At 30.5% G+C, this 246674-nt stretch overlaps 3 protein-coding genes and 1 long non-coding RNA gene across 5 annotated transcripts; 1 reads left to right on the top strand and 3 right to left on the bottom strand.

The window, feature by feature from the left end:
* Window positions 1-33102: 33102 nt before the first annotated feature.
* On the bottom strand, window positions 33103-70824 carry LOC107438136 (heat shock 70 kDa protein 4L). The gene is made up of 17 exons (XM_016050336.4): window positions 70546-70824; window positions 66570-66768; window positions 60786-60908; window positions 59506-59605; window positions 57233-57360; window positions 54554-54798; window positions 52955-53031; window positions 50697-50848; window positions 48044-48150; window positions 46711-46844; window positions 45503-45777; window positions 43733-43858; window positions 43015-43140; window positions 40088-40195; window positions 39844-40005; window positions 38625-38744; window positions 33103-35784 (listed from the first exon to the last, which is right to left on the bottom strand). Exons 1-17 carry the CDS (start codon window positions 70650-70652, stop codon window positions 35590-35592), a joined length of 2484 nt encoding a protein of 827 aa, XP_015905822.1. The 5' UTR covers window positions 70653-70824; the 3' UTR covers window positions 33103-35589.
* A 15382-nt stretch (window positions 70825-86206) lies between these two features.
* Window positions 86207-101681, bottom strand: LOC107438135 (neuronal membrane glycoprotein M6-a). Of its 2 annotated transcripts, XM_043041960.3 has the most exons (8): window positions 101441-101681; window positions 100428-100463; window positions 96952-97102; window positions 95156-95315; window positions 93362-93518; window positions 91974-92056; window positions 91252-91317; window positions 86207-91170 (listed from the first exon to the last, which is right to left on the bottom strand). In XM_043041960.3, exons 1-8 carry the CDS (start codon window positions 101505-101507, stop codon window positions 91042-91044), a joined length of 849 nt encoding a protein of 282 aa, XP_042897894.1. In that variant the 5' UTR covers window positions 101508-101681; the 3' UTR covers window positions 86207-91041. The 2 variants fall into 2 exon arrangements, with proteins under 2 accessions (XP_042897894.1, XP_015905820.1); XM_016050334.5 differs by lacking the exon at window positions 100428-100463 and having other exon boundaries at window positions 101441-101669.
* LOC147800958 (uncharacterized) lies at window positions 100636-127801 on the top strand. Its single transcript, XR_015430835.1, has 3 exons — window positions 100636-100750; window positions 104555-104678; window positions 125463-127801. It is a non-coding gene; the product is annotated as an uncharacterized LOC147800958 (long non-coding RNA).
* LOC107438134 (monocarboxylate transporter 12) lies at window positions 124047-239758 on the bottom strand. Its single transcript, XM_016050333.4, has 4 exons — window positions 238440-239758; window positions 138389-138532; window positions 129987-131318; window positions 124047-125612 (listed from the first exon to the last, which is right to left on the bottom strand). The coding sequence occupies exons 1-4, from the start codon at window positions 238690-238692 to the stop codon at window positions 125440-125442; spliced, it is 1902 nt and encodes a 633-aa protein (XP_015905819.1). The 5' UTR covers window positions 238693-239758; the 3' UTR covers window positions 124047-125439.
* Between the last annotated feature and the right edge of the window lie 6916 nt (window positions 239759-246674).

Genomic DNA, 246674 nt, shown 5'->3' with positions numbered 1-246674 from the left:
TCTGCAGAGGATCAAAATTGCGCTGCCATGTCTTCGAATCATCCTCATTGCTTTCTCCCAGACCGTCGCCAATTGCCCATTGTGCAGCTCCAGTGCGATGTAAACAAAGTACGTACTTACCTACCTAGCAGCTTTCACCTTTTTCTCCTTTTTTTTTTTTTTTTTAAAGCTAGAAAAAAATCATTACGGCATAAACAATCAATACCTGATGCGTTTTTATCGGAAAAAACAAATGGATAAAATAAAAGATTTTTTTAAACATATAACTGGTATGTTATTTTGGTTCTTCATACAATCCTCCTTTTGGCCATTTTTCATACTTTTTATTCTTTTCTCATATTCTAAATCAGCTTTATATGCGAGCAAAGGCGATATATGCGAGAAAACAAAACAGAACCATGCTACTACTGAATCCTTTATTGTTTGTTAGGGTACGAACCCTTACGTATAATAAGCTGAGATAAATAGATTTTTTATAATTGCAAAGACCAATGAATAAAGGCAGTTTAAAAGCAAAAGAACTTTAAAAAGATGCAGATGACACAGAAAAACAACTTATCTACACATGCACCATGAATTCAACAACAGCAAAATGCCATTATGACAACTTCTTCGTGCTATCTACTACTAAAATGTAATTCAGTCTGTCCGCTGAAAAACAGAACTAATTTCTCCAGAAAGGAGATACCTGGTTTTAACCCATGACCTGGTCCAACCCAACTTTCCCCTTTGTAATTCTCATACCATTTTTTTTTTTACAGATATCAATTTTTTTGACATGTGTTGGAACTCTATAAGCACATTTGCTTTTATACTAAGTGGATATCCCCTAGTTACATCGGATTTATTTAAAATTAATTTGTAGATTTTATTGTTAATGTATTTTAATCTTTTACAAGATAAATGCTGATAGTTAAATAGTTGTACGTTTTACCTTTTTGAAAATAAACTTAGACTTTTCTTCAGAAAGTGTAATATTTATGCCCTTTGGTGAAGTACCCTTAAAAGCACTCATACAAACTCAGAATCAGGGTGAAAAAAATAAAAAAGAGGTAACTTTAATGTTGGCACTGCTAATTTTACAGACTTATTTTGCTTTCACTTTAAGCGATGCTAGTCTAATCACATACCCATATCAGCCAACTTTTGTGCTTTTCAAAAGAGTGTTTTGTTGGTGGTAGAGAAAAAACAATTCAATTGATATTCTGAGCTGGAGTTACGTTAAAATTTAGTCTGCACTTAAAAAGATATTTAGAGTACTAGCAAGCCTACCATATACATGTTTAAATGTAATGGTAGTCAATATCATATTAAACGGCATTTATTATATAAATTTTGAAACCACATTAAATACAGAAATAAAATCTTCCGAAAAAACTTAAAAATTACAAGGATGCAAACTTACTCCGGACGCATGTAACCAACCGTCTACAACGACAGTATATGATGAGAGATTTAGAGAGCGCTGATTGGTTTTCTCGGCAACGCCTACTGTTCGTCTTTTTGTAACTGCTCCTCCATATCGTTTCTCCGTAATTTGATAGCAAAATGAATCATAAATTAATCATAATCAAAATCAATTATAAATCAGTTCCAATATATTTCAAATATTAAATTTAAGTCAAATGTTGAAGTTTTCTACAGAAAATAGAATAAAGTCATCAATGTTTTTTTAATTATAACACATGTATTGAAATCTAATCTAAATTTTATTCTTTGTTTAAAATATTTTCTTACGTTCCTGTACGATATTTTTTAATATTAATATTATGGATTTTAGGTAAATGAAAGGAAAACAACAAAGGTTTGGTGAAACATCAAATTAGTACAATAATAATTATCAAACAGAAATTGCGAGAATATATTTAAAAAGTATGTTTAACTAGCTTAAGTAAAATAAATATAATAATTGATTTGAAAGGGCATTTATTTTCTTCATATTTTTTTAAGCCAATGAAGTTTTTAACATCAAGTGTGATGAGTCTTTGCTGATCATTATTTTGATCAAAATCTTATGCTGAAAGAAGCAAACATCTGTAAATTATTTCAACAAGGTTCAAGCCAGGGCTAAAGAGAATACAAGAGCTAGTTCACTCCGCTCTTAGAGCTGAAGCTACGATTTCCCTCCTCATGACGTCACTGTGTCCACAGATCTCGGAGATCGCAAGCAAAGATATGATAACTTTGCATCTTTCTCTTTGTAAAAATAAGTTAGACTTTTTCTGGTAATTAGCCTTCAAACTTTTACGTAATTAACACATTATTTCCGTTCATAAACATAGTTCAAAAAAAAATTTCTCGGTTTATTATATTAAAAAAATACCATTTTAAACTTATAAAAATGTTTTGCTAGTTGGTGAAAATGACACGATAAATACTTTATTTTAAAAAGTTCAGTTTTAACTTTAACTATTAAGAAAAATGAAGGCATATATCGACATTTTTTTTGTCTACATATTCTTTTATAAAGATAAGTTATGTTAAATTTAGAATCCCTGATTTTAAAATATGTCGTTAATAGCAATTTGTTCATACTTAATCATTAGGAAACATCAACCTTAAACGTTAATTACAGAAACAAAATAATAATTTAGGTTCATAATGACATTAGAAATTTTACAATTGTTTATAGACATTTAAATTTACGATGATATAATTTATAGATATTTAAATTGAAGAGAATATAATTTTTTAAAAAAATCATAAATATTTAGAATAACTACATTAAAAAATATGTTATGAAATTAGGAGAATTTCAACTATATACTATATATTTTATTTATACTTTTGACTTACATTTTAATTTTCTTTGGCTTTATCTATTTTTTAATTCTTTTCACCTGCCTTTCTTTATGAAGTAACGAGGCGGTTTCTATTTAGATAATGAATTTTTATAAAAGTTCTTTACGAAAGAATAAACGTATTGCTGCTTTATATTAACTGTGTCATTTCGGAATCCAATCTTTACATAGTTGTTCATTTACTTTAGGGAACACGCGAAAAATTATACTTTTTCCTTTTGTTTTTATATCAGAATTTTTGCTAGTTGCAATCGCGCAAACTGGCATTTCGATAATAGTTTTATATTCTTGTAAATTCACTGCAAAAACTGAGGAAAGTCATTATAGAAAATAACAAATGTCTTAGAATATCTCTCAAAAAGAAATGATCCAATATTAGTTAGAGCTAGTAAGGCCAAACGCTCCGTTCTTGAAGTAAAAGTGCGAGCTTTGCGCCAAAGTGACGTCACTAGAGTGACGTCGGAGGATCGGCGCGGCGAGAGATACTTCAAAGGAGTGAACCAGCCCTTCTATTCTCTTTAGCCCTGGGTTCAAGCGGTCCTTAAAACATTCAAAAAACCGTGGCAGCTATATTGAAATAAATTAGTTACTTTTTAATTTTAAAGTTAAAATTTCAAAACTTAAGATTTTATTACCAGATATTTAACGTTATATATTGAATTTGACTATTTAATACTCAGGTGAATATAACCGTAATAAAATACATTTATCTTTCTTAGTTTTGCTGCCACTATTGCAGTTTCTTAAGGACCTTACGAATTCTGCTTAAAAAGAGACTATCGTATCAGATACGTGTATGTAATGATGGTAAGAATTTTGAAATAAGTTTGTAATAAAAGGAATAAAGCAAAGAAATTATAGTAGCAATATTGTAACTGTTAAACATTTTGAGCGACATTTTATGGTTAATTTACAAAAATCCGTTTAGGAATGTATAAAAACATCAGGATGATATTTGCAAATTATCTTTATCTAAAGAAAGCCATATAACTCACACTTGGTAGAATATAACGATTTTTTAAAAAATGAATCATACAATATTCTTAAACATAATTTTTCAATCTCTTTAAAATGTCACGCAACATTCACTAATTTCTTCAATTATGAAAAAAGAAACATCACAGTAAGGAAATAAAAGAAATATAGGACAAAATTAAATATAAATAAAATCTTGTGAATGTGCATTATAATTTCTTCCAGATATTTAACAATTTCTACGGGATCTTTTTCGTGATTTGACTTACAATCCTGTTTATAATTAAAATAATTCAAATTTGGTTTTAGTATAAAATCTTCATATTTAATGAAGTTAAAAGCAACCTAAATATAAATAATGCCTTATAAAAAATTCATGCGTTCAAATACTAAAATCTTGGAAAATTATAAATAATATATAAATCGATCCAAATTTTATTTTTAAAGGAGAAGAAAATGAAAGCAATCTTTGCTCTTTGAGCAGTAATCAACTAAAAACAAATCTATTGCCCAGAAACTTCAAGATATTTTTCTATTAACTATTTATTTATTTTTTTTAAAAAAAAAAAGGCCTTTCCGATGCGAGCTAATACAAGAACAAAGAATAGCTTCAGTTTTTATTTCATTCTTTTTTATTCTCTCTGCTTGGTTGCTTAACAACGGAGTATTTCTAGATTCGGAATACGACTAGATTATCTATATATAAAATTGCTAATCCTGTTATGGTAATAATATTTGGCCTCTTTTTTGGCGATGCCAAATATATAAAACTTCCTAGCTCCCTAAATTTTGATCCATACCCCCTATTAATTCTCTTTTTTTTTTCTGCAATCCGCTGTTTCATACCTTCCGACTCCAACGAGTGTTATGCACGATCATGCCTGTGCACTACAATTGTTGAATGGTTACTTATTTTGTATTGTATCAATGTATGTACAAATCACACTACCTCAAAAATTATTCAGGGGAGACCGTTTTTAATTTAGTGCAATGTACTGTGAGCAAACAGAAAAAAAAGATATTACCCTGAATAACTTTATCTAATGATCGCATTTTCAAGTAATAAGTGTCAATCCTAATAATTTTTTGGGGGAGACTTCAAATATGCTTATTAATTAGTGCTAACTATTAATTAAGTTGCGAAATCAGAAGGTATGAAACAGCGGGTTGCAGAATATACAAAACAAAAAAGGTTTACTACGGGGTATGGTCCCCTCATACAGATATACAGGCCTTGCAGCTTGATTTCATACTTGAAATAAGGTAGTATATCCATACCTGCCAACTTTTAATCCTTTCGATGATCATTTTCCCCAGTGGTAGTAAGATGGAATTTAAATTACAATTTTAGGTAGAAACATACACTGTATTTTGATAAAGTTTGCGAAGAATTCTGCCACAGTATTACACATTTATATATGTGCTTAATATTTTTAAAAGTAGTGGTAGTGAAAAAGATTATAAATTAAGTTTATAAATGCAAAAAATATATATATAAAGCATACATTTTACTACCACTATAAAGATAGAAATAAAATTTTACGCCAAATGCGTAAAAGTTGGCAGGTATGTATATCATTTCCTGTGACAATTGCTCCCACTCGTTCAGCAACGCTGTTTTCATTCCCTGGATGGTTCTCAGAGAGAAGTACGAGTTGCAATTGCTCTCCCCAGAGCGTCTAAGACATACTCTATAGGGTTTGGTCTCGAGATCTTGTTGGCCAATCCATCCGGCGAATCTCCTCACTCTCTGGAAATTCGTCGACCAGAAAAGCTCTATGCGGCCTTAGTTATCGTCCATTAAAATGAACTCAGGGTCAACTGCTCCCCCGAAAAATCGAATATAGGGCTCCAAGACATCATCCCTATACCTCACACCAATCACAGATTATCCTTCAAAGACATGGAGAGATGTGCGGCCATCCAGCATGATGCCTGCTCAAATCATTAAACCTGCTCCACCAGAATAGTCGATTTCACGGACATTGGAGGGTAGGTAGCGGGTCTCTGGTTCTCTCCATATGAACGTACGGAGAGAATCGGTGTTTAGGCTGAACCGGGACTCATCAGTGAAAAGAACGGTCACCCATTGATCCGTACTCCAATCTCTCTGACTATGCTGAACGGACTCTCCTGTTCGTAGAAGAGAGCGGGATGCAAAAGGCAGGTTTTCTTGCAAACAACATTCTCTCATGAAGTCGTTTGGAAACAGTCACACTTGATACACGGGTTTCTATGGCTTCATGCAAGTCACGATAGAACTGAGAAGCTGTAGCTGTTTCGATTCGTTATAATGGACAAATGGCGATCTTCTCTGGCCATCATGGCTCTTGGACTACCTTGTCCAAGCTTTCTCTCGATGGATCCGATATCCTGGAACTTTTTCCATAAGTTACATATGACTCTGGGCGTTAAATTGAACTCCTTACCAATCTGGATCGACCTGCTTCTAGAATACCCTTAATTCGCCACCTCATTCCATCATCTAAGCGATGGTGGCTACTCATTTTTACTGTTACAATTTGAATTTAACCAATTGCTGTAAAATAACACCGAGAAATGTGTCTCAACTTACGCTCACTTATAAAGCCTGTTTCTCTACTGGCTCCACCTACACGCGCGTGTACGCTTACGTATTTGATGAACAGGATTTGCATTTTTGTCTAGAAGCAGTAATTTTACATTCAGATCAGTTCTTTTCATGAAATTCGATAAAATATGCTAATTTTCTTAATTCATTTCACCAGTGTATTTAAGATTTCGGTAATTATTGTATCAGGGTTCTTAGAAGCCTAACTAATTAGTGATAACGAGGCCTAAGCAAAGTTCGATTTTGTGACCACCACTGTATGTTATTTTGAAGGGAAAATATATCTGTATAAGAACTGTGCCCACGAGACCTCATACATTGCGATCTCAGCATAGATTTTTTAGACTATCATATTTCAAAGCTAAATTGAAAATTTTTTGAAAAGACCATAAATTGTGACACCAAAGGATTTAATGAATTTTTTACTTTTGAAAACTTGAGAGAAACATGAACCTCAGACCAATTGCAGCTTAATTTTGTAGCAACGCAACTTTATTTAAAATGCAAAATATTCAATTTTCTTTTCAATCTGATTTGCTTTCCAATTACCAGAAAGATAAAATTTCAAGATAGACGGGTAGGTACTTAATTTACGTCGCACTAGAGCTGCGCAATGGGCTATTGGTGACTGCCTAGGAAACACACTTGAGGATGATGCCATTGCAATTTTGATCCTCTGCAGAGGGGATGGCTCCCCTGCTTTGGTAACCCAACGACCTGAGTGCGAAGTCGAGCACTTTACGATAGAACAGTTGAACGCGTTGAATGAGATGGGGATTACTGTTGACCGGCACTGAGTTTGTTCGTAGAGCTACGGGGGTCACTGGTAATCGGCGAAGCTAAGATTATTAGAAACACATAATTCGAGTAAAAATTTAATTTTTTTAATACTATTATCGTTCCTAAAATGGTTTGCAGAAATTAATGCAAGATAGAATACACAAAAATAGTTTTATTTATATACACAGAGATGCCAACTTGTTCCGAATAAATATTTTCAAGTGGTAGTTAATTAATTGTGATTTCAGATTTTATGAATTCAATTTAGTAGATTTTTATCCACCACTATTTCTAAACAATTCGTGGGCTTATATAATTCACCACTTTTTTCGGATATGTGATACCAGGCGCCCAGATAAATATTGATGATGATATGTCATGCTAACTAGCAAATTCTGTCTAATATTTGCAAATTTAGTTTGTAGTTATTTACCGTTTTGCCAGACGACAAGCCATGTAAAATTAGCGTGGCATTCAACGAGGACCGATACCGCGCAATCTCGGTCCCTACGCTGGCTGATCAAAGGGGTCACCCACCCGCTTATTGACCGCAGCAACTGATGCTTGACTTTGGTGTTCTACTGAGAAACGTGTCTTTACGATCAGTCCACTGCGGGACTTAAGATGGATTTGAAAAAGGCCGCTTACGGCCTCATGTGCGCAGTTAAATATCGATGATGATGATGCCCAACCAGACCTCTAAACCTTAAAGCAGCGATGCCAACTTGCTCCGGACAGCAAATATAGATTTCAAAGTGGTAGTTTATCAATTGTGATTCTTGGTTTAATAAATTCAATTTAATGGATTTTTATCCACCACTATTTCTAAATAAATCGTAGGTTTATAAAATTCACCACTTTTTGTACTTATGTCATGCTATACCTTTTAAAAAGCAAGCATATATAGTCAAATATTTACAAAATTTACTTTGTACTTATTTACCGTTTTTTTAATTATTTTGACGTGTCCGGAGCAGTTGACATCTCTGCTTAAAGTGATACCTTGAAGAAAGAAAATTCCAGCTAGCATTAATGTAAATTTACTACCTCTAAAATATTCTTGTATGTCCACACTTACCCTAAGAGGTTCATTTTAACTCATTATTGGCTAAAGAAAAAATGGCAAATTGAATATGACTATTAAAATGCGTAATAAACATATTCATTCATAATATCTCCAGGGTCACCACGGATGACTAAAGATGCAAAAAGTAGTGGCTAATAAAATTCAGACTTTCATTAAAAAATATTAAAATTATCTGCTTTTTCTAGCATATATTTTTTTTCATTTAGTGTTGAATGTAAATGTTTTTGCTTTAAATATAAATAGTTTGCAATATGAGTCATAGTGTTAGTCAGAGATGCCAACTGCTCCGGACACGCCAAAATAATTATAAAAACGGTAAATAACTACAAAGAAATCTTGCAAATATTTTATTATTTTTTCTTGCTTTTTAAAAGGCATAGCACGATATAAGTTTTTTTTTTTTTTTTTTTTTTTTTTTTTTTTTGATTTTATTGGGCACCTGGGCCGCGAAGCGGCCCCTATCCCATTCATCTGGAATTTTATAACAGTTTTGGTTGAGCAATGAGGTGAGCAGACAATGGAGTTGCTTTTATGAATGTTTCAAGCTCTTTGCTTGAATAACTAAAAAAGAATCAAAAATAAATTGAGCAGCTTGCTCTAAACTGTGTTTGTTTGATTTTGGAGTTGTTCAGAATTGTATCAGCATGAGTAAACGTTATTTTCAGAAAAGTTGATGAAATTATTTGTTTTGATAGTTATGATATGAGGCGTCGGAGGTGAAATGTGCAGCTATTGGTCTGTAGTTTTTATCTTTGATATAATTTTCAAATTTAAAGATTTCATTAAAATTTGCTGTTTTACATTCTATGGCTTTATCGAAAAAATCTGCATTTAGCTTGTATATATGCTGTGATAGAGTTGGTATTTTGAGATCTGCATGTATATTGGTATTCCGGATGAACCATCTTGCACAGGTTATTTTTCTAAGGATCTTGTTTTGGCATTGGTTTAATTTCTTCAGTAGATGTTGAGGTATCGTTGTCCAGGCAGGTGAGGCATAGGTAAGTATTGGGCGGATCATTGCTGTATATAGTAGCTTCTTTAGTTTAAGTGACATATTCTGATTATATATTAATGGTTGTATGGCTATTATTGCTGCATTTGCTTTATCTATTGTGCTTTTGATGTGATCATTCCAGGTGAGTTTGCTATTGATTATAAGGCCAAGATAATTTGCTTTTTTAACTATTGGTATTGGTATGTTGAACATTTTTGGTTGAAGTTGTGGAAGTATTTTAATTCTTCTTTTTTGTATAATTAATATTTGTGATTTTCCAGCATTTACTGCAGTTTTCCATTTTAAGCACCAGTCTTCTATTTCGTCTATATGGTCTTGCAGTTTTTGAAGAGCATGATTTGGGTTTCTGGATTTAATAATAATACCGGTATCGTCTGCGTAATAGGCTGTTATGCTGTTATAATCGGCTTTGTTTATAGGAAAATCATAAGTGTATAATATGTATAATATCGGTCCCAGAATGCTGCCCTGTGGTACTCCGGCTGTGATGTTTCTCTTTGTGGATTTTTTGTTTTTGATGGTGATTTGAAATGTTCTATTAGAAAGATAGCAGGATAGGAGTTTGATTATGCCGGGTGGAAAATTCAGCTGTATGAGTTTATATATTGTACCAGTGTGCCATACTTTATCAAATGCTTTGGATATGTCAATCATCAGGAAGGCTATTGTTTCTTTATTTATGATTGCTCTGCCAGTATAGTCTATTATTCGGAGTAACTGTTTGGTGGTATCTAGTTTTTGTCGGAATCCATACTGTTCGTCGGGGAGGGCTGTAAGAAGTGGTTTTATTCTATTGTAGATGATTTTTTCGTATATTTTTCCAAGTATGTTAAGTAGACTGATTGGGCGATAACTCTCAGGGCAGCTTGGGTTCTTATTTTTCTTGAGAAATAGAATGACTGATGCGTTTTTCCAGATTTGTGGGTAGTACGATATAAGTTTATAAAGTGGTGAATTATATAAGCCTACGAATTATTAAGAAATAGTGGTGGATACAAATCTACTAATTTGAATTTATTAAACCAAGAATCACAATTGATAAACTACCACTTTAAAACATATATTTGCTGTCCGGAGCATGTTGGCATCTCTGGTGTTAGTTACTATTGAAGAAGTAAAGAGGTAATATATAAAAAAAAAAGGAATTGAGTTTCTAACACTTTTTAAAATTTTAGTTTCCCATGCAATCCCTGTATCTCCTATTGTTAAAACGATAAATTAAAATTGTCTAAAAATGCAATACGATATGCAATTGTTAAAAATGATAAATTAAAATAGTCTAAAAATGCAGTTAAAGTAAAAATTAAAAAGTTACTACTCACCATAAAAGCCTTGTGTTTTAATTCTCTACCTAACAATCTAGTGTTTTGTCATATTACATCGTATGAAAGTACAACAAAATTATGCCATTTTTTCTGAATTAACAGGGATTTCTCGAGTGAAAAATAACAAAATAATGCCATTTGTCTACTCGCTACTATATCCTATTGTTGTTGTCTACTGCTCTCAACTATTAGCTATTTGTCTACTACTACAACCACTGTCCTCTATATAAGTTTCCAAATGGTTAACCTAAGTTCTCTTCCTTTGAAAAACAATTTTTCATACTAAACTTTTTAAGCAATTATTGATAATAGTGCAGAGTTTCTTTAAACAATTTCTTAATGTAGTATAGTATTTCATAAAACAATTTACAATTGTTTTCAATGAACAAATTCAAACAATATTTGACTGTAGCATGGTTTTCCTTAAATCAGTTTTTGAGAGTAGTTTAGTTAGATAGTAATATAGTTTCCTTTAAAATAGTTTTATTTTTGTAACAAATTTTGATAATAGTTCACCCTAAAATGATTTTTGATTGTAGTACAGTAGTTCTTAAAAAAATTTTTATATTAGTATTTCTTAAAACAATTTTTGACAGTAGGACAGTGTCTTTTAGTTTCTGATTGTACACCTTTTTTGTAACATATATATATATTGTCGAAAATTGAGAAAAACATTATAAAATTTAAAAAATAAATAAAAGTAAGAAATTAAATGAAAATAATAAATTAAATTTAATAAAAATAAATAAAAAAATTTATAATTTTCACACTCTACGTATTAGATTCTCTAATTACTATTAGTGTTGAGCAGACACTCTAAATAAGAGATGCTAGTTATGATTTGTCATTTAAAGTTTCTATTTCAGTTTAAATAACAAACAAATGTCATTTTTCAATGCCAAAGCATTATATCGAAATTTAATCCCTTTTCAAACAATGCAAACCCTCCAAGTTCGTTGAAATGTATTAAATGTAACATTTGTTTTAAATATCGTTGACTTTAATCATTTCCTCATCGATACAGTGGATGAAAATTAAATTGTAAAATTCAGTGCAAGAATTTCAATGAAACATGAATCGATATACATTAAATGTAACATTTGCGTTAATGCCGTTGATAATAACTTTTCCACTTTCTCATTTCTACAATGAATAAGAAGTAGCTTGTTGCAAGGATTGTCCTTTCATTTTGTTAAGGATTTAGAAGCAATAAAACTGGTTATAGAGGAGAATGAAAGTAGAAACCCTAAAAGGAAGTGTGATTTGACTATTGACTTTTCATTCAGAATGTTTAATATAGAATTAGTTTAGCATTGAAAGAGTCCTTACTTCTAATTATAAGGTGAATTTTGAGTAATAAATTCTTAATATGCATATTTTATGTAAAGAGATCGTTTTAGTAAATAAATACACGTGGCTTTCCGCTATAAAAAATGTTCTCTGCGAGAGAAAAGTTAATTTTAAAATATGGATTGCTTTTCGCATAAAAGTTTTATTTATAGTATTAACTTTCAGAAAATTTAAAGCATTAAAAAAATTTTAAATGTTGCCATTGGTTGTTCTGTTCATAAAATGAAGGGTCCCCGCTAATTTTATGTTTTTAAGGTTTATGATAAATTAAAATGTAGGAGGAAAATTTCCTCGTCATTAAATTACAAATAAACATAATAAATTAACATAAAATGACAGGGTTCCCGTGGTCCTTGAAACATTTCACTAGTAGTAGTAAACTTAGGTTAATGTTAAAATATATTTCTTATTTTTAATATACCACTTTATCGTTAAGTGGTTTAACAAGCTGGAATTTTCCTGCATATATACATTCTTTCAAAAGCAATTTTTAGTGGTGGTAACTCAGAAATTAATATATCGACATTTGTTTTATATTCGTAACTACTTTTTAAAACTTTCTAAACCATCGGAAACCCTGAATAAACATTAATAAACATAAATTGTTGTTGTTGTTGTTGTTAATTTACGTCGCACTAGAGCTGCACAATGGGCTATTGGCGACTGTCTGGAAAACATCCCGGAGGATGATCCGAAGACATGCCATCACAATTTTGATCCTCTGCGGAGGGGATGGCACCCCCGCTAAACATAAATTCCAATGAACTTTCCTTATTTGATGTATTTTAAATAAGCACGGACTTTTTTGAGTGGTAACAAAATTTTGGAAAATAGACACAATTAGATGTTTCCTATTTGCCCAGGATAATGGCAATTTTGTTGATTTTAAATTAATTTTAAATAACACGAAATTAATTTAGTGTAGTTAATTGAAATTAATTTAAATAACACTAAAGTGAAGCTTACTTTAGATAATTTTCAGTAGTTTTGAAAAAATACTCACTAGTTTTTATATTTTTAAATCTTGAGAACCCAATATACAGGCCTTAAAATAAGATGGAAAAAAACTGGTAGTAAAACAATTTTATTTGTTGCAGGAATGAGCAAAATATTTTCTATTTTAATCACTTTATCAATTCTGATCCATTATTATTTGTTTGGTTGCCTGAGGGGTCCCGGCCCTTTTTGTCTTTAACATGCTAATTTACTTTATCACAGGCATGTATATACATTTTTGCCCTGATATATTGATATTAATTTAAAACTTTAATCAGTGTATGTTCACTAAGATCTTTTTATTAGAGAACCTGAAGACCTTAAGACTTATTTCTGCTTATTACACTTCATTCTCCACTAACATCAGTGATTTGATTCAAGCAGTATTTTTTATTCAAGTATTTTCTTCGTATTTTCTTCGTGTATTTTCTTCGTGTACATCACACTAATTCAGGGACCCCGAAATCGGGTGGACAGAGGGCCTTTAGCCCCCTCATATTTTATAAATAAAGGGATAAAGCCCCTTAGAGATTAAAATTTTTCACTCAATATTTGTGTAATTAAATTTACAATAGAAAATAGATAATTTTTCAGTGTCTAAAGAAATTCTGAAAAAAAAAATTAAAATAGAGACATTCTAAAAAATGTCTCAATTTCAAGCTAGCTTTAACATTTCCTTGGTGAAAACCGTTACCAAATCATCCCTTATCAATCCTCCCGCAGAGGAAATATACGTCCCTATTGCTGACCGATGGGGAAAGTCTTGGTTTCAAATGTCCAAGCGAACATAATTTTTAAAAAAAAAGTTAATCAGTGCAAAAAAAAATGCTGTAAAAAGAGAGATAAATAATTTACAGGTAAATAATTACTTTTATAAATTTTATTTGAATTTCAAAACAATTTAAACCATGAAGTTAAAATTGCAAATTTTTGATATTCATTTTGTGAGGTTCAGTCAATTTATATATGTATATATATATATATATATATATATATCAGGGTTTCCGCTACGGTCGCTTTTTTCGCAAAATGCGAAAAGACCCCTCAAAAATGCTAAAATTCAACAAAGCATTTTCGCATTTTTACTAAAGGATTTTACTAAATTCCATTAAAAAAAAAGCTTCCGCGAAAAACCATGACGCTAACATCCATGAAAAAAACTTGATCAAACAAGAAGGAGAAAAAATCTAAATATCTTTCGCAAGAAGAACCATGACGCTAGCGTTCACGAAAACCAAAATGTATAAACCAAAATGTTTTGATAAATAATAAATGTGTTTTTTTTTGTTATAGGTATTCTTTTTGATATTCTTGTACATTAAGCTATTCTTTGTCAGATAACTTACAGTACTTGTTTGATATAAAGTAATTTTATAAGCCTAATGGCATTTTAGCATTTTGCTAAAACTTTTTTTCAGATTTTAGCTTTTTTGCTAATGAATTTTTAGACTCAGCTTAAACCCTGATATATATATATATATATATATATATATATATATATATATATATATATATATATATATATATATATATATATATATAAACAGGGAGGAAGAGAGCCCCCTCTCACTCTTGAGATATTTCTGTGCGTCACTGCACAAATTAATATTATTTATAACTTTATCATCATCTTCTACACAATGTCTTAGTCTCAAGTTATCAACAAAGTAATCTACTGGACTGGGACTATCATCTTACTTAAAGAACCACCTCAAAATTAAATTCAAAATGAATGGGGCATTCATACAAAATAGCCTGAAATGACTCATACATTGCGTCAACATTTCCACCATTTTTTTTTCTTTCAATCAATTCAAATCAATTTTTTTTTCATTCACGTCTAGTAAAAAAATACGTCTTTCATAATGGAAGCCTAATTTTTAACGCACGAAATAGAATACAAGAAATGCCCGCACAAAAATATGAAGATGATAATAAAAGTTAACATACTTCGAATGCTCAAATCCCACCCATAAGGAGAAAAAAAAATTTGTAGTAAATATTGGCTTTATATCATTAGATATTTCTTTCTGTTCTACTTTTGAACTTAAAAAAGCACAATAACTTGAGTTCAGATCCAAATATAAATATTTTTATTAGTATTAATATATCATGGTAGACAAAGTCTATTGCTTGCAAAATAATTCCTTATAATTAATTGCTAGAGCTATTACTTCGTTCTAATTTGAAAAAAAGGTCCATCCTTTTAAAAGGACACTAAGTAAAAGTGCGTTAAATACAGTCATTTTCAAAATTATTCTAAAACAATTGCGAAAGCATATATTTTCCTTCCTATTTAAACAGTAGGAAAAAATCTTCGGCTAAAAGCCAAAGAAATTGGCAGGTCTGTAATAGGATGTAAAATCAGGGCAGATAATTATTAGAAAAAAAATAAAAAACTGGTACTAAAAACATTTTCTTCTTTCGTTTTATGAACAGTAAATAACGCAAGATAACCACATACCTGCCAACTCCTCCGGATTTTCCGGAAGATTTTGTTTTCATATTTAAAGTGGTAGTAAATATATACTATTTTTTCTCTTATGAACTTAATTTTTAAATTATTTTGATCACCACTTTTCTTACAAAAATTAAGCACATATATTAATATGCGTTACTATCATGGTTGTCAACTTAAGTTTTCTCAAATACAACGTATTTGTATGCTTAAAATTGAAGTTTTATTTCCATTTTAATACCACTGGGAAAAATGATAATGGAAGGGATTAAAAGTTGGCAGGTATGTAACCACCATTTAATAATAGCATACCTACCAACTTTTACGCATTTGGCGTAAAATTTTATTTTCATATTTAAAGTGGTAGTAAATATATACTAATTCTTCTTTTATAAACTTAATTTTTAAATAATTTTGATCACCAATATTCTTGAAAACATTAAGCATATATATTAACATGTGTTATTATCATAGTTGTCAGCTTAAGCTTTTTCGAAAGCAACGTATTTTTTGCTTAAAATTGAAATTTTAATTCCTTTTTGATACCACTGGGAAAAATCATAATGGAAGGGATTAAAAGTTGGCAGGTATGTAATAGTTATAACATTTGTACAGTTCATTTAATTTTAATGAGTAAACATGTAAGTGGCAACCACAGATAGTTTGCCTCTCTTAAAAAGAAAAATGATAAAAATGAATTATTCATAATCTTTATAAAAGTAATAGTTTATAATTGATAGTGATCTAGTTTGCCTGTCAGCAAAGAAAGTGAAAGAATTGTGTGGTTGTTTGGCTACAATCTGGAAAAATTTAAATAGTGATGACTAATATTTCATGAGGTTATTAGAAATTTCAAATTCATTTAATTGTAAACAATTTTGCTTATGGGTTTTAACACAAATAGTTAATTTTCAAATAATATTTCGTGGGTAGAAATTCGTTAAAACATTTTGCTTCCTAGATCTTTTTCTACCAGCTTAGAAATCTTCCCAAGCTGTGGCCATTCTAGGTTACGAATTCCATGTTCGTAATTATAGGTATACGTATTATATGATTCTCCACTTTTTTCAGATATGTCATGCATGCTCAATCTAGACAGTGTTAAAATTTCAGATGAATGGGATAGAGGTCGCTTCGCGGCCCAGGTGCCCAATAAAATCAAAGCACTGGGACGAGGATTTGTCATGCTAAACCTTTTCAAAAACTAGCAAATTCTGTCGAGTATTTGCAAATTTAGTTTGTATTTATTTACCGTTTGGCCAGACGGGCAAGCCATGTAAAATTAGAGTGGTATTCAACTTGTTAAGAAGAGGAATTCGGCCCTAAAGCAAAGGAAGAAGAGGAAAAAAAAGAAGAAATTGGTCCTAAAGCAAAGAGAGAAGAGGAAAAAAAAAAGAAATTGGTCCTAAAACAAAATAAATAATTCTTTTACGTTTGCGAATATTAAGAAAAGAAAAAAAAAATTTTTTAATAAGCAATTTTAGTTTATTTAAACCCGAGATGGAATATTTCTTAAACAGCAAGTGAGTTCGCAAAAACCTTCGATAGTTGTTTTCATTTGACATTGATGAAGTTGGATTCATACATTTGGAACAAAGCGCTACATTTTCAGCAAATTGATAATCGATTAACATCTAATGGTAATGGCTTCATTTTGTTTAATTCTAAATAAATCTGAAGGTAACTTCATGCTCCCACCACTGTCAACAACATGTTGTCTGTAAATAACCGTTAAAACATATCATTAACAAATATGTTACCCGAAAGGCAATGATCACGATTCGAAAACATTCACATATTAATGAGTCATCATAAATTAAAGATCTTAAAGAGCAATCTTCGGTACCCTTCGTTTGTTTTACGTAGGTAGTTAATTTGTCACGCCTCAGGTCTTGTTCATCCCATTTATTGAGCAATAAACGGAAGATTACGTTGCAATAGCCTTTGTGTGCAATTATATGATCAGCATTAGAAATGAGATTCGCAAAGAATTGGCAATTCAACTTCCCACCATTACTACATTTCAACTTTTCATTATACCTTTTTAAATATTGGTAAACAAACAAATGCAACCCATAAAAGTAGCTTTTGCAGTAGTTATTATTATCAGTAGTAGTTACTACAAAGATAACTTTAGTAGTTATAAGGAATCAAATATTTTATGAACACATTAGGAGTTAAAAATCGATCATTAAAAAAATGGTGGAAGTCTATTGAAAATTTTCCAGTTTTTAATTTCACTTTAAATTTAGGAATTAAATTTATCTATTTTAATAACTAGACATATTTCCAAAAATACATTTGAGTAGGTGGTTTCAATCAAAAACAATCTTTCTTTACTTTTTTTTAAAAATTTTCCAGTTGCTGCCACTTTGTAATAATAATAATAATAATAATATTTAAAAATCTAGTTTTCGTTTAATAACCAAAGGCTAACAGAATTATAAATCAGTTTAATTTGATCGCAAATGTTTTACCACTTTTTCATTGTGACAGTTCTCCTATTATTACAAAAATAAAACTCTGGCAGGTTAAATGTTAAATATTAATTTCAGTCAAAATAAATTTAAAATAATAAATAATATTAATGTAAAATATTTATCACAGTAACGGGATACCAACCGCTGCATTTTCAGCAAATATTATATAAGGTGGTATATATATGTACCATACGTACCATAAATTTTGTAATTTTTTCGTTAGTTCTGAAAAGAATTTAAAAGCCTCACCACGAGACTATTAAACAGCTCTTTGTTTATTTATTTACAAAAATAAGTAAGTAGGCTTGAATGCTCAACACAAAAATTGGCTTATAAACTCGTGTCAAATTGAAGAAGAAAAAACAAATACATCCAGTGTTACGATTCAGTATTTTTGGTGGATTACGGAGACCTCCGTTTCTTAAATAACTTAACTGTCGAAGTTGACAGAATTACTTTAAATCAAATATTAAGCATAAATTTTGTAATTTTTTCGTTAGTTCTGAAAATATTTAAAAGCCTCACCACGAGACTATTGGACAGTTCATTGTTTATTTATTTACAAAAATAAATAAATATGCTTGAATGCTCAATACAAAAAGTGGCTTATAAACTCGTATCAAATCGAAGAATACACAGATACATCCAGTGTTACTCCTCAGAATTTTTGGTGGATTACGGAAACTTCTGTTTCTTAAATGATTTATTTGTCGTAGTTGACAGAATTACTTTAAATCAAATATTAAACATAACCAGAGATGCCAACTTGCTCCGGACAGCAAATATAAATTTTAAAGTGGTAGTTTATCAATTGTGTTCTTGGTTTAATAAATTCAATTTAGTAGATTTTTATCCACCACTATTTCTAAATAATTCGTAGGCTTACATAATTCACCACCTTATAATACTTATGTCGTGCTACATCACTTGAAAAGCAAGTAAAAATAGTCAAATATTTGCAAAATTTACTTTGTAGTTATTTACCGTTTTTTTAAAAATTATTTTGGCGTGTCCGGAGCAGTTGGCATCTCTGCATAACCACACATGTCTCTTACTTATCCGGAAAAAAACTCAAAATAAATTATTCGAGATAACCACTGCTTATTAACAATTATAATATATATTCATCTGCCAGCAATTAAAGAAGTATCAGAGATCCCAACTTGCTCCGGACAGCAAATATATATTTTAAAGTGGTAGTTTATCAATTGTGATTCTTGGTTAAATAAATTCAATTTAGTAGATTTTTATCCACCACTATTTCTAAGTAATTCGCAGGTTAATATAATTCACCGCTTTACATTACTAACGCCATGCTATACAAAAGCAAGCAAAAATAGTCAAATATTTGCAAAATTTACTTTGTAGTTATTTACCGTTTTTTTTTAATTATTTTGGCGCGTCCCGTCCGGAGCAGTTGGCATCTCTGAAGTATTTTTAGAGATATCAACGTGCTCAGCATTCTCAGAAATTTTTTTTATTGGTTCTTTGTTAAGTAACTTTTATTTACCGAGAATTAGCCGATCAATTTATATAAATAATTAGAACTTACATAAAGCGACATATTATTCCATTTACCTCATGCTTTTAACCCGTCTTATCTCGACTATTATATTGAAGTGATACAAAGAGTAGATTTACGAAAATTGATGTGGTATATGTGTGAATATTTTCTACTGTTACTACCATTTTATTTTTTGCCAAACCTTATTAATATGACGATTGATGCATTAGCCGAAATCCTGCAAGCTGAACTATAGCCTTCGTTTTAACAGATATATGTCTTAGGAGTGTCTCAAGTAAATATGAATGTTAGGAATCAAAAAATGTCGTAGATCTCCAAAAAAAAAAAATTTAAATTAAATACTGCCATCAGTTTTAAAGAATAGTAGCAACTCTGATTGAATATTACTAACTGCATAGAAAACTTACGCAAAATTTGTAGTCTTTCCATTCAATAACGCTGAATTTAAATTAGGAAATAAATTTTTTCAATATCTAATTTCATTGACAAACCTATTCAGTTAGAAACGAATTTTGAAAGCCAAGCTAATTATCATTTACTATTCCGTATTTTCATTCACAATATCGTATTACCGAACTTGTACATCGATGTTTGGCTGTGTAAGCGATACGTAAGTATGTGACTCATATCCCGTTTTATTTTAATTATTTCCATTCATACCTAAATATGCAAAGAATTAAACATTTTTAATTTTGAACTTATTTTAATTCAAACAGTTTACCTCTTTAACCGATTAAAACCTAGCGATGCAATAAATACAATCTAAATTTCATTTATACATTAATCTCACATAAATTAAATTCTGTAGAATCTGCTTAAAAAGTACATAAATTAAGCTGCAAAAAATTATCTTGATAGGAAAATTACTAAAAATCAATAGTTATTGAAAACAAATTACAATAAGCAATCTAAAATATTTTGAATATTGGTAGTAGAGTAGTGAGGGCTCAGAGGATAGAGCGTTCACCTCCCAATGAGTTGAACCGGGTTCGAATCCCAGCGATGGCTGGTCGATGCGAATTTCGCATCCAGCTTGAGCCGACCACAGTGCTGACGTAAAATATCCTCAGTGGTAGACGGATTATGGGTTAGAGTCCCCTTGCAAGTCAGATTAACCATGGGAGGTTTTGTCCTCCATGTAACGCAAATTCGGGTTAGTTCCATCAAAAGTCCTCCACAAAATCAAATTTTTCGCAAAACTTAATCCAGGGTTCCCATGTCTTCTGGATTGAGTTCAAAATTACAAGGCTACGGAGTTCGTAAACCTAAAAAATTAGGTCGGCTGTTCAACGACGGTTATAAATTTTCGTTAATCTATTAAGGATAAATTATTTCATTCTTGAAATTTATCTTGAAAGACATTCGTGTTCACTGTAATAATGTTTACATTTGATTCAAAATTAGGAAAAGTTCAAGTAGTCAAACAAATAGGAACACAGAACCCACATGAAGTTGTTGTTGTAGTTCATTTACGTCACACTAGAGCTGCACAATGGGCTATTGGCGACGGCCTGGGAAACATCCCTGAGGATGATCCGAAGACCAATTTTGATCTTCTGCAAAGGGGATGGTACCCCCTCTTCGGTAGCCCGACGACCTGCACGCGAAGTCAAGCACTTTACTTTAGAACAGTTTAACGAGGACCAATACCGCACACCCTCGGTCCCTACGCAGACTAATCCAAGTGGTCACCCACCAGCACACTGACCGCGGCCAGTGATGCTTGACTTCGGTTATGTGCTGGGAACCATGTTTTAACGATCAGTCCACTGCAGGACAGAACCCACATGAAGAATCTACTTTGTATGCATTACCACTTTTTTCAAAGTAGGTGTTATTTGTATAAAGACCACTTTTTCATACCGGCTAATTTTTAATCTTCGCGAAGATAAATATTGCTAGTGGTTGTAAGAAAGAAGAGGTTGTAAAGAAGAAGATTCCATTGGAATTATGAGCAGAATAATAATTCACATTTTGTAAAAGCTTAAAAACACAATACTGATTTATTGGAATTGCATACATTTGCAGGCTTGTGTGCTCAATTTAGGCTTAGAAACCTTAGTCAAATAGAAGGACATATAGCATAACAAGAAGTCCCGCAGTGGACTGATCGTTAAAACACGGTTCCCAGCAGATCACCGAAGTCAAGCATCACTGGCTGCGGTCAGTGTGCGGATGGGTGACCACTTGGATCAGCCTGCGTAGGGACCGAGGGTGTGCGGTATTGGTCCTCGTTAAACTGTTCTATCGTAAAGTGCTCGACTTCGCTTGCAGGTCGTCGGGCTACCGAAGCGGGGGTGCCATCCCCTCCGCAGAGGATCAAAATTGTGATGGCATGTTTTCGGATCATCCTCATGGAGGTTTCCCAGACCGTCGCCAATAGCCCATTGTGCAGCTCTAGTGCGACGTAAATGAACAACAACAGCATAATAAGAAGGACAGCATTAAGATACATCCAGGATAACAGCGGGATTCGAACCCGCTACCTCCACGCTTTGCACGGTGCTTAGCGGGCAATTCCGCTCGGCCAGGGAGGCCCCACAATACTGAAATTATCATAGATTAATGTGTATTTTTAATTTATTTGTTGTTGTTGTTGCTAATTTACGTCGTACTAGAGCTACACAATGGGCTATTGGCGACGGTCTGGGAAACATCCCTGAGGATGATCCGAAGACATGCCATCACAATTTTGATCCTCTGCGGAGGGGATGGTACCCCCGCTTCGGTAGCCCGACGACCTGCGCGCGAAGTCGAGCACTTTACGGTAGCACAGTTTAACGAGGACCAATACCGCACACCCTCGGTCCCTACGCAGACTGATCCAAGTGGTCACCCACCCGCACACTGACCGTAGCCAGTGATGCTTGACTTCGGTGATCTGCTGGGAACCGTGTCTTAACGATCAGTCCACTGCGGGACTTTAATTTATTTAAATGTAGTTGTGGTCACTACCATTTCCATAGCTGCCAACTCTTCCGGTTTTCCCGGAAGGTTTTATTTTTATATTTAAAGTGCTAGCGAAATTGATGTTATTTCACTAAACTTTTTGAATTATAATAATAATTTTAAATCAATTTGACCACCACTACATATAAATAATTACAACAAGTATATAATAGCATATTAGTCTTGATGATAGCGAATTTTAACCTGATTAAAATATAAATATATTTTTGAGGTAATTTTTGATCATTTTTCGGTAATTGTTTTACTACCACTTGGAAAATCCATTCCCGAAAAGAGTGAATGTTGGCAGGTATGCATTTCAATTTCTATTTAAATTTATACATTTAAGGAATAAATAGGAAGCGTACAATTTTACTACCACTTTAAATTCAAAGTTTTATCCGAAATGCGTAAAGATTGGTAATCATGCCTTTATGGCCTAGGCATTAATGAATTAATTTATAGCTTCGGAAAGTGGTCTATATGAGAAAAGTAGTCGAACAACATATGTTTAGAACTATGTTAATACTTTTTTCTGTTACCTACTACTTCAGGTTTAAACATGCACTGTGACGTAACAATTGATCCAAATATAAATGTTTATATTATTAATGATTTAAAGACAGAACTATCTTGTTTTTCTAAATAAATCCTAATAATGAAACATTTTTACTACTACTTTCTTTTTTTAAAACCTTTTTTTGACTTTTTTTAAACTGTCTTCTTAAAAAAAAAATTTATGCACATATCGCTTTATACATAAATTTTGATACCACTGGGGAAAATAATTTGCAAAATAAATAATGAATAAATAAATTACTATAAAAAAATTAAAGAGTACTTAACTATGATTTAATATTATTTCAATTGAAGACAATATAATTATCCGAAATAAAGTTAATTGTAGTAGACAAATAAGAATGGTTGAATATTAATAGGTTGTGATAGTTTTTACGTAACCATGGAAATTATTATTTCGACATGCAAACAAGAATATAAATAAAATGTAACGAACATTAAAATGATTGAAAAAAATAAATAAACGAATTTAACCTCTTGCATGTCTTAGAAAAGAGGTGCGCCATCAAAAATAAGAGCTTAAATCAAAAGGAGATCTATAGTTCCTCAAAATGTATGTTAGCAATGTCTTATGTAGATTTTTGCTTTTTCGTCTTAGTGTTCTCTAGCCAATTTTCAGTGATGCCAAAGGCGAGTAAAAATATAAAAAGTGGTAGAAACTTAATATATATTTATGTATTGAATTAAACGATCGTAACTTCCACCATGACCAGCATCGCAAATTATTCATATTTAAATCGAAATACTTTTAATAATAAACTGAAAGAAATGACATTGCAAAAGTTGCTAATTTCAAACTATTTTAATTGATTTCTGCCATTTACTAATCATCACTTTTTACAATTTTAGTCACCTGTAGCATCCCTGTAATTTGAATGTTACAGCTATAGAAGTTTCAAATTGGTTTTATTTTAATATGTCGGTATTTTTTAAGTAAATGTTATTTTATTTTATTTTATTTTATTTAATAACCGTCGTTGAACAGCCGACCCAATTTTGGGTTTACGTCTACTTATGTTCAACTCTGTAGCTTTGTAATTTTGAACCCAATCCAGAAGACAAGGAAACTTATGGATCAAGTATTGGAGAAAATTGCCTTCGTGGAGGACTCTTAATGGAAGTAATCTGCATTTTCATTACATGGAGAGGAAAACCACGAAAACCTCCCAAGGATAGCCTTACGGCAAGGGGATTCGAACCCATGAGCCGTCTACCACTGAGGATATTTTATGTCAGCACTGTAGTCGGTGCAAACCGGATGCGGAATTCGTATCGACCAACCTTCGCTGGGATTCGAACCCGGTTCACCTCATTGGAAGTCGGACACTCTATCCCTAGAGCCCTCATGGCTCAAGTAAAAGTAATTATCATGTTACTTAAAATTTTGTTTTAAAATTTTAAAAAGACGGATGAAATCTATATAATATATTAATATAGTTAAACCGATTCCCCGCTAATATTGATTTTACGCAACACTTTGTAGTGATGCCAAAAATACCTTCTGGGGGAAAAAAGTTGTAGGAAATTAACACTTAGGTTGATAATTTCTAATGTAACTGACACTTCTGTTCTAAAAATTAATCGCAAGTGAATAATATTTAAACAAAATATAACTACTTAGTTACATTATCAATATATTTTGATATTGTCGAATTACTTTTCTTCACCAAAATAAATCTTGATAATGAAGCAATTGAATTTTTATAAATTGAAAAAAGTACTCGAGAGATAGCAAAAAAAAGCCTTCAATCAAATTTTAGTTTGGCAACAGTATTTTTTTTTCTTTTTTTTTTTTTAATTTTTTCAAGAATTTCAAATATTAAACAAAAACCAAGCAAGCCATGATTCATCTTTTAAATCTGTCAGATTCTAACAGTTTAAGCAACATTTAAAAGTATTTAGTTAAAAGTTAATATTTAGATAAATAATAAACGCTAAAACGTTGTTATTAATAGCTAAAGGTTACTTTTTAAAGTTGGAGTGTAAGAGACTACAAAATAAAATTTAAAAAAAAAAAAAAAAAAAAAAACTCGTTTCAGTTTTTTGATTATTAGCAAATGACAGTTTCTTGCTTTAGCAATCATTTTAGTTTTAACAAATCGTATCTAAGGAATACCAAACTTAAATTTAACATTATCTTAAATATACCTATTAATCTATAAATTTTTAACAAATGTTCTAATGAATGCTATAGCATTAATAAGGTTAAAACTCAAATGATCAAAAGCGAAATAGACTGACAAACTGATCAACTAAACGATTAGCCAACGAATAGAGCTAATATGAGAAATCATTTTTTTTTTTTTTAAATAATGCTTTTAAGAACTAAACAATGGAGAAGAGTATCAAATAAGCTGCTTATCTTTAGATACGTTAGAAAGAAATAGTTATTAATCATCTAAATTTAAATTATATTTTTACGAAATTTTAAAAGTAAAACTTGTTATGAAATAAATTATAGCAAATAAAATAAAAAATGTAGAAAAATCAAGCCCGTTTTATATTATTTTCAAAAATAAGAATAATTTGTATAACAATTCCAAAAAAATGGTAATAATTTGTATAACAATTCCAAAGATAAAAATGATCTTTAAAAATAAACTCAAAAAGAATCATAACCATTCTCTGCCACATATTAGACCCCTGATTTTGATAGACTGTAATTTAGTTACGAATTTCAAGTTTAAACAGCTTAAAATACTCCTCATCCTTTACTGAATAAAATTTAAGAATCAGCAAAGCCCGATCTAAAAATCAAGGGGCTCTATTGATCATAATAAATGTTGAAAGTTTTAAAGTTGTATTGGATCATATTTCTTTATTCATAGGAAAATTTGCGCAAAATCCTGGAGTTTCTTATGTTTATCTTAAAGCACCGGTGAAAACTGGTAACAAAATATCCTATTAGTATTGCTCTGCGCAAATTGTATTCCATTCCTAAAGAAAGCATGTCTTTCATTCAAGATAACATGTTTTCAGAACAAATGCCAAAAAAAAAACCAAATGCTGGATGTGTAGAAAATGATGCTTTTCCAGGGCGCGTAGCCAAATCTTTCAACAAAAAATAAGCACCTTTTAAGTACATTTCAAGCACTCAAAAATATTTTTAAGCACTATATACAATAACAAAATGCAAAATAATTTTCAAAGACTTTACATGATCATGAGAAAATAACTAGTTTCTGACAAAGAACTCTTTTCTTGATTATAATAGCGCTTATAAAAAGATCGAGAGATTTTTCGGTTTGAAATCAGAGGTTGGAAAAGGAAGCCTGAAATTGAGAATATCTTGCAAAATGCAGCAGAGCTGCACGTGAGAAGGCAATAATCTCACCGAACCCAGCTCAGTAAACTCACATACCGACTCTCGCAAGTATTTCATCAAACATGTAAAATGATTGGCACTTTCATACGCTATGAACCGCCGGTACGCCGAAATGAATTGTGAAAACGTTGAGTAGAACAATATGAAAAGCACGCTTTTGCATAATATGTGGCGAAAATCAATATGGTAACGAAAAAAATCTCATTTTTGAAAAGGGAAAATTAAGCACTTTTTAAAACACCCAATGAAAAAAGCACCTTTAAGAGCTTTTAAATAACGAAAATTGGAAATAAGCACCTTTAAAAAACGCTACGTGCCTACTTTTCATGGAATATATAAAAAATATCCCTATTCATAGCAACAATTTTATCTGGGCCCCAGTTGGGTTCAAAATAGGCTCAATATTAGTCCTATAAGAACATGCACTAAGGGACCAATATTGGGATGCCTAGATTTTTTAATATTGGTCCTAAAATAGCCTATATAGAGCCTACATTGGCCAATATAGAACCTATATTGGCTAAATAATGGATATAAAATATCGGGTAAATCTGATAATTCTATGTAGGCAGGTTTTGGTTGTAAAGTGGCTGTGAAATATCCGGTGAATCGGACAATTCTATATAAGGCCAATATCGGAAAAATAACGGCTTTTTGAACCCTTAATGAGCCAAGATTCCTGAATATTGGTCCAAGTTATTTTGCTGCTAGGAATGAGTTTAAACACTTAAATTTTATTGGAGTGCAAGTGGATGGACCCCTTGTACTACACAAGCCTTTGGGGCTTCATTTTTCTCAAAATCAATATATGCGTGCCTATCAAACTTCTTTTGTTGGAACGGATCGAATGAGTCAAGACAGAGGAATATTTACTTCCAAAGAAATATATAAGAATTCCAATACATTGTTCGGATCTTTCCCCAGATTTATATTCAGGAAAACATTTAAATCTGATAAAACACTGCAATTTGCGATGATTAAGAAAAGATAACAGGGGGCGTAGCCAAAACTTTCAGCAAAAAATAAGCACCTTTTAAGCGCTCAAAAATTATTTGTAAGCACTATATACACTAACAAATTGCAAAATAATTTTCCGAGACTTAACATGATCATGAGAAAATAACTAGTTTCTGACAAAGAACTCTTTTCTTGATTATATTAGCTGTTATAAAATGATCGAGAGATTTTTCGGTTCGATATCAGTAGGGTGGAAAATAAAGTCTGAAATTGAGAATATCTTGCAAAATGCAGCAGAGTTGCACATGAGAAGGCAATTATCTCGCCGAACCCAGCTCAGTAGACGCGCATACTGACTCGCAAGTATTTCATCAAACATGTAAAATGATTGGCGCTTTCATACGCTATGCCGAAATGATTTGTGAAAACGTTGAATAGAACAATGTGAAAAGCACGCTTTCGCATAATACGTGGCGAAAATCGACATGGTAACGGGAAAAAAATCTCATGTTTGAAAAAAGAAATTAAGCACTTTTTAAAAACACCCAACAAAAGGGCTTTTAAATAACGAAAATAAGCACCTTTTAAAAACGCTACGCACCACGGATAACATATTTTCGTCTATTCTAAAGACATTCTGCCGAGAAAATTCATGTGTGATAATGAATAATCATCACCTCCTACATCAAAAAGCCTACACACGGGATTTAATAAGTCTGCGGAGATTATTTAACAAAGCGAACCAGTTGTGCGCATGAACCCAAATTCTATTATAAAAGTACTTGAGAGAAATTTGTCATATATATTTGAGAAATGAATCTGTAGTGGTAGGCAAGTAAATAAGACAAACCAATCATATTCATAAATTAAACAAATTTTTAGACATATATTTGCTTCCACTTGCTAATTTTCAAGATTTTTTTTAAAATGGCTCTTTTGTAAATTGGTTCACCTTCACAGTGGTCTGATCGGACTTCCTATAAAAAACCGTGTGAAGACATGTATCAAGAAGAAGGTTGTATGACTCCTATGATAGAACTTTTATATCACCCGTGCATACCCTCCAACTTATGAGGATTTTGAAAATAATTCTTTCTAGTGGTAGCGAACCAAAGTAGAAATTTTTAAAGCAAATGGATCTCTCATTAAACTTTTATCAGAACTTAAGAATCTAGCCATATGGCCTGCACTTTTATGAGTAATAGTGGATAAGTTACGCTAAAATTATTTTTTTTTAAATATTAAGACATTAATTTTGCTACCGTCAGAAAAGATTTCTGAAACTACGGAAATTCCGTAGCAGTTGGAGAGTATGCCCGTGCATAACATTGTATTTATTTTCTACTGAATTGCTGTCAGGCTATGTACTCTATTGCATCTTCCATCTTGTCACGTAGTACCATACTCTATTTGTTCTCTATTCCATCTTGTGACGGAGAAAGAATAGAGAACATTTTTATTGACAAACATCCAGAATACACAGAACATAGTAACTGCTGTTTCCACTTGAAACGCATGAACTTATGTACAGTGAAATAAAAAAAACGGAAATGACGTAAGAAAGTATTCTGTTGTTAATTTACGTCGCACTAGAGCTGCACAATGGGCTATTGGCGACGGTCTGTGAAACATCCCGCAGGATGATCCGAAGACATGCCATCATAATTTTGATCCTCTGCGGAGGGGATGGCACCCCCGCTTCGGTAGCCCGACGACCTGAGCGCGAAGTCGAGCACTTTACGGTAGCACAGTTTAACGAGGACCAATACCGCACACCCTCGGTCCCTACGCAGACTGATGAAAGTGGTCACCCACCCGCACACTGACAGCAGCCAGTGATGCTTGACTTCGGTGATCTGCTGGGAGCTGTGTCTTAACGATCAGTCCACTGCGGGACTAAGAAAGTATTCTAGAACATTCCATAAATAATATCTAAAATCCTAAACAACTTAAACACATATTTCCATACATCTGAAGTATTGTTAGAAATAGAACTTCGAGGATCGAACTCAAAACCTCCGTTTTACCAGGTGAGTGCCTTAGCCGTTCGGCCATTCCGACACGTTTCAACAGGGAAAAAATCCAGTAGATATTAATGAACTAAATTTCATAATTGTTGCATAATGTACTAAATATTTCACACATAGGGAATTTCAGGCATTTTTATAGTCATCAAAATAGAAAAACTAATATTCTCCAGTTATGATTGACATTAAAAGATTTTTGTTCTGTATTATGTTTACTCATAATTTTGAATAGTAATAGGCATTTAATTCAAAGATAGTAAGAAGATTTTTTTTAAATTAATTTTAAAAAGGAGTCTTCTTCTGCACTACAGCCTGCTACCGGCCGTCTCAGTCAGTTTCTCCCCATCTATTAACTCCCAAGTCTTTTAACCCCTTCTCTACTCTAATCTAACCATCTTGTTCCGGAACAAAATGGTTTGTCTTGTCTTTCCCTCTGGTGTTTTTTTGGAAAGTTTTTTTTTTAAACAGGATTTTCATCGGCACCATCTTTAAGAAACCTTGATCATTTTTACTACGTTAGGTTCTTTGTATTTTGATTGCGTAGAATTCTCCGTTTTCTCTTACTGCAGCAAAAAAATTTTAATATTTTCCTCTCGAAAGTCATCGGTATCTCTTTATCAGCTCTGTTAATTGCCCCGAAATCACTGCCATATAAAATTATTAGTCTCAGCAGTATCTTGTAAAACTGTATTCTTGTTTCACAACTTGTGTATTGAAATGGTTTCTCAATTGATGACAGCATCTGTGAGCCATATTTTATTTTTAATATCAATTTTTATGTCATCGTTTACCATTGCACTTAAATGTTTTACTTGAGCCACTTGTTCAAACCCATATTCATTAATTTTCAGCCCGTCAGTTCTTCCCACGACATTGCCTGCAAATGCTAGCAGTTGTACGGACTTTAAAAAAATTGTATTCTTTGTTTGTATACCTGTCTCTAACTGCCTTCTCTAGAGCTATATTAAACAGATGACATGACAGGGAGTCTCCCTATTTCAGTATAGAAAACACCTGATGCTTCTGATTCAAACTTTAAAAAAGTATACTGAACATTTCAGAAAGAGAAAGTTAACTGATTTTTTTAAATGAGGCTAATTTAATTATGTATTAGTGATACTTATTTAAATATTCACGCAAGCAAGTGTCTGTGTAAAAAATTCTATCTCAATAGGGATTTTTTAGGAAACTTACTCCATTTTACGAAATTTCTTAAAATGTACAAAAACCAGGAGAATCTTAATGAAACCAGCAGAAACTGGCAAAATCCAGTACAGTTGGCAGCTTTGTATACGCGATTACATAAGCTATTTATAATGCCAAGTTAACAGCTTGTGTCAATGAAAAATTACTGGAAGGAATCCTTAAAATTTACCAGAAATGAACAAACTATTTTTGGGGAAATTGATTACAACAGTTGTGACAGTGAAGATTATTGAATTAAAATATTTCAGGCAAAAATTATGTAAATTGATTTCTTCTTTCTGAATGAAATCAGGAACAATTCCTTTGTTTCTTGATACCAATGCTGAGTAAATGCTTTTTATAACACATTGAACAGTTTCATAATTGTTATTATTTACTAACATTACTATCATTATAATTATTATTTACAGTGTTTTAATTATTTATATTTAGGAGATTTTACACAGAAACACATCAACAACTTAGCTCTTATTTCACAGAAATATTTATATATCCCCCATTATGATGCAATGAATACTGAATTGATATTTTTTAATATATATTTCAGCATTAATATCTATTATAAAAAATTAGCAAGTCTGAATTTTCATTGACATGCAGTGCGTTCATAGTTTCAGTTATGTTGTTGAACTCAAAAGTACTAAAACTCCTTTAACCCACAGCTGCCAACTTGCACAATACTGAAGTAATACACTGAGTGGTAGTAAAATAAAGTAAGACAGCTACCACCTGCTCTTTTTATGTTGTAAAAATGCAATCTTAAGATTTTGAGTTAGACAAGTACAAGTTAACAGTTCTTATTTTTTGAATAAATGAATATTTAGAAGAAGTTCAGTATCATATTAATTGAAGAAGCTTGTTTATAGGGTTTAGAAACTTGTCTCTGAAGAACACAATAAAATTTTCAAAAAAAAAATATGCATTTTTGATAGTTTATCCTTTTTAAGATTATTGTACTAAAATATTGAATTGATTTTCATAAAAATGTAACAAATATAAGAATCGTAACATATAAACATGTAAGGGTAACAGCATTAAGTCGAGCTTGGTACAGGAGCTGGACCCGCTGTGACACATATGAACAAACTTGTGGGTCTAGTTGATCATTGGATCGTGGTAAAACACTACCATTTTAACTACTTTATTGAAATAATTTGCTTAATTATGTAAGAAAAAGAATTAATGGTATTTTCAATATAAATAGTTGATATGACAACTTATTAAACTGTAATAAATTTTAAGGAAGTTTGCTAAGGGTTATTGACAGTTATAGAGCAATCAAAAATAAATGTAGGCAAAGCAGCTAAAGAATGTTAAAAAGGGCCAGAAATGGAGGGCTGCTGACTCTCCATTTCTAACAGCATATCCATTATTAACAGCAGCATTCCAGTAGGATTCAACAATGATGAAAATGGATAAACGTCGTAGGGACCTGATACTGATGCATTATAGTTATTTGTAAAATTTTATTTATATGGGTTATTGATCACAACACTCTAAAAACAATTTACTCTAAACTTTTCTTTATACTTGCTGTATCTCTAATTAACACTATTTTCAACCAATTTACTTCAAATTTTGTCGCAATATTCAAAATAAAGTTTTCATGGTGATTTTTTATTTGGGTGGACTGGTTCTGAATAATCCACAATAATTTATTTTATGTCATGATTAGATTATTATTTTTAAAAAACCCAACAAGCAATGAAAACTGCTCTCATGTAGTTCGAAAAAATTCATAGCGTAAAAAAATTATGGATTTTAAAAAAAATAGTTCTAAACATATTTATACTACTAATTTTAAGTTTTGTATTTGTAAAATGAAGATTAAAATATGAACAGTGCGCAAAAAATTAAACAAATTACCCTTAATTCAATTCAAAGATTGAATCTCTGATTCAAGGGGTGACTTCAAATATGTGTATTAATAATTAGTACAGACAATATTTTAAGTTATGAAATCAGACAAAAACTTACTTTCTCTAAATAAACATACCTTTTTTATTATAGATCTGGGTTTTTGACCCCCTAAATATAGGGAGGAACCGCAATCTGGGAAGTATGATTCTCATAGTGAGGTCAGGAAAGCTATCAAGTTTAGATATCTTAATTCAAAGTTTACATATTTCGTCATATTTTGAGAATCTTAAAAAAATTTTAGACTATTAAAAATAAATATTTATTTGCAAGATTATTGCTTTTATATTAATCTTAGGACAAACAAGTTATAATTGTGTGTTAAAATTTTTTAATTCTCTTAAAAAGTTCAAGATATGGTGAAATAAACAAAAAATGAAGTTGGTATTCAGAGGTTTATTGGGGATCCAAAATCCCATCATGAAAAGGTATGTTTAATCAGAGAAAGTAGGTTTTGTTTGTCTGATTTTCTCACTTAAAACATTGCCCCACTAATTAATTAGCATATATGAGGTCACCCTCTTAAACTTTTAAAATTGAGTCCTAGAATGTAAAAATCTGATCATTAGATCAAAAATTATTCAAAGCGGTCCGTTTATTTTTTGTACACTATACAATAAGATTAAAAATAAAAAAAAATTATCAAATTTATTACAATCATTGCAAAATTGATTAAAAAATCCTTTTGTGCAAACTTCTGTGTCGTTCCCCCCTAAATAGCAGTTTAAACATAGACAATGATTAATAAAGAGCAACATATTTCTGTATATTTATTAAGCAATTCTGGAGATGGTATAAGATCATGAAAACATACACACAAATGAAGAATTTGTGTAAGCACATACTAAATTACTGCATAAGCTTCTACCATAGGAGATGCTTATGATTGTTTTCTTTAATTTAAAGCTATATTATAGCATACCAGTTTTTATCTAAAATACTTATTACAGCAATTACTGACAAATTGAATATCTATAGAATTTAAAGCTTTATCTGAAAATAGCAAAATAAGAATTTAACTTTTATAAAATAGATTATAAACTTATTAGGATAAAAAATTATTCTTTACGATTTTTTTTTTTTTTTTTTTTTAATATATTAGATTTCTTTTACTCACTTACCACTTTGACTTATTTAGGAACACAGATCCATTACAGACCTAAATGTTCACATATGCTTTATGATATTATGAATAAAAAGTATAAATAAGTAAATGTAAAAGATATAAATAACATATAGATATAATGTAAGAATAAGTTAATGTAACTATGAGTATAATTCTTTGAGTATAGAATTCATGCAAACAATCTGTGATGCGGAATGCTCAGTTAACTGAGATTTGTGAACCAAAAATATACAGCTTTTTTTTAAAAAAAAAATATACAGATGTAAAAGAAACTTCTAGATCACAAATTTCGGTGAATACAGAGTGTAACTAATATCACGCTAGAGGTGTATACATTTAAATTCTGCTAATGAATAAAAGTGTTAAGATCACGGAATAAATTAATGTAAAACTGAGTGAATATGAATGGAAATTTTTTATAATTGAACAGTGATATTTGAGTAATCATTGGTATTTACTTATTAATATTACAGGAAAAACTGAATATAATACCCAACCACAACTGATTCTTTCCCTGATTAATTACTTATATATTAGAAATTTATTCACATAAAATTCAAAAGACATGTATATACAGTTGAGCACATTCAAATTTAGTAACAGAAGTTCATTAATTTAGCACATAACAGATTTAACTTAAAAACCACTGATACAAAAATATGAATATTTCTAACACACAAAACAGAGATAATTTTTTGTCGATTCATGTCGAAAATAAATTAACAATAAAAGATCATTGATATAATTAAAGAAGGAAAAAAATCACTCTTTTAGAGCTTATTAAATAATACATTTTACAATTTTTTACAAAATAGAAAGATTTTTCGTTGATTCAAGTTGAAAATAAATTAACAATAGAAGGTCATTGATATAATTATTGCTTGCTTGATTATTGCTCTTTTAGAGCTTATTAAATAAAACATTCTGCAATTTGACAAAAGTAAATGATTATAAATATAATTCGTCAAAATTATTCATCATGTATAACATAAATATAATTCACCAGCAAAAGGTTTTACTGTGCAAATATATGAGCACATAAGAAAATATAACAGTAATATTTTTAAAAAAATTTTCAACAAAAAATTATTTGAAATAAGTTAAAAACCATGTTTAATCAACCAAAAATCTGAGATAAGTGTTATGCAATTTTATAGTGCATATAAAATGCCACGTTACATTGAATTTATTATTATTTAGAATAAATTTTTCTATTCTTAAAGATCAATTGATTAGTTACGATCCTTAATATTTGAAAATTTAGTAAGCATTGATTTGAAATTTAAGTGGAGCTTAAGATTTCCTATAAATAATAAAGTGCAATCTGTTAAATGGAAATATAAGTTAAAGAAATAATATTTTTTTTTTTAAATTTTGTAAAATAGATTTCCATCCAATTTAAAATTCAGCCAACTTTCTGTTTAAATATTTTTATGAAAAAACACTAAATAACTCTGTTTTATATAAATTAATAGTACAAAATCCAACACCTTTTTTCTTTTCAACACACTGTCTATGAAAAAAATACAGATGTCAAACCATGATATTTAAATGAAAGAGAATTAAATATAACCTTACACTTTCAATTCCATATTTCACAAGCACAAAAATGCAATATCAATGTTTTTGACTTATGTATTTGTCTAAAGGTTTTTACTATAGCAAAATGCTTGCTGCTATTAACAGAAACGTTTAAAAAAAAAGTTTTGCACATTAAAAAAAAAGCAGTTTTGCTCTAAAAAACATCACGGCGGATAATCACCAAGCCCCACTTCAAAAATCAACATCAGGTATATTCAAAAATCAACAAATGTACAATAATCTTTTAAATATTTTACCTCATTACAGATGAAATACATAAATTCTTTGAAATATCATTAGGCATTAAAAAATTAAGTATATTAATGATGGGAGAAAAAAGAAATTTTGAGTATTGAAAAACTTAAGTAATGATAGTGTTCCTTGGACAACAAAGTGATTAAGATATTGCATGAGTTAGGAGCAGATAAGACAGACATCAGTTACAGCCTGCATTATGCACCATTAGAACCACTTACTCCACAGAGAGTTTTTTAGTTCATAAATACATTACAATCACAGACCTAGTTGAATTAAAAATTAATTTGTTTCCATTTTTTCACATTGTGGTTGATTTTGAGTTGTGTCATCTGGTTTTGTAGCTTCTGGTGTGTCATTGGTAGAATCTGGCATTTCACTATCAGCTTGGGGTTTGTCAATTGGTTTTTCTTCGGGAGGAGGTTCAACTTTAGGCTTTGGTTTTGATAATATAGGGTTTACCACATTTTCAAGCTCCTGAGAGATATAAAATACATTAATGAAATGTGCAGTACAAGCCAAATTGTAATTCATCATGTATAGTCATTAAGAATAGACGAGCAGATGAAACATTAGACAAAATTTTTAATCCAGCTATTTAGATTAATCATTCATTAAGAGCATAATATACTAAATTAATGTACTAATTAAATTAAATAAAAATATAAATAAAGCCACATTATAAACGGAGAGCAATTTTAAATACAGCTGATTAGCTAATGAACCCTCCAGATTTAATATTTTATCAAAATTTAAAATTTGGATAAATATGCATTTATCAACTTTTTATTTATCAATGAAACCTCTTTAATTGTTTGATAATACTTAAAAGAAATTAATGAATTTCAAAACAAAAATACAGCGAAAGTAATAATTGAAAGTGAAAGCAAATAAGTAAGTGATCCTAAGAGAAGCATTTAAAAATTCATTAATAATTTAACGTGTAAGTGGTTCCAATTATGTTTAAATCAAATGAATAAAAAAAAAAATTTGTACAATAAGAGATTTAGAGAATAGTAGGAATTATCCCTTAATTGACATTTACTTAATTTTGCATCCCAGTCTAGGATTCATTCTTAATAGTTTGAGGGGGTGACCTAAAATATGCTAATTAATTTGCGTAGACAATATTTTAAGTTCAGGAAATCAGACAAAAAAAAACATACCTTTTCCCAACCAACTTCTCTGAAAAACATACCTTTTCCCAATGGATTCAGATTTCTGACCCCCAAAATATAGGGGTAGCCAAAATCCGGAAAATATGGTCCCCATAGTTAGTTGCATATTTCGCCATAAATTGACAACTTTTAAAGCGAATTGAAAATTTTTTGCACACTATACATTTTTTTTAAAGCATGAAGTTTTACCTAACAAAAATACAAAATTTGAGCTAAATGTATTGAGTAGTTATTAAAATATGTTTTACTTGATACAATATAGTATAAAAAGCTAAAATGATATTTTCAAATATAAGTTTTGTTGAATAAAAGACCGTAAAGAAAATTGACCGGAAATGATAAAATTAAAAAAAAAAAAAAAAAAATCAAGCTGGGACTGATGTGGATTGTTTTATATAGTATCAATTTAAAAAATCTACTGTTTTTTTTTTTTGGCTGGTTCCTAGACGAACCCGGATTTTGTAAGCACACAGTGGAATCTCCTTATGAAAAGGCTTAACAAAGCATTTTTCTTGAAACTGAGATGTTTTGTCGCCATTAATTCGCATTTGCAGTTGATGATGTCCTCAACTGAACAAGTATGACAGAATAACCTTTAACTATGAGATTGAAATAGAGTTGCACTCTTTACCTACAAATCTTTAAAAAAACATTTCGTTAGTCAGTCATTCTAATGAGCATATTTTGAATGCTAGCAGGTTGATGAATTTAGTTTTGTTGGATTTCCATTTTTAAAACTAAATGTGGAGAGAAAGCCTCTTAGTATATTTTAGAATATTTTATACAATGTTAATGATACAATTTTTTAAAAAAGTCAATAATTTCTGCAACACCTGCTGGTTCTCTTTTTCTTTATTAACAGTTATTAAGAATCAAAAACAAATTGGAATAGCTTGCGAAACCAACCAGTTTAAGCCTGAAAGAAAACTATTAAAAATGAAGATGAATTGAGGTGGCTTTATTAGAATGAATAAGAACCAGAACATTATTTTAACTGGTACTGAACTATTTTACATATTTAAATGGATGGTTGATGAGGTTTAAAGAACAAGGAATTTAAAGAAATTAAATGAAATAAAATAAATTTTTATATATATTAGATTTATTTCTATACAGATATCAGCTAAATTTTTTGACTACTTTGACTTCATATTACACTTAAGTATACAGATGAAAACAAAAGGGTCTACTTTTTATAAAAAGAACAAAATATGAAATGCCTCAAGTAATTTATCAAATGATAGCCAAGCTCTTCACAGACAACCCTGTCATACAAAGGCCTGTGTCGTCATGAAGCTACCTGATTTGCTCAGCGAAACTTGTAGCAGGACATTTTGAAACACCATAGCTTAGCCCAATGTTATTTTTTTTTAGAATTACTTTCTTTACTCATTAAAAGTATGACCAGTTGTCATCGGCTAGACAGTGCAACAAGATAACAGAATGTAAGAATACTGAAGTGGGTCAATCACACACTACCTGTTGTAGGAACCTCCGGGTTTCAAGAAACGTGGAGTGGATATAGTTTACAGTGGTTTACCAGTCTGTTTCTAACTGATCTAACATTATCCAAAAATACTATGGTCGAGGCAATCTGATGATCTGGCCAGGCCTCATAGCATATTGACTTTCATTGCCGACAGGTCAGTGGTAGAGAAAAGATTCTTGTAACCTAATTCGCTGAGTTTATGGACTAATTTTTATCTCTAAAGAATAATACTTACAATCAGAGATATTCAGCGATTGGAATAGTATGTGATGTCCTCTAATCTTAATCCAACTGAAGACATGCGTGATGACATAGAATGCTCAATTGCAGCTTGAAAACTAGCTCCAATGAAAAGTGATGATCTCAAGGAGGCCTAAGTGCAAGAGTGGGTGCAGTTGCCACAGGGATAGATTAGAGCTTCATACTGCTTATCAGGATCCTTATGTGAGAGTTGTGAAGCTGCTACAGGCAATCATACAGCCCATTAGATACGTTTTTATTGTTTAACGGGGTATTCAGCTGCTGGGCTGGACAAGCGATCAGTTCCCTTATTTAGGGTACAGGTAATGCTTATTTTTTGGTTTTTCCTTATATTTGTCTTTTTAATTACTTTTACCAGTGGAATATAAAAAAATTTACCAAATACATACCTCTTTTTGTTGTAAAATCTCATTTACAGTAACAGGTGGGTTTTCATAAGGTAATAGACTTGATAAACGCTGGAGAGTTTTCCCATGCCATTCTTGTTTCTTTTCTAATATACTTTGAACCTGAAACAAATATCAATTTGAACATTTCTGTAAAAGAAATTTAAAAAAAAAAAAAAATCGAATATTACTTAGGTGCTTATAATTTCTATTAACATCGAATTCACAAGATTAAATTGATTTATGGCTGTTAATTTTAGTCATGTTTACTTTCTCAGCATGTCTTAAGTAAGATGCCAGAAACTCAACAGTAAATGACTCATTTTAACAAGAGAGGCATGTGTGAGGGGCTTTTTATTTGAAACCATGCACAGAAAAAATTTTCCTTGATAATTTTTTTAACCTAAGTCAATCCTCTTACATTTGCATCTGGTTTCGTCAGATTTTTCTACATGAGTTTTAACATCTCTAAATAAGTTTAAAATTAAGAAAAAGCTAAGTAAAGCTAAAATGTCACAGGAATTAAATCCAAACTTTCTAAATTTAAAAAAACTAGCCTCATTAATTCTTTAAAAAAATTCTATGGAAACAAGTGGAAAATTAGATTTTGATGAATTTTGGTCACCAGTACATAGAAATTATTGAAACTGGTATATACCAGACAGATAAATGTTCATAAATTTTGAACATTAATCATTGTGTGATGAATTTTGAACATCAATATTCATCATACAATTTTAAGAAATCGTATCAAATTTTAAAAATAGTAGTTCCAGAAAGGAAGTTAACGTTTCCAAAAGATATACTAGAGTACATTTGAATTCACTTAATATATGTTTAGGTAACTTTTGGCAAAATCAAATTTTCTTTTATTATAAGAACAGCTTCAAAAAACATATTTAAATGCATGGAAACAAGGTTCAACTGTGTCATAATCACTAAAAATGTACATGAAAAATGCTCAAGATGATTCATCATAAATTTATTATGAAATAATCATTACAAGTCAAGAGAACTTTTAACTTATGAGAACTTTTAACTTAAAAATATATCAACTACATATTCAATATATTAATTGACAATCAAGAGCTGAGCTGCTTTTTGAAACAAATTCAAAATAAATTAATTTTAATTCAAGATTGCTAATTTACATAACATACCAATAGAAATATGCAAAAGTAAAGATTATATTGCAATGTTAAATATTATATGGATAATATACTTTATTCATTTCTTCTACTGTAATGTGATCATAAAGTGGATCTTTATTTTTGAATAATTGCAAAGCTTTGTATGCTCGCTGTAAGCTGGATCCTAATGCATTAAAAGCTGCCTCCCTGTTGTTAAATTCAGTAAATCGAAAAACTATAGGATCCCCATGATTCTAGAAAGAAAGAAAAAATTTAAAATTTCTCACACTATGAAAAAATTACATAATGTAAAACATTCTAACAACAAATTCTTACCTTCAGGTCTGTCAGTTTCTGTACATAAACACTCTTCTGTTGATCTTCACCTTCATCATAAAGCCAATTTTCTGTATCTTCCAAAATTCTGCAAAGTTGCTCTTTGCCCTAAAAATATTGTGAATTTTAATAAATAATATAAATTAACATCACTGCAACAAGTCACTAAAACTTTTTAACTTTATTACCTCAATACATAAACTAAATTTTAAAAAAGGCAAAATTAGTATTAAGGGCTTTCAAACTGGTCACATAATAAATGAAATTAGAGTTAAGAAAAGCAAACTTCATGATGTATGCTTAATGAAATAATTAGGATTTTTTTAAAAAAGCATGGAAAATATAGACACTGATGCTTGTAAACATTGCAACACTATGAAAGAATTATCAGAAATTAATGAAATTTTTTCCACATTTTACTGGTAGTGGTATAAGCAATTAAATTTTCAAGACAAAGAAAGTTCCAAATCAGAATTTTGTATAGCCACCATGCTGGGCGTTGAATCATAGGATCATAACGCAATCCTTAAGAACAGCATTCCATTTGGCTTTGACTTGATGCCTAAATTTAAGTCTTATTGTGTGATCCACCAGCTGCATGAGCATGTCACTGAGCGATGAAGTCCTAGATATGCTCAACAGGCAGCATATCCAGGGAATAAGCAGATGGAAGAAACAAAGCCAGTAGTGCACTGAAGAAGGCTTATGCAGTCCTAGAAACTTGTACACAGGCATTTTGCTAAATGCAGTGCTAGAATTTTGTGCCTTGCTTTGATAAAGTGCCAAGAACGCAAAGAATATGAGAGGACCTTCGACTCCAAAATTTTCCCTATGTAGTGATCACTGTTTAAATTGCCTGCAAATTGTCTTAGGTAAAATCGACAATACCCATTAGCTTTCCCCACTATGAAGACAGACGCTTGTGTGATATTCTGCTGAATAATATACTGCAGAGCAGATGTTTTCTGACATAAGTTCTTCCATCATAGTACACCAGAACGTAGTGAGATTCATTGTATTGTTTACCACCATAATTTTTCTGGAAGAGAACAGTTTTGGTAGCCTTACATATAAAAAATAGTAGCCTAAATAGAATCTTCAGAGAAATAATTAAGATACCATTTGGATCCATGAACTAGTGTTTTGAATAATTATAAGAAAAAAAGAAAAAATCTCATGATAGAACCGTAGAATACAATAACTAAAACTTCACCAGATTAGCACAATAGACCATTTACCATTTCAACTATTGCTTCAAAAGCTGAAGAATATTTTTTCCTTCTTTTAAAAATGTCATGAATATAATAAAAGGAGATTAAATAGAGACAAATATTAAAGTTTAGGGTAAATAAACTTGTTTTGCTTTTGCTTCTGAAAACCCGAGCAACTATAAATTAAATGTGTGATTAAAATAAATTGTTTATCAAGATTCAAAATTAAATCATAAAATTTATTTGATTTAAAGAATTCATGAACATTTGAAAGTGCATTTTCATTTATAAATTATTTTTAAAAAAAATATTTATATTAAAGAAAAAGTTTTCCCCCCACACGTTGATAACTGTACAGTATTTTAAAAATTTCCTAATATTATAACTTTAACATAAAAATTTAAAGATCTAAAATTACTAAAAAATACATACTTCAGGAAAATTTGCTATGAAATGTTTTTTTTTTTTTTTAATTTTAAACAAAGGATTTGACAAACTGAAAATATTATTATAAGTTTGGAATAACTAGATATAAGTGAACAAAATTATTTAGGAACATAAGAATAACTAAATTTCAAATAAGTTACATACACAGATTTCAGAATTCAGTATAAAACTAAAATATATTATTAGTTAAATCTTGAAACATTTTAATAGATATCGTTAAAAAATTATATTAGTCATCTTTTGTTTTTTCTTTGCCAGTTTTTTACCTACAGAGAATTGCAAGAGGTAGGTTTCTTCGAGAAGAAATCAATCTTGATGAAAACATTAATAAAATCTTAGTAGAAAAAAGTATGTAAAGGTCACTTTATGCATTTAAAAAATTATAATTTTCATAAATAAAAAATTTATATACTTCTTTCTTGTCCTATCTTGTGAAATTTTGATACTTACATATTAAAACTTAATTGAATATATATTAAGATTATAAACCATATTATTTTAAAATAAAAATACCTATATTTTAACACAGATTAGGATTTTCTTTGAGTAATAAAAAATAAAGACTTGTAGCTTCGAGAAAATTGCATAAAAAAGTTAAAATTATTTTATTTCTAGTCGTTTGTATGAACCATGAATTAATGTAAAAAATGTTTTGAATTATGTAAGCGAATCTGAAGCATTAAATTTTGCCCATAAACTATAAAAATTACACTAAGAGAAATGGAAATGATTAAAAAGATTATAAATAAATAATATAGGTAAATATTGAGGATAATTAAGCCAACATAACGAATTAATAATCAATTGAACATTGAACACAGTACAAAAACTAATCCATTGTACAAAAATGACGATTATTAGCAAGAAATTAATCCAACTATGATACATTTCTGCCATTAAAATTTATCAACATAATGAAAAATCTAGCAAGCAGAGGCTGATTGTACTACGGAAACTCTAAGGCAAAACTTTTCTTTTTTCCTCTTACTCTTATAATTCATTTTTCTTTACTTGAACAATTTCGTAAATAAAAAGCATTTAAAAAAATGTATCCCTTTTTATGACAAATTAGAACAGAGGTAGAGTGCCAAAAACTTAATCTCTTATTATTATCCACCACAAAATATGAGGAATTAAGACTTCTAAATTTGCAAGAAGCAGCCCCTTGAAAGATATTTGCTTTTGGACCCTTTTTTGCCTAAAAAAGTGGCCACTTTTTTGCTAGTGGAAACGTTACAATAGAAGGGAAAAAAATATTTAGAAAGTTACCTGTTCAGTTACAAATTTTTCTAGTACTCCATAAAGTTTATCTCTAAATTCATACACATACTCTTCCACTGCATTTTTTGCATCTGCTCTTTCTTTCTCCATTTTGTCTTGCATCATCATTATACCCTATGCAAATATGAAAGTGACTTAATAAAGCAAAATTGTAATATTTATTTAAATTTATCCTACATACTCTTAAATGCATTTACCTGAAACAAAATTATCACCTCATAAAAAAAAACCTCATGAATTACCTCATAAAAAAAACTAATAAGTTTAGTTTCTAAAATGAGTACCACTAGTATAGAAGAAGTTTAAAAAAAATATCTATTTATGGCCTAGTAGTGGTCACAAAAGGAAAAATCAGAAAAAAAAAAAAGAGTTTCATAAAATATATGGAGGAACTGAAGAAAGAATGAATAAAAAATTTAACTTTATAATAACTTTATAGCCTAGATCATATAAGTCTAAAAAAAATGAAGAAAAAAGAACTAAATTCAATAAAAGCTATAATTATTATTTGTATAGAGATTCTTTAAAAAAAAAATTTTGAATAAAAAAAAATTTTTTATAGAAAATATTTTCAGAAAAGAAAGTTTTAATAATGACAAAATGAAATACAAAACAAAATTTCATCTAATAAAAAACCAAGTAACAAGTATCCAAGATAAATGCTGTTTAGTTGATTAAACAAAAAGAAATAAGAACAAAACCTTACCTCCCTTTCAATCAACTCATCCAACTCTCGCCTACTCAGACTAACTGAGTCAAACTCAATAGGGAGATCAACAGCTTTTGTTACACTTTTCGGTTTCTTTTGCTCTGGTTCTTTTTTCTCAGTTTGCTGAAAATATTCAATTCATAAATGAACATGTACTCGAATTATAATTACTACGACACTGAAAAATTTATTTATTATATTGTAAATGATTGTCATAATAATAAATATTATAATGTATTGTCTGAGTTCAACAAGAGCACTGAGTTTATTCATATTCATTGCACATATATGTGGCATTTAGTTAACCCATATTAGGGGGGAAATGGAATGATAGAAACCAAGTATATATTGTCTTGAAAGAAATAGATGCCCAATATCTGAATGTACTTGGAAGACAACCTGGTGGAAGATAAACAGGTTGTACACTAAATCCAATTTCAGAAATCTATCAAGCTTCATCTGTTTGACCAATCCATTCATCCAGCCCAAAGATTGCCTAATTATCACTAATGCATTCTACTAAATGTAGCCCCTTGTCACTGGCACTTTTTTGGTCAGTTTAGAAATTTACTATAAAATGTGTACTTTCTAGGAAATTTTCAACCAATTCCAACAATTTATCTAGAGTCCATCTTTTAAAACCTATCTCAGTACCTTTAGACTATAAGCAATGGGGAAGAAATTGTGACCTTATTTATAATATGTCTGTGCATTTTTTTAAAATATTTTTCCAGTGTTAAATTATTGTGCACAACTGTGCTCTATTCAATTCTCATTCAACGTGCATATGAACTGCCATTTATACATACATTTCTTTTATTTTGATATTTGTATGCCAACGCATTTATAACTTAAGTCACTTCCACTGTGAATATCTATTATTTTACTTTTCTTTCGTCGAATTTTAAATTCACAAAATTTAATAGCCAAAATAGAAAAAAATAAAGAAATTGGACATGGGAATTATTAACAAAAATATGAATTTATAAAGGATTAAAACAAACTTAAATTAAGAGAAAATTTTAAAAAGTGATTCTAATAATAACTTACATTATTCAGTTGAATAAATATTTCCTTAGTGGATACCAAATTAACTATTGTCAAAGAAAGTACAATTAGTTTTTTTATTACTAAATATATAGCTTTTAAAAACTAGACGATAACTATTTAATCTCTAGTTAAACTTATAACTATCTCAATATTAATAAATTTTGGGTATTTATCCAGGTTACTCTAGATATCTACCAAAACCATAAAAAACCAGGTATTTCACACTTATACTCATACCCAAGCTCATTTTTAGATTTTATTCTAACAAGAGTAAACTTATATTCTAATTATATTACTTACATCGTTGCTCAGAAAGAGTTGTAAAGCACCTTTTTATAAGCACTAGTAATTATTAGTAGTATTAGAGCAATATCAAGTAATTTTCTGAATTTGATTCAGAATAGATGAAAGTGGTGGGTGTCATTGTCATCCTTTCTACACTCACGGATATAAGAATTTGCAACAAGTCCTTTTATTTCTATCTTTTTTTATGCATGAATAAAAATTAACAATTCTTACAATAAAACTTTAGTACTTTATTCTCAGTAAAGCTTATAAGGAGTAATGCTCAAACCCAAAGCAGGAAAAAAGCATCTAGATGTGTATTGGAGAACTTTGACCACATTTTTGTCAACGTGATGTCAACAAAATATTGTTAGGTAATGCACTGATTTAGTATAACAGTTCATCATTCATATCTTAAATACAAATACTTACAGGTTTATCTGTTTCTTCTTTATTTACTTCATTATTAATGTCACCATTAGGAGCGGTGGTATTCTCAGACTCCATCACTTCATCTTTTTGTTCCCCATTAGCCAGTTTTTCAACTTGTTGTGGAGTTTCTTCAGAATTACCATTTGCAGGTTGTTTTTCTAACATAGTTGCAGAACATATGGAAAATATGCCATGAAGGTTAACACGTGCTTTTATTTTCAACTTAGCACTTTCACCAGTAGGTGAAGGAACCACATTCTTGATCTTGAAAGTAGCTGTTAAAAGTTTTAAAAAGTTATTTAGTAAATTAAAATATAATTTAACAGAATATTTTAATCAAAATCAAAAGAATATTAAAAGCTAAGCCTAAACTTGAACTTATTATGTCAATATTGCTATGTTAATATTGTTATAAATATATATTTAATACATATATTGTTAGGTTAGTATTAAGAGTACTTCGTTAGTTTTTACCAATACATTAATGATTGGATAATTAGCTGTGAAAATAGAAATTGTGATTCAAGATATGGATTTCTACTGAATTTGTATATTATGTACAATGTGTTTTATTTTTAAACATTAACATTCAAAACAATTTTAGACTTGCAAACCAACCTGCTAACTATTCAAAACAACCTGCAATAAAAATGATTTCCTCCTTTTAAATAATCAACAACTTAATTAAACTTTAAATTATCAACAAAATTAACTTTTTTCAGAAAGTAGCAGAAAATTAAATTCTCATAGAAATATAAAACGGTTGCATTTTTAACTTATGCAACTAACTGACTGTAGGAAATGAAGTATGTTTTTTTTTAAAAAATTGCCCACATCGTGGTAAACAAATTTCTTTTTAACTACAATTTAGGTACACTATACATATTAATTTAAAAATGAAGCATATACATTGTTTGAACAAACGCAAAATTAGGGGTGAAAAAACTTACTAGGTCCAACACTGCCAAATGTTTTAACAAGTTGTGGGATATTAATAATAGCTTTGCTTATGTTTTTGCATATGCAACAGTTAAGGTCCTAATAATTGAATAATGAGTCTGGAAACTAATTACTATAAAAGGACTACTGGGAGAGTTGAGAGTTGTCAAAACCATGAACAAAAATATAAGATGCATTTTCACAGATTATAAGTCAGCAGTTTCTTTTTTAAGCAAAACTAATGTAAAAAAACATTAAGAAATACTTACATAATTTATTTGTACCACAAATTGGTATATCCTTGTCTTTGTAGGTTCCCTCAATCAAGAAAGGTTCCTTTCTATAGTAAGTCAAGAGCTTGGAGTATGGAACTTGGTGCCCATAAGGAAATATGTCTAATTGGCTAAAATAATAAAATGCAAATTAATAATCTATTTAAAATTATTTTAAAAAAATATCAAATATTTATGAAAAATAAGCAAAAACAAAATACGAAGATCTTTAACCAGAGTAATTATAAATAAGTAATAGTGTGACTGTCCAGAATACTAAGAAAACTGCAAATTTCGAACATGTTAAAATTTCAGATATTTGAGTTTAAGTTTCAATGATTTAAATTAATTTAAAATGAAATTTATTGTGATGTTCAAATTTTCGTACTGGTCTTAAAAGTTTGACAATTTATTACAAATGTTTTGCTGCACTAATAAGCATAAATTGTTACTTGGGGTGCGATAAATCTAGGGTGCACTGCAAAAAAAAAGCGAATGAGAAGAATAGATTTACAATAGAATCTGTGCAAATTGAAACTCTCAAGAAGTGTTAACTCAAATGTGTGATTCAAAATTTTCAACATTTTTGTAAGGTTTGAAAAAATATGCTTTTTTATTATGTGCAGAAGTTAACGAGGGGCACAAATGGCCTGTAGTTTGAGCGCCCCTACCTTTCAATATTTGTTGAATCAACAAATATATATTTAATACTTTTAAATTAATATATTTTATTTTCAGACATAAAACATGGAAATAAATTATTCAGCTTAAAAAAAAATTTGTAGTAAGTATTTAAAAAGATTAAACCAAAATATTCTGATTTTATTTTAAGATTTCCTTTCCATCCTAATTTTAGACTGAGCTTGTTTCCATCAGATGTAATGCAAAAAAAAAATTTATGCTAAAGATGAAGTTTAAAATATTGATCTCAGAAAACTAATAACTTACAATATCAGTAAAGACTAACCATCTCTTATAATTAATTAATCATAGCTGCTATTATAACAGCTGAACTTTTTCAAATTTTTTATTACTTCAGTCCAAATTATAAAAAATATAAAATCTGATCATTAGATCAAAACCTATTAAAACACTTGTTTTTCGGCAATGTGCATCCAAAATTAATTTAATTTCATCTAATATCCATTTTTTACCAACTTGTCATATTAAGCTTCCTTTCGTCCATTATACTCAATACAGTAAAATCCCACAAAAAATATTCAATTGACAGGCTTATTATTAAACCAACACAGGACATGATAGTTAAAATCAGAAGGCTAAAATCATTGTTTTTACATAAAGAAAAGAAATAAAATAATTTAAAACTTACCATATTTCTGATGTATGCTGATCAGGGAAAGTAATCTGTATGTCATATGGCTGAATATCAGTGATTGAAAAATCTCTCACTTTAAAAGTCGGAGACAGCATTGCACACTAAACCAAATGAGAAAAAAAAATTAGAAAGTAAAGTGAATTCTTGTTTTAGCATTTTAAAAACAATTTTTATTAGTATAGAAAAATTTAAGAGTTAGAAATTTTTGATGCCAAATTCAAAAAAGAGTAACCCAACAATGTCTGTATTCTTATTCAAAAAGAAAACCATGTCTGGCAATAAACAAAAGAAAAAAAATCACTTTTTATAAGTGCGAAATTCTAGCAAAAAACGAATAATAAAAATATATAAACAGGGTTGCCACAGTAAAAAATGAACAAAAATCGTTGCTTTTAGTAGCCTCAAGCATAAAAATAGTCGCCTATAACTATGAAAATAGTTGCCTGAACAGGAACAAAAATAGTAGGCAAATAACTAAAATTATAGCTTAATTATCAAATACTATGATTAGGACAGGGTCATGTCAGAAATTTTAAATCGTGATAGCATATTGGACATCGCGATGTATCGTGATTTAGCATATGTTCAAAAATTACCTATGGGAAATCTTTAATCAATCAAAAATAAATAAAAAGGAATAAATATATTATAAAAGAAAATATTAATTCTAAACATATTCTACTATGACATCAATAGCATTGCTTAATTTTTTTAAATTAAAATAATAAAGATGTCAAAGTAAAAGCTAACCCAAGCTTTATTTCATTTTTCTTAAATTAAAAATGATTTAAGATTTATTGGTTTAAAAATAATACTGTAACAAAATATTTTACATACATGCATTAAAAAAAAAAAAAAAAACAGTGGAAAACAAGCCAAAGAAATGTTCACTTTAGAAAAAAAAAATTTTTTTTTTTAATTATTTGTTGAGAAAAAACCATGCTTTTGAAACATCATTAGACCCTTTTTTATTCAATTATCTAAAATAATAAAAAGTAGTATTAACTAATGGTCAAATTCTGCACTTAATAAATGTAAAAATATTTATACTTTATTATTTTTTTTTTTTTTGGAAAATAAAATCAGCTAAAGATTTATTTGTTTAAAAATGACACTGACTATCTAACAAATTATAAAACAAACAAGTATTGAAAGAATTTTAATAAAAATTTAAAAGAAAGTACTTTTAAATAAAGGTAAGCTGTGTTTTAATTTTTTTATAATTAAAAATGACTGAACATTTATTGGTTTAAAAATAATCAAATTATTATACTTACCTATATTTAATAAATTTAAAAAAGCTAACTTTTTATAAGAAAGTCAAATACAAATTATACCCCCATTAAATTGTATTGCTTAAAATAAAAAACAATAATTGAAAAAACTCAATGAAGAATCTTTTTTTTTTAATTTATATTTTTTTTCCACTGATCTATAGAGTTCAGAACAAAAATTTAAGGTAACAGCGATTGTGCAGCAATCGCAAAGTAACACTAGGTCTACTAAAAATAATTTACTAGAATCGTTATATCCAGACAGGAAAAAAAAATGGTATGAAATAATGCAGAACGAAACGATCGCTAAGAAGCAAAAGGTCTCACTGAAAATAATATACAAGAAACCAGACAGTTATTTCCGACGAAATAAAATGCACAACGATCGCAAATTGAAAATAATCTTAAAAAAACGCAAAATTCCAAAGACAAAAATGGACATAAGAAACTATGCATTGCGCTGATCTTCGCTCAAAACTGGGAGTTCCGATTCAATTCGCTCTTCGTCATCACAAAACTAACATCATCTTTATAGCAAAACGCTATCTACATCTCTACAGCTAGACGAAATCAAAATAGTCTTTGTCAGTGACATCGGCCTACCGATAAATGCGTTAAATCGATATTTCGCAATACATCGATTTATCGCCCAGTCCAAATTATTCTCCAATTAAAAAAAAGTTTTGTACAAATATAAAAAGGTATACATATAAGAAAATAGGTACGTAAATAAAAGTCGAATTACAATAAAATATGAATGTTAATAGAAGGAAAAAAACAATTAAAAATAACAAAACTGCCCCTGGTAGAGAAAAAATAACAAGTACTTTATTAAATCTAATGGAAATTTAAATTTTTGGCTTTTTGGACATAAATGATTGTATAAAAGTTTGCTTTCTTTTATTAACGTTCTGAAAAGTTAACGTTCATTTTTGAGAAAAACCTTCGCTAAGAGTAAAAAAGTCCTAATAGTCGCCTATTCCTGAAAATAGTTGCTTTTTTAGCCTTTTCAGGCAAAAAAAGTCGCCATAGTCGCCCAAGGCCGAAAATAGTAGCAAATAGTCACATTTTAGTAGTCTGTGGCAATCCTGTATAAATAATCAGTGGATAATTGAAGTTAATCATTTAACCAACACAATATTTTTTATAACAAACACAATAAACAATAAAAACCTTATATATTAGCATGGATTAAAAAATTATAAGATAAGCACCGATAAGATTGCAAAACTTCTTCAAACACTAATTTAAAAAGGAAATAAGACAAACTTACACACAGGGAAACTATCAAAATCATCTAACAGCAAAATCTTCACAAATATTTCATAAGTATGCAAACTTCATGAACTTTAATTTACATAAATAGAACTTACTTGCAAAGCACACCCTCTTGCAACTGCTTCATCTTGGTTTAATGATGTGCTTGGCTCTTTACCAAACACTTTAACAATCAAATTTTTAAATGCTGGAATGCGTGAAGAACCTCCAACTATTTGCACGGAATCTATATCTTCTGGTTTTAGTTCTAGAATAAAAAAAGGAAAGTTATGAGTACTATTAAAACAAAGATACTGTTGAACCTGTTTATTTCAAGCTTCTTCATCTCGAAGACCTCTATATCTCAAAATTTCTATCACTAAGATTTTTTTTTCTTTTTTACAAAACCTCTGTTTCTCAAATTTCTGACAATAGAGCACAAATGTTCATGCAACATAACTTTCTTTATCAGCAGATATTGCAGACAGAGAAGAATTTAGTAAACCCACGGGAAATCGGGATGAACAAGTTGGGGGTGTTTCGCGGAATTTCAATCACAAGCCTTGCACCTTCAGAGAGGAATACAATGACTCTTGCAGTAAGTGAGGGTATGATTGATCAGTAGGGCAAAAGATTTGCTTGAGTTAAATCTTTTGCTTTTAAGTACAAGCCATCAGGTAAGCTTGGATGACAAGTGAAATTTTTGGAGATTGGCTTAAATCATTAGACAAATCTATGTAAGTGAGAAGAATTTTTTTTTTTTATATTTATAGACAACTGCACCACACATAACAATATGCCTAACTTGAAAAATGTCACTGTAAAATATGTTAATGCAAACACCATCTCAAATTGCAACCAATGGATCAAGAGACAATAAGGAGCTTTAAAGTGAACTATAGAAAGCAGTTGGTATGCAAACTTGTAGATGCTATAGATGAAAAAGTTCTCTTTCTGAGATAAATGCGTTGGATGCTATCAGAATGACTAATTAATTATCAGGGTGCGTAGCCAAATCTTTGAATCAAAAATAAGCACTTTTTAAAAACTTTTCAAGCACTTCACAAAAATTTTCAAGCACTCAAAAAATTCATATTCAATCAGTGATATCAAAAGCAATACCTTTTTATAATCAGTTTTAGCGTTAACAAAAACCCAAAAAGAAACAGACGTAAATCGAAACAATCATTACTTTCCTAAATCATCGAGTGAATTCAACTTGACCCTGAACTCAGAACAAAAGTACCTGCCCCCCCCCCCCTACGTCAAAAAAGTGTTAGAAGTAAAATAAAATAAACAATAATAAAATTAAAATAAATTAAAAAGAAAAACATTTCATAAGGATCTGATATTCTCCATCCGAATTGGAGCACTCGGGTTTCAAGTGTGCGTGCATGCGCAAGTCATAACGTGGGTACGCCATGAAGTCCACGTGAATGATTACGTAGCAAACAACCCATTTTTCGTGAAGTACATGGGATCCACCAGATATCGACTGAAGGGAGAAAAAAGCACTTTTTAAAAACGCCAGCTGAAAAATTCACCTTTAAAAGCTTTTAAAAACGAAATCCCCCAAAAAGCACCTTTAAGTACTTTTTACAAACGCTACGCACCCTGATTATACCTGGAGAAATGTGTCTCTGAAAATTATCCAAAACATTTTCAAAAAAGCTGGTTTTAAGAATAGCTGTGAAGATGAACAAGGTTTAAAACATCAGTTAAGAAGAAGAAACTGTTTACACTGGAAATGCTATACCAGATTTGCAAGAATGGAATGCAATAAAATCAAGATTTAAAGTTGACATTAATTTCGATGATATTTTACAAGTGGACAACTGCCTGGCATCATGCAACATTGACAGATGCGGAAATCATAGACCATAAAACCTTATTATTAATGTCAAAGGAAGATCAGATGAAGAAGCTGAAGACCACATTGATGAACTAAAAGTGAGGGTATGAGTCAAAAAGCTATAGAGCTCTTACAAATTTTTCTTGAATACCAGGAAAATGTTGGCTATGAAGGATTTGCTGCACTTTTCAACCTTAGAAGAATTATCGAAGCAAAGAAGGCTAGACGTGAAAAATCTTTTGAAACATTATTTTCAGTGTTAAAGGTATGTTAAAAAATTGTTGTGTAAATAGATGTGGTATAATTAATTTACAGACATGTCTGTATTTCACTGCTGAAAACAATTAAAGCACTTTTAATAGAATTTCTTATTAAATTTAATTTTTTAAAGTACTTGTATATCTCAAAACCTCTTTATCTCAAATTTTTCGGCTTCCCTGTGAGATTTGAGATAAACAGATTCAACTGTATAAAGAAAATATAACCATGTTTTATTAAAAATTACAAAATTAAGCTACTTACTAGTATCTTCAAGTAATTTTAACAAAGTAGTTTCTATGTGTTTAAATAGATCCTCCGCTAATTTCTCAAAATCCTCCCTGTAACAAAAAGAAATATTAGAAATGCTTTGTTATTTTGAATTTATAATAATTCAATAAATTTAACACGTTGCTGCACAATTTTAATTTAAAAATCAAGCTTAAAAAAATTTTCTACAATATTCCTTTTTTTTTTTACTGTAATTTGACACAGGTACGCGGCCCCCTGATATTCACCGCACCCGTAGAATTTAACTAAAAAGGAAAAGTTCTTTACCAGAAAGGCCTTACCATCAGATAGATATGTCACACAAAATTTTACTGCATGATCGATTGCAGCGTTAGCACATCTGTTATAAATAACAAGTTACATACAAAATAAATGGCTAAACATTTAAAAATCAATGAAATTATTAAATATACACTAAATTAATACATACGATTTTATTTAAAATCCGAAATCATGTATTGCAATAATTTTTATCATAATCTTTCAAACGTACACAAAATTGCACTGTGCACTCAATTCCAATGCAACACATGACATTAATAAATAGATAAATAGTAACAGAAAATATTCAAATTTTATGTAAATCAAGTACATAATTAATACTATAATTAAAATAAGTTATCAAAATACAATAAATCGAAGAAAAGAATCTTGCTTGGAGTAAAATTGTACCATGTTTACAATCATGACCACATGTTGCTTTATTGTAATTTGATTTGAAATACTTAAATATTATAAATTGAATAATTAAACAGCTGAAAATCTTCACAATTAAAAAAAAAAATTATCAATGATTAAATCAAATAAATCTTGTTTTGCCCAAAATTTTACTACAGAAGACAATCACACGCATCCAGTTTCTTTTTACTAAATTTAAATTTCAAAAATTTTAATCTATCAAACGATAAAACCTTTCAAAATAATTTTTAAAAAATAGATATAAAAATAAACAAATAATTTTGTTTTGTATAAGATGATTGGGAACACATTATTTCTTTTATAATACCCCAGTTATCCATGAATGAAAAGGTTACAGCTAAAAAAAATTTAAAATAAACAATTAATATAGATCTAATAAAGCAGTTCATGCATTCCACTTTTATCCACATGCTCATCATGTTGCATCATTTTACTCAAACATCTCTAAATTGTCAAAATCGTATATTTTCGAGAGTACATTAGTTTACACACAAAGAAACTTATAAAATGAAATATTAATTTTAACAAATTTAACGAAGCAAAACTAAACAGGAGGACTTCAGTTAAGTTGTCGAAACATAACTCAGAAATCGATCCAAATTGTCAGCACTTCACCTTAATCTTTATCAATCAACTAGAATTAAATATTACTAAAAATTTTTTTATAAATTTCGAAAAGTGCTTTAGAAATAAACACTTCAGGAAATAAAAAAGATTTAGAAGAACTGCAAAGAGCTTAAGTCCTAGACATCTGATTTTTAATGCAAATTGCTTTATTATAACTCAATTTTTACTTCTTTTCTTTTGAAAAAATAAAAAACAATAAACTAATTAATAGATTGTCAACATAAACTTTGAAAACTTGATAAATACCTTTTCATTCTCCCAGTAACATCAATATCATTCATAAAACACTCAATATTCAAAGGGAGCTCAAGAGAATTAGCACTCATTTGCTTTTTAAGTTTCTCAGACTCTTGCATCAGCCTCATAACTGCTCTTTTGTTACTCATAACATCCAGTTTATACTTCTTTTTAAATTCTTCAACAAAATGTCTTACTATAACATTGTCAAAATCTCTCCCACCAAGATCTCTCTTCCAAGATGCACCCAAAACCTATAAAACAAATAAGATGCATTTTATAATGAGTTAAAGGAAAAGAAAACCTATCATCCAGATTAAATTCTAGTCTAATGATTTGATTACCATATACAGTAGAGAACCATTATCCAGTATCCAGATAACCGGGAAAAATTTTAATTGGTTTTCCCCGTCATTTTAAACTAGAACGATTATGAAAAAAAGCAGAAATTTTTCTCCCCGTTTACCCAGAGAATCTTCTTTCTCAGAGAATCTTCATTTTTCCGTTTGATTTACGAGGGGGGTGGGGAAAATGCATTGTATGCATATCAGTGAACAGAAGATGAAAGAGAAAAATATATTTATCTATTTGACATCGATTAATAAAAATAAAATCTTTTTCTTTTGAATAAATTCTCATTCTTTGGAAGTGTGGTATCATATGCAAGTTTTTATTGATGTGGAATCACATCTGCTGTAATTAATTATCTTGTTTTTATCAACAAAAAAAAAAAAAAAAAAAAAAAAAAAGGAGAATTGTTTATTAATTTAAACATAGGATTATTTTATGAAGCAGATTGCATTTTTGTTTTTCTGATTCCACAACGTTTGATATTTCTTTCTTTTCACTATAAATTTCGCACTCAATAAATTATTTTTATTCATAAATTTTATCATTAGGTTTTTTTTAAAAATTCTGTTGATCTAGCCTTGTTCCGGGTTTTAATATTTATGCTAGTGCCTTTTTTAACTATCGCTTCGGTTCGATAATTTTCTAGTGTTTTTATTTAGATTAATAAGTTTTCCTTTTATTTTATCGTTTCCCCAATATAGTTAGGTATGAAATATATTGCGTTATTTAACCATTGGTTTTGTTTATATTAGTTAATTTAGGAATTGTAATTATTTTTAAAAAATAAATACGGGAATTTTGTATTTTTTAAACTTGTTTTTCTTGTCTAAACTTGCAATTTTTTTTATTCTTTTAGATGTTATTTTTCTACCATTTTTTTTTAAGTTGGGAGTACCTTTCTTTTTTCTTTTACTTTATGCATTACACTTTTTCCTTGTAATTCGGGTTCAAAGAAACATTGATTAATGACACTTTTTGGTCGATCCAGAAAACCGGGAAATTCGGACATCTTGGATAGCGATGGTCCCGAGCATCCCGGATAATTGGTTCTCTACTGTATTTAGATACTATCTTAATGGTTCAAAGAACTCACTTTAAAAATGCTAATTAGTGATACTAATGAATTAAGGAATTCAAAATTATGAAAATACAAAAACAGATTCTCTACATAAATACCTGATCCATGGCGGAATTAAGGATAAAAATGCAGGAGATAGCCATTATTAGAATAATTAGATTTTTATAGTAGCCAAGAGAGTGGACAATAATTAGGTTACGTTAGGTAATCACTGCATTAAAAGTAAATTAAACAAATTAACATGTCATATTGTTTTTTTAAAAAAAAAGAATATGAATAGTAAGCACTGAGCAAGGAAAGACATTGGGATTTAAAAGAAATTGTGTGCTAATGTCATAAAAATATTAAACAAATTTTGTGTGATTAAAATTTAAAATGAAATGATCTAAAAAAGAAAACATTTCTAGAACAAACTATTAAATTTCTGCAATTTTGAAACTGATTTTTTTTACAATATAAGTTTGAAATTTTAGCAAAATCCAATTATTATGGAATATTTTTTACTCTCAAAGGAAAAAAAAAATCAGGAGTGTTTCTTCCCCTTCCAAAATGAGAGAAAGGCATCTTTGGAAAATAATTCTGCAAAAATGAAAAAAAAAAAAAAACATCTTCCGAAAAATTTTGCAGATAAGAAAACCTAACTTATTTGCTTCCCAAATGAAAAATCTTTCTGCAAGAGCTCTAGTGTTGTGGCGATTCACTCCACGGGGTACTGACATCATTGGGTTTATGACAATGTGAGCAATTGACGCAAAACGTCAAAATACATCAATTTGAAAATGTTTGAAAAGTCTAACTAGACTGATTTTTAAATCAGTCGAAAAACGATTACGATGACCAAAACATTAAAAAAAATGACTAAAACAGACTTCCGCTTCAAAAAAAAAAACTATCTTGTTGAAAAAGAGTTCTCTTTGGAAGCCCTATAAATATTTCAATTGCTCGCTTTCGTAACTCATTTACAAATGAACATCTCAAAGAGTGACAGCACTTCTAATCCATAACACTTCCTTACCTGTGACAATTTTTTTTTTAAAAAACGGTTGGTTTAGATTTTTAGAGTATAATTGTTGCAGGAAAAAGACATGATTACACTTTGTCCTACACATACTTATCACAGCATTTTCTAAAGATTCGTATAAGGTTGCGATAATATTGAACTTAAAGTAAATATCTCTTATTAACAACAAATGTGCATAGTATTAAAAAAAGGTTTAGGAAGAGCAGAATTTACAAAGAATTTAAAATTTATAAATTACCTTAAGTTTTCCTTTGGTAATTGCACATGCACTAGCTTGTAATGATGATTGACCAAAATCAACAAAAACTACATTTCTAGCTTTATCATCAGTTAAATCAGTCAAATAAAACCCATAAGCCAATGCAACTGAAATGAAGAAAAAAGTCATTTACCACAGTCAAAACTAAAAATTACTTAATAAAATATATTAATGTAATTTCATACAAGGAAAATAAAAATCAAAATTAAAATGCTACAACTAAGGCTTTAAAATTCTTAAAAAAGATTATTACAATAACTTAGAATGTTTATGTTACAATATTGGTATGATGTAATTCATTCTAATTTCTTTCAGTCTAAATGTTCAACCCCACATCATATAGCATTACATTACTTTCCTATCTGGAGAAAACCTGTTTTTGGATCAGGAACGCATGATGAAGATCCGAAAAACTCAGGACTAAAGTTCAGAGGTTAAACGTTGGTTGCAGAAGCATATTCGAACCATAAAAACATTTACACTTACAAGTACATTGATGGTTCTTGCATTGAAATTGAAAATTTTACAGAAAAAAAAAACTTAACAATTTTTTTGATAAAATATTTTAGGTTCCTTCATAAAATTTCAAGAGTTTACAGAGAGTGAAGAAAGTGCATAAAAATTCTTAAATAATTCAGAGTGATATGCTAATCCACACACAACTTTTGGGAGACAGCTTCGTTTCAATTATCGAAAAATTTAAATCTGCCATTGATGTGGTAAGACATCTAGTGGTAATGTAGCGGTACCACTGAAAAAATAAATCCATTTGTTTGAATTAAAACCTTATTAAAGAAATATACACTGTAAACAACTTCTACAAATTACTCTTTTCAAAGGTAAATATATAGTGCATATAGTACATTTTCATTCTAACTACATATCTGTCAACCCAGATTTCTTACACAGGGGCGTAGCCAAATTTTTCAATAAAAAATGAGCACCTTCTAAACACTTTAAAAAATATAATTAGGCATGGTTGGCAAGATTTGACAATTGATGGTTTTAACCATGTCAAGAAAAATAAATAAAATAAACTTTAGACAATTGTAAAAAACCCAAAATTTTGGCATAAGGATAATTATTAGCCATTATAAATATTAAGTATTTTTATATTAGCATACATGTAAAAATTACAAATGTTCGATCAACACTATGTTCTTGTATTATTTTAACATAGAACTCTTTGTTTTGAAAATTACTGTCAATTTGGCGTAGAAAATACTAAATAATTCCAAATAAAAATGTGTCAAATTGCAATTCATCCAATCCCATAATTTGTTTAATTTTTAAAAATAAAAATGCGAAATCTTTATCAGAATCTTATAAAAAAAAACACTTAATCATTTTATTCTTTATAAGTTAAATCAGTTTTCATTTATTTCGATTTTAACTCCTCTTTAATCAATATTGGTTCACTGAGGGCCCAAGTTATTTTGCAGCTAGATAAGCATTAAATGTAGAAGTAAATTTCAGTTCCAATTAATGATAGATAATAATTATATCGTTTGAAGTAGTCTCCGTTTTTACTATCTATGCTACTTAAACATTATTTTAATCAGGGCCCATGCAAATGTATTAGGATCCCGACCTCATGTGTTCTGAAAGGTGTTTGGTTTAAGGGGTGCTTTGTTCAGAACAGTTCTGAACAAGTGGAATAAACGTCGAAAAGAATGAAGAATAGTGAAATTCAAATTTTTTTAAAAAATGGTAGATATTTGTGCATTTGGAAATTGGTTTAAAGAGTGCACAGATTTCTTGTGTTAACTATTTTATAATGAGAGAAAAGGAAAAAACATGTGAGTTTCTCTTGCTGTAGGGAAAACACTGACAGGGTTTTAAAAATATCGGAATTCGCAAAACAATGTGAAAATACCCAGAATAATGATTAATAACTGTAACTATAAGACCGAAAATTTAATTTCAAAAAAATTACATAAAAAGGCATAACAATATCATCCCAGTAAAGAGTAATTTAACACGCCATGGGGGTCACCAGTGATAAGCACTGAGTTTGCTCGTAGCGCCACGGGGGTCGCCACACAATTTGAGAAATTTTTAATGCTTTTAATTTTTTATATTATTATTACTAAAATGGTATGAAGAAATTAATGCAATACATGCTGAGAAATTCATTTTGGTCAGACGGGTAAGCCATGTTAAATTAGCGTGGCATTCAATGTTTTAAAAAGGGAGAAGAAAAATCCTTACACCTAAGAATTCTAAAAGCAAATATACTTAAAAATTCTTACCTGCAGTAGTTTCATTAAGGAGTCTTAATGCATTTAAACCAGCAATTTGTGCAGAATCCAGCAACATCCGTCTTTCCCAATCAGTGAAGTAAACTGGTACCTATAGAAAAGTATCAAGAAATTAAAAATTTAGATTTTCTAACAATATAGAATGCATGTAGTAATAAATATTAAACCTTGTTTTAATATATATTGCAACAAGACAAAGCAAATGTTTTTCAATATATTTTTGTATTTTATGCCCTCACATTGGACTACACCATAGGTTCCCAAAGTGGTCCAGGTGGACCCCCAGGGGTCCATAAGAGACAACACAGGGGTCCACGCAGACGTGAAAAAGGAAACAGGGATTCACAAGTTGTAAGTGGGGGTCCACGAAAAATTTTGGCTTAGTTCAAACACAGAATTGAATCGAACAATAGATAACAGTACAAGTGTACACCACATGTCGAGACTTGCAAAGCCCGCTTGTATTTAACTACCCTACATGATGACTTCAAAAATAGATTTGAAGATATTCTGACGATGGAAATACCACCATGGATCATAACCCCACTTGATAAAACGGAAGAGGCGAATGTGGTATTACAAGAGGAGCTACTTGAGCTCAGCACCAACGAGGAATTGAAGGTGCCATTTAAAAAAGGCTATCAAACATTTTGGCTGCAGGCAGAAATCCCCGAAAAATATCCTGGGCTGTGGAAAATTGGGAGAAAATTTTTGATAGCGTTTTGCTCGTCATATGTTGTCGAAAGAAGTTTTGTGCCGTTATAAACCTGTTAACAAAAAAAAAAGAAGCAGATTGAACATCACAGAACGGGGAGATTTGAGATTACTTCTTACAAAACTGAAGCCAAATATTGATAATTTGCTGCCAATTCATGAAGTACGTCCGTCACATTAAAAGTATGACTATTTTTTATCGTTGATTTACATTTCCGAGTTCAATGTTGATTTTTTGTCAATTGTTGATTGTTTGTAATAATGTTTATAATTTTGTATAATCAACAGTATTATTTTAATAAATAGGACACAAGAAAATGTGCTACTTTTTTTCTTCTTAACACCCCCAATTTAGGATGATATTTTTTAGGAGTCTCGGGAATACAGTAGAAATATATCAGCAGGGGGTCTACCGAATAGTAAAACTTCGAAACTGGTCTACGAGAAAAAAAAGTTTGGGAACCTCTGGACTACACAAATGAGAAAAGTTTTCTGCAACTAAAAGTGCAACTAAACTTAAAATCTAACTAGATTGTAAAAACGAACTTTATACTTACAGATATAACACAGTCCTGAATTTTAATCTTCAGGTTGGTCTCTGATATTTCTTTTAATTTTGTAAGCATCATTCCCATAATTTGAGGAACACTGAATACTGTTTTCTCTTTGAGATAATTTACCTGAAAATAAAATTGATACAGACTTAAACAAAGATACCAACTACTCTGTGTTCTGGATTCTGCAAAATATTTTATACAAAGTAGAGAATCATAAACCAGAGGCAATTGTGAGCCCAACTCAAAAATCATGAAAACTTCTTGAGTGAAATCATTAACTGTGCATTTCAAAAAATTAATGTCTTTGCAAATTGAAATCATTGATACTTCCAAAACATGAAATTCTAAATAAATTCTATGCAGCATAATTTAAATGAATAATTATATATAAATTTACTTTTATCACTAATCACATTATTAAACACATAACTACCATTTTCCTTTAAAAAAAAAGTTAGTTTGAATTCAAAAATTTAAACAAAGTTATTTTATTTTTATCTCAATATTTCTTAGCTTACTAAAAATATTTTTAAAATTTTACACATACCTAAGAAAGACCTGGAGAAACTTTCTTTTTCGGGTTAATGTTACAGATCACGAATGAATTAATCTTGAAAATAAACTTATTTTCTCTCCCCTTATAAACCAATAAAATTAAAATAGACTATGTTTTTAAGTTAAACTGTTGAAAATGAAGTTCTGAAGTAACTACTGGAAAAAATATTTACAAAAAAGATAGTTGCAAAATAAAATTCCAAGCACTTTTTCAAACAAAAACGCAATAAACAATTAAAATACACAATACATAAGCATTGATTAAAATATTAATTATAGGAAAATAAAATTTTAATAAAATATTACAATAAAAATAAATTATTTTTAAAAAAACATTAAAAAAGACTTTCTTATAACACCAAATATCAAATCACCCTAAAAAGAAACTAACAAATCAACTGACAAGCAAAAAATAAATAAATAAATAAAAGATAAAATTGCAGTATTTTAGTCTTAGCTAGAAAATAAAATAAATTATCCAAAAAAATGGAACAAAGCTGAAAGATTAAAAAATAAATAAATGGGGAACTTATTCATAAAGTAAATAAAAAAACAACTTTTCAAAAACTAAATGATTCTAAAAAAGTATATAGTAAAAACAATTAATTTAATAAAAATACTACGTAATAATCTGTATTGAATCAATCAGTCTTAATCAACTCATAAACATTTGTAAGAAAAGGAAAAAAAATGAAAAAAATATATAAAAATGATATAAGATTTTTCCATTATAAATAAAACTAACTATAAAAAAGATGTATAAATAGATTAAAAAATACATATTAGGACGGTAATACAACGAAATTTATATTTAATAACTACAAAAATAAAAATAAAAACTTAAATGATAAATACTAAACCAACACAAAAATTAACAATAAAAGAAGAGCTAACATAAACATTAAATCCCGAGAGGCCGAGATATAGTGAAATTAACTGAATTAAAAAAAAAAAAAAAAAAAAATCTTTATCCTAAAATCCATGAACAGCTAATTTATTGAATACGAAGTTTTGAACGGAGAAACTAAAAACAGAGGAATTCAATTTTATAACAAGAGAAAGCTGCAATCTGCTTTATAAAATAATCGTCTGATTTTGGTAATAAATTATAGTCTACGTTTATTAATAAACAATCGTCTGCTTTTGTTTCTTTATAAAAGCAGACAACCTTTAAGAAAAGCAGATGTGATTCCACATTATGCAAAACTTGCTAATGATACCGCGCACCTTTGAGGAATCAGATTTATTCAATTAAAAAGTTCTTTCAAATAAACGTAGCCGATGAAAAAACATTAGTTCGTAATGATTATTGTATTATCCGAAATTATAAAATAATAATTTGTCATATAAATGGATTGCGAAACAATAGATTTTAAAACACCTAACTTATGTCAATCCTCTCAGAGCAGAATTTTTGAGTTAACTCCGACATTCAACTGACTACACTCCAAAAACGCTTAAGAATAATAGAAGAATCTTAAGGATGCACCTAATGAAAAATTTCGTTCTTTTTCCCGGTCCGAAATATTTTTCTTTAATATCATCCTATTTCGCAAGGGCAAATTACGGTATCCCGAAAATAACGTTGTAAGTAAAATTACGTTTTTTAATGAAAATTCCATTACTTTTTTTTTAAAACCTAGTTTCTCTGATTTAAAAAAAAAACACGGACAAACGAACCATGTCATTATCAGAAATAAAATACTACTGAAGTTACAAATTATTAAAATGTAAATAAATAAAATTAATAGGAAAGATTTATTTGCGACCGCAACCCTTTTTATTGTATTTAAATAAACATATATATTGTATTTAAAAGAACCGAAATAAAAATTCGGGAGCGATCTTACAAAAGCAGAGTTAGAATAGCGATAGCAATGACATTAAAAATAAATGAATAAATAAAAAAAGCTGAAAAATATTAAATGAAAAAAGTTTCGTACTTAAATTAATCTATCTAATATTACAATGAGTTGTCAAATCACAACGGTATGTGATAGATTATGGCTAAAATTGTGATAAGCGCCAAAAGAAAGATATAAATAACGAATAATAACGAACTTCTATAATAACGGGAAAAAAATCACTTAAGAGTAACAATATATCGAAAGTACAACAGAGTTATCGATCGGCTTGGTAATTGTGATAGTGTCGAATCAAAAATCTCATTTGAAAAATATCGTTAAAAAAACGAGTTACTATTAGAGAAAGAAAAACCATTTTTTAATCAATCAATTTATTTAACTCTATTTACAATGTGCAGCCAAATTCAAGCTGCATTATGATCATTCAGAAAAAATTAAACAAATGTGTGGAATAACACATGTTGCATCTTCAAATAAATTTTATTTTTCAACATTATTGAGGTACAAGCATACAGCACACCATCTAATTACACCATTCGTAATGTTTGAACATGTCACCGAGTCGTCGTCATAGATTATCGCAGGACTTGTGATAGCGTCGAAATAAAACCGATGTTCAGCAGTCGAGTAAAAATTTAGAAAAAAATTCTAAATGAAGAAAAAAGTTTCTAGTTCAATTCAGCTTATTTAGTATCAATCAGGATGAATAGTAGAACAAAATAATAAATAAGGAAATAAATAAATACAAAAAATGCAAATGGAAATAAATAAATACAAAAAATTGAATTAAGTATGCCTCATCTAAAAATAAATTTATGTTTGATTCAACATTTATGAGGCGCGGTCATACTTAGCACTCACGAATAGTATAAAATAACAAAATAAAAAAAATCGACTGCTGAAACAAATTAATACTGATGAAAATGAGAAAGTTAGTGCTATGCGATATTCTATAGAGTAAAAAAAAAATTAAAGACGGATCTGTTGATACTGCTGGCAGCTTGCCAACAAAGAATGAGAAAGTCATCCGAAAAAAATATCAAAGAAAAATATAAAAAAAGGAATAAAGTTTAAGAAAAAATATCGTTTGCCATTATAAATTCTTAACATAATTTGTAATGAAACATAACGTGAAACTTCTGGACCTTGAAACTCCGGAATCCTTCGGATCGTGGTTTGACGAAAAAATCTGGATTTTTTCCAGGGCGCAATCATCTCTGATAAATTTTCAGTTAATTTTGCTAACTTTTTAAAAGGCTTTTGGCAAATTAAGTTTCATAAACACTAAAATAAATTATCAATTAAAATTTAAAGAATAAATTTAATTTAAATATAATTAAAAAATAACAAATAAAAATACAGCAAGTTAAATGAAATTAAGATAATTGGATATCCATGCTTCACCTGTAACCAGCTCACGGTGAGTAAAAACCATATAAATCGAATTCACTAGACCGAGAACGATACGTTAAAGCATAAATGTTGCAACCGCTCGAAAGTATTTACCTGAACCTGTGGCAAGTTGGCATTTCAGCTAAAAATCAGACTTAGGATTGTAAAATAAAAATTCTTGATTGCTACTGACTTTACAAATCATATTTGCTATCTAACACATGGTTTTCCTATAATCTTTTAAGCAGTTATTTATAAACTCCTTTGCAACTTCTACATAGAATTTTAAAATCAGGTTGTCCTAATGATGTTATAACAACTTGCAAATTTTGAATTTGAATTCTCCTTATTTTTTAAAGAACTTTGTACAAGCCCACTCAATCGCAAATTCATGCAGTTTTTCGTTTTTTTTTTCTTTTGGCAGTTGCTTATTGTTTTTTAAGTCATTGCCATATGGCGTTTTAGGGCTACCAGTGGGATAGTCCCTCTAGTTGATTCAGATGTGAAAATAGTCTCCAAAACAGTTGCCAGAAAATTTTTTTTCCTTTAACATTTTCTTAAAATATCGATTAAACGTTTATAAAGTTGCATGCAGTGCAAAAAAAAAAAAGGAAACACCCTGAATAACTTTTAGATCCAATGATTAGATAGATGATGCACTAGAACTCAATCTTAAGAGGAGCCATACCGCAAAAGAAAATTTTCCTCGCAAATTCTTTTTCTCCTTCATAATTAATTTTAAAAAAAAAGTTCAGGCAAACCTAGAGTAAGTCATGAAGTATCAGTTGCTGAAAAATATACTTCAAAATATTAAAATGCAAACAAATAATAAGAAGCGAACTCCAAGGTTGCGTAATCCTAAGTAATCTTCTTATAATTTAGTTTCATTTGTATATTTTAAAATTTTCTTTTCAGTATTTGAAACTTCACGGCTTATTCTAGGTTTGTCTGAACACACTTTTTCTACATTTAAAATTAGTGAAAGAAAAAGAGTATTAACGAGGAATTCCCCCCCCCCCGCTATATGACGCCCTCTTGATGATTGGAGTGAGTGATCTCAAAATGCTAATTAGGCAGTGTAGACAATATTTTAAGTTACAAAAACAGACACAAGGTAATTCCGAAGTTTTTGCACACATTTATAAAATTATTAATAACTATTCACTATTTTATGTAATTTTTCATGGCAAAATATAAAGCTTGAAAGAAATCAGTCAAATTGTTTACAAAAAATCAAATTTTAAATACTTTTTTTTAAACCTTGATTTCTCATGAATTATTGGACTGTTTTCCAATTTTGTAGTCTGCTATAAAAATTACATTCTTTAAAATGATGTAAAAAATTTTATAATCTAAATTGTTAATACTTTATTACATAAAATTTTAAAAAATGAATAATTATTAAAAAAATTTATTTTGTGTCGAATTATCTTTGGTTAAACTAATTTTATAATTATTCAATTTGTTTAAAAAGTTCTCAATATGCAAAAAGTAAAATTAACATCAAAGGGTTCAAACTTTGGACTGTTCACTTGACAACTATAGGAACTATATTTCCTAGACCTAGATTGCGACTATCCTCTTTATTTTGAGGGTATGGAATTTGTAAGAAAAGGTACATTTATGTAGATATTTTTTTTTTTTTTGTGTGTGTGTCTCAATTCACTATTTAAAATATCATCTGTACAAGTTTAAGCTAATTAGCATATGAAGACACCCCAGTGAACCATTAAGTTTAAATCTTAGTATGCATCCTAGTATAGAAAATTTGTTTTTTTTTTTAGCAATGTAGAAATTAAAAATATTTTTTTGGTTGTTGCTCCCACATTAAAAAAAAATTACAGAAGGCACTGCTTGATTAACTTTTTAACCACACTATTCTTGCATCATGCAATTGTGGAGGTTGAAACACAATAACTAATCAAGAATATATAAAAACTAGAAAACATCTAAAATAAACAATAAGATTTACCTGTATACCAGTCTGGTTATTAGATAACGCACAAGTATCATAAGGAACATACTGAAGTTCATTCTTAATAACCTGATCTGAATAAAGTCTGCCTAATAGTCTTTTGAAATTATAAATAGTGTTTTGCAAATTTGTTATTTGCTGATTCTTGGCAGAAACTCCTAATTGACGGTTTTGATTCCCAAATGCAACATATGTTCTAAAAAAGAAAGAGATACAGAATTATTAATAAAATTTAAATAAATAAAAATAAGCACCACTTAAAATGTAAGAAAAATAATTATAGAAATATAACAAACTAGAAACAAAAATATAACAAATAACTGAACAGTGTTTTCATTACATAGGGAAAATTTTACAAATTGTTTTCTTTTCTTGCTTCAAAAATTATTACAGCGAGAAATTGGCACACTATTTCAATAAATTTCAAAATGTGTGAATCCCTTGCATTTTGGAAAAAGTTAAGCGTCCACCATTTTATGAAAAAAATTTCTCACTTATCTTCCTTGATCTTCCATTATGTCTATTTAACAGTATTATTTAGAACTGGTGCAAATAGAAAACAATCCCCTAAAACCACAGAACCCTTTTCAGAACAAATTTCTCTGCAACCACATGTTCACCATAGGTAAGGTTTCTCCATGTAAGATGCTTAAATTATTTTATGCATGAATGTAAGATGGACAAATACCTTTAATAAAGGCAACATTTTCTACTCCAAAATGGACAAATGAAAATGAAACAAATACAGATATTCAACCAAATATAAAATCAGACATAGCTTTCAAGAGAAATGGAAGAAAATGTATGACTGGTTGGAGAAAGTGAAATTGCATGATTTACATGTTCTGCAACAGGGTTGCCACTCAAATCTGGAAGAAAAAAATATTCCCTGTACATATTATACACAATATATCAAGAGGAAACAACAATTACTGTGCTTTTGTGTGAGCTATATTGGGCTAACTGTATTAATTAGTTTTAATTGCTGGAAAAACAGCTTAAATACTGCTATAGTAAAGGAAATGGTTTAGTATAGGTGAAATATCATGATTAAATATCCCATAGATAACACTTTGAGTGTCACCATCTTTTAAAAGACAAAAATAACTAAAGAAAAAAAAAATCAAAACTCCCGTCATTTTAGGTGATTTTTAAATTCCCTGTATTTTCCAGGTTTTCCCTGTGGAGTGACAACACTGTGCAAATAGGGGTGATTGTAAGCCCAACTCAAAAATCTTGAAAATTTCTGGAATAAAATCATTAATGACACATATCAAAAAATTAAAGCCTCTATAAATTTAAATCATTGCTATTTTCAAAACATGAAATTCTAAATAAATTATATCCAGCATAATTTAAATGAATAATTACTTTTATCTCTAATCACATTTATTATTCTACCAGAAAAAATATTTACAAATGAAAGAGATGCCAATTATAAATACTAGTTCTAATATTTTTTAATAAAATTTACAAGAATTCTTATTCATCACTTGTGAGTGATGATTTTTGAAACTTCTGGACCATGGATTTCCGGTTTGCAAAAAATCCTGAAATCCGGATTTTTTCCAGAGCACAATCATCTCTGTGCAAACACTTTGCCGAAAGTGCAAAGAGAATCCCTTGGAACCCTAAGTTCATTCTTTTTATAATTAACAACTTAATTTATTACAATTTAAATGCAAATATTTTAATATAAAATTGCATATTAATTATGCATACAAAATTAAAAACGCAAATATATAACATCTCTAGAACATATTTATAATTTGCAAATAATAGTTAAACAACTCAGTTTCAAATTTCTTTAACTTTCATGAATTTTTGCATAAAATGTACTCCGTTAAATGTCAGAAGTTAATAAAATTTCAAGCTCATGAATTTCATGATTTTTTTCTATCCTAAAGGACCCATAAATAAATGTCCATATCTAACTGTGATTGTAATGATTGTTTTACTCAATCACTGAAATAATCATTATTACAATCGCATTTTGATACAAATAATTATTTATAAGAATGAAAACCCCTTTTCATCAAGAGTATGAAAAATAAATTATCATGAAATCCAAAAGCTAAAGATTTTTCATCAACCCTCTACTGCTGAGGTAATGAACGGTGATTCATTTTTATCACTTAATATTCAAAGTTGCACGCAGTTCAAGTTCAAAGAATCGTCAGTACTGTTTATTTTCTTGTCCCATAACTGTACCTACTTATAGAAATTTATTTAATTTTAATCTATTTATTAATTAATTACAAAACATGACCCCTTTTTCTTTTGTTTTTATACTTGATTTTGTGGTATTTTAAGTTTTAACTGTTAGATAACTGCTTTTTTTTTTCTCTTGGTATTTCAGCGATTTGCATCTTAATTTAATTATTAACTAAGAATAGGGGTTTTCTTTTTTTTCTGCCGTTCTTCTGCGATTCAGATGCATTTCCCAATTCAACTGACTAATTTAAGAACAGTTTCTTTCCGTATTTCAGCGAACTAGATTTATTTTGCATTTAAACTGTATTATTAGATTAGAATTAGCTTTCCCATTGATTTATTTCGTTTTCATACTTATGTGATTTGGATATATTTGCCATTTAGACTGAATTTTTTAGAATCAAGTTTTTTTTTTTCCTTTTTTTTTTTGCCAGTATCCTGCGATTAGGATTTATAATGTGTTTTAACTGATTTACCTTATTACAGTTAGTTTTTTAATTCTTTATTTTTATACTATAGGGATCCGGATATTTTTTTTTATTGAATTGTTAAGAACTACTTTTTTTTTCTTTTTTGTGATTTAGATTTTTTTCCCGTATTAACTAGATTAATAGTTTAAAACTAAACTCTTTATTTAAATATTTCATTATTTTTCTAATCCGATTTATTTAATCATCTGTTTTTTTTTTCACTGCAGTTCCACGATTTGGATATATTTTGTTTTTAACCTATTTAGAATAGAACCACGTTTTTATTCTTTGTTACTCTTTCTTTAATTTTTGTACTTCAGTGATTTAGATATATTTTCAATGTATCTGAATAATTATTTGAAACTTAGTTTTGTTATTTCACCGGTATTTATGAAATTCAGATATATTTTGAGATTTAACTGAAATATAATTAAATTACAATTAGTTTATTTTTCTCTTTACTCAACGTTTTTGGGCTTATTCGCTTCATTCTTGTTCGATTAGAATGTATTTGACAAATTAACTGAATTATTAGTAAAACCCTGCATATTTTTTTACGTTGTTTTTGTAATTCAGCGGTTTTGATTTATTTTGACTGCTCAATGGATTATTAATTTAGAGCTAGTTTATTTGCCAGCAATAATTCAAATACTTCAGGGAGCTGGATACAGTTTAAAATTGTAGAAACTGATATATTAAGATCTAACAGAATAAGTGGAAACTGCGTCTTAGAAGCGAAAATAGTAGAAGTGTGTGTTAATTGTATATTCCAAAAAAGAAATTCCCAACTTTATAATTAATGGAATCGATGGCTATATTATTTATACTATATAATGGCCAAAAAAGAATTAATAGTTATATTATATAGATCTAAATTGATCAGGATATTAAAAAACTTTTTCAATATTCATTCCAAAAAAATTAAACATTAACATATCAACAAAAACTATGAAATTATAAGTCTAGAAACTCAAAATAATAAAACAACTATTGTTAGTTATTCTAAATTCAATAAAACATAGGTTATTCTTAAATTTACGGATAACACAATTATTGTTAACTATTAGGAACCTGTATGATTAAATTACTTAAGTCTTATATTTGAAAAATAGGGCACATGAATTTGAGAGCTAGCTTTTTCACGTGCTTAGTCGCGCACAAAGAATTAATAAGATAGCAAGTTCATTATGAAAGCAAAGGTTGCAATACAATAAATAATTTTTAACATATCTAACTAAGCATATAGTAATGTAACCAAATTGTGTGGGTATTAAAAATGAGGTACTTACGGTGTAGATCGTTGACTGTATTCGTTAGCAATAGTTTCGATACCACCGGCTCTTGCAACGGCGACATAAGAATTTTCATTACCTATATCAAATCCTATCACAGACATAGTAAATATTGAGAAGGTTTCGTAGATCACAGAAGTCTAGCACAATAACAACAATGTAATCACAACAATGTCAAGAAACCAGCGAGCGCTACTACCACCTACTGTAGTACTCGTGCCGAAAGAAAGAAAAGGAAAGTTCAGGAACATTCCAACCATAACCGCGACAGAACGGATTAAACCTGAGTGAAACCGCAAGGTTGTGATTGGCTCAAAACTATTATTTTTTACTGTCAGGTTCATTATGTTACAAAGGTTTATTTACTGAGAAATTCAAACAATGAAAGAAAAATTTAGAAATTAATGCAAAGTGTAGATGTCATTTCATCATTTCGTTGTCAAATTCTATTGTCTTTTAAGGGGTATTCTTACTAAATCTTGTTAACGCATTTTTAAATGCCGTTCAGGGAGAATAAGAACCTAGTGGTTAAAATATATTTTCCCACAGAAAGTTATTAGTTACTCATCAATTAGGTTTTTCTCTTCGGTGATCGTCGAAGTGGGGGTGCCATCCCCTCTTAAGAGGATCAAAATTGTGATGACATGTCTTCAGATCATCCTCAGGAATGTTTCCCAGACCGTCGCTGATAGCCCATTGTGCAGCTCTTACGCGACGTAAATGAACTACAACAACAATTCTTCGGCGATAGCAAGTGCTTTGAAATGCATTCATTAAGAGTATACTCTAGACTTTAGAGTGCAGAGGTCGTTGGGACAAAGAATATAGAGAGATTATGGATGGGTGATCGTGTAAAGCTAAGTGTGGCGGCGCTAGTGGTAAAATTGCTCTTTCCAGACTTCCGGGTTACTGCTTCCGATATATTTTTACGCCGCAGATTGAGAAAACGCGCCATCATATTATTGCATCATATCTTTTGCAGTATTTCACATGTACCGAGTTCTTTTTTTCAGCCTTTAAACTTCAGCATTATCATATTAATATTATAATCATTAGAATATTTTCCAATTAGGCTAACTTAAAAATATATTTTTGGGGACATTTTATTCAAATGTAGCCAAATAAGGGATAAAATACAAAACATGGCAAACCTTAAGAATTATTCACAATGAGATATTAACTTTCCAAAATTTTTTTTGGCCTTACGACCTCTGAGAATCAATACATTTCTGAAAGCTCTTATGAATGGTTTAATTATGTTTAGATTTGAGACCAAATTACAATAGCAAAACTACATAGAATATTTGGCTTGTTCACACATCGCCTCGTAGTCATAACATATGCGGAGGGATACACCGGAAATTTTCTAAATTTCTTCCGGTTTAAGGACACTTGTTATTGTTTACATTAGTCCACCCATCCATATTCTCTCTATATTCTTCTCTTTCGATATATTCCCCCTTTATATTCTTTGGTCAGGATACCAAAGCAGGGAAGCCATTTCATCTGCAGCGGTTCAAAATGGATGGTTGCTCGTTTAAAGCGAGTTAATATTCGTAGCAAGAATTCCGTTTTACAACTTCCAATTGTAGCCCATTGTGCAGCTCTAATGCGACGTAAATTAACAACAACAACAACTTCCAATTGATTTTTACGTCTAAACTTCAGAGGCCGCCATCAAATATAATTATACTTATAGTGTTTACAAAATAAAGCGTTTTTTAAGATTTAAATTAAACAAACAACATAAGAATTTGGAATACTCCGCAAACATGCCATGCCCTACAAGATGCAACCCAAAAGATAACTAATGGTGAAATTTTGCGCAAATATAGCCAAATAAGGCATAACACTTAAAACATGGCAAACCTTACACTTTATTTATATTGTGATATTAATTTCTGAAATTTATTTTAGGCTTACTACCAGTCAGAATTTTTAAATTACAGGAAACTCTTTATGAATTGTAAAGTTACGCGAAAATTTGAGCGTAAATCACATTAATAAAACTGCCTAGAATATTAAGCCTGTTCACATATCGTCTCGTAAGCATAACATAAGCTGAGGGATACACCGGAAATTTCCTAAATTTCTTTCGGTTTTAGGAAACTTGTTATTGTTTACATTCAGTCAACCATCCATGGTGATGACATTTCTTATGATCACACTCAGGGATGTTTCCTAATCCTTCGCCAAGGGCACCGGCAGAACAGTTTAAAAGGGGGTGCAACCCTCTAACAAACTAATCCCCCCCCCCAAAAAAAAAGAAGAAAAAATTAAAAAAATTCTGTTATTACATTTTGTTTTGTTATTACTAAGGCCCGGATTTTGATGACATTTGCATTTTTTTGCATTTTTGGACATTCTTTGTCTTTTAGAGCGAGCATTTTTTGAGATATATAGGGCATTTTCTTTAAAATTTTGGGGCGTATTTTGCATTTTAAAGCATTTTTTAAATTTTTTGTTAATTTTTCTAATTTTTATTATTTTTTATAATTTTTTATTATTACACTGGCTTCTAAACAATGAAGAAAATTTCTAGGATATTAACAGGTGAAGCAACATCTTTTCAAATTGAAGAAGAATTGTCAGTAAGTGTGACCGTCCTTTTCAAGTACGCACCAATAACATCAGTAGACGTTGAAAGAAGCTTCTCCTGGTATAAAAATTTGCTTTCAGACAAGAGACGCTCGTTTACATTTCAAAATATTAAAAAAAAAATTTAATAATCCACTGTAATTCTGATATTTAGTAATTTTATGAGATGGAAGTTGTTATATTCATTTAAGTTTCTATACAAAATGAAAATGTTTTGGAGTCAATATATTTTCTTTTTTTTTTTTGTTATTTTTGGATATAAAACATATTTGTCAAACTTTAATGAACGTAGAACAAGTATTACATTGCTTTATATTTTTTGAAACGACTCATAATAATTTTAAAGAGTAAAACATTGTTTTAGTTCAATATTTTTACTTCTATTTAAGTCATGTCATAAGGCATTTTTAGCGCAATTTTCGCATTTAAAGAGCATTTTTTGCACTTTTAAGGGCATTTTTTGCACTTTTAAGGGCATTTTTTGCAGTTCATAAGGGCATTTTTTGCACTTTTTAAGGGCATTAATAGAGATTTTTTAGGTCATCAAAATCCGGGCTCTAGTTATTACAAATACTTTCATCTGTTAATTTTTTTCAAGATTCATTTCTTCATTATTTCTTTAAAAAAAAGTTCGAATTTCTTGTACTTGCAAATTTTGCCACGAGAAACTGTTTTGATGGAGCTGGCATGGCTACTGACTTTGAAACACAAATAACTACCACAGTGGTTTCGTATACTAACGTGTTTGTGGCTGGCCAAGAAGGTAGCGTTCAAAATTGATTCGAAACAAATATCCTAAAGCTGTGTTTTTTCATTGTGCCAATCATGTTTTGAATCTCGTGATCAACGACTTAAACCGCGTTAAGGGAGTACAGAATACTATAGGGACAACGAAGGAAATTATTAGCTTTTCAGAGAAAGTACCTTGTGACAAAGAGAAATTCCTAACATCCCCTTACTCTGTGAAACACGCTGGTCAGAAAAGTACAAGAGTACCAGACGATTTTCTGAAAAGTTTGTTACAATTATAAAAGCTTTTGAAGGCCTTACAGAAAAAGCTGCAAACAAAGACACCAAAGTGAAAGCTAGTATACTTTTATCAGCTGCTACAACGCCAACATACATTGTATCACTTTTTGTTATTGCTACTTATTCTGCCAAACTTGAACCTGTGTGCAATCAGTTGCAAAAAGTAAACACAGATCTAAAAGAAGTAACTGATTATGTAGTCAAATTGATAGAGGTGCAGCAAATTCATCAAAACAATGCTTCTGAAGTGTACTGCAGGTCTGAGAAGTACTGCAATTTTCACGAAAGCAGAACACATTTGCGAAGAATTAGGCATTGAAATGAATCGACCTCGAGTGGCATGTAGACAAGTTCATAGATCGAATGTGCCTTTTGAAAACGCAGAAGAATTTTTTAGGAGATCAATCTTTATTCCTTATTTGAACTCCATTATGTCTTCTTTGAAAGACCGTTTTTCTTCTACACAAAGAAAAGCATTTTCACTCTTACAGCTTTACCCGAATGCGATGAACAAACTGGACAAAGCGTCATATCCTGATGTTTTTGAAGATATATATACTATGTATAAAGATCTGCTCTCATCGAATTTCATCACTGAAGCTACAACGTGGTACGAAATGTGGAGGAATAGAGAAAATTCTTACGAGTCCCTCGAGCACATCGATTTAGTTATTGAGGCCACACCGTTTTATCCAGCTGTAGAGGAGGCAATCGAAATTGGCCTAACTCTTCCAGCTACTACGTGCACTATTGAACGCACTTTTAGTACAATGCGAAGCATCAAAACATAGAATAAATCTACAATGTCTGACGAGAGATTAAGTAGTTTGTGCATGCTCAGTGTGCATAAGAAAAGAATCAAAGATGACTCAGAATTTATTGAAAACGTTATAAACAGATGTGGACAGCAAACAAGACGGTTATAATTCTTGTTTGATTTAACAATTCTTTAATTGTTTATGTATCAATGACTACTTAATTATTTGATTTTGAATAAAAATATTTCAATAAAAATTTTTTAGAACAAATTTTTTTTTCCGTATCTCCTTAATTGTTTTTAAAAAAACCTCCTTGCACCCCCGCTGCCGGCGCCCTTGTTCTTCGCCATTATCCCATTGTGCTCAAGTGCGAAGTTAGTTATGATGTTGACCATTATTTCCTCCCTGTCAGCATTCCAAACATCATCTTGAACTAAATCCTTAATATGGCATTTCCATTATACGTAAAATGAGGAATCATCTCTCTTCACGTTTTTATAACTAAGTAGTTCAGTGATATTATTTCACATTAAGGAGATGGTTTGTATAGAAAATAATCAATTTGATGCAATAGCATCACTGATTTTTTGTTTAAGGTAAAATTAATTTAGAAGAACAAAATAAGGACTGTTATTAGTTTCGTAAAATTGTTTCGACTTTTTGCAGAATTAAGATTTCTGATCAAATGATAGATATGGAAAAGGTAAATGATGACGTATAGATCATGATGTCGACCATCATCTCTCAGAGTTCCAAGTATTGTTTTGAACCGAATCTTTAATGTGGCGCTTCCCAATAAAGCGTTAAGTGATGTGTGTTTCTCGACAAATTTTTATAACTAAGTAGTTCCGTTAATTACATTTAGAATTTAATTTGGATAGAAAAAAAAAGTCGATTTGATGTAATAGCATAATTGATTTTTAGTTTAAGGACAGTTAAATTCAGAAGAAAAAAAAATGATTATTTGTTTCGGTTTTAAAAGATTGTTTGTTTCGTTTTTACAGAATTACGATCTCTGTATAAATTATCATTCAATTCAACAATTCAATATTATTTTATTTAAAGATATTGGTGAAACGCTAGAATTATTCGAAATAATTTTTTTCATAAATCGAAATATGCATTTTATTTGCTTATTTTGGAATTTATTTAACTGTTAAAATTTTTTTTTTACCTTTCTTAAATAAAAGAAATTTTTAGTACGAAAATTATAATGGAATACTTTAGAACTGTATCTAACATTGCACCAAATAGTCTCAACGCACTTAAAATAAGACTTGACTTGATTGAAATATTTCTTTAATATTTGTATGTGTCCCCAGGGATGGCTGGTCGAAACAAATCCGCATTCGGCTTGCACCTCCTACAGTGGTGACGTGAAATATCCTCAGTGGTAGACGGATCATGGGTTAGAGTCCCTTTGTCGTCAGGCTAAACCGTGGGAGGTTCTAGTCGTTTTCCTCTACATGCAACAAAAATGCGGGTTAGTTCCATCGCAAAGTCCTCCACGAAGGCCAATTTTTTCCAATACTTGATCCAGGAGTTCCCTCGTCTTCTGTATTGGATTCAAAATTACAAGGCTATGGAGTTGAACATTAGTAGTCGTAAATCCAAAAAATTGTGTCGGCTGTTCAACGACGGTTATAAAATATAAAATAAAAGAAATATAAAAAAAATATTTGCATGTGTTGAGTTGATTTTAAACGAGCACAACTGTCTTTAAAACATTAATTTTTATTTTTATTTATTTATTTTTTTTACATTAGAACTTTATTTATTTTCTAAGTGTAAAATCAAACATTTTAATTATTTTTATTTTCATATTTTTGTTCATTTTATTATTATAATTATTATACATTAAAAAAAAATTTTCTCCTCATGAAAAATAATTTTTCTCCTCATGAAAAATTTTATGATACCTATTTATTACAAAAAAAAACCTATTATTTTTATTTTTGGTTATTACAAAAAAAAGTTGTTCAAAAAATCTTAACACATTAAGCTCATACATTATCTGAATATCTTAATCTTTCTCTGAAATTCAAATTATGAAAATTCTCAAAATAAGACTGTATGATATGAAATTATCTTTACTTATGAAGTATCCAAGATACTGGAAGCATATATTTTGAGAGACAGCGTCGCAAAATGTTGGTTAGTTTAATGATCTTTAAGCTCTAACTAGATAAATGTTATTCTGCCCATCTGAATGTGGTGCGTTAAAGGTTAATATAAATAAAATGAAAAAAAAAATTATCATACATAAGGCGCAAACAAAAGGAAATCAATTATAACGATTAATTAATAAAAAAGTAGTCTGTAAAAGTGCAATCGGTGTGTCGAATAACAATTCAATTAGAATGCAATGAATGGAATGAATTATCACATTTTAAGATGATAAGCAGCAAAGACAACTTTAGGCAGTTATTAAGACAACGTATATATATATATATATATATATATATATATATATATATATATATATATATATATATATATATATATATATATATATATATATATATATATATATATATAATCCATCTCATGTATACTGTCATAAATGCCAACCTAGAAGTATATAACACCGTGCCATAATATTTAAAGCGTTACGAAAAAACATATTAAGATTACTCAATAAGTTTAATTTTACTTCTACTTAAATATTACAAATGAAAAAAAATCTCAAGTTTTAAAAGTTAGAACTATTATATGTTGGCATTATTAACAATCAGAAGAATAAGTTATTGTTTTAGCTCAGCGCTAAACATTACTTCAATACTTTTCTTTGCACTCATTTTTCTTTCAATGTCCTTTTTTGCTAAATACTCAGCGAGATTAAATTATTAGATGTTTAACTCAGCTGAATAATTATATAATTTCTCAAAAATCTCATGAATTTTTGCGTAATACTAAAAAGAAAAGAAAAAGAAACGAAAAAAAAATTATATGTTTAAGCAGGAATATGCTTGATTCAAAGCTGAATGTTTTTAAATTGCAACAGCAATTTTATATTTACTTCCTTTAGCTCATTGATAGCCTCCCAAATGAACGAATTTCAAGTGATAACGTGTTATACATAGATATTTTAGCAATAAATTATTAATTTAGGAAGTAAGGAGAAAAACATGCATAGTATACTCATTCAGTTTTTAGAACTATAGTATAAAATAATAATAATAAACTTTTAATATATTTAGATACATAACATTTGAATTCATTTTACTGTCAAGATAAAAATTATTTAGAAACGATTTTTCGAATAAAAACTTTATTTTCCTCTCAGATTAAAATGTGGGGGCGAAGAATGTATTTCATCCCTTTTTAAATTCAGACATTCGCAGAAATAAAATCAAGTAAAATTAGTGTTTAACTCTTTCTTCAACTTTAAAGCTATTTCCCAAATAGAAAACTTTGCAGCTATTTTCAAAGTAGAAAATCGAGACAAATACTTCTGTTTTGTTTCTTTTTTCTACGTATGACAACTTTTGATATATTAAAGTAAAATAAAAAATTTAAACCAATATACACCTGAAAAAGGGAAAATAAAACAGTTTAGAAAACTAAAATAATTGCCATTCTTTTACCTTTCCCTGAATCGAGCAATAAAACGCATAGATATATTTCTAAGCATCTCTTGACTTTCATCACCTTTCTTCGTACCGCTCACAGAGAGAACCCACACATATCTGACTCCTCAAAAAGAGACCCCTCATTTTACACTAAGGAAAATGCCCTTTTGCTTCTTTAAATTGCCTTAATTATTTTAATGATTATGGGTTCTTTTCTCCTTTTATAAAATGTCATATATTCACAGAACCATCTATTCCTAGGATATCTAAATTCAGGGTTGCCACGGGCGACGAAAGACGCAAAAAGAGCTAACTAATAATAATCAAAATTTTATTCCAAGAAATTAAAATTATCAACTTTTTATTGCATTTTTTTTTCAGTTTACCATTGTAAGTGAAAGCAAAAAAAGTGTGTATATGAGTAATGTAAAATGCAAGTAAAGGAGATAGATACGATAGAATAATTAGATAGTAAATAAATAAAATTGAATTGAGTTTCTACCACTTTTTAACCAAATAGTCGCCAGTGTAAACCCTGTAAATTGTCTTAAACAAGCAATTATCTAGATGTTCTAGGAAAACACATGTAAGTTTTTAAGGGATCTAAGGGTAATACATTTACTTTGGTCATTTTGTCAAAAGACTTTTTTAGACAAACGTTTTGCTTTTAACGTTCTCTGCTAAATTTCAATTTTTTAGCCCATTTAGTTGTATTATTAAATTAACTATAATTCAAATATAAGTTTTTTTCCCACTTTTTGAAATTAAAATCTTATAATAATTGAGACTAATGAAAATGCCGGCCAGACGGTCGATTGGTTAGCGTGTCTGTCTGCGAAGCCAATGGCTGCGGGTTCGAATCCCGCTCAGGGCTTGGAAGTTTCTCTTTGTGTGTTGCTCTCTATTGTGTGAATGTGGCTCACCCTATAAACGGGTATCTGTGGGAATGGGTAATGTTGCTCATTTCCGTGACTTAGGCTCAGAGGTGCCCACGGGGTAGCGTTGAATGAGTAATACTTCCGGAATCTTCCTAGGCGAAGGACGTAAAAGTTCAGTGCCTGCCATTAGGAAGGAAAAAAAGACTCATGAAAATTATTTACAATTGTCTATTATTTTAAACATAAGTCATGCTCTCAATAATTCTCATTCTTATTGAAGTTTTTCTTTGGATAACAAGAAAACGTTAAAAAAAACTGATTTCGGTGGAAGTAAACAAATGTTTAATATTAAATCATTTGATACATTTAAAATTGTGTATTTATGTATTGTTAGAATTGTTTTATATGAATGGTCACATAAAATTTGCTTTCTTTATGTTCGTATATCAAATTCATCTATATAGTCACTAGTTGAAGATTTTACGTTTATAACGATTTTGTTCTTGTTTTATGATTTTAAAGTTATTTAAACCTTTAAATTTGTAAAATTTGATTAAACTTATGCCTTTAAACAAAATTATTTTTTATTCAAAAATGAAATGCAACGTTTAAATTTATATTAAAAAAATCACTCTTAATTTAATAAAAAATTGTATTTAATTTAATCAAAAAACCTATAAACATTGTTTCATTGAGAATAATTGAAAATATGTCACCATTTAAAGCATTTTAGTTTAAATAAATCACTGTTTTTCAGTCAATAAAAAATAAAGTTCTTCGAAAAAAATATTTTACTTCGCTGTTTCGACAATTCTTTCTACTTTTACGAGACACTTTCTTACATAGATTCTTTAAGATCAACATTACCTTTATTTTATTGAAATAAAAGTAATTTCAAGTCCTTTGCATTCATTGACAAAAAATGGTATATGTTGCAGTTTTATATACTTAAGTAAAAGGTCCCGCAGTGGACTGATCGTCAAGACACGATCACAATAGAACACCGAAGTCAAGCATCACAGTGTGCGGGTGGGTGGACCACTTTGATCAGCCTGCAAAGGGACCGAGGGTGTGAGGTATCGGTCCTCGTTAAACTGTTCTACCGTAAAGTGCTCGACTTCGTGTGCAGGTCGTCGGGCTACCAAAGCACTGCGGAGGATCAAAATTGTGATGGTATGTCTTCGGATCATCCTCAAGGATGTTTCCCAGACCGTCGCCAATACCCCATTGTGCAACACTAGTGCGACCTAAACCAACAACAACGTAAGAAAAGGAAAAGAAAAATTGTTAATTCAAAAAGCAGGGAAATAACATGATTGGGTTGAGAATGCAATTAATGTTCTGCTAAATTTACTATTTTATTCTTAACTTATATAACCTCATAATATAGAGTGGAGATAAAGCACTAAATCCGTTACGCATTTATTCTCACTTATTTGAAATAAACCAGAATGGTGACCATATTTCCCAGATTGCGGTAACTATCATTAGATAAAAGGTTTTTCAGAGTGGTCCATTTTTTTTCCTTTCTTTTTTTGGTGCACTGTATAATGCACAGAAAAAGAATAAAAAAAGAAAACCTACTCTGAATAACTTTTGATTTAATGATCGGATCTTCACGTTCTAAGATTCCATCTTAATAGTTTTCGAGGAGTGATTTCAAACATGCCAACTAATTGATCCAGACGCTATTTTAAATTGGGAAATCACACAAAAACACGATTTCTCTGAACAAACATAAATTTTTTTTCAACGGATTTGACTTTCTAACCCCCAAAGTGTAGAGAGTAGCCGCAACCGGAGAAATATGGTCCCAATAGTTTGGTCCGGACAGCGACCCAAAGTTTGGACCCCCTAATGTTAATTTTATTTTTTTGCGTATTTCGCCATATCACGAGAACTTTTTAAGTAAATTGGAAAATTTTTGCGCACAATTCGTCACGAACCAAAATTCGTTTATTCACAGATGATTCCAAGCAAAAAATAACTTTTAGTAAATATTTTTTTTTTAATTATTGTATTTAATGGGAATGGAAAAAATTATTTGAGGAGTTCGATGAAACAGGACTTGCTTTATTGTCCATTGAAAATGAAAGAGCACGTAATATTGACCCTACAATATAATCGATGAATTTGCGGTAAAAAGAGCCAGGAGAAATAATTTTTAGGTTAATAATGCAATTTTCTAAAAATTTTTTTCATTCAAATGAATAAAAAATTCTTTATAAAGATTTATGCTGGTAATTTAAAAATTGCTATAATTTTATTATCAATTTATATTAACTAACAACAGATTAGCAATTTTTAGAGGACTGTGCTTCAAATTATTGATGGATTTATATGTTGTTAATTTTATAACTTTTCTTATTTTATATTAATTCTTTCTTTTTGCCTTTTTCTCAAATTTTCATTTCTGTGAAATCTTTTTTACAGCTTTACTTTAAATATTTTACAAAGACGGAAACTAATTTAAATTTTCAAATATTAAATCTTTATTCCAGAAATTTATTTTAAGTCATCATGATATATTACCTTTCTCAGCAAACTTAAGTTTATAAATCTGTCTACCAAACTAAAACCATTAAATACCTTTAAAAGTCTATATTAAATAAGTATTTTGTAATTATTTTTTAGTTGACCTGAAGTCTTATACACTTAACACTTAATGTTTCGTAATCAAAAAGTAATTCTCTAAATATGACAACATTTTATATTCTAGTGTTAAATTTTAAACTTAAAATATTCTGTAATCTCATTTATATGTGAACAAATAACTTATTTTCATAAATATATTTGATAATATGATACATAAATAGCTACAATGATTATTAGAGATGGAGTACAGAAAGTATGAGAAAGGGCCGCTGCAAAAATTTGCACCTCAGGGCCCCGAGGGGCGAAGTTACGGCACTGAATCTGAACAACACATTTCGGGCAATTATGATAATAATAATTCAGATTAAAGAAATAATGATGAAATGTTCCATGTCGGCAAGGATAAATCTTCTAAGTAGTGAAAAGTAAAGTATACTAACTGCTCAAAAACGAAAAAGAGGAATATTGTAAAAATGTCTCCTGGCCTAAAGCACCATACCAAGGATATAGAGCAGGGTTTCTTAACCTGTGGTTCATGAACCCCTAAGGGGTCCATGAGTCATATTTTGGGGGTCCGCTAACTACTCTTAATTTTTAAAACGTTTGGAAGCCTACCCATTGCTTGTAAAGCGATCTATGGCAGCTATAATTCCCTTTGCTACGGTGTATCTCTGCGAAGCGGGATTTTCCACACTCGTGACAATAAGAACAAAACATCGAAATCGATTGAATGTTGAACAAGATATGTGCGTTGCTTTGTCGAAAACTATCCCCCAATTCAATTTGTTAATTAAGGAAAAGCAGCAGCAACTTTCACATTAAAAATTTTAATTATGAAAATTTTGTACACTATTAAAATAATAAAATTAAATGTTTTCTAATAATGGATAGTTTTTGCAATCAATTTTTTCACAGGGGGGTGGTCCGTCTTAAAAAATTTTAAAGGGGGTCCATTATGCCAAAAAGGTTATGAAACATTGATATAGAGGATGAAATAGGATCATTTCTATAAATATCGACATAAATATGATTGATGAACTTTTGGAGTGTGCAAATAAATATATATGTTTGCTAAAAGTAATACTCAAGAGAAACAGGCTGTACTGTTACTTCAATAGTGGAAATGATGGCTTAGTTTGGCTTGTTATACATGATAGGATTATTTCTCGACAAAATTGTTATTAATATTCAGTAATTTCTGCCGTTTTCAGTGCAAAAAGGGTAAAATAATAGGTGTTCGTAAAAAATAAGACACGCACGCGCCTATGCAAAATAACTGAGTGCGCGTGCTGGAAGGTTTATATTAACCTACAGTTTTCAAACTCTGCAAGATATTAACTTATAATATACTATACTACTATACCAAAGAAAATAAATTATAAACAAAATATGGGGCCCCCAGAAAGTGGCACCGTATGTATATAGTATATAGCTCAGTATCTTCCCTTAATATTAAACAATAATTTTCAAAGTTCGTCAAGCATTATACTAAAACATACCTAATAAATATACCAAAGGAAATAATTATGGACAAATTAGGGGGCCCACAATGAGGCACAATATGTAAGCATTTATATATGCATTTATAGAAAAAGGGAGAAATTGTTTATCATATATATATATATATATATATATATATATATGTAGATCCAGATCTCCCCTTGATATTAGCCTATAGTTTTCAAACTCGGTCAGGTATTATAATAAAACGTACTATACTAAAGAAAATAATTATAAACAAATTGGGGGCCCCACAAAGAGGCATAATATGTAAGTATGTATTTTAAATGCATATAATAGCTTTAAAATGGAGACATTGTTGTTCCTATACTGCACATAGGGGAGTGTCGGGTACCCCTCCCACTGTCAATTTCACATGTATAGAATATTTTTTCAAGTCAATGGGCCATCGGACATTAATTGTTGTATTAAAAAAAGATTATTTTCAAAGTTTCAAGCATTTATGCAGCTGGTAACATGGTAAACAATAGTTTTGAAAATATGTTGAATACAGTAGTCATGAAATTAAGAAAAATCGGTCGAATTTTGTGATAAAAATGATAAATGAGGTTTATCTATTGTCAATACATTGGTCATTTTCATTTACACCTGAAAAAACAGTCAAAAAACACAATTTTTGTAACTGGGCGGGCTACCCCACATATTTTGTAAAGAGCTGAAAAACATATTTTTTTAAATTTCTATTCTTTTAAGTTAAACTATTCTTTTTTTGGTATATTCTTTTTGCATTATTTAATTAGATGATAGAAACATACAAAAATATTGATTATTACTCAATATTATACAGAAATATAAGCAATACTCCTTAAGTGGGTGGGGCTACCCATATCTCCCCTTAATATTAGCCTATAATTTTCAAACTCTGTCGGATATTATATTACAGTAGGGAACCGATTATCCGGAGCGATCGGGATCATCGCTATTCCGGATAACTGATTTTTCCGGTTTTCTGAATCGCTACAAAAAGCCGTTTTTTTATTGTTAAACCCAACTAAAAAAAAAAAAAAAATATTTGGAAATAATCTTAAAAAGAAGAAAAAACGATGAAGTAATACACTAATAATTATTTCCAAAATGATGGTAAGGTAAACATCTTTAAAAAAAGAAAGAAAAATCCTAAAATCTTATGAGGAAAATTTTTTTTTTTTTTTTTAATGGTTGGAAAATTCATCGAATTTCGTTCCGGTTTTTTGGTTTTCCGATTTCCGGATAACGGGTTCTGTACTGTATAACAAACTTTTCGACAATACCAAAGAAAATAATTATAAACAAATTAGGAGATCAAAATGTGGCATAATATGTAAGTATGTATGCTATATATTTCTAAGTCCAGTGATAAAATGGAGAAATTGTTGTTCACATATTACATATATATATGGCTCCATCCACCTTTATATAAACTTGTAATTTTCACACTCGGTCAGGTATTATATTAAAACATACTATACCAAAGGAAATAATTATAAACTAATTAAGTGGCCTACAGTGTGGAACAATATGCTTCCTTTAATAAATCACAGAAATTACTTATAAAGCTTGTTTTAAGTCAGGCGGCCAGATGTGACTGGTAGGGTTAAGTAATATGAGGCCACAAATTACTAGTCCCAAGGCTCTAGGGTTCAAACTCCGGAGATTTGTTTGATTTAATATTAAAACCTTCATATGACAAAAGCTGCAGATGTGATTGAGTAACAAATTTATGTCTATTAAAATATTCTTTCTTTCTTTTTTTTTTAAAAAAACTTAATAATATCAAGGTTTGATCATTTCTAAAATGAAACAAACCAATAAAAAATAGTTTGTATAAACAAATCAATATTTTATAATCAGTCAAAAAGATTCATCACTGGACTCGTTAGCTAATGAAAAATGTTGTTCAGAAGTTGGTTACTACCAAGAGTAATGCTAAATTCAGTTATTCTTCATTTCAATGAGTTCACTAGATTCTAATGAAGTGAGCATTTTACTAGACAACTTTAGGTATGTTTGCTTATTGTTACTTTACCATTTGTTTTCATTCATCTATTGGTTATGATTGCTCAATCTTGTGATTGCTACTTTTCAAGTCTTTATGCGAGGATGGAATTTTTAATCACCACTAACATTCTTTCCATATAACATTGAAACGGAACAAAATATCGCAGTGGAACTTGTCTGTCCCTATAATATGACTTTATATTTAGCATTACTAGTGGACAACAAACTATTAATTGTTAATAATCGCCTAGTTGTTGATATTTTGTTGAGGGTGCTACTCTACGATTCCTTAATTTTATTCTTGGCTTTTTATCTTGATCACTTTTGGTAAATAGGTCTTTCATATTTTTTATTGATTCATTAACATTTTCAACTTCTTAAAAGAAAAATTATTAAATGTTTTTCTTTAAAATTTTATAAAAGGTGAAAATTCCAAATTAAAGATTATAATTAAAAATTTGAAAATATTGAAAATTAAAAAATATTCATCTATGTGTAAAATAATAATTATTTAATGAAACAAAATTTTTTTGCACATTTTTGATAATTTTTTAATAATTTGGTAAATTAATGGTTAAACAAGGTAGTAATCACAAGACTGTGATTACTGCCATATCCATGTATCACTACAATCTAAAGAAGGAAGTACCATATGAACGTGATACAAATTGTTTTTAAGACAGTGATGAAGTGATACAGATTGTTTTTTGTCTAAGAAAGCACACAATCATAAAAATGCAATTATAATTTTATTTAAATATAATAATTCAAATAAATTACACCTAAAGAAAAATAAATAGAATTTTTTTCTGGAAAACTACTTGACACTTAAAATGCAATAGGTAAATAAGATAAAATATATATAAAAAAAACACATTACAAAGGTATGTAACTGAAACACTTGGAATGATAATTAAGTAAAAAAAAAGAAGGACAGAATATTAATTCTTCTATATAAAAAATTACATGAAGAAAAAAAAAAGATTTCTTGGAATAAAGTATGAAAATGTTGAAAATAATTACATGTATATGAGAACTTCCAAAAAGTTAACAACAGTAGACATTTTTTTTTTTTACAATTTAAGTATTTTATATTTAAGTTACACATATTAATTTTAAATATAAAAATTATCAACATTTAAAAAAACACTTTTCTATTTATGTAATAAATAGACTTCATTCCCTCTAAATATTTTAAAGTATTAGTAAATAGAATGATTCTCATCAAAAGGTGATGTTTATTAAAAATTTATAATCAAAATTCTATACTGTTTCAAAGTATTGCACAGAAAATATTTAAGGTGCAAAATAGTTGCTCTGAAGCACTAATATGAAACATTCCTTCACAAGAAAGTATATTTCCAAGATAATTCAAATATAATTCTAATAAATTACTAAAAGTTAAATATCAATTTTCAATTGTGAAAATATCTAAGTTATTTAAAAGTTCATAATTTAAAATGGCAAAAACAATAACTTTTCAAATTGAACTGAAATCTGTCAATCGAACATAAAATTTGACACATTTTAAATAATTAAAGACATAAATTTAAAGAAAATCATAAAAAAAAAATTGTAATGCTTGGATCAGAGACCTCACATTAGTGAATTTATTACACTCACTAGTACTCTTTAAGAAATTGATGTAAAAAAATGTTTTTTTTTTGCCTTCAAATCTTTAGAGGAAAATAAGCAGGTTAGTTTGAAGGGAAAACCATTATACATTTGAAAGCTGAAATTTGAGTAATAATGCAAATACCAATTGGACTTCTTAACATTTGCTATACTCATAAGCTGTTTATATATTAAAAAAAGTTACACAAAGTTAAATTTTGTAAATATTAAAATAATAAGCTTCAACATACGAAAGCATAAAAATTAGAGAAACATTTTAAAATATTATGAGAAATTTTCAAACTAGTAATCTGCATATTAGGGTAAACAAAAAAACAACAACAATATTTTTAAAGAAAAAATGTGCAGAAAAGATGCGACATGTAAAAAGAAGAAAATTGATATAAAGTTTTTTTTAAATTTCTTTATATCTTTGGTTGCGCATTGCACTTAAAATTTATAAAAACTGAAAAAATTGAACATTTTCTTAAATTTTTTAATTTTACTCAACATTGTGAAATCAACACGCTATTTTTTCTTATACTTATTGCTTAAAAAAGTGAAATAAGTAAAAATAACATTATTTCAAATTTTATGACTTATACTATTATAGATTATTAGCATCCACATAATGAATCAAAGAAGGTAATTATTGGACAAGATTTTGACTGTCCTAGAACTGGGGTCCAGAGAAAATTTCCAGCAGAGCAAATTATTGAAACACAATTTTTTTAAATGCTGTTTTAAGAGAAATTTAAAGTTTTATATTAACAAATAGCAGGCACATAAATTTTTTTTAAGAAGCCAGTAAACTAGAGGAAAAATTATTATGCTTGTACAATAGAGCATCTATGTATATAGTGCTTAACTACAGAATTGTACATTTAATAAAACCTAGATTACAGTACAATCATGCTCGTGAATGTTTTTCCCATAAACTGCAATCATAACAAACAGTAAATTTTCCATGAGATCACAAAACAAATTTCATTCAATTTCTAGATTCATAATTTGAAGTAAATTGTTTAATACGGAGATATTTTGAAATTACTTAAAAAATGGTTGCTTGAAATCTATGAAATTCACTCTTATATTGAAACACATATGCATGAATCATTTCAAGAAGGTAATTTTTTTTCTTTCCTCAAATTCTCAGAAGGACTGAATTAACATTATTTACAGCTCCGTACAACTCTGCATTTGCTGCAGTTAGACATCAAGAAAGAGACAAATGTGTCATACATTATTTGGTTGGTCGAAATTGCCAAAATCTGTCTTTATAACACTTGCATAAATTTTGAATTTTTTTTAGTTTGGTTAATGATAAACAAGAATTAGTCGAACAGTTCTATGTTACGCAGTCTAGGATTAAATATTTTATCGTACAAGAATTTTAATATTTCTTCTACTGGCCCAGCTTCTTATGTAAAATTTACGCAATTGCCATTTGCATTAATATATAATTTGAATCTCTCTTTAAAACAGCATGATAGAAAATGTTCACTAATCATTAGTTAGCTCTGAAAAAAAATCAAATGCAGGACATTCAAAATCACCCACCTTTTTACATTCTTTGGCTCTCAAATATTCTATATTTACTTTCAGTTTTGATAATCAATACTATTCTGACAAAGTAAGCAAAAAAGTATTAAATTTATAAATTATACTAAACTACTGATTCAACAAAATTTGTTACAATCTGGAAAATTTTATGACATGGTTGAAAAAATCTGGAGAAATTGAAATGTTTTAACTAGTTCTTACCAAGTTGAAATCCTAAAATCAAAGTTCAATTAAATTTAAAAATTCTAAAGCCTGGTGAAATATTTGTCAAAACTCTTTAATTTTGCAAGACTGTAGAAGCCCTACTAAAAGAAAATAAAACTAAATGCACTGCTTATTATCTCATCCACAGGTTATGATAAGGCTGTTGATTAAAGACAGTAAGTGTGAGAATCTTGAAAAATAATTCTTTTTCTAAACATGGTATGCATTGAGCTAATAATGATATTTTAACTTAGTTCCTTTACTTAAACCTTAACTTGAGTATTAAAAACTATAGCATGGCCATTTTATTTAAATGGAATAAAAAAAAATGAAAGAAAAATGTTCAATTTTTCATAAATTTCAAGTGCATTGCGTGACCAGAAGATATTAACCGATTATAAAATTTTCTATATCGATTCTCTTCTTTTTACTTAATACATCTTTTTGGCACTATAGCATTTTTAAATTAAAAATTTCGTTTTTTTGACTATCTAAATGTATATATATATATATAGTAAAGAAAAGTTATGCATGGCAGCCTTACATAAGAAAAACATTAAAATGATACAGTTGAAATAGACCAAGCAAACAATAAATTAGAAGAAAAAAACAAACAAATAATGCACCAATTAATAAATAACATGCAAATGCTTTTGTGAACATTCAAATCTGATGGAAAAGCTTAACAGTAAATAGTAAAAAAATATGCATTTATTACACAATTTTTTTTAAAAAAACTGAGCTTTTATTAAATTGCTAAAGTTTTTTTTCTTTAGAACACTGCAAAAAAACTTCTATTAAATATAATTAAGTGATAGCGATGAGGATATCTTTTTAACAGCAAAGTCATGGAAGAATATATTAGCCACCAAAGTTCAGCTAAACAGTTTTGAAAAAATAAATAAACAAATACTGCTAGTGCAAAATGAAAAGGAAGAAACTCATTGAAAAACAGATGACTAAAATTGATATTAATATCAGATCTTCGTATTTAAAATCTAATGAGTTTATCACAGGAAGAATTCATGAATCAAAATTTTTAAATTCTTTTTCAAATAAAAAATAAAAACCAGACAAAGTAACATGCTGTTATGCACATTAAATTCCTTACACTCAAAATGAACAACTAAAACAGTCGTAACTTATAAATTAAATAAAGAAAAATTCTGAAATACGGCAGCAGTTTCAATTTTTAAAGGTGAATCTAATTAGGAACAATAATAATAGAAATTCAAACTCACATTTTTGTTACTGGATGAGCACTGTTTCTAAACAAAATCTTGCAGGTTAAGACTTATAAAGCAAGTCAAATTCATTATTATTGTTATTGGTAAAAACGAAATTTTAAATAACACCTGTACTGCAGACTAAAGGCAAGTTCGTTTATCTGATTAAGTCTGCTAAAAAAAGTTATTTTTCCTTATTTTTCTAAAAAAATTACTACAGCTACTTTTGAATAAAATTTATACAGCACACTATAAATACTTGATATATATCTTAAGTAAAATAAAATGCTAAAAAGCTGCCTTTAAAATGAGAATGATATAAAATGAATGACAAAATAAGTAAATTGATAAAATATAAATGCACATAAAATATCAATAATATTGAATGTAAAAATTGCACTGTAATTTTCTCATTAAATATAAATTTCTTTGAATTTCAAATGTATTAAAACTCACATAGATCACTAGAGTTAATAATTTTTATAAAATTTAAATCCAAACAAATGATTCATAACAGAAGTTAGTAGTATTTTAATTGATTTTAAAAAGAGATACATTTATCACACATATATTTATTAATGAAAGTGCAAAATATAACTTTCAAGTATATAGTGGAATGTGTTAAACTTTTCAGAGTAATGAAACGTTTAGAAGTCATGACTTTGTTAAGGTGTATATGAAAATGTAATTGTAAATGCAATAATTAATATCTTACAACAACACTATATATTTTTCAAATAGAGAGAAACAATTTAAAGAGTGTAAAAATTGCATAGCTAAATACCATACAAAATATTTGTGTGATTTTATACATCTAAAAATTTTAAGTAACAAAAAATAGTGAAGTTTTATGAAAGAACTTCGATAAAAACACTTGGATATTAAAATAATACTTCTGCAAAAAGTGGAATACATGAAATATTTTGCAAGACAACCATAAAACTTTCACTAAAATATTTCAGAATCTATCTTTTGATAGTGTTCCCATCTCAGTATCTTGTAGAAATTGCAACTCTTGAAGTTCTTGAAACTTTTCGTTATCTTTGATTCGAGCATAGTTTGCAGATAAGCACATTAAGTAATGTATCTGAAAAATGGATATTTTGAGCAAAACATGTAAAATAATTTGCAGAAAAAAAAATCAATATCAATAATAGATGCTACTTACCAAGCTAAGCACAACTAAAAAGCTTGCAGCAAGAGCAACAATAAATAGCACTTCTGCAGGTTCAACCTATCAAAAGTCATAAACTTTATTAAGAAAGAAATCATATAATAAAATGATATTTATTTCAAGTTGCAGACATATCAACATAGAAAGAGTAACAATCAGCCATATTCGACCAATAGTGAAGACAAATATGTGGGTGCTTGCTAGAGTTAGTGTAAATTACACAAAGTCTCAATGACTAAAGAAAAAATCAGGACATTTTCTGGACTTTTAAAATGAACAAATAGATGACAAATGAATACAATTATTAGAATAGTATTTACTCAAAAACTGATTCATCAAATTTGGTTGAAACTGAATATTTTAATTATAATATTTATTGCAGCTCCACTTTTTGTACATTTTACTTGCAATTCAGAAAAGTCTTATAGATTGGAAGATAAAATATATTCATAATTTATTTTTCAATTTAGTCTCATTATGAAAATATAAAGTTTTTATTTTTGAAAAGAAATATGTTTTGACTCTTTTACATAACTCTCTACTAATTCTTATGTAAAAATATCTCAACAACAAATTTTATTTTATTTCTTAAGTATTTTGTACATCAGAAATAAATGCTTTATTCCTGAATATAATTAAATTTATTATTCTTAATACTAGATATATATTTTTAATGCTAGTTATAATAATGATAGAAAGAGACATAAAATTCTTACACAGTCTTTGCAGAAATTCTTTTGTTTTCCACCATCACAAATTCGAAGTAAGTTCATGTCTGTGCCATTAGGGAACATAAAAGCTGAATGAGAATAAAAAAAAACTGTATTTGTGCTTATATATATAGATAAATAATATCTCAAAACAGAAAGTTTTAAAAACACATTACTACGCATATAATGCATTGTTATAAAAGCGGTTTTTAATATGAACATTGTAAAAAAAAAGTAATGAACAATGGTTTAGGGATTAATGGCCTAAACAAAAATTTTCAATCATTAATTTAAACACTAACAATATTACTATAATTACATTGTTTTGAAGGGGAAAAAGAGATGCAAAGCTTTTTAGCTAATTGTGGAGTTGAAAAAAAAATGGACAATATATTTTAATAAAAAATGCAGCGGCATAGCTATAGGAGTGGTTTCAAGGACAAAATACTGGCCAAAATTTAAAAAAAAGAACAATGAATTAAGCAAAAGAATTCACTTATGAGCTTAACATTTCTTCAAAAAAACTTGTTAGTTTGGCATATGAACATTTTTTATAAATTAAGAATTTATTTGAAAAATTAACTTCCTTTTTAGCGATAACTTAGGCTACAGACAATGAGCAAATGAAAATAAAAACAGATCCTTTTAAAATACATATATATAGAACACTAAACAACATAAAACAAGTACTAAAGTTTGGAGTCAGATAAGTTTCAAAAGAAAAGAAACCAGTTTCAATTGCCCCTTTAGCAGTAGGTATCTACAACTATAATTGAAAAGATATTTTGATCAATACAGTGTGCAACCAACAAATATATAAACTAAGACAAGGGTCTCACTCTGTTTCAGAAAAACAAAAAAAAAAAAAAAACTATCCAACTCTTCATGGTAACTTCAACAAAATTTTGGACCATAATTTTGTTGCACAAATTTTTTTTACTGGTAAACAAAACCTTTTTCTTTTTAATATATTAATATTGAAAATTTGAAGCTATCGATTTGCTTACTTATATTCTGATTTAGCATAAAGTAATTTTAACTACAAAAAATAGCAATAACAGACATTAGAATTTACCTTGAGTCTTATTGACTACTTATTATTGCCATCAATTGAAAGACTGATAATTTTTTTATATTTACTTCAGAAATTTTCAGGCTTCGGAAAAAAAAAAGCAATATTAATCAAATAATAAATATCCTGACAATAACCAGTATTCAGATTCTCTGTGGAAAACTTGTAAGAAATAATAATAAAATGCAAATTTTAAAGTAATGAAGAAAAAAAAAGCAAAAGAAGAGATGATTATTAGCTTTACAAACATTAAAGTGATATTTTGCATAAATACTAACACATATTTAACTAAAATTGAAGTATAAAGAGCAATTAAACTAACCCAAAGGTTTCAAATCAATGCATCTATTTTCAGGATTGGGCTCATACTTTAGATTATTACACATTCCCCACCAAACAGAGAACACAAATGTAATAAGAACCAGAGAGACAAAGACAATCAGCCAAACTAACTCCAATATATAGGTTAGTCCCATAAACTGCAAAATAATAAATAAAAAAACATTTTAAAAGTTGAAATCTCATAAATTCCAATAAAAGATGCAGTGACATTATTTATTCTTTATCTCTTACAAAATAAGTTTTTAAAGTCCATTAAACCTTTTTAACACTATTTACAAATAATTACAATAGAATGTGCAATAATGAGAATATGTTGATGCAAGAATAGAATATTTTTAAGACAATATACTAGCTGCACAGAATGTTCTGGTGAATGCTTATAACAGTAAAAAGCAGTTTGAAAATGAAACGAAAGTTAATTTATATTAAGTGATACACATAATCGTTTATGATAATACTTCCTGATTTTAGAAATTTGTTCAGTATATTGATAAATCAATTTTTTCAAAAATATTCAATATTTTTGATCTAGTAGATCTCATAATTCTTTATAAGTGTTTGAGTTAAAGGATTATTGTGGTAATCAAAATAAAAAATTATTTCAAGATATAAATTTTGTTATTATATGATTTATCTTTCAAGATCACTGGGAGCCCAGTAAATAGCACCTTCTTTTGAGGGCTTTGACATGCAAGCCATAGTACTCTGTTCTAACCTATAAAAATACATAGATTTTCCTTTAATCTAGAAAATGGGCTAATATTCAGAATTCAATAATCAGAATTTACAGAAGTTTCTAAAAAAATTATCAACGAACTCTAAATGTCATATTTGGGCAAATTTCTTTTTAAAAAAATGTTTTTTAAAACCCTCCTTGCTTATTAAAATTGCAAAAGAAAAACAGGTTTTCAAAAAAAAAAAAAAAAAAAAAAAAAGCTAGAAAAATAGCTATAGTTTATGAGCAAATTCTCAGAATATGTGTCATAAAGCTCTGTCAGTTAATGTTTTTTTATTTTTTATTAATAAGTTCATTATCACTGAGAAAAAATGTCCTGTAAAAACTTTCAGCGCTGAAGAATATAGTTATATTTCTGAGTTCTTAATTTAGCTTAATGATTTCAACAAAACTAATTTTAGGAGTAGTGTTGAAAAATGAATAGTTCGGCTCTAAAAACAAATGAGTGAAAAAGAATATCTTGCAAAAAAAATTATAAATTTGCAGAGGATAATGCTGAAATAAAATTTTTTCATTCCATTGAAAAAAAAATGATTAGGATTGTGTTTTGATTTGTGCCAATCCAAAAATTTTTTTTCCAGTCGTTTTTAAATTTTATTACACAATCATTGATACCTTACAGAAAAATAAAATAAAAACAGAGATAATGTTATAGAGTGATTTTTATTTAATAAATGGGGAAATCCAGTTATTATAAATATAAATAAGGATGCAAAATTTCTACTTGTCAACCACAAATATTTAGTAAGTAAGTAGAGTTTAGTTGAATAAAATGCTGTGTTTCAAATCAAATATCCATATTTTTTTAGAGTTATTTTTCTTAGAGTTCATATTTTTCTTAGTTTCAGATAGCAAATATTAAAAATGGGGAACAATAGTATGCAAACACTGTACTAAATATGCAAAGATGCACATCACAGAAGAAAGACTAAAAAGAAATATGAATGTTGCTCTAAATGTTGAGAAATAGAAATAGAGAAGCAAATTTTATAAACAATAATAAAAATTTTAAAACTGTGAAAATACAGAAAAACTTACAAAAGCACAAGATAAACGTCCACCAATTCTTGATTTGAATCCTCTATATATTTTTTCCCTGGTAGCACCAGTTGCAAGAAAGCCTACCAACAATAATATCAAGCTGAAAGCTCCCATAACTCCCCCAATGATTATGAATACAATATGCAAATCAATGAGCCTAAAAGACAAACATGTATTAATATGAAGGAAAAAACATATATTAAAACAGCTGACAAGTTATTTAAAAAAAAAAAAAAAGAAACTTAACTAAATCTATTCATTACATTTGATTCCATAAATTTTTTTCAAGCTTCTTATTATATTTTGAGAATTTCCCCAAATAATAATAAAAACTGTAACAAGTACTAATATCGGATACATAATCCTCTTTATAGAGGTTGTCATCTTGAAGAGGAGACTTCACAATTTATACTTTGTGATTGTGAGGTTTATAATTGTGAGCATTTAGGGCAACACTGCATAAAGGCCTGGGAAGTGCAAGTCAGGTGTTTGCTGAACTATATATTTCAGCCAAAAGGCTTTCTTGCTAATCATGATTTAGGGTTTGGGTACAATAGAAATCTGGTCGATGTGCCCTGTGCTTTGGAGCTGCTCAATCTCTAAGTCTAAGGCTGGATACATGAAAAATTGTAAACAAAAACATATCGTTTTCGAAAAACAGAAGTGAAATTTATTGCAAGGAAAAAAAACTTACTTGTTATTTAAATTCTGTAAAGTGGAAAATTTTATCAGTTCCTTGCCCAAATGTGAATCACCCAGAAGGTTAAAAATACTTTTGAACATGGATAACTCGAAATGTTGGATAGCTTGAACTAACATAAATTGTCTTAGAATTTCTCATTGACTCTAAAGTAAAAATTTAATTTTTAAACTGAATTCTTTCAATTCTGTTTTGTTTGATGTTGGATTAATCAAAACAATTTTTTTAGTCTTTTGAAGAAACATATTTAAAAAGTAACATTAGATGTATTTATGAAATAGAATGGATACTGAATGCATATCTTTATTTATTGCAGGTATAGCTAATAAACTTATCCATTAGATCATTTCAATAATATCCATTTAGAACATTTTTAAAACTAGCAGATTTTCTATCATTCAGAAATAGTACTGACATTTGAAAAAACATTGAAGTCAATTTGTTTTGAGGGGAAAGAAAACAGGTATTTCTGGTGCTAATAATGAAGAAAATGTGGATTTGTCACAGTTTAAGTAAAATACCTCAAATAAGAGGTTTGAAGTTTATGCATCAGTTAATAAAAATGGTGAAAATTGTGATAGTATCAGTTTAAGAAATGGTTGAAGAAGCTGGAGAGGTTCAAAGTGATAGGGATGAAGACACAAGATGGCGAACTAGAGAAAACATTTGAAGGCCTCAAAGCCTTTAAAAAATTAGGAACATTTGTATTGACATGAATTTTCAGAAAATGATCAACAATCTGCAACAAATGTTGAAAATTTATTGTTTACGCTAAAGAGAAAGAAAATCAAGATTTTTAAATACTTATAAATAAATGTAGTACTTATTCTTCTTTCAATTTTTTTCAACTAATTTTTTTTAAATACTTATTATAAATTTATCCATTTTCATACATTTTCTACTTATTAAATGATATTTTAAGTTGACCCGCATTCTTCGTTTTCTCGTATTTATCATTCGAAATGAATGGTCTCTTGGGAAATAATCGATCAAGGTTCTACAGTATTATAAAAGTACTAAGTATATAGTTGGTTGTAATTGAGATCCTGTATGAAACAAAATCAAGTTTTATTGAAAAAAAAGGGAAGCTCACCAATCAAACTGGAAATGGAAAACTTCTTCAAATGTACGAAGAGTAAGAGAAATACCACGATAAAATGAACCAAGAAAAATGCCTACTCCAGTACAGCATAATACAGTAGCTATTAATGTGGCGTAAGGTATCCTTGTTAAGCAGCGACATGCTGAAATGAAAGTTTTTCAAGAGATTATAAAAATAACACAGAATATATTAAAGTATCAATCTGTAGTATATAATATGTATGCTACATTTGACAGCCATATGTTTATACTCCTTTATTACAATGAAAATAGAAATAAAAAATTATTTTAATGATTTTATATACTTTTCACTATGCAAATCAAAAAAATTATTTAGTTGAATTGATAATTAATCAATGTTCCTAAAATAATTAATCAATGTTCATTACATACAAGACATTTAAAGTCAAATTATGGAATGACCCAAAAGCTCAAATTTTTAAATCACATATTCATAAAAATACCTAGATTAATTTTCTAACAACCAACTATGAATAAATAGTAATCAGACTTCATCTTTTTCTATAGTATCTCAATTAATCCAATCAGTGTGGCAATAAATATTAAAATTGAATAGTGGATTAGGCTATTGCTTGACGGAGCATTTCGTTATTCATCCAAACAATAACCGATATTTGGCCATTTTTATTTTCATTAAACATGCTCAGCATTAAAGATATAATACAAAGTTTACTTAGTTTTAAACAGTTTGCTAAAACCAAACAAAAATATTCAGACTTTAAGTAATAAAAATACTTTTTTAAAAAAGCTTTGAATTTTTTTTTTAATTTTTAAACTTACAAACAGTTTCAGTTAGCAAGCTATTATCTGTTTAAGGACGCTTTTAGAGATTATAAAGATTTTAGTTTGAACAGCTTCATTATTTTATTTTTCAATTGAAACGTTTTGTTCATAAGATTACTAAATTTTATAAAACATTATTTTATATATAATGCAAAAATCTAGGTATAAATAGTATAAGATTATATGCCTTCAGAGATGCCAACTGCTCCGGACACACCAAAATAATTAAAAAAATGGTTGTTAATCTTAAACCAAAATTTGCAAATATTTGACAAATTTTGCGTTTTTTTTTTAATGGTTTTGCATGACTTAATTGTAATAAAGTGGTGAATTACATAAGCCTTTGAATTATTTAGAAATAGTATTGGTTTAAAACCTTATAAATTTAATTTATTAAACCAAGAATCATAATTAGTAAACTACCAATCGAAAATATTTATTTGCTGTCCGGAGCAAGTTGGCATCTTTGTGCTTTATATAATAAATGATCATTATTGATCCAACACAAAAATATATTATTTTCTTTGATCAATCAAGTATTCATTTCAAATTCGGCATAGCTTAAAATAAGCTTTCTTCAGTTGTAACACAGTTATCATGGAGATGTAAATAGAATTATGAGAGAACTGAACATATTGAATGACGTAGCTAAGGTTGTGTTGGTAGTAGATATTTGATGATTGATAATGTATATGAGAGTTTCATAATTGCGTGGAACATAAAAATGAGGAAATTGTAAAGGATGTGAATATTTGGCATTTTGATGACGTATATTACTGATTTCTATTTACGCAGATCAATGGAGAAGAATATTGACCTGCTGAATTTTTTTTAAATCAGCATTTCGTTTTATATGTAACATTTTTTGCAGAATTATTAAATTTTGGTTTCAGGATAAAATTTTGCGTGGCGTTTTTTTCCTTGAAAAATGAATGTTTTGGTAGGAATAATTAGGTTTTGTAAAGTGATTTTAAGTGTATGTAGCATTTTGAGTTGAATGTTGGTTATGGTTTTTTGAATGTTTTATGAACGACTCAGCCAGTGATAAAAGGTTTACAAGAGAAGTTTGCATTAGAAAAAGATTGTTTAGGGAATGCCTATGATGAACCTGGGAAAGTGAAAAGACCTTTTTTTATAAATTGTTCATGTGCCAAGAACATGAATTTGTTAAGTAGAAAAGTGAAGCATCGTTGTTGTGGGAGATCTTTAAAGATTGTGAATTTTAGAATAAAATAGAATACATGCTTTCAGGTGAGTTTTTATACAAATTCATTTTTGGAAATTTCATCTTTTTTTTAATTTCTTTTTAATTTTATGCAGAGGGTTAACAAAACTGTTGCAAAGGGGTAATGATTTAATGCAGATTAGCAATATTTTTTATTTATGGAATGTTAAAAAAAGTTTGTTGCGTAAAACTTACCAATAAATGGGTGCAAATCCATTATAAAACTGTTGCCAAGGGGTAATGATTTGATAGAGATCTGAAGTATTTTTGTTTTATGAGCTGTAATTTGGTGTTAAATAATGTCTAATTTTACACAGGTGTCATTAGAGGGGAGACAGTACGTATTTGTCTCCCTCAATAATTAGAAACATATACAAGTCCCTCTAAATATATCAGACAAATAAAAAAGAAACCGTGAATTATCATCAATTTAAATTTCTTAATATTAAAAATAAGAAAGATAAAAATAATGAATCATTTTGCAGGTATTTAGTACATTTTAGAATTTGTTTTGTATGCGTGAAATTTAGAAAACTATTATAACTGTGTAGTTAAATTTTGTCTCCCTCAAAAATTGGGTCTCTGTGATGCCTATAGGTAAAATTTTAAATATAGGTAATAAATAAATATGTTTATAGGTAAAATTAATATTTTATTCTGAAATGGCATGGAGCATAATTGGCACTAATGAAATTGAGCCAAGAGTGGCCACGATGAAAAAAAAAAAACATTCAAAAACAGTTGCAGATGTATTACCAATTCAGTTTACAATCTTCTAACTTCGAAGGCTTTTTTCTTTAATGGAATCAGAACAAATATTTCTCTTAGAAACAATTTTAAATAATACAATTCTTATTTTGAGATTATTTTTCAAGTATTAGACATTAAAAAAAATACAATTATTAATTAATTCTTATTTACTTATAATTTAATTAAGTGAAAATTTTTTTTAAATTTAATATTTGAAATAATTTCTTTTAAAAATTTAATAAACAGTTAAATTTTTATAAAGGCTTAATGCATAATTATAATCCAATGGTAATATTATATAAAATATATTAATTTATATTATTACTATAAACCAAAATAATATTGTTTTTAATATTTAGTTGGACAATTCCGATGAATATTTTATTATTCTGCCGAATATTTTTTTATTCAGTCAAACTGAGTATTTGTTTAAAAATTAAATAATAAAATTTTTATCATAAATTTTATCATTTTTTTAAAACAATATATAAACAAGTCTAAGTACTAATCTTTTTAAATGTAGTTGAAAGTATTCTTACATTAATATTAAAAGAAAGTTTCAAACATTATAAACAAGGAAAAACTATTAACCAAACAATTGGTAGTAAAGAATGTTTTCTTATTCTTTTCAGGAGATGTGAAAAAATGAAATTAGAATAAAATGTAAGAATAAATTAGAATTAACTCACTAGTTTTTTTCTCTTTTTCTTCATATATATAACCATCTACAAATTGCAATGGAAAAGGATAATGAAATATTAAGGGACCAGGAAATGTACTCATTGCTAAGCTTATCACAATATAAATGATAGCTCCTTTAAAGTCAGAAGCCTTATAACATACCAAATGAAGATCTGAGTCAATAAAATCACTTAAAGGGTTTCATCATTGTAACAACTTCATTTGGAAATGTCTGTCAGCTTAGACTAGTAGGGCATTTAAGGTTAGTATTAAAAGAAGATACTAAAAAAAAATATTGTCAATAAATCATACTTGAAAGCAAGACTGGAAAGTAAGTCATATTTCTTTTTTGTTTTCTCATCCGAAGTTAACTTATAACATGAGGTAAACACATAAACATTTAAATATAAAGAAAAAATATAAATAATAAAATCAATACAATGATATTATAAACATTTATTCTTATTTTGTACTTTGAAAAGCAAGATTAAAATCAGGATAAAAAATAATAGTTTAAAATAAAATGTGAATGAAAATGTAAATACTGGTTAATTTTAGTGTTCTCTTTTGTTTCGAAAAGTTTAATAAACATCATTATATATTCCTAATAAGGTCTTTAAATGCTGTGGATCACAGAAAAATCATATAATTTGAAACTCAATAAAATAAACAATAAAAAACTAAAATATTAAATCACAAGTTCAAAACAATAAAAATTAAACCATAGAACAATCATAGGCTAAGAAATAAAAATTAGACGAAGCCATCCGAAGCAATTCTGTTTAAAAATAAAGCACAAGTGCATAAACTGGATTTTTACAATTTTAACTTTTGTGTTTATTTTAAACCTCAAACGTTTGAATGTTAATTCTATATTTATTGACATGATATTAAATGTTCAAAATGATACATTGACAATTCAAATTTTATAAAGCACAGAGCTGTTTGTTTATCATAAACCAAATTTTGAAATACATACATGACTAATATATATGAACATTAAATTAAAACTAGAACTTACAGCCTCGACAACATCCAGAAGAAGGTTCTTCAGAAACACTGGAATAGGAATAAGCTTTACGAAACATTTTTATAGAGTTTATAACATGAAAAATCTGCTAACGTTAAACTACTAACAAAAGCCGAAATCTCAAGCAAACAATAACAAAAACAAACTTATGACAGTTGGAGGTATGTGGCAAACGCTCCAAAATGCCTTTTACGAAGATCACATTCAACGCGTTTTCTCTGTTGCTACCCTCGAAACAATTTTAAGCTTATAAAAGCACTGGAAAGTATTTCAACGGTTTAAATTGTTTACAATTTTTAGTTCGAAAAGTAATAGCATCTTGACGATCCATTTTGAAATTCATGCTTTATTAATGCGCTTGTAGCTTTCATGGGAAAGTAATTAAATTGGAGACGTTGTTGTTGTAGTTGTTGTAGCTCATTTACGTCGCACTAGAGCTGCACAATGGGCCATTGGCGACGGTCTGGGAAACATCCCTGAGGATGATCCGAAGACATGCCATCGCAATTTTGATCCTCTGCAGAGGGGATGGCACCCCAGCCTCGGTAGCCCGACGACCTGCACGCGAAGTCGAGCACTTTACGGTAGAACAGTTTATGAGGACCCATACCGCACACCCTCGGTACCTACGCAGGCTGATCCAAGTGGTCACCCACCCGCACTCTGACCGTAGCCAGTGATGTTTGACTTCGGTGATCTTCTGGGAACCGTGTCTTAACGATCAGTCCACTGCGGGACAAATTGGAGACTGAATTGTTTAGTTGTAGTTGTAGTTCATTTACGTCGCTATAGCGCTGCACAATGGACTATTGGCGACGGTACGGGAAATATCCCTGAGGATGATCCGAAAACATGCTATCACAATTTCGATCCTCTGCAGAGGGAATGGCGCCCCCTCGTTGGTATCTCGATGACTTGTGCGGTAAGTCAAGGAATTTTCTGATAGAACAGTTTAACAAAGATAAGTTCCACAAACCCTTGGTCCCTTCGCAGGCTGATCAAAGTGATCACCCATCCGCACACGGAGCTCATTCAGTGATGAAATATTTATTAATGGCAAATATGTATTATCTTTTATTATTTAATAATAGTCGAAAAAATTTTGATTTGTAAGGTAAGCAATTATGTGCATCATTTTAGGGTAAATAAATTTACATAGCAAAATACAAAAGGAGCGCAAAATCTGTCGCAGTGTTCTTGAGAAATCAAATTTTAAAGAAGTCGTACAAATTCGATTTCTCAGGAACGATTCAATCGATTTCGCTCAAATTTTTTATTTTGCAATGCAAAATTACAAAGCTTAATGTGATGTACTTAATTGTAAAAAAAAAAAAGAAAAAAAAAGTGCAGAATGGCTTCATGAATGGCTTTGAGGAACAAGATGCTCTAGTCCCGAATCAGGCGTAAAGTTTTCCTGACCCTGTCATCTTGTCGAGTAATCACGTAGCACATTTCGACACATTTTCCAAGCAAAATATGGTTCCTTGCAATACCATCATACTGGGGACCGGGATAGCCTGGTCGGTAGGGCGCTGGGCCCATATCCAAGAGGTCGTGGGTTCGATCCTCGCCGGCCGAAGACTCCCCGTGTAATAAATGGGGACTGATGCACGTTAAATCTGTCGAGTCTCAAAGTCCTCCATGTCCCCACAACAAATCAATACCTCTGGGGATACTGATCCAGGAGTTTCCTTGTCTTCTGGATTGGCTCAAAATTACAAGGCAACGGAGTTGAACGTAAGTAGTCGTAAACCCATGAAATTGGGTCGGCTGTTCAACGACGGTTATAAAATAAAATACCATTATATTAGGGCAGGGATAGCCTGGATTGTAGGGCACTGGTCCCATGTCTAAGGGGTCGTGGGGTTCGATCCTCGGCAGTCGAAGACTCCCCGTGTAGTAAATGGTGACTGATGCACGTTAAATCTGTCAGTCGCAAAGTTCTCCATGTTCCCATAGTAAATTAATACCTCTGGGGGTACTGATCCAACATTAGTAGCCGTAAACCCAAAATTGGGTCGGCTGTGCAACGATGGAAAATATAAAATAAAATAACATTATATTAGGCCGGGATTGCCTGGTCAGTAGGGAGCTGGGCCCATGTCATGGGTTCAATCCCCGCCGGCCGAAGCCACCCCTCATAATAAATGGTGACTGATGCACGTTTAATCTGTTAGTCGCAAATTCCTCCATGTTTCCATAATAAACTAATACCTCTGGGTTTTATAATTACAAGGCTACGGAGTTGAACATTGGTAGTCGTAAACCCGAAAGTGGGTCGACTGTTCAACGACGGTTATAATATAAAATAAAATACCATCATGTTGAGCCGCGATGGCTCAGGGGATAGAGCGTTCGCTTTCCAATGAGGTGAAACGGGTTCGAATCCCAGCGATGGCTGATCGATAAGAATTTCGCATACGTCTTCCACCGACCGCAGTGTTGACGTAAAATATCCTCAGTGGTATACGGATAATAGATTAGAGTCTCATTGCCGTCTGGCTAACCGCGGAAGTTTTTCGTGGTTTTCCTCTCTGTGTAACGCAAATGCGGGTTAGTTCCATCAAAAGGTCCTCAACAAAGGTAAATTTCTCTCAATACTTGCTCCAGGAATTCCTTTGTCCTCTGGATTAGGTTCAAAATTACAAGGCTACGGAGATGAACATTAGTAGTCGTAAACACAAAATTGGATCGGCTGTTCAACAACGGTTATACAATAATATGCCATTATTTTAATTTTAGAAACTTTGCACAGAAACTTTCACACAGTCGTAACTCTAATTTATTGGAAAACCATGATAGAAATTCTGAAACTCTGTGCAAAAGAAGCTTTCCAAACTCACCTAAAAGGCATTCATTCGGAACTACTGGTACGCAACTTCCACGCTTGGAAACTCAAAACAAATTAAATTGCCATCTAGAAGGAAATGGTGTGAAATTTGAAAAAAAAAATCACCTCAAAATCTGTCTGTGTTGTAACTCTTGCAGTATCAAGCATCAGTATGCAACACACAACAAATTCTGAATATGTAACCCACAGCAGGAATCGGTTCGGAAATTTCTTTTGAAAAGCTAAGTTGATTTTTTTTCCTTTTCTTTTTACAGTGTTATGATGAATTGCTTTGGCTTCTCAGATTTTTCGGACCTGAGTGATCTTTGCAAGCTGATACGCTGACGACTTTTGATGATCAGGACAAATCTTGTGTTGCTTACACCCATCACATGGATGGTAAATAGGGGGCTGTTGAAGTCTCGGCATATCGCCACTGGTTAAAGATTAATTTTTTTTTAAAGTTTTCTTCTTCTTTTTCCTTAAAAAAAGACATTTCCGCGTACATCCTGTGGCGTGAATGACCCGTTCTGATATTACTTTTGAAGCTCTGGTGCACATCCTGTTGTGTATGTATAAAAGTACCTGCAAGTAGAAGAGCTGTATTATTCAAAATGAGTCCCGATGAGAGTACTGTCTCTTTCATTTTGGATAATACCAGAGCGATTGCTAACACAAGAGCTATTGATGAGATTATAGTGAAGAGTGTCTGTGGCAAATTTTCCTCCGGAAAAAGATTTACTGAAAGAGCCAGCCCTTATGAAAAAATCGAGGTATAAATGAGGTATAAACGAGGTATATTTTAAAGGTATAAAGGAGGTTGTTGTTTAAATACGTCGTAAAGGTTGAAAAGGGTGCAAATGAATACCTCAAAATCAACCTCAAATATACCTTAAATATACCTCCAGAGGTATATATGTTTCAGCCTGAAGTATATTTTTTTACACTTGCGGAAGTATTTATTCAACAACCTAAGGTGTGCCATTTTACACTTCAGGTTATTATAAATCAACCTCAGGTGTATTTTGTTCGACGTCAGGTAATTATTTTTCAACCTCAGGTATATAATTTTATGCTTGTAGAGGTATATATTTATCAACCTGTGGTGTGTCGTTTTACACTTCTGGTTGTTATAAATCAACCTCAAATGTATTTTGTTGTACCTCAGGTAATTATTCTTCATCCTCAGGTATATAATTTTATGCTTGTAGAGGCATATATTTTTCAACCTAAGGGGGGCCATTTTACACTTCTGGTTGTTATAAATCAACCTGAAGTGTATTTTCAACAATTGGAAAGGTTATTTTTAATTAGCGCTATGTGTTCCATGTTCTACCTTAAGTTATTATTTCGTAACCTCAAGTATATATTTTTGTATTTTTAGAAGTATTAATTTATCAACCAAAGATGTTTTTTTTAGCACTTACGAAGGTGAGGTGTTATACGGACCACCTAGTTTATTAATTTTTAGACTCACTAAATAAAAAATATAATATATATATAAAGATATTATATATATTATATGAAGAATAATGTACATTACATTTTTTTCACTAGAGATCATTTATCAACCTGAAATTTTTAATATTAAACCTTCGGCAGTAATTGCTTCTTTTGTTAAGCTATAAAAGAAAGCTTCAAATGCATAATTCTTCTATAATTTTAATAGATTGATTTAAATCATCTTAAAATAACACTTATCCAAATTCTACAGTTAGTAAAAATTATTTAAGGGAACTCATACTCGTATTTTTAGAAGGTAGTTGTCTAAGGTGCTTGAATTTTTAAAGCTATAAAACTACAAATTTAAATAATTAGTCAGCTGAAATTCAAAGTACTTTTATTTAAAACTAAAATTTCACTTTTTTTACAAACCAACAAAATTATTTTAAATACTGTTTCCGTCTACATGTTGAAACTTGTAATTATTGGAACCTGAAAGGAAAAAAAATATAAATTAGTAAGAAAGTCATATTTACAATAATAGTGGCAGGTCTTAAAATATTAGAAAGTATTATTTTTTTCATTTAAATTAACTGGATGAAATTAATTTTCCTTCTCAGATAAATATCTTCTGCCATTTCTATTCAATCCTCGTAGCTAAAAAGCATGACATGTATCACAGCCACAAAATAAAATACACTGAAGACAGTGGTAACAACATTTACAGAAATTCAAATATACAGGGTGTTTATAAAGTCTCGGACCCATTTTGATGTTTAATAACACATAAAATAATAAAGATAGATTAAAATTAATAACATAAATGGTTAGATAGACTCAAAAACTTTCATGAACCTTGTCAATGAACTTCCACGTGTGCCCCCTTCGTCGCACGGAGAATATCAAGTCGATAGTCAATTTCACGCCAGGTAGCGGCAAGCATGTCGGCATCCACAGAGGCTATTGCGGTTGTAATTCTGGCTTTTAGGCCATCAATGTTCGACACGATCCTCCTGTAAACATTGTCCTTTATAAATCTCCAAAGAAAAAAGTCCAGCGGCGTTATATCAGGTGATCTGGGTAGCCAAGGAATTGGACCTCCTCGCCCAATCCATCTTCCTGTAAAATGGTCATTCAAAGAACTACGAACGATGATACCCCAATGAGGTTGTGCACCATCTTGTTGCAAAAAGACATGTGGCTGAAGCTCTTCTAGTTGTGGAAATACGAAGTTTTCCAACATGTCTAAGTATACGACTGATGAGATTGTCTTTTCTGTAAAAAAGAAAGCTACCTCTCGTGAAATTGACTATCGACTTGATATTCTCCGTGCGACGAGAGGGGCACACGTGAAATTTCATTGACAAGGGTCATGAAACTTTTTGAGTCTATCTAACCATTAATGTTATTAATTTTAATCTATCTTTATTATTTTACGAGTTATTAAACATCAAAATGGGTCCGGGACTTTATAAACACCCTGTATAATTCCAATCTTATTATGCAATTTTAACACTTTTTGTTTTTCCCTACATCTGTAACATTATGGTACTTGTAAGTTTAATAATTAGATTTCCTTCCCTTTCTTTTTTAAAAATCTTTAAACTCAATAAACCTAGTCTATATTTTTCAACTTTTTGTCAGACTTCATGAAACTAGCAGTTTTTTTTTAAATTTTTGACGCTGATTCTGAAAAGGACTTATGTTATTGTCAATCACATCAGAGTTTCTTAAAAAAAGTTATTTTAATAATTTTTAATCAATGTAATCAAGAATCTACAATCGTTTAATAAATTAAAATTTTAAAGTTATGTACCAATTTTTATTCTTTTTTTACACTCAATCGAATAGAACAAATTACAAGCTGATAAGGAGCATTTATTTTAAAGTTGTGAGTAATTTTATGTGAGGGAAATGTCTAAGAGAGAATGATTTAAAATAGTACTTTTAAAATAAGTTGAGTATAATATCTCCTATATAACTTATAATACCGAGCAGAATAAAACTAATAGTTAGTTGTTACAAACACTTGCTTAAATATAAATACACATCCCATAGGATGAAACTCAAAATAATGCATATTACTTTCAACAATAAATGTTTTTATTTGCAATTGATTTTATTCAATTCAGGATTAAAATTGCATACTATACTGACTTATTTCTAAAATATTTAAGATTTCCGAAATTCGCACATTTTTGAAGTAGTGAACCATAAACAGCTGCATGAAAAAGCTCATAACCTTGAAACAAATTGTCATATAAACTTGAAATTGGATTTAATTTCATTCTGCCCAATATTCTAATAAGTAATAACAATCTGCTTAGTAAATAATTAACGTGGGTAAAATGCGAGAAAATAACATGTAGTGAAAATTGCAGTTTTGTGATCAAACATGAAGAAGTGAGCTAGTACAGTTACTAGTTTTCAATTATCAAATATCTAGCAAACTATTGTTATCAACAATTACATAAATTCTGTAGTTTATTAGGAGAGATTACTTTTTCTTTTAGGTATAAATTCAGAACTATATCCTAGGGGAAGGCTGAGCAGTAGCTTGCTTGTCTCTTCTTCTGCGCCGCCGCGCATGTGCTATTTACAGCCTAGGCCATCTCAGTAATATCAGGGAACTGTGGATAAGCCCTGTAAATATATATATATATATATATATATATATATAAGCTTTGCAACAAATATCCAAACGATAAGCATACAGCTATAGTAGAATTTCAAAGCAAAATTGCTATTTTAAAAATCTTTCAATTTTCAATGATTTATTTATAAGAGAAATTGTGAACATTTTTCTCAATTAATCAGCGTGCATACTGCTACGTTAAAACATATACATTTAAGCAAAATAAAAAGAATAGTTCTATTTGACTGAACTACAAACAATAAAATATACTGTGCATAACCTGCTGTAACGATTCACCAGTAATGTTACCCAAAACAGTGACGAGAAATATTTCGGTTATTCTCTCTTATTGCTAAGCCTACAACGATAGCCTCTAAGAATATCCTCCAACTTAAATTATTTAAGATCAGGACGCGTCGTTAAAACAAAAATAATAAAATTTAAGTTTCAAAATTGAAGCATATTTGATTAAAAGTGATAAAACTAAATTAATAAATGTCAAGCACACTTACCGAATTTCGAATGTACTTTCGACTGTCAACACACACGCCATTTGCCGGCTCGCATGGAACTCTGGGAAGTGAGTTAGTTAATATGAAGTGTACTTTAAGCAACCTTAAAACAAGCTTAGGTATAAATAAAATGACTTCAACACCTCAATAAATACCTCACTCTCTTTAGTTGAAATAAGGTATATTTTTTTATACCTCATAAATACCTCAATATCGTTAGTAGAAAAAAGGTATATTTTTTATGCCTCGTAATTACCTCACTCTCGTTAGTTGAAATAAGGTTGATTTTTTTATACCTCATAAATACCTCTTTTGTTACAAGTGTAAGAGAAACAACCTCGTATACCTTAAAAATCATCTTATCAGTCTGGATGATTTGAAGTGAATTTAAAACAACCTCAAAATAAGCTTAGGTATAAATAAAATGACTTCATATACCTCAATAAATACCTTTTTATCGCTAGTTGAAATAAGGTAAAAATTTTTATACCTCAAGAATACCTCTTTTGTTACAAGTGTAAGAAAATAAACCTGGTATACCTTAAAAATCTCCTTATCAGTCTGGTTGATTTGAAGTGAATTCTAAACAACCTCAAAACAAGCTGAAGTATATATAAATCAACCTCGTGCACCTTAATTACAACCTTTACGAGGCATAATTTTTATTGCTGTTTTCTCTGCAACCTTAAATATACCTCAAATGTACCTCAAAACAACCTTAATACCTCAAAAATACCTCAAATCAACCTTAAATATACCTTAAATTTTCATAAGGGAGATGTAGTGGGTCTTGACTGACCTGAGCTTGCTGAAGTTAATGAATCAGAACTTTTACAAAAGGCCATAGTGATTTTTTCAGCTTGTCAGAAACAGATAGCACTAGTATGCTGGTTATATTTCAGGTACTTGGGACTTGAAGGCATGGCATACCTGCCAACTTTTACGCATTTGGCGTAAAATTTTATTTTTATATTTAAAGTGGTAGAAAATCTATACTATTTTTCTCTTTTATAAAATTAATTTTTGCATGATTAAAATTAATTTTTGCATGACGTATTTTTTTGCTTAAAATTGAAATTATAATTCCATTTTTATACCACTGGGAAAAACCATAATGGAAGGGATTAAAAGTTGGCAGGTATGGCATGGTATAGTTTTGGAAGAAGGTAGCTTAGGAATGTGGGGTTCAAATTGCTCAAAATGATGGTAAAACAAAGGAAAATTAGACATAAGAAGAAAAAAAATTTTTTCTTCTTTTTTGTTGATATAATCGTGTGGGCTGATAAAAAGATTATATCTTTTATTTTCCGGATTTGTAAAAAAATTTTTTTTTTCTTCATATGCCTGTAATTTTCTCTTGTTTTATCTTCATTTTGAATTTATTTTATGAGTTCTATTTACTTGCAGCTTATGCGCAATAAATGAAACTTATTGTTCTTCTTAATTTTCTTCGTGTTTTTTTTTTGTAATTATATATATATATATATATATATATATATATATATATATATATATATATATATATATATATATATATATATATATATATATATATATATATATATATATATATATATATATATATATATATATATATATATATATATATATATATATATATATATATGGGTGTCCCAAAAGGTCGTTTACAAACTTAACATGCTGGTCTGTCATATCATGATGAACAAGATTTACATAGGAACTTGTGTCCGAAAATTAAAACTGCGACCGCTAGAGGGCGATAATTGCACGAAAACGGGAGAGTGGCAAAAACAATCATTACAGGCGTGGACGTTGAAGGAGAAGGATGAATGAGTTTAGTAACGCAGAAATGGCCGACATGCATTACGTATACGGCGCCGCTGATGGAAATGGACGAGCCGCGGTACGGACGTACCTTGAGCGCTTCCTAAACAGACGTCAGCCAAGTCATGTTCTGTTTGGACGATTGCACCGCAGATTATGTGAATCAGGTGCTTTCGTAGCACGTAGCCACATCGGACGAGAACGTGCTCCACGCACACCCCTCGTAGAGGAAACCGTGCTACAAGAGTATGCCATCAACCCGCTAAGAAGTCTCCGAGAAGGCGAACGTGACTTGGGTGTAGCTTGTTCCACCATAATGCGCATACTGCACGATGACATGCAACACCCTTACCACTTCCAAAAAGTACAGGCATTGTGCGCTGACGATTATCCCAAATGCATTGCATTCTCACGCTGGTATTTGCAACAGCGGGTCGCACAGCCAGATTTTCCATCATGGATTTTGTTTTCTGATGAATCCTGCTTTACACGGGATGGTGTCGTGAACCTGCACAGCATGCACGTATGGGCGCATGAAAACCCAAGATGTACACGTGCCCATGCACATCAACAACGTTTCAGCGTAAACGTTTGGGCTGGTATTATCGGTGACATGTTGATTGGCCCTTACCTTCTACCTGAACGCCTCGACGGAAATACCTATAGCATTTTTTTAGAAAGAGTTTTGCCGGATCTGATGGGTGACGTTCCAGCCGCTACACGCGGAAACATCTGGTTTCAGCATGATGGAGCGCCTGCCCACTTTAGCTACGCTGTTCGAGAATACCTCGATAGGATTTATCCTAATCGCTGGATCGGTAGAGGCGGACCAGTCCCATGGCCGCCGCGATCCCCCGACCTGACTCCCCTGGATTTCTACCTGTGGGGACACATGAAGTCCATAGTGTACGAGACACCTGTAACAGACATGGATCTTATCGCCAGGATCGCAGAAGCGGCAGCACGTGTCCGTGACATTCCTGGCCAATTTGAACGGGTTCGTGAATCCATGCGCCAACACTGTGAAACGTGCATTGTGGCGAATGGAAGGAATTTTGAGCATTTGCTGTGATGTAATGATGTTTTATAATAAAAATCATATTAACACCGCTATCGATATCATTTTTTTTCTCCTCATCCAAACTTGCACTTATCGCCCTCTAGCGGTCTCAGTTTTAATTTTCGGACACAAGTTCCTATGTAAATCTTGTTCATCATGATATGACAGACCAGAATGTTAAGTTTGTAAACGACCTTTTGGGACACCCTGTATATAGTTAATTTGGCTTATGCTGATTTAAAATAATTCTACTTCGTTTATTTAGGAAATATTTTTAGTTTTTTTTAAGCAAAACTTTAACCTCACTTTATGATGCTAATAAGAAATTTAAAAGAATGTGTTCTGTGTGCAAATATATATTCAAAAATAAATCTTCATGCTATTATCTCATTTAAGGGTATATTTATACTAAAATTTATTGCTCTTAAATGCAGAGAGAGAGAGAGAGAGAGACATTGACTTGATAAATTAGTTTATTCTATTTGATATTTGTTTGACAATATAAGTTAAATTTTGTACCTTATCTCAACTTTTTGATAGATAACAGTTTCAGTTCTGAAAGTTATTATGCTTTTCTTATTACATTAATTGGCTTTAATTAAGAATTATTAATATCAAAACTATTATTTAAATTCAATTTTTTAAAATTCATTTTAGAAATAAAATCAGATCAACAATTATTATTTGCATTATTAAAATACTTGAAATTTATACAGATTCAAGCGTTTTTATTATTATTATGGAGAGTCAAAAATATTTTTGTCTTCTTTTCTTTAGAATAGAATTCTTTCAAAATGACAGTTTCGAAAACTGTCATTTTGAAGATATTATTTCAATCCGGAGATTTAAATAAAATTGATGAATAATCTTCATATATCATACACCTTCCAAATCTAATTCCATTGAGACACGTATCCTATTAAAAACTCATATTGTACTGATATAATTACGGAAAATTTGCCCATATCATCAATGCATTTTTAATTATCTTCTTCTACTATCTTGATTTTGTTTTTGCTGCCTTGCACATTTTGTTAATGATAAATCTTATTTACTAGGAAATCGCTCGTTTAAGAGGATTTCAATTTCATCTAGAAAACATCAGCAGGGGTTATTCCAGACTTTTTGTGAAAAGTTCATTTTCATAAAGTTGCAAAAAATCTACTCATAATTTTGTGAATTTGTTGAAATACTGATCTTTAAAGAAAAAAAAACTTGGTTCAAACTTGATGTGTATTTGAGAATTTGTGAAAACTCATAATTTTGTGGATAAGTGAAAGAAAGTTTCATTTTTCGGGAAAAGATACACAAAAAATAAATTTCTTTTTAAGGAGTATTTGTTTTGAAATTATAAATTAGATCCGTTATTAATAGAGATTTTTTTTAAAAACTGTTTTCGTAATAAAAATTTTGTAAAGTGTTCGTTTTAACGATAAACTGTTTTCTGAAGAGTTCCTTTTCACAATAAAAAAATTGCGAAAAATTCGTTAATGGACAGAAATGTCTCCAAAAATTAACCACCAACCAACCTATAGCTTTTTTTAAATTTTATTAATATCATTTTTTTCACTTTTTATAACTTCTGCTTCTCTAAAATTTAACTTAGGATTCTGAATTTTTTAACAGGAGTTAAACAGAAAAGCAGACGTTATCTAAATACAAACATTTATTGAAGAACGTTTCAAATTTTATTTTATTTAAAACTAAACGTGGAAGAAAAAAAGATAGTATGACGTCTTACGTGCATGATAAAATTCATAAAAACTATGTTAATGACTTCTAACAACTTTCAATAGAATTTTTTAAATTAAGAAAAACTTAATTTGGATTTTTATATTTAAGAAAATATTTTGGCTCCTCAAAAATATGAAATATTTATCAATTAAGCGCTAGTGTAAATTTAAGCAACATACTATACTCAAACAAATTATCCATTTTTAACTCCATAGGTTTATTAGAAGTCGAGCAACCCTGCCAGCTAGGTGAAAAAGAAAATGTTGAAATTTTTAGAGATATTTAAAATATCAGATATATTTAGTACAGATACTGAAATGTATTAGTAATTTTATGTATATGTCTGGCATCTTTTTCATACTACAATGATTATTTTAGGTTATTTTGCATAGATTTATCTAATCTGGGCATGCGCAACGCATTCGCTCTCTCGCCCAATGCGATAAAATCGTAAATTTGGTTATGTTCTGGCGAAAGTATTGGTGAATAATTTTTTCAACCGAAAAGAAAAATATATATTCTCCGTGTCCCCAATAAAAAAAGAAAGGAAAAAAAAGGTCAAAGAAAATTTTTCTGTATAAATACTTTTTTTTATTATTCAATTACAGTAATTTCCGTTAGATACGTCACATAACCAATTAGAATTATATTACGTCTAGATAATGTAGGCAAACTACAGTAAAATACGGATTACAACTCAGTGATATCAGGTATATCAGTGACACAGAGATATCACGAGACGAAATTTTTTCTACAGTTTGCGTCAATAAAATAGATTAAGTAGTAGTCAAGATGCATATTATCATCCAACTATATTTGCAGGAGATATGTTTTCTCGTGACAATAACGTGACAATAACATATGCAATAACGTGACAATAACATAATATTGATTCAGGTTTATCCTTATTACTGCTCTAGTCTAAGAAGTTATCAAAAATTAACCAAACCTAATCAACTTTCTTTTCCTCAAAGGCTATTAAACATTTAAATTTTTTTTACTCTCCAATATTCATTGCTTATGTACTCCTTCCCAACGGTAAAATTTGAATTTGTATTTTGTAAAATAATTCAATTTACAGTAAATTTGTATTTCGATCAGAAGTTTTCTATGGAAAAAACTCAATCTTTAAAAATTGTAAAGATTTGCCTTTGGTTTAGAATTTTGAAATTTGACAAGCACTTTTGATATTTGACCAATTTACTGGCTAATAATTTGAAGTCCTTAATCCTACTATTGTATATTGAATACTGACATGTTCACTGATGTATAAATATTTTACAGGTATCTATCTGATTTATATTGAATATTTATCAGATTTGCAAGGTATGTCTAATGACAGAACTATTAGTGTCACCAGGGCTGATATAGAAATCCGGGGGCTGTAGGCACAGAACTGTTGGGGCTCCCGCTGGTCGTAACTTTAAGCCACATTTATTAGTTGTTTATTTGCAAAATGCTTTTTAAGTAATTTATAATGTAAGCAAATCATTATACATACTGGAAAATTTGAGCTTAAAATTTTTCAAATTTTGTTAACTCATAATTCTAATAACAATAATTCTTAAGGAAAAACACAAACAAAAATTATTTCTAGCATTTAGAGGGGGGCAGACATTGAGTGATCCCTAGTATAAATCGTATACAAATATCTATAAAATATTTGTTTAATCAGTAGATATAATGGTAAAATATTTGACATACATTAAATAAATATTAGAAAAATATTTTGCGCATTAAATGTGGGTCATTGGTAGCATATTATATCTTATATCATATGATGACATTCGTAAGATATTTTATATCGTCTAAATTATGACGCTATATAATATTCCAAAAAGATGATGGGGGGAATATTATCTTGGAAATTTTCCCAATATTACAAGAATATTGCTAATATATATCGAATCTTACTTCACAAAATTTATATGATCAAAACGTCAGACTTTTCATGCTACTTAAAGAACGCTATTTAATTGTAATAGTGGTGATGATTTTAGTTCATTATACATTGACATTGTGAAGGAATTAATCACTCCATAGATAAATTAAGCATTGCTTTCAGTAGCGAGAACTTCAAAAAAAAATGGTGATAACTAGAAAATTACAAATTAATAAGCAGCATCTCCTTAGATAGAATCCCCTTGAAGAAATTTTGTAATTTAATAACGGTCAGACTAAGGTCAAAACACCCCAGTCCCAAGAATTTTAAAAAGGCGAGTGAATTGTTTTTAACGGAGGAGCACGGGAAGGGGTGATTTATCCATATATAATAAAATCCAAATACCAAGTCAGTTATTAAAGTTAAATTTTAAATAATTTTGACTACAGCTTTATCACCAAAAATATCGGGAGAAATTAATATAACCCTGGAAGATTTTTGTGATTAGAGAAATGAATCAACTTAAATTTAAAAATAAAATGTTGATATTCTAATAGTAGTGACTGTGAATTATTGAGTTACGCAGTTGTATTTAATTATAAAGTTAGCCGTTACATTAATTGATAAGAAAATAATAAAAGCATTTATAATCGCTTTTTTCATAAAATGTCATAAAAATTAAGTATTTGTTTTGATTTAATTAAAATTGGATTAAGAATGATTAAAATAATTAAATTTTTGAAATATATATATATATATATATATATATATATATATATATAAATAAAAAAAAATACAAGAAAATACTAAGAAAGTTAAGAAAAACAATAAGTATCATTTATTGCGCTTAAGCTGCAAGTAAACAGCACTCATTAGATAAGTTCAAAAAGAAGTTTATTGCGCTTAAGCACTATTGTATTAATATATTTTGCTTTGGCTTTATTGATACAATATCAGAAAGCACTCTGTTTTGCGGATATAATCGTGTGGGCTGAAGAAAAGATTATATCTTTTTTTTCCGGCTTTTTTTCCGGTTTTTTAATTAAAAATTCACATATTTTTTTTTTTTTTTCTTTTAAATAATATGTTGTTAGTTATTTTTTTACTTATTATTTCCCACCCCCCTTTTTTTCATATGTCTATAATTTTTCTTTGTTTTATTCTTCTTTTTGAACTTATACACTGGTTATCATAAATTAAGGAAAATTCACAAAAATCGCGATAACTCAAGAAATTACACATGGAATTTTATGAAACTTACCCACAATATACAACACATAGTAAGGTATTAAACAACATAAAAAGAAATTATCAGACATTAATAGTAGTATAGAAATTAGCACATGTATAAAATAAACAAATTGGAAGTATCGGTTTGCAATAGAAAAAGTACCTTTAATATGGAATATGATTGCCTCTAGAAGCAATACAGCACAAACAGCGATGTGTGATGCTTTCAATTATGCGGTCTATCAGTTCAATAGGAAGTGAGAGCCATTGCTCTTGTAAAGCAGTTGCAAGGGTCTGAGGGGGCGGATTGATGGCAGATACACGCCTCCCTAGAGCATCCCAAACGTGCTCGATAGGATTCAAGTCCGGGGATCGAGCTGGCCACTCCATGCGAGTAATTGTTTCCTGTTGAAGATAATCATCAACAATGCGAGCTCTGTGTGGTCTTGCATTATCGTCCTGTAACAGGAAGCAATCACCAATTGCCCCGGCATATGGGCGCACATAAGCATCAAGGATGTTGTCTCGATAAACCTGAGCATTCACGGTTCCCCTTGGAAAGACATGGAGGTATGTGCGCCCTCCTAAGGATATGCCTCCCCAAACACAGACACTGCCTCTTCCGTATGCATCTCTTTCACGGATGTTTGATGGATGATAACGGGTCCCAGGTTCTCTCCATATCAAATAACGTCTACTGTCACTTTCTAGACTAAACCTGGACTCATCCGTAAAGAGAACAGGCCTCCATTGATCTGACGTCCAGTGGACATGTTGTCGGGCCCACTGCAAACGGTCTCTCCTATGGCGTGATGTGAGCGGCACGCAAATGGCTGGTCGTCTCGCATACAGACCACCTTCGTGGAGCCTTCTGCGCACAGTTGACGTTGACACCAACCTTCCGGTGGCTGCAGCAAGAGAGGATCTAAGATGTGTCGGAGTAGCGGTTCTATTCCTGCGTGCACTTAATGTCAAATATCGGTCATCGGCACTGGTCGTAACAGTTGGCCGTCCTTGACTGAACCTCCTAGATGCCGAATCTGTGGTTTGAAATTGCCTCCAAAGTCTATGAACCACAGATGGACTCACATTTAGCCATCTGGCCACTTCTGATTGACTCTGCCCTGCCTCTAGTCTCCCGATGGCTCTCCATCGTAGTTCTTCAGGCAAATGATGCCTAGAGGTCATTATTACGAATTGGCTATCTCAGATTTTCAATGTCGCAATCACAGTAAAATTTGTGTGCTTTCTCTCAAACTTGGACTTTTATGCTCCAGGCAGATGACGTAAGCCGAGTGCAGCGCCACTAATTTGCATATTGCAATTTTACTCAGCTACTCTTAGTGGACAGCATATGCAAATTTTGCACGGTTTGGCTTACTTTTGAAAGAGTTATCGCTATTTTTGTGATTTTTCCTTAATTTATGATAACCAGTGTATATATATATATATATATATATATATATATATATATATATATATATATATATATATATATATGCGTGTGTGTGTGTATATATATATATATACATACATACATACATTACCCTAATATTACAGAAGAGACACTTTGAGTTTTTGAAATTTTAATAAATTTCTTAAGAAATACTTAAAAGATTATTTTTTAACTTTGGAGATGTTTAGTTCATGCTATTTTTCATACTTAGCAATATGATTTAAAGCTTTCAGAGGTTTGGGAGACAGACAATAAATTATTAAAGAAAACAAGTATTTTCGAGCACCCTATGATAGAAAATCAAGCATAGCTTGTAACTTGTATCGATTACTTTGTTGTTATTTTTAATAATCGCATAAAGTAAATATTTGTGGATCCATGGACATTTTATAAAAAAGAAACATTTTTTTGGCAGTGTGTTTTATTTATTTATTTATTTTATTTAACTTTATAATTATTCATTAGAATCAACTAAAATTCTTTGAGCAATTTAAAATTAATTACAAAATTGTTTATTTAAAATTTTAAAAAAAGTTCGTTAAAAACTGGTCATGCTATAATTTTTAAGGTAGTTCTTTTCTCCCGCTCATGGGCGGGAGAAATTTAAAAGCTTATTTTCTTCATTTTGTAGTGAATCGTATTTGGTAACTAATGATAAAAGTTTGATTTGAATATCTTAAAAATTCAAAAGTTTCAAGCAATTTCATAAGTAGTTTTTCTACTTTTTAAAAGAAAGCTCAAAGCGATCAGGGGTCTTGAAAAATGTAATTTTTTTTATTGAACAAGATTTATTAAAAGTGAGACCGGCTTTGTGGGGGATCATCCCCCATAAAAGTATGTTTTCTTTCCTCATGTCCTAGCATTTTGGTTTCCGGACGATTATTGTATGGTATTATCATTTGTTATTAATTTTGTCTTATAATTCAAAAAAAATTAGTGGAAAACCCCTGATCCTTTTGAATATTCTTTTAAAAAGTATTTAGTCACATTAAGTATTAATCCTTTTGAAGGCCGTGGTAAGTATCTTACCACCATGTTTTACCACTTTTAATTTAAGTTTCCATTTTTCAATAACCTCCGCTTTCTTGATGTGAGTTTGAATAAAATTGGTAACCATTTGTCACTTTTAAAAAATGTATAAAAGTTATAAAATACGTAATTCCTTTTGAAGTTTGTAGCATTTAAGGAATTTATTTTATAAATAAGGAAAAATAAAAGTCAGTAAGATCCTAATAGATCATGTTAAATATATTTACCTCCAAAAAATGGCATTTTTATAAACTAAAGGAGTTTTTTCTTTTAATATCAATTACTGTTCTTAAAACAATTTCAATTACAAAAATACTTTAATTTACCTTTACTAGAAATAAAGGGTCCATTAAAGGCTTAATTAATTAGGTATTAAGTTAAAAGTACTAAGTCACATTTTTTAAGTATTTACAAAAACTACTTTGAAAATTGCTTAAAACTTTTAAATTTTTAAGATATTCAGATTTAGTTGCCAGATAGGATTCGCTGCAAAATTAAGAAAAAATTCCCCAAACTTTTTTTCAAGCATGTACAATATAAAAGAACTACCTAAAAAATTTATATCTTGCGCATTTCTTAAAGATTTTTTTTTAAAATTTAGAACAAATTATTTTGTTAAATAATTTTGATAATTTTATAATTAGTTTAATAATTTTGTAATTAATTTTAAATTGCTCTGAAAGTTTTATTTGATTTCATATGATATTTATAAAGTTATAGCAAAAAATCTTAAAGCAAAAAAATTCGTTTTTGTAAAAAATATCCATATCTCCATAAATATTTATTCTAGGTCTACGAAATTTCATGCGGTTGTTAAAAATAACGTAGTTACAAGCTTGTTGATTGGTTTTCCTGCATAGGGTGTTAAAAAATACTTGTTTTCTTTTGTAATTTATTGTCGGTCTCCCAAACCACCGAAAGCTTTAAATCTTATTGCTAAGTATGAAAAATCGCATAAGCTAATCATCTCTAAAGTTGTAAAGTAATCCTTTAAGTAATTTTTGAGAGATTTAGAAAAAAGTTAAAAACTCAAAGTGGCTCCTCCATTACTGTAGGGTAGTGTAACATACATTTGCCTAAACTTTGAAAATAACTGTTTAATTGCATTTTCCGTGTTATTCCTTATTTATATTTTTCTGCTTTGTTTTTTGCCCATGAGAACTCATAGTGTTCTATTAAAATAATTGGAGTTGTAGCGAAATTTATATCCTAAAATGTATTTCTTGTAAATAACTTGTATTTCTCGTAATCAGGGTGGCCACAACCAGGAAAAATTTTTAAAAGTGATGACAATTGTTTCACAAAGTTGTTGGAAATCTTAAAAATCTTAATTTCACTATAATTTAAAGGTTTTTATTATTAACCCCTTGGGGACGGGTGATTCAGAAAAGCATTCGTATAAAATCAGAATCAAGCTGTAATTAACACTATGCGGTCCGCATATATTTAGTGATAAGTTTACTATGTAACCGGTTCCGTCTAACTTGCTCCGCTTTGTAAAATAGTATTTTCTAGTGGTAGCAAAATTTAAGTTACTTTTAGTTTAGTATTTTTCATTATAAGTAATTTTTTCTCCACTAAATATCAAAAATTATAAGTATGATATAAAATGCAACATTAAAGCATCAAACTACTGGTTACTATATTAAAAAGTAGGCGTAACTATCTTTCTTTAACGAATTTTACTATATAATTTGCTACCACTTTTTTAAAACTATTCCAGAAAGCGGAACAGTTGGCATCCCTGTACTCTACTGTCCCTTGACAAAATGTCACATGAATATCAGGTTGCAACGCGCGACATCTATGTGTTGTCACCGGTCACTAACGTTCGGCTTGGACATGGCACCAACGTGTTGTCACCGGCTGTTAGTGTATGGCTTGCGTATGGCACCAACGTGTTGTCACCGGCAGCTAACGTTTGGTTTTCACGTGACAACACGTTGGTGTCACCGGACATGAAAGTGTTAAATGAAAAACGGTAACTTCATTGTAGTCGTTGCTAATTTGACAAACTTACTTTGCTTTTACTTTACTTATTGTTAGTTTAATCATATATATATACAGAGATGCCAACTTGCTCCGGACACCAAATATATATTTTAAAGTGGTAGTTTATCAATTGTGATTCTTGGTTTAATAAATTCAATTTAGTAGATTTTTATCCACCACTATTTCTAAATAATTTGTAGACTTATATAATTCACCACTTTATTGTACCAATGTCGTGCTATACCTTTTAAAAAGCAAGCAAAAATAGTCAAATATATGCAAAATTTACTTTGTTGTTATTTACCGATGTTTTAATTATTTTGGCGTGTCCGGAGCAGTTGGCATCTCTGTATATAATCAATGTTAATTCAAAGTATAACTAAATAGTTTTATTTTGAACAAAGTAATGGTGAATTAAATAAATCAAACAATTATAACTCCGCCCACAAATAAACCGCTAAAGAAATACTTTGATTACCAGTTTTATCTTTTTACTCTGACTGATACGGGTTTATGCTGGCACGTATTTGTGACAGTTGTTATTGCTTAAGGCATATTTTTCCACCAGGTTTTATAATTTTTCAGACTGTGGTCGCCTTTGAAATGTAATTCCTCGGTTGACTTTGATCAATCGCCTAAAAGTAGTTTGGATGGCATTCGAGAGCTCTGTAAGAAATCAGAGTTGTGATATTGGCAAAACTGATGCAGAAGTGTTTCCATTTAGTGATTGTTCATCTTTGTGAAACTAAGTGATTTCTAACGTGACCCTTGAGCAAGCAATTTTCGTATCTTAGCAACTTTGATCAAGAAGATCTTAGCAATAGCTGCTAAATTTCTCATGATTTTATATTATTTCCATTTGTGTTAAATATAAATTTATTTATTTTACATATGATTGCGAAATTTTTATTTACTTATTTTATTGCAATTTTTTTATCAGGACATTGCTTCTTCGTGATCCGTAAGAAAATTAGAATTACTTTCCCCACCATTTACTATTACAGAGTATCAAAATGACTAATATGCAACATAGATTTGAGCAGTGAGAAAGATAATATTTCAACTCTTTAATTTACCATTTCTGGTAATAAAAAAAAATGGAAATGAAATTTAAAAAAAAAAAACTTTTAAATTGATGAAAAATTTCTGAAATTGTAGGCAAGAGACTTTGGGGTCGCAAAATTTCTCGGTAAATAAATTTTCGAAGCATTGCCTAGCAAAAATTTTTAACGTTTATTTTCTATCTGAGAACAAATAACAAAGTTATACGCTTCTTCTGAAAAAAATGGATGAACCTAACCAACGTTGTTTTTAAAACTCCACCTGCAATAAGTAGGCTAACTTTTTCAGGAAGGAAATTTCTTCAAACAGTGTGAGTCAAATTAAGTATTAACAACTAAGTTCTCGTTTTTTAATTATTTCTGCTAATAATTACTTATTAAAATTTTAAAACGATAATCTATCAATTTAAGGAGTGTTTAGCAATGGTATAACTTATAATCATAAATAATAAAGCACTTTTTTCAGCAGTTGGATGGGATACTTTAGTTTGATTTATCTCCCGATAAGGAAATATTTACAGTAATTTGTTCATAGAGGCATTTTTCAACAGAAAATATTAAACAAAGTTACTATTGGGTCACCCGGAAAGTTCATGCCAGTTTTCGAAGGGCAGAGCTCCCAAAGGACTGCAAAAAATACTCAAGTGGTAGTAAACTATCCATCAAAGCAATTTGAGGTTTTCCTTATTTCAAAACCATAATTTCAAATAATATTCATCCACTAACTAACTAATCAAGTTTTTCAGAGTACCTATCCATGAATGGATATCTGTTCTTTCATCTAAATTGAAGAATATGTGGTGGAAGGGGAGGGAGGTGCTGCATTAACATTAAGTTAAATCTCAGAATGAACAATAATTGATAAAATCAAGTCTGGGTCATACATAAAAATAAATCGCAAGTTGATACATAATAAAGGGAACAGATTGAAGATAAAGAAAAAATATTTACACTATTTACAAAAATAATATTCATCCAGTATGTATCAGACATCTATATTTGCAATAAAATTCCTAATATTTGTGGTGATTAGGAAAATTTAATGATCAATTTTCAAAAACAAGAAATATATTTTATAGTATACATTTTAAATCTTTCACTACCATCTACCACTTGAATATTTTTGGCGGACTTTTGAGAGCACCACCTATCGAAAATCGGTAAACTTTCCGGACGACCAAATATTAGGGGTAACTTTATTCTACAGGTTTCAGGATGTTTACTGAATGAGAAAGTAATGAAAGTGCATTTCAATTCTGTAACTTAGTCTTGAAATTATTTGGAGATAATAGCCTCTTGCCCTACTTTTTAATTTTATTTTATGACCGCCGTTGAACAGTCGACCCAATTTTTGGGTTTACGACAACTAATGTTCAACGCCGTAGCCTTGTGATTTTGAACCAATCCAGAAGACAAGGAAACTCCTGGATCGGTACCCCCCAGAGGTATTGATTTGTTTCTTGCCTACTTGAAACAATTTTGGTGGCGTCAATCTGTAACGCATTCTTTAAACCAATTTATGATTTCGCTTGGCCGGGATAACCTGGTTGGTAGGGCGCTGGACTCACGTTCGTGAGAATGGGAGTTCGAATCCAGTAGGCAGAAGACTCCCCGTGTAGTACATGGTGACTGGTGCTCGCTAAATTTGTCCGGTATATACCTATGGGAGTACTGAATTGGAGATAGATCGTTCTCTGGTTCAGGTCAAAATTATGATCGGTGAATGAATGTATTTCCACCATTTAACACGGACGGGATATATGGTTGAGGCAGAAGTTGAATTCCTGGCCATTGATTTCGCCGCAGGAAAACAAGAATCGCGACCTCTCTGTCTTAATGGCCAAAGACAACAACAACATGATTTTGCTTATCACTGATCAACCATGTGCAATATCACATGGCTTAAAATATTATAAATAATATAAAGTTTTTACTACATTATGAAATATTTTATTTGCTGATTTTTTTAAACTATTTACAATACATTATTTAAATTTAGAAAAATAAATATTACAAATATCACAATTTCGATAAAGAATTTTGATTCTTGATTTTTTGAGTTTTGGAATACTATAAATTGCTGAAAGACCACCATTCATAAGGAAAATGTATTAAAGGTAAAAGAGAACATGAAAATTGTAATTTTCAATTCTATTCAGTTTTTTTAAAAATTTATATCAAAATGTTTGTGGTAAACAAAGCTTGAAGTTTAAACTTTACATACTAATCTAATTAAGTTATTAGACATAACATTTCCGCATTCAAAAAGTTGTAAAATAAATGTTCAAAACCTTCCCTAAACTAGTATATATTTGTAGTGATTTTTTTAAAAATGTAACCGCGTCCGTTAAAAAGTTGCAATGTTTATGCGTAACTAGTAATTTTAAAATAAATGTTGTTGCTTTTAGTGTTTGTAGTTTTGTAATTTCATTTTAACCCCTTACCGATCGGTTAATTTTCAAGAAAACAGCCATAAAAGTGCCTATTTTTTGGCTTTTGTATTTGTATTACGTATTTGATTAAAAATATCCTATCTACAATTACTTTAAAAATATCCTGGTACTGCCATCTGGTGTGTAAAATGAGAAATAAAATGTTTTTCGGGTAAAAGAAATTAATTAGTTTTATTCTTATTGGAGCGTTACTACTGAACACTCCAGCCCGTCAATATCACGGGAGCGAGAAATAGAGGGCGAAACCTCACCTCGTCATTTTCACGGGAGTGAGAAGGAAGGGGTTGAAGTCTGGAAAATCAACTGATAAAAATATAGCATTTGTTTTAAACTTAAAAATTTTCTTTGTTAAAAGAGTCAATTCATAAATGTGAGAGATATTTTTAAATTTGAATTTAAGAAAGATGATCACAATAGATCTTTAAATTTTAGCTAAACTTGTTGGTCATACAATAAACTCCCGATCATTTGTCAGCGTTTCTATGCAGTTTAGAGAAGATTTGGAGCTCATAATCTGCAAGCTTTCCTTTCACAAAAGAAAAACTATTTTTAACACATAAAATGCTCGAAAAATACTGTAAACTACCAGTCTCAAGTCTGTAACGGACTCGGACTGAATCTGTGGATTACACACGGAATTTACTTTTTCATGGTAGTCTTGCCACCGATTATCATGTACAATCAAGAGTTTAGTACAATTTCAAAAGAATTGAAAATTTTAATTTAAGTTCTCTTCTATCCTTTAGACTAAGTTTTATATTTTTAAACTAATCACTCTGTAATTCTTCTCGTTGTCTATCAAGAACTACGATCAAGAGATTGCTCTTCAGGATGCAATCCACCTGCTTGTTATTTTTCTCACAGATTTTAAACAAGTTGTTGTTTTTCAGGTGAATTGGCACTCTCTCGCTCAGCTTTGCGCCTTTTCTCCCATCGAAGAAACCATGGTTCTGCGAGCCAAACAGAAGCTGCAGCAACTTGGGCAGAACCAAGTATGATTTGGCATATTAAATAACTGCTTGTTGTCTCCAAGACATATCCTAGTGAAGAAAAAATAAAATTAGTTACTGAAATTGCTATTTATGTCAATGTAATATGTTAACACTTTGAATACTCCGGTTATAGTAATCAGATCAGATTGAGAATAACAATTTGTCCACCTTTATCTGCTTAAATAATGAAAATGTCAGAATGAGAATTGAGTTCATTAAGAGAGAGAGAGCTTGTTTTTGAGGGCAGGTGAGATTAACACGTTCACGCCAGGAAAAGTGAAAATACTGGTACGGGAAAAGAGAAAATACTGGTAGAAGAACTATTTCAATATTAGATAATATTCAGGAGGAGTTAATCTATTCCCAACAATAACAATTCACTGTAAGGAAATTTATCACGGTGAAGAGGCAATTTAATCTAGAAATTACATCCGTTAAAAACAATTGGCAGTTATAGATTTTTATTATTCCGCAGATTTTCGGTTAATTTTGTCAACTTTTTAAAGGGCTCAACACGAATCAGCTGTAATAAAGTGGCGAATCTTATAAGACTTTGAATTATTTAGAAATAGTGGCGATCAAAATCCTTCGAATTCGAATTAAATAAACCGAGAATCATACACATACCTGCCAACTTTTACGCATTTGGCGTAAAATTTTATTTTTATATTTAAAGTGGTAGTAAATATATATTTTCTTTACTTTTAAAAACTTAATTTTTAAATGATTTTGATCACCACTATTTGTAAAAAAATTGAGCATATATATTAATATGTGTTACTACCAGGGTCGTCAGCTTAAGCTTTTTTCAAATACAGCGTATTTTTTGCTTAAAATTGAAATTTTAATTCCATTTCAATACCACTGGGAAAAATCATAATGGAAGGGATTAAAAGTTGGCAGGTATGCATACATTAACCCTTTCGCGCCGACTGTCACAAATACGTGACAGCATAAGACCGTATCAATCAGGGTAAAAATATAAAACTGGTAATCAAAGTATTTCTTTAGCAGTTTATTTGTGGGCGGAGTTATAATTGTTTGATTTATTTAATTCACCATTACTTTGTTCAAAATAAAACTATTTAGTTATACTTTGAATTAACATTGATTATATATATGTTTAAACTAACAATAATTAAAGTAAAAGCAAAGTAAGTCTGTCAAATCAGCAACGACTACATTTAAGTTACCGTTTTTTATTTAATTGCAACTTGATTCTGATTTTGCACGAATGCTTTTCTGAATCACCCGTCCCCAAGGGGTTAACAGACTACCGATCGAAAATCTATGTTAACTGTCCGGAGCAAGTAGGTATCTCTGGATTACGTAACCAAACAAACCGATCAATCTCAACAAATCACCCACTTATCAAAAACTTGTGAAAATTCTCCCCAGACGTATGCAGGCTGTCACCTGTGCTTAACACGTTGAATGCCATTGGGGTCACCGGTGATTGGCGAAGCCAAAATTATTAGAAACACACAATTCGAGTAAATTTTTAATTTTTTAATATTATTATCGTTACTAAAATGGTTTGAAGAAATTAATGCAATATAGAACACACAAAAATAGTTTTATTTACATACACAGGGATGCCAACTTGCTCCGGACAGCGAATAAATATTTTCAAGTGGTAGTTTATTAATTGTAATTCTTGGTTTAATGAATTCAATTCGGTAGATTTTTATCCACCATTATTTCTAAACAATTCGAAGGTTTATATAATTCACCACTTTTTTCAGATATGTCATGCTAAACTTTTCAAAAAACTATCAAAATCTATCTAATATTTGTAAATTTAGTTTGTAGTTATTTACCGTTGTGGTTAGATGGGCAAGCCACTTAAAATTTGCGTGGCATTCAACGGGTTAATAGAAGACCAGTATCGTATTAACATATGTGGCTCTGGATTCCTTGACTACCACAGAGGTGTCTAGATACTTTTGGCCAGATAGGGTATTTATAAGGTACAGTACCTTATAAGGCACAGTACCTGAAGATAAGGCTCAGTATCTTAACAAAGTTAAAGTTGTACATAACGGAGAAAAACAGGCATTTTTTACATCGCTTAAAAAAAATTGGTAACTCTATTATTTCATTGTTATCATTTATCTTGAACATCGAACATATTTCAATAATATCAAATTATGTATCAGGCTTTGAAATCTTTCAATTGTTGTATTTTTAAACTCATGGTTATTAAATGAATAAAAGGTCCACTTAATTTCATCACTTATTTGTATAAAGGTGTTTTTCTTGTTATCTCACACTATGAGTCTGGCGTGTTTTCTCTTCAAAAAAATAAAATATAGTAGTTTGAGTTTTTCAATTACATCTAGAAACAAGATGGGAATTTCTTTCATAATATATTAAAAATATTTATCTTTTAATCTGAAGTTTAACTAAAATGTTTTAAGAAAGCTAAAGTGGCATGTAACACAAAGGAATATCAGCATGGTTTAAACACGTATGTACTCAGAGTGGCCATCAACCGGAAAAAATTTAAAAAGGAGCAGACAAGTATTAGAGAAGCAAGTTATTTTTACTTAATCCTAGCAAATAAAGCGTATGGCCAAATTAAAATAAGTCTAAAAAGATGTTAAAACTGCCTAACTTAATTCCTATGAAATTAAAACCTTTAAAACTGATTTTTTTTTGTCACCACTTTCTAAATTTTTCCTAGTTGTGGCCATCCTGGAATTATTACTTTTCTCAGAAGCATTTTTTATATCTTTGTTATATTTGTGGTGGTGGTTTAATGGATACGCTATACGCTTTTTTTTCAATTAAAAATTTAAGAAAAAAAAGACATAAAAGTGGTCACGTGGTTTAAGTACGAGTAATCTTGAGATAGTCTGCGGACAACGAATGCTCACTTTAACCAAATAATATATAACCCGTAAAACTGTCATTATGCCAAGGACGCACGTGTTAGTTGGAAACGCCCAGAATCATTACCTGACAAAATAATGAGCTTCTTCAAACATTATGGTAAACTCAAATAATGGTCTCATGATTAATTATTAAGAAAAATGACAGCTATAAAAATATTACAAGTTAACGGCTATAATATTATGTATAAGGCATGCCATCAATTACTTCTGGTATTTTGTCGCTAATTGCGTCATCTGTCAATTATCTGTTGTAATAACTTCAAGAGAAAAGCATGTAACTAAAATTTAAAATAGACGTTATGAATGCATTGGATGTTGTAAATGAAATAACATTTTACCCATTAATTCATTAAAGACGATTTTTTATCCGACAATCAGGCAAAATGTGCTACGTATTATAAGAAGAGTAGTAGTACATTAAAGTTTTAATTAAGTAGATATTTTATTAATGCTTAAATTTTGAAAAGAAATCACAGTTACATGTTTTCAGATAAAAATTAGAAGCTATAATACGAAAAATTTAGTAAGGTGGTTAGTTACTTATCTCAAAATTGTAAACCTAGATCTTCATATATACAACAGTTTTTATAATTTTGAAAAAAAAAAAACTCGTTTAACAAGGCACTGACGAGTGTCAAGACTCTTGTGTCAAGCGCGGGGTTCGTACAGTCCTTAGAAAATTAAAAAAAGTGGCAGTAAAATTTTGAAAATAAAATAAATTTTAATAAATTTGTATTCATCACTATGCTTAGTATTTTTAAGTAAATGCATTTATTCGCGAAATTCCTTGTACTGAATTTAGCTCATTTGTAATAATTTAATAATTCTTAAATGGAAGAAATTTGCAATTAGTTAAATACTAATTAATTAGTATATTAGAAGTCAACCCCAGGAACCATTACGATTGATACTTAGATTGAGAAAATCCGATCAATAGAATGAAAGTTATTCAGGGTGATATTTTTTTTTATTTTGCACACTGTCTTCTTTCTCTAATATTTAAATGTGTAATATGCTGTCTCTTGTAGGAGTTGGGTATAGTATATAATCCTACGCTCCTACATCACTTTTAATTTTTTCTGTCTCTCTTATGTTCACGTTTTTTTTTCTTTTCTTTCTGATTTTTCTTTAAGCTGCTTATTGGCTGAATACGAATAGTTCGTTTTGTAAAATAAATCCTTAAAATAAGATAATTTTGCAACCATCTTTGAAAATATTATAGAATAGAACTGTTACTTAACATAAAAAACGAGAAGTCTGGTAGCAAAATTATTTGATTCCAACTTATTCCGGGAGAAATAAATTATTCATGATTGCTAGTTTTTTTTCCTAATTATAAAGCCAGTATTTTCTAGTGAAATTTCTTTCTAGGAAATACATATTATAACTATTAATAAAATTTTTGGTTGTCATAGATAAGTTAATTCTTTCTAAAATAAGTTAAAAAATTTAATTTTGCGTCCAGTTTTTTTTTCTTTTCATGTAAATTATAACCCAGGAGAGGTAATAATTACTGCTTACTTACCCATGAGAGGTGGGCCACTTAAAGACATGAATCCTCCAGATACTACTGATATACTATAAGCCAGTGCTACTTTTTCTGGACTATAAGCATCAGCAAACATAACTACTACCAGGCCAATATAGGCACCACAGCAAAATCCTAAGGCAGAAGTTGCAGCCATTAGAGTGATGTAAGTTTTGCAAAATGGTAAAGTAAAAGCAAAAGCTCCCGACATAAGAAGGCCTCCGATGAAATAATATTTTCTAGGACAAAACTGAAAGTCAGATATCCAGGCACAGAATATTCGGCCGATAAGATCAGTAAAAGCTAAAACAGACAATAAAGATGCAGCTTCACCTTGAGAAAGACCAAGAGTTGTAGCACGATATGGAAGGAAAATTTGAGTTCCTGGATACCCAAGGGCATGAAAAAACAATGTCACCGTCATTATGTAAAATCGGCTATTTTCAAATATTGATTTATCAATGTTCAGTTTCTTAAGGCAAGGTGAGAATTTCCACTTCTTTGGCTTCGCAACATCACATGTTTTTTCAAGAGTCTCACTAGAGTCAGCGCTAGTAAAGTGTTCTTTAGTTAGAATTGCACCAGTAGTAGGACCAAAACTGTATGAGCTCAAGTACATAAAGGATGAGGCTCTCGAGTTCAGAAGCTTAGGATTTAAGCCTAATAAATTTGGCAAGGATTCTGTGCTTACAGAAGAATTATAAGTTCGATCATTTTTTCTTGAAATATCTGCTAAATGAGGAGAAGATCCACCTCTCACTAATCGATCATTTAAAGTTTTAGGAGAAAAAGCACTTATGTGCATGTTAGGTCCAGAAGAATATAGTTCACTGTTCTTTCTACCAATTACAATTTCTGGGCTATTTAATTTTAAAGCAAGTGAATTGTCCAAAGATAAATCAAGTCCTGACTCAAAGTGAATATTTTCACTTAACATATCTTTATTAGGAATATCATCTTGAATAGAATTATCTCTATATTCCTCATCTGAACAAAGTGTGTCTTCTCCACAAGAGTCTTCTGCTTGAAGTGGTTCTATTTCAGAATTGTCTTTTATACTAGGAACTATTGTTGGCAGATGCTTTTGATGCCACTCAACTGGTTGCCATAATGACGCTCCAACACAAGAATGAAGAATCAGACCTCCCATTATAAGAAAACAACCTCGAACAGAATATACGGAAATAAGTTCAGTGGCAATCAATGGTAGAATTATACCACCTATGGCATTACCAGCCATTGTAAGTCCATTGGCTAAACCTCTTTTTTGGTAGAAATATTTGGCTATCATTGTAATACCAGGAGTGAAAGTACAAGTCAATGCTATACCTAAAATCATAAAAATTTTCTATTAGTTTACATTAATTTCATGTTGTCAAATTTTAACCTACGAATAGCCGAGGTTCAAAATTAATTGCCTGCCTACTGTTTATGAGTCGAATTGTTGGAGATGAAGATAACGTATTTCAAAGCATACCTTTCTTTTCATAAATTAAAATTAAAATTACAAAGGTATGCTAAAATGGGTCATTTCCTAAATAATTGAATATGGGAGTAATTAAAAGAAAGCTGGATATTGTTTTTAAAAAAAGGTGATTTAGGCCCTATACTGACCGCAATTTAAGTTTGTCCCCTCCAAAGAGGTGAGATTTAGCCGCCATCATAAATTTATTGACAATGAGAGGATGCCAAAGAAAAGGTACGCTTGAGCATCATATAGTAATATTAGTTATTAAGGTAAGTATCAGTACAAAACTATTCATCCCATAGATTTTGATATGATCCAATTCGATTCAGAGTAAGAAAATTACAAAGGAAATAATAACTCAATTGTCTATAGATATGTATTTCAGGCGTGCAAATAGTTGTAATCAAACTTTGTACTTTCTTACGCTTGATACTTACAAAATCAACTATAACTTATGAACTATTAGTCCCATCAACTTGGCTTTGTGTCATTCGATTCAGAGTATAAAAAACATCATCGTAAACAATAACTCAATGGTCTATATAGGAATATTTAATTTTTTCTCCAGTTTTTGACTTTCTCTCTTCCTAAGTATACTCAGATAGTGGCTTAAGCCAACGCCTCCTATAACTGAAAGCCTCCACACGGTTTTTTATAGGTAGTCCGATCAGACCACTGTGAAGGCTATCCACTTTCCGAACGAGTCACTTAATACAAAATCTAGTTAAAATAAGAAAGTGGTAGCAAATATATGACTAAAAATTTGTTTTATTTATGAATATTATTGGTTTGCCTTACTCACTTGTCAAACCACTACAGGTTCAATTCTCAAATATATATGATCAATTTCTCTCAATTACTTTTATAAAAGGTTTTGGGTTCATGCGCACAACTGGTTCTCTTTTTAAGCAGTCTGCGCGGACTACTTATGAAAGACCGTGTGGAGGCTTCTTGATGTAGGAGGTGATGCTTAAGCCTGCCAAGCCGCAAACGTCAGGTTTCAATATTGTGCCGGAACCCCAATTTTTAAAACAAGTTCCAGCTTTCCTTTAGTTATTTTGGCAGCAAGCTTTTTTTTTTTTTTGACATGGGAATTGGTCTATGATTAGAGCTGGTTAAAAAATGCGATGGAATGATATAATTAACATAATTTTTTAAAAAGTAGTTATCAAGTTTTTTATCTGGAATATTCAGCTACGCTTAAAGCTGGAATTTTTACAGGTCCTTTTCAGTTGTCAAGTTGGGCATAGTAAAAAATATATTAAGTTAATTTAGGTACCATAAAAAGGAAAAGCTGAGTGGATAAAGTGTGTTACATTTTCAGAGTAGCTACAATCAGGGTATGAAGAAATTGTTATCTGTTTTAAAATGAATGGGGTATTATTGAGGCCCTTCCTATAAAACGGACTGTGACGTGTGTGTGGCTGAACTAGTACGCTTGGCCAAAGACGACACCACTGAAAAAACAAGAAACGCACCCTCTGCCTTAAAAATTCCCTTGATTTCAAGCAGGCTTGCTGGTATTGGCAAATGGCATAAGTAACAGCAACAACAAAGAGTAAAAAGGAAAACAAACATTGTATCAGAACTATTTTGTTATAGATTTATTCGAAGGCTAATAATCCTTTACCTACTTTATTTATGTCTACCTAATTTGAAATAAAAATTGTGCAAGCATACTCAAAGTTAATGTAGATTCGTGGTCAATCAAATAGTATTGCATTTTCTGTGGTTTATAATATTTTAGGAACAAGTATTGCCTGACCGGATAGTCAGAACATTGAGCCCGAAAGTTAAAACGTTTTTTTTTCATTGTTATTCATGAATATTCAGTAAAGTGTAAAAAATAACAAGTTTCCTGAAATCAGAATAATCCAAACAATGCCAACAAGCATCAATATACTGGAATTAAATTTTTACTTAACCACCATTATTAATAAGATATTTCCAACTTCATAAATTTCACCAGGTAGCGAATCGTAAATTGAGCAAAGAATATAAAACAGTATAAAGAAATAATAAAATGTATAAGTTGCTCTTTTAATTACTCTTTTCTAAGCACTTTTTATCCACCAATTTTTGCTGTTTACTTAATTAAACATTGAATTCACGCTTCATTATGTAGATACAGTGTGATTACAAAATAATTTTACCTACATATTGACACCCTGGGAAGCATACCGTTTGCGTGAACAGAATTAATTTTTGTGTATGGGTATTATAATCTATGTGCCCAAAAATTATACTAAAAACAAATGGGTAGCTTCCACAGTTACAAAGTTTCGAGTATGGTTAATAGCTCCCCACCTTTTAAAGAACCCATTTCCAAATGGTTAGGAAATCCTGGCATATACAAAAAAGTAAAATGATTTTTTTTAAAAAATAATCATTTTTATATTAATAATCTAATTTTTTTCGCAGAAATAGATTAATCCTTCTCTTCCTAAATAAGTATGTACTGTGAAGAAAGTTGGATTAATATTTTAACTGGTCTGTTAAGAAACTGCAGTTTTAATTTCTTAAGAAAATCAATAAATTTATACATTTCTCATATTGTTGCTTGCTGGTTTTCAATTATTTTAAAATGATATATTAAATAACGTGAAAGTTATTACCATAAGCCGGATAATAAATTGCTTAAAATGATTGTTTTAATAATTGATGATGCTTCTTTTCAAATAGTATCTTCAATTTCTTAGTTCGAAGAGACCTTCCTTCGGGTTTGAAAAGAGATTCTTCCGTGCAGTTTATTCCACGGTTTTTTCTACTGTGGAAGAATCTTACAATTTTTGTGCTCTAAGTGACATTTTAGGGAGTTTATATGCAATTTATTTAACAAAGTATAGTAACAGTATTAAGGTATTTACGAAATTTAAATTTTTTTTTCACCTCTTCGAAAGTCACATGGTCTTCACTAAATGGAAAGTCACATCTATTTCACTAAATTCTTCATTCGAAATGAAAAATATTAAGCTGGGAATTTTCTAAACAATTTTTAATAAAATAATATTACTGCATTGATTTCGCAGGATTTTTTTCAAATTTGTTATTTATTATAACCTTTTTTTAAAAAAAAATTAGTCCTTAGTATGTTCTTAATAACGCTTTCGATAATTTAATTCATATAAATTATTTTAAAATAATAATATGTCATGTTTTATTATGTAAAAAAATTAGTTGCATAAGTGCAAAAAATTTGTTAATAAAATAATTTAATAAAGATATCCAGTAAAAATTAATATCTTTTACTTATATCTCTATCATACATATCCATTCACCCGGCAGCTTTTAAGCGCCACAGTGATAGGGCAATTTCTTTCCAAAATTTAATAACCTTTCATCTTCGTGAGGGATGAAAGTGCATATATATCAAGATGGAAAAGAGTAAAACTGGTAACAAATACATTTCCTTTTTAGCCTTTTTTCGGGAATAATAAAATATCCATAGCTACCACCTTTTTTTTAGCGGATACAATACATAGATTGAATCGCTTCTTCCTCGAAAAATAATTAATAGCAATTAATTGTTTATTGTCGAGAATAGATTTTTTCTCTCGAAAATTATCTATTATTAAAATAGTTCTACTGCCAGTGCTTTCTCATTTCAGTCTCGTTTTCAGTCCAGACCCTGCCTTCGGATCGGTATCGTCCTTACCAACTGCTGATATTTTTCTTATTACTGGATCTTGTCAAATAATATCACTATCATAAACACAAATACTCCTACCCATTTAGGCCCACATCACTTACCATATCTATCATCCCCGATCTTACTCTAGTATCTTCTCACCTTTATCCAAACTTGGTTCCACGACTAGAAAATGGCTATTTCTCCCTCCACAAGTGCAACTATTAATTTCTCCAACAAACGTATCTCACCTCCTATTCAGTTAACTCTCTTTAACACGTTGAATGCAGAGATGCCAACTTGCTCCACTTTGAAAATAATATTTTTCTAGTGGTGACGAAATTTAAGTAATTTTTAGTTCTGCATTTTAAATTTTAAGTATTATTTCAACCACCACATATCGAATATTCAAAGTAGCATATGAAATGCTACTTTATTGCATGCGATTTCTTCCATTGTCAACATTACAGGCGCCCACGGGCTCAAGCTCATATGAAGGAGACATTTGTCCGCTTCGCTGACAGACACTCCGTAAGAAACACCAGTTCAAGTTCAAGCAGTGATTTCGTGGTGACTATTTTAAAAAGTGAGCGTAATTATCCTTATTTTTCAGTTTTACTATTCAATTTGCTACCAATTTATTAAAACATTTGCAGAAAGCGGAGCAGTTAGCATCCCTGTGAATGCCACGCTAATTTTACGTGGCTTGCCCGTCTGGCCACTCTATAAATAACTGCAAACTAAGTTTACAAATATGCCGGCCAGTTGGCCGAGTGGTTAGCGTGCCTGACTGTGAAGCCAATGGCTGTGGGTTCGAATCCCGCTCTGGTCATGGATGTTTTTCTCTCTCTGTGTTGTCTTCTGATGTGTGAATGTATGAATGCGGCACACCCTATGAACGGGCATTTGTGGCAGTGTGGCTTGTGTAATGTTGCTCATTACCGTCCCACTGGGTAACGATAAATGATCAACACTTCCGGCATCTTCTAAGGCGAAGAACGAAAGTTCAGTCTCTGCCGTTATTGAAAAAAAAAGTTTGCAAATATTACACAGATTTTGCTAGTTTTTTAAAAGGCTTATCATGATATATCTGAAAAAAAGTAATGAATTATATAAGTCTACGAATTGTTTAGAAATAGTGGTGGATAAGAATCTACTGAATTGAATTTATTGAACCAAGAATCACAATTAAAAAACTACCACTTGAAAGAATTTATTCGCTGTCCGGAGCAAGTCGGCATCTCTGTGTATATAAATAAAACTATTTTTGTGTCTTCCATATTGCATTAATTTCTTCACACCAGTTTAGTAACGATAATAATATTAAAAAAAAAAAATGTACTCGAATTACGTGTTTCCAATAATCTTGTCTTCGCCTGTCATCGGTGACCCCAATGGCGCAACGCACAAACTCAGTGCCGGTCACCGGTGACCCCCATGGCATATAATCTTTTAATGAAAAAATTCCCCAAGTTAATTCCCTCAAAATTCTCGGTACTTACTACACATTAAATATTTCTTTCTACTGCCATTTCCAATACCTAAAAAAAGTGTTTAGAAAAATTAATGCACTCTATCACGCAATGGGGGCCCCGAACATATTACCTCATTCAGATAGTAAACGCTATCATCAGAAGTACGTTAGAGTATGGCAGCCCAATCCTCTTCTCGGAGTCAAAAATCACATCTCTGAGTAATTGAAACAATCTATAACTCTGGATTTCGAGTTGCAACTGGCCTCCTACGTTGGACACCAATCCCTATTCTGTACGAAGAAGCTGGCATTACTTCAATATCGCACAGACTATTTTTAGCAGCAAAATATTTTTACCTCAGCCTCTGGTCCCTTAACTCTCACTCCCCAATGAATCACCTTTTCTATCAATACCATTTTACCAGATTTAAAAAAAAAATTCCAAGTCTTCCAGATCACCTGGAAAAAAAGTGTCTCCGTAATGAGTTTTTCTCTGACAGATATACGGAACTACCAAATTTTGATTTCTTCGATAGCAGCAAACTAAGCAGCGAAATAGCTATGCGTACCCTCTTTCATGATTATCTTACAACTTCAGCTCTTCATCATCATCAACTCAACCAATCCATGAATTCAACTCCTCTCAACTCGAAGCACAGAGGATAAAAGCGAGTAGCACAGGTCCTCTCCACCAACTTCACCAAGTGAAAAGTTGATAAAATTATTCAAAAATCTAAAAATTTAGTTTATAGCTCTTTACCGTTTTTTAAAATGATTCGTGGAACCGGAAGCAGTTGGTCTTGCACTTCAATGACCAACACAACAAAGGAAATTTTTCAAGCATCGTCTAAGCCCACATAACAGATAATAGTTTCTGTTTATCACTGTCATTTTCCTGTAACACTTTAACAGATATTTTAGATTGCTTTAGATGAGTTGCTATCTGCTTTAACTACAATTGGATTTTCCACCGATCCCTCAAAATTATTATAATGCTGTATGAGTTTTTGTCATAATATGTATTTCAGGTATTTGAAAAAGTTGGCATAAAACATTCCTTATCACCGCAATAACTCGATAACTCAACGCATGTAAGGATTTAAGTTATGGCTGAGCCGTGGTAGCCAAGAGGTTAGAAAATCGGCCTCTGGTCCGGAGTGGCTGAGGTTCGATTCTCGACTCTGCTAAATCTCACCAAGTATGTGCGATATACGAACTCATGAAATCGTAATAGATCGCGGAGCAGTACCATGGATATACAGATCTGGAGAAAATTTCCTTCCCCTTCACATCTATGTCTAAATTGAGGAATTGGCTTCAAGAATGAGTGGTGCTGCCCTCTATCCGTAGAGTTTTGAGCCAAGACGTATTACTTCCACCCTTGCGGTGCTCTCTTGTCAAACGAAAGGCCCATCTGTCTCTTTTAATTTGCGAAATGCCAAATGCTGGCGAGTTTTGTCCAAGTGTCATTAGAAACAACAAACAACATCAGAAACAACAGTATGATATGGCTTGGGAGAAGATTTGTAATATTTAAGTACAATTATTGGTTTGTTCCACATTTTTACACTATTGATAAGCGGTAATATACTGTTTGTAAAGATATTCCCTTGAGAAATCATTTACGGAAATAAAAGAATAAATGAAATGACTTTTTTATAAATAAATAAATTAAAGAAAATAAATGGAAATCGTTTTGTTTTGTAAATAAATTTCTGGGAAAAGTGAAAAAAAAGCATTTTTACAACACAATTGCAATGAAAAATGCGTGGAATTTTTTGACAGACATTTTAATAAAAGTGATAGTTTTCATCTTTTATCATTATTACCTTGAAGAACTCCGTAAGAAATATAAAGATATTCGAGACTTGGAGCAAAGGAGGACATGGTCAATCCAAAAAATCCAAGAAGACCTCCAAAAATCGCAACTCTTCGTGGTCCAATGGATTGAGCTAGTACACTTGCTACTGGTGCTGTAAAGATAAATATTATCTTTTAAAACAAATCATTAACAATGAAAAGCTTATTTTCAAAATAACAACAATAATAATATAACGCTATACTTTTCGACGAACAACGCTATACTTTTCTATCATGTTTCTTTATATTTTTTAAAAAGATTTCTTGTCTTTCTCCTCAATCCATTTCAGAGTGTCTGGAAAACTTGAAATGGTGGTGACTAACATTTCCAACCTGTCAATTCTTTAAGCTAAACTAAGAAATTTGTACTTAGGATTCGGTTTGCAAGGTTTATAAAGTACAACGAGTTAATTTTACTACATATCTGGATTCTGATCTTCATGATCTTCCCTGAAATCAGAGCACAAAGATAATTTTCCCTTTTAAAGAGACGGCAAATGGGATTGCAGTCGTTCTACCATACTTTTAAGATGTGTGTACAACTTGTTATTTTGCCAATTCCAATCAGGGTACTAGTAGTACTTAATAATTAGAAACCATCCAAAATCAGACGTCTCATCACATTTCTCACAGTAAAAGCTTGTTCAAGTCATGCGTCACTTAATTAATGTTGATTCTATTCCCAAAACCATTCAAGAGAATGCTACTATAATACGGAAAAGGGTTTTAGAGAGATTACAGTATTATAAACTGCTGAAACTTAAAAACACAAAATGCTTTTTACAGGTGACTTGGAAAAAGCTAGAATTCCAGCATGAGGCGTAAGTTTTTCTGCCCAGCACAAATCCCCTAGAATTGCTGTATTTGGACATCCATTTACACCTTGACCTGCCTGTCAGTAAAACTGCCCAGCAAAAGTCCCCTAGAATTGCTGTATTTGGACATCCATTTACACCTTGACCTGCCTGTCAGTAAAACTGCCCAGCAAAAGTCCCCTAGAATTGCTGTATTTGGACATCCATTTACACCTTGACCTGCCTGTCAGTAAAACTGCCCAGCAAAAGTCCCCTAGAATTGCTGTATTTGGACATCCATTTACACCTTGACTTGCCTGTCAGTAAAACTGCCCAGCAAAAGTCCCCTAGAATTGCTGTATTTGGACATCCATTTACACCTTGACCTGCCTGTCAGTAAAACTGCCCAGCAAAAGTCCCCTAGAATTGCTGTATTTGGACATCCATTTACACCTTGACTTGCCTGTCAGTAAAACTGATATGAGCTCATTTAAGATTATGACAATCGTTTAATCAATTTTTGAGATCGGTTGTCCCTCGGAAATTTGAACACGCGTGTATACTGACGGTTCACTGATGAATAGCGAGGAGGGAGCAGGCGCCGGAGTTTACAGTGATTTACAGTTTTTTTCTTTTACACCCCTGTTTGTGCTCCCCTTTCTCAGTTTGACTGTGAGATTGAAGCAATCTATATTGCCCTGAAGCAATTATTGATACAAAAAATGCCTTCAGTAGAGCTGTGATTTTCTCCCTCTCCAATTTCTAGTAAAAAATAGCATAACTGATAACTCTCATAACTCCTTCAACTACAAAAATATGTGAAAGAACAGTCCAATTTTGTTACTTTCGAGGTGGATACCCTCTCACTGTGGAATCCCAGGGAATGAAAAGACTAATTTTCTGGCATGGAAAGGAATACCAATCTTACCAAAGCACTTCTACTAAGTTAACGAACTTACTTACAGTGAGGAAGGAACCCGACACGAGCTGTTATCGCAGGGACGACCGGGTCATTGTACTAACTGAGATATACTTTTATCATAACTTTTGTATGAAATTATTAAGCACTTGTAAATAATTCAACTAACACTCGTTCATAATTATTTAAGCTTTGTAAATAATTTCTTATAATTTACTATTGGTTGCACATACTTTACAATTTGATTTTATTTTACTTGTCTTGTGCTAGAGTTTTATACTAATCAAATTAACTCTTGGCACAATGGAAATTTTCTTCTACCCTTTTTCTTCTACAACTTTTGACTCTATGAGTTACTAATTATACAGAGTATTCCAAAGTTATCTTTACATCACCTGGCTTGAAATTGATTTCAGACTGGAAGTGCTTAAGGCCACCAATGGTGCGCATGTTGAAGTATACTAAACTAAACTTTATTAGTTGCAGTAATACATGCAAAAGACAGAATATAAATATCTTGTTTATTTTCGAAGTTATGAATTTTTGAAGTTGTAAAGAGAATTTTGGAACACCCTGTATATCTTCCTAGAATCAGTTAGTGTTGAGATATCCATAATATCCAGCTGGGGATTAAAGACCAACATTCCCATGAACAGATACGTAAATACTGGCAGCTGAATCATATCCTTCTTAAGAATTTTTTGTCTTGAAATAAAAAATAAAAAAAATTGCCGCACTATATTAGACAAATGGCCATTTTCTCTTGCCATCGTGACTCTTGGACGACCTTGCCCATCACCTTCTACATCAAAAAGCCTCCACACGATCTTTTATAAGTAGTCCGCCCAGACTATTTAAAAAGTGAACCAGTGGTGCGCATGAACCCAAAACCTTTTATAAAAGTGAGAGAAATTCATCATATATATTTGAGAATTGAATCTGTAGTGGTTGACAAGTGAGGCAAACCAATAATATTCAAAAATAAAACAAATTTTTAGTCATATACTTGCTACCACTTTCTTATTTTAACTAGATTTTGTATTAAGTGACTCGTTCGGAAAGTGGATATCCTTCACAGTGGTCTGATCGGACTACCTATGAAAAACCGTGTGGAGGCTTTCAGTTATAGGAGGCGTTGCCTTGCCCAGGATTTCCCTTGATGGATCCGGTATCCTGGAACTGTTTCCATTAGTTACACACGACACCGGGCGCAAAATTGAATTCTCTACAAATCTGAACCTGAGATTGGCAGCCTCCCCACAATTCACCACCTCATTCCATCATCTAATCCTTAGTGGTTACTCATTTTTACTGTTACAATTTGAATTTAACCTATTGCTGTAAAACAACACCAAGAAATTCGCGAGGTGTGCTAGCGAACGAAATACATCTTGACTTGACTTGATATGTATTGTAGCAGAGTACGTGCCCGCGAAGCGGGCATCTCACTCCAGACCTGAAAGCGAGACAGAAAAGAGAAAATACTGGTAGGAGAGCTATTTCAATGTTAAAAAAATATTCGGGAGGAGTTAATCTATTCTCAACAATAAACAATTCACTGTTATAAATTTTTTCTCACCGAAGAAGCAATTCAATATAAATATTGTATCCGTTAAAAAAATGGTAGCTGTGGATTTTTATTATTCTTCAAGAAAAACCAAAAATTGAAATTTATTTGTTACCAGTTTTTACTCTTTTCCGTCTTGATATATATGGGCTTTCAGCCCTGTCTCACTCCTTCTTCTGATGTTATAATAACATACCCTCCAACTTATGAGGATTTTGAAAATAATTCTTTCTAGTGGTAGCGAACCAAAGTAGAAATTTTTAAAGCAAATGGATCTCTCATAAAACTTTTATCAGAACTTAAGAATCTAGCCATATGGCCTGCACTTTTATAAGTAATAGTGGACAAGTTAAGCTAAAATTAATTTTTTTTAAATATTAAGACATTAATTTTGCTACCGTCTGAAAAGAAGATTTCTGAAACTACGGAAATTCCGTAGCACTTGGAGGGTATGTAATAATCGAGACTAGAGGGCTTTGGCAAAGAAAAGGATTCGAGAATCGGCTGTGAAGCCTCTGTTAAATTACAGTCAAATCTGGGTATAACAAATACGTCTTAACTTACGAGCGCTTATAAAGCCTGTTTCTCTACTGCCTCCGCTTGCACACACGTTTACGCTCGCGTATTTGATGTATAAGATTTGCATTTTTGTCTAAAAGCAGTGGTTTTAAATTCAGCTCAGTTCTTTTCATAAAAATCGAGAAAATATGCAAATTCTCTTAATTTACTTCACCAGTGTATTTATCGTTACATATTATTAAACTAAATATCTCAACATTATATGAAGTCACTCAAATATGATATGATCAGTAACTTAAACTAAAAAACTAAACTAAAAAAAAATGAAACTGAACTAAAAAATAAAACTAAAGTCTTAGCTAACACTAGAAAATATTAAAATATTGCAAGCATAAATCTCCCTCCACTTTTTTTCTTCGTAAATATTTACATGATGGTTTATTTTCATAACAATGGTTTGAATTGGTTTAAATGAAGGATTTCAGTAAATAATAAAACAAAGTAATTTTAAAAGAAGTATATCAACTTGCAAAGAATATTTTTGCAGTTAAATGCATTAAACAAAATTGGAGAAGTATTTTTAAATGGTGATTAGTAAGAAATTTAAATTAATACTGACTGAAAACCTTTATATTAATCAAAAATGTTGAAGTAGTTATTTCCCAAATGAGACGCCAAAATAACGTCAAGAAGAGAGTGGGCTATAATATCATTTTCATGTTCAACTCAATTGGCCCATTTTTTTTGTCTGAAGAAGTGATAAAAAGAGCGAACGATTCTTGTGAGGAAAAAACCCTTTACGTCAAGTGTTCCAGATGGCTCTTAGAGCTCGCGTCACGGTAATAAAAGCTGCGACAAGTGACTTTCTTTTTTTGACAACACACTACAAAAATATTGCCATTTATGCGTAAACAAAAGATAGATTCACTGTATTGAATTTTGAAACAATATTACGCATTGATTGTTCATATGAAATACATCCTTTTTTAAGGTGTCTGCAAATTGAAAAAAAGAGCCACTTATTTAAAGACTTTCTCTTAAGCTATTTAGATCTTTAAATTGATGATATAATTTCTTAGAATACGTTTGAATAATGCCAAAGAAAATTATTCAAACATTGAAGTGGATTGGCTATAATTCGCAGATAATTTTAAAGTTTCACTTTTTGTATAATACTAGATTGAATATATTTCATTTGCTTACAATCACTAAGAATTTAGTACTTTTTTTAAATTTTTTATCATAATTTTGCTTCAAAAATAACTTTTAATTTAAATATTAGAGGTTTGAAATTAATATCTTATATCCGCATACACACTTATTGTAATCTCATTTACTCATCACACTTACTAGTTTCGAAATTAACCCTTTGCATTTCAAGTGCTTGACCCATTCCAAATAACTGTTTTTTGGGGAAAACAAAACATTTTGAGATGATGTAAGAAGTTGTTATACCTTAAATGGGGTTACATTGCTCAACAGGGGTAACTTTGCCCATTATCTAAGAAAGTTTGGACTACAAAATTGTTCATTAGCCTTTGAATATTCTGCAGATAATCAGGGCTGTTGTTGCATAGGGTGGAATTAAGAACCAAAATAACAGCTAGTTAATCATATGATTTCTATCCGTATAACATAGTGGCTTTGAGGTATATAATTAGGAATTTTTCATATTTAATTTTCGTGCAATTTTTCTATTGAGTAATGTTTATCCATGAACCATAGGAAAAATGTGGTTACTTAGTTCATTTCTTACTAAGAGTCACCTAGCGTCGAGACGGATAGTATGATGCGATACTGATTCTAACAGTAAGAAGCACGTTTTTACTAAATTAATTTATCATTATTGAAATTAAAAAAAATCATTTAACGGCACCGAGATCACACACATAACAATATAGTTAAGTATCTAAAATCAGGAACAATTTATTTGTCGATATAGAAATTAACCACTTTTCGATATCTAAATAAAGGCAAGATTCAGTATCGGAATTAAATATTTTTTCCAAATGTTAGGCATAGTTACCGAATAGACACTATTCGGTAACCACGCCTTACCGTTAGAATAAGTACCTAGTGACCATACATACAGACATATAAAAATATTGGATAAGAGAATCTCTCTTATGATAACTAACAATCGTGGGAAAAGGGCCGCTTACGGCCTCAGGAGCCCAGATAAATATCGATGATGATGAACTAACAATCATCATCATCGAAATTTATCTGGGTGTCTGAGGCCATTCATGACCCTTTTCCCATCCAACCTTATCTATTAACTTTAAATTTCATCTATCTGGTAATTGGAATGGAAATTGAAGTGACAATAAAATTAAATATTTTGTATTTTACATAAAGTTCCGTTGCTACAAAAATAAGCTGCCATCGGCCTGAGGTTTACCTCTTCTCTCAAGTTTTCAAAAGTAAAAATTTCATTAAATCCTGCTGTGTTACAATTGATGGTCTTTTCTAAAACTTTGCAATATGATAATCAAAGAAATTACAATATGATAATCTAAGAAATCTATCTGAAGATTGCGATGTACGTTCTTGTTTCGAATAAACCATCTTGCTTTTGTTATTTTTCGGTGTATTTTCTCGCATCTTTTGCCATTTTCTAGCAGTGACGAGTAAGTTAGAATGGGTCGGATCATTGAGATGTACAGAGATGCCAACTGCTCCGCTCTCTGGAAAAGTTTTAATAAATTGGTAGCGAATTAAATAGTATAACTTGTAAAATAAGCATAGTTACGCCTACTTTGAAAAATCAGTAACCAAATAATTAATACTTTTAGGTTACGTGTTATATGATTCTTATAATTTTTGATATTTAGTGGTGGAAAATTTAATTAAAATTAAAAATACTAAACTAACAATATCTTAAATTTCGTTACCGTTAGAAAATACTATTTAGCAAAGCGGAGCAAGTTGGCATCTCTGGATGTAGTGTAAGCGCTTAAGTCTGAGTTTCATTTTAACTAACAATCTTATATTAAAAAGTGGTAAAGGGTAAAAATTTTAAAAATCTATCGTTCCCGAAAATTTTCAGGATTTTTATGAATTGGAGCCTAAATAATTTTTCTAAAGATAAAATTGAAAATAATAATTTGAAATCGTGTTATTAGGATTTATTAAGTAACCGAACTACTGAGAGTGTTTCTTATAAGAGATTCTCGTCAGTTGCAGACACTTCCCGTTAAGAGTTAATTTATATGCTTTATAAATGTACTTTTATCTCATGCGCTTTAGACATAAGTATTAAAAAAGTGTGGTAGATCTTAAATCTTTTTAGACTACTTAAAATAGTTTAAACGTTTTCAGATCCGATCTACACAATTGTTCACCCCACCAAATACAAGATTCCTACTACCTGGAAAAATTAAAAATTGATGACAAACTTTTCTCAAGACTATGGAAAATTTTCTGCCCATTAAAGTACCGTAAACCGGGGCGAGTCTACCCATCCAGGGGCGAGTCTACCCATTTTAGTTTTATTTAATTTTCACTATTTTAAATTGCAAATAAAAAAATTTTTACCGACGGAGGACTTAGTTCAGACTCTAAGGAAGATGGCGCTGTAGTAGTTTGATCCGTTTTTATTTATTTGGTGTCTTTTTAACCGATCTGTTCAAACGTCTTTTGAGAGATTTGTATTGAAAATCAGCAAACTTTTAGTTGGTGCTCCGTAAGTATATTATTATTATTACTATTTTCACTTTGGTTAAGTGATAAACTTATCTAAGACTAAGATTACATTAATTTTATATGAAAAAAAACAAAAAGAATCTAAGTTTTGTTGTTGTAAACAAAAAGCCAGAATTCGCGGGGCGAGTCTACCCATTCGTAGTTAGTTTTAATAAAGCATAATAATATAATTTAGAACTTTGTTTATATTAAAATTAAGTCATTTTAAATGAATTTGAGTATATTATTTAATTCTGCATTGATAAATTTATCATTAATAAGAAAATTTATAGGTTAAATATAAATGTAAATATAAAATATGTTTATTTTACCAATTTTTTCAATTTTTATATTACAAAATTAACTTTTTTTATTTAATTTTATATTTCAACGAGAAAACATTGTAAGAAAAATCACACCTCCTAAAAGGATTTTTCACGATTCCCAATGTTTGAATTTCGATTTTGTTAATGATCTTTAATTATTATTATTTATTAATTATTTAATCGTAAATTTATATTAATTTTAATTTATTTTTATCAATAACAATCAGAAAAAAATGTTATTTTATAATGTTAATGATTATAAAAAGAAAACTGTGATCAAAATGTGATAATCGATCAAATACTCAATTTGTGTTATTTTATGGATAAAAAATGGAATATATAATAAAGTTATGAATTTTACTTCATAAATATCCTATATAGTAACTAAAATAACAATTTAATAGTAAAATTTGATTATTTACAATGTTAACATTCATTTTAGTAGAATGGGTAGACTCGCCCCTTACGAGAGATTTGTCAGCAGTTCTATAAAAATATACAGTAACAGCGTAACTGTTAATATTTTCTAAAATCGATTTCACAGCTTTAAAAAGGGATAAATAGCGATTCCGAAGCACCTATTAAAAGCCTTTTTTCTTTAATATTTACAAAAGTTTGACCACTTGAAAGTTGACAAACTGAAAAAATGGGTAGACTCGCCCCGGTTTACGGTATTATAAAATCAATTTTGAAATTTTCACAAAAATGTGAGCAAATTGATTATATTTTTGGCAAATACGAATACCAAAAAATATTTAATTTCTTCAAATTTTTTCTTCAATTTCCCTTTAAATATTTTTCCTGATTTTTAAAAGGTATCAGGTTTGGAGTGATTAAACTCTTAGTTCACCATTTATCAGATGTGAAAAAAAACCTTAAAAATTCAAAAAGTAAAAACAAATGGTAGTAATTATGCATTTATTCCAAAACATATTTAGAGCTTGATATTTTTTTCTACAGTTTTTAAAAATTATGATGAGACGATGTAATTTCAGATCCCGTTATCAATTCCAAACTTATAATGTCTGACTATTTTGCAGTATATATTTAATTGATAGTTTCAAAATGATTTTGCTATTGTCCCTAAATCGGTGATTTCTCTGAAATCGGTTTAAAACTACGCAATAAAAAATAGAAAATACACTGAACCTATATAAGGAAACCAAGCGTAAGGGAAAAAAATATAAAACGAAATGTTCTTCACGTACAAAGAAAATAAATGACTTCATCCATTTATATGAACATGTTCGTAAAAATCACGTATTTGAGAAAGAATCAAAATAAGAATTTAAAGGCATACATATTTTAAACAACTTCACGTTCCATTTTAAACTATACTTTAAACACGGCTGAGAGTATTTTAACTAACATCACTCTTAACTTGAATATTTTCACTTTTACTATTTAGTTGCCTATTAAAGATCATATTAGAGATAATTCATAAGAGAGCTTCTTTTTTCAAAAAGCTATCAGCGGCGTATGACGACATTTCTGAGCATGGGTTCCTATGCAATTTTAATCCTGATAATGTGCCCTAATTCTTCTAGAAGTTTGTCTCCTGTTATGTATAACATTTTTTTAACTTCCACATCTCGACAAAAAATAGACTAAAAGTGTCATTAAAAAAAAAGAAAATAAACTTATAGCTTGGCAAGAGAAACCGATTGCAGATTTGAAATCAGTTATTTGAAAATATCTATGATTTGTCATAAAAAACTTCTCTTCAGTGTAATTTACCAGATTTGGAGCTCCGACAATTCAACCTTCTTTACAGAGGAGCCCATGAAGGGAGGAGAAAAAACATTTAAGATTAGCTTTAACAATTATTTCATGTTAACTACTTAAAGTTTTTTTTTGAATATTTTTTGCAAAAATATTTTATTTTAATAATTTTTCTTCGTCTCTTTTCATCAATCTTAATTATTTTTCATGCTTTCTCTACATTTTTAACTACATTTCCCCTATATATATACCCTATATATATATCCCCTATATGTTTTCTTGTATTATATATATATATATATATATATATATATATATATATATATATATATATATATATATATATATATATATATATATATATATATATATATATATATATATATATATATATATATATATATATATATATATATATATATATATATATATATATATATATATTATATATATAATACAAGAAAACACAAAGAAAGTTACGAAAAACAATAAGTATCATTTAATGCGCTTAAGCTGCAAGTAAACAGCAAGTTAATTTTAATATTAATAAACTAGTTACTTGGAATTCTAATGTTTCTAGGAGCATCTATTTAAATACCACTTTTAATGAAATGAACAGAATTAAAAGAATATGTAGTAATATTTATTTATCCAAAAAACAAATCGATAAACTCTTTCAAAATTTGATAAATAACAATGGATACCCAACTAAAGTAATAAAATTATAGATAAAATCATTGAATTAATCGTATATTTTTGTGGATATTTTTACTAAACATTTTTTTGTTGTTAATTTTTATAATTTTCCCTTGTGAATATCCATTTCAGGTAAATCCATAGCCAAAATTATTTACTAAATACTTTCTTTGTTAATTTGTATAATTTTTCCATGTGCAAATCCATTTCGGGCAAATCCGTGTATAGAATTATTTACTAAAAATTCCTTTACTAAATAATTTCCTTTGTTAATCTATACAGTTTTTCCATGTGCAAATCCGTGGGTAAAATTGTTTGCTAAGAATTTCTTTATTAATTTATGCAATTTTTCCATGTGCAAATCCATTTCGGGCAAATCCGTGTTAAAATTATCTACTAAAATTTTTTTCTTTGATAATTTAAATAATTTTTCTATGTGCTAATCCATATCGTGCAAATCCGCGGCTAAAATTATTTGCAAAAACAGGCAATTTATGTTTCTCTTTTCTATTTTATATGTTTTCTTAAATAAATATCTATCTTCTAAAACTATTTATGATCAATTTCTAAAATTACCCAGTATAATATTACCTTGCGCACATCCATTTCGGGCCCATCCTTGGTAACTAACAAATCAAAGCTCAGAATAACAAATCACTTCAGCAGTGCAGTAAGAACGACATTTTAAAACCCTCTTGTTACACGCAATTTGCGCTTTTGTTTTCATCTTTTGTTTTCATATTTTGTAATCTGGCAATCTTTCTGCGAAAACATTTTTAAATCATTCTTGAAAAATTTTCTGCCCATGTAAGTTGATCTGATTTTGCTACTCGCTTTATAGTTCCCTTTTTAATGTTTTTTTCTTTTTCTTTTATTTTATTTTATGTTTTTACATGTTACTTATTTTTATTTTTTGTGATCTATTTTATTTGTTGTTATTTTTATAAAAAATTTTTTGAGTGCTCCTCACACTATTGTATTAATATATTTTGCTTCGGCTTTATTGATACAATATCAGAAAGCACTCTGTTTTGCGGATATATATAATCGTGTGGGCTGAAGAAAAGATTATATCTTTTTTTTCCGGTTTTTTAAATAAAATTTAACTTTTTTTTTTTTTTTTAAAACTGTTGTTTGTTATTTTTTTTTACTTATTATTTCCCCCCCTTTTTTTTCATTTGTCTATTATTTTTCCTTGTTTTATTCTTCATTTTGAACATATATAGGGGAAGCTCGGGCAAGATGGGACCACCGGGCAAGACGATACATCGCTATTTTTCCTATGCGCATTCACGATAGCAACATCTAAAGTGCGTTTTCGGAAAGAATAAATTATTGCTCTCAATACGCACAAGTTTTTTCATCAGTTCACAAGGTGTTACCGCTTGTTGTACATTGTTTTGTTTTTCTTACATCGTGTTAAAATATTTTTCCAGGTTTGTATGCTGATATTATTTGTTTAATACATTGCAATAAATTTTTCAAATTTGTGGCCCTGTAGTGTTATTATTGTAAAAACATAATGAGAAGTGTAAATTAAAATTTATTTGTTCAAACAAAATTGCAGATATTTTTTTTTTAAAAATGCACTATCCGGGCAAGATGAACTGGGCAAGATGGGACAGCCAAAGTAGAATAAAAGTGTAATATAAAAATTAATTTCTCCGGATTTGGCAAAAAGCATAAAAAATAAGGTAATATTAACAAAAAAATATGAACTAGCAAATATAACTTAACAAATTATTTAAAAAAAATTTATAGAAAAAAATTATAATTACTTAATTGACAGGCTATATTCAGATTGCTTAGAATGGGTTCATGAAGTATGCAGTGCTTATTCCGGTTTTATCCGCATCTTATACAGTAACTGTGATGTTTAAGAACGTTTTTTTGTCGATTATTCTTTTATTTTGACATTAATTTCTGTGATTTTTGAAATATAATTATGTGTCCCATCTTGCCCGGGTAGCCCGGGCAAGATGTTCTATTTTTGTTTATGTTAAGTTATTATTACTAAACTTTATTATTTATTTATTTTCTGTATGAGATATATAAGAGCAATGTTCCCACTATTTGTTTACAGTATAAAATATATAAAATTGCTCTAGTTTACTATTTTCTAAACCAAGTTTCCTTAAGCGGTCCATATTGCCCGCCTTTCTCACACACATATATAAACTGCTGTTTGTAGAAAATGCAACACCATGAAAGAATCATCAGAATCAAATGAAATTTAATGCAGAAACGACTTGTACTGATACAAATAAATGATGAAATTTTCAAAACAAAAGAAACAAATTAAGCGTCCGAAATCAGTATTTGGTGCAGCCACCACGCGCTGCAATAAGTGCTGCTATACGACGTGGCATGGAGTCAAACAGATGTTGAATATCTGCTTGAGGAAGAGAATTCCATATCGCTTGTATGCGCAACCAAAGTTCGTCTTTGGAAACTGCAGGACGCGGATCACGAGTGAGACGCCGACCAACCATATCCCACACGTGCTCAATAGGCGACATATCCGGCGAATAAGCAGGCCAAGGAAGAAGTTGCATGCGTTGTGCTGAACAGAAGTCTCTAACAGTCCGCGCAACATGTGGGCGTGCATTATCCTGCTGAAAGATAGCTCCAGGGATGCCTTGAAGGAAAGGAACGACTTCGGGCTGTAGCACTTCACGGACGTATCTGTTGCTATTGAGATTACCCTCAATTCGTATCAAATTGGATCGTCCATGATACGAAATCGCACCCCAGACCATAACTCCGGGTGTTCGACCACTATGTCGTTCAATAATACACTCAGGAAGGCAGCGTTGACCGGCATAACGTCTAACACGAACACGGCCATCATGGGTCCACAAATTGAAGCGTGATTCATCTGAAAAGACAACTTGGTGCCAATCAGCTCGCCAGTCTCTGTGCTCAAGAGCCCACTGCCGACGCAGCCGTCGATGATCCGCCGTGAGGGGAATCCTGTATAATGGCACCCTTGCACGCAATCCACGGCGCAGCAGACGACGACGAATTGACGAAGCCGACAATTGTACACCTGTAGCAGTAGACCAATGTGCTGCCAGCTGCCTGGAGGAAGCTGTGCGATCATTCACCGCCATGCGGAGCAGGTGTCGATCATCGCGCTCTGACGTCACCTTCTGTCGTCCAGTGCCTGTTTTTCGAGTTGTTCGGTGCTCGTCGGTCCACTGCTTCCAAACTCGCATCACTGTGGAACTGTTCCGCTGCATACGAGCTGCTATTGCGCGATAGGAAAATCCTCCTTCTCGAAGGCCGATTATCCTCCCTCGTTCAAACTCCGTAAGTTGCTTGAATTTCTTATTCTTCCGTCGTGGAGGCATACTCAGGTCTCACTAAACGTTTGCCACTAACAAATAATCATAGACTATTTTCAACGTCCCGCTACAGCACTTTATTTATACGCTTTCAGCATCAATTCAGAGGGCGCTGCGCGCGCCACGCACGCGCGATGGCTCTGAAACTTTATTAATTTGCATAATATCCTATAATTGACATTTGCTGCGAATTTCATTTGATTCTGATGATTCCTTCATGGTGTTGCATTTTCTACAAACAGCAGTTTATATATATATATACCTGCCAACTTTTACGCATTTGGCGTAAAATTTTATTTTCATATTTAAAGTGGTAGTAAATATATACTATTTTTTCTTTTATAAACTTAATTTTTAATTGATTTTGATCACCACTATTCTTGAAAACATTAAGCACATATATTAATATGTGCTACTATCATGGTTGTGAGCTTAAGTTTTTTCAATTACAACGTATTTTTTTGCTTAAAATTGAAATTTTTATTCCATTTTGATACCACCGGGAAAAATGATAATGGAAGGGATTAAAAGTTGGCAGGTATGTATATATAAAGAGAGAGAGAATTGAAATTCAATTCTCATTGTGAAATTCGCAAGATTCACCTTTTCTCCTTTAATTATAATGGATATATATGCCTTAAGTGCTTCTTCCATCTGCACATGAAATGAAATTATCTCCACAATTGATAAACGAACTATCAATTCAAAGGTGTGTCCAATAAATGAAATTACCGATGAAGCTACATATAAAAACCACTGAGCTATCAAGTTGAGAAGAGTCTTATATCTATTAGATAACAAAGCACGTAACATTTCGACTAACTTCTTTTAAATAACGAAATAGTAGGCGTTCCAGCTCAATCTTCTGCTATCTTGCTCATCAACGTTGCGCGATTTCTCACTTTTGAGCTTCCTTCGGCTTCCAGTCAGCGAAAGATAGTTATTTTGTATTCCATAGACTTCATACAACTTGTTTTTTCTTCAAATCGCCTCGAAGTCAAAAGCATCAAAGTAATTTTGTCTAATGAATTAAACTACGAGCAATCAGTTTTTTGTTATAAATCGTTGATGGTTCTGGTATTTGAGGAAAACATTTGTGATGTTTGATGGCCGATCTTTTAATCTCGCAGATACAAGTGGGTAGACAGAAAAATAACTCATCAAGACTTCAATTTGCTTCATTCACATCTTTGTCATGTTTCCTCGAAATAGGCAAACGCCCAAATGGTGGTTTATATTGCAACTATCACTTCAAAAATATACAGAGATGCCATCTTGCTCCGGGCAGTGGATAAATATTTTTGAGTGGTAGTCTTTCAATGTATAAGTCTTGGATTAGTAAACTCGATTTATAGTGTTTTTACTCACCACCACTTCTAAATAAATTAAAAGCTTACTATATATATATATATATATATATATATATATATATATATATATATATATATATATATATATATATATATATATATATATATATATATATATATATATATATATATATATATATATATATATATATATATATATATATATATATATATATATATATATCACTTTGTTACCGTTAAGTCGTGTTGAGCCTTTTAAAAAGTTAGTAGAATTAACCGAAATCTGTAAATTTTAGTTTGTAGTTCCTTACCGTTTCTTAAATATTTTGACACATCCGGAGCTGTTGGCATCTCTGAATATATACTAGTCAAATAAAAACTTGTTTTTGTAAACTTATTGCGACCAAAGATAAGGAAAAATCTACTTTATTTAGAAATATGTTACTAGGGACCTGGAGTCGAAAAGTTTTCGATGCTCCAGCTCCTCTACCTGATAATAAGCTAAAGCTTCTGCTCCAAGTTCCGTTAATATACCGTGATTTTTACCGTGTATTTATGCGATTTTTCGAATTTCAGATTTTAATTTGAATTTTTTTATTATAAAAAGAAACATTGATTATTGTTAAAGGAAATATAGTGCTTTAAATTTAAAATAAAAATTATGTAATAGTAATGATATCAGTATGATTAGTATGTCATTAATATTAGATATTAGAACAGAAATAAATACTACATAACACATTTTATAAAATATATCAACCAGACGCAAATTATCTATATTTGTAACACTATCCAGAAATTAAAAGCACAAAAATCTTTATTTTTTTTTCATTTCAAGCCTGAAAAATCTATGACTGAAATTTTTTTTAAAATCAAAAAATAAACAACCCTAAAGTTTGGGAAAATTTAGAGCTCCAGCTCCAGGGAAAATAAAAATCTGGGTCCTTGTATGCAACCATTACTTTTTAATAATTATGTTCATATAACGTTAATAAAACAAAATTGGTGTATAAATGTGCCTCAGTGGTCCCAGGTGCCCAGTTGAAGTGTATAAACTTGCTAAACAAATGGGATATTTTTTCTTTTTGTCCAGAAAACAAAATATTTAATTTTTTTACTCCAATTTTCATCATTAGACCTCAATGTCACCATCTGCAAGATGGATGGGAAGAGGGCCGTAAACGACCTCAGACTCCCATGAAAAATATATCATGTTATTTCTCTTAGATGCCACATTTTGATTTCAGCTAACACATTTCTCTTAGCTATCGCAGGAACGCCAACTGTGTGGGAAAAACTTTTTTGACAATATCAAAGTTCATATTTCAATATTTAATTCTTGCTTTAGTAAAATAGATTAAGAGGAATTTTGCCCATTACTACATATAATAATTAAATAATAATTAAAACAGATATAAAAATGACATTTAATCCAAGAGCACGTGTGTATTACACTTGTTGAATGGTTATTTGTTTTGTATTGTATCAATGTATGTAAATATCAAACCTCATTAAAATTGGTCTTGTAGCTCTAGAATTAATAGACCAAGTTCGCAAATTCTCTTAATTTCTGACACCAGTGCAGATAAAATATTAACAATATTTCATGGGTCTTTGTCCTTGTTAATCAGGACCAAATTGTTTCATAATTTGTGTAAGGCTATGATAATTAATTTTAAGTAGCTACTTTACTAATAATAACTTTAACGGTATGAAATTGTTAAATGGTTAATGAACTTAACCCTTTGTATCACCGCGTTACATATCTGCAACATACATGAAAATTCAATCCTATAATGAGGTGGATTCACCTATAAAATCAAACTAAATTCAGGTAAAGAAAATGTTGCAAACTCGGGGGAACCAAATCTTGGTGCAGCTACCAATATTATAATGCGTTTAGCAAGAATTGTTTCACGACATAACTGCAGGATATACAATTTTTTTACAACAATCCCCTTGATTGTATATTTGGCTAAGGAGGGATTGAAAAATGCGGTGTGAGACTTTGTTACCATAAAAACAACAATTTCAAAATTATTCACATGAAGTTGAATTGGAATTTTTGTTCTATTTTTCACGATATTAGAGATGTTCAACAAATGCTTTTTATCAATAAATTTTTAATTTTAAGGTCTTAACTTTTTCATTATTTTTTACACGCTTAATATGATGTATTCTAACATCCGCGTAAATATTTCTTAAATCAGAGTTGTTGAGTTACAAAGGGTTAAAGAAAATTTGTCACTAATGAAGGCAAAATCAAGATATTATTTCAAATAATGTTCCCCATTTTTGTTTTAAGAGTCCTGTCTTGATTCTTCATGACAAAACTGAAAATTTTCGTTTCTTTATTTTGTTTGCACTGTTTTTGTGTCAAGCTTAGATTAGAACATAGTTTAATTTCGAAAAAGTGAGTGCGTGATAATATAAATACTGTTGCATACCTGCCAACTCTTCCGGATTTTCCGGAAGATTTTATTTTCATATTTAAAGTGGTAGTAAGTTTATACTATTTTTTCTTTTATAAACTTAATTTTTAGATGATTTTGATCACCACTATTCTTAAAAAAATTAAGCACATATATTAATTTGCGTTACTATCATGGTAGTTAACTTAAGTTTTCTTAAACACAACGTATTTTTTTGTTTAAAATTGAAGTTTAATTCCATTTTAATACCACTGGGAAAAATGATAATGGAAGGGATTAAAAGTTGGCAGGTATGCTGTTGAAACTCAATCATACTAACGCAGGCCTGTGAACTTTCTGCGCTTTTTGGAAAAATTTCTTCCAGTGGTAGCAAAATTAAGGCTTTAATATATTATTCTTTCTTTTGTAAATTTGATTTAAAGTTGTTTTTCACACCACTAATTGTAAATGATTCGAAATATTCCAACTCTTTAGGGGTGAGGCAAAATTATCAAAAATTCTGTGAACTTTAGTTTTTAATTGTTTACCACTCAATAAAATATTTCACAAAAAGCGTAGTAATTGGCAGTCTGGGCAACGTTTATGTTTGGCTCAGTATTGCTGAGCTCGGCTTTACTGCCATTTATGTCTACAATTTAACAGTTTACTGCTCAGCTGTTAAAAAAAATAAAAAATTGAATTAAACGCAATTTAATTAGAACGAAGAATAGTGCTCTTATTCTTAAGTATGCTGAATGTTCCAAAGGGAAATAAGCACCATAATCTTTTGTCCAATAAATTTACCTCACAGTTCTCAATTTTAATTTTTAATTTTTTAACATTGTTACTAACGACTTTATGTTTGAATTTTTTTTCAATCATTATATTGAAACGACGCTTTAAAAAGCATAATTAAACTCAAGTTGAAGGTTTTTCAAATTAAAATAATAAACCAGTAAACTTAAAAAGAACTTTTGCAAACATTTTAGTTTTTTTTCCCTCATTCATTTATTCATACATTTTTTTTTAGAAATTGTCTCAAAAGTAAGCATGGGCGTAATTGAGATTTTGATTAATGCTTTGAAATTCTCTTAAAAAAAGGGAAATCAACATTTTCACCGGAAACTCTCATACACGGGCGTTGGTTTGTTTATTTTTTGCATTCCCTTTATCTATGGAGACACACGCCTTGAAAATTAGTTTATTTGAACGATCGTAAGGAAAGTAGTTTTTAACAAGGTTAATTTTTTAGTGTCCACAGACGCAGCAGTGTTTGAATAAATTTAATTCAAATCTAACGACAGGTTTCTCTCAAGCTCACAAATCAATAGTGGTATTAAATTTACAATAGTATCAGCACAAATTTGCTTTTTTAAGCTATCACTTTAAAGTTGGTTGATCTGACATATTGGATTTCTAGTACAAATGTATTTTCTTTCTTAAAAAAATACATTGATAATGGATAAAAATGTTTTAAAAATCGCTGATTGTTTCGTTTTCGTCACCCTTTTGTAAAATATATTAGACCCCCCATACCACACCTGCCAACTACTGCACTTTTTGCAAAATATTTTATAGAGTGATAAATATTTAAATACCTAAGCTTTAGGAGTTTTTGGTAATTTTGCCAACTTTTTAAAAGCCTCATCACAAAAGACCAGAAACAAAGTGGCGCTGCATATGAACTTATAAATAATTTATATGTAGTGGTGAGGAAAATAAGTTGAAGTGAATAAAAAATAATACATTAAAACATAATCTTAGATACCACTAGAATAAATTTGTACAAAAAACGTAGAAAGTTGGCAACCCTGAACTTGTGGTCCTTCCGAAACTGATTTTTTCGAGTGGCAGGGAAATTAGAATAAAAAATTCAACTGTAATCGAATACACTTTGATATTTTACTAGAAATTAAACACACGATCCTATCAGTATGTTTATAAGTAGTAGTGGTTAAAGCCATTCTAAATTGAAATAATAAATGTAAGAATGTAACAGAAAACCATGCTTTTTGATACCATTTAAAATACTTATGAATAAAATGATTTCAAGAATTGGCAGCTATGGGACCCTGAATTAAGTCTTTTCATAGCATCAGAACAAAAACTTGTAGCACAATTGTTTTATCTTTACTTAAGGAAACAAAACATATCAGTTCATCCTCCACTGAGATGTATAATTCCATATCAGAGTGACCATACTCTAGAAGTATTTAAAACTTGAAGGTTATCATAAATTTTATAAGCTTTGATTTCACGTCAGTTTTAGGAACTTAGTTGATGAGCTGGGATGCTTAATTTACAATTATTTTCGGTCGATAGTAACTAATGAAAACATTTTGCTTCATTTATCTGTTTCTACCAGTTATTTAGAAATTTTTTTTTGTCGGTAAGTGGGTACCCCGTATATGTACTAATATAATATAATAAAATGCTTCATAGCATCATAAATTCATAATGGATGGGACAGCGACTGCTGCTGGGTCCTAGCTGCTTAGTTTTATACTCAGCCTGAGCCTAAATATAATAAAATGTGTATTTAAATTGAACATTAATATATTACCTCTCTCTTACACTAAAAGAGAGAGAAAAAAAAAAAGGACAAAAAATGGTAACCAGATTCTTTTCTTTAGCATTTATTTTGCAAAACTAAGATATTCATGTCTCCAATAATATAATATTAATATAAATATCTTAATATCGATCTGAAATAGTTTATATTATGTTGGTCTAAATAATGTTTCTATATTTGAGTCACCGGACTATTCATAATAGCTGACAGAGGTTCATTGAAAGCAATTAGCAATTAGTATGTCCAGGACAAAAGTATGGAAACACTTCTATACTAACTTAACTAGCCGTGGTGGCTCAGGGGATTGAGTGTTCGCCTTCCAATGAGGTGAATCGGGTTGGAATCCCAGAGATGGTTGGTTGATACGAATCACCAAGCTCGCACTGACCACAGTGTTGACGTAAAATATCCACAGTAGTAGACGGATCATGAGTTAGAGTCCCCTTGCCGGCAGGCTAATCGTAAAAGGTTTTTGTGGTTCTCCTCTCCATGTAACGCAAATGCGGATTAGTAGCATCAAAAAAATCCTCCACGGAGATAAATTTCTCCCAATACTTGATTCAGGAGTTCCCTTGTCTTCTAAATTTAGTTCAAAATTACAAGGTCATGGAGTTGAACATTAATAGTCGTAAATCTAAAATTGGACCGGCTGTTCAATGCCAGTTATAAAATAAAATACTAACTCAATGGAAACAATTTTTCTTGTAGCAACAAATATTTTGGAAGATTTTACAAGGCAAAACAGTTGCATACCTGCCAACTTTTAATCCCTTCCATTATAATTTTTCATAGTGGTAGCAAAAGGGAATTAAAATTTCAATTGTAAGCAAAAAAATACGCTGTATCTGAAAAAGCTTTAGCTGACAACCATGATAGAAATACATATTAATATATATGCTTAATTTTTTTAAGAATAGTGGTGGTTGAAATCATTTTAAAATTAATTTTATAAAAGAAAAAATAGCATATATTTACTACCACTTTAAATATAAAAACAAAATTTTACGCCAAATGCGTAAAAGTTGGCAGGTATGCAGTTGGCACAATTTGAACGATCATGCTTGAAGATTTAAGAAGTGTTGTTTAACACGTTCACACCGGGAAAAGTGAAAATATTGGTACGGGAAAAGAGAAAATACTGGTAGAAGAACTATTTCAATATTAGATAATATTCGGGAGGAAATAATCTATTCTCAACAATAACAATTCACTGTAAGGAAATTTATCACGGTGAAGAAGTAATTCAATATACAAATTGCATCCGTTAAGAACAATTGGTAGTTATGGATTTTTATTATTCCCGGAAAAAAGCTAAAAAATGAAATTTATTGTTACCAGTTTTTACTCCCGAGCGCTGCCAAGATGAGACAATCCATACCTGCCAACTTTTAATCCCTTCCATTATCATTTTCCCCAGTGGTATTAAAATGAAATTAAAACTTCAATTTTAAGCAAACAAATACGTTGCATTTGAAAAAACTTAAGTTGACAACCATGATGCTGGATGCTGGATATTGGGGTTATCTCGGCGTTTGGCGCGAAGCGCCACTAACCGATTCATCGATTCTGTTTTGTTGTATTCTGGGAGGTCCTATATATCTTTGAAGTTGTAGTATGTTGTAACAACAAGTCATCTTTGGATTGTCATCTTTGGATTGGGGAGATCCCCTTGAGTAGAGTTGTATGATAAAGTTAATAGTATTTTGATAGTATGCAGTCTGAGCATAAAAAGGCGGTAATTGGGCTGAAATTCGAATTATCACTGATTATATCAATATCGAACAATTTATTGAAATCCGATGTGACAACCATGAAAGTAACGCATATTGATATAAGTGCTTAATTTTTGTAAGAATAGTGGTGAGCAAAATCATTTAAAAATTAAGTTTATAAAAGAAAAAATAGTATATATTTACTACCACTTTAAATATGAAAATAAAATCTTCCGGAAAATCCGGAAGAGCTGGCAGGTATGGACAATCTAGCGAGACCCACTGGTGGGTCATCCCGGCGTGAACGTGTTAATTTACTCATGCAAAATTTGCAGCGAACAAAATGAGAGTAGAAAATTAAAAGCTTCTTTCCTTTTTCAATACCATTATAATTAAAGAAGCATTCTAATATAAATATTGCAATTTTAAAGATTGATTTCAAGTTTGCTAGTATTAAAACTAGAAAAAAGGTGTAAAAGATGTGATGCATGTACATAACCTCATTTTCACCATAGCAACTTATCTCAAGTGTCTGGTAGTTATTTCAATTAAAAAAAAAGAAACTGCTAATATGAAATGAAAGAAATTTTTTGTCAGTTTTCGAATTCTACTTCAAAACCTCGTAGCGCTCTAATGTGGCTGACCACTGGATTTCAGATGATCAATTCAAAGAATCATATACGCAAATGTTAATGTTTCCAGGGCTAACAAAGGACCTGTAAAATTTATACTCTAAACTATATTTCTCAGTTTTAGAAATTGATCATTAATTTTTCTTATCAGGTCAAAAAATACTTCAAACATATGTAGAAATGTGATACATGTTAAACGGATAAATTGAAGTGTTTGCAAAATTAGGAAAATGTTGAATTGCTTAGATGAGTAGTTTGTTACCAGCTGAATATTTTTGGCGGACTTTGGAAGTTCTCTGGTTTTAAACAGGGTGGTGACAACCATATTAAAATAGAAAAATTGTTAGACAATTGATTCTGTTAAAAATTTATTGGTATACCAGAGAAAAATACTTTGATTCTTTAAACGCTTTGACTAGAGATGTAGTAACATTTATGCTCTTTGTATTATAAATTACAATGATTTCAATAACTACGACGCATCAAAATTTCAAATTTATATTAACAACCGGGGAATTATTTCTGATGAAATACTTTTAGTCATAAATAACAGCCAGCGTTACCTGTATCGGGTCTAGAGAATTTAAGTCTCAATATCCTGAAAATATGCTAAGACCTCAAGTAAATTTTTCTGATTAATAACGGTTCATTAAGAAATTGACGGGGCCACCCGGTGTTCGAGCAACTCAACCGCAGATCAAGTGTTATTTCAGAAAAAAAAAGAATAAAAAGTTTGAGACATGTAGAATGAAGGATTAATTTACTCGTTTTTCTTCCCAGATGTCAGATGGCAAAAAAAAGAACGCGCCTTAAGTTTTTTTTTTCTTTTTTAAACGTGTCTGTATCTTCTACCGTTCAAAGATTTCTTGTAAATCCACTTATTTCTTTGACAGTAGAAATTTTGTCTTTACCTCTTTAATTTATTATGAATTGTAACGGATTATTTAGCGAAAACTGTGGGAAAAGAGAGTTATTGTTTTTCAGGAAATGGGATCGTTTTCGTTCGTAGAGATTTGTAAGATTTAAAGAAAGTGGAGAAGTTCAAACAAAATGTTACAGATTCTAATAAATTGAAAGCACTATAATAAGAGGACGCTTAAGTTTTAATTGATTATTTTTCTCATATTACGTTCAAAAAAACTCTTTTCGCTTTTATTATAATATCACAAAGGAAGTCGATTTTTTTAAAATAAAAGTTTTGTTACGTTAATAACGTTTGGTAATCTTTAGAATTTTCATTAATATCTAAATTTATCTTTATTTATGGGCTACGCAGTTCAATAATCCAACAGTGCAGTACCAACGCCTCCTATAACTGAAAGCCTCCACACGGTTTTTTATAGGTAGTCCGTTCAGACCAGTGTGAAGGATCTCCCCTTTCCGAACGAGTCATTTTATACAAAATCTAGTTAAAATAAGAAAGTGGTAGCAATTATATGACTAAAAATTTGTTTTATTTATAAATATTATTGGTTTGCCTTATTCACTTGTCAACCACTACAGATTCAATTCTCAAATATATATGATAAATTTCTCTCAATTGCCTTTATAAAAGGTTTTGGGTTCATGCGCACAACTGGTTCGCTTTTTAAACAGTCTGCGAGGACTACCTATAAAAGACTGTGTGGAGGCTTTTCGATGTAGGATGTGATGGCAGTGCCCGCAACTTCCTGTTAAAAGCTGAAAAAGGGTAGACAAATTGTGACACCTTTTCTCAATTTTTGATTGAAATAGGACAATTTATCTATCAAAACACAGGTAGGTAGGTATTTTATTTATGTCGTACTAGAGCTGCACAATAGGCTATTGACGACGGTCTGGGAAACAATCCTCGGGATGATCTGAAGACATACCATCGCAATTTTGATCCTCTGCAGAGTGTATGGTTCCTCTACTTTGGTAGGCCGACGACTTGCGCGAAGTAGTTTACGGTAGAACAGTTTAACGAGGACCGATACGGCGCACCCTCGGTTCCTGCATAGGATAATCAAAGTGGTCACCCATCCGCTTACTGACCGCAGTCAGTGATGCTTGACTTCGATGTTCTACTGGGAACCGTGGAGGCCGGGATAGCCTGGTTGTCAGGGCATTGGGCTCACGCTCGTGAGAACGGGAGTTCGAATCCAGCAGGCCGAAGACACTCCGTGTATTAAATGGTAACTGTTACACGTTAAATCTGTTGAATCACAAAGTCTTCATTGTTCCCATAACAAATCAATACTTCTGGAGGTATTTAATTGGAGATTGATCGTTATCTGGTTCAGGTCAAAATTACGCTCTGTGGATGAATGAATGACTGTAAGAAAGGGTCCGTCCTATAACGGGTGTCAAGTATGGGTGTGGCAGAAGTCGAAATCTTGGCCATAGATGGCGCCACTGGAAAATAAAGACAATAACACTCCTTGTCTTAATGGCTTACGACAACAACAGCTGGGTACCGTGTCTTTACGATCAGTCCACTGAGGGACTATTTATCAAAACACAGATATGTCAATTTTGTCCACTTAACAAGAAATATCTTTTAGTGGTAACAAAATGTAAGTTATTTTTAGTTTAGTATTTTTTATTTTAAGTTATTTTTCCACCAAGACATATCTCAAATTCAAAGTATTATATAAAATGCAAATTTATTGCAGATACCTAATGGTGACACTTTTAAAAAGTAGGCGTTATTATCCTTTTTTTGCAATCATTATTTGCTTCGCAACAAATTTATTAAAACTTTTGTAGAAAGTCGAGCAAATGGCATCCTTGAAAGCATACTACTATTGCTCCGCTTACTGCATTAGTTTTAATAAACCGGTGGCTAATTAACTAGCAAAGCTGGCAGAAAGGAGTTTTTTGCAAAGCTAAGCAAGTTGGCATCTCTGCTACAATAATTTAAGTTGTGGTATCCAGTTCAGAAACTGCCAGTGTTTTCTTTCTTTCTTTTTTTTTAAACAAAAAATAGGGTGAAAAACTTTCAATTTATGTATTTGCAGAAAAAAAAAAGAATCATAACAAATATAATTCAAGATCATGTTTAAAATGTTTAAATGTTTAAAAAAATGTTGTGCAATTGAAATAAGCATCGAAATTTTTAATACATTTGGTTTTGCTTTTTCTTCTTAAGAAGGCTAATTTAATTTATCCACCACTGTATAAAAATAAATTGCACATTAAAAAAAATGGAACACTTTCAATAGTTTTTAATCTAATGATCGGATTTTCACATACCAGGACTCAATCTTAATGGTTTGAAGGCCCCATCTTGCGCCTTTAATAATATATAATACATTTCCCTTAATAATAAATAATATTTATTAAAAAAGCGTATGACATACCCTCCAACTGCTACGGAATTTCCGTAGTTTCAGAAATCTTCTTTTCAGACGGTAGCAAAATTAATGTCTTAATATTTAAAAAAAATTAATCTTAGCGTAATTTGTCCACTATTACTTATAAAAGTGCAGGCCATATGGCTAGATTCTTAAGTTCTGATTTAAGTTTTATGAGAGATCCATTTGCTTTAAAAATTTCTACTTTGGTTCGCTACCACTAGAAAGAATTATTTTCAAACTCCTCATAAGTTGGAGGGTATGGCATGCCAGCCTTACGCTATATATTTTAATTGTAATCGTAATCAAAATTACTTTAAATCACTTTTATTCAAATAAGAATAAAATGAGAATTTCGCTGACACATTAAATACTTTCCGGAAGAATATGAACATTTGAAAGTCATTCAAACTGTGGTAGAGAACTAAATCAGTAGTTTTTATAACATTTTTATGAATCATAACATTCGATCACAACAGATAGTCATAGTCATTTGATTGCTTGAAGCCCCCAGTGGGGGCATTTTCCACCATGTGATACTTAATTTTGTAGCTTCTGAAAAAATGAATTAATTTATTGTCCCCTATCATAAAATCAAATTTGCTGTTCCGGAAAGAATTAAAACATTTGAAAAATTCACCAATATTTTGCCAAATTATAGTTTTTAATTTTCTGTTATTTAGCAAAATTTTCTTTGCAGTAAACAAAGAATTCATGTGTTACTCGTTTATTGATATTTGAAAGCTCTTTAAAAAAAGGAATTAAATTATTGTCATAAAATCAAACAGCTGTCTGACAGTGAGTTTTATCCTATGAATTATCCTTTGAAGATGACTTAAAAAGGATACATAAATCACAATATTTCTTTGAAGCTTCATAATTTTTTTTTGTCTTCAGTATTTGCTGCGACCAATTGTCAGTTCAGGAAGGAAAAGAAAGTTCTTGACCTTCTCCACTTTTATAACCTTAGCACGCGAGTCTAAGTTCTGAAACACTAAAAAATATTTTTAGTGCTGTTATTTTATGACTGCCAACTTAATCACATTTTCAGGAAGAATTTATTATGTTATGTAATAAATATGGTAGCGAAATATATACAATCGTACTTAATACTTGGTTCAATAAATGTGATTTCAAATGTGTTTTAACTCCAATAGACATTAAAACATGCCTGTGAAACTACCGTTAATAATTTAGTATATTCTTTGAAGCTACTTCACCAAATAAATAAATAAAAAGGCATTTTTTGAATATTTTAAACTTGAAGCGAACTTTAATTTCAGACTGCAAGTTTATCTTGATGAAATGAACTGTCTAGACCTAAAAGCAGACAACTTGAAGATTTAAAAAAAATATATAATATCCGTAAATTTTCCCAGAAATCGTCAAAACTTTTTCCTCTTATGTCTCGCAGTGAACTGATCGTAAAGACACGATTTCCAGTAAGTAGAATTGTGATGACATGTCTTCGGATCATCCTCGGGGATGTTTCCCAGACAGTCGCAATAGCTCATTTTGCAGCTCTAGTGCGACGTAAATAAAGTACCTACATAGAAAACTTTGCAGTCAACAGTTATTTTACAGGGTTGCTACGAATGCTACAAATTCATAATAGGGGTATTAAACTTACGTTACACAGGTTTAGATATTTAAAATCCACCTTACGCAACGCCTCCTATAACTGAAAGCCTCCACACGGTTTTTTATAGGTAGTCCGATCAGACCACTGTGAAGGATATCCACTTTCCAAACGAGTCACTTAATACAAAATCTAGTTAAAATAAGAAAGTGGTATCAAATATATGACTAAAAATTTGTTTTATTTATGAATATTATTGGTTTGCCTTACTCACTTGTCAACCACTACAGATTCAATTCTCAAATATATATGATGAATTTCTCTCAATTACTTTTATAAAAGGTTTTGGGTTCATGCGCACAACTGGTTCACTTTTTAAATAGTCTGCGCGGACTACTTATAAAAGACCGTGTGGAGGCTTTTTGATGTAGGAGGTGATGCCTTACCACGTTGAGCGCCGCTCTAATTTTACATGCTTGCCCATCAGGTCACGGTAAATGACTGCAAACTAAATTAGCAAATATTAGATGGATTTTGCTAGTTTATAAAAGGTTTAGCACGACATATCTGAAAAAGTGGTGAATTATATATGCCTACGAATTGTTCAAAAATAGTGGTGGATAAAAATCTACTAAATTGAATTTATTAAACCAAGAATCACAATAGTTAAGTAAATTTTGAGTAAATTTTCTGCAATTCCATAAAAGAGTGTATATTTTATAGTTGTATATCATGTTATACGCTGTCAGCCAGCTGTTTTTCGCGGCCTATGTAAAAGGTCAGTGTCAGCAAGCGGTGGCAAACGCAGCCTAAATGTAATTTCGGTGTCAGCCACTGGTGGTTGAAGCAGCCAAAATGTAATTTCAGTGTCAACCACCGGTGGTTGACGCAGTCAAAAATGCAATTTCAGTGTCAGCCACCGGTGGTTGACGTGGCCTAAATGTAATTTCAGTGTTAGCCACCGGTGGTTGACGGCAGGGCTAAAGAGAATAGAAGGGCTAGTTCACTCCGCTCTTAGAGCTGAAGCTACGATTTCCCTCCTCATGACGTCATTGTGTCCACAGATCTCGGAGATCGCAAGCAAAGATATTATGATAACTTTGCATCTTTCTCTTTGTAAAAATAAGTTAGACTTTTTCTGGTTATTAGCTTTCAAACTTTACGTAATTAACACATTATTTCCGTTCATAAACACAGTTCAAAAAAACTTTATTGGCCATTATATTTAAAAAAAATACCATTTTAAACTTATAAAAATGTTTTACTAATTGTCGAAAATGACACTATAAATACTTTATTTTAAAAAGTTCAGTTTTAACTTTAATTATTAAGAAAAATGAAAGCATATATTGACACTTTTCTTATCTACATATTCTTTTATAACAATAAGTTGAGTTAAATTTAGAATCCCTGATTTTAAAATATGCCGTTAATAGCAATTTGTTCATACTTAATCATTAGGAAACATCAACCTTAAACGCTAATTACTGAAACAAAATAATAATTTAGGTTCATAATGACATTAGATATTTTACAATTGTTTATCGATATTTAAATTTACGATGATATAATTTATAGATATTTAAATTTAAGAGAATATAATTTTTAAAAAAAATCATAAATATTTAGAATAACTACATAAAAAAATACGTTATGATATTAGGAGAATTCCAACTATATACTATATATTTTATTTATACTTTTTATTTACATTTTAATTTTCTTTGACTTTATCCATTTTTTAATTTTTTTCACCTGCCTTTCTTTTTGAAGCAACGAGGTGGTTTCTATTTAGATAATGAATTTTTATAAAAGTTCTTAACGACAGAATAAACGTATTGCTGTTTTATATTAACTGCGTCACTCCGGAATAAATTCTTTACACAGTTGTTCATTTACTTTTGGGAACACGCGGAAAATTATATTTTTTCCTTTTGTTTTCATTTTAAAATTTTTTCAAGTTGCAATCGTGCAAACTGGCATTTCGATAATAGTTATAAATTCTTGTAAATTCACTACAAAAAGTGAGGAAAGTCATTATAGAAAATAACAAATGTCTTAGAATATCTCGCAAGAAGAAATGCTCCAATATTAGTTAGAGCTAGTAAGGCCGAACGCTCCGTTCTTGAAGTAAAAGTGTGAGCTTTGCGCCAAAGTGACGTCACTAGAGAAAATCGGAGGATTGGCGCGGTGAGAGCTACTTCAAAGGAGTGAACCAGCCCTTCTATTCTCTTTAGCCCTGGGTTGACGCTACCTAAATGGAAAGTCCAGTGTCAGTCACCGATGGCTGACGCGGCGCTCAACTTGTTAAAAGATATTTTACCTTATTGATGCCTGGCAGTTACAGGTTGCATACATACGAGAAAAAAAATAATAGTGAATATTTTTTTTCCTGTTACCTACCACCTTAACTACTACTTTTCAGATCCAAATATGATTATTTTTTGTAATTAAAATATTATGGTACATACAATTACTTTGTTATAGCAAAATACTTTATTTTTTTTGACAGCACTTAAAAAGGACCTTAAGTACAAACCCAGAAACGAATGCTACTACACGAACGCCTGGGCCATCACACTGACAGGGATACAGACTTTAATTTACTTTGCTTAACTGATATGACTTATTGGTAATTTATTATTTTAAATTATTTAGTCAAGTCTTTTTGGATTTTAATTTCTTTCGGCTTGATTATTCTCATTTAATGTTAATTCTTATTTAATGCCAATTCTAATTTAATTGTGATATTATTTGGTCAAGACATTTTTATTTTATGTTTTAACTTAAATTACTTGCAAATATTATACATAATATCGTAATATTTTATTTCTCACTTTTAGTATTTATTCTGTTTATTTTCATTCGGGTAATTTTTATTCATATTATGTCTTAATTTCATGATTTTTTTAAAATATATATAACATACAAATTTTTGGTGCCGGGCATCTCTCTACCCTACTTATTCCCCGCCTCCCAATCCAAAAATTTTTTATTATCTGTCTTTTTATATCCGAAAAATCAGATAATGCCGTTTCGCGGCAGTGCACTGAGTGATTAATTTCTTAAAAATAAATTTTTTTTTTTTAAATGAAAGCAAGGAAAAATAGTTTTTCTTTTTTCAGTTTGATGTATAATATATCTATTAGTTAAAAATTTTATAAGATAAGATAATTGTTTTTCGTAATTTTCATAGAATTACAAGAAGCAAAAATGCAAAAAAGTTTTCTTAACTTTCAGCAAAGATTATAATTTTTATTAAACTATTTAATACAGAGTGAGGATCGCCCTTGATATGCATTTTTGAACTCCTTTTAATACTTACGCTTACTTTAAACGCTTACACTAGTTGTTAATTTTAATAACCGCATAAAATTTCATAAACATGGAGTAAATATTTATGGAAATTGGACATTTTTACAGGGCTAAAGAGCGAATAGAAGGACTAGGTCACTCCTTCGAAGAGACTCGTACCCTCACAGCTTCTGATTTCTGTCAATGACGTCACGGCGGCGCAGTTTCTTCTCGTTTTAAAAATAAATTGTTTCACATGTAACTAGCATTTTTTTTAAAAACTTATTTCAATAAGTTCATTGTTTTCCATATTTTTTTTTTATTATGAAAGGATTTTCTTCTAACCTGATAGCAAAAATTTAATAGTAGTAGTCAAATATCAGCTTGCGCTATAGCAACCGGCAAGAATTATTATTAAACACAAAATAAGAAAACGCAATTTTCCATGTTTCACGTAAGAAAATATAAAAGGGAAATCAAATGAATTATAATAATTAAGAATTTATCCTGCTGAGAATGAAATGCATTGTGTTTTATGTTTTTCGTCTAGACGTTTAAGAACTTTTATTAGAATTTCGCCACTGAAATCGATTCTGTCTCGTAACTTTAAACAGAAAAGAAGAAGAAAAAATGTACAAGGTCGGAGAAACTAAAATCCCGAACTTCAAAAATAGAAGTTATTCTTGCTTAAAACTGCTTCCAATTTCATAATATGTTTTTTTTAATGTCATTATTCAAAATCTTTATGCGTTTCAATTATACCGTCTTAATTTTAAATATTTATGAGTAAGTGTAATATTTCCCTGTAATATAATTTTTTTTAATAATTAGCATTTAGGGTTTTTATTGTATAAAAATTTGCCATTATGGTTATACAGGGTTATTCATAATTCCCTCCGGTGTTTCGAAGCGTTATAGTAAAAAAACGAAGACGAATATGGCAAAAAAGAACATATGAAATTATTCCGAAAGTATTCAAGTTTTAATTTAAGCAGTTGCCGGTAGATGGCAGTAACATGTACTACTGAAGCCAGTTGTAGTAACGAAAAATGGCGTTTACAGGCGGAGGGAATTATGAATAACCCTGTATATAATAAAATATATTAAAATTAGGCATCCCAATTAATAAACTGTGAAGACACTTTTATAGTTACATGTTGTTATCGGACAATATTTTATTATAAAAGTGTTCTGATATGCTTTCTTTAATTTAACAGTAAAAGTTAAAAACTAAAATTAGAAAGTGACAGTGAAAAGATTTCGACAACCATAGAGATATTTTTCTAATTTCAAAATGTTATTTTTTAACACTATAAGTTTTAATATTATAAATGTTTTTGCTATAACTTTATAAATATTCAATGAAATCAAACAAAATTTTTGAAGCAATTCAAAATTAATTATAAAATTATTTATTTAAAATTTTAAAAAATTCGTTAAAAACTGCTCAAGATATAAGTTTTTCAGGTAGTTCTTTTTTACTGCGCATCTGCGGAAAAAATGTAAAAAAAATTTCTTCATTTTAAAGTAAATCGTATTTGGCAACTAATGAAAAAAGTTTGATTTGAATATCTTAAAAATTTAAAAAGTTTCAAGCAGTTTTCGAAATAGTTTTTCTACTTTGTAAAAGAAAGCTCAAACGGTCGGGGTTTTTCCTGAAATTTTATTTTGTACTATTAAACAAGATTTATTAAAAGTAAGACCAGCATTGCGGAAGATCATCCCCCATAAAAGTATATTTTCTATCGCATGTTTTCTTTCCGTATACCATTACATTTCAGTTTCAGGACAATTAATGTTGGGTATTATAATTTGTTATTAATTTTGTCTTATGATACAAAATAAAATTTGTGGAAAACCCCTGATCGTTTTGAGCATTCTTTTGAAAAATAAAAAATAAAAAAATAATTAAAAAAAAAAAAAAAAAAAACTATTAAGAAAATTGCTTGAAAATTTTTAAGTTTTTAAATTACTCAAATCAAAGTATTTTCATTAGTTGCCAAATACTATTCACTACAAAATGAGGAAATTTTTTTTAAAAAATTTTTCCGTGCTGGACTCAGTATAAAAGAACTACCTTTAAAACTTATATCTTGAGGAAGTTTTTAAGGATTTTTTCTAAATTTTAAATAAATAGTTTTGTTTTTAATTTTAAATTGTTCCAAAACTCGATGACAAGTAATCGATATATTTTCGATCTAAACAATCGATATGATATATTTTCTAGCATAGGGTGCTCAAAAATACTTGTTTTCTTTCGTAATTCATTGTCGGTCTCCCAAACCATTGAAAGCCTGAAATCATATTGCTATGTATGAAAAATTGCATGAGTTAAACATCTCTAATAAAATAATCCTTTTAGTATTTTTGAGAAATTTATAAAAATGTCAAAAACTCAAAATGTCTCTTCCATTTTCATTGTAGGGCTATATATATATATATATATATATATATATATATATATATATATATATATATATATATATATATATATATATATATATATATATATATATATATATATATAAATTGATGGAAAAAAAAGCAAAAGTTGTCAGCTTGCAATCTGCTCAACATTTCTTAGGCGTCCAATTTTGAAGAGGACAAAACAAAAACGTTTAAATACAATAGTTCTCAAAATTTAATCTTTAATTTTCTTTTCATGGAGATAAATATCTACAAAATAAATTAGCTAAGATTATATCGACGATGATGAATGTCTTTTTCACTAGTCTCAAACAAAACATTAGGAGGAATTTTTTGATATTTATCTAGTTATTTAGGTTTTTAAATCATAACTACTATTCCAATTATTCCTCCGTTCATGGTATGTCCTCTTAAAGACAAAAATTCTTGTCAATAATTTAATCTATATCCCTCTCTCTTCAACAGATAATCTATTTTGGAAATATATAATTTATGAAAGAAAAAAAAGATAAATAACGAAATAAATAAATATTAAGTAACATCATACATCATTGTAATCTGTCAATTTTTATCAAACTATAACTTGAAAAGGATTTTTAATATTTCAACGGATTCATTTTATCTAAAATAAACTGATTCGCTGAAGTGCATTATTTTTAAAATAAATTTATTGTAACAAAAAAAAAAATCTTTCCTATGAACATTGATTGAAGGAAAATATAAATATGACCAAACTTTTTGTAAATAAGCTTTCAAGCATTTCGTATGAGAAAAATCAGCGGTCAACAGAAAAATGCCACTCATCACAAAGTGCCATGAATTACAATCATCGATGATAATTTGACTTATTATAGTGACAAAAAGTGCCGAAAGAACTGTCGGATTTTTTATTTTTGAAAGACGAATCTATTTGAATAATTGGTACCTACAAAACGTATCTCATTCAACTTAACAGTTTTCGGCCCACGTTTGACACATAAAGACAAATAGAGAATTTATAATTAATAGAGTGAATAACACTGAGGTCATGGCTGTAAAACCTATTTTTGTTGTCATTACTCGCTAAATAACGTAACCACAACAAATATACCATTTTTGATAAGAGGAAAAAACAGCAGTTTTCCATTTTATCAATCGCCTGAAACGTGGAATTCAGAAGTGTTCGAGGTTTGGAGTAAAATAATCAACCTTTTCCTGTTTTTGTTTTTTTTCTCTCGTAATTTTGCTCAACTATTAGTTCAGTCAAATTATATTGTGCTACGAACTGATTCCCAGAAAGCTGGAAATAGTTTTATTTCACTTTGGACATACCAAATAAAAATAATATGAGTTTGCGACAGGTTTTGAATGAGCTAAGCTTTTGAGAACCAAAAACCCGCTAAATGTTTTGAATTAAAATTCAGAATGAAAGTCAGACTAAACCGTTCAAAAGTTATGATTTGAACGGTTTGGCCTGACTGTGAATTTTTTTTCCCTGACTGTGAATTAGGTAAACTATTATAATTAAGCAGACCGTCGTTCTCAAAAAACTAATAGCAAAATTTGGTATACGGATAATTGAAAATTAAATGCTTTATTTTTCCTATTTTTTTTAACACGTTCACGCCGGGGTGACCCACCGGTGGGTCACGCTAGATTGTCTCATCTTGGCAGCACACCGGAGTAAAAACTGGTAACAATAAATTTCATTTTTTAGTTTTTTTCCGGGAATAATAAAAATCCATAACTACCAATTGTTTTTAACGGATGCCATTTTATATTGAATTGCTTCTTACAGTGAATTGTTATTGTTGAGAATAGATTAACTCCTCCCGAATATTATCTAATATTGAAATAGTTCTTCTACCAGTATTTTCTCTTTTCCCGTACCAGTATTTTCACTTTTCCTGGTGTGAACGTGTTAATGGTGGGCACTTGGGACGAAGACCCATTGGCCTCAGAAGATGCCAGAACTGCTACTGTCTTCTCATTACCCAGTGGGCACCTATGGACGGCGGTGGAGCAGCGTCGCCCACGTCACACAACCACAAACCCGTTTATAAGGCGGGTCGCATTCACACACAAAGAAGAAAGGACATCCATGTCCTGAGCAGGATTCGAACCCGCGAACATTGGCTTCGCAGTCAGGCACGCTAACCACTCGGTCACCTGGTCGGCATTTTTCCAAATTAATATTTTTAGAACAGAGATCCCTCGCATTGGATTTCTTAAAGAATTTTTTTTTAAAGATAAAGAGGCACCGAATGTTGTTATAGAAATTTTGCTATCAGCTTTTTAGTATTTTTAAGACGCTGCTCACCCTTGTTATAGCTACGTTTAACATTTCTAATGGGACTGCATCTTTAGTTCTAAAAGATATTTCAAATTTATAACTTCAGATCGACAGATTACTACTTACATCATTAACCCGTTTTGTCCCGAATTTTTATATATTGAAATGATACAGAAAGTGGTTTTATGGAAAAAGTGGTAAAATATATTATTGAAATTAATTGGTTTTTCTACAGTTAGAGCATTCCAAAAGTTTTTGATATATCAAAAAGTACTTCTTCTTTATTTAAACAAAACTGGGTGCCTAGGCAGCGCAGCGGCTCCTACCCCATTCATCATGAAAATTATATACAGTGAATAAAACATTTTGAATTATGTAACAATGTGGTAACATTATAATAAAGTAACCATGATTAGAAGTATGTATAAACTTGATCGGAGATTTACATTAATTGCCATTGAAAAATGAATACAGTCATTATTAGATGGATATACATGAAATACGAGCTTAATCTGTGAAATTTACATTAATTGCAGTAGAAATTTGGAATTGAGCATTAAAAATTGATGATAGCATATATACAGAAAATCGGGATTCAAAATCATGAAGATTCTACATAAATTTTGCAAAGCCTTAGTGGCGCCATCTAGCATGCTTTAATGATTTGTGGTAGCCATAAAAAAATCAAGGCGTTTACTTGTGAAATAATAAAACAATGAAAAAATTCAATATGACAAATTGGCGTTTTTACATAGCACTAGAAATATTGATGGTAGACCTTGATATATGATAAAATAACATATTTGGAGAAAATGCAGTAAATATATTTTATCAGAGAAATATTGCTCTTTAAATACAATAGAATTTGCAAAGGAATTTAATGTGCATAAGTTAATAAATATGTATGCATAAATTGGCTATATTATCAGAAAATAATGTAATTTAATTTAACGTAAGTAAAAGTCTGCAGTGAAAAGTTCAGTGAATTTAACTTTAGAGTCTTGAAAATAAAAATGGAACTCACTACGATTGAGATGTTTCTCCGATGATCCCCCGCAGAAGGCGGAGCACTTCTTCATTTTTGAGCAATTCCTGTAATTCTTTGATTAATGACACTAATCGGTGAGCAAGTTTAGGCGTCAAATTTGATGTTGCTCGAGGGCTCCTTCTGCTGATGCGGGTCTCGCACCCAGTATAGTTGGCTGTGTGGCTTTTGTAACAATTACAGCATTTTGGAGGTGTTGTTTTGTCTTTGTTGCATTCATGTGACCTGTGGTTTCCAGCACATTTTACACACCTTGCAGGTGCATTGCAGTGGCTTTGCGTATGTCCATAATTTTGGCAGTTGTAACATTGTATAGGTCCTAGACCTCCTCGAAATCGTTTGATTTTGATCGGGATCTGCTGTATGTTGTTGACTTCGAATACTCTATGGTGATTCGCCGTTGATGTTAGGATTATGAGAAAAAGTGGAAGGAGCCGATAGGCCTCTCCCATTCTCTTCTTAAACTGCACTATTTTAAAGGTTTCAATATTGTTTTTCTGTAATTCTGTATTGATGGCATCTGTATCAAAGTCCACAGGCAGGCCCCGGACCAAAACCTTAGTAAATCTGGCTTGCAGTGTTATTTCAGGTTTGCTGGGCGGATCCCGTACTTTGTCGGTATCATCCTTGGGTTTTGTTGTCGGAAAGATAGTGACGTCATCGGTTGAGTTATGGTGGCTAGAAGAAAGACAGCTGTTTGTAGACATAAGTGCAGAATTATCGTTAATTGTTTTGACTGCATTTTGTTTTTTCTTCTTTTTTCTTTTCTTTGCTGGTGGTTCTGTATTATTGTTAATATTGATGTCCGTGTCAGTTTCTGTATTTGGTGTTGTATTCAGGTTTTCATCTTTATTTTCCATGGTTATGTCGCCAGTGCTTGGATTAGTTTCAGTCATTATTGATTCGACTTGAATGGATTTTTTATTCATCTCCTTGTTTTCTTCTGCTTGAATTTTCCTCTTCCATCTGACGTGATAAGCTGCATTTGTCAGTTTTAGGAAGTAATTGTATTCGTAGTCTCCAGGGTAACTTGATCTTATTTGAATTAGCAGTTTGCTAAGTAATTTATCTACACGAATCAGCTCCTCTGTATCAAACTGAGTGTAAAACTCTACGAGATCGTCAATATGTTCGTGCTCAACTGGTGGAACGTATTTTTTTGATATCCCACAGATAGCAATGATTTCTTCTAATGACGTGGATTCTTTGCAATGCGACGGTGAATTACGACCAGAGAGTGAGACCTTTCCACCATGAGCTGTTTTATGATACGGCATGACTTGAAAAAACAAAATGGCGGGCTCAAAATCCAGACATCAAAAATGGCTAGTTGGCAGTATTATCTATCAAAAAGTACTAACTCCTTATAATTATAGATCTAATTAGAAATAACTAAATCATTGTGGTATCTGAGAATCTTTTAATTCACCCAGATAAATGAAAATACTGAAAAAAGTTTCCCACCACAATGAATGTTTTTGAAAAAAGGAACTGTCCTAAATATATGACGCTGGGCGTTAACCAGTTAATACATTTTAGTAAACACGAATGTCTTTGTGCAACTGAAGTAAATTTTACAAAAAATAAAGTAACTAACCCTTGCAGTACCTTAACAATTTACCGACCGGCCGTCGATTAATCGACGTTTTGTTCTCAGCGCATACCGACCGGCCGTCGATTAATCGACGTTTTGTTCTCATCGTATACCGACCGGCCGTAGATTATTCAGCGTTTGCTCCCCAGCGCTTACCGACCGGTCGTCGATTAATCGACTTTTGACCGATCTGTGGTGACTACGTTTTCCACCAATTCAGCATGCAGGGATGCCAACTGCTCCGCTTTCTGGAAAAGTTTTAATAAAGTGGTAGCAAATTATATAGTAGAGTTCGTAAGAGAAGGATAGTTACGCCCACTTATTAATATAGTATCCAGCAGAATATTGCTGCAACGTTGCATTTCACATGATACTTATAATTTTTGATATTTAGTGGTGAAAAAATGACTTAAACTGAAAAATACTAAATTAAATAAAATACTACGGACGATCTGCAGCTGAACGGGCGGTGAAAGGGCATAGTATGTTCGAACCGCTACCGGTCGGTAAAGTGTTAATATGCTTTTTGAACTAAAGTACTAAACATTTAAAATAAAATACAAAATTCATTATTTAATATAAAATATGAAAAGCAATATTTAGTATAAAATATAAAATTCATCAACTAATATAGTTACACTCAAATTATTAAGATATAGAAATTTAATATTTTAGAGTGCTGTTTTTTGATATCTCATTAGAGGCGGCATCGGTGCGTATAAGGTTAAGTTACTAGTTTTTAATTTTATACTCGTAATATGAATTTTCAGGCTTAACCCTTTAATGGGCCATTTATTTCTAGTAAAGGTAAATTAGAGCATTTTTGGAATTGAAATTGATATAAGAATAGCAATTGATGCAAGAAAAAAGACGCATTTAGCTTATAAAAAATTTATCTAAATTTTAATGCCATTTTTTTTGTTGGTAAGTATATTTACCACGACCTATTAGGAACTTATTGACTTTTATTTTTCGTTATTTAAAAAATAAATTTTATCAATGCTACAAACTTCAAAAGGAATTATGCATTTTATAACTTATATACGTTTACTTAAACTAACAAATGGTTATCAATTTTATTCAAACGCACTTCAAGAAAGCTGAAGTTATTAACAAATGGAAACCTAAATTAAAAGTGGTAAAAAAGTTCACCATGGACTTTAAAAATTGGTGGTAAGTATACTTACCACGGCCTTAGAAAGGGTTAATATAAGTTTACGAGCCTTAAAAATTTATCAGTGGAAGTAAATTTACGTTATTCATCAATAATAGGAATTTATATCAACTGTAGGAATTTAGTTGATCAGAAGTAACACTGATACCTATTTTACAGATATTTTGGATTGATAGTAATCAGTTAAAATATTTTGTTTCCTCTATCTTTTTCTATTAGTATTGGCATACATAAATTTAATAATATATAAATTTTATTTAACTTGATATATTATTCAATATTTATATGTTATTTTTTATTTAATAATATGTAAATATTGAAATATATAAATTTAACAACATATAATATATAAATTTTCAGCCTTAATATTAATCTACGAACCTTAAAAATGTATTGGTGGTAGTAAATTTACGTTTTTCATCAATAATAGGAATTCACATAAATTGTAGGAATTCAGTTGATCAGAAGTAACACTGAAATTAAATTTACAAATATTTTGGGACGATAGTAATTTGTTAAAATATTTTGTTTTCTCAATCTTTTTCTAACAGTATTGAAATATACAAATTTAATAATATACAAATTTTATATAATTTTATATATTATTCAATATTTATATATTTTTTATTTAATAATATTAATTATTGAATTGGAAAGATCACATCAAATCAATAAAGCACAAGCAGATAGTAGAAAATTACAAATTCCTCAAAACTCTAAAAAGGAACGCTTAGTTTACACCCCGATGATCCGTCCCATCCTAATTTACGATCTCCAGCTTGGAGTAACATCTCCCCATTACTCCTAGAGAAACTCAAAAAATACAAGAATAAAATACTCCGAAAAATAACGCAAGCAATATGGCTTATCCGAAATAAGAACATGCATCACTATCTCAGCATTGATTTCTTAGACCATCCTTTTGTAAAGCTCAATTGCGCATTTTTCGAAAAAGCAATTAATTTTGATATCGCAGGATTTAATGAAATTTTTACTTTGTAAAACCTGAAATAAGACATAAACCTCAGGCCAAAAACAGCTTACTTTTAAAGCGATACATCTTTATCTAGAATACAAAATATTTGCATTCATGCTAGCAGAAAGAGCCACCTTAACACGTTCACTCCGGGAAAAGTGAAAATACTGTTACGGGAAAAGAGAAAATACTGGTAGAAGAACTATTTCAATATTAGACAATATTCGGGAGGAGTTAATCTATTCTCTTTACTTACTTTACTTTATTAATCCAAAATTGGGTGCCTGGGCCGCGCAGCGGCCCCTAACCCATCCATCATGAAGTATTTACAAGTTGAATTAAAAACATTTTGAATTATGCAGCATTAAGGTAGCAGAACAGAAGATCAAGCAAATTTGCTTGATAAATTAAAGATGAATTGATATTTAATATGAGTCATGATTTATAAAATAATCAGAAATTTTCATGAATATAAAAAGCACAATTGATATTGAAGTATTGAATGGGATTAAATTTGATGCAATCATAAGTTGTGTTTTAAAAGTGAATTAATTTAAAATATAAACAAGTACAATTGAAATTTTAGCATTGAATGGAGTTTAAATTTGATGCAGTCATAAGTTGTGATATAGATATGAATAGAATCAAGATATATACAAATACAATTGACATTTTAGCATTGAATTGAGTTAGAATTACGTGATTTGTAAGACAAATGTGAAATGAAACAAAAATCATGAAGTTTTAGCATAAGTTTTGCATTTTCTTAGTGGTTTCCTTATCTAGTTAGTTTCCTTATCTAACGTGGCAATAAGCAGTATTAAATTTAGTGTTGAATTTACCAGTTCATAAGTTCAGTAGAATAGAGTTCTATGTTGAGTGAAAACAAGTCAGAGGGAGACATTGTTCAGAAGTGGACATGATTGTTTGCAGTAGTTGGAAAACTTCTCTGTCTTTTAATAGTTCTTGTAGTTCTTTTAAAATTGAGACCAGTCTATGAGCTTTGCCTGCTTTTGAAGTGGGAACTATAGCTGGAGTGACACGATGGCCCCTCCTAGGGGGACGGAAGCTGCATCCCGTGTAGTTAGCAGTGTGTGCTTCCCCACAGTTACAGCATTTTGGAGGTATGTTGATGTCCTTATGGCACAAATAGGATCGGTGACCCGCGGCACATTTAACACATCTGGGAGGAGAACAGCAATTTCTTTGAGTGTGACCAAAGTTTTGGCATTTGAAACATTGAGTTGGACTGTTCCCTCCACGGAACCTTTCTATTTTCACCGGGACATCGCATATGCTGGTGATTGAGTAGATTTGTCGGTTATTTTCGGATTCTATGAGTATTATGAGAAAAAGTGGGAGGAGCCGATAGGCCTCGCCCACTTTTCTCTTGAACTGGATAACTTTCTGTGATTTAATGCCTTTCTTGTCCAAATCAAGGTAAATATTATCTGTAGGGAAACCCTCTGGAAGTCCACGTGCCAGAACTTTTATGTGCGTGACTGTTTGAACGGTTTCTGAAGATGTGGGCAGAGCTCCGTCTTCAATCGCATCCTCTATGGGTGGAGCTATGTAGGAGTTGACTGTTGCATCTGGTAGTGGCAAGGAGGTGGCGGCATCTATTGGTGAAGAAGAGGTACTTTCTGTAATCATGATTTGCGTATCCTCAATATTTTTGGCTTTGTTTTGCTTTTTCTTCTTCCTTTTTCGCTTTTTCGTAGGGGGCTCTGCATTATTTTTAGCTGTATTTTCTGTATCGGTTGTCATTTCGCTCTTCTGTTCTAACATTTGGCCTGCATCTTGAGTTTCCATAAGTTGAGTTTTGAGTTGCGAGGAATCCTGGAGCACTTTCGCTGTTGTTTCAATTTCTTCGTTGGTCATCCTTATCATTTCCATCCATTCTTCATATAACTTTCGTTCACCTGGACTCAAGCTTTCCACATTTACCGTTGGTTCTCGTGAAGTCTTTTCGGTTTGCCATTTTCCGCCACGTGGATGATTTTGATATGTGGCCATATTGCGTGATTTGGTTTTGTTGTCGAATTCTGTGGATTCCTCATCCGTCGTAGAGTCACTGAGGTTTTGACGCCCGGTAGGCGTGCTTGTCTTTCCACCACGTCCGCAACGTCGAAGACTCATTTTGCAGTACAAAAGGATTAAACATCAATAACTCAAAACATCAAAATTTTTCCTCGTCAGGAACATCAAATGGGCGACATCCGTTTGGCAAGTTAAGATTCCAAAGTGACTACCTTGACTCGCATGACATCATGTTTTCAAAGAGTCTAATCTATTCTCAACAATAACAATTCAATATAAAAATTGAATCCGCTAAAAACAATTTGTAGTAATTGATTTTTATTATTCCCGGAAAAAAACTAAAAAAGGAAATTTATTGTTACCAGTTTTTACTCCGGTGCGCTGCCAAGATGAAACAATCTAGCGTGACGCACCGGTGGGTCACCCCGGCGTGAACGTGTTAATGTTTAAATTTCAAGATCGATAAGAAAAAGGCTATAAACGGCCTCAGGCGCTCAGATAAATTTTGATGAGGATGATAAAATGTAATCGCCCGAATGATCTTTAATTTCTTAAAATAATGTTCATAACAAAATAACTTTTCAGCAAGAGAAAATATAAGAACATTCCTCAGGTCTTAACCTCTTCAGACCTGTCTGTTTTGACAGCTTGTTTTAAAGTGGTAGCTAAATTTTAAATAATATATATACTTTGAAGCATTCATATTTGCTAAAAATATTTTCGTTTATCATGGCAACGAAAATGATTTTATAAAACTAAATAGGAAGTTAACTTTAAGGAACTTCAAGTTGTCTTGAGATAAGTTCGTACCACTCTTTAACTTTTGCTGGTTGTGAGTACTCTGTATTTAGTAAGGTGCACTAATGTGTACCTTGGGTCAGAAGAGGTTAAAGGGTTAAGTATTAACGTTTCCATGAGCTTTTTTAAAAAAGAATCAGTTGTTTTATTCTTGAAATTAACCTTAGAGGGAAAGAAAAACTTTCACAATGATCATATTTTAATGATAATATAAATATTTATGTTTTGATCTCAGACCATTTTGGCATTTTAAATTCAAAGTAATAACTAACACTAGAAAATATCAGATCATAAATGCCCTACCACTTTTTTTGTAAAGTGTGCTTTTTGCGTCAAAACATAATGAACATGTTTGACGCAAAAAACACTTTATAACATAATGTAATGTACAGAGTGCAAAAAAAAAAAAAAAAATGGACTACCCTGAATAGCTTTTTTATCTAATGATCGGATCCTTACGTTCTAATACTCAATCTTAATGGTTAAGAGGGGGACCTCAAATATGCTAATTAATTAGTGCAAACGATATTTTAAGTTACGAAATCACACAAAAATCTACTTTCTCTGAATAAACATAATTTTTTTTTCAACGGATTCAGATTTCTAACCCCCAAATACAGAGGGTAGCCGCAATCAGGGAAATACGGACCCTACAGTTTGATCAAGAGATTGATTCAAAGTTTGGACCCCTTAATATTAACTTTATTTTTTGCGTATTTCACCATATCTCGAAAACTTTTTAAGTGAAGAGAAAATATTTGCATACAATTATAAGATTCATTTATCCAAAGATGCATAAGATAAAATTCATTTATCCTATGCAAAAAATAAAATTTAGTAAATGTTTATTATTTTTTTTATAATTTTATTTAATAATAGTTGAAAATTTTGAAATGTGAGACAAAAATTTTTTTAAGTCATCTTAAATATTGTAATTTTACATAGCAAAATACAAAATTTGAGTGAAACCGGTTGAATAGTTCCTGAGAAATCGAATTTCAAAGAAGCCCTATATTTAAAATCCGATTTCCCAGATCTATTCGACCGATTTCGCTCAGATTTGCCGTGCAAAACTACATAATTAAAAAGGATGCAAAAAATTGCATACTTTTCATTTCAAATATGTTTCGACCATTTTTAAATAAAATGATAAGAAATAATAAATATTTGCTAAAATTTATTTTTTGCACGGAATTATCTTTGTATAAACAAATTTTATAATTGTGTATAAAAAGTTTTCAATTCGCTTAAAAAGTTCTCGAGATATGCGAAGTGCGCAAAAAGTAAAATTAATATTAAGGGGTTCAAACTTTGGATCACTCTCTTTACCGGACACCATATTTCCCGAATTGTGGTTACCCCCTACATTGTGGGGCTTAGAAATCCAAATCCGTTGTAAAAAAGGTATGTTTATTCAAAGAAAGTACGTTTTTGTATCTGTTTTCGTAACTTAAAATATCGCTTTCACTAATTTGTTAGCATATTTGAGGTCACCCCTTCGAACCATTCAGATTGAATCCTAGAACGTGAAGATTTGATCATTAGATCAAAAGTTCTTCAGGGTGGTCCGTTTATTCTTTGATCACTGTGCATGTTTGCGTCAAACATAGTACAACGGTTGCAGTGTCCTTTAAAATATAAAATAGTGATAAGAGATTTAAGTGATTTTTTGCCGACTTTTGATGAAACAAAATATTTTATCGACCTTGATATGGTCAAACTTTTAGTAAAAATATTTAGAAATGGGATTAGTGTAATTTTCAAATTAAAATGAAATCATGTCATTTATTATTACGTTAGTCTTAAATGACACTGAAATTTGTTAATTTAAGATAAATTAGCTGACAAATTTTAATTTTTAACTGAGTTATTTGTTAGAACATTTTGTATCGAATTAGCTCTGGTAAAAAACATGCATATTTATTTTCAGTTCTTGTAAAGCTTTACTGTAAGCAAATAAAGACTAATTGTCAAAGAGTAAACTTTCAATGTTATTCATCTGTGACTATCGTTTAATGCTTGATCAATGATTGAAGTTGGATAATGAGATCCAACAAGACACTATCAACCATCAAATGTAATTAAGTTAAGTTGATGAGCGAGATAGTATCACAAAAAGAAGATTTTTTTTGTTCTGTTAGTTCTGATTTATTTATGAGGAGTATACTGCGAAAAATTGCTTAACTTTACATTTTGAATATTATGTGTTTCTTATATAAATGACAAACTGGTGGTGAAATATTCTATTATTTATCAGATTCTTGGAAATTAGTGAACTAAAGTATTTATATTGAAAGAATATATACTTTAAAGAGTTTTCATACAAGCATACCTTCCAGAATTTCGTATGTTTTCCTTGTTATAACAAATCAATGTATTAATAATTTAGGACTAGACTACCACTACATATAAATAATTTAAAAACACATAATAAATATATATTATATACATACTTGTCAACTCTTCCGGTTTTAACGGAAGACCTTATTTTAATGTTTGATGTAATGGAAAAATTGCTCCGCTTTGTCAAAAAATATTTTCCAGTGGTCACAAAATTTAGGTTATTTTTAGTTTGCTATTTTTCATCTCAAGTAATTTTTTCACGACTTCATATCACTAATTTAAAGTATCATATGAAATGCAATTTTATTGCAGTTATTTCGTGCGGACACTCATAACCCTTTGCACTCCGAGTACTTTTAAATGCTGATTGATCTAATATCAGTACTATAGCATTTAAAATACACAAAGTATTATTATACAATTTTAAAATTCTTAAAATAATGTTGTAACTAATTATTAAAGTGTAAAATTTCTTAATTTTAAAGTAATATATATATATATATATATATATATATATATATATATGACAAAAATATGGAGGAAACACCTTGTGAAATGCATGTTTGAAAAGAAAGATTGATTTTAATGAAATATGTAGGTGGCGCTGGCGTTTTTGACTACTTACGCCACCTATACAACTTCGTAAATGTGCTAAACAGTTCAGTTGTTGTCGGAGTACTGTTATGTGAGGTTGTCATTGCATTATGTCAGAGTTAACAGACTTCGAATGAGGGCAAATTGTTGGAGCACGTATGGTAGGTGCTTCCGTAAGCAAGGTAGCCGAGGTGTTTAGTGTTTCAAGAGGTACTGTATAGAAAAGATTTATTCCGCATATTTGAAAAGCGGAAAAACATCATCTGCTAAATCACAGCGCGGACGAAAGTGTGTCCTGAGTGATCGTGACAGACGATCATTAAGGGCAATTGTGACGAAAAATAAGAAGACCACAGCTGCAAAAGTTACTGCTGAAATGAATGTTGTGTTACCGAACCCTGTGAGTACCAAAACAATTAGAAGGGAGCTTCATAAACAGGGAATTGCTGGCCGTGCTGCAATTGAGAAACCACACATCAGTGATGCTAATGCCCGTAACAGGAAAAGGTGGTGTTTAAGTCATAAAGCCTGGACTATAGAGCAGTGGAAGCGAGTAATATGGTCTGACGAGTCTTCTTTCACATTGTTTCCCACTTCTGGCCGAGTTTACGTCTGGAGAACGCCATCTCAAGCCTATAATATAGACTGCTTGTCGCCAAGAGTGAAACATGGCGGGGGTTCTGTTATGGTTTGAGCAGCCATATCGTGGTTCTCTGCTGGCCCCATGATAACTGTGTCAGGGCACATGACTGCCAAGACTTATGTGAAAATTTTGGCCGATCAAGTTCATCCCATGGTTCAAACTTTGTTCCCCGATGGTGATGGTGTCTTCCAAGACGACAAAGCCCCTGTTCACACAGCTCACATTGTCCAGGACTGGTTTTCTGAGCACGAGGATGAGTTGTCCCATCTCCCCCGGCCACCACAGTCACCAGACCTGAATATTATCGAACCTTTGTGGTCTACATTGGAACGGAAAGTGCGTTCTCGTTATCCACCGCCAACATCATTATCTGAACTTGCCACCGTTTTGCAGGAAGAATGGTATAATATTCCCTTGGCAAACATACAGGAACTGTATTTATCCATTCCGAGAAGACTGCAAGCTGTTTTGCATGCCAACGGGTTTCCTACACCATATTAAGCAAAGAAACATGTTTTTTTGAAGGTGTTTCCATATTTTTGTCCAACCCCTGTATGTATATATATATATATATATATATATATATATATATATATATATAAATTATTATTTTTGTGTTTTTTTTATTTCGTTATTTTTAAAATAAGTGAGAGCAAAATGTTTTCTTACTTTCTTTAACTTTAAAAACAGTAGTTTGAAGTCATAGCTATCTCTCTCTTTGTTTAACTTTCCATCCGGAAAGAAAACTAATGTATATTGTTATTTGCTAATCCTTTAAGATTCTGTCAGATTAGAAAGATTGAGAGGTTGTAGTTGTTTCGTGATCGATCAGCATGTAAACATAGTGCTTGCAGACAGTTTTGACAAATCGCCCTACGTAATCCGTTTCAAGGTTTAAAGTATTTGGCTATATAATTAACATTTAAATGAACACGAAAATATAATTCTGCTGCAGAAATATAATTAAAGATTATTTCTACAGCATTCAACGTTTTCTTTTTGAATTAATAATAATTTTATTCACGATTTGTTTAATTTCTGTACAACAACATTATGAATTTCTCTACTCATTACCCCTTAATTATGGCTTGTTATCAATACGTTTTTTTTTTTTTTTTTTTTTTTGATAAATGCAATAAATGAAAGTTTGTATCGAGCTCAGTGATCGCCGTATCTTTTAAAAAAGTAATTGTAAATTTATCTTTAAAACTAATAAAACATTTAAGTCTTAGCCTTCAAGACTAAATAAAATAATATAAGTTAAGCCATTCCCTGCCGAGCAATATTTTTGTATTGATGTAAAAAGTGCTTTTTTGAAAAAAAGGGGTAAAACTCGAAAGAGGAATTTAATTAAATATTTTATAGTGTTATCTACCACTTTAGTATTTAAGGAAATCGCATTTTGGAGGAAGAAATATCTATAAATTATTAATATAGTAAGATGGATGCAAATTCCTCACTTCTTAAAAGTAAATTCTAAATATTAAATGTATAAACTTTAGCATTTGGGGTTAACGCTGATTTGAATGCTCTATATTTACACACAGGAGTAAACAAAAATAAATATGTAATATATATTTTAACTTAAAATTTTTTTAAAATATGTTTACTTATAAATTCAATTTACAATCTTTCATTAAACTATTTTATCTCAAATTATAAAGTGCAATAAACAAAAACAGTTAAAATTATAACTTGCAAACTATGTTATTTTCAAATATTAAGGCCAATTTCTTCAAACAATAAAACCGTTAAAATTTATCATGTCTTTTTTAATGAAAGCATTTAACATCTCTCGGTATAATCTCAAAAAGTAATTTTTTAAATAATAGTAAAAACACAACTTCAGTTTGTCAGTGAAGAATCATCTTAAAATATTAAAAATAATTTCTTCAAAAAAAAAAGAGTTAAAACTTAAAATTAACCATGCGATTTTTTAATTACAAAATTTAACGTCCTTCGGTATAATCTCAAAAAGCAAATATAGTAAAAATACTAGAGTGTCAGGGAAGAGTCATTTTAAAATATAAGAAACAATTTCTGCAAGAATTACTTAAAATTTACCATGCGTTTTTTTTTCTTTTGTAAGCAAATAAAAATAGAAATTGTTGCATCACAGTAGGATTAAATAATTATATAAAATATTAGATTAGTAACTGACATTTTTCTTATTTAGCCATGCTTTTCATTTTGAAATCGCTGAGTTAAATATCATTCACGGTTATCCTATAAATATTTTATTTAAATCCTTTGAATTTAACGTCTTTCAGTATAATCTCAAAAAGAAATATCCTCAAAAATAGTAAAAACAAAAGTGTGACAGAGAAAGTCATTTTAAAATATAAAAAACAATCCCTTCAAAAAGTAAAAAAATCAAATTAAAACTTTAAAATGCGAGGATAAATTAAAGAAAAAAAAATAGAAATTGAAGTAATATGTTCCATCATTTCATCGCAAATATCACGCGTTTTCTACTAAATAAATGACATTAGTATTCCCCATACATATTCTGCTGTTTAAACAATTTGTCACGCTTTTCATCATTTCGAAATCATAAGAAAAGAAGAGTTGATATCATTCGTTGATATCATTCGCGTTAGTTGTACACTCATTATCCTATGATACATTAAAGAGCAGTGTTTTTTTATAACCTTTTCTTGTTCGCGTTAATAGAGGTTTTCAAAGGGAAGAAAAATAAATAAAATGACTCTTGATTCTTCTATTACATAACACTATAACTGGGTCAGCTAAAAGAGTCATCGTTTCTTTCAACACTTGCAAAATGGTTTTGTAATTAATTTTTTTCAACAACACTATTTACTTAATAAACTATGAATAAAGCAATTATGTTAAGGAGGTTAGAAATAATTTTTTATTTAATTAAACTGTCTGCATATTGTGCTAATTCAAATTCGCTTGAAACAAGTGAAAATTATTATAAACGTTAGCAGTTTGAGTTATGAGAATAATTTTAAAGTCTTTGCAAGTAAACAGTTTCTTTCAAAAAATATTTTTTTAGAGTTTTAAAATTACCGACACAAACCTCCTTTGTGCCTTTTAAATATGTTTGTTTACAATACATTTTCTCATTAACAATTCTACTTAATACTCTATTTACTTAATAAACTGTGAATAATGCAATTAGGTTAATGATCTTAGAATAACCATTTTTACTTAATTAAACCATGTCTGTATTGCTTTAATACTAATAACTTTGAAGCTAATGAAAGCTATTATTAACTACAGCAGTTTGAGTTTCGAAATTTCGAATTATTCTCGAAAGATAAATTTATATTCGCTTTCTGTAATTGTAGAAGTGTTATTAAAGTTCTGTTTTCAAAGAAATAACTCAATCGTTATTACCACTCATGAAAATCCCTGAAAAGTTCCATTTATATCGACATGTTTGGGGGAAAATATTGCCATTTTTAATTTCTAATAGCAGTATTATATTGTTAGAAATATTATTGCAATTTGATAAAGATCCTAAGTCTTTCCTCAAATTACCATTATTTGAATTTTCTATATTTACACGTAGTAGTAAAAAAAAGAAATATATAACATATATTTAAAATTTAACTTTTGTTAAATCCGAATACTCATAAATCAGACATAATAGGGACGCTTACTTGAAAAGTGGAAGACTAAAAATTGCTGAAATTAAGTTAATTCAGTCGACACTTTGAAAGTCTCATCCCAAGATTAATAGGAAAAAGAGGACTTTTGAATGACTCATGTGTAGCTGTGTGCAAAATAATTCTAACTTATCTAACCATGAATTACACATTAACCCTTTCTCGCCGACTGTCACAAATACGTGCCAGCATAAAACCGCATCAATCAGGGTAAAAAAGATACAACTGGTAACCAAAATAAATCTTTAGCAGTTTATTTGTGGGTGGGGTTATAATTGTTTGATTTATTTAATTCACCATTACTTTAGTTCAAAATAAAATTATTTAATCATACTTTGAACTAACATTGATTTTATATTTGATTAAACTAACAATAATTAAAGTAAAAGCAAAGTAAGTCTGTCAAATTAGCAAAGCCTGCATTTAAACTACCGTTTTTTATTTATTTACATCTTGATTCTGATTTTGTACGAATGCTTTTATGATACCCGTCCCCAAAAGGTTAAACACAATTTTTGAATCCACTGGAAAACCCACAAAGTAAAGCAATATGGTCTCCCTGCCTTATTATATCAATATTAGATAATATTCGGGAGGAGTTAATCTATTCTCAACAATAACAATTCACTGTAAGGAAATTTATCACGGCGAAGAAGCAATTTAATATAAAAATTGCATCCGTTAAAAACAATTGGTAGTTACGGATTTTTATTATTCCCGGAAAAAACTAAAAAATGAAATTTATTGTTACCAGTTTTTACTCCGGTGCGCTGCCAAGATGGGACGATCTAGCGTGACCCACCGGTGGGTCACCCCGGCGTGAACGTGTTAAAAGCCTCACCACGAGGGATATAGGACATAGTTGCCTTGCATATGAACTTTAAAATCATTTACAGGTAGTGGAGTGTAAATAAGTTTAAATGCCCAAGACAAAATTCGTGATGGTACCATCAAAGGATTTTTATAATTTATGCTGGTTTCAGTAAAATTCTTGATGGTCCAACATGGGTTGATGGTCACCATCATACAGAAATTTCCATCTAGTTTTGATGGTTTTTGGTGGTCCAACAAATTTCCATCATTACAAAATGGAAAATATTGCTTTTGTGTTATGATGATAAACCATTAAATTATGTTTGATTTTTGATGAACCAATATAAACCATCATATTTTGATGGCAGAAGTTGTTTTTACCATTATGATGGTCAACCAACAAGTTATGTTTTTTATTGTTGGACCAACAACAACCATCAAAATATGATAGATGATACTGTATGGCTATTTTAATGGACCATCAACAACCATTAAAATATGATGGAAGATATTGTTTTACTATAATGGTTTAACCATCATGTTTAGTATTGTTGGACCAACAGCAACCCTCAAATTAAGATAGAACATGTTGTTTTATTAGTATGATGTTTCAACCATCATGTTATGTTGGTTGTTGCTCAATAACAACCATAAATTCCTAATATGATGTGATGGTCGATCTTGATGGTATCATCATAAAAGTAAGATGGTTTTTGTCCATCAAAGTTCATCAAAGATAAATAAATCGAAATGTAAGTTATACTGGTAGTTACGATTGAAAAATTAAAGAGATAATAGAGAAATAAAAATGAATTGAATTTCTACCACTTTTTTACGTTTTTAGTCGTCATTCCACACAACGGCTCACACCGACCACAGTGTTGACGTCAAATATCCTCAGTGGTTGACGGATCATGGATTAGAGTCCCCTTGCCGTCTGGTTAACCATGAGAGGTTTTCGTGATTTTCCTCTCCATGTAATGCAAATGCTTGTTAGTTTTATCAAAGCAACCTCCACGAAGGCAAATTTCTCCCAATACTTGATCCAGGGATTCCCTTGCTTTCTTGATTGGGTTTAAAATTAAGGCTACGGACATCATTAGTGGATGTAAACCCAAAAAATTGAGTCGGCTGTTTAACGACGGTAATAAAATATATAGGGGTGCAAACTTTACGAAAAAGTTTTGTAATGCTCAAGTGGTAGCTAAATTTTAAAACTTTTCTGCAGTAATGGGAAAACCTAGCAACTACTTTTTGGCCACCCCGTTGATGGTAAAAATTTTCGCAATTTTGAAAGACAAGCGATTTACCAGTGCATTTCAAGTATTTCTCACAAAAGACTCGAAGAATTTTCTAAAAATTAAAGATACTTCGACAACACTAAAATGTATGACAGCTTAAATATTAGATACACACGCAAAAGTTGAATAAAAATATGGAAACATTTCTATACAAATTCTAGTTTTACTTTTCGCAGCAAATATTTTGATAGGTGACAAAACTATTGGTACAATTTGAAAAATCATGCAAGAAGCTTTTAGAAATTACTGATGCAAAATTCGTATCAACCAAAATGAGCATAGAAAGCCGATTTCTTTTTTCAATGCCACTGGAATTAAAAAAGCTTTCATAGCAATCCTAGAGAATGATTTTAAAATTTCTGGTATTAACGCTAATTTCAAACGCACATTTTAGGCGTTTTATATTATGAAAGATGACAAAACTATTAATACAATTTTGAAAAATGATGTAAGAAACTTTTAGAAATTACTCATGCAAAATTTGAAAAGAAGCATAGATAGCATAGCCAAAATAAGCATAGAAAACCGACTTCCTTTTTCAATGCCACTATAATTAAAAAAGCTTTCATAGCAATCCTAGAGAATGATTTTGAAATTGCTGGTATTAAAGCTAATTTCAAACGCTCATTTTAGGCGTTTTATGCTTCGAAAGATGGCAAAACTATTGGTACAATTTAAAAAAATCATGTATCTTGCTGTTGGGTTTCTAAATCTGGACACAGCTCGAAATTCATGTTTGAAAAGTGGACAAAGCTCGAAATGCATGTTTACGAAATGGACAGAGCTCAAATGAATGCTTTTGAAAATGGACATAGCTATTTACGAAAGTAGAAATAGCATTTGATTCTGTTTTTCAAACTTCTTTACGAGCATTTTATTTTTTTTTCTTCTTTTTTTTTAGAATAAACTAATGAATCCAAAGAAATTCGTAAAAGTATTATCGTCTATTTACATAAATCACTTGGTATAGTTAATTAAATTAATATTTTATTAAAAGACTTTAAAAATCAACGGTTGTTTTTACAAGGTTTCCAAGAGTGTTTCGAATTTATAATCGTGGTATTAAACTTACGTTGGTAAAAATTCAGAATTTTAAAGCTCACTGTATCGTCTAGAACTCCAAATACGGAAATATCGCTTGAAAAGGTACGTCTGTAATATGCCTACCTTGAAGTCCAGAAAGCGTAATTTGAGCTTTGCCGATTTTCGTAAGCACGCATTTCAATCTGTGTCCATTTTCGTAAGCAATAATTTCAAGCTGTGTCTATTTTCGTAAACACGCATTTCAAGCTGTATCCATTTTCGTGAATACGAATTTCAGGCTGTGTCCATTTTCGTAAACACGCATTTCAAGTTGTGTCCATTTTCGTAAACACGTATTTCAAGCTGTGTGCATTTTCGTAAACACGCATTTCAAGCTATGTCTATTTTCCTTAACGAGCATTTCAAACCATGTCCATTTTCGTAAACACCCATTTCGAGCTTTGGCCATTTTCGTACAAATGCAGGCTATACCAGAATTTAAAATTTCACCGATGATCTTTCCTATTTTGAAATGATGCAATCACAAAAATAAATATTTAATAGTTATGAAGCGTTAACTATCCCATGCATAAAAAGGAAATGCACCAACTTACTATTTTCTATTGTTCACATCTCTATTTCCTATCTAAATTGCTCGTATAAAAAAAATTAAAAAAAAGAGTTTTTCTGAATGCCAGAAATCCTCTTACCCTAAGATGGGAAATTTGACACCGTATGTTTGCATTAGTCAGATTCTTCAATAACACTTCATGCATTGATAGAATAGATAAGGGACTTCTTTGGAACAACAAATTAAAAAATCCAAAGAGAACCTTTTGATCTTAACATGCATGTGGAATTGGATTTCCGATAGGGGAGGCTTTCAGCTTTTCTTTAATTTCTTTTAATTACTTACAGTGCTAAAAGTAAGTGGGTCATAACAGGTCACAGTATAGTGTATGAAATTGACTGTGAATAAAATTCTTCTTTTTTTTTTTTTTAATTTTCCTTTTGAGTGACAGTCAGACAGGCCGTGAAGTAGTTATACAGGCGGGATTTTGATGGACCATTTTAGCACAGAGCGAGTGATGATGGAAAAGTTAAACAAAGCAAAAATTAAGACTGAGAGGTTAGGCGGAAACATTGTCGCGTTATGCTTACAAGAGAATAAAATAACATTGCTTTTTTTACGAGAGATCGCTACTTTTGAAGTGTTCACTAATCTTTTGTAACGAGCTTCTTCTTTTTAAGTATAAATATTTTAGGAGTATAATTGAAGGATTTTTAAAACCTTTTATGTTTCGCTCATAAATGACTCTCCTTCAATATTTTTGACTGTCATTCACATTTTATTATACATTAAACTATACAATGTATTTTATTTTATTTTATAACCGTCGTGTACAGCCGACCCAATTTTTGGGTTTACGACTACTGACGTTCAACTCCGTAGCCTTGTAGCTTTGAACCCAATCCGGAAGACAGGGGAACTCCTAGATCAAGTATTGGGAGCAATTTTGCCTTCATGAAAGACTTTTTGATGGAACTAACCCGGTTTTGTGTTACATGGAGAGGAAGAACACGAAAACGTCCCACGGTTAGCCAGACGGCAAAGGGACTCAAATCCATGAACAGTCTACCACTGAGGACATTTCACGCCAGCACTGGTTCAGTGCTAGCCGGATGCGGATTCGTATCAACCAGCCATCGCTGGGATTCGAACCCGGTTCCCCTCATTGGAAGACGAAAGCTCTATATAATGTATTTGCAGTTATGTTTAAAACTTCATGTGTTTGAATGCAACAATAATATTGATTATATTTAAAAAGTGACATTTTCAAGGAAGAAGTTGCATCAGTATTGCTATGTAACAGAATTGCATTCTCGTAACTAATCCATGAGCTTTCTTGATTTCAAACTAGGTAAGAGAATAAGATGAAAAAGCCCTAACTTTTAATGAATGTATAATAACATACTTTTTTTTCAGACCCTGGTTATAGAAACGCTCATTTACCTGGCTCTTTCATTTAGTTCCTTATTTGTTTTAATTCTGATGAAAAAATATGAATATAAACATTATAAAAATATACAATCTACAAATTTTAAAGGTTTTTATTTTAACTAAAATTTGGACGTCGCATTTTTTGTTACGACTTGTCACAATTTTCAGAAAATCCTTCCCTTCAAAAACTACATTATTAGGGAATGATGTGATGAAAATCACATCATTGGAAAAGAAAAAAATATGAGCCAAATTTTTCAGTTTTAATAAATTTTCGGAAAATCACCAAAATACTCGAAGGGATGAGAAAATATATTTCATGTTCAGGTATTATTTTGGCATGACTGTTTTAAAATTAAAATTAAAAACATTAAAGAAAAGCAATTAAAATATAAGTGTGAAAGAAATGTGTTAAATTAGATATTAGAAAAAATTAAGATAGATTAAACAAAACGAAACCTTAAAGAAATACTGTAAATAAAAATTAATTAAAATTTTATAGATAAGGATTTTAATTTTATAGAACTTTTAATTCTTCATTTTAACAATAGTCGGATGTATATTTCGCAAAATTAAATGTTTGGAACTATAACAAATTTCTTACTTTAATGAAAAGTCATTTTGCGTTCTAAAATTATCACGGAGTTTGATTAAAATTGACTATTTAATTTTTTTCGAAAAATATTTGAAAACGTTATTAGTTTGACTCATAACATATTATATCTTAATAATTATTATTTTCTAACATAATTTTATACTTATAAAACACCTTAATATTTTAAAATTTTGAACATAATGTTATACCTTTAATATTTCCGAATCATTTTTATTCTTAAAAAAACACCTTAGTAACATAATGTTTTCTAAAATATTTTTATGTAAATATTGCATATGAATATAATACATATTCTAAAATAGTTTAAATAATTCCTTCATTAATTTAAATTTAAAATTGTCTAATACATTAAATTTTCTAAAGCAGTTTTATACTACAGCGCAGTATTTTATATGTTCTTACATAGTATTATTTTTACATTACATATTAATATACTTCATTTTCCGAAATAGCTTTATATTACCCCTTAATATTTCATATTTTCTAACATTGTTTCATACTTGCATTATATTTTCCAATATAGTTTCTTTTTTTTAAAAAACTTCATTTTTTTATATTCTGCAACATTATTTTATGTTTGTTGTCATTATATTTTTGAAAAATAGTTTTATACTGCACCTTAATAATTTATATTTTCTAACATTGTTTTATATTGACATTATATTTTCAAATATAGTTTTAAAACACACCTTAATATTTTATATTCTCCAACATTATTTTATGTTTACATTGTATTTTCTAAAATAACTTTATATTGCACCTTAATATTTCATATTTTTATAACTTAATATTAAAAAAACTTATTATTTCATATTATAGTTTTATACTACACCTAAAATAATTTAAATAATTCCTTCATTACTTTAAATATTTCCACATTGCCTAATATTTACATTAGGCAATGTGCATAGCATTTTCCAAAGTAGTTTCATACTACAGCTCAATGTTTTATATTTTCTAACGTTGCATTATTTTTACAATACATAATAATATATTTTATTTTCTAAAATAGCTTAATATTACACCTTAATATTTCACATTTTCTAACATTGTTTTATATTTACATTATATTTTCGAATATAGTTTTAAAACACACCTTAATATTTTATATTTTCCAACATTATTTTATGTTTACATTGTATTTTCTAAAATAACTTTATATTGCACCTTAATATTTCATATTTTTATAACTTAATATTAAAAAAACTTATTATTTCATATTATAGTTTTATACTACACCTAAAATAATTTAAATAATTCCTTCATAACTTTAAATATTTCCACATTGCCTAATATTTACATAACATTTTCCAAAGTAGTTTCATACTACAGCTTAATGTTTTATATTTTCTAACGTAGCATTATTTTTACAATACATAATAATATATTTTATTTTCTAAAATAGCTTTATATTACACCTTAATATTTCACATTTTCTAACATTGTTTTATATTTACATTATATTTTCCAATGTAGTTTTAAAAAACACCTTAATACTTTTCCCCCCCCCCAACATTATCTTATGTTTTCATTGTATTTTCGAAAATTGCTTTATATTACACCTTAATAATTCCTATTTTTTAACATTGTATAATTTCCAATATGGATTTAAAAAGCATCTGAATATTTTATATTCTCCAACATTATTTTGTGTTTACATTATATTTTCGAAAAGAGCTTTACATTACACCTTAATGCATATTTTCTAACATTGCTTTATATTTACTTTATATTTACATTATATTTTCTAATATAGTTTTAAAAAACACCTTAATTGTTTATTTTATATTCTCTAACATTATTTTATATTTACATTATATTTTCAAAAAATAGCTTTATATTACACTTTAATATTTTCTGACATAGTTTTATATTATTTTATATTTTCTAACTTCAAAAAGAAAAAAAAAAGTCTCTTCAAAGGTAGTTTTCTTAGCCTTTACTCATAATGAAATAATAATAATAAATATAACAAATTGTTTTCTCTACAGAATGTCATGGATTTCAGCATCGATCGGCGTTCTCATTTCAAGGCTATGCAGACAGATATTTCTGTCTCAAAGTGGTTTCTTTTTTTTCTTCCTTTTTTTATTCGTCGTCTACGAACATCTTTAATTATTTCTGTATTCTTGTAGATCTGTTAAATATAAGCGCAATCGATATTATTACTGTCACTTTTAATTATGTTATATGATGAAACTTTATGACGCTGAAATATTACTCCAATAATAGAAAAATATTCTATTAAAATGTAAAAGAAATTCTTACTGTACTTCTAGAGAGCTCACTGTACACGTTTCGAACCTAAACTACTATTTGTCAGTTGCAGACTTAGTGTCAAACTCTAATTCAGTCCTTGGCCTAATTATTGGACGCACTATAAGATTCCATGTAAAATCTTAATTATCAGGTGATAGTATATAGCATTATTGTTTTTGCTCGACTGCAACCGGTTTAGACTTGTTTACGTTCGTGTATTAATTGGTTAACATTGTAATGGAATACGTCAAAAATAGATACAAATAGGAAGTATTTAAAAAATCTCCTGAATAAGTACCAATAACATGTATGTTTAAACATAAAGGTATTGCATATAAACTCGCGTAAAACATGTAATTATTAAAACACTACACTGCGTCTAATAATTTGGTCTAATTATTATAATATATTGGGAGTATATTATAATATACTCGGTCCGTTTTTGTGTGATCGAAAAGGCATTTATTTGAGAACAAAATAAATGAACAGATTAATCAAAGTGCTGTCCATCGCTGGCTACTACTTATTCCCACCTCTCAGGCAATTTTCGAATTCCATCTCGAAAAAATTTCTCGTCTTTTGAGGCGATCAAAGTTTGGAGCCAATTTTCAATTTCTGCTAAAAAAGTGAGCCGGTGATCTGCAAAATCATACTGCATCCGTCAGAACAACCAGTAATCAGAAAGACCGCAATGTCCGGCGAATACTGCGGGTGAGTTAAATATCCCACTTGAGCATTTTACAAATAATTTTTTACGACTTTTGCGACATGAGGTCGACCGTTATCATGCAGAAGATTAACTTTGTCATGACTTTGCTCGTATTCCGGCCGTTTTTCTCGTAACGAATCAGTTGTAGCCTATGTTGATCGCCCGTAATGGAATCGCCAGGTTGTAGCAGCTCATAGTATACAGCACCATTCTTCATCCACCATTCTTGAAACGTCGAAAACATTCCCTACATGATTTATCAGTTGGAGCATTGCCACCATAAACTTCTACAAGCATTCGATGCGCTTCAGCTGCACTTTTCCTACAATTAAAGTGGAAACACAAAACCTCTTAACTGCTTAGTTACCACAAAATTTGACATATTCAACAAAGTAAAAAACAGAGTTTTTGTATGAAACTCAAAGCGATATAAACTCAATATTATTGACAGATGCTAACCTCTCTGAAACCACCGAAACCAGCTGTCACTATGAAACATTCATAACAGCCAGAGCCACCTTTTGAAAACGGACCGAACTAATTTGTACTCCTAATATTTGTATAATACCTGATATAATAAATATTCTATATTCATATAATATATCGTCTAATTTATCTAAATGTCGAATTTATCTAAATGTCGAATTTATATTATATATCGTCTAATTTAACCAATTGATACACGAACGTAAACTAGTGCAAAGCTTTTTCAGTCACGTAAAAACAATAAAGCTGTAAAGTATCATCTGATATTAACGATTTTACATAGAATCTTATAATGCGCCTAATAATTTGTCTAGGGGCTGTAGGTTCTTGTGCTAACGGAGACCTTTCAAAGCTGGGTAATATTATGAGCTTGATTTGAAACACAGTATTTAACAAAATAAATCTTACTTGCCAGAATTAAATATTTCATCGCCTAAGGCGAGTGGAAATTTCGTACCCAGTCCTAAGCCAGTCATCCAAGGCTGAAATTGTTGCTTGTTTATTTCATAAATCATCCAATAATCAAATCACTGTCCGCATTATCATAAAATACAGAAGCTTTGTTCTACGCTTTCATCTGTTCATAAATCCAAATTTAGAAACTCAGTATTCGTGATTACGTTTCCATAATTAATCCAAGACATGACTTCGTGCAATGCAGTAAAATCATATATTATTAAAACCATGATACATTTTATTTATTTTACCAAACATAAGGATAATTTGTCACGAGTGATGCTAATTATACGAGTTATTTACAATTATTTCTTTCAACTGTTTTATGTTCCAAAAATCTAAACAATTGCTTGATATTAGCTAAACGTAAAAATGTTTAATCCAGAAATTATAAAACAAACACTGAGTTATAATGTAAACTGATACCGTGTAATTAATCTTAGGGTTTACTAATTTGAGTATTTTAAACTTTTACGTAGTTTCCAACATTTGGTGATCTTCAAAAATATTTATTCCAGTGGTAGTGAGCAAAGTCAGAAATTTTTGAACTAAATAATAAAATGTACATAAAACTTTTATCAGATATTACGACCATTTGTCTGGAATGAACTTTCTTATCTCTTCTTAAATTATAAAGAGTCTTACAAATATATTTAAAAAGAATTAAACTTGGCAAAAAGCAGGGCCGTAGCCAGAATATATATATATATATACAGACGTGCCAACTTTTAATCCCTTCCATTATCATTTTTCCCAGTGGTATTAAAATGGAATTAAAACTTCAATTTTAAGCAAACAAATGCGTTGTATTTGAAAAAAATTAAGTTGACAACCATGATAGTAACGCATATTAATATATAAGCTTAATTTTTGTAAGAATAGTGGTGATCAAAATCATTTAAAAATTAAATTTATAAAAGAAAAAATAGTATATATTTACTTCCACTTTAAATAGGAAAATAAAATCTCCCGCAAAATGCGGGAGAGTTGGCAGGTATGTATATATATATATATATATATATATATATATATATATATATATATATATATATATATATATATATATATATATATATATATATATATATATATATATATATATATATATATATATATATATATATATATATATATATATATATATATATATACACTGGTTATCATAAATTAAGGAAAAATCACAAAAATAGCGATAACTCTTTCAAAAGTAAGCCAAACCGTGCAAAATTTGCATATGTTGTCCACTAAGAGTAGCTGAGTAAAATTGCAATATGCAAATTAGTGGCGCTGCACTCGGCTTACGTCATCTGCCTGGAGCATAAAAGTCCAAGTTTGAGAGAAAGCACACAAATTTTACTGTGATTGCGACATTGAAAATCTGAGATAGCCAATTCGTAATAATGACCTCTAGGCATCATTTGCCTGAAGAACTACGATGGAGAGCCATCGGGAGACTAGAGGCAGGGCAGAGTCAATCAGAAGTGGCCAGATGGCTAAATGTGAGTCCATCTGTGGTTCATAGACTTTGGAGGCAATTTCAAACCACAGATTCGGCATCTAGGAGGTTCAGTCAAGGACGGCCAACTGTTACGACCAGTGCCGATGACCGATATTTGACATTAAGTGCACGCAGGAATAGAACCGCTACTCCGACACATCTTAGATCCTCTCTTGCTGCAGCCACCGGAAGGTTGGTGTCAACGTCAACTGTGCGCAGAAGGCTCCACGAAGGTGGTCTGTATGCGAGACGACCAGACATTTGCGTGCCGCTCACATCACGCCATAGGAGAGACCGTTTGCAGTGGGCCCGACAACATGTCCACTGGACGTCAGATCAATGGAGGCCTGTTCTCTTTACGGATGAGTCCAGGTTTAGTCTAGAAAGTGACAGTAGACGTTATTTGATATGGAGAGAACCTGGGACCCGTTATCATCCATCAAACATCCGTGAAAGAGATGCATACGGAAGAGGCAGTGTCTGTGTTTGGGGAGGCATATCCTTAGGAGGGCGCACATACCTCCATGTCTTTCCAAGGGGAACCGTGAATGCTCAGGTTTATCGAGACAACATCCTTGATGCTTATGTGCGCCCATATGCCGGGGCAATTGGTGATTGCTTCCTGTTACAGGACGATAATGCAAGACCACACAGAGCTCGCATTGTTGATGATTATCTTCAACAGGAAACAATTACTCGCATGGAGTGGCCAGCTCGATCCCCGGACTTGAATCCTATCGAGCACGTTTGGGATGCTCTAGGGAGGCGTGTATCTGCCATCAATCCGCCCCCTCAGACCCTTGCCACGCTTGCAACTGCTTTACAAGAGCAATGGCTCTCACTTCCTATTGAACTGATAGACCGCATAATTGAAAGCATCACACATCGCTGTTTGTGCTGTATTGCTTCTAGAGGCAATCATATTCCATATTAAAGGTACTTTTTCTATTGCAAACCGATACTTCCAATTTGTTTATTTTATACATGTGCTAATTTCTATACTACTATTAATGTCTGATAATTTCTTTTTATGTTGTTTAATACCTTACTATGTGTTGTATATTGTGGGTAAGTTTCATAAAATTCCATGTGTAATTTCTTGAGTTATCGCGATTTTTGTGAATTTTCCTTAATTTATGATAACCAGTGTATATATATATATATATATATATATATATATATATATATATACACATAAATTATAAATTGAATAAACTTGCAAACGTGTAACGTGCAATGCAAAAAAAAAAATAAATAAATAAATGAAAAAATAAAAATATTATTCTACAAGAAAAGGAGAAAATATCAAAGTTATGACTGAAAGCAGCGTTTTTTAAAAAATAATTGTGGTAATTAAAATCAGATTCAAGTTTAAATTTATTGTTGAAAAACTGATTACATACTATTAATTTTTTCCTTTTTTTCATAAGTCTATAAGTTTGAAAAAGAGGTAATTAAGAAACAGATAATAAGGGGAAAATAAATTATTTTACTCTCCAATGGATTTGAAAAACTATTAAAAAGTTATTTTATAAAATGAAATAAAAATATTTCTGAAAAAAATATTTTCACTACTTTTAAAACTTAAACAAAAACATGTACTAGAAAAATATATTTTTCATTATTTGCTTCCATGTAATAGTAAAATTAATATAATTTTATGTAAGCGACCTTAGAAACTGACTAAACTAATAAAGAAATTATTTGTTATTAACAAATAGAGAACTTGCTGCATTGTTTTACTTGGTAAAATACTTGAAAAACTGAAAGATTAAAGATTGATTTTCAACAAGCTGTTTAGAATAAAGAGCAACTTACAAGCAAGATGATGAAAATTCTAGTTATTTGGAATTCTAGTTATAACAAGAATCTCTCCCCTTTTTCTTAGAATGGAAAAGGTGCCTGCCCCCCCCCCTCTCCCGAAGATTTCTAAGAAGTTAAAAAAAAAAGGAAGTCACGCGTCTCTGCAAACGAAATGGACGAACAGAAAGTAATGTGTCGGTGTTGGAATTTTCTGATGTCCTGTTTCTTCCAGAATGAGAGCTTTTTGAAGTAAATTGTAAACCTTCTCTCAAAATTGATATAATTTTTAGAATGAGCGCACGATAAATAATAAATATTATTAAAATAATATTAGTTTTTATTAAAGAAATGATTTTTATTAGAATATATTTTACTATATTATTATTTATAAAATGATAATTTTTATTAAAAAAATTATAATAAGTATTACATATTAAAATCTTAGGGAAAAATTTCCTTTTCTATTATAATAAAATGAAACATTTCAGGGGGATTTCAGATCTTATATTCCATCCCCTAGTTATTTGGTAAAACCCCTGCCCTGGTAAAAAGATAAATTTATTTGTACACAACTGGACCACTTAAATTTTTTAGGATGAAAATTAGTAGTTTTCAGTATTGGTAGAAAATGATTTTATATATAAAAATATTATGTCATGCGTGCTATGATTATGTCAAACATTTGGACTTTCAATAAAAATATTACGTACATTTATATTGAAAGAATTTTCTTTCTTACTTTTGCTTTTCTAAATTTACGTGGAAGTTTTCAAAAGATGATTTTCGTCGGTGAACTTTTTATACTGCATGCGGATTAAAATGCGTGTTGACAAAAAAAAAAAAAAAAAAAAAAAAAAAAAAAAAAAAAAATAAATGCTTGCTTTTTTTTTGTCAACACGCATTTTGAGCTGCATCCAGTATAACAGCCCAAAATGCTTGCTTATGAAAATGAAAACAGCTCAAAATGTGTGATTAAAATAAATGATCTCAGATAGCTTGTTGTTTACGAAAATGGACATAGCTACTTAAGAAAATGAACATGACATTTGATACCGTTTTTTCAGACTTCTCCAATATTGTTCTTCCTTTAACCCCTTGGGGACGGGTGTTCAGAAAAGCATTCGTACAAAATCAGGATCAGGACGTAATTAAATAAAAAACGGTAACTTAAATGTAGTCGTTTCTAATTTGACAGACTTACTTCGCTTTTACTTTAATTATTGTTGGTTTAATCATATATATAATCAATGTTAATTCAAGGTATAACTAAATAGTTTTATTTTGAGCAAAGTAATGGTAAATTAAACAGATCAAACAATTATAATTCCGCCCACAAATAAACTGCTAAAGAATTACTTTGATTACCTGTTTTATCTTTTTACCCTGGTTGATACGGTTTTACGCTGGCACGTATTTGTGACAGTCGGCGCGAAAGGGTTAAAGAACAAACTGATGAATCCAATTCGTAAAGTTATTTCAATTTTCATAAATCACTTCATAAGATTTATAATTTCTAAAATTCGACTTTTTCTTAAAAGTCAATAGTTTCTTTTACAAGGTTGTTACGGATCCGACAAATTTATAATAGTGATATAAAATTTACGTTCTTGGAATTAAGATTTTTAAAACGTTCGTTCAGAGTTCTGAATATAAAGACATCGCGTGGAAAATTATATCTGTAATGTACCTTAACTCCCTGATTTCAAAGCCCGGGATGCAATTTCTCAATCCAGTGACCTTTAACGACCCACTTTTCTGTTTAATAATTTCTAAAATAGTAATAAAAGGAAAATTATTCTGGACTTTTTTTAGTTCAGGCAACAAATTTTAAGAAAAATAAAAGCTTGCATTGTAATTGCGTCCAACTGCAGCCAAGAGGAAAATCTTCAAAAAAAAAAAAAAAAAAGTCGTTGAAGTCCACTGGATTGTAAATTCGAGTCTGGGATTTTGCCTCGTAATGATTATACATAGTGTTCAAAAAAGTAAGGAAAACTAAGGACGAAATTCCTCACTTAGTTCTTAAACTGAGTTGAACATTGAAAAAGCTCATTCTTTGCCATGTCCATTTTTTTAATACACGCATATCGAGCTGTGTCCAGAATAAAAAGCTGGTTGACGATAGAGTCAATTATCGGAGGACAGAGATAGGTCTAAAAAGTCATATTGTATTAACTTTCAATGTTTTACATTGCAAGTTAACAGATCTTACAATGTTTTTGAAATCAATTATAAGCCAAAAATGTTTCTCTCTCGTGTACATTTTTCAATAAAATAAAAACTGGCATTTATTTCCTTTTTTCAAATGCATTTCGACAAAAATAAAGACATTCATGCGCACCAAAATATATCAATAATATGAATAATTTAACTTTGATCTGAAATTATGCATTTGCAGTATTTTTTTAAAACAAAAGAAGTAGTAGCATAATAAATTATCTACTAATCTATAACACTAATTCCTTGCAATTTTTTTGCACGGTATTTATTACATCACTTCAAAGCAAATGCCCAAAATATACTTTTAAAAAAAAAATGAAGAAAATACAAATATTGCATGTACAAAATTAAAATATGCTTGTCTAAGCCTTAGCTACAACTTAAATTTGAAAGTTTTGAGTTGTGTAATTTTAAGGCTTTAAGACCATGTAATGGCAAGCTACGTTTTCAAATTTTTTAAGCGAAAGTTTTTTAACAGTGTTTTTGGTGATTTCCATACAATCAAAAAGAAGTTTTAACTAGGAAGCTTGTAAAGTAACTATCTCTCAGAAAACTAAATGCCACTTTTATAAAATAAATGTGGATTATTTACCTACCATCGACGTCTTCTTGAATACTCCCTAGTATATACGAGGACTGTTTTTAAAGTAAGGACCGTTTTGTTGTGTACACTAAAAGGTGACGCGTGCGTCGCAACGAGTGCTTGTTTCGTATCCCGACATTCCTTGGGAACAACTGTGCTCAGTTGCAACTTTGTAGGTAAACTGTACTGTCAGCTCTGTGTCTTTAAAATGCTCAAATTTAACAAATCGTCCGCCGCGCACGAGATTCGGTAAGTGATACGTTTTTAGTCCGCAAAAAACCTGTCTGCTGCTTACATTCACTGGCAGATTTGGGAAGTAGCAAAATTGACACGCTGACCGAGAACTTTGCTACTCCATGACAATGACTCTCTCTGCAGCTCGGATCCCAGCTTTATTGGATTCTAATGGTTGGGAAGTTTTGGACTTCCCCTCCCTACAGGCCAGACCTTGCGCTGAGTGATTTTCATCTTTTTCTACATTTCAAGCATCATTTTGGCTGCAATCATTACAACAAATACGTTGAAACGGGCGTGACCTCTTGGTTAATGGAGCAGGTGGCAAGTTTGTATGAAGAGGATATTCTAAATCTAGTTGTAAGGTATTATAAGTGTTTAAACGAACTTGGCAACTATGCTGGAAAAACGTATGTACGTAAGGAGAAACGTATGTAGAATCTGAAAATAAATTTACTTCTGAAAAACTTCCTTTCGCTTGGTTTTTATTTTCAAACGGCTCTTACTTAAACAACCCTCATAGATTTATGCGAAAAGATGAATTATTCCTTCTAAAAACAGAATGAAAACTACCACTATTTAAATTCTTCTATATTCTCTTCGATATTCTTTTATATTATCGCTTTTAATTTTATTATTTCCAACCCTATTTTCAATGCGTTGGTACTGATGCGCTCGTTGCGAAAACCTAACAAAAATAGTTCCGTTACATACCTGCCAACTTTTAATCCTATCGAGGATGATTTTCCCCAGTGGTAGCAAAATGGAATTTAAATTATAATTTTAGGCAGAAATATATGCTGTATTTTGAAGAAGCTCATGCTGACTCCCACATCATATTAATATGTATGCTTAATTTTTTTTAAAAATAGTGGTGGTCAAAAAGATTAGAAATTAAGTTTATAAATGTAAAGAATATATAGAAAGCATGCATTTTACTACCACTTTAAACATAGAAATAAAATTTTACGCCAAATACGTAAAAGTTGGCAGGTATGCCGTTATTTCTATTTTTTCTACAAAAAATTGTCGTTAAAGGTCGGCGGCTACATTAATAAAAAAAATGCTCTGTAACAATAAATGCTCAAAAGCCCGCTGAAAATTTATAGCCAATGTCTGCAGAAGAAAAAAAAACCAAAAAAGTAATTTTCCTTTAGTACTTAATATATCATGCATCACCACAGGTGGCTATAGTAATCTGACATTGACTATAAATGTGATACGTATTAATGATATACCTCTCCAACCCTTAGGACATAGGCCGTTTCTTTGGTAAAAACTTTAATACCTATAATCGAAATTTATAAGGTGAGTAAATTGACAGTCTCGATTATTGCGCCTCTTGAGTAAATGAGAACGATATGCAGAAAATTAGTTTTGGATTTATGTGAAAATACAACAAATTTTATTGTATATTTGAGTGAATATGTGAATGTTTATTTATGGTTATTCAATACATTCTAATTTTAAGTAAAAGGCTTTTTTATTGAGTTAATTTTTATTAAATATAACATATTATTTTTATCATTTTAATTTTTATTTACTCAGTAAACTGTTAAGTAAACACAGCATTGTTATGATCTAAATTCAAGCTGTGGTATTTGTTTAGGGCATATTAGCCACTGTACTTATAAAAGGGGTAAAGAGTTAATATCTCATGTTTCAATTTAATGTCGGACATTATAATGAATATTTAAAAACTTATTAAACCGTTATCTGTTATATATAGTATATACAGTGTTATTGATTTGTTATGTTGGGCAAAAGAATTTTTTAAAAGCTTTAAAAAACCAAGATTCATGCATTGAGACATGAATGTTTTTAACACCAGGAAAAAAATTTTTAACGCCCGTACAAGTCAACAGCTATGCAAATAGATAACTTATTAAACTATGTGCTTATTCACTGGTGCTTATTCATCGAAATAACATTTTTTTTTACCTGAAAAGGAATATTTAATAAACAACGTCACGAAGTTGATCTGAATGTTGATCATTGGATCATTGCTTAGAAAAGCAACCCGCCATCTGCTGTTAAGTTTATCGTTCTTGCATGTTGCAACGCAGTGTTTCCCAAACTTATGACTTTTGTGTACCCTTTCTAAATTTTTTGTAACGCTGTGTACCACTAATAAAAAAAAAATGAATGCATTTTTTTAAACTATGTTTATTTTTCCTGGTAAAGTTGTGTTAATATGTTTATTTGCCTCAGGGAGAAAGAAGATGATATTGTTTTTGCTGTGATAATAGGATAAAAATTATATTTTATAAAAATAATCAGAATAAAAAGAATTTATTATAAGCCTTTACCATAAAAAAAATGCACAAAAATTAAAAATCACAACTGGCTGTTTGCACCACTAATTATTAACTGTTAGCTCTGCAAAAAATAGCCAATAAAAAATACCAAGGGTCTGTCCAGACATTTTGTGAAAGGTCCGGTTTTTACGAAATTATAAAAAAAATTAGTCACATTCTTTCAACCATGGTCTTGCTTTTATGAATTTGTGCAAATAGGGTTCGGTCATTGCAAAAAAAAAATGTCAAGGAGTTTTTAAATTGTAAATGGATACAAGATTATGCTCAGCTCTGTAAAATTATAATTATAAAAATTAATTTTTAAAAATAAACTGGAATTGCTACCACTAAATTAGAGATGCAACTTACAAATATTTGGTATTTAGCCAATACTGCTGAGCGCAGAATATTCATTTTGGACGAATAATGGAAGAAGCGTCTGCGGAAGACAAATCTTAATTCGTTTGTTTACATCCATCTTTCTTGTTTTCTGCCCTGGGAAGGGTTTATTCAATTAACAAAGCAATAATAAAGAAGAACAAATTTGCGAAGGGTCCGATTAAAAGAAAAAACATTTCGTGAAGGGTCCGATTTTAAGTTGAAATATTTTTTTAAATCGTCCGTTTTTATGAAAAGATATTTTGGTCCCGCAGTGGACTGATCGTTAAGACACGGTTCCCTGCAGATCACCGAAGTCAAGCATCACTGGCTGCGGTCAGTGTGCGGGTGGGTGACCACTTGATCAGTCTGCGTAGGGACCGAGGGTGTGCGGTATTGGTCCTCGTTAAACTGTGCTACCGTAAAGTGCTCGACTTCGCGCGCAGGTCGTCGGGCTACCGAAGCGGGGGTGCCATCCCCTCCGCAGAGGATCTAAATTGTGATGGCATGTCTTCGGATCATCCTCCGGGATGTTTCCCAGACCGTCGCCAATAGCCCATTGTGCTGCTCTAGTGCGACGTAAATTAACAACAACAGCAACAACAAGATATTTTCTGAAAGGTCCGTTACCGGACCCAAATTTCTTCTAAACGAACCCCTGAATAAATAAGCAAGCGTAAATTTTCATGGCTAGCTTTGTTTTTAAATAAAAAATTTTGAAATTTTCGTTTGTTGCAAGATATTTTACGTAAGAACGCGCATCCCCGCAAAACTGTTCCCGCACCCCTGGAGGTACGCCTACCACTCTTTGGGAAACACTGTTGTAACGAAACGTTTTCTTTATGTATTTTTTTTAAAAGTGCAATTAAAATTAATTGGAATTAAGTTTAATGTTAACCTGTTTCAGACCTGGCACAGCAAGTTGATTTTTCTGAAAATAATTAAATTCTGTAATTTTTTTCAAAATTATATTGCATTGTCGTAACTTAAGACGTTACAAGTGAAAATGTTAGTTAAAATGCAATGAATTTGAAACAGCAACTTCCTTCGTATTTTATATGGAAAATTAAAAGTTGTTTGTAGAACAGATAGTTAGAAAATCATTTCGTGAAACTGAAAATACGTCCAAAATCATTGGCTGGAAATTTCTGTTTTCACTTTTAAATAAAAATATTCTTAATTTTGGAGCCACCCTGGCTTTGCGGTTCCGAAAAAATATCTGTTGCTCGGAGGTAGCGGATTCAAATCCCGTTGTAATTACGGGTGTATTTTCACATTGCCCTTATCTAACTTGTGCTACCTGTTTTTCAATTTGTAGTACTTTATTTACGTCACACTAGAGCTGCACAATGGGCTATTGAAGACGGTCTATAAAAAATCCATGAGGATGATCCGAAAAGATGCTGTTAAAATTTTGATCCTTTCCAGAGAGGATGACTCCCCCGTTTTAGTAGCCATATGATCTGCACACGATCTTCAATTTAAGAAAGGCAGTACTTTGTAATAAGCACACAGACCTGTTTATGTATGTATAACAATAAATAAATTATTTTTAATACTTAAAAAAAGGCATACCAGGACATGTTTTTAAAGGCTATACAGCTTGCAAGTTATAGAAATTTTAATATATCTTCTATCGAAATTATGGAGGCCTCCTTAGAAACCAAAATATTTTTTGTGATGCTTTGTTGTTGTTGTTTCTAACGCTACTTGCCATATACCAAGCGAATTTAAGGCATAGGGTGCGGTTCTTGTTTTTCATTGGGGTCATCTATGGCCAAGAATACTACTTCAGCCACACACGCGTCACAGCCGGTTTATAGGGCGGACCCATTCCTACATACATTTATTCATACACGGACCGTAATTTTGACCGGAATCAGAAAACGATCAATCTCCAATTGGGTACCCCCCAAGAAGTAATGATTTGCTATAGAAACATGGAGGACTTTGTGACCCGAAGAATTTAACATGTTCATCATTCAAAATTAGCAAATCCACCCTTTACTACGCTTCTTAGACCAGCGAGGATCGAACTCATGACGGTTTGGATATGAGCCCAACACCCTACTAACCAAATTATCCCGGCCTTTGTGATACTTTAACTATTATAAAGGGTGCTCGTTTAAAAAAAAAAAAAAAAAAAAAACTCAACATTTTTTCATTTTAACACTGTTTTAGTGACTTCTCTAAATTTAAGAAGACTGTTTCATTTTGTAAATTTGACAGATTTTTAATTGCAATTGTCTTATTTAATCATATAAAACTTCATTTAAATTTTACCACAAATTTTGTACTATTAAACCATATATTTGATTCAATTCAATTATTCCAACATTAAGATTTATATTACTAAAAATATATTTCACATAACATTGATTGATTCAAATTTTTTATTTTAGAGATTATTTTCCTATATATGAATTAATTTTGGGAACTTAGAATGCATACAATTTTTTCCTTCTCAAAAACAAGTTTAAATTAGTTTACTATCTTACATATTTAATATTTTATTGTGTTGTGTTTCTGCCAGCTCACTATATAATACACGAGAAAAACATTTGTAAAATTAATAAAAATTTAAATAGAGACAAATCGATTTTGTCTTTAATCTATTTAAACAAGGTAAGTGAAGTCAAAATATAATGAAAAAATGTTATTGTGAATGATCGAAATTACTGGTTGTTGACTTCCAGCGGTGAATGTTGACAATCACATCAGTAGCTTTGGTAAATGTTAGAAATATATACTATATCTAGATAAGTTCCACAGCCCGTAATATATTTGCCCGGTATGCCCTACATCAATGTTTTTTTTAAGGTTAGGTGCCACTGCCGAGTATGCATTTAACCGGTACTCCGAGTACTGATGTTTCTCCTAATCTATCCTCGGCAGATATTAAAATATCGATTAAATATAATATGAATGAATAAATATCAAATTGGATAAAAACATTTCGGACATTCCTTAAAGCGACAATTTGATTGTTGACTCTCATCTGTGAAAGTCGATATTATCTTGATTTCTGTTGCATACAGTAACATAAACACCTCCAAATCAAGCCCTGCTTGCAAAAGCATTAACGTCAAATATTTTATAACCGAGAAAGTAAAGAGTTGGAAATGAACTTTATAACAAATTAAAATTTTGTGGAGCAATGAGACAATAACTTAATCCAAAAAATAAACAAAACAAAAAAATTAATAAATTAATAATTTTACGCAAGTTAAAATATATTTTGTTGGCCACTTTCAAAATAAAATTTTTAAAAAAATTATGAGTGCACAAACGTAGCTTGTAGCATATAAGTTAACTTACAAAAACGATAAATTAGTTAAATTTCCATTAGCCGTAAGAAAATTTCCGTTTTAAATACGCGAGTTAAAAGAAAAAAATTGTCCTGAAGCGGTTTGAATGAGCGGCACAGCAACTTTCGCCAAGATGTTCATATCTTACGCCAAATACTCCGGAGCTAATTTCAAGGATCAAAACTCTAACTTAGTAAATTTTTCCCGGGTTACTAGTTTAATCTCTTGATTTCGCTTATAAATTTCATTGAGTTTCTTTTAAAAAAAGCTTTTTTGGATGGTGCCCAATTAGACCTCCCTTGTCGGAAATATACGTTGTTTTGTGAAATATTTGATTTCTTTGCTTAATCGATTTGATTTCTAGTTTTTTTTTCTTCATCGTTTCAAATGCTTCGAAGCACTATTTCATAGCTGTCAACTTATACGAATTCTTCATTATATATATATATATATATATATATATATATATATATATATATATATATATATATATATATATATATATATATAATGATTATATATGAACAATGTATATATGAATAAAATGATTTGTACCACTATTATCTATAGAAAACAGTTTAAAGTTTTGTACATAAATGTATAATAATCGGATGCGATGGTGTCTGAAGTTCCTTTCCGAATGAAAAAAAAATTTTTTTTGAAAATAATTGTAATTCAATTGTCATCTAACGACCAATATCAGCAAAAGTTGGCAGGTCTGCTATTTATCTGTTGTACTAATAAATCTTTGTACTAATAAAAATAGTAATAATAATGATTATTGATAATAATTGTAATACTAGTAATAAGAGAAATCTTTGTCTATCATCCGTTTATCATAATTGACTAATTTAGGAAACTCCTTTTCCTGCGCAAACAGTATTTATAATCTATTACCCATTTTCGGCAAAAGGTGACGACCATTTCAATAAAAAAAATTTTATTAACTCTGTGACGTATATTTTTCGCTAATTTTATTTTTCTGCTAATGAATGTCAAGGGTGCTGAAGACATCCATAAAATATATGTAATTCAATTGGAACTTTTTGTTGACAAATTTTTAATCTCTTCTTGTTTCTTAACTTAAAACGATTATTAAAAAATTCGACATTTTGAAAATGTAAAATTATTCCATTTGAGATTAATCATATGTTCTTAGGATTTATTAAAGTTGCATATTAAAAAAAAACTAGTGTTCATTTAAATAGTTTGTCCATTTATTTGGCCAATGGTGCATATGTGCATCATTTTATTTCGTAAAAAAAAATATTTTTCAAGCACGAAGTTTTTTGTGTCTTACTCAGAGCAATTTTAGCATATTTTACTGCAAATAATATCACATTTTTTAAAATAGATTAAAATACATTTTTAGTTTTGTCAAAAGTCAAAAAAATGTGCGCATTCTGGGTCAAATATTAAGCAAGCAAGTGAAAAAATAAAACCTAAACTATTGAAATCCACCGAATCATTTTAGCAAGGAAGACGATCTCGGCTTCCTACCACAATCAAACAGGTTTTGATGTTTCAGTCCTATTTCATCAATGGTGGTTCATTAAATTTATTTACATTTTACTTCCTTTACATTTATATTAATAAGATTCCCTAATATCCATACATTTCAGGCTTCATTTTTTATAAGGATACTAAAAATAAATATATATTAAGGGTGTTCAGCATAGATCACCCTAAATACATATATGAAAAACCATTTCATTATTTTTACCATAAATTAACTACAAAATTTAAGTCAGATGGACAACTTACATTACCTTATTTGTAGAGGAAAGAGAGTATATAAAAAGAAATTGAATACAAAATATCATTTTTCTCTTGAAATTAGCCTTTTTTTCTTTTTTTAAAAAAAAGGCATTAAAAAATCAACTAATACATTTTCTTAACCCTTTAAAAATTATTATTTTTAAAATATTACTCAGCATGCTCCTCATAAGAGCTTTTGAATTGAAGGGCTTGGAGTAATACAGTGATAAGCCACATTTTTTCCAATAGCGATATTAAAGCCTTAGTATTATTTCCTGATAAGTATTTTAAAAGTTTTCGACGTTTTTACTAGGTATCATCATAATACACAGAAGCATATTGTTTCCTACCTGCAAATCAAAATGTATTTCACTATAAATACACTCCTGAATAATTTCAAAATGTGGCTTATCATTGCATTTTCCAAAATTCTTTAATTATTTGTCAACATTTTTCTTCGGTCGTTTGACACAAAAACACACATAATCAAAAATATTGTGTTGTAACATAAAAAAATAGGCTCGTCCCTTAATCTTTTTCTGAAAAAAAAAGCTTAGAATAATCCATAAGAATCTAAATTCATTATTTATTATTTAGAACAAAAATAACAGTTTTATTTAACCATCGAATTAACTCTGTGTTTACACAAAATATCAGGAATTCTGTCTTTAGAATCCCTTAAAAATAAACATTTTGATATTATGCACTATACCAAAAATAAACATTTGAAGATGTTTAAAATGTTAGGTATTTAAGATAGATAAAGGCTTTTGTGATAAAGTAATTTAACTCTTATTAAAGGTTTAGTAAAACAAAAGCATTGTTTTGAAAGTATTTCTTTAAGCGTTTCTTATCTTTAACGCCATAGAGTTGAGATCTGCAAAGCGATGATCCAGTATAGTTTCAAATATCCTCCTATAAATATCAAAAATGCTTGCATACGTTACGCTAATCAGCCTTCTGCTAGCATTATTACATTTATTTTGTGTGATTCATAGCACACTTTCTTTATCTCTTAGCACATTTTCGAGGCTACTTTTCTTTTAGCCCTTTTTCTAAGCTACCTATACTCTCTTGGCTGCATGCATCCATTTTTTCAACACTTTCTTGACTACACACTTCCATAAAACTATTCTGGCTAGAAACTTCCATAAAACTATTCTGGCTAGAAATTTCCATATCATCATTAAAATCTTCATTTGGGGATGAAATTTGAGGACGTGACTGAAAAATTTGAGCACTTGGTTGAGGTCTTGGAAGTTTATCAACAACACTTTCATTTTGAATTAGCGAAAGCACAGTTCGTTCTTTCAAAATCATGGTTTTCTGTACAACGAGCATTTTATCCATTGCTATCTGATCATCCGTAACGAAGAGAAACTCGGATCCAGCAACAGCATTTTCACAAGTAGCTAAGTTTTCCTGACAGAGCAAAATGGATGATTGTTTATCGGTGTTTGGAAGTGAATTTTCAAAATACGATTCCATAATCCGCAGCAAACGTTAGTTAAAAGTATCAACAATAATTAAATTTTTGCAAGAAATGCATTAAAGGAAAGATAAAACTGATATCTTTCGTAGAAATTACACCAAAATTTTTTTTAAAAAATATGTAAGAAGTAAATTCGAAATCAACACAACCAAACAAAACACAATTTCTCTCCAAACGGGTTACTTATCAGATTAGAGTTTTGATTCCGGAGATGTCATCCAGTCGGGTTACTATAATTATATGAGAATCAAAGTATAAAAATTGGCGAAATTTTTTTAATACTGTCATTATTTTTTTAAAATCGGTATCTAAAGTAATCATCCTTTTTAATTATCTTCCTTTTTTCCCTTTTCAGGCTTTAAAATTATTGAAACTGTTAAGCATCTGACTGCGATGCAATAATACTAAATAATGCAAACAATAATAATACTTTTATATGAACAAAAAAACACCAGGATTAAAAGTTCAGAGTTTTAGTAATTTGAAAAAAATTTACTGATGCATGATTCAACGAGATGTTTTAAGTTTGCAAAAAAATAAAAAAATAAATAAATAAATATTATGAGCTTCAATCATGTATTTAGATAAACAATTACATATCTTATTAAAGAAACATATTAACAACACTTGCGTCGTTTTATGTTGTTTGTTTACAGAACAAAATTTTCCTTCAAAGACCACTTTATTTAACCCCTTGCCTATTACGCCCTAACTCAGTTCGGGCAATGCAAATACGCCAATTTTAAAATGCCCGACCTGAGCTCTGGTAAGGGAAAAATCGGTGTTTTAATTCAACAGTCACGACAGTTATAAAATAAAATAAAATTAAATTAAATTCATCTTCAGTGAAATCGTACAAAACTTTGTTTTTTTGGGGGGAACACAACAGAGAAATTTCGAGAACAATCACATGACATATCCACATTTGAGAACTATTTGCTTCGACATTTTCATTTTTTAAACATGATATAGTATTGAGAAAAACTAATTCAAGTTATTATATTAACTTTTATAGACTAAGAGAAAAAATATTTGACATTGTGTATTTAATCTCTAAGCGTAAACTCGCATTGTTTTATTTTTGTTGGTTACTAACAAAAGTTTTTATTTTTTTATTTTTCAGCATAAACATTTCTGAAATGCACCATAAAATACTTTTAATTTAACCTGATTGTTATAATTGATCTTCACTCTCTAAGATAAAAAATGAAATTTTAAAATAAATTGCTGGTTAGTAGTAATAAAAGTTAGTAGTAATTAGTAGTAATAGCTGGTTAGAAATCTCAATTTTTGGTAAATGAAGGGTATTTATTTCTTAGTTGCATTTTTTAAATGCACGAATATCAAACTACTGTTAAAATTATTAAAACTGGAAAGTTAATTTTATAAATAAAGTGTTATAAAGTAAAAAAATATATATGGTATAAAGTGTAGACTTCTCGTTATATAGAGGGTACATTATTATTTACCTTGTCGTACAATTATTATTTACTACTAACATGTCGCAGTTCAAATTCACGTTGTTAAGGAATTGCGGGTCACAATTCCCGATGTTTAAAAATTGCAAAGCTATTTTTAATCATGAGATTCATTATTCACGTGTTTTATGAATCACGATATAGGTCAAAAAAGTAGCTGGATTTGCTAATAAATTACAAAAATATACTTCAGATATGTAAGAGGGGTGTCGAATAATCAGGTAACGGATAAGCGGGTTGCTTTGAAGACTGCTAATATTCCTTCTACTAACCCTCAATGCCTGAAATACACTGCCTGATAACGGCACTTTCAAAGAAAAATTTTTCCCCACCAGAACCGACACTTAAAATTATTTAAGCAATGGACGTTTTATACATCATCTGCTTTCAAACAGTAAAGAACTTTACCTTCAGCAATATTATAAAAAATTTTCCTCAATTTTCTGCAACACAGCCAACTAGAAACCCTACAACATTTTTTGCAGAAAATATATAGCGCTGCGGTAATGGATTAAAATAGAATTTATTAAAAGCAGCTAAAAATGTTTTGTATTATTTCGCCAACACTTAGAACATTGCCAATTGATTATTGCTGTCTGTCTAACCTTGTGAGGTTTTCGTGGTTTTCTCTCACTGTACACAAATACGAGTTGTTTCATCAAAAAGTCCTCTACGACACCTGTTCTGTCCCAATGCTTAATCCAGGAATTTCTTTGTTCTCTGGGTTGGGTTCAAAATTACAAGGCTACGAATATGAACTATGATAGCCTTAAACCCAAAAATGGGTTGGTTATAAAATAAAAATACCCTATTACGTATCTGAAACTACTATCTAGACGAGTGGAGCTTTGATTATTATGTATTGTTTTACGCTGAATCGTAAGAAACTAAATATTTTGATAGGATTAATATTTTAGAAGTTATAAGAGTTTAGTATAAAATATAAAAAGTATAATTTTTTATTTATGCCTATTTACGCACGTGATATTCCAATCCAGATAAGTGAAAGATTGTTTTCTATGAATTCTAAACCAAACTCTAAATAAACTAACTTCTATGTAAACTAAACTAAAAACAAATAGAATAAAAAATAATAGCTTAGAAGTTATTAGGATTTTGTCTGTGAAAAGCAAAATATTTAACTTAGAAATATGTGTGTATGAAATAATCATATCTTCCAAACTAGTAGACCTATCAACTTGGTTTAAGAGTCTTTCACTGTAAACAAAAATCGTTATTTTTGTTTACAGTGAAAGTCAGTGTTCAAAAATTTTTATTGAAAAATTTCTAAAATCAAAACTGCCAGAGAATATCCGCATGCTACTGAAAAAACAAACGTTCACAAAAATTTCTTGTAACAAAGTACAATGGAAAATAACTGTATATTTCAAATATTTTCCATAAATTGGGGAACGGTACGGTGTACAGTCCGCAAAAAAAAAAACGAATCACCTTGAATAACTTTCGTTCTAATGATCGGATTTTCACGAACTAAGTGTCAATCTTAATGGTTCCAGGGGGTGACCTCAAATATGCAAATTAATTAGAGCTAACTATTAATTAAGTTACGAAATCAGACACAAAAACGTACTTTCTCTGAATAAACATATATTTTTTTTTTACATATTTGGAATCCTGACACTTAAAATAGGGGGGGTAGACAAAATTTCGAAAACATTGGGTCCTAAATTGGATCGCAATAAAGATTTATGTATATATGGAGAAAGTTTTAAAATATGCCTAATTACCTCGCCATGGAAAGGGAAATAATTGATAACAACCATAAAGAAACTGAATGAATGACAAGACGGGAAAATATAGTGCTTCTCGTTGCTAAGCAACCAAAAACTTTTTTCGAGTTGCTTTCTGGTTAAAAAAAACAGATTGTTAGTGTTTTTTTTTATCTCCTTTGAAAAGGAAATTTAAATCAAATATATAAATTATTTTTGATTCTCCCAGATTTTAGAATCTTGAAGTTGAACTTTCTATCTGACATTATTTATTTTTTTAAAGCTGTTTTAACGTCATTTGTATGACAGTTTTGAATTAAAACCAAATTTTCATAAGTTATTATTAAATTTATGAAGAGTTGCAGGGCTAATTGCTTTTGCACCTCACTTCGAGTTTCTTAGGAAAGGAAAAAAAATGATCAAGCAAAGGTGGACCTGAAAAAAGATAGCTATTCTGATGCATAATCACAAGATTTTATAAAATTCACGGTATTTATTCTCGATAAAATTGTAAAACTTAGTAAATGTTATATGGCATTTTAAAAGCATTTTGATATATATATATATATATATATATATATATATATATATATATATATATATATATATATATATATATATATATATATATATATATATATATATATATATATATATATATATATATATATATATATATATATATATATATATATATATATATAAATACAAAAAAAAACACGGATAAAATTAAGAAAAACAAAAAACAATAAGTTTTATTTATTGCGCATAAGCTGCAAGTAAATAAAACTCATAAAATAAGTTCAAAACGTAGAGAAAACATGGGAAAAATTACAGAACAATAAAAAAATAAAAATAATAATAAAAATAAAATAACAAGAAACCGGAAAAAAATTCCTAAAAATATCCGGAAAATAAAAGATACAATCTTTTCATCAGCTCACACGATTATAACCGCAAAAAAGAGTTCTTTCTAATATTGCATCAATATAGCCAAAACAAAATATATCAATACAATAGTGTGAGAAGCACTCAAAAAATTTTTACAAAAAAATTACAACAAATAAAATAGAACACAATAAGTAAAAGTATCACGTAAAAACAGAAAATTAAATGTAAGGAAAAAACAGAATAAAGCATAATCTATAAAGCGAGTAGCGAATTCAAATGAACTTACACGAACGGGAAATTTTTCAAGAATGATTTAAAATATTTTCGAAGCAAGACTGCCAGATTACACAATATGAAACCAGAAGCAAAAATTGAGGTAAAAGTGTGAATAGAAGGACTTTGCATTAAAGTGCGTTTGTATTCTGCAGTACTGAAGTGCGTTTGATGTGTTAGTAACCAAAGATGAGCCCGATAACGGATGTGCTCAAGGTAATATTACACTGGATAATTTAAAGAAGTTGACAATTAATAATTTTGGAAAATTAATATTTATTTAAGAAAAAAAATATAAAATAGAAAAGAGAAAGAAACATGAATTGCCTGTTTCACACATAATTTTAGCCACGGATTTGCCCGAAATAGATTTACACGTGAAAAAATTACATAAATTAACAAAGAAATTTTTATATTAAAAAATGTTATTATAATGCTTCTTAAATTTATTATTCTCTTTTTGTCGGAGAAAATAGTAACTTCGTTAAGTCATGAAAGGTTCATGGAATTAGACATGAAAAGTCATGAATTTGAAAATCCAAAATTTAGCAGATACCCTACCCTGTATTAAGGTTTTTGCAATACTTTTTTAACTCCGACACTCTTTTCATGAGATAACTTCTGTTGCCAACGATTTTGTCCTTTTTTTGTTAGTTAAAACAAGCTTACGCATTCTTGTAATTTTTACATTTTATATTTGAAATTTCAATGTCGAAAAACTTGTATGAAGTGACCCCTAGTCCAAAGAATCTAAGTTAAATAGTTGTAAGTCCGATTATTACGAAAACAATTAACTACTCCGGTTGAATGAAAGAATTATAAATGAATCATTAATATTCTTGTTCTTTTTATTACAAAATATTAGGAGAAATTTGTATTCATAATTTCTTCAAAACGTGTGCTAAAACTATTATTATAAGTTAATTAAGTAGAAAAAAGTCAAATGGAGGAAAAGAGCAATTTTTGAGATGATAATTCTAAAAATAGCACGTTTTTCGAATTTTTTTACAATTTTTTATTTTAGTAGTTGTTTAACAATCATATACACAACTTTTTAAGCAAATATCTTCAACTTTTTAAAACAAAAGGGTTACTTTCTTTAAGTTAGCGCACAAGAATAACTTTGAATGTCGAAATAAAATTGCCTGTCCATAGTTTTTTGTTCATTTAAAAAACAAAACAATCTGTTGAATTTTTCCGCTGTGCACACATACGCATTTACTTTTCTTTACTCAAATAAATAAGAAACAATAAAAAAAAGAAAATTAATAATTTATCTTCATTTTTCGTAAACAATAGTATTTTTAGTGAACGGTCAGCTGTTCTACATCGAATGATATTGTGTGTGATCAGTAGAATATTTTTTATTCCTTAACAAGATTTAATTCTCAGATAGCTGAGAATAATTCTAAGTTTTCTTTCAATAAGAACTTAGAAATAATTTAAAAAGTAATTTTATTATAAAGGAAAACATAAATTAAAGTACTAAAACGATTGATTAGTATATTATTGGAAAATAATATATATTGTTGCACAAAAAAATAAGATTTTGCGTTAAAATTTAATTAAAAAGGTAGAAAAATAATTCCGCGAATTTATTAAAGTGAGCCATTACAGATAATTTGCAAATTTATTTTAAGATTAAGGCGATATATAAGATGTAAAAAAGTTTTAAGATTATTAAAAATGCTGACTACGTATTTTTATTAATATTTATAAAATATATATTCAAGAAAATGATAAATATATTATTCCAAATCTATGCATACGTATGTATATTATTTAAATTGTATCAGTTATTGAAAAACAAAAACAATAAATAAAAAATAATCACATTAAATAAGCATAATCTGGTGTATAATCATATTCTATCAGAAGCACTCTTTTACAAAACTAGACATCTGTTCAATAAAGTGTTTTTTTATTCAAAATGTTTTATTCAAATTTCTTTACTAAATTTCAAATAAGTTATTAAAGGACTAAAAAAGAAACATCGTATTTTATAGTTAGAAATAAATAAAAAATAAAAAGATTACCAAACGATTATTAGCGAAAAAAATATGAATGAAATTTTACGCTATGCGAGCGAAGTCAAGTTCCTCGCAAGTTTATCACATTTTAATATTAATCGCCCCATTTAATTATTTCTTTATTGTCGCCAAATTATTTTTTTTAAAATAATTAATTTTAATTTTTCTCAGCTTCTAATAAATAAAAACAGTTGAAACTTTAGATTTTTCAATTGAAAAATATGTAGATTAATATGGTATAAAAAAATTCATACCTTATAATTCAAAATTTTTTCATCCTCAATTTAGTTAAATAATAAAAAATAATTAATAATTATTAAAAATTATTTTTTTCATGAAATTATCTTTGAGTAAATGAGTTTTATGAGTGGGTGCAATTTTTTGGGAATTGCTTTATTAGTTTTAAAAATATGACTAAAAACGCAAAAAGTTAAATTAACATTAAGGGGTACGAACTTTGGATCGCTCTCCTGACCAAACTATCGGGACCCTATTTCCCAGATTGCGGCTACCCCCTATAATTTGACGGTTAAGAATCCAAATATGTAAAAAAAAAAAATTTATGTTTATTCAGGGAAAGTACGTTTTTGTGTCTGATTTCGTAACTTAATTAATAGTTAGCACTAATTAATTAGCATATTTGAGGTCACCCCCTGGAACCATTAAGATTGACACTTAGTTCGTGAAAATCCGATCATTAGAACGAAAGTTATTCAGGGTGATTCTTTTTTTTTTTTGCGGACTGTACGCTTTATCACGTGCGTCAGAGAAATTTTGTATGTAGGTAGTTGCACACCCTCTGACTTGCATAATGAAACAAGTTGCATACCCTCTGACTTGCATAATGAAACAAATTTTAATTAGTTTTTTGATTATTCAATTGTTGTGATTCAGTTTTCGAGACATTAAAAGCCATCACGTTTTAAAACAATCGTAATATTTTTTTTACATCGTTAAATTCAGACGTATCTAAGTGCCATAAAGAATGAAATCAAATTATTTGTTAACGCTATGATACCTAAGTTTTTCATATTCAAAACTGAAAAAAACCCGTACCCAACAGAAGTTTTTTTTTATTTTTATCCAATGCCCCCCTGGAGAATGACCTAGGTCATACAGGCACCTGAAGGGCAGATTTGTTGACCACTCTTTTAGGGGCACCATATTAGGTGGACCAACGTTGCTCCCACAGTAAGGACAGATAGTACAGAGAATGAAAGAACATCCTCACCTTGTCCGGGATTCGAACCCAGAACCTTTCTGATGCAAGGCCAGCTCCCTGACCCCTACACAGGCCAGTCGGCAGCAACAGAAGTAATTTGTTTCTATGGTTGCAGCTTTTATTTGTTAAAAAAAAAGTGCTCTTTTTGCCATATTGCGATGAAATATAACAAAAAAAATTTTTAGTTTTAGAGAGCAGAAATTTTCTGTGGGAAAGTTACAGAATTATTATATTTTTCAACAGAAATTTTTTACCGTATTTAATTCAACGTAACATATTTTTTCGCATATCTATATCAATGTCAGGCACGTAAATAGCCATAAGCACAAAACTGAACTGTTCATACATAATTCTTACTGAAAAGCTTACAATTTACAAATTAATAGTTATATTTACTTTGTTTTGTCCTATTTCCATACAGCGTAATAAAAATACGTAAGTAACAACATCTCGCTTGTCTGAATGTAAAGATGAAGCGTTTTTTACCACTTTTTTCCTGCTCAGTTAATTTAAGATGGCGGCTAAGGCTTACATCAAGAGAAGCAAACTTGAGTATGAGCAATCTTTCTACATTTAAGCCTATATCAAAACTTTTAAAGCATTTTGCATCTTAACTCTGATTATTTCCGTTTTCAATTACTTAAAAGCTGCTCCATTTGATATAGTTTGAAAAAAAAAAAAAGCATGCATACAGTATGTTTTAAACAATTCTGACACCGTTTTAACAAATTATTTATTTTATTTTTTGTTCTCACCTTTTCATAGTCCCAATAGTGGACTAGTTGAAAAACCCGGTCAGTAATAATCACAGAATTCAAGAATCAGTGTGTGGGTGGGATACCACTTTAATCAACCTGCGAAAGAACCAAGGGTGCACAGTATCGATCCTCGTTAAACTGCTCTACAGTAAAATGATCAACTTTTTGAGCAGGACATTGGGTTAATAAAATGAGGGGGACATCCTCCCTTCAGAGGATCAAAAATGTGAGGGTTTTTCTAGGGATCATCCTTAGGAATGTCGCTAATAGCTCAAACACCGTCGCTAATAGCTCATTGTGCAGATTTAGTGTGACGTAAGTTATATACTACTATTTCTACCCATCTTTTTTGTAAATAATCTGAAAAACTGTAGCTGTTTACAGAGGTTCCATTAAAAAATTACTATGAATTGCAGAAATTCAAATTAAAAAGTTTCAAACTTAAGCTTCTAATAATAGTTATAAAATCAAGTTTTAATGTTGAATCCTTTAGAAAGACAGTATTCAATGTATTGTATTTTATAAAATTTTATCAGTTAAGAAATAATATTTTGCGATTTATTTTTCTGTTTACATGCCTTCACAAGACGATCATCAATGTAAAAATATTATTGGTATAAATCTAGTAGGTCGAAATTCTTAATTAATGTAAAAAATATAAGAAATTTGATCCCAGCAACCTTTCGGACAGCTTTACGGTACATAAATTTCGCTTTCAGTTTTGCAGATTTTTTTTCGTGCGAAAATGAGAATACCCCACAATCTGGAAAAAGTGCTAAAAGTTAAAATTTATCATTTTTATGTAATTCTTATTGAATTAAATTAAATTAATTGAATTTTTTTTAAAAAAATTCAACTGCATGAGTTTAAGTTCTTAGGCTTTAAATTTCTAATTAAAAATTCCATTTTCTGTAGTTATTTTAAGTTTTGGTAACAGGAAGGTGTAAAACTTTTGAATTTCATAAACAAATTAGGCGCGAGAAAAACTTTGAGTCAACAATTAACAAAAAAGTATTTCAATCTAAGTTACGGTTAAGTTATACAGAATGAAAAACCCTTGACAAAACAATCAGATTTATATTCTATTGTTTTCTATAGAACATCATTATTAACGTCATTATTATTTCCCCTATAAATGTCATAGTATAAATATCGCTCTATAAATAAATTTACGCTTCACGGAGCATATCTTATCATTTCATTGTTAATTAAAAAGGTTCGGTCGCACGCAGTGTTTTAGAGAAAGTTTTATTAAATTTAAGAGAGTTTTATATTGTATGAAAAAAATATTGGTCAACAACTTTCAACAACTTTCAATTTTTAATCCTTTTCTTATACCGATGAATTAAAACGTACTTTTTTGCAGTGATGCGAAAAGTGACTTATTGAAAAAAAATGTGACAGGACATATATAAAAGAATAGAATTATTAAATTTTAATTTCTTAAGAACTATTGGACCAAAATCTTTCAAATTTTCAACTTTGCCACTAAAATTATGCAAATTAAAATTGTGAAAGAATTTGCACACTCTAACAGTTCACAATTATTAAATAAAAAAAACTTTTAAAGATAATTATCTCTGGAGAAAGAAATTTTATGATTGCGTGCAAAAACTTTCTGAGATATAGAGAAATTCTATAATTGAAATATGGGGCCAATTCTTCGATTCATTTCCCTACTCAAACATCCCTCTTGTATTGGTATATGTTTATATGAACCCGGTTACTCTTGACAAAAATATATTTATCAACAAGTAAGCAGTTCAACCTCACACTTGATGGCGCATCACATCTCCGTACATCAAACAAAGGGGTGTGCGACCCTAAATCCACAACCTAAACCTACCACACCTCGTTATCTCATCCATCATCCATACCATACCCATTCTTCTGACTAAACCATAAGGGACCGTACTAGCAGCTGCAAGTATATGCTTATCAGCAAGTAAGCAGCTCAACCACACACTTCCTGGCTCGTCACCCTCTCGTACGCCAAAGGGAAGGGGTGTGCAACCCTAAATCCACAACCTAAACCTACTACACCTCGTTATCTCATCCATCAAAGATTCAGCTTCTCAGATGGTTGAGGGTTGAAATCCAGGTGTCTATAAAAGTGGATGAAACTCCCAAGATACCCATTCTTCTGACTAAACCATAAGGGACCGTACTAGCAGCTGCAAGTATATGCTTATCAGCAAGTAAGCAGCTCAACCACACACTTCCTGGCTCGTCACCCTCTCGTACGCCAAAGGGAAGGGGTGTGCAACCCTAAATCCACAACCTAAACCTACTACACCTCGTTATCTCATCCATCAAAGATTCAGCTTCTCAGATGGTTGAGGGTTGAAATCCAGGTGTCTATAAAAGTGGATGAAACTCCCAAGATACCCATTCTTCTGACTAAACCATAAGGGACCGTACTAGCAGCTGCAAGTATATGCTTATCAGCAAGTAAGCAGCTCAACCACACACTTCCTGGCTCGTCACCCTCTCGTACGCCAAAGGGAAGGGGTGTGCAACCCTAAATCCACAACCTAAACCTACTACACCTCGTTATCTCATCCATCAAAGATTCAGCTTCTCAGATGGTTGAGGGTTGAAATCCAGGTGTCTATAAAAGTGGATGAAACTCCCAAGATACCCATTCTTCTGACTAAACCATAAGGGACCGTACTAGCAGCTGCAAGTATATGCTTATCAGCAAGTAAGCAGCTCAACCACACACTTCCTGGCTCGTCACCCTCTCGTACGCCAAAGGGAAGGGGTGTGCAACCCTAAATCCACAACCTAAACCTACTACACCTCGTTATCTCATCCATCAAAGATTCAGCTTCTCAGATGGTTGAGGGTTGAAATCCAGGTGTCTATAAAAGTGGATGAAACTCCCAAGATACCCATTCTTCTGACTAAACCATAAGGGACCGTACTAGCAGCTGCAAGTATATGCTTATCAGCAAGTAAGCAGCTCAACCACACACTTCCTGGCTCGTCACCCTCTCGTACGCCAAAGGGAAGGGGTGTGCAACCCTAAATCCACAACCTAAACCTACTACACCTCGTTATCTCATCCATCAAAGATTCAGCTTCTCAGATGGTTGAGGGTTGAAATCCAGGTGTCTATAAAAGTGGATGAAACTCCCAAGATACCCATTCTTCTGACTAAACCATAAGGGACCGTACTAGCAGCTGCAAGTATATGCTTATCAGCAAGTAAGCAGCTCAACCACACACTTCCTGGCTCGTCACCCTCTCGTACGCCAAAGGGAAGGGGTGTGCAACCCTAAATCCACAACCTAAACCTACTACACCTCGTTATCTCATCCATCAAAGATTCAGCTTCTCAGATGGTTGAGGGTTGAAATCCAGGTGTCTATAAAAGTGGATGAAACTCCCAAGATACCCATTCTTCTGACTAAACCATAAGGGACCGTACTAGCAGCTGCAAGTATATGCTTATCAGCAAGTAAGCAGCTCAACCACACACTTCCTGGCTCGTCACCCTCTCGTACGCCAAAGGGAAGGGGTGTGCAACCCTAAATCCACAACCTAAACCTACTACACCTCGTTATCTCATCCATCAAAGATTCAGCTTCTCAGATGGTTGAGGGTTGAAATCCAGGTGTCTATAAAAGTGGATGAAACTCCCAAGATACCCATTCTTCTGACTAAACCATAAGGGACCGTACTAGCAGCTGCAAGTATATGCTTATCAGCAAGTAAGCAGCTCAACCACACACTTCCTGGCTCGTCACCCTCTCGTACGCCAAAGGGAAGGGGTGTGCAACCCTAAATCCACAACCTAAACCTACTACACCTCGTTATCTCATCCATCAAAGATTCAGCTTCTCAGATGGTTGAGGGTTGAAATCCAGGTGTCTATAAAAGTGGATGAAACTCCCAAGATACCCATTCTTCTGACTAAACCATAAGGGACCGTACTAGCAGCTGCAAGTATATGCTTATCAGCAAGTAAGCAGCTCAACCACACACTTCCTGGCTCGTCACCCTCTCGTACGCCAAAGGGAAGGGGTGTGCAACCCTAAATCCACAACCTAAACCTACTACACCTCGTTATCTCATCCATCAAAGATTCAGCTTCTCAGATGGTTGAGGGTTGAAATCCAGGTGTCTATAAAAGTGGATGAAACTCCCAAGATACCCATTCTTCTGACTAAACCATAAGGGACCGTACTAGCAGCTGCAAGTATATGCTTATCAGCAAGTAAGCAGCTCAACCACACACTTCCTGGCTCGTCACCCTCTCGTACGCCAAAGGGAAGGGGTGTGCAACCCTAAATCCACAACCTAAACCTACTACACCTCGTTATCTCATCCATCAAAGATTCAGCTTCTCAGATGGTTGAGGGTTGAAATCCAGGTGTCTATAAAAGTGGATGAAACTCCCAAGATACCCATTCTTCTGACTAAACCATAAGGGACCGTACTAGCAGCTGCAAGTATATGCTTATCAGCAAGTAAGCAGCTCAACCACACACTTCCTGGCTCGTCACCCTCTCGTACGCCAAAGGGAAGGGGTGTGCAACCCTAAATCCACAACCTAAACCTACTACACCTCGTTATCTCATCCATCAAAGATTCAGCTTCTCAGATGGTTGAGGGTTGAAATCCAGGTGTCTATAAAAGTGGATGAAACTCCCAAGATACCCATTCTTCTGACTAAACCATAAGGGACCGTACTAGCAGCTGCAAGTATATGCTTATCAGCAAGTAAGCAGCTCAACCACACACTTCCTGGCTCGTCACCCTCTCGTACGCCAAAGGGAAGGGGTGTGCAACCCTAAATCCACAACCTAAACCTACTACACCTCGTTATCTCATCCATCAAAGATTCAGCTTCTCAGATGGTTGAGGGTTGAAATCCAGGTGTCTATAAAAGTGGATGAAACTCCCAAGATACCCATTCTTCTGACTAAACCATAAGGGACCGTACTAGCAGCTGCAAGTATATGCTTATCAGCAAGTAAGCAGCTCAACCACACACTTCCTGGCTCGTCACCCTCTCGTACGCCAAAGGGAAGGGGTGTGCAACCCTAAATCCACAACCTAAACCTACTACACCTCGTTATCTCATCCATCAAAGATTCAGCTTCTCAGATGGTTGAGGGTTGAAATCCAGGTGTCTATAAAAGTGGATGAAACTCCCAAGATACCCATTCTTCTGACTAAACCATAAGGGACCGTACTAGCAGCTGCAAGTATATGCTTATCAGCAAGTAAGCAGCTCAACCACACACTTCCTGGCTCGTCACCCTCTCGTACGCCAAAGGGAAGGGGTGTGCAACCCTAAATCCACAACCTAAACCTACTACACCTCGTTATCTCATCCATCAAAGATTCAGCTTCTCAGATGGTTGAGGGTTGAAATCCAGGTGTCTATAAAAGTGGATGAAACTCCCAAGATACCCATTCTTCTGACTAAACCATAAGGGACCGTACTAGCAGCTGCAAGTATATGCTTATCAGCAAGTAAGCAGCTCAACCACACACTTCCTGGCTCGTCACCCTCTCGTACGCCAAAGGGAAGGGGTGTGCAACCCTAAATCCACAACCTAAACCTACTACACCTCGTTATCTCATCCATCAAAGATTCAGCTTCTCAGATGGTTGAGGGTTGAAATCCAGGTGTCTATAAAAGTGGATGAAACTCCCAAGATACCCATTCTTCTGACTAAACCATAAGGGACCGTACTAGCAGCTGCAAGTATATGCTTATCAGCAAGTAAGCAGCTCAACCACACACTTCCTGGCTCGTCACCCTCTCGTACGCCAAAGGGAAGGGGTGTGCAACCCTAAATCCACAACCTAAACCTACTACACCTCGTTATCTCATCCATCAAAGATTCAGCTTCTCAGATGGTTGAGGGTTGAAATCCAGGTGTCTATAAAAGTGGATGAAACTCCCAAGATACCCATTCTTCTGACTAAACCATAAGGGACCGTACTAACAGCTGCAAGTATATGTTTATCAGCAAGTAAGCAGCTCAACCAAACACTTCCTGGCTCGTCACTCTTTCGTACGCCAAAGGGAAGGGGTGTGCAACCCTAAATCCACAACCTAAACCTACCACACCTCGTTATCTCATCCATCAAAGATTCAGCTTCTCAGATGGTTGAGGGTTGAAATCCAGGTGTCTATAAAAATGGATGAAACTCCCAAGATACCCATTCTTCTGACTAAACCATAAGGGACCGTACTAACAGCTGCAAGTATATGTTTATCAGCAAGTAAGCAGCTCAACCACACACTTCCTGGCTCGTCACCCTTTCGTACGCCAAAGGGAAGGGGTGTGCAACCCTAAATCCACAACCTAAACCTACCACACCTCGTTATCTCATCCATCAAAGATTCAGCTTCTCAGATGGTTGAGGGTTGAAATCCAGGTGTCTATAAAAATGGATGAAACTCCCAAGATACCCATTCTTCTGACTAAACCATAAGGGACCGTACTAACAGCTGCAAGTATATGTTTATCAGCAAGTAAGCAGCTCAACCACACACTTCCTGGCTCGTCACCCTTTCGTACGCCAAAGGGAAGGGGTGTGCAACCCTAAATCCACAACCTAAACCTACCACACCTCGTTATCTCATCCATCAAAGATTCAGCTTCTCAGATGGTTGAAGGTTGAAATCCAGGTGTCCATAAAAGTTGATGAAACTCCCAAAATACCCATTCTTCTGACTAAACCATAAGGGACCGTACTAACAGCTGCAAGTATATGTTTATCAGTAAGTAAGCAGCTCAACCACACACTTCCTGGCTCGTCACCCTTTCGTACGCCAAAGGGAAGGGGTGTGCAGCCCTAAATCCACAACCTAAACCTACCACACCACGTCATCTCATCCATCAAAGATTCAGCTTCTCAGATGGCTGAGGGTTGAAATCCAGGTGTCCCTAAAAGTGGATGAAACTCCCAAGATACCCATTCTTCTGACTCACCAATAAGGGATCTTACTAATGGCAGCAAGTAAGCTGTTCATCAGCAAGTATTTGTTTATCAACAAGTAAGGAGTTCAACCTCATACTTGCTAACGTGTCACCCATCGTACAACCCTAACTCTCGTACAACTCTTGGTGTTCAACCCTAAAAGGCCTGTTTACACGCTCCAAGTTCTTAGACGAAGATTAATTGATATTGATGGAAACTTGTTTTGCTTTAAGCTTGGATTGTGTAAACGATCATCCAAGTACTTGGTCCAAGTTCTTCGGTGATAGTAGAGCATGTTCTACTTTCCATCCAAATTTTTCCTCCCTTAACCAATCAATGTCTTAGGTTTTGTGACGTCAACAAGCAGGCATCAGATTATGTCATTTTGTTGTCTGTTTTCATATATTTTAGTCCAAATAAACTGATATGTTACGGTTTACTTGTGTTATTATGATTTTATTTAAATTTATTTAGTTGTTATTGTTGTTGTAGTTAATTTACGTCACACTTGAGCTGCACAATGGGCTATTGGCGACGGTCTGGGAAACATCCCCGAGAATGATCTGAAGACAAGCCCTCATAATTTTGCAGAGGGGATGACACCCCTGCTTCTGTAGCCCAACGACCTGCACGAGAAGTCGAGCACTTTACGGTAGAACAGTTTAACAAGGATCAATACCGCACACCCTCGGTCCATACGCAGACTGATCCAAGTGGTCACCCACCCGCACACTGACCGCAGCCAGTGATGCTTGACTTCTGTGATCTGCTGGGAGCCGTGTCTTAACTATCAGTCCACTGCGGGACAAATTTATTTAGTAATTTTAAACTTATGTAATTATTACTATATAATGTTGAATATGAACAATGCGCTTGCGCAAGTTTTTCTTCCCACCAATCAGTGTCATTCAAGAACTTGGACAGTGTCAACGAATCATCCAATTTCTTGGAAAGAGAAATTTCTCCAATTTTTCGGATTCAAGAACTTGGACCGTGTAAACAGGCCTTTAGTCCACGACCTAAACCCACCTCACCTAGTTATCTCTTCCGTAGAAAATTCAGCCTCTTAGAAAGTCGGGGGCTGAAATCTAGGTGTTTCTAAAAGTGAACGAAGCTTCCTAGATAGCCATTCTTCTGACTAAATTATAAGGGGCCATACTAACGGCACTCCCTCCATATCTGGAGCTTCAAAAATCCAAATTCGTTGGGAGACATGCTTATTCGGAGAAGATATGTTTTTGTGTCATATTAACTTAAATCATTAACATTTTCTAGTTACAGCTTTTTAAACTCTCTGGCTAAGATTCTAGGCGATATAACAATCAATTCTACTAATGTAAGCAGGAATTATTTTAAAGCATCGCAAGCAGGTCACTTGAAAATACGTTTTTGAAATTTCTACATAAATTTAAAAAGTGTTAGCAAAACTAATTTGCTTTTCGCTCTCTTTTTCAAAGAAATTATCCATTCGTGATTAATACTGACATAAATGGTTCAGAATATATGTAGTCAGTACTACAATTGATCATCACTATTTTTTTTTAATTGAAATTGTTGCTATAGTGACAAGTTTGTTCCAACTTTTATGAAATCTTGCCTACTACTCTTTTGAAATTTTAATTCATTGTTTTATTGGTATGACATGCATTTGCAGGCTTGTGTGCTCAATTAAGGCTTATAAATCTTTGTTAAGTAGAAGGACAGATATCACAACACAGAGAAGAACATCACGAAGAATGCATCCAGGGTTACGGTGGGATTCGAACCCGCCACCTCCACGCTTAACAGAGCGTTTGGCGGGCGACACCGTTCAGCCAGGGAGGCCCCTGAAATTTTAATCTTTTGAAGTTGTAATACATTTCGTAAATGCCGGCCAGGTGGCCGAGCGGTTAGAGCGCCTGACTGCGAAGCCAATTGCAGCAGGTTCGAATCCCGCTCTGGGCATGGATATTTCTCTCTCTTCTGTTGTCCTCTGTTGTGTGTGATGAGTGAATGGGGCCCACCCTATGAAGGGGTTTGTGGCAGTGTGGCGTGGGCAATGTTACTCGCCTCCGTGGCTTTGGTTCACAGGTGCCCACTGGGTAACGCGAAATGAGTAACAACTCTGGCATCTTCTAACGCGAAACGAATAAAGTTCAGTGCCTGCCATTCTTCAAAAACAAAAACAAAAAAACTTTTCGTAAATAGTCGGTCCACATGCAATTTGTTCACTATGCATATATAATAATTTTAAAGAATTACTCATACTCATATGTGGTGATTATCTTAGCATCAGCCCCGTGATTGACTCTAACTAATTCATCTGAGTGGGAATAAATAATAAATCGTCGAAGCGCAACTGAATGGTGAAAAATTTTAGAGAATATTGTTAGAATTGTTAAATATTTATTTAAATTAGTTAAATGTAGTGGTGATCAACAGCATTACAAATCGACTTTGTTAATCAAAGATTAAAGTATTAACGTATATGTTTTGTGACAACTTTTAAAAAAAATCCCTTCCAAAATTAGGAGATTCGGCCACTATGAGATTGCCTCGAATTAAAAGAGAATACAATCATTAGATCAAAGGTTATTAAAGTATTTAGTTTTTATTTTGTGCTCTGTACACTAGTTTATGACCCCCTAATACTAGATTTAAAAAAAAATAGGAATCAATACCGCTAAGAAAGAACATATAAAATAAACTAGATTAAGTAGCAAAATTAATGATTCAATGTAAATAACACTTTCGTTTATTCATCGATTCGATTCGGATCAAAAAGAATAGAGAAGACAGTTTTCGAGTTCCATTTCATATTTCGTCAAAAATGTATTAACTTTTGGCTTTGAATCAAATTTCTTCTCAAGAAAGACAACTTAATCATTGGTATAAAACCTCTTAGAATCCATTTTATGAAACAAAAGTATTTGAATGAAATTGTCGTAAATAAAAACGAAATTGAGAGAAGTAACTCATCTTGAACAGTTAAGTAGAAAGGAACGAGTTCATAAAACAAACAAAAAGAAATAAAATTTGCACATAGAGTGAAATTGCGCTTGACTCCATAAATTACAAAATGCCCATGATGAATAACAGGTTTTATTATAGCATAGAGGGGAGCCACATATCATTTAGAAAGACTTAAATCGCAAAGAAAGCTGTCTTTTTTTTCCCTATCTACTTTATCTTTTTTTTTTTTTTTTTAAGAAATAATAATTGAAGATTTTACTGTGCGACACTGATAAGCCTTATTTTTGACATTTTTATGTATCATAAAAATGTCAAAAATGTTTTTTCGTATGCATTTTTGACAGAAGCACAAAATATTGAGAAAAAATCTATTACTTAAGCTTAATATTCCTTTCCTATCACCTTTTTTAAAATTTAAGTGATAGCTAAAACGAATAGCTATCTACTACATTTAATCACAAATTTGCCACCTCTTTTTTTACTCTGCTATTTTTCTTGTTTGTGGTTTGTCCAGGGTTCATCGGTCCTTAAAAAATTATAAAAGTAGTCGCAAAATTAAAAACAATAAGGTATATTTAATTAATTTCGTAGTCACTTTCGTAGTCACCACTCTTTTATTTTTTACAGGTTGTGGGAACCTTGAAACAGTTTTTCACACAATAGTTCTAATGCTTTTAAATTTTACATGTTTTCATTTTACGAACCTAAATTCGGTAAAATTATTAAAGTGAAGAGCAATTGAGCTTTTTACTATAAAGTTACCAATAATCAGCTGTTTTAATCATTTGAATTAAATGCCATTAAAATATTGAAGAAAATTGTGTATAAATTATAAAGATTAACAAAGCAGTATTATTTTTTCAACTAAACTATCACACTTTTAATGTGAAAAAAAAAACTTTAGTTTTTTTATTCCTTTATTAGTGACGTGTTTTAAATGGATTTTAATAAATAAAACAAATTAATAACCTGATGTATTTATGCTTATAAATGATGGCAAAAATATTCAGCCGTATTGATTGAATCTAGTTATGCAACTACCGCAGAAAAATATCTTTCCTGAGAGTGCAGAAATTGGCAACTATGAGCTTTCTTTAGTTATAAACTGCATTATAAGTACAACATTCAATTGTTCGTAAATCTGGTTTATAATTTCAAGGGTAAATTAAGAGCTGTTTATTGGCTTAAAAAAAAAATAGAAAGCTTACTGCAAGGGGTAATCATGATAATGTCATTTTGTCTTTGGAAAAGAGTCCTCGTCATTATTAATAAAGATAGCGATTAAATCAGATCATTATTTTTTTTTCTTCTTTTAAGAATGATTAATGAAGATTAAATGATTCTTAAAATCATATTAAACACAAGTTTCAAAATTTAGCTTTTACTTCTTGTTGTATTGAGCACAGTAGTTTCATCTTTCCCTCTTGCTTAAAGTAAATTAAAATATCGTAAAATATAATATTTTCATGTTGATTTATGTAAAATTTTCAGACTAAATACTATGAAAATGTGCACATTATACACAAAATTTAAAAAAAAAACTTTTCAGTTTGATTTTGTTGTGTCATATTCACAGAAAAATATAAATTTACCACTTTTGCAAAATCACAAATTTATATTCACTTCCATAAACATCAGCGTAGCAGATATTTTTGTCAATCTCGTGTAAATATGTAAATAGCTGTACAGAGTTTCTCGATTATTTTATATTTTATTATACCTGCGTAAATGTTAATATAATTCTGACTCCTGTAAATATTATTATATTCTATTTTAGTTTAATCTCAAATATGTTTAATTTCCTATTGATTTCATCGTATGTTCAACCAGCTGATTTTCCACTCATGACTTTACTATTTGGTGCTTAGCAACTACTCTCCCCCCAATTCTACTCCCACTTCACACATTCCCCCATTCTCGGAATTCGGGCGAATCAGTTAATGCCGCTTCGCGGCAGCGCACTAAGATTTGAGCTATGTTCTAGCGTAGCAGATATCATATTTTGAATTAGTAATGTTAGAAATGTAAAATTAACACATTTCTGGACGATTGCGAAATGTTTAAACTTCCACAGATAGAATTTTATAATGATAATATCAATACAAATTAATCGGAGACAAATATTGGAAGGGAACCTATGAAAACTAAATTCACATTAGTAAACATATTTCATGAAAAATGAGAGAAGTTAGCATTTGCGATATATTTTTATTTAAGTTTGATAAATTTATAAAAATCTTAAAATAAATTCCGATTGTATTCTACACATTAACTCACGAATTTCAATACTGAAATCACATAAAAAAATTTCCTGTTATAAAAGTAATTATATGCATTTAAAGTAAGTGAATGTATATCAACATCGCCAACTCTTGACACGGTGTTGCACAGCCTTTTTTTTTTTTCGCTTGATTTTTTAAATCGCGTGAAATAAGGAAAACAAAACTTATTAAATAATCAATTAACAAGTAATAAGAATTAATAAAAATGATATCTAAAAATCGCGACAAACATACGTTTTTCTATTTGCCTTTAAAGAGACTGATGAAAGAATAATAAATATTGCTTCTTGCAGGCGAATTTCTTCTACAGTGAAGCAAAAATAAAAATTCTTCATCTAGCATTTGATTTGTTATAAGGTTCTGTCAGCATAAGATGCCAAGTCTATGGTTCCAGTAAGGCTACAAAACTATAACCTTTTTTTTAATAATTCTGTGATATATATCGTAAAAGATAACATGAATTAAATTTCTATTTCACGTATTTGACTTTTAAAAGCTCTTAAATTGTTCTCAAAACATATTTGTATAATTTTATAAAAAATTTAATACCCTATACCTCAATAATCTTTTCTTAACTTGCGACGGAGTATGAGCAAAATGAAGCAAAAAAATAAAACCCTCTATCCGCAATAAATGCGGAAAGATGCTCTATTTTTTTATATTGAAAGTGTTGAAAGAAATGATAATATATTAATATGTATATTAAGTGATTCTTTAATATGCAAGCTACCACTTATTCCTTAAATATTAATAACGACATAATTACAGTTCCGAAATCAAATCTTTATATTACTTATCTATCGCAGTGATTGCACAATATTAAGCTCTTTATGTTATACGATAAAAGCTAATCATAAAATAATTATTCTAATAGTTTTTAGGGTTATTTTTAATAACTTAACCCTAATTGGATAGAAAAGCAATCGAGCAGTGATTGCACAATATTAAGCTCTTCATGTTATACGATAAAAGCTAATCATAAAATAATTATTCTAATAGTTTTTAGGGTTATTTTTAATAACTTAACCCTAATTGGATAGAAAAGCAATCGAGCAGTGATTGCACAATATTAAGCTCTTCATATTATACGATAAAAGCTAATCATGAAATAATTATTCTAATAGTTTTTAGGGTTATTTTTAATAACTTAACCCTAATTGGATAGAAAAGCAATCGAGCAGTGATTGCACAATATTAAGCTCTTCATATTATACGATAAAAGCTAATCATGAAATAATTATTCTAATAGTTTTTAGGGTTATTTTTAATAACTTAACCCTAATTGGATAGAAAAGCAATCGAGCAGTGATTGCACAATATTAAGCTCTTCATGTTATACGATAAAAGCTAATCATAAAATAATTATTCTAATAGTTTTTAGGGCTATTTTTAATAACTTAACCCTAATTGGACAGAAAAGCAATCGAGATTAATTTGTTATATTATTGATGCTTTGACATATTGTGTCACTGATGATCACGTTGCAATTGATCTAATGTTTTTGTCTTCCATCAGGTTTTCAAAAACGACCGAATATGGTCAAATAAGACCAAAAATTGGCCTTTTTTTCATCAAAATCACATAACTTCGTTAAAATTTACTATTTTTTCCTTATTCTCGCCTTACAATATTTACTAAATTCACCTTAGGAAATAAACTAATCATTAGACATAATGTTAATATTTAACAGTAAATATAGAAACTTATTTGGCAAAAAAGGTTAAAAGTTGTGATTAATTATTTTATTTTAATATATGAAGAAAAATATGAAGAAAAAAAAGTTTTATGCACTAGTCCGTAGTCTATTCCCTAGGCCTATGCATAGAAAACATTCATGCAACATTTCAAGTAATTTTAATCAAAGAAGTTTGAGATATTGCATTTAAAATTAGGAAAATAACGGAAAAATTATACAAATGGGTAAAAAAGACACCGTTTTAAATTTAATAACTCTTATAGATGTTTTTCTTATTTATTTATTTTCAAAATCATAACTTCAGTTCCATTCGACCTAGAAAATAAAATGGTTTTTGAAAGAGAAAAATCCATAGTTTTATTTTATGCAATAGAAAAAAAAAATATTTTATTCAAAATAGGCTTAATAGAAGTGGTCGCGGGTTCTTCATCAAAATTAAGATTTAAAATGCTAAAATTTTCTTGGGTGCTTGAAACGTGGCACATCTTGCAATAAATATCCCAGTTAGAACTATGTTTTATGAAACTGTCGTGTATTAACTGAACTCGGGGAAGAGAGAATGAAAAAAAAATTCAACACTCGACTAGCAATCAGTAGTGAACATTTCGTTAACCCGTAACGTTGCCAACTTTCTTTGCTTTTTGGGAGAATGTTTTCTAGTGGTAGCTAAGTATAGGCTTTAAAGTATTAGAGTTTGTTTTGAAAATTTGATTTAACAACACCACATGTAAAGGATTCAAAAGCTTGTATAAAGAGCCAGTTTCTTCCAGCTCTCACGTGGTGAGGTTTTTAAGAGGTTGGCAAAATTACCAAACATTTTGAAAGCTTTAATTTTAATTTTCTATCACTCTATAAAATATTTCCCTAAAAGTCTTTTAATTAACAGCCCTGCATTAGTGTTGTGCGAAGTTTATTTTACACGTAGGGAATAAAATTTTTTTTAGCTCAAAATGAAATTTAGCTCTTTTTAATTATAACTTAAGTTTAAAAAGAACGTATAGGTTTATATACATACAGATACACTTACCTTTTCCTTTAAAAATAATAATTAAGACAAAAAAATATATGATCTTAAAAAATCGCACTGAAAACTTCAAATGCATTATCGCCTTCTTTTTACCACTCCCTATGTGGCAGAGAAGTGGGGACACTTAGTATTCATTCGAGTATATTTTAAAAAATCCTTGTATGGAGTATATTATTAAATTGCTTAAAAACTGTAGCTTGTCGATAAAAACCGATTGCAGATTTTAAATCAGTGAAGTGAAAACATTTAAAACCCGTACAGAAATCTCATGTGACCGGAAAGTAATTGTTAGCCTGTGTTATTCATTTCGATTGTACATTCTTTAATGCTTAGATAATTATGAATTTATTTTGGAAACAAACACACAAAAATATTTTTCAATTGTTACGTTTAGTTTAATTCAATTCAATAAGTTTTTTTCGATATTATTTTTTTTCTCCAAATTTCTATTGGAAAAGTATTGCAAAAAGTTAAAGTAAAGCACTTTAACTTTCACAAGACTTAAAGTAAAGCAATGGCCATATCGATAATCAATGAGGTGGTGGAAGTTAAAGCTCAATGAATTCAAGACCAACAAAATGAAGTTGACTATGTGGTCAGTAATGGTCAGCGGCCTTTACTTCCCAATCTAGCTGGACGTATTTCAAGCCTTCACCGCAAGCGAAAGATTCTATACAATGACAGCAAAGTGCTTTAATCATCGCGGCTCGTGCTTAGTTTTTACATTCTTTTTTTATTTTCCTCCCCTCTTTTAGAAAAAATTATGTTTTTAAAATTAAATATAAACTAAAATTTTTGCAATAAACAATGAATTAATATGAGTATGCAAAAATATTATGGAAGTAACGAATTTATTCAAAAATTTGTAGAAAATAATAGTTCTAACGTTGCACATTTTATATACTCACTAGTAAAAGGCTATTAAATTATGCTATTTGAAAATTCACACATAAAGAAAACACATTTCTAATTGCTACTTGTAGTTTTATTTAAGTGGAAAAGTTCTTTTCTACCAAATTTCTTTTTAAAAAATTGTCCAAGAAAATCACTAATTAGTTTTAACGTTTTATTTTTGTTGTATTCATTTATTTATTTGTTTTTTCCTTCACCGTTTTTTTATAAATTAAAGCGTTTTTTCTAGCGTAAAATTATAAACTAGGCTTTTCAATAGGCATTGAATAAATTAAAGTAGGCGCAAAATAACTTCTAAATAAAAAGTTCTTAAAAAATATATAAAAATTCCGGAAAGTTCCTGCAGATTTTTGACAGCGGATATCTCCCAAAGTTCCACCAAAATATTCATATAATTATCAAGAAAATTTAATGATTCGTTTTTAAAAACAAGAACTATATTTAAAGTATAAATTTTGATACCACTTGGATATTTTTGGTGAACCTTCAGAAGCTTCACTATCGAAAATCAGCGTTCCTTATAACCCAACAGATAAGGAAAAAAAAGAGTCACTTAAAAGAAAACGTGAAATAATTCCTCAATAAATCTTTAGTTTAAATAATTCATAAATTATAAAATACTTACATAAAAAGCTGAACATGGATATTTGCAAAGATTGCAACCAGGCAACTCTAGATGGTGTTGCATCAAATTCTTCCATTAAATTTTTAAAATAAACTCCAAAACTTTTTCCATGTCCAATCACAACAATATTCACAGTCATGGTACCAAGTAGTACCATCCAACCCCAACCACCATCCGGTGCATTCCAAGATTCTGCGCTTATCACCGATTCTTTCGGCATTTCCGAGTCCTTCTTTCTTTTATTTCCTGTCATTTCTTTGCGTTTCCAGTCATTTTATCATAGAGTAATGAAAAAAAAAATTCTTTTATTTTTCTTACAAGTTAATTAATTTCCTATCTGTGATAATGCCATTGGCCATATCAAGGACGGATTCCGCAGTTTATCAATTTTTTTCATTTCTTTGAGACAGAATTGCACGAAAATGAAACAAGGAAATCTCGTGTAATTGTTTAATGAGAAATGCAAAAATAAAAAAAATCTCCGAACTGACAGCTGATTCTTTTTCGATTTATTTCTTTACAATACAATTTTTTTTAAACCTTTGGCATTAACTGCATAGTTCCATAAATAGTAAGCTCCTTCTTATAATAAGTGGAATCTATTAAGTAAATCTAAAATCATTCAAAAACTATTGTTTTTAAATTATTTTTCTAATTCCTATTGGAAAATTGACATAAATCACTGCCTCGAAAAAGAATTAAAAATATCAAGTTTCATAAAATTTATTGGTATGATTTTATCCTGTATTAAATAACATGTGCTTTCATCCAACAAATAAAAAATATTTTTTTTAAAAAAATTGTAGCTTTTAAGTATATATTTATATTTGTCTTACAAATAATCTTAATATTAGCACCTTTATTTGTTATGTTCATCAGGATTCAAAATAAATTGCATTTAAAAGCACAAAATACTGACATTTAATAAATTAATTTATTTATTTTAAATATGCGTATTTCACAAAAAACTTCGAATCGAAAATCTAACTCTACAGCGCTCACATTAATACAAGTTGGCAGTTAATGAATATTAAAATAAGCTCAGAACTTAATTATTTAACGGAACCATCACCCCTTTCGTCTCGCCAAACGCACAACAATAAGTTCTTATCGATGTATCACGATATTGTCCTTTTCTGCTACTCGCAAAATTATATCATTGCTCTGGTAATATGCTAAGTCTAATTAACGAACGATGACATAACTGTTGTTTAATCGAAGGTTCACCTTGGAAACACACTATAATGAATGAAACGTTTCCGAGAGCTGTTGTCATTGTTCTTCCTGTGCGGGGAAGAGATGTCAGAAGGAAGAGCGAGAGCCACTTACCGGTTACTCTCCTAACGCCAAATGTTTTCGCCAATTTTCGATGCCAAAGATATTTTTTTGCCAAATGGAACTAAGACTGAAATACGTTTTGTCTTGAACGGAAATGTAAATAAATCAATCTTTACTTTAGACACCCCTATGTGGATAAAATGAAGTTAGTATTGAATTAAAATGCAGTAAATAAATATATATTTTATGTATGTGTCAATAAAAATTGTACTAAAATGGGTAAATATGTAAAAACTTAAATATTTTTTAAAAATTTTCAAAAAATATGTACAAGCGTTGTTAAAAAAATAATAATTTTAATTTATAAACATATTTTTGAACACAAATTATAAACAACGCATACATTTAATTTATTTGTTCACAGAGCCTTGTAGAATCTTATTGAAAAATTAAAAGAGTTTGAATAAATATTATTTTCTTTAACTTCTTATCCTCCAAAAAGTATGCTTTCATTGAACTATTTTACTCAATGATTATAATCTACATTGTAGTTTACTGAATTATAAGTGCATCATACATTAAGCGTGAACATAGTTTACTGAATTATCGGTGTAGCATACATTAAGCGTGTAGTTTACTGAGTTATCAGTGTACCATACATTAAGCATGAATATAGTTTACTGGGTTATCAATGTATCATACATTAAGCGTGTAGTTTTCTGAGTTATCAGTGAATTAAGCATGAATATAGTTAATTTCAAATTTCTCAGCACTTATAAACATTACAAACTGATCATTTTGAGTTTCATATGCATGTCTAAATCAGTTATGAGAAGTCATAACCAGAAAAAATTTAAAAAGTGGGACAAATGTTTCATGTCACTCAGTGAAATTTTAATAGCTTTAATTTCCTTTTAATTTTAGGAATTAAATTGATGAGTCTTAATTTCTAGATATATTTCCTTCAAATTACAAGTCATCGGTGAGAATTCTGGACGTAGCTAAGAACAATGGACACAGCTAAGAACGCGTGTTTAAGAAAATAGATTTGATTCTGTTTTTCAATCTTCTTCTTTTTTTAAATTAAACTAATGAATCCAAATAAAATGAGATTTCGTCTATTTGTATAAATCCCTTGGTACATTTTATTTAATAGTCGTTTTTAGAAGAAAAAAAACTTTATCTGGAAAACCTAGACAAGACTTAACCTGGCAAAATGAATAAAATATAATTTAGTCTTAAAGAACACGCAATAAACAACTTTTTTTATTAGAGCAATAAGCTAGCAAACATATTAATGGTATCTTTAAAATGTTTAAAAAAGCTGAATCTCTTATAATTTACTTTAAAACAATGGCCTTAGCTAAACCAATGAGAAAATTTCATTTATCAATGTCTCTGAATAAAACTTTTTTCAAGAAATTGAATTCAGGCTTCATAATTTATTTACAATTGTACCTATTTAGGTTCATGTTGAATGTCATATTTTTAAATTAGTATTTTTCAGAAAAGACTTTATCTGGCAAACTTAGACAAGACTTGACCTGACAAAATGAATAAAATATAATTTAGTCTTAAAAAACACGCAATAAACAACTTTTTTGATTAGATCAATAAGCTAGCAAACATATTAATGGTATCTTTAAAATGTTTAATAAAGCTGAATCGCTTATAATTTACTTTAAAGCAATGGCCTTAGCTAAACCAATGAGAAAATTTCATTTATCAATGTCTCTGAATAAAACTTTTTTCAAAAAATTGAATTCGGGCTTCGTAATTTATTTACAATTGTACCTATTTGCGTGTTGAATGTCATATTTTTAAATCAGTATTTTCCAGAAAAGACTTTATCTGGCAAACTTAGACAAGACTTGACCTAACAAAATGAATAAAATATAATTTAGTCTTAAAGAACACGCAATAAACAACTTTTTTGATTAGAGCAATAAGCTAGCAAACATATTAATTGTATCTTTATCTAAGGCCATTGTTTTAAAGTAAATTTTAAGCTGAATCGCTTAAAATTTACTTTAAAACAATGGCCTTAGATAAACCAATGAGAAAATTTCATTTATCAATGTCTCTGAAAAAAAAGTTCTTCAAAAAATTGAATTCGGGCTTCGTAATTTGTTTACAATTGTACCTATTTAGCTTCATGTTGAGTGTCATATTTTTAAATTAGTATTTTTCAGAAAAGACTTTATCTGGCAAACTTAGACAAGACTTGACCTGACAAAATGAATAAAATATAAAATATTTAATAAAGCTGTACAATTTATTTTAAAACAATGGCTTTAGCCAAACCTAAAGGGAAAATTCCATTTTTAAATGTCTCTGAATTAAAACTATTATCAAAAAATTAAAAATTTAATCAAAAAATTAAAAATCAGGGCTTCGTAATTTGCTTGCGATTGTACTCATTCAGCTTCATGTTGAATGTTATATTTTTAGAACCTAAGGTTTGCACGCAATCCGATATACAGACACAAATAAAAATGACTCATTTTATTTTATATAAATAGGTAAAAATTATTTATTTTATTATGTATAAATAAATATGAATTAAAAATCTATTTCAAGGACAAGTGACTGCATTAAAATAGTATTTTTTATATTTATTTAGCATACAAAATTATTTATTTATTAAATTGCATTTGGTTTCTATTTCATAAAGTAATGTGACTAATCAATATTTAAAGTTGGATGAGAGATATTTTTAAAAAACTGCTTTTAAAGCAAATAACAAAATTCCATAAATAATCACCCCTTTTTTTAAAAACACAATAAGTTGAGTCATGAATCGCAATTAAATTTGCCATTGTACGAAAATTTACCTAATTTAAAAAAATGAAATGTAGAAAAAAGTTGCAGATGAATTAAATATTTTATGTTTAATCCATTTGCAATTTTTTATACTTTATTAGATGAGTTATATCTAAAAAATTTTCTAATTCAGTAAATAAGTGATAATAACTAGCACACTAACACTATAACTTAATAAATGTGTTAATAGCTAAACCCCTTTATTATTACAGTAAAATTTACCGGGGTGTTGTTTTAGAAAAGTTTTATTTACAACTATTATGTATTATATTTAGAATAAGATATTACAGCAAAAATATTTAATTATTTTTCACAATAGAAACCTTGTCTCTTAATTTTCCACTTAACGTTCTGTTTTGTCTCGTTACATAAAATGTGTAGCAGAATTTTGCCAATTTGCCAAAATTCACAGAGAATTTCTTTGAAAATATTTTATTTGTCTACACTCACTCCATCTTCCCTAGGCACAAATTTGTCTTTTGTAGAAAAAATTTATTTACAAAGAAGTATTCTCAAATTTTCATAAGTATAAAAAAAAAATATTTAAATTTAATGACCTAAAATTTCATTTTTAAATTTTTTCGAAAATCACATTTTATTCTTAAAATATTTTTCTCAAACCAAGTATTCGCCAAATATTTTAAAATTCTTGTATATCTTTTTGAGTAAATTCCTTTGTCTGTTGCCACTTATGCCCCTTCCTGGTGCGCCACTAGTTTACTGAAATTTATTTGCTTGCGCGAAATAAAATAAAAGTATGTATTTGCATGATTGCATCAAAATTCAATTGGAGATACTGTCACTTTCTTTATCTCTTACTTTTATTAAAGGAGATTTTTATGCATTTTAAAAACACAAATTAAGTCACAAGATTACAATTCAAATTGAAAAAAAGAAAAACAATACTTATTGCTTGATTCTAAAGAAAATTATATTCACAATAATTATAATAAAAAGAATACAAAAATCTGTTTAAAAGAAATAAAAATAAAAAATAATAAAAAGAACATTAATTTAGCCTCTCAGTGAATACAAAAGAAGGGCGAAAAAGCACCATGCCGAAAACAACAAATGGAAGCGCAATTCTCGTCTTAAAATCAAAAAATAAACCAATTTTAATTTGCTTGATATTTCAAAACTTAGTAATGAAATCAAGTTATTGCTCTACACCTGATATTAGTTATCAATTTAATAAAACAATCTTTGTTGCACACATAAATTAACATTTTCTGAAATGTGTTTTTTCCTTCGTCAGATTATGCACTATTATTCTCATTTAACAAAATTGTCTGTGGGACCTTGATTAGGATAGATTTTTAATTATGCATTCTCCTTAGATATAGACATTATTTCCTTTAAATTATTTGAAAGCATTTTATAATTAATTCGTACAAAATAAAATGCAGTTGAGATTTCAACAATTTTGTGCCTATAACCTCTAGATTTCTAAATTTTTCCGAGCAAAATAGAGAACATTATCAAATAGAGAGGAGTTTAAGACCATAATTTAAAACTCCCTCTGAACTTTATCAGGCAATCAAATTAATTTTGATATTTTTTCTTCCGTTTTCCTCATTAGTGATTCAGCAAATTTCGATCCCAGTTTTGCTGGCTTAAATATTAATTTGGGATCCCTAATAAATATTTAAACCCTCTCCAACAATTACGGAATTCTCGTAGTTTCACAAATTCTTCGAAGTGGTTGTAAAAGTAATGCAGTAGCATTTAAAAAAATTGTCCACTTGATAAAAAGGATTTAAGCAAATATATAAAAGGTTCGATTGACAAATGGTTCCGTTCACAAGTTCTGATAAAAAGGTTCGCAATATTTTTATTTTTTATTTATTTTATTTTAAGAAATTCTACTCTAGTTCGCTACCACTGGAAAAGTAATTTTCTGAATAACAGTTGGAGAGTTTGCTAGTGGTTTTACTTTTCATTATTTTGGTGAAGGATTCTAAAAATATATATCAGGAACAGTTTAAGAAGCTCACAGCATTTCCCGTTATGACCGCCGAACAGTTTGTTTAACATTGATTTACGTGATCTTAAAAATATACAGAAATATATTCGAATGAGCCGGCCTGGTGGCTGAGCGGTTAGCGTGCCTGACTGCGAAGTCATAGGCTGCGGGTTCGAATCCCGCTCTGGGCATGGATGTTTCTCTCTCTCTTTGTGCTGTCCTCTGTTGTGTGTGAGCATGATGTGTGAATGTGGCCCACCCTATAAACCGTTTTTGGCAGTGTGGCGTGGGCAATGTTGCTCGCCTCCGTGATTTTGGTTCACAGGTGCACACTGGGTAACGCCAAATGAGCAACAATTCTGGCATAGTATAGGCAAAAGATTCAAATTCAGTGCCTGCCATTGGGAAAAAAAAATATTCGAATGATGCATTTTAAAAAAATGAGAAGCACTGTTCGACTTAATTGGTCACGCGTCATTGAATAGAAAATCAGTTCGTAAATACTAAATAAAAGAAGGTTTCAAAATTATATTTGGAGGCTGTAGTCAACAATCTAAATATTTTTTACACACACCCACACAAAGATTTTTGGGTAACTTTTATGTGTGTGGTGCAAAAAATTACATAAAAACAAGCATTATCAAAAACAAACTCATGCTCGACTATAATTTTTCATTGAACAAGAACGATTGATCAACATTTATAAATTTGCCGACCAGTCTGTGTAGGGGGCAGGGAACTGTCCTTGCATCAGAAAGGTTCTGGGTTCGAATCCCGGGCAAGGCATGGATGTTTCTTTCCCTCTATCTGTGTTCTATGTCCTTTCTCCTTTGTGTGTGAATGTGTGAATGTGACCCGCCCTATAAACGGGTTGTGGTAGTGTGACGTGGGCGACGCTGTTCCACCGCCGTGGCTTCGCCACAGGTGCCCACTGGGTAACGAAAAGAGAATTAGCAGTTCTGGCACTTTCTGTGGCCAATGGACAATAGCTCCAAGTGCCTGCCATTTAAAAAAAAAAAAAAAAAAAAAAAAAAAAAACATTTATAAATTTTTCCAGTGACGTCGAATTCAATCCATTTTTAAAAATTAAATACTGGGGGACCGGAAAGTAATGTCGTTTCGGTGCATTTGATATTTGTTACCAAGATTTCATTTTTAATCAATAATGTATTCACCCACGTTAGCAATAACCTTTCAATGCCGGATTGAAAATGAATTGAAATGGAACGAAAAAAATTTATTGGTTTTTAAGAGTAACGAATATTTACATTAGTAGCCGGTCCCCTTAATACTTCAGGGATATTGATATTCAGGGAATTCCAAATTGGAAATCCCATTGTAAACTTAATTACTTGAACTATTTAATATACTGGGGTGGGACAAAGCAATGGAAACACTTCGATACTGACTCTTTATATATATATATATATATATATATATATATATATATATATATATATATATATATATATATATATATATATATATATATATATATATATATATATATATATATATATATATATATATATATATATAAAAAGAGTCAGTACCGAAGTGTTTCCATTGCTTTGTCCGACCCCAGCATATTAAATAGTTCAAGTAATTTCTCAAGAACAATTTCTCATACATATCAATAAAGTTTAAGAACTTTAGAGGTTTGATAAAGGGGCAGTAAATTTTTGAAAAAAGTTTTTTTGAATACCCTGTGCAAAAAAATATAGTGATAAGCTTGAAATTTACATCAAATACTTTTTTTATTATTTGTAACCACTGCTTAAAATTTAGTTAACCTAGCTGAAATGTCCATGGAGATATGGACATTTTTATAAGAAAAACTAATTTTTTTGAAGTACGTGTTCTTACTATAACTAATTGATATAAGAATTTATGTGACCTAAATGCTTATTATTGTTCCGAATCTCACGATTCAGCATTGACTAAAGAGAGTTTCTACTTTATGTTTTTTTAAATGTATAACAGAGAAAAGCGTTTCAATGTTGTTTTTAATCTGAATACAACTTTCGAGGTTATAATTACAATGTTTGTGAAAAGTATGAAAAGATAACAGAAAGGAAACAATTCATTTCCTGCAACAATAAATAATGCCGCATAAAGAACTTTACTTTTTAAGAACAAGTATGACTTTTCAAAACTTTAAAAGAACATAA

The sequence above is a fragment of the Parasteatoda tepidariorum genome, chromosome 12 (genome assembly GCF_982258835.1).
Source record: "Parasteatoda tepidariorum strain Cologne lab strain chromosome 12, Ptep-v5.0, whole genome shotgun sequence".
NCBI classification, from domain to species: Eukaryota; Metazoa; Arthropoda; class Arachnida; order Araneae; family Theridiidae; genus Parasteatoda; species Parasteatoda tepidariorum.
The sequence above is the reverse complement of the archived record's forward strand: the minus strand, read 5'-3'. Positions and strand labels throughout refer to the sequence as shown.

Coding starts and splice junctions, on each gene's coding strand:
- LOC107438136 (XM_016050336.4), bottom strand. CDS start 70,652: ATGTCTGTGATAGGATTTGATATAGGTAATGAAAATTCTTATGTCGCC. Junction 60,909..66,569: donor ATAACCAGACTGGTATACAG/GTAAATCTTATT, acceptor TTTTATTTTCAG/GTAAATTATCTCAAAGAGAA. Junction 43,141..43,732: donor ATGAGTTGATTGAAAGGGAG/GTAAGGTTTTGT, acceptor ATATTTGCATAG/GGTATAATGATGATGCAAGA.
- LOC107438135 (XM_043041960.3), bottom strand. CDS start 101,507: ATGTTTCGTAAAGCTTATTCCTATTCCAGTGTTTCTGAAGAACCTTCT. Junction 97,103..100,427: donor AGAAAAAGAGAAAAAAACTA/GTGAGTTAATTC, acceptor CTTTCATTTCAG/CATGTCGCTGCTTAACAAGG. Junction 92,057..93,361: donor CATTGATTTGAAACCTTTGG/GTTAGTTTAATT, acceptor ATTCTCATTCAG/CTTTTATGTTCCCTAATGGC.
- LOC107438134 (XM_016050333.4), bottom strand. CDS start 238,692: ATGACAGGAAATAAAAGAAAGAAGGACTCGGAAATGCCGAAAGAATCG. Junction 138,533..238,439: donor ATCCATGTTCAGCTTTTTAT/GTAAGTATTTTA, acceptor TTATCTTTACAG/CACCAGTAGCAAGTGTACTA. Junction 131,319..138,388: donor TTCTTACGGAGTTCTTCAAG/GTAATAATGATA, acceptor TTATGATTTTAG/GTATAGCATTGACTTGTACT.